This window comes from Mustela erminea, chromosome 15 (genome assembly GCF_009829155.1).
Source record: "Mustela erminea isolate mMusErm1 chromosome 15, mMusErm1.Pri, whole genome shotgun sequence".
Lineage (NCBI taxonomy): Eukaryota > Metazoa > Chordata > Mammalia > Carnivora > Mustelidae > Mustela > Mustela erminea.
In genome coordinates this window covers 85,894,507-86,137,365 of record NC_045628.1, presented here as the reverse complement: position 1 = coordinate 86,137,365, position 242,859 = coordinate 85,894,507, and the positions used below count along the sequence as shown (strand labels likewise).

The 242,859-nt window shown below is 43.8% G+C and overlaps 3 protein-coding genes, 1 long non-coding RNA gene and 1 pseudogene across 8 annotated transcripts; 2 read left to right on the top strand and 3 right to left on the bottom strand.

Annotated features, from left to right (window-relative positions):
* Window positions 1-11,565: 11,565 nt before the first annotated feature.
* LOC116574118 lies at window positions 11,566-24,819 on the bottom strand (annotated as a pseudogene).
* A 1,981-nt stretch (window positions 24,820-26,800) lies between these two features.
* On the bottom strand, window positions 26,801-30,239 carry CCDC115 (coiled-coil domain containing 115). Its single transcript, XM_032314807.1, has 5 exons — window positions 30,065-30,239; window positions 29,879-29,982; window positions 29,709-29,791; window positions 28,912-29,043; window positions 26,801-27,158 (listed from the first exon to the last, which is right to left on the bottom strand). The coding sequence occupies exons 1-5, from the start codon at window positions 30,236-30,238 to the stop codon at window positions 27,046-27,048; spliced, it is 606 nt and encodes a 201-aa protein (XP_032170698.1). The 5' UTR covers window position 30,239; the 3' UTR covers window positions 26,801-27,045.
* A 55-nt stretch (window positions 30,240-30,294) lies between these two features.
* On the top strand, window positions 30,295-35,202 carry IMP4 (IMP U3 small nucleolar ribonucleoprotein 4). Of its 2 annotated transcripts, none has more exons than XM_032314806.1 (9): window positions 30,295-30,978; window positions 31,124-31,232; window positions 33,080-33,163; window positions 33,828-33,937; window positions 34,017-34,149; window positions 34,236-34,390; window positions 34,512-34,567; window positions 34,689-34,762; window positions 34,846-35,202. In XM_032314806.1, exons 1-9 carry the CDS (start codon window positions 30,976-30,978, stop codon window positions 34,956-34,958), a joined length of 837 nt encoding a protein of 278 aa, XP_032170697.1. In that variant the 5' UTR covers window positions 30,295-30,975; the 3' UTR covers window positions 34,959-35,202. The 2 variants fall into 2 exon arrangements, with proteins under 2 accessions (XP_032170697.1, XP_032170696.1); XM_032314805.1 differs by having other exon boundaries at window positions 30,298-30,978; window positions 34,473-34,567.
* A 21,299-nt stretch (window positions 35,203-56,501) lies between these two features.
* Window positions 56,502-60,353, bottom strand: LOC116573924. Its single transcript, XR_004279066.1, has 3 exons — window positions 60,070-60,353; window positions 58,940-59,017; window positions 56,502-56,540 (listed from the first exon to the last, which is right to left on the bottom strand). It is a non-coding gene; the product is annotated as an uncharacterized LOC116573924 (long non-coding RNA).
* LOC116573922 (SCO-spondin-like) lies at window positions 58,652-241,183 on the top strand. Of its 4 annotated transcripts, XM_032314335.1 has the most exons (72): window positions 58,652-59,031; window positions 59,112-59,200; window positions 59,481-59,569; window positions 59,713-59,767; window positions 60,283-60,485; window positions 60,926-61,000; window positions 149,418-149,519; window positions 151,180-151,372; window positions 151,745-151,881; window positions 152,221-152,445; window positions 152,777-152,918; window positions 155,117-155,240; window positions 155,626-155,760; window positions 156,522-156,674; window positions 157,665-157,866; window positions 158,580-158,720; window positions 158,798-158,923; window positions 160,753-160,879; window positions 160,984-161,073; window positions 161,814-161,953; window positions 163,219-163,422; window positions 164,027-164,176; window positions 164,401-164,580; window positions 165,272-165,388; window positions 165,892-166,041; window positions 166,224-166,439; window positions 167,269-167,373; window positions 167,920-168,061; window positions 168,380-168,594; window positions 168,888-169,106; window positions 170,675-170,781; window positions 172,014-172,167; window positions 172,357-172,456; window positions 172,882-173,048; window positions 173,220-173,393; window positions 173,907-174,062; window positions 176,166-176,286; window positions 176,697-176,896; window positions 178,004-178,228; window positions 179,141-179,290; window positions 179,827-179,930; window positions 181,129-181,340; window positions 182,140-182,360; window positions 183,439-183,585; window positions 184,174-184,338; window positions 184,787-184,938; window positions 185,256-185,424; window positions 187,289-187,397; window positions 188,967-189,103; window positions 189,640-189,765; window positions 189,875-190,045; window positions 190,145-190,369; window positions 190,623-190,749; window positions 191,662-191,861; window positions 192,538-192,750; window positions 214,044-214,189; window positions 214,652-214,779; window positions 215,515-215,659; window positions 216,598-216,730; window positions 217,048-217,209; window positions 219,372-219,403; window positions 219,499-219,617; window positions 219,824-220,035; window positions 220,572-220,734; window positions 220,949-221,031; window positions 223,656-223,816; window positions 223,958-224,123; window positions 230,233-230,348; window positions 231,129-231,247; window positions 233,125-233,254; window positions 238,805-238,942; window positions 240,680-241,183. In XM_032314335.1, exons 1-72 carry the CDS (start codon window positions 58,660-58,662, stop codon window positions 240,926-240,928), a joined length of 11,052 nt encoding a protein of 3,683 aa, XP_032170226.1. In that variant the 5' UTR covers window positions 58,652-58,659; the 3' UTR covers window positions 240,929-241,183. The 4 variants fall into 4 exon arrangements, with proteins under 4 accessions (XP_032170226.1, XP_032170223.1, XP_032170224.1 ...); XM_032314332.1 differs by lacking the exons at window positions 58,652-59,031; window positions 59,112-59,200; window positions 59,481-59,569; ... (3 more) ...; window positions 158,798-158,923; window positions 160,984-161,073; XM_032314333.1 differs by lacking the exons at window positions 58,652-59,031; window positions 59,112-59,200; window positions 59,481-59,569; ... (4 more) ...; window positions 158,798-158,923; window positions 160,984-161,073 and adding an exon at window positions 137,336-138,104.
* The last annotated feature ends 1,676 nt before the right edge of the window (window positions 241,184-242,859 follow it).

The window sequence follows — 242,859 nt, the reverse complement described above, 5'->3', positions numbered from 1 at the left end:
TTAAATTTTATTTGCATGAGTATCATTAACAGGAAAAAATATGCATATGTGTATGTACAAGTGTGTTTATGTATACATCTATCTATCTATCCTCTATCCCCTGTCTTCTGATTGTGGTAAATCCTGTAAGGTGGGGAATGGGATAGTCTGAAGGAATATGCTGCTGGATATGTTGGGTAAGCAAATTTAATTGCACTCAGATGCATTGGATATAAGTGAATCACTCAAATGAGTTATTTAATATTATATAGAAACAAATTAAAATTTTATGTAGTTGAAAATAATAGGTAGTTAAAATAATTTTTGTTGTTTGTTGTTTCTGTGTCTTTTTTTTGTTTATATATACTATGGTGTGAATGTTTATGTCTCCCAAAATCATATTATGAAATCTAACTCTGGAAGTGATAGTATTAAAACATAGAGGCCTTTGGGAGGTGATTGGGTCATAAGTGGGATTACAGTCCTTTTAAAGGAGACCCCAGAGAGTTCCCTTGCTTCATTCATCATGTACGTTTACAGTGAGAAGATAGCCATCTATGAGGAAGTGGGCTCACCCTGGATCTGCCCATTCCTTAATCTTGAACTTCTCAGTTCTAGAACTGTGAGAAATAAATTCCTGTTCTTTATAAGCTATTCAGTCTATATCATGTCCGTTATAGCAGCCTGCATGCAGAAGGACAATATGACCTAAAACGAGAGCAATAAATATAAAGTTTCAGTAAAGTCAGTTGGTACAATGTTTTTTTTACTTAGAGAAGACATGCTGCTTCATGTTAAACCTTGATATTGTATATGTTTCTTGAAGGGCCACTTCTTACTCCTTTGTATGTTTTCCACAAAGTCCAGGATGATGCCTTACATAAAGGTAATATTTTATAAATACTGTTGGAAATATATACTTCTCTAAAATCTTATTTTGCCTACAGATTACTTGGATCCACTTTGCCTTGTGTAGAATATTTGAAATATATTAAGAACAGAATGTCTCTCTAAATAACATTTAGAATCATCATTAGTTTATGACTCCTGACTCATTTGTTTATGCAGTGATACTTACTGCAAGAACACTGAAGTTTGTAATATAATTTTTGAATTAATCACCAAGCTAGTTTATTATAACTTATGAAAAAATAATTTCTCATGTTGGTTTAATTCTGCTCTTATGTTATGGTCATGACATTTTCATTAAAATAAAGTAGAAAATAGAAGTAAATAATAAGTGAAAAATAAAAAATAATAAATAAAAAAATAAAAGTAAAACTCTTGTGAAATGTTAAACTTTTCTTACTTATTTTGTTTTGCTTTTCCTCTACCATGCTGGCAAAGCTGTATTTTGCAGATAGATACAATTTTCTAGTTGCTAGGTTTGTTACTTTTGCTAAAATTTTCAAAATATAAGAAGTTGAATAGTCATGGATTATTTACTAAACTCCTTATCTACACATATAAAAATAAAACAATGATGGTGACCTGGGTATTTCTAAAATTGTATTCTGTTTTTCCATATTATGTTTTACGATGTAATTATTAAAGATTCTGCATATATTAACACCCATCCCCTTCTATCTCATCTGTATGTCCATTACGGAGCATGTATGATTTCTATTCATTGCTATGTTGTGGTGAAGAGATTGTCTGAAGTAGTCCTATATTTATGCAGGTAGATCTTAAGCTACAGTGCTCTTGTTTATTTGCTTGTTCGTGATCAGTATGTCTGAAAGATGGTAACTATTGCATCAGGTATGACGGTTAAAAAATATTATTGGTGCCTGATACACTCTGATGAAATAGGTAAGTTGATTTATAATTTGTTAATTAAATTAGAAAAGAAATTCCTTTGGATTTGTCCTTTATTAAGAGTTTTTTTTTTAAACGAATTCCTTGGGATGGTTTTTGTGTAATATATATTACATGCCTCAACCTTTAAATTTGAATGTAGAAAAGAGTTATCAGAATGAGCCTAGAAAATATTGTTATGAAATATTTTTGTTCTGTTATATTATGTTAACTTGGGAAATAATGGTAGTTATTTTTATTAGCATTTCCTACTTTCCACATGCCCTTACAGATGAGATATCATGTTTTTCCTACTCTTTTTATCGTGGTTGTTATATTCTTCATGATCAATAACAATCAGTGAAAATTCATAACATTAATTTTCTTTGGGAAAGTGATATTTTAGCAAGAATCCATGACCAAAAATTTTAGCTGTTGTTCATCCAGTAGGTGAGACTATCAATGTTCCCAAAATTTGAAGAAATAGAACTTATTAATTGTGTTGGTTAATGTTTATTGTCTCTGAATTTAGAGGTGCATAATTCAATTTAAAATTTATTTTGAATTGAAAACAAGGTCTTTCTGAAGTTTAGTCATCCCACTTTATATCAGGCCTCCAGTACATTCTAATTTATTTATAGAAAATATCATAAAGATGAATGTCACTTTTCCTATTGCATTTATACTGAAACTGCAATGACTCAAAGACGTCAGATCTGAAAAACACTACCTTTCTATAATTTCTGTTTCCTAGGAGGAATTGATATATCATTTTAGCACAATTATCCAACAGTATTCAAAACCACCATGAATTTTAAAACATAGTTATTACACCCTAAAAATCAAGTATGAAAATGTATAAACAACCAAGTCTCTATCTGTAAATGAAATACTCCCACACAGACGGGTTTTAAAACTTTCTAACTTAAGGAATTTGATAGCACAGACTCAGGGTAGTAGTTTCAGTGCCTACAGTATACGTTCAGGGAGAGAGTAATGTAGGCTCTGAGTCACTTTCTGCCTAGAGATGACCTAATAGTGGTTCTGGCATTGTTTGTTTGTTTGTTTTTGAAAATACTTTCCTGGGCGTCATTCATAAAATGCGGAGTTTGGCAGTCTATATAAATTAAGGATGATCTTTTTGAATGTTTGTCTTTCACTACATCAAATTAACATAATTGGACAGAAATTCCACTAAATTAAGCATTGTTAGGAAACGTGTAAATTGGAGCTGCTCAAATTAGTTGCTCTTTGAACTATGTGCTGTTGGTTCAGGATTAGATAAGGAGTTTGAAGGAAAAACTAAATCATTGCTTCCTTTTTTGAGAGAGTCTTAGCATATTTTCTTAAAATTAGCTGAAATAAACAATGTGTTTAGTCGCAAAGTGATTTGCATTTTTGCACAAACTCCCTATCTCCTTGAGAATTATAACAAATATTTCATGAGGGCGCCTGGGTGGCTCAGTGGGTTGGGCCGCTGCCTTCGGCTCAGGTCATGATCTCAGGGTCCTGGGATCGAGTCCCGCATCGGGCTCTCTGCTCAGCAGGGAGCCTGCTTCCTCCTCTCTCTCTGCCTGCCTCTCTGCCTACTTGTGTTCTCTGTCAAATAAATAAATAAAATCTTAAAAAAAAATATTTCATGAAACATCATTGATCTTTACTTTGTTACACTGCTGTAAAGTACATTCAGAGTTGCCAGTTAAAAGTGTTAGTGTTGAGATGAAATGTCATGCATTTTTCTTCACTTCCATGCAAATGAACACAGTAATTTATTAAGACACAGTGAAGAAAAAAAAATTGACAATGAGTTCCAGATTTTAAAAATCACTTGCCATTCAATCCAAATTGTGAGTTTGATCGGTTACCGAACACTTTATAATGCACCCCCGGTAATTTTACAGAGATTATTTTTTTCTTACCAATTCTTGATTATTCTGTCTTGCAATGCAGAGAAAGCTAACTAATTTAAAATAAACTTCCGTTAATTTTGATTGTTATAAACTTAAAATTGATTAATTTCCATATACAGAGTTTAAAATGTACACAATTTACATTAAAAAATATATTCTGTACCTTGGAAAAATTATACTGAAAATTGAAATTAAAATGATGTTGTATATAGCTGCAAGAAGCCGCCTGTCCCATTTCATCTTACTATATAAGTTGTGTCAGGTAATTTATAAAATCCCTACTGCATAACAAATCTATTTTTTGTTGGAATGGGTAGTAATGTTTCTTCTTATTTCTAAATACGAGTTGGTCTATGAGTGCATCTGCAACTGTATTTTTCCTAAGTGGCTTCATGGTCTTGAACTGAGAAATCTCAGAACATTAAACATCAAAATAATATAATTTGACATAATTAGACATCAAGGAAATGCAATTAAAATGACACTGAGATATCACTACACACTTATCAGAATGGCTAAAATAAAATATAATGACAAGACCAAAAGAAAAAAATATACCATTTGATGATACACAATGGCAAGTTGTACCATAACTTAACCATCTCAGACTAGTGTAGTGTTAAATTTGTTTTTCTAAGCAATGTTTTGGGTCACTTACCACTTTTCAAGGATTTAAAGTGCTATCATTTTACTTAAAACTGTGAAATTTGGTCAGATTTAAATTTCAATTTATGTTAAAACATTCTGTAAACTGTGTTAAACTTTGACATTTGTTCCCTCTGTTCAGTGAATAACACTATATCATATTCTGAAAAATACGCTAATTTTCATTTTGAAAAATATCCCTTTTTCCTCTTATGGTAATTATTAATATGAATTAATAGTAGAATTTGATATGGTTCCATATGACCATAAATACTTTATTGTATATTATCAAATTTAATAATGAATATAATGTACTTCTTTGACAATTTTTAAAGACCAGTCTACTCTTAAAAAAAAAAATGGAGATGCACTTCTTCAGTTCACACAAAATTCATTTTATTATATATAACCTCAGATAAATTTCAACAAATCATAATTTATTAAAATTATGTCTACTTAAAAATCTCATAGAAGAGTAAAACCATCAAAAATAAAAATAAACACACACAACACACACACATCACCCATGTATTGGCAAATCACAATTGCTGTAACCATACATTAGACATTCCACAGTTAAGGGCTATCAAAATTTCCATCAGTGACAAAAAGATTTGTATCCAAATGGACTGATTTTCCAGAATCCAAGAAAAAGTCTCCTAGGGTTTATTTAAAGATAAATATTTGAACAAATACTTCTTAAATTTAGGAAATTCAGAACATACGATTAAAGAATATTTGCAGTGCAGACTATATTCAATCCTTCCTTCAAAATGTGCCTTTGAGTACATAATTCTGTTTTCTCTATCTAAATTGAGCTGTCCTCCAAAGAAGTTTTCTAAAATGTGTGTCTCTGTGTGATAAATGTTCTAAGACCTAACATGCTTCATTGTATTTTTACTGTGCTCTCAAATTTAATCAATAATTTGGCTTGATGTATAATATCTAGTTTCAAATATCTTTTCCATCTATACAAACACCCAGATGTCTCCTTTATATGCTATTACTATTGAGAATTCTACTGTCAGTATTATTCTTGTACATTTTAGGTGATCTGTTCTTCTCTTGGGCATCATTTATGCTCTTCTCTGTTTTTGATATTCTTAAAACTCACCATAATATATATGAGTGGTTCTTTTTTTAAAGATTTTATTTATTTATTGGACAGAGAGAAATCACAAGTAATTGGAGAGGCAGGCAGAGAGAGAGAGAGGAGGAAGCAGTCTCCCCGCCGAGCAGAGAGCCCTATGCGGGACTCCATCCCAGGACCCTGAGATCATGACCTGAGCCGAAGGCAGCGGCTTAACCCACTGAGCCACCCAGGCACCCTATATGAGTGGTTTTTTGTGTGTGTGGTTTTTGTTTTGTTTTGTTTCTGATTTCTCATGTTTGGCATCATTTTAAGTCTGGTATCTTTTATCTTTCTTTAATTCTCCAAAATTTATCTCAGTACTTATTTAGATATTTTCTTTATTTTTTTCTCTTCTGCTGCATTTGGGCAGAAGTCATTAATTTGTTTGTTTGTTTTTCCCAACTCACTTATTCATTTTACAGCTATATTCATCTTAGTCTCCATTTATTGTATTCTTTATTCCAACAATTTTCACTTAATTTATATTCACAGTATAGTATCTTTCTTTTCTTTGTATATGTATATCATTATTTTATCATATACTTTTAAGCTATTTTTAAAAATATTTTATTTATATATTTGACAGTGATAAATCACAAGTAGGCAGAGAGGCGGGCAGAGAGAGAGGAAGGGAAGCAGGCTACCTGCTGAGCAGAAAGCCTGATGTGGGGCTTGATCCCAGGACCCTGAGATCATGACCTGAGCTGAAGGCAGTGGCTTAATCCACTGAGCCACCCAGGTGCCCCTTTTAAGCTATTTTTTAAAAGTACAGTCATTCTTTTTTTTTTAAGATTTTATTTATTTATTTATTTGACAGAGAGAGAGATCACAAGTAGACGGAGGGCAGGGAGAGAGAGAGAGAGAGAGAGAAGCAGACTCCCTGCTGAGCAGAGAGCCTGATGCAGTATTTGATCCCAGGACCCTGAGATCATGACCTGAGCTGAAGGCAGTGGCTTAATCCACTGAGCCACCTAGGCGCCCCTAAGCTATTTTTTAAATTCCTGTTCCAATAACACTTGGATTGCCATATAAAGTTAACCACATCATCTTTTTTAGGTAAGTAATTGTACTTTTTTTTTTTTTAATTTATTTCCAGCATAACAGTATTCATTATTTTTGCACCACACCCCGTGCTCCATGCAATCCGTGCCCTCTATAATACCCACCACCTGGTACCCCAACCTCCCACCCCCCGTCCCTTCAAAACCCTCAGATTGTTTTTCAGAGTCCATAGTCTCTCATGGTTCACCTCCCCTTCCAATTTCCCCCAACTCCCTTCTCCACTCTAAGTCCCCATGTCCTCCATGCTATTTGTTATGCTCCACAAATAAGTGAAACCATATGATAATTGACTCTCTCTGCTTGACTTATTTCACTCAGCATAATCTCTTCCAGTCAGTAATTGTACTTTTTATGTGCATAGTTATTTTGGTCCATGAGTTCAGCTCCTCTTAGGATCATCAAATCTCTGTAAAGTCTGGGTATGCTAGGATTTTCTAAGCAACAATAAAATACATTGAAACCTGGTAGCTTAATTATAATAATGTTTTCTTTCTCAATCATTCACAATAGCATTACATTCTGAGTAGCTTCCTTCTATTTTGCAGCTATAGTGTTTGGAAAAACTTGAATTGTGATATCACTGTGATAATGTGAATTAGTCAAGGTTTTTCAGAGAATCGGGAAGAGAAAAAAAAAAGGAAGATATTCTCCAGGGCCAACTCTAGAAGTGACTATTAAAACATCTGTCCAAATTCAATTGAACAAAACTCAGAAATGCCATCTCCAGTGAAATACAAAGAAGATTATATATAGTTCTGGGCACACACATCTCATTTGACCCAATGATGTACATCAATGAAAAACTGAAGGCCAATCACCACTCCATGGGAGAATTTAAAAATAAATTTACTAATGAGGCCAAGAATTTAGAATCACAAATACTTCAGAACTAATAATAACTGCCTTCACTTGATGTTATTCTATAAGATAAATCCTACGATCAAGTTTCAATTTTAAATTCTTACAATTTTAAATTCTGAAATCCTTATGAAGAAGCATCATTTGGAGGGAGCAGTTTTCATAATTTATCATCCATCAGCCTTTTTTTAAAGATTTTATTTATTTATTGGGCACAGAGAGAGAGAGAGAGAGAGATTACAAGTAAGCAGAGAGGCAGGCAAGCAGGGAGGGAAGCAGGCTTCCTTTTGAGCAGAGCCCGATGTGGGGCTGGATCCCAGGACCCAGAGACCATGACTTGAGATGAAGGCAGAGGCTTAACCCACCACCCACGTGATGAGAGAGCCCCTCAGGTGCCCCTCATCCATCAGCCTTAATTGTTTGGAGGAAAATGTGTGGAGGAATAATGCCTTAGGGAGCTAATCTCTCTAAAGAATTTTCAAGTCTTGGGGCGCCTGGGTGGCTCGGTGGGTTAAGCCGCTGCCTTCGGCTCGGGTCATGATCTCAGAGTCCTGGGATTGAGTCCCGCATCGGGCTCTCTGCTCAGCGGAGAGCCTGCTTCCCTCTCTCTCTCTCTGCCTGCCTCTCCATCTACTTGTGATTTCTCTCTGTCAAATAAATAAATAAAATCTTTAAAAAAAAAAAAAAAAAGAATTTTCAAGTCTTTACCCCTTCAAGGTTTTTGCACTGTTCTGATAGCCTCTAAACATCCAGCTGATTTCTACAGTGCCAGGCCTGTTAAAAACTGTCCTCAAACCAGGAATAGAGCTTGAAACATACCAGTCAAGAGCAATTTTGAGTCTTTTAAGGAATTTATCATCATTTCTTTGTTTTTGGTTAATATCCGAAATAGTTCTATATTACACTTGCATAATTTCTCCAGAGCTGACTTTGAAGGAGGCATTCAGTTCCAGCTAGTTCCAATTCTATATAAAAAAAAACATATTTTAGAGCGCCTGGGTGGCTCAGTGAGTTAAAATCTCTGCCTTCGGCTCAGGTCATGATTCCAGGTTCCTGGGATTGAGTCCCACAGTGGGCTCTCTTCTCAGCAGGGAGCCTGCTTCCATTCCTCTCTCTCTGCCTGCCTCTCTGCCTTCCTGTGATCTCTGTCAAGTAAATAAATAAAATTTAAAAAAAAACACATTTTATACCAGTTATTCATGTTTATTAACTAAGATTTCACAATACAAATAATACAAACAGTTGCTCTTTATTAATACCTTCAACCAAGATCAAAAAAATGTCATATTTTCTCCAAAAATTTTATATCATCTGATAGGTCAGATATATATAAAATTACATTTAAAGTTTTAAAAATATCAGCAAATATTTTCATTTAAATGCAAATTTCAAAGAAAATCTACTTTTCCAAACATGACTTTTTATCCTATTTTTTTTTAATTTTGTCGACAACTGATAAATTGTTTAGCGAGACTATGTTAGATTGAAAAAATGATTAATAGATGTAGGTTCAAAATATTATGTTCCATTAAAAATGATTTAGCCTTTGATGAACATCTGTTTGGTAATATGTTGTATCCACATATAGTAAATTAATGACATATATAAAATTATAGGGAAATGACACCTTCCGTTCCATTATGAGTAGAGCTTTTAAAATGCTATTTGTCACAACCTGTCATCTTGTCATTATGTAGCATTATGTAGCATTTAAAAAATGTATACTCTTCACTTTGAGGTCTTTTAGAAATCTAAAATATGACATTCTATGGTTTGTGTTTCCATATTCCTTAATTGCCAGTTTGAACAAATCCACATACTTTGATTCAAAGGTAATAAATTCCTCTTATTTGGAAAAATGATGTTTATTTTTGTTCTCTCACCCTTAGCAGGTGGTTTCATTTTAGCACACTTCAGAGTTATAATTTCATGCTTATTAAAAACATTTATTATGAACTACATAGATGAATGAAACTTTTATTAAATTATTTGACAAAAAATCTGTTATTTTTAAAAATGTATTTCCTTTGAAGGGTTATTTTAGAGCATTCAGAGAGGATCTAGGAGTGTGGTATTATGCAATTTTTAAGTAGGTATGAAATGGTTATTTATATGATTGTTTCTTTAAGGCTTATGTATATTGTCCATTATATGCTATAAAATATTTTGAAAGTAAATTTAAGGTATGTTTTACATAGTTTATTTTTTGGAAAAAAATATTGAAATGACTTATGAAATTCAGTATACTCTCAACATTAATTTTTTCTGAAATTTACCAATTGTCTATTGAACCTATTATATGGCAGATATTACTTCAGACTACACTGGTAAATGAAATACTTGGCTTTGTAGAACTTTTATTTTAATGGGTGAGACAATTAAAAGCTATAAACCTTAATAAAAATTGCATAGTGCATTCAAAAATGATGAGTACAATGGGGAAAAAGAAAAATTAGATCAGGGTGAGAAAAATCAAGGTTGCTAGGCAGGGGATGGGGAGTTAAAATTTTTAATAGAAATATCAGGGTAGTTACAATGAAGCTGACAATTGAACAAAGGTATGGAAAGGTGATGAATTTGCCCAGAACTATCAGCAATAAGGTCACTCCAGACAAAGGAATTGGCTATCTTGAAGGCCATAAGGTTGGATCGTGCCTGGCATATCTGAGGAATAGCAAGGCCACTGTGAGTGACTGAAGAGTAGCAGGGAAAGAGGTCACAGAGGTTAAATGAGTGGCTAGATCATGTAAAAACTTAGAAGTCATTGTAAAACTCTGGCTTTTATATTTGGAAACTTACTGTGTGATAGAATTTCTGCTAGTAACTGAGAGTTCACATGTCCATAAAATTTCAAGGATTCTTACAATTAGCCTTTATAATTTTAGCCATTCTAATAGATATGTAAGCATGTCTCATTATGATTTTAATTTGTATTTCTTTAATGTCTAAATGTTGAGAAATTTGTCATGTGCTTATAAGCCATCCATATCCTTTTGGTGACATGTCTCTTCAATAATTTTCTTCACATGTAAAATTGGATACTCTGTTTGGTTATTAGTAAGGTTTTTTATTTTTATTAATTTTTTAATAATCAGAGTAGATGTCCATTATCAGATATATAATTTGCAAATCCCTTCTCCATCTTTACGGTTTCTCAATGGAGCTTTGATAGCTGTGTCTTTCAAGAAATATGCTACTTCTTTCCTGGTACACGGAGGTATGACTAGAAGATTATCAATGTTGACCTTTGAAAAGAAAATCATGGCTTAAGATATATGTAGTCTGCGGTTGTTGGGAGTGTTCTGTAATATCAAGCATATCTAGTTAGTTGATAATTTTGTTCAAGTCTTACATATCTTACCAATTTGATGACCATTTGTCTATATAATCTTAAAATAAAGGTGTTGAAATTTTTTTCCATTTCTCTTCTAAGGTAGAAGTTATGACTTTTGTTCTTAGTTTTTCCCTATATATCCCCAAATCTGTTATTAAGTATTAAAAGTCAAGAATTATTATACTCCCAGATGAATTCATCCTTTTACTCTTCTGTAATTTTGACGTGATCTTTATGTTTGATAATGAAATTTGCTTTAAAATCACTTTTCATTATCTTGATATAACCACCAAAGTTATAGTGTGATTAGTGTTAATATAGCATATTTTTTCTTTTACTTTTTAAAGCACTTCTATATTTAATCCTGACAAAAAAACAAAACAGCTTTTTAGCTCTGGAAGCATCTTTCTAAATTATCTTTTTTTTTTAAATGAAGCAGTAGCAATTTTTGTTAAGGGACCTAAACTGAAAGTAGGTTTAGAAATTTATTTATTTATTTATTTATTTAGTAAAAGATTTTATTTATTGACAGCAAGAGAGAGAGAGAGAGAGAAAGAGAGAGAGGAAGGACACAAGCGGGGGGAATCACGTGCAAAGGGAGAGGAAGAAGCAAGCTCCTTGGGGTGCAAGTAGTCCCATGCAGGGCTGGATCCCTGTACACTGGAATCATGACCTCAGCCAAAGGCAAACATCTGCTTAAACAACTGAGTCATCCAGGCACCCCTAGAAAATTAAAAAAAAAATAGACCTTTCAAAAACATTTTGTTTCTTTCTTGTTTTTTTTAATATTTTATTTATTTGACAGACAGAAAGACAGGAAGAGGAACTATAAGCAGGGCAGAGGGAAAAGGAGAAGCAGGTTTCCCACTGAGCAGAGAGCCTGATGTGGGGCTCCATCCCAGGACCCTGGGATCATGACCTGAAAAGAAGGGACACTTATGGAGGAAGCCACCCAGACACCTCTTTTCTTTGTTTTTAATATATGGCAACTGATGCTTCCCAGCCACGAGGAGCATATTGCCCATTGATTAAATCTTTGATAACAACCTATTTAAAAAGGTGTGTAAATATATACTTACTCAGATTTATACAGTTTGTGTTTTCTTCATAGTTTGGGGCTGGACCCCATGGTCACAACACTGCTTCCAGTCTTTGCCTTCCCATCTTTTGATACCAGGTATTTGGTCAGCAAAGCAAATTAGTATCAAAATTAATAAGCCCTTGGCACCATATCTCTGGAGCAGGGGTTGCTCTTAGCCAAGGCCCAGAGCAGTTGACCTCCCCTCACTAGTGCTATAGCCCCAAGGACTAGGTCCCTGCCACCAGAACTCAGTCTTACATGTTATGCTAAGCAGACAAAACCAAAACAGGAAAGCTCCGACAGCTTTCACTGGCATGCCTCATCTCCCACTCCCTCGACGTCCAGGCAGTACCAGATGACAGGGAGGGGTCTTGGTCCAACATATGGGAGGGAAGGAAGTAGCCACGAGCAAGTACCTGCCTCTCTGTGCCTTTCTTTCATGAGCAGGTTGTAAGGAGGAGGAAGAGGAAGGGGAAGAGAGGTGAAATTCAAGGGGTGAAGGCCTCAGGTAGGCAGCTGGCTCCTGCCAGTAGGAAAGGGACAAAGGAGAAGGCAGTGAGTCTTGCAGGGAGGGTGGGGGGTAAGGGTTACAGCTTATGACGGAATCTGGACAGGAGTAATAGGGATACTAGTCATTTGAGTCCACCATTGGCAAGCTGGGCTGGGTGTCAGGGCAGATAGGCCTCCCTGGGCAACGGCACATGAGAGAAGGTGGAATTCTTCTCTGAGGAGCAGGTGGAGCTTTGGGTGTTGGGAATGCATAGACAGTATTGTTCCAGGGCCAAGGACAGGTCCGGGTACTCCTGGTTGGAGGTCAAGGCCACAGTATGATCCAGGTCTTCTACCAGCAGCTTGAAGGTACCACATGCCAGCCACCCCTCATTATTGTGTATAACTCTCTGGTGCACTTATTGGCTTATCCATCAAATGACTCCTTCAGCAGCTTGAAAACCACCTCCACAGGCACTCCAGGATATGGGAGGCTTCCAGAGTGAAGATTTTGCACAGGATCACCCCAAAAGACCAGAAGTCACTCTGGTGGATGTAGATCTGCTGAAACATGGCCTTAGGGACCATCCACTTCACAGGCAGTCCACTGTTGGTTGTCTTTTTATAGTAACTGATGTGGTGATATCTCTGGCAAGGCTGAAGTCTGAGATCTTCATCATGTTGTCCTTTGTCACCAGCACTTCCCTGGTGGCCAGGTCTTGGTGTATGCACTTCTTGGAGGCAAGGTACTCCATGCCTCAGGCTACCTGATAGGCACAGGATACCAGGTCCTTGGAGAGTTGCTCTGCTGCATTGTGGCTGATATTGTAACAGTACTCCAGGTCAGGAGGCCTCTGGGCCTGCAGGTACTCCTGTATGTTGTCTTTGGAGGCATATTCCATGAGAGTGTACGAAGGACCGTCCTGTGTGCAGGACCCAGCAGGTTGATGGTGTCCTTGTGCTGTCCAATCATCTTCATCATCTCCATTTCTGAGATTAGGTTTGACAGGTCTTTCTCTGTTGCATCTGACTTCAACATCTTCACAGACACTTTAGTCAAATGGTTGGATTTGTCTTTGTCCAGCCCAACGGCCTCCTCCAACACCACCTGCCCAAAGTAGGCCTGTCTTAGGGGTCTGCCTAAACTGCCTACAACCAGCCTGCCTCAAGGCAGTTATGAACTCTAGATTATCCTCAAAAACATTAAACCACAAGCTAAAAATTCTCTTCACTAGGTCTCTGTCGCAGGTCTAATTTTCTTATCTTTCATCATTTATCTTTTTCCTAATTCTTATTTTCAGTATAGTTTATTTTGCTTCCAGGTGTTTCCCCTGGTTTCTGTATGCTGTTTCATAGGGAAGAATTATCCTGTCATAAAATTATTTCTTGAGCATTCATTACATCTCTCAGTTAAAATGGGTTCTTTTATGGTATTGATTCATTTGAGTTTTCTCAAAATGGGAAGAATTTTCAAAATGGTGTTTTCCTCAAGGTTCAGAGTATGTCTTAGCCTCATCTTTACTCTTTTTGAAATTCACTTTTCAAATTCTTGTCCCTCTTTTTATCTTTTTAAATTAAAATGTTTTATTTTTACTCTTTTTTTATTTGAGTATAGTTGATATTCAGTGTTACATTGGTTTCAGGTTTTCAGTATCTCCATACATTATTCTATGATCACTACAAATATAGCCACCATCTGTCACCATATAACACTATTATAATATCATTGACTATATTCTCTACACTGTCCCATATCTCTTTTTAAAATCTCTGATTTTTATGTTTTCTGTTATTCCAATTTTCAACCATCATTTTACATGGTTACTTTAATAAAATATGCCTGATTACACACACTTTGCTGAAAACCATAGCATTTGATTTATAGTAGTCTTCTTCTTCTTCTTCTTTTTTTAATTAACATATAATGTATTATTAGCCCCAGGGGTACAGGTCTGTGAATCGCCAGGTTTACACACTTCACAGCACTCACCACAGCACATACCCTCCCCAATGTTCATAACCCCACCACCCTCTCCCTACCCTCCCCCCCCCCGCAACTCTGTTTGTTTTGTGAGATTAAGAGTCTGTTATGGTTTTTCTCCCTCCCGATCCCATCTTGTTTCATTTACTCTTTTCCTGTCCCCAAAACCCCCCACATTGCACCTCCATTTCCTCATATCAGGGAGATCATATGATAGTGTCTTTCTCTGGTTGACTTATTTTGCTAAGCATAATACCCTCTAGTTCCATCCATGTCATCGCAAATGGCAAGATTTCATTTCTTTTGATAGTAATAAGACAATAGTTAACAGAATTTTGTGCAGCTGCAGTGAATGAGCTTTTGTTGTCTGATATTGGTTTTCCTATGGAATATATCACTATGGGGTATGGTGTTGATTTTATTTTTATCTCTAACTGTGATATTTATTTATTTATTTATATTTATTTATTATTAGAGGAATTTTCGACCGACCTTTTTTGGTAGTTCACATTGTCTATAGGACTGGCCCTCGAGAAATAATTTCAATTTCCTAAAGGGGATCAGACGGAGAGTCCAGTTTAATTATGTACTTCTTACAACTATTTAGTTGTAATATTCAGGAAGACTTTATTTTTGTTGTGTAGGGGATTTAGGGTTACTTGAGTGGTATAAGTTTAGGCTCAAATGAGTCCTATATCAGATGGCTACTTCGTGGCCCGCAGGACAATCAATGGTTAATGAGTCTCAGGAGTGTGCACCTTCAGTCAGGACTCCAGATCTTAGGGGATGAAGATGAAATTAAAAGTTTAGAGAAATAGGGAGAGCCATATTATGGGCTTTTTATATACACGGAGGAAAAACATAACCCTCTTAAAGTATATGAAAGAATAATTGTAAAGTTTTTTGTGGGGGTTGTTGCTTTTTAATTAATTTTTTATTAACATAAAATGTATTATTTGTTTCAGGGCCACCAGTCTGTGATTCATCAGTCTTACAGAACACACAGCACTCACCATAGCACATACTCTCCCTTATGTCCATTACCCAGCCACCTCATCCCCCCCAACCCCTCCAGCAAACCTCAGTTTGTTTCCTAAGATTGAGTCTTTCATGTTTTCTCTCCTTCTCTGGTTTCATCTTGTTTCATTTTTTCCTCTCTTCCCCTATGATCCTCTGCCTTATTTCTTAAATTCTACATAGCAGTGAAATCATATAATTATCTTTCTCTGATTGACTTATTTCACTTAGCGTAATACCATCTAGTTCCATCCATGTCATTGCAAATAGTAAGATTTCAGGGGTTTTTTGAGGTGTTTGTTTTTTTGTTTGTTTTTGTTTGGTTCGGGTTTCGATGGCTGTAATGGGTAAGTTTTTTAAAGTTGGTTTATCAGTCAGGATTTTTCAGAGATGCAGTCTAGCAAATCCAACATCTGCCTGATGAGCTAGTAGGCTGCAAACCAGGAGAAACATTGCTGCTGTTACAGTCTAAAGGCAGTGTGTTGTATAACCAGAAAGGACTGATATTACAGATGAAATTGGAAAGCAGTCTGCTAGAGAATTTTCTCTTGCTCAAAGGAGGCTAGTCTCTTTGTTCTACTAAGACCTTCAACTGATTGGATGAGGCCCATGCACCTATATCAGAGAGGTCAATCTGCTTTACTCAAAGTCTACTAATTCGTTAACCCCATCCAAAAATGCCCTTACAGAAGCATCTAGAATAATGTTTGACCAAATATCTGGGCATTCTCTGGTCCAGCCAAGTTGACACATAATATTAATAAGTACGGTTGTGAAATTGGTATTAAAGCCTGGGGCAAGAAGAGATTCATTAGTCAGACTGGAATTTGAAAAAGGAGTTGAGGAGACCATATGTCTCTCAATTAAACTATCTGGGAACTATCAAGGACATAAAACTTGCACTAAATACCTTTATTAAGAGCCCAGCACTGTGTATTTTGAGAAGGGAAATTTGTACCTTGGGAAATGTCTGTAACTCTGAAGAGAATAAAGAACATCCTGGCAAGGCTTTGAATTGTGGTCTCAACATATGTAGATTTTTATTTATATTTTGGTGTATGTGAGACAAGAGATTCCAAAGTTCTTACCCGGAAGGGGACAGCTTTCAGCAATGATCCAAAAGTTTGTAAAGAATGTGCAGATGGGACCATTTGATGGCCAGAGGATCCAATCTAGTGTTAAGATGACTGCCTTAAATTTGATCAATTTGCATTGATCCCTGATGCATCTACTATCAGAGACCTCTTGGCTACAGGATGAAAGGCAGTAACATTCCATTGAGCTCAATGGTGGCAATGCTGTCCATAGAGTCTGTGTATTTCCATTTCTGCTCACTCAGTTTATTTAAAGGGATTCACTGGGTAGCCAAGTGATCTTGAGGAAGGGTGATCTCCTCTGCACTGTGGCATCTGGCAAAGGACTAAGGACAGGGAAGGCCACCCCTTTCTGTGGTGGAATATGCCCAGGATTGCCTCCATCCTGTCTTTAGGACACCTGTATAGCCATGTTGAGCCTGGTATACTGTTTCTATGATCCAAGGCATAAATGGGCAGCTGAGTATGGATGGCCACAGGCTCAAGGTCTGTTAAAGCCCTTATTTCTAGGAAATCCCAGTATGTAGCCAGCAGTTTTCATCTTAATAGAGTTTATCCCAGGGCCAAGGGGACCATCCTTTTGCACCAGAGGATTTGGGGCAACTTATTATATGTGGTCCAGAGACCCCAGGGGCCATGAGAAAAGGAGTCAAACCTCTCCAATGAAGGAGTCTCCGAGGGCACTAATGGAAGTGCCGTTGATTTTAACTTGGACAGATTCTAGAATATTTGTTGGAGGAATCCCATTTAAAATAGGCTGATTTGTAAGTTGCAGCTTCAGTGAGATTAAAATGATAAATGAGGAATATCTTGCCACCATAACTCAAAAGAGACTTATATATCTTTAATTACCCTTAATGAATGTGTCCAATGAGTATCCTTGGAGGATGGTCATCAACATAATGTCATATGGGTATTTGTGGAGAAAGGCAATATAGTTAAGATCCTGTCTGTAAAGGTTATGGATTATGTGTGATAGTAAAGCTGTGAGGAACTCCATGGGCAGCCTGGAGAGAGTATATTGTATTCCTTTGGAGGTGAGGCAAACTGCAGCTGAGAAGCTGTTGAAATTGGCACTGAGCAGAACATATTAGATAAATCTGTAATAGTGAAATATTTACCAAGTTGATTGGATGGAGTCAGCAACTTTAATAATACTGTGCACTAGGGATAAAACAATTACTGGATGAGACCACAAAATTAGGGTTGCAGTAATCAATCCCAAGTCACCCATGCTTTTTTTTAAGTTTAAAATCAGACAAAACTGAGCTGTTAAAGAATCAGTGGAGATAATCACTCCTTTATTAATTAGGTCTTTTATAATAGTTTCACTCTGTAAAGGCCCTGTTCTAACATACATTGGGCCATATTAACTGGAGGTCTATGGAGGTCTATTATCCTGTCAATTTGTAAATGCCAAAAACTTAATTTAATTTTAATTGACTCCTCATTGTGTTAGAGGATCTGTGTCCAATCTAGGATATTTTAGAGCAATAAGTACTATGATTATGGGAAATTTATTGGAAGGCTATAGTTAAAATAAGGCATACTTATTTTTCTCTATTTTCTTCGAAAAGTCACTAACTTTTCTTAGAAAAGTAACTAACTATAAAATAGACTATAGGGGGTACAATCCCCAGGTATCACTGTAATTTGAGCCCAAGCGTTGATTAAGATCATGAAGCTTTGTCAGTTGCTGCATTTTAAGCAGATGTTAAAGTTAATTTAGAACCTATATTGTTGAGGGACAAAAGCCAATCAGCGCCCCTTTTGATTTTTGTTATATGAATTCTTTTAGGAAATTTTCCACTTACAGTAGAGTCAAATTAAATTTATACACTTTATTTATTTTTTATTTTCCACCCTGCATATTTATTTGTCTTAGTCTTGAGCTGCCAGAATCCACAATTTCTAGTTTCTGTCTCTGGCTAATAATACTATGTGTGTACCTTCTAAGTGGTTACAGCAAAAGCAGGGGAAAGGGAGGAGCCCCCATTAGGTGGCACTTTCTCCTTCCAAGCCATCCAAGCCATCCAAATACACCTCCCAAAGATTATGGCTTGTACTTAGAGAGCTATATAACAGCCTCTTCTTGGGATAGTACAGTTAGCTCTTGGTTTGAAGTACCAATTCTTTTTCATTGTCTTTTTGGTAAACTCTTTGAAAATGACTTATATGTCTAGGCAGGTAAAAATTTTAGTTTTTGTTTTAGTCTCCTATCTGTCTCAAACTATTTTGACCTTTGAGTATTTACCAAAGGACTTAGTGGTCCCAAATGGTCCCATCTGTAGGCCGTGGCCTCCCTCTCCTTGATGTCTCAATTGACCTCTGAGGTGTCCACATCCACTTCCATGAGAACAGTGGCCTTATCAGTACTTTGAGGATCCAGGTTTTGAGCATAAGGCCCTTGGTGTGCTGGTGAGCAGCAGTATTCAGAAAGGCCCATGGGTGTTGCCCAGAGTTTTACACTCCTGAAACAATGTCATGACTTCCTCAGGGGTCTTAGGCTAAGAATAGTGTCCCCCAAATTTTCTCTTTTCATTAAGCTTTGTGCTACTAGTTTCCATCCATATGGCCCTCCTACCCTTCTGAGTTAGGCAGTTAGACAAACAATACCATAACAATCATTTCCTTTATCACAAGACCTGTGGGTGCCACGGTCACTAAGATACCCTCACAATGACCCTATGAATGGCTTGAGAGAGAGAAGTCTCCTACTGTAGTGTAGAATAGGCCAAATAAAATTACTCTGTAATAGGATATAATGACTTCATTGGCCCTACCACTTGCTGACCAGTAGGCTACTCAGACCCATCCCCTTGCCACTTGGATGGGATCATACCTCACTTCTTTCAGAGGAAACTTTTAACAGTCAGAAGTAACCAATTAATTTGAGTTGCCCCCAGGTGCTCTGCCCTGGACACTTGACTCAGAGAGGACATAAGGGAGTACTGTTCACAAATTTCACAGTTTGTGGAGTAGATTCACAGCAACATCTGGTAGAGGCAACAAAAAGCAGCTATGGCCCACAGCACCAACATGCCAGCCAGTGGCATGCCTGTGCAAGTAGCCACTACTGTCTGGAAGAAGCTGTAAGTCAGAAAAATCTAGTGAAATGTCATTTGGTCTGGAGCCAAATCATCTGGCTTTGCTGGTTCAATTGTTTTGGCCTTATCAGGTTTTTATTATTATTATTATCATTATTACTACTACTACTATTATTATTTAGGTGTGGTAAGGCCAGGAGACAACTGCCTCTGAATAGATAATTCAAAGTTCTCAAGAGGAGTACACATCACGTGGGGACAAGAAGGTGGCACTGGGGGACAAAGAATGACCAAACGTGAGGTCAAGGGGCAGAGAGTGAAGAGGAACCTGTACACCAAAGATTTCATGATTTCCTTGGGAATGATGGATTAGCCAGGGTAACCAGGGTTAGGATTGGCTAGTTTGAATCACTTCAGCAGGCTCAGGAGCACAGGGGCTTCCTCCCGGTCATTTGGTATCTAGCCCTGGGGTGATTAGGACAGATATATATAGCAACACATAGTGTGATAGCCTGATAAAGAAAGTGGTTGGGTGTGGATTTAATTAGCTACTCAAAAAAGGGAATTGACTAGCCTCTAGCCAGAGCCTCAAAACTGAGTCAAGATAGCATTTATAACAACTATATTAAAAGAATCCACCGGTCTTATAATTTGTTCTAATATTTGCTCAGTAATGGGGTAAATAGTGTCTTCCCCCAAATTCATGTCCACCTGCAACCTCAGTGTATGATCTTTTTTTTTAAGAGTTTATTTATTTATTTATTTATTTGAGAGAGAGACAGTGAGAGAGAGCACGAGAGGGGAGAAGATCAGAGGGAAAAACAGATTCCTTGCTGAGCAGGGAGCCTGATGCAGGACTCGATTCTGGGACTCTGGGATCATGACTTGAGCCAAAGGCAGTCGCTTTAACCAACTGAGCCACCCAGACACCCTCAGTGTATGATCTTATTTGTAAATAGGATCTTTGAAGATGCAATTAAGTTAAGATGATGTCATACTAAATTAGAATAGGCCCATATTCAAATACTGTTGCCTAAGGCCTATATCTGATCGTCTTTATAGGAAGAGAAGAGGACACACGGAAGAAGGCCATATGAAGACGGGAGGCAGAAATTGAACAATGCATCTACAACATAAGGAATGCCAAGGATTTCCAGGAGCCACCAGAAGCTAGGAGGAAGCAAGGGATTTTTTCCCAGAGACTTCAGAGGATGTATGGCTCTAGCAACAGCTTGATTTTAGACTTCTGGCCTCAGAACTTAGAAGCAACGAGCTTAGATATTTAGCTGAAGGGATTTCTAAGTAAAGTGTTGTAGGCACTGATTATCCTTGATGCTTACAGTAAAAAGCAAAAGGAAGAAGTAAATTAAGAAAAGGGCAATTAAGCAAAAAGGAGCCAGCTCTTGATGATTTGGGTGGTTCTCAAGTTATCCAGATTACAAAGGATTCAAATATTAAGAAATTCACTGTTGGGAAGTGTGCTCTGAAAAAAGGACCCAAGGGTGTGGCTGGACAATCTTTCACTAAAGAGGTTGGTCCCAACTCATGGATCCAACTGGCCATCCCAGCAGAAACAAGAATGGATATGGGGTTATTCAGGATAGATCAATAGAAGATGCTCTTGTCTGAGAACTGAAACCCCACGACTGCACAGAAGGTTGACAAGGTTACTGAGAATGTTATACCAGGAAAACTATTGGCAACCTGAACTCCAAGGAACAGAGATAGAAGAAAATGAAGGGAGGCTGTGGGACTTCCAAAACCCTGCAAATAGGACATGGGCTGATAGATATTCTCAACTATAGACATGCTTTACCCTCCAACTTTTAAGTTTTTATTGAAAGGTAGACACGATGAGTACCTGGGTGGCTCAGTTGGTTAAGCATTTGCCTTTGGCTCAGGTCATGATCCTAGGAAACCATCTGCCTTTGACTCAGGTCATGATTCCAGGGTCCTGGGATTGAGCCCTGTATCAGGCTCCCTGCTCAGTGGGAAGACTGCTTCTCCAACTCCCTCTGCTGCTCCCCCTGCTTATGCTTGCTCTCTCCCTTTTTTGTTGAATAAAATCTTAAAAAAAAAAAAGATAGACATGATGTATCAGGAAAAAGGAACTAAGCTATGCAGGGTTTTAGTGTGAGATTTTATATTTATCCTCCTAAGAATCACTCTCTGTTTATTGTCTGCTATGGCTATAGGTATCAAAGACTAAAATTTCCTCCAGTGTTCTTATTTGTCTTCTCTGCTGTGTTTGGGTTTCCCATCAGATTTCTTACATAGATTCTGAGCCCTGCAGTTCTTTCAGTTGTTTTATATATTATATATATCGTAACAAGAACCTTACGGATGTGGTGATAATATTTGGTAAAAGGCGAAAGATTTATGCGATCTGAAGAGAAACCAGAGTTGGTGATAATATTTGGGAGCAGGGGAAGTACTGTATAATCCTGTAGTCTTTTACTGAACTTCTGCCCTGAGGCTATAATCTTCAAAAGCTCTTCCCTGCTTTTTTTCTCCCTTTATGTGACTCAGGAAGGGTAGAGAGGGCTGGGTATTTCTCTTCCCTCAGGTTGAGTGGGGTCTAGTAAAATAGTTTCTCTGAGAATAAGCCTTTGTTAAGGAGAAATGGGTGCTCTGGCATATTTCAAAGTGGTACTTTTCCCTCCTCTTGCCAGAAGCAAAGGAGATTGTTCTCCAGTCTTGACCCTAAGAACCTAGTAGGGTTCCTCTGGAGGTAGAACCCACAAAAATGTGAGGGTTGTCAATACAAAATGAATAAAACTTTTAGACACTCTAAAAGAAAAAGTTTTATTCCATCCCAGGTTAGGACACCTGTCTGGGAAAAACACTCTTCACAGGAAATAACAGGTCAAAGATTTTTTTTTTACATCTTGTAAAAGGTCAAAAGATTACAGATTAACATATAGGCAGGAATCACAAGTTTTCATGTTAAGAAATGCAAGAAGTAGGAGTATTCACTGACACCTCAAGGATAAGATGGTTTTCCTTTATGGCTTGGTAGGCCATTAATCAGGCTTTTGGTTTAGAAAAAAAGTTTATACAGTCATGCTAACTTAGACATCTAAAATGGCTTCCCCTTGAGAAAAATTAAAGATGTTACTGCAGATAGAAATCTTCTCTTCTTTTGCCTTTAACCAATGTCATACTCAAGGGCTTTATTCTTTCACAAAATCTGTATATGCTCTGCTTGGAGTCTCATTTCCTTAGTTTATAAATGAGAATGTCCCAGTCCTCTGGTGAATCTGCCTATTTCTCTCTGTCCTGGGTGAGGAGTCAAGAGCAGAGGTGAGGTTGTGATGACCATGGTGCAGCTCAGGTAGAAAACCTTTTGACTTTCCCATCTCTGAAGAATTACTTCCAGTTTTCCTGAAGGCTCTGACTCTGAGGCTGATGGCCATTGGATCCATGCCTGGATCCCAAATGGAGTTGGAAACTGTTCTAACTGCCAAAAGCTTTGGTGTTTTTTGTTTTTTGTTTTTCAGTTTTTATTTGAGGAAAACTGGCGTTTCTCTGACTGGCTATTTCTAATCTGTTTGTAAGGTGTGAGTTGAGTCTGAACCTGCCCAGGGAGTGTTATGGGCTCCATGTTGACAGTGACTTCCCCACATCGAAAAACTTGAAAATTATATCAATAATTGTCTACATCAGAGCCAAGTTATATTTGCTTTATTCCAAACCATGAAGAACTAAAAGTGCATTATACAAAACGTTTATACTGTTCTCGTATATCACCTATTTTGGGTTCATGTGACTAGATCAGTACTTTCTAGAAAATGGTTCTGTTAAAACTGCTATGGTAATCAATTGATGTCTCTTAGTTATTTTTGTCTGAATTAAGCCATCATGGTAGCAACTACCATGATTCTTTTTCTGCAAAAGAACAATAAATATTAAACATGTCAAAATAAAAGAAAATAAGCTTCCCTTATATATCAGGCCTTTAGAGAGTTTTTTCTCTCATCAGGATCAATTAGCCTTTAAGTTTTCTTAACAGTTACTGGCTCCAGCAGCAGCTTCTGAGCCTGGTATACTATGATTCTCTGTATTCATTCTTCTCCCCAATTTTCAAGGCAGCAATTTGCCCCACGACTTCAATTTTCTTTTTTTTTTATTTTAAATTTTTAATTTTTTATAAACATATAATATATTTTTATCCCCAGGGGTACAGGGGTACAGGTCTGTGAATCCCCAGGTTTACACACTTCACAGCACTCACCAAAGCACATACCCTCCCCAATGTCTATAACCCCACCCCCCTTCTCCCAACCCTCCTTCCCCCAGCAACCCTCAGTTTGTTTTGTGAGATTAAGAGTCACTTATCGTTTGTCTATGACTTCAATTTTCTGATGGACCTAAGAAGAGTTGTTAAATTTTAGACAGTTTTCTTGTGAGAACTAGTGATGACTTCCAAGCTCCACTGTATCCTATTTTAACCTATTTTAAATTAATAGGATCACAGAAATAATCCCCCCCACCCAAAATGTATGAGTGAGTAAATAAGTGTAGAGGTCCACTTCTGAAGGCAGGACCTCAGCCCTGCCCATAACCTCCCTTGGTTGAGTAAGTGAACCAGACCAGAGGAAGGGGGTGGGAAACTGACAAAGGCACTTAGTGACTCATGTGTGTACGTTTGGCTCTCCTTTTGACTGGAAGTGTGCAAGTTTTGGGGGGAGAGAGAGTCTTTAAAAAATTTAAGTAATTTCCATAACGGGTAGAAGGCAAACCGGTTTGCTTAAGAACCCTAACCACTGGACTAGAAGGCAAACAAAGCAGCCGCAAGACCAGAGAAAATTAAATTGCTGGAGACTTCTTCCAACTGGCCCTCTCCTGTCCATTCAGGCACTTCATCCTATGCCCCTCCAGAGACTGCTCCGCTTGTTGCAGCCCAGCCTCTGGACTGGCTCTGGAGCAAAAGTTGCAAGTGTCTTGACTCCACTCATTTCTTCCTTTCTCCTGGAGGGTTTCACTACCCAGAGGTGTGTGGAAAGACTAGGCAGTGGTCGCCCTCCATGAAGATTAACAATAAATTGTTAATATATAAATACATAAATATATATAAATATAATGGTATATAAATATAATGGTTTGTTTTTGCACCATTATATAAATATATACTCAATATATAAATATATAAATATAATGGTATTTGCACCTATAATGTATATGGTATCTTATATAGTTAATAAATTACCCATAGAAAAAATAGTTCATGATGTGGTGACAATTAACACTTCGTTCAAAACACAGAATGATAGGTCCCAGAGCTCCCCGGGCCCCCAATTTCTCAGGCTTAAATGGAAAGAAACGCCCAATGTGACCTAGGAGGAAAATACAAAATTCTGGCCGCCACAAAATTAAGCCAGTTACCTTCCCATCGTGGGAGTCGAACCGGGGCCGCCTGGGTGAAAACCAAGAATCCTTACCGATAGACCATATGGGAAACACCGACAAGCGCTTTCTCCTTTCTGTATACATCACTTACTTCAGCCTGCCGTCTGCCTCCCCATTTAACAGTTTCATATCCGCCGGGCTCGCCCTGCCTCCAGAAATTCTGACTGCGGCTGCGCGAGTCCCGGCTTGAAGGATCCCCTTCCCTCAAACTGGCACCGGCTACATCCGGGCCTCTCGAGGGGGCGGGAACTCCTATTCCCGGAAATCTCCCAAAGGTCTAGAGCCTGCCGGGACAGACTGCCAATCGCTGGTGGTTTTCTGTCTGTATTGCTGTGGGCGCTGGGCACGCGGACATACCCAAAGCCCAACTTCAAACTGTAAAATGAAGGCTATTGCTTGACCTTTGACATCAACTGACATCTAAAACAAAGGACCCCATTTGGGACGGAATTCCACGTGAATATCTTTTATGTGAAAAACAAATATGTATATATATTTTTTTAATTTTTATTTATCTATTTGACAGAGATCACAACTAGGCAGAGAGAGAGGAAGGGAAGCATGCTTCCCGCTGAGCAGAGAGCCGGATGCGGAGCTAGAACCTGGGACTCTGGGATCATGACCTGAGCTGAAGGGAGAGGCTTTAACTCACTGAGCCACCCAGGTGCCCCTATATTGTGTTTTTAACTTTTGCTTCAAAATCTCACTGGTTGACACTTTGTAGCGGGATTTTGTTCTGAAATTCAACCTATGTGGGAAGGGATGTACTTTTTTTCTCTAGTTTACTTTTGAGGTTTTCCATTAGGCTTTTCACTGACAACTCAACCTTAATATGGCAAAAACAAAACAAAACAAAACCAATTCCTTCCCCCTCACCCCATCCAACCACAGGTATGACCTATTGCCATTAAAGTATATGTTAAAGAACAGTGTGGTACCTGTATATTAACTGACAGTAAAATCAATGAAACAATGGAAGCTCCAAAATACGGTATGGGTATACATTGGGATTATGTGAAAGAAAAAAAAAAGGGGGAGCATCTAAACTCAGTGGTTCCACATACAGTAATGTAGACCTATGGTAGAAAAAAACAAGCTGGATGTAGGATTCACCCCATACCTCAACTGAAACCACAGAAGTTCTTTAGGAAAATACTGGAGAATTCTTTTATATCATTTACAACCCCAAATCCAGAAATGATAAAACAGCTGACTGATAAAGTCAACTTTTTCACAAGTAGGCAGAGAGGCAGGCAGAGAGAGAGGAGGAAGCAGGATCCCAGCAGAGCAGAGAGCCCAATGCGGGGCTCGATCCCGGGGCTCGATCCCGAGACACTGGGATCATGACCTGAGCCGAAGGCAGAGGCTTTAACCCACTGAGCCAACAAGGTGCCCCTGATAAAGTCAACTCTTAAATCAATTAAGAAAACTAAGTAAAAGAAAATACAAGAGCTGGGTGATGGTTACTATAGCTTTCACCTTAGTTATTCATTAAGCTATTCAATATTTTGTGCAGGTTAACGCATTTTATTTTAAAATGAAGTTTTAAAAAAAAAACATAAGCAAAGTTACAAGAGAAATTGGGAAAAATATTTACATTTCATATTATGAACAAAGGATTAATTTTCCCCAAGCAAACTTTTAAAAAAACAACCCAGTAGGATAATGAAGCAAAGACACAGATCCCATCACAGGAAATACATTTGGCCCTTCAAAAATTAAAAGTAGCATGGTCTCGCTCCTATAAAGATAAATGAAGAGTTCCTTGAGTTCCCTTGAAAATCTAAGTCAGATCTTTTAGACTTTCTGGCTTAAAACCTGCCGAGGACTACCTACCTACTTAGGCGTTCACCTTTTTTATTGACATGGAATCATACTGTCTTAAATTGTTAGCCATGTTTGTCTTTTTTTCCTACACCAAAATCAGTTTTCAGAATCTAGTGCAACTGAAGAACCTATTTGTTGTCCTTCCCTGCCACTAACTGTGCAGTATTTTATCCTGTAAAGAAACCACAGCTGATATATCCATGAGGCTCTTCAAACTTTCACACCTAACAAAGCTAGAAACATGCAAACCAGAGAAATTTTAAGGAACAGGGATTAGTTGGGGTGGGAATAGGGGCAGGGGCAATCTGTGAAGGAAGAAGGCCTGAGATAAGGTAGCCACACCAAAGAACAGCTGTGCTCACTGTCCAGCCTCTGGTCACAAGTCAGGCAGACTGGGGCTCCAGCTGCTTGAGTTTTTCCTGGAGGCCCCCGAGTTGGCTTCGACCCCAGTCAATGCGGATCTGAAGGCTGGCCATGTCTGCAGCCAGCTGCAGGCCTAGAGGAAGAGACAAGATTGTCACCATGGTATCCGCTGTGTGATATGACTCAGGGGCCTCTGAACATCCCCAGGGACTGGAAAGGCTCCAGAATTTTCTAGCTTCCACACTATTTCTAAAACATTCCCAGAAGAGCCTTGCACTGGCTGCTTCAGAATCTCACTAGACCCACACCCTCACCTCCTTCACATCTTTACTAAAATGTCACCTCTTCAACAGATTTCCTTTACTCCTTTACATTACCCTGTGACTAAAAATTCACAGATCATAACACTGTTGCATGCCCTCATTTCCTTCCTTCTTTCCTTCATTATAATAGTCCTTCACTATTCTTGCCCTCTGTTTACCCTGCCCCCAAAAGTGTTCCACATTCTGGATTCACATCTAGGTGGCTTTTGCCTGATGCTTTGCTTAACAGTCTTCTGGGCCCTCCATGCCCAGGCCACTCGTCAGTACAGTCTTCAGCCTACCTGCCTGAGAGCAGAGCTGGCCACACATCTGCTCAGTTCCCTCCAGGAAGCACTTTCTCCTCTTGGTTTCTGGGATCTCTCACCCTCTGGCTGTTGTTCCTGCCTCACTGCTACTTCTCAGTCTCTTCGAAAGTGGTTTCTCTCCTTCCTCTTCCCACCTTTCTGTCCACACTCTGAGGCCCTCTGCTGATCTCAGCTTAAATGCTGCATCTGTGTCAGCCCCCTGTGTCTATGCAGGGGGCTCCCAAATCTCTTTCCAGCCCAGGTCTCTTCCAAACTCAGATGCATGTGCCCAGACACCTGAGAAGAGTCTCCACCACACAGTAGTAGGAACACACTCTCACTCAACTCTTGACTTACCCTTGGCTGCAGCTCTCCCGCACCAGGTGAGAACACCCAGGTGTTCCTGCTGGAATCTGTGGGTTCATCCTTCATTCCTCTCCTTCCCTTACTCTCAAATTGATCTGTCAGTAAATCTCGTGGCTTCTACTCTCAAAACATGAAGATTCCTGTCACTTGTACTTTCCTTCATTGCTTCCACCTACATCTCAATCCTGGCTGCTCCCCGACATCTGCTTCCTCCCTCTGCTCTTGTCTGTTCCCACCCAGCACCCAGAGTCTTCCTATCACTCTGTGGATCCAACTCTGCCTCACTCTCTTCAGAGCCACCCGTGACTCCCAAAGTCCTCATCAGGGCCTATACCTCAAATAACCTGGGCCCAGTCCCCTCTGACCTCAGTTCCTGGTACTCCCTGCTTCATAAACTCCACTCTAACCCATTTGGCCTCCTCTCTGCCAGCCTAAACATGATTTCACCTCAAAGCTTTTGCCCTGGCTGGCCCCTCTGCCTATAGCACAGATCAACTACAAAGTTCTTTCCATCTTTTCAGAGAGGACTTTTCAGATCACCCTTCATAAAATAGCTACCCTCACCCACTCCTGTCCCACTCCATCCACCATACCCTATCTTATTTTTCCATAACAATTCTCACTACCCCGTATTATATATAGGGCCTACTTATTTATTTGCATGTTTTCACTCTCCCCTCAATGGAATATACATTCCGTGAGGGGTATTTATATCTTTTGTTTCCTGCTGTATCTCCAGCCCCTAACATGAGCCTGGAACACTGCCAACAGCCAGTAAATCCTTTTTTGAAAAAACAGCATGTGTGCAACAAAAGCCTCCTATGGAAAAAACCCTGGAAAACCCTTTTCAGATTAACCCCAGCCAGGCATGGCATTACTACTACTTCTTCCTATAGATAGAGGGTCTACTCACCTTCCCGGAAGCTGGCTTGGGCATGACGTAGACTGTGCGGAACCAGGATTCCAAACCAGTTCAGAGGGTCCCGGGGGGCTGGGGAAGACTCTGGCTCTGGGGTTCTGGAGAGACCCTTGCGCCTGCGTAAAGCTGGAGAAAGGCAGACTGGAGGTTGGGGGTCTCATTACCTGTCCTTTTTCTTCTCTGTGACAATGTTGAACTTGATCTAAGCTCATAATCCTGACAAACATTGAAGGCTGTAAAATCCCTCCAACCATTTATGTTCCAGAAAACATATCACAAAGAACAACCTTTCCGTTTGTGATTCAGATGAGATGCCCTGACCACTCTCTCATGACTCTCATCAGATCAGCAAATGACCCCCTTGTTTACCTGTGACAGATCCACACACTGAGTTTTCCCATTTTGTCTGAACATGCTGAAAGGCCAGACAGACCCTCCTACTCCCCGTTTGTCTCATAAATGACTGAGATTAGAAGTTCGTCCCTCTGAAACCAGTTAGACATATAAACATTTTTTGTTCAACTGACTGAAACTTCCCCCGATTGCAAAACTATTCCAACCGTAAAGGACTTCACCTATAACTTATCTATTTCTCCCTATAGAAGTCTAAAGCAAAAACAAACAAAACAAAACAAACAAACAAAACAAACCAGCCTGCTGAGACACTGTGATCCTCTGATCTGGGCCACTCTCCATCGCAACACCCTTAATAAAATAATCTCTTCAATTATCCTGTACATTTTGTTTTTGACATCGGGAGGGAGCCGTGACGCGAAGAAAGGGGAACTCACCTGCCTCACAGGGCCCCACCTCTTCTGGAGTCTGGGCGCTGGCTCTCACCACCCAGACCTTCTGGAGTCCGTCCTGGGCCTCGCTGAAGAACGAGAAGGCAGGATCGACATTTGGAGGCCCCAGCCTGGACCCTGTCCGCCCACCCGTTCCAACATACACGCCTCCTCACCTGGTGTAGACGCAGACCTGAGGCTCCATGCGGGAGGCATACTGCAGAGGACCTACAGACTTGGCACCCATGGCATAGCGAGCTTTGGAGAGTGAGAACCAACCCTGGGATAAGAGGAGAGAGGTTAAACTCAGTTTACCTCCGCATGCCCGCCCATCCCTCCCTCCGCAAGATTCCACATCCCACCTCCTCCACCCGGGCGTTCAGTGCTGCCCTCTTCGCCTCCAGTTCTTCCAGGTCCCAGAGCAGCTGCAGAAGGAGCGAGTCCATCTGCGCGCGTAAGCCAGGCGCAGCCATGGGCCCACGGTACTGAGGTCTGGAACCAGACTCCTCACAGGTTGCCCAATCGTCGCTCACCATGGCCGGCATGACAACCAATAGGCTCACCTTCCACGGGCGTTCCCAGCCGTGGGCCGAGTTGCCCAGCCTTTCTAAAGGCAAACGCTTAGAGCCGCGCTGCAGTATTGACTAGCTGGGTTTTCCGAGGCGTGTGAGCCTACGAAACAGTCGGCTAGAGCTGTGGGTGGTTCCGAGTCGCTTTGGGAAGAGGCCGTATTTTACACTTGATCTTAGTCAAAAGGCGGAGAAGCGATAAGAGGCCGCTTTTTAACAGTAGGGTGATAGCTGTGGTGATGGAAGAGGCATAGCTGTATGGCAGCTATTTTAAGGGAGAAGAGGCTTTAATTCCAGCAGCCGGTAGGCGAGCCTCCAGTCAGCCGCTGTGCTGCTTTTACAGTTGCTGGATCATTTTGAACCGCCAATTATGATTACTCTAGCGGTTTATCATCTTAAAATTGGGCATCCTGCGCAGTGGTAAGTAATGAAGCCATGCACTAACATCTTTAGTAAGGGCGAGCCTTACCAACGTGACAACGTTTCGACGCCCGCCTATTGGTGTTCCAGTAAGCTTGCGTGTCCAGATTGACCAATCGTCTTGCAACTCCTAACCCTCCGCCATCTTAACATTTGGCACTTCCCACAGTACTAGAGTGCAACAAAGCCTCTAGCGACCTTCTTGATTGAGGGCAGAATTGTTGGTGACGTTGCTGACGCTGCCCCCGGCGTTCTCCTAGACCCACGTGGAATCGGTGCTCAGAATGGTAGGGGTGTTTGAGCTCCTGTTTTTTATAGTTGGGGCTCGCGCAGGGCTGAGGATGATTTATGGGCTTGGGGCTGGTGGGGCTGGTGGCCCCCCGGTCCGGCTGTGCGTGGCGAGGAGGCTGAGCTAACCCGCTTTTTCCGTAGCTGCGTCGTGAGGCCCGTCTTCGCCGGGAGTACCTGTACCGCAAGGCCCGAGAGGAGTCGCAGCGAGCTGCCCAGGACCGGAAGGAGAAGGTTCGGCGCGCCCTGGAAGGTAGGCACGTCTCCGCCCCGCCTCGGGGACGGGGAGTGCTCTAAACCTGTCGTTATAGAGACCATTGGTTTGCATTTTAAAATCCAACGGAATAAAAGACCAAATGGTATAAAACGCGTATTTGTATGGCTGAGCATCCTTTCAAGTATTTACTGGCCGTTTTCCTTGGCTTTTGGGTTTTTAAATTCTTTCCGTGATGCTATAAATTTCATATCTTGTCATATATCCTGCAGTATCCAGATTTCCAGTTTGCCTATTAATTTTGTTTACAGTGTGCTTAGTTCTTCGCAAATTTTAAATTTTTACATTGTCCTCCCGCGCCTACCCCCGTTGTTTTTCGTTTTGCTACCTTCAGTTCAAGATGACAAGAGTATCTTTTAGTTGTTACTATGATTACGTTGCATTTAAAAAGTGATAAACCGTAGAGAATTTATTTTTATTCGAGTTGTGAATTGGGATCTAACTTTGCAGTATTTTCTCCGCTTTTTGTTTGTCATACGAATGAAGAGTGTTAACTTGTTTGAAAATGTTATATTTATCCCTGTTTTCTTGGTTCTTGTGTAAATAGAACTTTCCTGTCTGGATGGTACATCAGCTTACTATCTATGATTATTATTTTTTTAAGATTTTATTTATTTGAGAGGGAGAGAATGAGGGAGAGCATGAGAGAAGAGAGGTCTGGGGGAGAAGCAGACCCCCTGCTGAGCAGGGAGCCCAGTGTGGGTCTTGATGTGGATCTCAATTCTGGTCGCAATCTGGGAACTCTAGGATCATGACCTGAGCCAAAGGCAGTCGCTTAACCAACTGAGCCGCCCAGGCCCCCTCTCTGATTATTTTAAATTCACTTTGATTTTCTGTGTTTTAGACATATAAAGTGCATGAGTCTATATGTTTACATTAAACGTTATGTTAAATATCTGTGATCTGTCTGCCCACATTAGAAATAAAAAGTGCTCAATATATAGAAATTCAGGAATATTTTCCCCCAACTCAGATAGCCACAATACAGGATACTTTTTAAAAATAAGCCATTTCCTTACTCTTCTCTGTGCTTATGTCATACTTGTTTGTATCCTTAAATCACATGGGTTGATTTTTAGTTTTAAACGTAGTTATTAGGTTGTATGTATTCTTCCCCGGCTTTATGTTTTGTAAGATCTATTGAGTGTAGTGGGGGCTCCCATTTCCCTGTGCTTGGTGTTGACCTTATTTTTTTAGTCTGGCACAGTTAGGAACAGCATTGCTGCTATGAACCTTCTCTTCCATGTGCAAGAATTTCTCCAGGGCATATTGGAAAGACATGCTGGTTCCAAGGGCATGTTCATATTGAGCTCTGTACTCCAAAGTGGGCATGCCCACAGCCCAGCCCTTTTTTTTTTTTTTTAAACCAAGTCTAGCTTTAGTTCACAGAGGAAATCTGACCCAAAGCATAAAGTTTAGCACTTTCGTTGTCAGAGGGTTTCAGGGTTTTCAGGGTTTCTGGGCCACATTCATATAGAAAGAACACTCTGTATTTGTTCTTTTAAAAATCGGTGTTAATTTTTTTCTAAGTACAAAAACAATATATACTTGCAACTAAATATTTTAGAAAGCCATCAAACAGTGAAACTAGAAGCCATAGAAAATGAAATCTCCTGTAACCATTGTTAACAGCTTGGCATGTAGACAAAAATAGTTTTGTCTCTCTCTTCCCCCTGCCAAAGAAGTCATGTACACATTTCTGCACAGAAAGGAGTGAAAGGGGTACTTTTTAATCAAGTCTGTACAGTTTTTGTAAGCCACAGTGTTGTATAAACTGAGGGCCCCATGCATGTGTCTTACTCAGCTACTCTGTGTTCCCCCTGCAGAGAACCGCCTGATTCCCACCGAATTACGCAGGGAGGCTCTGACCTTACAGGGTTCCTTGGAGTTTGATGACGCCGGTGGTGAAGGTAAACTTTCCTGACACTGGGCCAGCTTCTTCCTCTGCACTTGAGCCTGCTGGTTTCCATGTCATTCTGCGGACAGCTTGAAGAAAGGCTGTGTAGCCCCTCTTTGCGAAACTTTCTCCCAGATGCCCTCCTGACTGTTCACAGATGGCACTTTAGGAGAGCTCTGTCTTAGTACTCCCAATTTCGTTTATTTAGCACATAAGGGTTATCCCACTTACTCTGTTTTGTCTGTTAATTATCCCCCTTATCAGAATATGAACTCTTGCTGAGGCACATCCATTTTGTTTACTGCCATGTCCCCAGCTCCCAGCACTTCATTAACACCTAAACAGACATTATGAATTTTTTTTATGAGGAAAAGGAGTCTGTTACCTTTGGCCTTAACAGAATCTGGGTTTGCACTTGGTAGTCATTAACCCCATGTGATAAATGTAGTTAAAATGAAGTAAAATTAAATCAAATTTGAACATTTAGTTCCTCAGTCATGGTTGTTTTTATAACCAGTGTGGCTGGAGGGCTACCCTCCTGCTCAGTGTGGGTGTGGAACATCTTATTTTCATCATCAAAAGTGTTGTCAGACAGTGCTGCTCTAGACAGATTGAGCCACCCTCAAGTTAGCATTTTATTTCCCAAGACAGTCACATTCCCCTCATGCTGTGACCAGGTGTGACCAACCATGTGGATGATGAATATCGATGGGCAGGGGTTGAAGATCCTAAGGTCATGATCACTACCTCCCGAGACCCCAGTTCCCGCCTCAAGATGTTTGCAAAGGTACCAGTAGTGGGAAACGAATGGGAGGTCCTAAAGCACTAGTGGCCCTAGTCCTAATTGAAATGCGTTCACATACAAGGAGCTGAAGTTGGTGTTCCCAGGTGCCCAGCGCATGAACCGTGGCCGGCATGAGGTAGGGGCACTGGTGCGAGCCTGCAAAGCCAATGGTGTCACTGACCTGCTGGTTGTCCATGAGCATCGAGGCACACCTGGTGAGACTGTGGTGGGAACAGGGTGTCTGCTGGGGTGGTTGTCTGAAAGCAGATAAGGTTTCTGACAGCCCGCCTGGCCCCACCAGTGGGGCTCATTGTCAGCCACCTGCCCTTCGGCCCCACTGCTTACTTCACACTGTGCAATGTGGTCATGCGCCATGACATTCCTGACCTGGGCACCGTGTCTGAGGCCAAGCCTCACCTCATCATGCATGGCTTCTCCTCCCGACTAGGCAAGCGGGTGAGTCTGAGTCCATGGGGTGAGGGCTGGGGGCAGGGAGTTTCAGGCTGGGCATTTGCCACTTGCTTTCCCTCTGACCCAGGTCTCTGACATACTCCGTTACCTGTTCCCCGTGCCCAAGGATGACAGCCACCGTGTCATCACCTTCGCAAACCAAGATGACTATATCTCCTTCCGGTAGGTCCATGGGCTGGCCTCAGAATGGCATCCTGACCTTTGTGTTCCACTGCTGTTTGTTATTGGCTCACATCTGCTCACTGTCTTCTCTCACCCCTACCCTATCTCCCCTTGCCTCCAGGCACCACGTATATAGGAAGACCAGCCACCACAGTGTGGAGCTGACAGAGGTTGGACCTCGCTTTGAACTGAAGTGTGAGTTTGGGGCTTAATTCCACTTCTTATGGTGGTGGCGTGCTGGCGGTGTAGGTGACAATGTACCCATCTACACCTCCCAGTGTACATGATCCGCCTGGGCACGCTGGAACAGGAGGCCACAGCAGATGTGGAGTGGCGCTGGCACCCATACACCAACACCGCACGCAAGAGGGTCTTTCTGAGTGCTGAGTGAACCCACTTGCTGGTCAGGACGTGGACCTGGACCCAGGACTTGGGGAGGGGTCAGAATAAAGTCTGTGTGCCACACCACCCCATTTGCTTCTGTGTGGTCAGGACAAACCCACCGTTGGGCTGCATGTGAGGGACAGTTTCTACTGGGTCTTCTTACTTGGGGAGCTGACAGCTCAGGGACATTCTCAGGTCTGCTCTTGACGTTGTATCTAGGACAAGGCAGGCTCAACCTGCTGGCTTGCTCCTTAACCATAGGAAAGATTTGGGAAATTTGGTGGTGGTGTCACTTGGGAGTCAGAGGCCCTGTGAGAGCCCATCTCAGACTGGGACTGATGTGTACTTAAGGACCCTGGTTTTACACAGAACACGTGTCAGGAGCCTACAGCATGCCCCCAAGTTGATGTGGAGGGGAGTATGACATTAAGAAAGAAAGCCATCACACCACTTGGGGCAGGTCTGTAAGAAAACAAGTCAGGCAGGGGGATGGAGAGTGGGGGAGACCTCTGCAGATGCCCCAAGAGCTACAGGATGGCATGAAGCAGCAGGGATCACCTGGATGATCCATGCAAAGACCCTGAGGTGGATGTACTCATAAGCGTTCCAGGAGCAACAGTGGCCTAGTGAGAGGAGTCTTGAGGGAGAACAGGCAATAGGTTTCATGGGATGTCTGTGACTTCTAGCCCCACTCATGTAAATCCAGGACCTTCCAGAACCCCTCTCGCCTTGCCATAACCTCAGCTCACAAATGAAGGATATGCCACTAAAATTTTCATGCAAGTTACAGAAATTCCAAAATACATACAAAGTAGAAGTAGTATGATGTTTTTTAGTTTTCTGGACTACCAAAACTGCCATCGACTGGGTGTCTTAAAATAGCAGAATTATTCTCTCATAATTCCGGAGGCCAGAAATCAGGTCACTCCCAACCCCTCCTCCATTATTTGCCTCTTCCAGCTTCTGGTAGCAATTGACAATCCTTAGTGTTCTTTGGCATGTAGTTGCATTGTGGTTTCAGTCTTTGTCTTCACATGGTCTTTCTCTACTGTCAAGTTTCCACTGTGTGTCTGATAAGGACACTTGTCATTAGATTTATAGCACATCAGAAAATCAAGGATGGGGGGGGCACCTGGGTGGCTCAATGGGTTAAAGCTTCTGCCTTCGGCTCAGGTCATGATCTCAGGATCCTGGGATCAAGCCCCGCATCAGGCTTTCTGCTGAGCAGGGAGCCTGCTTCCTCCTCTCTCTCTCTGCCTGCCTCTCTGCCTACTTGTGATCTCTGTCTGTCAAGTAAATAAATAAAATCTTTAAAAAAGAAAATCAAGGATGACCTCTTCATTTAAAGATTCTGAACTTAATCACGTCTACAAAGACTTTTTTTCCCCCAAATAAGATCATGGGTTCCAGGAATTAAGCTGTGGACATACCTTTTGGAGCCACCATTCATCCAACTACATGTCCTCATTTCTCACCTTCAGGAGCTGTGGGCCTCTTGCCCTTCCTGTTTACTGTATCCCCCTGTACCTCTTGCAGACATCGTAGGCATGAGGCTGATGCTCCTCTGCTAACTCTGAACATCCTCCTAGGTAAGCGCCATGAGGCCTGGGGCTGCATTCACTGTTTGACCAAGCCTAGAGCAGGCCCTTAGTCACTGGCATTTTATTTTTTTAACAGCACAGAAGTCTCAGCAGGCCTTTGTGCTAGGGGCCAGCTCTTAGGGATAGGTGGAAAATAAGAGGCAAACTATTTATTATTCACTTTATTGTGGCTTCCACTGCTAAAGAGGCCTTTGAGAAGCCAGCACACTTGGGCTCACCAGTAGTGGAGGGATTTATGAAAGACAATTGGGTCCACGTTTTGCTCATCAGCTGTATTTAGCCACTGGATGTGAGTGATATCTACTGTCAAGTGATACTGGGGGAAACGACCCTTCACACTGTGCTGGTGGAAGAACCAGTGGGTAAAGGCTTTTCAGATGGCAGTCTGGTAAGCATTTGAAAGTTCTACTTCTTGAGTCACTGGTGATGCTACAGACAGCTTAGGTACAGCTTTGGGTATTTGAGCAGGGGAGTTTGGAAAGTGAGCCAATAAAATAACAGTAATTAAAACAAGAAATAAGTAAGTTGTGGGAAATGTCCACTGTAGTGCCTTGTGTATTGCACAGATAATATCCTGAGGATTCACAGGGAGCCTTGGATTTGAGGCATGGTATAGGGCATAAAGGGATATTTATGCATCTTTTATTTGACTTTTTAAGGAAGAAATCAGTTCTTATATGGTTTTGAAATGTGAAGGACAAAGGAGAAGACAAGTCAGCGTGGGCTTTGGTGCTTACCATTTGAGTATCTCCTCTGGCCAGAGAACAGTGGCCCAGAGAGAGTAGAGGGCCTTTGTGACCAGGTTTTCCTTTGTCATGTCTGCAACTGATTTTCATGTTCTAGTATTCTTCTCAATATTCAGAAATATTAATGTGGGGAATCTAAGTTAAGGGCATGAGGGCACAGATTGCCCTGTTTTTGCAACTTTTATATAAATATGACATTTCAAAATAAAAATTATAGGACACCTGGGTGGCTCAGTTGGTTAAGCAACTGCCTTCCGCTCAGGTCATGATCCTGGAGTCCCTGGACGGAGTTCCACATCAGCCTTCCCTGCTTAGCAGGGATCTATCTGCTTCTCACTCTGACCTATCGCTTCTCATGAGCTCACTCTCTATCAATCTCCCTCTCAAATAAGTAAATAAATAAATCTTTAAAAATCTAAAAACTTAGAACATTTTCTAAAGGAATGTTGGAGTTCCTTTAGAAAGTGTTCTAAGTTTTTAGACATAGTGAAGTATTTAGGGGTGGAATATCAGCCTGATACTTGCTTGAAAATGCTTCAATAGGGAGAAAAAGCTGAAGCAAAATACTAATTGTCACATTTAGATGATGCAGAGAGTTTGTTACAATATTCTTTCTACATTGATGTATGTTTTAAGTTTTTCACAGAGGATTAAAAGGAAAATAATTACAAAAGTGTATTGTTTAAGCATTTTTCATATTTTTAAGTTAAAAATCTCAGTAAAAATGTTGAGGTGTGAAAATAAAAGGGGGTCTCCTTTACAATAAAGTTGGAAAGCCAGCAGGGAGCTATCTCATGCCCTACCACTCCTTAAACTCCTTAATTGCAGACCCAAACAGAAGAGAAACCTTGTAAGTCCCTGCTGTGGGTTAGCTGTTTGGTATTCCAGCAAAAGAAAGGTTTTCTACTTCTCTGGCAACAGCCCAGTCAATGAGAGACAGTTACAACTCAGCCAATGAAAAGCAACTATCCGGGCGCCTGGGTGGCTCAGTGGGTTAAGCCGCTGCCTTCGGCTCAGGTCATGATCTCAGGGTCCTGGGATCGAGTCCCGCATCGGGCTCTCTGCTCAGCAGGGAGCCTGCTTCCCTCTCTCTCTCTCTATGCCTGCCTCTCTGACTACTTGTGATTTCTCTCTGTCAAATTAAATAAAATCTTAAAAAAAAAAAAAAGAAAAGAAAAGAAATGCAACTATCCCTTGAACTCCCAGTTTACTCTAATGGACTTTTTGTTTATAACAGCCCTCCCAGCTTCTCACTTTCCTCCATAAAAGAGCATTCCTCTCTTTTGTTCTCTGTACTTGGCTATGGTTTTGCCTTACCATGCATGTCTTGGACTGTAGTTCTCTACTACTCCCAAATAAACATATTTGTTGCTGGTAAACCAACTGCTGGTTTTATTTTTAAAGTTAATAAGGAGAGACAGGCCAACCATTAGTGGTGGTGAAAGCCATTGAGAGTTAGGGCCAAGGGGTGGTGGTATGTTTTCATGTGCAGAAAAGAAGTCAAAAGCCAAGCACAATATGAGGTACATTTTGGCATTGTTCCACCAAACTGGCCGCAGTGAACATCTTGCCCACTATCCCTTATTCTTTCCTAGTGTAGACTCCTAGAAGGGGAATTTCTGATCCAAGGAGATGTGCAAGTCTAAGCCATTTGGTATTTACTACCAGAAATTTTATAGCAGGAGACCACTTTTACCAAATTGGCAAAGATGAAGAAGGTTCAGTATGGTTCATTAAGGTGTGGGGAGTTGAGTTTTGTTTAACAGATGTAAAACTTTGTGGGGAGATTTTATAATTTCTACTTTGGTCCAGTAGTCAGAACTAAGGATGTGCCCAGCCTGTACACCAGGTACACAGTGCTCACATGCAAGGATCTATACCATTGTTTGTAGCAGCAAAAGCAGGGAAACAGCCTCAATGTCCATCATAGCACTGAAGTTACATAAATTAGGGTGCATCCACAGAGTGGTGCACTGCAGCCACTGAGCACCTCAAGATAAAGTGTTGAATAAAAAGCATCATGACATCCCATAGGGGATATGCTACCAGTGTGCAGAAAGAAGGGGAAGGGCCTTGTGCTGACATATGAACTGCATTATCTCTAGGAGGATAAACATTGAGCTGGTGCCTTGCTAGAGAGAACGGTGCACTAGAGATCCAGGGAGGAGGGAGAATTTAGTGCTACTGTGGGTAGACATTTCATTTACTTATTGGCCATTTTTGTGAGCTCTTTTCTGGGTTCTCTGCCCAGTTTTCTTTGGAGTGCAGGGAATGTACTTTGATTTTGTCTGATTGGCTTCAAGAGTTTGAGGATGTAAGTACTTCTCCAATACCGGTAACTTCTTTAAATTACAAAAGTAACACACCCTCATGTTTAAAAAAAAACAAAACAAAACAAATGCACAGTGAAAAAGTAGCCACCTTCCTCCTTCCTGTGCCCCCAACAATCCCACCCTACTCTCCAGAAGCTATGGACTGTTGACTTAAAAAAATATATGACGTTTTCTCTTCATGGTATTTTTTTTAACCCAAAAATTATGCTGTATACACCATTCTGAAACTTCCTGTCTTTCCCTTTAATGATCTCTTTCAGCTACCTCTAGGTTATCAAGGGTATCCAGTATGAGTGACTCCACTTCCTATTTAATGGCTGCATATTCTAGTTGTTTTCTGTTTTTACTACCAGAAACCTTGCTTCAAGAACATCATTGAACGTGTACACTTAAAAGAGTATATCTGATGAGTGGAATTTTGTCTTAAAAATGATCATAGAAAAAAAATGATCATAGATGGGGCACCTGGGCGGCTCAGTTGGTTTAAGCATCTGCCTTCAGCTCAGGTTATGATCCCAGGGGGCCTGGAATCAAGCCCTGCAGTGGGCTCCCTGCTCAACAGGGAGTCTGCTTCTCCCTCTCCCTCTGTCCCCACTTGTGCTCTCTCTCTCACTCTTTGTCTCAAATAAATAAAATCTTAAAATGATCATAGATACTGCTGAATTATTGTCCTCCAAGAGGCTCTGCTGGCCACTGTCAATAGATCTGAGTACCTGTTTCTGTGTCCTTGCTAACACTGGGTACAATCAGACTTCATCTGGCCAAGCTCTAGGTGCAAAATGGTGTTCCCCAGCTGATTTTGTATTTCTTTAATTATGATGGAGGTTGTGCATCTTTTTAAATACTATTGGCCATTTGTATTTATGTGGTTCTCTGACCTGTTTGCTCTCTTCTATAGAAATGATTGTTCACCTCTATCCTGATTGATTTAAATATTTTAATTGTGCAAAATTTCCAACATACAAGAGCAGAAAGGACCATACAGTGAGTCCATGAGCCTACCTCAATGTTGACCATCTGGTTTCCTTCGTAGCCCCACCTACTCTATATATCCACTCACTTGTTTATTTTGAAGTAAATCCTTGACCTCATTTCATACATTAATATTTCTGTATATATCTCCAAAAGATAAGGACTCAACAAGAATAACAATACCATTGTCATGTCTAAAGAACCAATTATTCCAAATATATATTTTATAGATTGTATAATCCAAACATTATTTCAAATATCCAGTTAAGTTTGAGTTTTCCCTGATTAGTGTGTTAGTTTGAACTAGGATCCAAATGAGGTCCTTTCATTGCAAATGATTGAAAAGTAACTTGTCACTCTTTTTAAATAGCTTTATTGAAATACAATTCACATATCACACAGTTCACGCTATACCTTAAGTAAGGTATACAATTAAAATATATATATACAATTAAACTTTTTTATCATTTTCACAGGATTGCACAACCATCACTACAATCTAATTTTAGAATATCTTTGTACCTCCTAAAAAGAACTCCATACCCATTAGCTGTCACTCATCATTCTCCGCCAACCATCCCTCTACCCTCAGGCCCTTGCAACCACTAATCTACTCTTGTTCCATAGACTTGTCTATTCTGGACATTTCATACAAATGGAATCATACAATATGTGGTGTTTTTTGACTGCCTTTTACTTAGTGCATTTTCAAAGTTTATCCCTGTTGTAGCATGCATTATACTTCATTTCTTTTTACTGGTGAGTAATAGTCCATTGTATAGATATACCATTATACCATATTTTATTTATTTATCACTTTATGAAACTTGGGTTGTTTCTACTTTGGGGCTAATATGAATAATGCTGCAGTATTTGTGAACATCCTAAGTCTCTTTTAACCTGTAGGATTCTTTTTTTTTTTTCTTTGTAATTTATTCAATTAGGAAACTGGTTTATTTGTCTTATAGAGTTTCCACAGTCTGGATGTCTCTGATCTTGTCCCTGTCGTGTCACTTAACATTTTTCTGTGCCCTTCTGTTTCCTCTGAATTAACATTTAGATCTAAAGGCTCAATCCGGTACAGGTTTGAATTTTGATGGTGGGAATACTTTGTGGGTAGAGTGTTGTGTTCGTAAAAGAACAGGAGAATGATAATGTGTGGGTGTCTTTTTTTGTGATGGTAGCAGACATTAGTATCATTGTTTAGCTCTATTAATTCAATAAGGGTTTGGAAGCTGGTGCCTATTTTTAAGAAATTAATAGGGTTTTTTTGCATTGTAGTTTCAAATTCATTTCTGCTGTTATATAGGAAAATGATTTCTATATTTATATGTGTGATGTGTGTGTTTGTGTGTGTGTGTGTCTATTATATTTCAACTGGATACCTTATTAAATTTTCTTTTAACCCTTTATGGTCTTTCATAAGATTTTCTAACTTTCCAGCTGATTATGCCATGTGCCAGTTACACAGTGTTTTAGACAGACCCCTGCCTTTCTTTCTCCTTGCCATAGTGCATTGGCTAGGACTTGAGAACACTGAGCAGCAGCAGCATGAGATGTCCCCTGCCCTTGCTGTTGGTCTCATTACAGAAATCCTTCCAGAGATATTCATACTTACCCAGACATAGATGTGCACTTAACTTCTCTCTGGTTTTATAATTGAGTGGCAGATGCCAATGGGGAAGATCTGTACCTCTCTTTGGTTGTGATGCCATGGGCTCTGCATTCAGCACCCATAGAAGAGCCCTTAGCTATGCAGGACTTCAGCCAGACTAAGCTTAAAAGAACATGGCTAGTTGGTCTTTTCCAAATAAGGTGCCACACACACACAGAGGTGTGTGTGGGCTGGGCCAAAGTTGGGTATGGAAGCTGCAAGCCAAGGATGCATGGCCACCAGACCAGAGGCCCCAGGATGCCACTAGCATCACTGTCAGAGTTTGTTTGCCTAGAGTTTACAGCAGTCGAAGCTATTGGCACAGAGAGCCCAGGACTGAGTTCATTTACTCCAAAGGCATGGACTAGCATCTGGGGCTCACTCTAGGTGATGAAGATACCCAGGCTCTGCCCTGGAAGAAGTGGGGCTGGTTGATAGGAACATTTTAAGGATATCATTTTTTAAAGATGAGGAAGAGGGCTTTTCTTCTCCCTCTGTGGAGCAGAACAACAGGGCAGTTCCCAGGGGTAAAAACCAGCCTCCACAAAGAGGTCATGTGGGTTGGCAATGGGACTGAGAAGCAGTAAGTAGGGTGGCTTTCTCCTTGCGCTGTGTTCCCCCAGCTCTAAGCTGCCTGCCTTTTTTCGCCCCCAGAAGGGGACCAGGAGGGATCCTCAATTCAGAACACTGAAATCCAGAAGCCCTGAGGAGAGTTAGAGGAGACTAACAAAAGCCCACCCAAAGGTAGTTAGCTGTAGTCACTGGTGGGCACAAGCTGCCCCTATTGGAGACAGTGTCATTTTTTGTTTGCTAAGCACCACACTTGTGGATGGACCAACAGGTCAGCCCATCAAGCCTGCAGGTTCTTAACAGGAGCAATGGGAGAATTTTTTTCCAATATCTTCTGTGCTTTTTTGGTCTATCAAAAAAAAAGAAGCCAGAGAAGAACTGTACAGTATTACTATCAATAGCCTCAAAGTATCTCCCAGCAAACTCCCGGGGTTAAAGTGGTATCTTTGTTTCTCCATTATAAACAATTTTTTTCTTTGCAACATCGGCTCAGCCTGGGTTCCTTACAGCGTTAAGAAAACTTACCCAAGCACCTTCCAGCACCCAGTTCATTTGGCTCTGTTGAGTGAGCACTCGAAGCAGGCAAATAGGCAGATGGGCATGTGGCATGTGGGCACTGAGTTACTTAGTATCTCCAAGGACAGTGCCCACTGCTCCCACTTCATGGGATTGCTACCAATAGGGTGAACAAAAGGGCGCCTACCAGAGGCAAATTCCATTGTAAGAACATAGCATGCAATTCTCTGGGAAAAGGGAGAGGTGGGACAGGCCAGGCTCCTGGAGGAACTCCCATGGGTCTTCCCATCCCCCACACCCAGCCTGAGCTGAGGAGATTACAAGCCAGGAGCATTTGGATATCCAGAGAGACCTAGAGGGATAATCAGTGGAGCAGGCAAATTAAACAATGAGAGGCAGGCATGGAGTTAGGGTGACAATACAACCCAAAATACAGCCAATCCAGCTGAAAGCATGACAGGTGGGCCACAGCCTCAGTCATTCTATTCATAAGCCAAAAGATTTTGAACCACATAGAAAGATCCCCAAACAGGCAGACACACACATCCCTGGCTAGACAGACTTCTGGATGGACCAAATCCCAGGGAGACAGACAGACTCCAGAGAAACAGACAGCCAGACAAATGGACAGATTCTTGAACAAAGATAGGAATATGCCTAGCCAGACATCCAGAAAGACCTGTGGTCAGACACATGGACACCCCCTGGTGCCAGCCAATTAGAAAGTGATCCCAGCCAACCAAAAGACAAAATCCTTCAAGGACAGAGAGACCCCCCCGCCCATAGATAGATACCCCAACTAAGAGATACCCCACCTACTCAATCAATAGATAGATACCCCAACTAAGAGATACCCCACCTACCCAGCCAGAACTCAGCTTGATTACCTCCTGCCAGTAAGAAGACCCCAGCCTATGAGAAAGCCAGGTTCTCAGCAAGGTAAATGTTACCCCAAAAAGCCAGGTAGACAGATAGATACATCCTCCCACTGGACAAACAAACTAATCACTAGTTAGTGATTAATTAATCGCTGATTAGTCACTAATCAGAAGATCCCCAGCTTCTGGGTCAGCCCTCCTGCCTCCCAGTCATCACCATAGATGACATTGATGGCCCAATGACCCTTCAATGTTGCATTTGCTCCCCTAAACCACCAGTTTCCAGTAACCTTTGACCTCCAGTGACATCCACTAACATCAGGGTCCACAAAGACCTTTCATGATCCCACAGTGACTCTTCCTCCTATGCTCTGGTATCCCCTACTCCCTAATGACTGCCATTAATATCCATGAGTACTCAGAGACTAAAGAGGGTCCACGACTCCTGCACTGAACATCCATATCTTCTTAAAGTTACCTGATACTTCTGTATCCCACCTCCCTGAGTCTCAAAAAACCCATGACCAGTCACAAAAGTTCAGTTCATTGACATACACTATAGTGCACTGAGTAGGAGCCCTCAATGACCTTCCTTCTTTTGATCCCTCAATTACTTAAACTACCACTCCAAATCCCAATAGCCCTTCAGCCATTTTCCCTGTCACTGACCCCCAGTGACTGCCATTAACATCTGATGACAGTTGCCCATGAACATTCAAAGACCTCTCTCACTGACCTCCAATGAATTCACTATAAACGTCCATTCAGTGATCATTTTTTACCATCTTTGAACTCTTAGAGATGAAACTAATAAACAGAGTCCACAGTGACCCCACCTATAAATTAAACATCCCCACTGATCATCCACTTTGACTTCTGTCACTTAAACCTCGGTCAGCAAACCACACAGCCTCAGGCCACACACACACACACACACACACACACACACACACAAAGTGTTTTGTGACACATGAAAATTACGTGAAATTAAAATTTCAGTGTCCACAAATAGTTTTATTGGAATATAGCCCCACTCATTTCTTTACACGTGGCCTATGGCTATTTTCACACTGTCATGGTGGAGTTGAGTAGCTGGTACGGACACTGGAAACAGCAAGGCCAAAAACCAAAGCCTTTTGAAAAAAAAAGTGTTTGCCCATCCCTAACTCAACATTCTAATAATCCGTAATTACTTAAATCCACAACCTGAACCAATGACACTGTTGACCCTTCATCATACACATCACCCCATTGGTTAACCTTTGACACCTCAACGACCTCAAACTGGACTCCACAGACACCCCTTCTGGTGACACCCCCTGAAATTCCTTCCATGACCCCTGGAGCCCTGCTGGGTGAGGGGTGGGCTGACCCATCTACACAGGCAGGAGCCCTCGGCTCCTCTAGGCTTTCTCCAGCCTCCCCGTGGTAACCTCGGGAACTGGATCACTATGTTGTCCTCTGGCCTTTTCCTGCCCATTTTCTGAAGGTGAGAGTGTGCAGACAGCAAAAAAGAGAAGTTTTTTGAAAGCCTTGAGAACATCTTTCTCCCTGGAGCCCATTTTGACGGCCTCAATTCTGTTTCCCTGCAGGTTTATGTGGGTTGAGATTTTTAAATTCAGAAAGGATCCTGGTGCCCCCAGTTCCTCCTAGTCCGCCCCAAAAAGAGGAACCTCAGGAAACAGAGACACAAAAACATCCGCTTCCCTGCGGTCTTTCTCACAGCGGGGGTGCCCGGGTGTCATTCCCCCCCCCACACACACACACACATACCGCCCCGCTGCAACCTCGACAACCTCCCGTGACCTCCCTCGGGCCCCGCCGCCGTAGCGCACAGTGAAGGATGCCCCCAACCCAGGGTCCTTGAGGGAGGAGTTGCAGCTCCATCTCGGCGACCATCAGAGCCCAGTCTCTCTCTCAGGGAGACGACCTGGGAGGCCAGGCGAGAATGCAAGGGCATCTACCCAACGCGGGCCCTTGGATGAAAGTTGGCCCCGGGCGCGGGTTCCGGGACCAATCAGGAGACAACGTCCAGGGGACTCTGCGGACTCAGTCAACGTGCCCGAGGCCCCAAAAAAGGGAAGCACCAGCTCTGGACTCCTCAGACCCAGAGAAAGAGGACCTAAGTCTCCGGCTGCTTCCTGGTCAGCGAGCCTGTGGGCGGTACCGGGACGAGCTCCAAATGTTATTGGCCGAGGGGCGAAACCTGCCGCCTGCTGCGCGCTTCCATTGGGTCGCAAGATCGGAGACGGGGCCTCCACAGGCCGCCTCCCCCTCCAGTTTTCTCGCTACTAGCTACTCGCGCGGAGCGCCCTGCTTAAGTGGAGCTCGTCAGGCCACCGCGTCACGAGCCGCAACTTGGACGCTGTGCAGAGCTTCTTGGAGCAGTTGGAGGCGCGAGGCGGCCGGTAGAGGGCGGTACTGGCCGGCGAGTTCAGCGTGAGTGGGCGAGAATGGACGACCAAACCGCGCGCTCTGACTCATGATCCCGGACTGTCCAGATACCTGTACTGTGCGCCCTGCCGCGCTTTGCCCTCCGTCCCTTTTTCTCAGCGTCCCAGAGTGTCTCCTCGCCTCTAGGTCTATTTTTCTCTTCCCAGCACCTCTCTGTCGCTCTCTTCCCTGTCCCCATCCTCTGCTCACAGAGCCCCAGAGGGCGAAGTCCACGGCCGGGTTGGGCGTGCCGCCCACGCGCCCTCGGGTCCCTGTTCCCTCTCATCCAGCTCCCAGAACGGTCCCACTGCTGGGTGGAGCTGGAGAAGCCGACTCCCCAAGGGAAGGCAGGCGCACACTTGCACTGGACACCGGTCAGCCCTGGCCTCTGTGATCATGTGGAAGAAAGGGCCAGGAGAAGAGGACCCAAGAAGCCCTACTGCGGGTGGGGAGAAGAGGGGATGGTGGTGTGGATGCCGGACTCTAATAGGAGCTGTGACCTAGGGTACTTTACCTGGGTCCTCTGGTGTCAGTTTCTCCTTGGGTAAAACGCTACAGTTAATGACTGAACGGGCATGAGGAACAAGTGTGGGTTAAAAAGCGCCTTAGCAGATCTTGAGCGCTCACTTTGTAGGTCCCTTTGTAACTAGTTATAAAGATTCTAAACATTACAGTGCGTAATACAAGCCATGTGTAAGGAATGCTAATGCAACATCGTAGGCATTGGTAGGTGTTATTTATTATAGTCTGATTTTGAATAGCTGATGATGGTAATACACTTCACGAATTATAATAATCTAACAGTAACAAAGTATCAGTGATATTTTGTTACACAAGTAATATTATACATTATAATTTATATACATTTTATAGTGTCATATATATCATACTTCATGTTTGTTATATTAAATACATATTACATTACAATTATTTATAATACAATGTAACACAGATTGTGTTTGGGTGGTAGATGCAACCCTCACTGTTCTATTTCCTGGTTGGGACTTTCCGCAAGTCACTCAACCATGTCGTGCCTCAGCTTTCTTAACTACACGATGGGAACATCACAATGGAGACCTTGTAGTGATTCAATGTCGTTAGCACAGAGCGTGGCACAGAGAAGGTGCTCTGAGTTGCCATTAGTACTGTCTCACTACAATTACCCACTCAGGCACCATGTTATGTAAGAGTCTGCATTCACCTCTCACAAACCATGTGAGAGGCATGCACTTGCGCACTTGCGCACTCCCTACAAGTGCCTCTGTGCCCCAGAACTCTGACTTGGCTCCTATCTTCTCTCTTTCCTTTCCCAGGGTTGGCTAATGGTGCCTTCCGCCAGGACATCCAGGCCAACTCAGCCGCATGGAAGACCATCCCTGTGTATTCCACTGAGGCTGGCCATCTGCCAGGGAACGTGAGGAAGAATCACTGCAAAGATGTGCTGCAGTGGAAGTTGGGGGCTTCCTGAGGGAGTCGGTGGTGCTCTACACACATCTCCACCCCATGGCAGTCCAATCCACCCCACTATGCTCCCAGTGTACTCCCTCTCAGATCCTTGCAAGTGGCTGCATTTCTTCTGAGCAGCTCCCAATTGCACCCAGGTGGGATCCCTGCTGGGTGTGCAGGAACCCTGCTGGCTTTCATCCAGGAGTCTGTCAGGGCCAAAGCACTTTTCTCACCTCTCCCTCTGGCAGATGATCAGACACAGGTGATCCTCTCCCTGCTCTAGGAGGAGGGACATTGCGACTACATCAACGGCAACTTCATCCAGGTCAGGCTGGGAGTCAGGGAAGGAGCAGACACGGTGGGGGTGACAGCAAGATCCCAGTGGTGAATTTAGCGTTTACCAGGGCACAGACGGAAGCCAGGCCTACAACGCCACACAAGGACCCTTGCCTCACACCTTGTTAGACTTCTGGCACCTGGTCTGGGAGTTTGGGGTCAAGGTCAGCCTTAGGGGAGGGTGAGGAGGAACTAACATTCTGAGTCCTCCCTTGGCCGTGTTTCTCCAGTTACCTAACCCAAATCACTCCCCTCTCCCCCTACCCTTCTTGTCTAGGTAATCCTGATGGCATGTCCAGAAATGGCTGGTAGGTGTCCTCAGCCCTCTAGAATACATTTCTTTGTGCAGGAAGGAGGCAGGAGAAATCTTGCTAGCACCTCCCTAATCCCAGGTCCAAAAGGCCCAATTCTTGGAATGACTCCACTATTGCTCTCTTCAATTTTTTGTTGATCTTTCCCTTTTATTCACGGTGTTCATCCCTGCAGTGTTCACAACCCGTTTACTGTTGGTCTTCCCAACCCAAGTCCACACCATAGACCATAAGGCTTATACTGATCTGTCCCTGGTACAACTCTGATCTCTGTTTTTTTAAAGTGTCTTGTAGGTGGCATATTGTAAGGACTTACTTTTTTATTTGGTCTGACAATCTCTGCCTTTAATTGGAGTATTTAGTTGTTAATATAATTATAAATAACGTTGGGTCTAAATCTACCATCCTTTTGTTTTCTATTTGTTCCATCTGTTCTTTGTCCCTTTATTCTTTTCTGTCTTTTTTCCGATTGAGAATTTTTTATTTTTTATTTATTTATTTGAGAGAGAGAAAGAGAGAATGAGCACTAGTCAGGAAGAGAGGGAGAAAAAGATTCCCCACTGAGCTGGGGCCTGATGCGGGTCTCAATCCCAGGACCCCAAGACTATGACCTGAGCCAAAGGCAGTCGCTTAACTGACTGAGCCACCCAGGTGCCACTAGATTGAGAATTTTTATGAATCCATTTCAGAGTCATTATATAATTATTAGTTATACCGCTGTGTATTATGTGCATAGTGTGGCTTTAGAGTTTACCAGTTATATCTTTTTTTTTTAATTAATTTTTTATTTTTTATTTTTTATCCCCAGGGGTAAAAAATCCCCAGGTCTGTGAATCACCAGGTTTACACACTTCACAGCACTCACCAAAGCACATACCCTCCCCAATGTCCATAATCCCACCCCCTTCTCCCAAACCCCCTCCCCCCAGCAACCCTCAGTTTGTTTTGTGAGATTAAGAGTCACTTATGGTTTGTCTCCCTCCCAATCCCATCTTGTTTCATTTATTCTTCTCCTACCCACTTAAGCCCCCATGTTGCATCACCACTTCCTCATATCAGGGAGATCATATGATAGTTGTCTTTCTCTGCTTGACTTATTTCGCTAAGCATGATACGCTCTAGTTCCATCCATGTTGTTGCAAATGGCAAGATTTCATTTCTTTGATGGCTGCATAGTATTCCATTGTGTATATATACCACATCTTCTTGATCCATTCATCTGTTGATGGACATCTAGGTTCTTTCCATAGTTTGGCTATTGTGGACATTGCTGCTATAAACATTCGGGTGCACATGCCCCTTTGGATCACTACGTTTGTATCTTTAGGGTAAATACCCAGTAGTGCAATTGCTGGGTCATAGGGCAGTTCTATTTTCAACATTTTGAGGAACCTCCATGCTGTTTTCCAGAGTGGCTGCACCAGCTTGCATTCCCACCAACAGTGTAGGAGGGTTCCCCTTTCTCCGCATCCTCGCCAGCATCTGTCATTTCCTGACTTGTTGATTTTAGCCATTCTGACTGGTGTGAGGTGATATTTCATTGTGGTTTTGATTTGTATTTCCCTGATGCCGAGTGATATGGAGCAGTTTTTCATATGTCTGTTGGTCATCTGGATGTCTTCTTTGCAGAAATGTCTGTTCATGTCCTCTGCCCATTTCTTGATTGGATTATTTGTTCTTTGGGTGTTGAGTTTGCTAAGTTCTTTATAGATTCTGGACACTAGTCCTTTATCTGATATGTCATTTGCAAATATCTTCTCCCATTCTGTCAGTTGTCTTTTGATTTTGTTAACTGTTTCCTTTGCTGTGCAAAAGCTTTTGATCTTGATGAAATCCCAATAGTTCATTTTTGCCCTTGCTTCCCTTGCCTTTGGCGATGTTCCTAGGAAGATGTTGCTGCAGCTGAGGTCGAAGAGGTTGCTGCCTGTGTTCTCCTCAAGGATTTTGATGGATTCCATTCGCACATTGAGGTCCTTCATCCATTTTGAGTCTATTTTTGAGTGTGGTGTAAGGAAATGGTCCAATTTCATTTTTCTGCATGTGGCTGTCCAATTTTCCCAGCACCATTTATTGAAGAGGCTGTCTTTTTTCCATTGGACATTCTTTCCCGCTTTGTCGAAGATTAGTTGACTGTAGAGTTGAGGGTCTATTTCTGGGCTCTCTATTCTGTTCCATTGATCTATGTGTCTGTTTTTGTGCCAGTACCATGCTGTCTTGATGATGACAGCTTTGTAATAGAGCTTGAAGTCCGGAATTGTGATGCCACCAACATTGGCTTTCTTTTTCAATATCCCTTTGGCTATTCGAGGTCTTTTCTGGTTCCATATAAATTTTAGCATTATTTGTTCCATTTCTTTGAAAAAGATGGATGGTACTTTGATAGGAATTGCATTAAATGTGTAGATTGCTTAGGTAGCATAGACATTTTCACAATATTTATTCTTCCAATCCAGGAGCATGGAACATTTTTCCATTTCTTTGTGTCTTCCTCAATTTCTTTCATTAGTACTTTATAGTTTTCTGAGTATAGATTCTGTGCCTCTTTGGTTAGGTTTATTCCTAGGTATCTTATGGTTTTGGGTGCAATTGTAAATGGGATTGACTCCTTAATTTCTCTTTCTTCTGTCTTGCTGTTGGTGTAGAGAAATGCAACTGATTTCTGTGCATTGATTTTATATCCTGACACTTTACTGAATTCCTGTATAAGTTCTAGCAGTTTTGGAGTGGAGTCTTTTGGGTTTTCCACATATAGTATCATATCATCTGCGAAGAGTGATAATTTGACTTCTTCTTTGCCGATTTGGATGCCTTTAATTTCCTTTTGTTGTCTGATTGCTGAGGCTAGGACCTCTAGTACTATGTTGAATAGCAGTGGTGATAATGGACATCCCTGCCGTGTTCCTGACCTTAGCGGAAAAGCTTTCAGTTTTTTCTCCATTGAGAATGATATTTGCGGTGGGTTTTCATAGATGGCTTTGATGATATTGAGGTATGTGCCCTCTATCCCTACACTTTGAAGAGTTTTGATCAGGAAGGGATGCTGTACTTTGTCAAATGCTTTTTCAGCATCTATTGAGAGTATCATATGGTTCTTGTTCTTTCTTTTATTGATGTGTTGTATCACATTGACTGATTTGCGGATGTTGAACCAACCTTGCAGCCTTGGAATAAATCCCACTTGGTCGTGGTGAATAATCTTTTTAATGTACTGTTGAATCCTATTGGCTAGTATTTTGTTGAGTATTTTCGCATCTGTGTTCATCAAGGATATCGGTCTATAGCTCTCTTTTTTGGTGGGATCCTTGTCTGGTTTTGGGATCAAGGTGATGCTGGCCTCATAAAATGAGTTTGGAAGTTTTCCTTCCATTTCTATTTTTTGGAACAGTTTCAGGAGATAGGAATTAGTTCTTCTTTAAATGTTTGGTAGAATTCCCCCGGGAAGCCGTCTGGCCCTGGGCTTTTGTTTGTTTGGAGATTTTTAATGACTGTTTCAATCTCCTTACTGGTTATGGGTCTGTTCAGGCTTTCTATTTCTTCCTGGTTCAGTTGTGGTAGTTTATATGTTTCTAGGAATGCATCCATTTCTTCCAGATTGTCAAATTTATTGGCGTAGAGTTGCTCATAGTATGTTCTTATAATAGTTTGTATTTCTTTGGTGTTAGTTGTGATCTCTCCTCTTTCATTCATGATTTTATTTATTTGGGTCCTTTCTCTTTTCTTTTTGATAAGTTGGGCCAGGGGTTAATCAATTTTATTAATTCTTTCAAAGAACCATCTCCTAGTTTCGTTGATTTGTTCTATTGTTTTTTTGGTTTCTATTTCATTGATTTCTGCTCTGATCTTTATGATTTCTCTTCTCCTGCTGGGCTTAGGGTTTCTTTCTTGTTCTTTCTCCAGCTCCTTTAGGTGTAGGGTTAGGTTGTGTACCTGAGACCTTTCTTGTTTCTTGAGAAAGGCTTGAACCGCTATATATTTTCCTCTCAGGACTGCCTTTGTTGTGTCCCACAGATTTTGAACCGTTGTATTTTCATTGTCATTTGTTTCCATGATTTTTTTCAATTCTTCTTTAATTTCCCGGTTGACCCATTCATTCTTTAGAAGGATGCTGTTTAGTCTCCATGTATTTGGGTTCTTTCCAAACTTACTTTTGTGGTTGAGTTCTAGCTTTAGAGCATTGTGGTCTGAAAATATGCAGGGAATGATCCCAATCTTTTGATACCAGTTGAGTCCTGATTTAGGACCGAGAATGTGATCTATTCTGGAGAATGTTCCATGTGCACTAGAGAAGAATGTGTATTCTGTTGCTTTGGGATGAAATATTCTGAATATATCTGTGAAGTCCATCTGGTCCAGTGTGTCGTTTAAGGCCTTTATTTCCTTGCTGATCTTTTGCTTGGACGATCTATCCATTTCAGTGAGGGAGTGTTAAAGTCCCCTACTATTATTGTATTATTGTTGATGTGTTTCTTTGATTTTGTTATTAATTGGTTTATACAGTTGGCTGCTCCCACGTTGGGGGCATAGATATTTAAAATTGTTAGATCTTCTTGTTGGACAGACCCTTTGAGTATGATATAGTGTCCTTCCTCATCTCTTATTATAGTCTTTGGCTTAAAATCTAATTGATCTGATATAAGGATTGCCACTCCTGCTTTCTTCTGATGTCCATTAGCATGGTAAATTCTTTTCCACCCCCTCACTTTAAATCTGGAGGTGTCTTCAGGCTTAAAATGAGTTTCTTGGAGGCATACCAGTTATATCTTTAACTTATCACAGTATACACTCAAATAATATTATACCATTTCATTTGAAACATAAGAACTTTATACTAGCAAATTTATTTCAAATTTCCCATTCCCTGCTTTATGTTACTGTTGCCATAGGTTTTAATTCTAAATATGAAATATACTCCACAATGCACTATTATTTTTACTTTAGATTGTCTTTTTCTTATTTTTTTTAATTTTTTATTTTAATTCCAGTATAGTTAACATACAGTGTCATATTAGTTTAAGTGTATAATATAGTAATTCAGCAATTCTAAATATTACTCCATGACCATCATGATAAGTGTGCTTTTTTTTTTCATTTTATTTCTATTCAGTGTTCCAGCATTCATTGTTTATGCACCACATCCAGTACTCCCTGTAATACGTGCCCTCCATAATACCCACCTTGAGGCTCACCCAACCCCCAAGCCCCCTTCCCTCTAAAAGCCTCATTTTGTTTCTCAGTCCACAGTCCCTCATGGTTTGTCTCCACCTCAACTCACTTCTCTGCTCCATCTCCCAGTGTCCTCCATGTTATTCCTTATGCACCACAAGTAAGTGAAACCATATGATAATTGACTCTCTATGCTTGACTTATTTCACTCAGCATAATCTCTTCCAGTACTGTCCATGTTGATATAAAAATTGGGTATTCATCCTTTCTGATGGAGGCATAATACTCCATTTTATATATGGACCATATCTTCTTTATCCATTGAAAGGTATCTTGGTTCTTCCCACAGTTCGGTGACTATAGCCATTGCTGCTATGAACATTGGGGTTTCAGATGGCCCTTCTTTTCACTACATCTGTATCTTTGGGGTAAATACCCAGTAGTGCAATTGCAGGGTCTTGGGAAGCTCTATTTTTAATTTCTTAAGGAATCTCTACATTGTTCTCCAAAGTGGTTGCACCAACTTGCATTCCCACCAACAGTGTAAGAGGGTTCCCCTTTCTCCACATCTTCTCCAACACACATTGTTTACTGTCTTGTTAATTTTGGCCATTCTAACTGGTGTAAGTTGGTATCTCAATGTAGTTTTGATTTGAATCTCCCTGATGGCTAATGATGATGAACATTTTTTTATATGTCTCTTAGCCATTTGTATGTCTTCATTGGAGAAGTGTCTATTCATGTCTTTTGCCCATTTGTTGACATGATTATCTGCTTTGTGTGTGTTGAGTTTGAGGAGTTCTTTATAGATCTTGGATATCAGCCCTTTGTCTGTAGTGTCCTTTGCGAATATCTTCTCCCATTCCGTGGGTTGCCTCTTTGTTTTGTTGACGGTTTCCATTGCTGTTCAGAAGCTTATCTTGATGAAGTCCCAAAAGTTCATTTTTACTTTTGTTTCCTTTGTTTTTGGAGACATATCTTGAAAGAAGTTGCTGTGGCCTATGTCAAAGAGATTACTGCTTATGTTCTCTTCTGGGATTTTGATATATTCCTGCCTCACATTGAGGTCTTTTATCCATTTTGAGTTTATCTTTGTGTATGGTGTAAGAGAATGGTCGACTTTCATTCTTCTATATGTAGCTGTCCAATTTTCCCAGCACCATTTATTAAAGAGACTGTCTTTTTTCCACTGTACAATTTTTCCTCCTTTGTCAAATATTATTTGACCATAGAGTTGCGGGTCTATATCTGGGCTCTCTACTCTGTTCCACTGGTCTATGTATCTGTTTTTGTGCCAGTACTATGCTGTCTTGGTGATCACAGCTTTGTAGTAAAGCTTGAAATCAGGCAACATGATACCCCCAGTTTTGTTTTTCTTTTTCAACATTTCCTTAGCAATGCGGGGTCCCTTCTGGTTCCATACAAATTTTATGATTGTTTGTTCCAGCTCTTTGAAAAATGCTGGTGGAATTTTGATTGGGATGGCATCAAAAGTACAGATTGTTCTAGGTAGTATAGACATTTTAACAATGTTTATTCTTCCAATCCATGAGCATGGAATGGTTTTCCATGTTTTTGTGTCTTCTTCAGTTTCTTTCATAAGTGTTCTGTAGTTCCTCTAGTGCAGATCCTTTGCCTTTTTAGAATAAGTGTACTCTTAATCGCCTTCACCTATTTCACCCATTTCCCACCCCTACCTTCCCTCTGGTAACCACCTGTTTATTCTCTATAGTTAAGTCTGTTTTTTGGTTTCTCTCTTTTTTTCCCCTCATTTATTTGTTTTGTTTCTTAAGTTCCACATATGAGTGGAATCATATAGTATTTGTCTTTCCCCAACTGATTCTTTTCACTTAGTATTATACCCTCTAGATCCACCCATATTGTTGCAAATGGCAAAATTTCATTGTATATTCCGTGTGTGTGTGTGTTTGTGTGTGTGTGTGTGTGTATATATATATATATATATATATATATATATATATATCACATCTTCTTTATCCATTCATCTATTGATGGACACGTGCTTCTTCCATAATTTGGTTATTGTAAATAATGCAGCAATGAACACAGGAGTGCATATATCCTTTTTTTAAAAGATTTTATTTATTTATTTGACAGACAGAGATCACAAGTAGGCAGAGAGACAGGCAGAGGTGGGGGGGGAGCAGGCTCCCTGCTGAGCAGAGAGCCCAATGGGGGGCTTGATCCCAGGACCCTGGGATTATGACCTGAGCCGAACACAGAGGCTTTAACCCACTGAGCCACCCAGGTGCCCCACATATATCCTTTTGAATTAGTGTTTGAGTATTCTTTGGATAAATACCAAGTAGTGCAATTACTGGATCATAAGGTAGTTCCATTTTTATTTTTTGAGGAAACACCATACTGTTTTCCAGAGTGGCTGTACCAGTTTACATTACCAACAGTGCACAGTGGTTCTTTTATCTCCACATCCTTGCCAACACTTGATGTTTCTTAAATTTTTATTTTAGCGATTCTGATAGGTGTGAGGTGAGATCTCATTGTGTTTTGATTTGCATTTCCCTGATGATGAGTGATGTCGAGTGAGCATCCTTTCATATATCTGTTGACCATTTGGATATCTTCTTTGGAGAAATGTCTGCTCATGTCTTTTGTCCATTTTTAACCCACTGAGTTAAAGGCGCCCCTCTTTTGTCCATTTTTTAATTGGATTATTTCCTGTTTAGCTGTTGAGTTGAATCAGTATTTTATATATTTTGTATAAACCCTTTATCAGATATGTCATTTGCAAACATCTTCTCCCATTCAATAGGTCATTTTTTTTTAGTTTTATTGTTTGTTTCCTTTGTATGCAAAAGCTTTTTATTTTGCCACAGCCATCAGATAAGAAAAGGAAATACCATCCAGTGGTATTTATTTTGCCACAGCACTCAGATAAGAAAAGGAAATACCATCCAAATTGATAAGCAAGAAGTAAAACTTTAACTTTTTGTGGATGGCATGATACTATATATAGAAAACCCTAAAGACTATACCAAAAAATTACTAAAGCCAATAAATGGAGTAAGATCACAGTACACAAAATCAGTGTACAGAAATCTGTTGCATTTCTATACACTAATAATGAACCAGCAGAAAGAGAAATCAAGAAAACAATCCAATTTACAATTGTACCAAAAATAGTAAAATACCTAGAAATAAACTTAACTAAGGAAGTGAAAAACCTATACACTGAAAACTATAAAACACTGATGAAAAAAATTGAAGATGACACAAATAAATGAAAATATACTCCATGCTCATGGATTGGAAGAAGAAATATTGTTAAAAATGTCCATTCTATCCAAAGCAATCTATAGATTTAATGCAATCCCTATCAAAATAGCAACAGCACTTTTCACAGAACTAGAACAATCCTGAAATTTGGATGGAACCAGAAAAGACCCCTAAGAGCCAAAGCAATCTTGAAAAAGAAATACAAAGTTGGAGATATCACAATTCCAGATTTTAAGTTATACTACAAAACTGTAGTAATCAAAATAGTATGATACTGGCACAAAAATAGACATGTAGATTAATGGAATAGGATAGAAAGCCCGGAAATAAACCCATGATTATATGGTCAATTAATCTATTAATCTTCAGCAAAAGAGGCAAAAATATGTCGTGGAAAAAAGAACCTCTTCAATAAATAGTGCTGGGAAAAGTGGATATCTACGTGCAAAAAGTGAGAGAGAGAGAGAGAGAGAGAAAGAAAGGAAACTGGACCACTTTCTTAAACCACACACAAAAATAAATTCATAATGGATTAAAGACCTAAATGTGAGACCCAATAATAAAAATCCTAGAAGAGAGTATAGGCAGTAATTTGTCTTGCATTGTTCATAACAGTATGCTTCTCAGTATGTCTCCCGAGGCAAAGGAAACAAAAGCAAAAATAAACTATTGGGACTAAACAGCTTTATCAAGATGCAATTTAGGGGCACCTGGGTGGCTCAGTGGGTTAAGCCTCTGCCTTCAGCTCGGGTCCTGATCTCAGGGTCCTGGAATCAAGCCCCGCATGGGGCTCTCTGCTCAATGGGGAGCCTGCTTCCCCACTGCCTCTCTGCCTGCCTCTCTGCCTTCTTGTGATCTCTGTCAAATAAATAAACACAATCTTTAAGAAAAGTGTAATTTATCCATTTAAAGTGTGCAATTCAGTTGTTTTTAGTATATTTCTGAGTTATGTAACCATCGCTGCAATAAATTTTAGAACATTTTCATTATTCCACAAAGAATACTGTATCCATTGGCAGTCACTCCCCATTTCTTCAAATAGAGTAACCCCTACTCTATTATTGGTCTCTATAGGTTTGACCACTCTGGACTTTTCATGTAAACTGAATCATATGATATGTTGTCTTTGTGACTGGGTCCTTTCACTGAGCATATTTTTAAAATTTCATGCATATTACAGTATATGTCAGTACTTGACTCCTTTTTATTGTTTAACAGTATTCCATTGAAAGGATCTACTGCATTTTATTTATTCATTTATCAGTTTATAGAATGTGAGTTACTTCCACTTTTTGGTTATTATGAATAATGCTGCTTTTGAATAATAATGCTTATGAAAATGCAAGTTTTTGCATAGAAGCATGTTTTCAGTTCTCTCAGGTACATACCTGGAAGTGGAGTTGGTACATCATATGATAACTCCACTCTTAATATTTTGAGGACCTGTCAAACTGTTTTCCACAGCTACATCATTTTACCTTCCAATCAGCAATGTATGAGGATTTGAACTCACATTCTTCCCATTACTTGTCTGTTTTTTTTAACGCTTATTATTATTATTATTATTTTAGCACTTATTTGTCTGTCTTTTCCCCATTGAATGGTCTTGTTATCCTTGTTGAAAGTCAATTGACTATAAATGTAAGGGTTTATTTCTGGGCTCTCAACTTTATTCCATTGATTGGTAGGTCTATCTTTGTACCAGTACTATACACTTTTTATTATTGTAACTTTATAGTAAGTTTTGATATCAAGAAAAATAAAGATGTACCTTCTCTGTCTCAGATGATCCCACCTAACTTCAGCCTCTTCAACGTAGTCCTGGAGATGAGAAAGCAGCGGCCTGCAGCTGTGCAGACAGAGGTGAGAGCCTCAGTCTCCATCCAAGAATATATCCCTCCTCCTCTTGTCTTCCATTTTTGATGATTCCTCTTCCCTACCAGGAGCAATACAGATCCTATACCACACGGTGGCTCAGATGTTCTTCTCAGCAGTCCAAAACATCAGCCCTCTTTGCCAGAATTTCAAGGAGGTACCAAGGCCCCCTTCCTACTTTCTTTGTATCTACCATCAAAGCCTCAGACGGAGACCAGGACCCAGAGAAGAAGTGTTTGGCCACCATGGACTCCTTCTGGGAGGCAGGGACCTGACTATGATATCCACCTTTGTCCTCCTTGCTACCTTATCAGACTGTTCTTCTTAAGCTTACCCCTCTACCCCAAGAGTCCATGGTCACTTCCATGGACTTCCCAAACAGGGGTCCGGCCAGTTTCCTCCAAATCTCATACTCTTCCCCTCCTGTCTTTCCCCAGAACTGTGCCCCAGTCTACGATGAGGCCCTCTCCTTCCAGACTTCCCAGATGCTTCCCACCACACGGCGCCCACCTGGCCAGGTCCTCAGGTACCCAGCTCCATCTCTTCATTCTTCCCTTTCCAATTTCTCATGCTCAGAGGCTAACTCTTTCCTTGTTCTTGAAACACCAGCCCTTCCTTGCTGTCCAGTTTATCAAATATTCACTGGCTCTTTTTTTGAACTGAGTCCAGGAACCTGCCCCAAGATGACACTGGACCCAGGGATCCCACTGCCTCTGCCTCTAAGGTTAGCCCCTATGTTAGCCCTTTCTTTGCTTCCCAAGTCATTAATTTAGCAAATATTTCTTGATGCCACCCACTTGTCAGGCCTCGTGTCAGGTGCTGGGGACAGTCAACCTTCCCTTGCAGCAAAATTTACCCCATCGTCCTCAAAACTAGCTCTCCATTTTGAGGCTATCCCTCCCTCCCACCTTTAGATGCCACTTCCTCATTCTTTTATTCAGACGTGTGCACAGAAATGACCACCCCTTACCTAGCACCAATACCCTGCCCATTTTCCTGCCAGGCTGTTCCCTTCCCTTCACTCACCTAACTTGCCAGGCGCTCGAGAGACAGAACCGAACTCCCCTCATCCAGAGACCCCATCCTCTCTCCTCTGAGACCTGCCCACCTGCTCTCTTCGACCTGACCTGCTAGCGCCTTGGGTGGGAAGGAAGCCCGCGGTTTGCAAGCTAGGCGCACTCCCCACCCCCTCCCTCCGCTCAGTCATTTCACTTCCTCCCCCGTCTTCCCCACTCGCAGAAGCATCTCGGTGCCTGGGCCCCCGGCCCTCGCCATGGCCGACACGTATGCGGTGGTGCAGAAGCGCGGGGCGCCGGCGGGCACCCGGGCGGGGGCGCGGGGGCGCGGCGCAGAGGAGGGGCCGCTCTACAGCCAGGTGACGCCGCGCGCCCGGCTGCTGCAAGCGCAGGCGGTGAACGCGCGTGGGGTGCTGCCCAGCGGCGGTGAGTCCCGAGCGGGCTGGGGCGCGAGGCGGAGGACCGGCACCCTCCTGCGCCTTCTCCAGACCCAGTCTTGCTGGGGTCGGGAAGGCCCTGGCGGCCTCGAGACCCCCGCCCCTGAGTCCTGCCTGATCTGGGCCTAAGCTGACGTGTATGCTTTCCCGGCGGCCACGCTTCTGGGACTATTTCCCAACTCCCGTCGCGGCCGGAAGTGTGCCAGGCCTAGTCTTGGGCTGAAGCCTGGGTCGGTTTCTCTGGCGACGCTAGCTACTCCAGGGGGACGCGTCGGTTTCCGCTATGCCCCCTCTGGCTGCCCTCACCGCCCTGGCCCTGTCTGCCAGCTCAGGCTCCGGGAGCATGGAGGATGCAGTTCTGCCCCGAGTGGGTTCCGGAGCTCCGTGGGCTGCCTGAGTCAATCTTTGGGGGTGGTTTTCTGCCCGCAGTTCCTGCTGACCAAAGCCCTGCTGGGCCTGACGCCTATGAGGACGTGGTGGATGGAGCTCAGAGTGGTGGGCTAGGTAAGTCAAAGCCTGGGTTTCTGGGCATCCGCAGCTTCGAATCCCAGGATTTGGGGGTTTAGGGATGGTGGCATGTGGCTCACACTCTCCGAGTCCTGTGGATGTGGCTGCAGTAAACCACCAGGGCCTGGAGGCTTGAGGATGACCTTCCACACATCTCCGTGCCTCAGCTTCTCCACGAAACCCATGGTGCCCTTCTTCCAGGCTTCAACCTACGCATTGGAAGGCCTAAGGGGCCCCGGGACCCCCCTGCTGAGTGGACCCGTGTGTGAGTGCTGGACCCTGCCTGCCTGTTGCCCCACGTGGGCACCTGGACTGCTGACGGCCATTCTTTGCTATGTGAAGTGTTGGGAATGGGAAAGCTGGTCCTGGATCAAAATAAAAGTTTCTCAGGGTGGAAATGTAGGGGTTTTGCCCCGTGATTATAGTATTCAAGATTCGAGGCTGGGGGAGGTAGTTGGGAGATAATGGCTGGTGAGATTGCAGTGAACAGATTCAAACATAAACATCAGGAATGGGCCCAACCCCAGGGGACTAGGTAGTTTCTTCCAGGTGTGAAGAAGAGGATGGACAGGTGGGTTTCTGGAGACTGCCCCATCACCATAATGGACTAGTTCATCTCAATATCTGATCCTTCCTCACTCAGACACCCGGCTGGACACAGAAATGGGTGGGCCCTGGAAAACACTGATAGACACTCCCCCACCCCCCAACCACCATTCAGACAGATCCAAGCCAGATATAACAATCCAGCAGACTGATTTCAAACACGTAAAAAGATCCCCACATGGGTACACAGACAGATGAACCCCCAAACAGGACAAGTAGATAGCCATACACCTAGACTGACCTTTAGAGGGACAGTCCACAGCTGGATGGATGGACTGCCAGCCAGAGAGATAAATTAACTAACAGCCTGACAGACCACCTCTAGCAAGAGAAACCATCAAAAAGACCCATCCTAGTTAGACAGCCAGCCAGACACAGGCCAGATGGACCCCTAGGTTGACAGATTCCCAGACAGACATAAACAAATCCCCAGCTGAACAGACCGGTACATTCTCTCAGCTAGACAGACCCACCCCCAAGTGGGCGGGCAGACTGACCTAGTCAAACTTCTAACTAGCCAGATGGACTCCAAGCCAGACAGAAAGAACCTTGATTATACAGACCAGCCTCCCAACAAGGCAGATAGGTAAACTTTAGACAGGTGAATAGTCCCCACCAACTCACCAACTCTAAAGACCTACATTTTAGCAGACAAATTGATGCACCACCTGCTGAGAAGACTGCGGGGTGGATCCCCAGGCAGTCAACAAGCCAGGTAAGGAGACAAACCCTCAGGTAGATAAGCATCCTAAGCCAGACAGACCACCCACCATCCAGAACATTTATCAACTTGGCATGCCTTACAAATCAGGAGATCCTTCAAACAGGCTAGATCCCTGCTCACCAGATGGACCTCAGTCTCTCAGGGCCTCATTGGAGTATGAACCCCTATTCAGACACATGACAGATGACCCCAGCCAGACAGTGAGGCACTATGCTCAGAGATAAATGAACCCCAAACCAACTGGCCAACTAGACACCAAGCTGGACAGACAGAACCCAAACCCGATGAACAGCTGGACCCCCATCTGGAGAGATGAATGGACCCCTGAGAAGTCAGACCCTATTTAGAAAGATCCCCAACCAGATAGACCAGAGTCAGACAGGAAGACCCCCAACCAGACTAACTCTGAGCTGTTCACATAGACTGGCCAGGCAAACCCCCAGTCCTTGAGCTGACAGCAGATGCACACAGATTGCTAATTTGGCAGAAGATCTTCAGCTGGTAAGACAGGCATCTAGCCTCACAGTTAGATGGACCCTAGACCAACAGATCAGTCTGTAGCCAGATGGGCTGATGAATCTCCCAAGTAGATAGCTGGAATAGTGAACTCCAGACAGACTGAATGCCAGCTTGGTAAGACTCTCAGAAAGACCTCTGGCTAGACAGATACGCAGACCCCAGCCAGAAGGACCACAGCTAGACAGATCCCCTGCTAGACAGGTAGACACTCCATGAGCCAAACAGATCTTCAGTTAGACAGAAAAATGGGCCACCCAGCCAGAAAACAAATCATCCTCCATCAAGATGGATCTTCAAACAAGACAACCCCAAGTGGACAGTAAGACAAGAGTAATTTTATACTTGATGCTCCAAAACCCTGATCCTGCTCTATGAGCCTCTCTCCTAATGTGATCTCCTGACAGTGTCTAGTTCATTCAGGTGGATTCCCTTCCATCCCTCCCTAACACAGAAAGCTGTCCTGTGTATGTGATGAACATGGAGCACTGACTGAGACCAGCAAGGCCCGCATGCCTCATACAGTTACTGTGAAAATTCAGTGAAAGAGAGAATATAAAGGTTTAGTTCAGGAGCTTATGCATGATAAATGTTAGACCATAATCAGGTCTTTGCTCCTGCATTCAATATAGGTTCTGAGACAAGTCATTTGCCCTTTGTCAGTGAAAGGAAGGTGGAACTTGCCTTCCTTGACCACAATAGTGCTTGCTGGCATTGGACTTAGTCAAGTGTTGTAAGGTTTCTGCACAAGAGTCAGTTCAACCAGCTGAAACCTGGAATTGCAGAGAAACTTAGGGATTCTTTAGCTTAATGGGGAACAGGAAGCCAGTATTACCTGGCATCCAAACTCTTTGACAAAAGGTAGAGCTGACCTCAGTGTAAAGAGACACGAAGGAGGACCCAAGGCTGCTAGTAACAGAGGAGAGTTGAGGTTTCATTTAGAGTATAAAATTATCTCATAGCCAGAAATATTAAGTTCATTTGGCTCCAGAGACCAGAAGGGGAAAAGCAGTAGTATCTTTGAGGAGAGGTGGCCTATGGCAGAAGGAAGAAGCATATCTCCTTCCTCAGGGGAAGAAACTAATGTCAATTAGAGCATTGGTCTCTGGGGTCTGTCCTTAAGCCAGCACCCACTCAGCCCAATTTCCTACCAGAAGCCATAACTGTGAAGTACAGTAGGCCCATTCAGGTAAGATTTTTTAATAATTAGGTCTGAGGCTGAACTGTTTGCAATTCTTAGGTGCCCATTCCAGACTGAAGAGTTGCTCTGCTGCAAGTGAGAAGAACAGCGCCCTTGTGACTATCTAGCAACACAGAAAAACCTGTAGGCTTGGCTTGCAAGGTAGAGCATTAAGGAGAATGCTGGGCTGGGCTCTTGACACATTTTATCTCATTTAATATGTAAAGCAATATTTGTAAGTTAAGTATTGCTACTGAGCCCATTTTGTAGATGCAAAGAAGACTCGGAGAAGATAGTTGTTAGAGATTCACACCCAGATTTAGGTCTCAGTGTTTAGTGTTACAGAAATATATGACTCTGAGCAAAAGAAGCCCTAAATCATTAAATGAATGTAAATAACTAGCACTGACTAGGTCCTTGGTGTAAACATGGACTGAATCATTAATTTTCAGAGCAACCCATACACAGAGGTAAGTTTGTTATCCCCACCTTACAGAAGCCAGGAATAACTGCAGTGAACACAGCATCATTTAATATTTCTTTAAAGAATCATAGTGGTTAATAGCTGGGACTCAGTCACTTACTAGTGGTTGGATCTTGAGCAAGTTTTCAGTGTCTCTCTGGTTCAGTTAGTTTCCTAGTCTATAAATAGAGGACAATAGAGTTACTTTTATCAAAGGGCCACCACATGAATGATTGTTCAGAGCAAGAGTGAATCTGGATTCTTACAACACACATAGAAAAGATGTCATTTTTTCAGGGATTATTTCCAGAATAAAACAATTTACATAGTTCTAGTCTTGGTTAACAGTTACATTTTAAATCAGTGGGCAGAAAAATGTTCTCTTCAATGTATGGTATTGAGATAATTAAGTAGTCATTTAGGAAAGAAAAAAGTTCCATACATCATACCCTACAGAAGGACAAATTCTGAATGTATTAGAGATTTAGATATAAAATAATAAACCATAGAAGCATTAGAAGAAATTATGGGAAATTTTCTTTATATTCTTAGACTGCACCAGTGCTTGCTTAATATGAAAAGACAGCAGAAGCTCAGAAGAAAATAAAATTTATTACATAAGAATATTTCAACCTCACAAAAATCACCAAAGCACAGTCAGAAAATTCATGACAAACTTGAAAAAATTTACAACTGAGATCAAACAAAAGGCTAGTTTTCTGAAATATAAAAAGCTTTTAAGAATAAAGGCCAAAAACTAAAAAATGTGCAAAGATGCCCTACCTTAGGTGTAATAAAAACCATGAAAATCAGAATTTTATACTGAGATAGCCGATTTTACTTATGTTAGCAAAGATCAAAAAGTTTAGTAACACGGTGTGTCATCTAAGATATAAGGAAACAGTCTCGTATAGAGCCAGTGGGTGTTAAAATGCATACAATCTCCATGGAAAGCACTTTAACAACATCTATTTAAAAATGCATATACTCTTTGAGGCAGAAGTTTCATTTGTAGGCATTTATCTTCTGGGGATACTCATAGAACTCTAAAATGACTGTTACACTGAGTTAATCACTATAATACTGTCTGTAGCAGCAGAAGACTGGAAATAAATGTTCACAGTGGGGTCCTGGTTAAACAAATGGTATGATGGTATACTATGCAGTGTAAAAAAAGGGAAGTGAAACCAGCTCTGTGCACTGGTGTGAACAAATTTCCAAATAACATTGTAAAATTTAAAAAAAAGATATGTTATAAAAAGAAAATATTTTATATGAACATATATAAATATGTTTTTCCTTATATACACATAAAGAGTCTTGAAAAAAGCACAAGAAATTTGACAAAGAACTGAACATCTGGGGGCCCTATCCTGCAGCCCCATGCGCTTTGCTCCAGCCATGCTGCCTTCTGTTCACCTCCTCAAACCTTCCATGCTCAGGCATTTGTGTTGGTTGTCCTGTCTCCCCAGAGCCTCAAGTGACCATCTCTGACTATTGTGCACACTGAGGTCCCTGCCAGTACTGCTGGGGTGCCCTGAGGTTCCACATCCAGTACTGTCCTACCACATAAAAAGATACCAGGACTTTTACCCACAAAGAGTAGCTAGTGTTCATTAGGCTTCTTATGTGGTAGGTACTATTCAAAGCATATTAACTATATAAATTCATTTAATATTCCCAAAGAGATTAAGTAGTATTTTTATCCCTATTTCATAGATATGAAAAACTTAGGTAGAGATGTTGAGCAATCCAAGTTGCCCAGTTAGAAAATAGCAGAGATATATTTCAAGCCTAGGCATTCTGGTTTCCCACCCACACCCAAAAAAAGTGTAGTCATGCCTAAAAGCCTAAAGTTGAACTTTCTCCATGCTGACCTTCTGAGTAAATAGGTCAATGTCCCCATGAGAACATGGGATCAGAAGTTCTACAGCTACCAGGAAATATTTCAAATTTGCGGTCATGTGTACAGTGGATGCTTTAAATCAACAAAAGAAATATCGACAGTGTGATACTGTGATTTGTAATAAATTCACATTTTGGCCTTCATCTACTTGTTCCTAGCTTCCAGCTCCTAAAATCTTTGGAATTTCCTAAGCGATGAGAGCATCCTTTGTAATCATATCAGGCCTTTTATCCTCTATCCCAGAAATTGTTTCAGAGCCATAAGGGTAAAATGGGTGTAATATTATTCATAATAAGGCCCTTTTTACCATGCTTGATTTTATGTTAATGAAGTGACAGCCCCACCTGTGACTTGCAGTGAGGGGGTGGTATGTGGAGATTAAATTCAATCACCATTGGTGAATGATTTAATCAACCATGATCCATAAAAGTCCCTGACTACCAGTTTGGACAGCTTCTAGGTTGTGAACCAGCATGCATCCACATTCTGGGAGGGTGACACGCCCTAAACTCCACAGGGACATAAGTTGCTGTGTTTAGGACTATTCCTGACCTCACTCTATGTATATCTTCCTTTGGCTTTTCAATCATATACTTTCATATTCTTTGTAATAAATCAATCAATAATCTCTAGCAGGACCGGCTGATCAAGTTGTTATTCCTGAGTTCTAGAAAATTAATCAGACTGAAGGAGGTGATTGTGGGAACTTCCAATTTGTAGCCAGTCAGTAGCACAGATAACAACCTGGACTTGCAATTGGCATCTAAAGTGGGGTCAATCTGTCTCCAGAGAGACATCAGAATTGAGCTGAATTTGTGGAACACTCAGTGTTCACTGAGAATTGAAGAATTGCTTGGTGGTGTTGGAAAAAAAAAAAAAACAGAAATAATTACTTTGAATATTTTAGTGGGCCCATTTCTCACTTTGGGTTTCTTCTAGAGGGTGTGGGAATCTCAATGATCAGAACATCCCAGCTTAGAGAAGACTCAGCCATATTTCTGTTTTCCCCAAATATGACCAATGTGTGTAAGAAAAGGGAAACCAACATGGGGGATATATTGGGGAAACCTGTATAGTGTCCATGGTACAGAGGGAGGAGGGGAGACAAAAGACAAGGAAACACTTTTTCTCAGCTGGTGTGAAAAGTACAATAAACCGTGCAGGGAAGCGTGGTGGGTGGGTCTCAGTCCAGTAAGAAGTGAGGTAGGAGAACAATGGGTCAGGAAGGGCCTCCTAGAGGAAATGACACCTGGCTGAGCTGTATTTACTAAGTTCAGTTATTCATGGACTAAATTAACTATTAGTGAAAGTTAACTTTATGTATGCTTCTGGTCAGGTCATTGCTAGGGAACCACAGAGACCCCATAACATGTGAATTGGTGCTCTCCTATGTTGCAGTGGGAAAATATATTGGGGTAGCTGTTTTGAAGAATTATTTGGCAACATCTACCTTTTAAGGAACCAGTGCACTAGGAATCTACCTCTGGATATATTTTCAAATTTCACTTTAAAAAATGGTTGGCTAATTGAACACAATAATTAAAAAATGTTTTATGTTGACTATATGTTGAAATTATAATATTTGGCATAAGTAAAATGCTTAAGTAAAATATAACAATTTAATGTATTAATGTACTTAATATATTGTATTTAATTAAAAAATTGGTCTTCTCTGGAGCTGGGGAGTAGTCTGAGAATGAAGTGCTGTCACCTTCTGAGACAGTGCTGTCTAATTGTTAAATGCCGCTGAACAAAACACTGCCCCAGAAGAATCATGAAAAGGCAGATGTGTTCTGTGCAATTTGGTGTCATACTGGGGAGAATTAAATGTGTACACTTAATTAACCATCTCTCCATGCCCTCCTTTTCCTCTCATATTTCAGAGAAGGTAAAATATAACTTCTGTGACTGTGCCCATGTTAGTGGGCAAAGTTGTTAATATGAAAGGGCACCAAGTAGACTGGCAAGAAGGACAAGAAAAGGAGCATTTGAAACATGGTTATATTCTGTCATTTGTTTACACTATCTGCTTTTCCATTCAGAAGCTGTGAGGCTGTTTCCTAGGACACATGACTTCCCAAAAAATGTGCCCACTCTACATGTAGCATCCCCAGGGCTGACATTTGGAAAACAAGGGAGTCTCATGTGTTCCTCCCTGAATCTGCGATATGTATTTGGCAGCTTTCTCACCGAAGCTGAGCAGAGCCCACTCTATGTTTGCAATATAGAAATGCAGCCTGTGGTGCTGAGTGAGCAGTGACAGAGAACCCTGGGTGAGAAAAGTAAGCCTCTGACTACTATTTGTTCAGAGGCCTTTGTTCATTTGTGTGTTTTACAAATGTGTTCTTAATCACATAAGCACACTCATTCCATCAAATCAATGTGCCTTACATACTCACCAACATATTAGCCACAGAATAAAATACTTAAGTCTCTAAGTGACTCTGATTTTCCTGCTTCTCAGATGGTTTGATGGTTGGTGGGGACCTGACCCAAGAGCATTTTGAGTTGAGGGGGATTTTGACTGAACTAATATAATCAGACTTCCTGAAATTTAGAATTAACACCATGTGCTCAGCTCTCATTAACATCTGTCTTCCCACACAAGATTAATGTTGAATTATATTGTCTTTCTTGTCCTGGGAAGACAAGTTAAATGTCTAGAGAATTTCATGTCTGAAAAGTGCTTAATTTGAGGGCCCATTACAAAGAAATTTAGATTCCCTAGGACTAAGTGTCCTAGGGAATAATGAATAATGAATACATTTCTAGAGTGGCTTTACTGTTTGTTAGGAGAAAATATGCTTCACAGCCATTCCTTACAGGATTTTTTGTTTGTTTGTTTGTTTGTTTGTTTTGTTTTGTTTTGTTTTTAAAGATTTTATTTATTTATTTGACAGACAGAGATCACAAGCAGATAGAGAGGCAGGCAGAGAGAGAGGAGGGAGCAGGCTCCCTGCTGAGCAGAGACCCCGATGTGGGACTCGATCCCAGGCCCCTGAGATCATGACCTGAGCCGAAGGCAGAGGCTTAATCCTCTGAGCCACCCAGGCACCCTCCTTACAGGTTTTTGGCTCCTTTCCTCCCATGTTCATACACACACACACACAGACACACACCTTTTCCCAACATCAGCTATTTCAGCATTTTCCCAAATCCTAAGTTTTTTGACACTTTCAGATTTTCAGTCAATGATGTTCCCTGAGTTAAGTCCTCCTGCCCCCCTCAAGGGGGTGGACTGTGAGGAAACCGGTTTTTTCAGGCGTTTGTTCTCTGGAGGTTTTTATGTTTGTTCACTTTTTTTTTCTTTCTCGCCTTGACCGCTTTTGATGGTTTTTGTAAGTTTAGAGGAAAGCAAACTGCACCCTGACCTCCCTCTCAGAGAGAAGCCTCAGTCTGCTCTTCTGTGGGTGTTGTAGAGCCCATATAAATTCCCCCTTGGCCACTGGCAGAGCAGATTCTGAGTCGTGGTCCCTGGGGACGCAAGATCTTCTGCTTGTACCCAAAACCATGGCAGCGGTGACTGGGCAGCTCCAGACTCCAGAGAGGTTCCAAGCAGCGATCACACACTGAGACTTTCCTGCTGGCCCGGGCTGGGAATGCCTGGTCTTTCTGGGTCTAAGAGTGCCTGGCTTGCGTGCACCTCCCTCAGGGGAGGCTGTGAGTCATGCACACGTCTCAGGCTCTGAGAGTGGGATGCAGGTCCGAAAGCACCAGGCTGGGCCTTCATGCACCTCTCTCAGGGGAGAGTTTGGGGCACGTGTTTCAGACTCTGAAACAATGGCGGGGATCTAAGAGCCCGGGCTGGGCCTTTGCACACCTTTCTCAGGGGAGGGGGAGGGGCGCACGTGTCTCAGGCTCTGTAGCAGGGCTTGGCATTCTGCCATCTGGCATGGCTCCCAGCCCCTTACAGGAGCCAGACCCCACACAATCTTGGGCGCGCTGGCAGCTCAGGGACCAAGACCCGGTTTCTCCGCCGCACTCTCTGGCTCAGCTCCAGGGGAGGCTGTCCTGGGTCCCAGGACTTAAGCCCCTGTCTCTAGCTGCCCTGATTCCCAAATTTCCACCCCCCCCCCCCACGATCCTTTGCTCTTTTGGAGTGCTTTCAACCAGTCTCCAAGTTAATGCTGGTCCCCAGATGCAGGGCACTCTCGTATTAGGGGTATTGCTTTCCAATCAGTTGCCTCTGGTGGCTTCCTCCCCCTTTTGTTTATTTTCTGTTATCAGTCAGATGTTCCCACTCCACTTTACCTGCCCACTGGCGTCTTCTGCCCCTATAGAGATCCAGACATGTATAAATCTGATCTCAGGCTGATTTCATGGGTGACCAGAGTTCTTTGATAGGTAATCAGCTCACTTTAGGGTACAGGTTGAAAAGGCACCTCTTCCTACTTCCCCGCCATCTTGTCTTCCCGACACTTTCAGTTTTTCAGAGAGACCCACATTAAGCAACTGAGTTCTGTGTAAGGGACAGAGAAAAAAAAATCACGGCCTGTTAGAACTAGAAAGCACCATATTTTTGGAAGAGAGGAAAGGGTAAGAAGGAGGCAGATAGAGGTGACATATAGGAGCCAGGCATATGTGGATGTGAATGAGGATGAAGGCAACAATGAGAAATGAAGGTGCAAATGTAGACGTGTGAAAAAGATGGATGGAAAAATATGTATGACTTGCTCAGGACTGATCACCTGTTGGCAACAGGTTAAAAAGTTGAGTCCCTGACAGCTGACACTATACAAACAGAATGTATTCATTGTAGAGTATCTTTGTTCCTCGGTGCCACAAAAGTAGGAGGCATTGTAAAGTGGATCTAGGACTTCAGCAGGACTGGCTGAAAAATTATGTCTTATTCATACTCTGCAATTCCTGTGAGTTTTGAGGATGACTAGGAAAATACTCCCAGACTGTGAGAAGAAGGTAAGTCCACATTTTATGTGGCCTCTTACCAAAACCCCAGTCCACCCGCACCTGGGTTCTAGCTGAGGAAACAAAACTGGGGCAAGGATGTTTTGAGTGTTAGAGTCACCAGCCTTATTTCTCATTCCAGAGGATATGCTCTGGTTTAAGGGACAGAATTTGCTTCAATGCCTTTGGCTACCCTAGGCCTCATTCCCATAGTCACACGCACAGGGACGATGCTTCAAATGCATGAAAGGAAGAGTAAGAGGCACCAGAGGATGGTGAATGGTGGTGAGAGGCTGTCAGCCCCTTGAAACTGCAAGAGTGGAGCACTGGGCTCAACTCCTGCCCACAGTCTAGTCTCTGGTCTTTAAGATAGGGTTGTTGACATTAAAAGACATAAGGTATCAAGCACTAGGCACACTTCAGGAGTAAGATGCTCTAGTGTCCCAGGAAGGTGTGGGAGGAGGGAGACACTGAGCAGGGACACTGGAGAGGGAGACCACACTTCAGCCCACTCCCACTGACCCCACTGGACATATTGTAGCTGGGGCACTAGCCTGCCATCTGTATGGTCAGATCAGATTAACTTGGGTCAGTCAGGAGTTATTTGAATACCTAGACTTTAGAAACCAGCTGTGAAACTCCAGTGCTTACATGTCTAGGTCCTCTCAGAAATAAGCATGCAAAAACATAAAATACTCATTGTAGATGATGCATGGATACAGGCCCAGGGTTGTTCTACCTGAGTCACCCCGAGCCACTTTTCCCTGGAGAACCCAGCAAAACATACCCAGACTCTTGACTCAGGGAAATTGAAATAAGTTTTGTTGTCTAAGCTTTTAAGTTTGGGGATAACTTTTTTACAGAGTAGATATGAAATACAAAATGTGTTACCTGAAATGACATGCCTATTTGGAACCCCACAAAGTGGATAATCTGAGAGCTCACCCAGGGGGCTTGGTCTTTCTCCCACTAAAGTCTGGGTAGCTCTCCTCTAAGACACTCCTGACCTGGCTCCAGCTCCAGGTTCAGCCAGGTCCCTTTCAAGGCTGCATTAAGTGTTTTGGGGCCAGTAAGTTCCTGAGGTATCACTAAGGTCTCTTCTCACTGGAAAAATCTGCTCCCACTGGCATTAAAGAAAGTGTGCTTATAAAGTACACAGGCCATCTTGGTAATTATTGACTTATGAGTTTATTGTCATTATTTGGTTTTCAGAAGCCTCATCAATTTTTAGTATCTGGGAGAAAGATCTTGTTTCTGTATCTGGGAAGCTGGTAGTAACCTTGTGAAGCCTGATCCAGTGGCTTAAGCAAGCTCTCTCTACAGCAGGGTATGCCATCTTCCTTTTACATGACTGTGAGTCACAGAAAAAATATGGGCCAGGAGTGGGTTCCTCCCCTAGTGAGTCAGTACTTAAGAAGTATTTACTAAATGAATAAGTAATTTCTTTTTACATCATTGATACACTATATATATTTATGTACTTGCAGTTTTATGCCTTGCATTTCTTTTCAACATTATCTTTGAAGTATCCTGAAGCCACTGAAGTCTTTATAGACATCACTATGAGGGCAGCATCATGCTCCATCCGATGGTGGCCACTCATGGCTGAGTACCACCATCCTTGTCTGCACTTCCCTTTGCTCCTCATGGCTCATGCATATATTTGCTTTATAGAACTTTTTTACCATACCTGTGTTGGGGTATTTTCTCTATTAATAATAATGCTGAGATGTATATATATATGTATGTATATATATAATATACATATACATATACATATACATATACATATACATATACATATACATGATTGAGCCATTAAAGTACTCCTTAAGTTAAAAGGCAGCAATAAAAACAGCAGCCAGGACATGCAGTAGCTGGCTGGAATCACAGCTAGGCCCTTCTGTCCTCCTGTGGAACAGTAGCGATGTCACAAAACATAACTTTCAGGCAAGGCTACTTTGGGACCATGACTGAGAGGACAAGAATAAGTCCCCTCCAAGTTCGTGACTAGGCGCAGACCAAACACACACGTTGTTCAGGTTACCAACCAAACACATTCCTGTGCTGGCTACTCTGGGTCTTTTCCAGTTGCAGCTTTAGCTTTAATTCTTTCCTCCTGCCTTCTGGATAAAGATGTCAGATCACAATGCCCCCAATTCTTGACAGCATCTAGAGCAAAGCCTTAGACCCTTCCTCCAACATAAGTCATCCAATGGACGTCCTAAACCTATCTTGAGTTCTTTCTAATGCTCTCTTACTGAGAGAAATAAATTTGTTTACCTACAGATATGTTCTTGTGGTCTCTGGAGGAACATGATTTAGAAGACTACATGTTGTACAAAACTGCTTTCCCAAAAGGTTGTACCAATTTGCATTTCCACCAGCATTTCAAGCTGCTTTGTCTTCCCCCTAGAATTGGTGAGAACAAAGGAAATGAAATGATGTGTTGCAGACCAAGAAAGGTCTTTCTCCCTCTGGATAGTTATTGTTCCACAATAGAGAACACTTTCTGAGGATTTTGCTCGTGGAGGAGGTCAGCCCTAACTACCAAGAATGGGATTAAAATGAGGTGGTGAATTTCACATCCCAGACACCAACACTTCAAATTCATTCATTCATTCTACAAATACTGAGGTGCCTTGGGGATGGATCAGAGAATAATAAAACGAAGTCTCTGCTCTTTTTTTTTTTTTAAGATTCTATTTATTTACTTGACAGACAGAGATCACAAGTAGGCAGAGAGGCAGGCAGAGAGAAAGAGAGAGGAGGAAACAGGCTCCCTGCTGAGCAGAGAGCCTCATGTGGGAATCAATCCCAGGACCCTGAGATCACGACCAGAGCCGAAGGCAGAGGCTTAACCCACTGAGCCACCCAGGCGCCACCCATCTCTGCTCTTTTTAACTGAGTTTTCATTTCAGTAAGAGGAGATAGATAATAATAAATCAAAAATACACCTAAAGAGTGTCAACATATTATTTGGTGTGATTAAGTTCTATGAAGAAAAATCAAGATGAGAAGGAGGAAGGCTCCTGGAATGAGCAGACAGAATGTGCAGACAAAGTGCTTTCTCTGCCAGTGACTTATGATGTGTTACCCTCAGGGGGAAGCCATGTGAAATCAGTGGTTGGTATGGGCAGACGGGAGGCAAGATTCTTAAAGGATAACCTCTAACTTCCTACTATAATTTTTTTTTGTAAGCTTAAAAAATAGTACATAACCAAGTTTAAAATTAAACTTGACAAACTGATTATATTCATCTAAGAGAGGAAATGTACAATAATAGCTAAAAAGAATTTGAAGAATTTTGAAAACTATAGTTATTAAAATGGCAGAGATAGATGAAACAATGGACAAAAACCTTAGATCCAGAAAAAGCCCAAGTGTAGCCGGGAATATGGTAAATGTTTAAGGAGATGTCTTAATGGATGGAAGAAAAAGGAACAAAGAACTATTTAGAGAACTTATTACAAATTCATAAAAAGTAATTTGGGATCTCTCTTTTCCACCACTAACAAATATAAATTTCACAGGAATAAAAAACTGAACATTTAAAAACTATAAAACTATATTAGAAAATACCGAGGAATATGATATACCCATGGGATAGAAAATGCCTATCTTTATATCTGTTTTATGACTATATTTGTAAGTTATGCATGTGACCAAATGAAACAAATGAAAAAGAATAGATGATTTTTTTAAAGGTTAAAAAATATGCAAACTGAAATTGGCTTACAATTCTAACTCTCCAATAAATTGGGAAAAATTAATCTCAAATCGGGCCCCTTGAATAATTCTCAGGAGTTTTCAAGAGTATTTGCCTTAAAAAGGGTCCCACTCATTGCTCATTTGGGGGATTACTATGCATACTACAGATAGCACAGGAACCCCAGAGAGAAGAACTGACTGGCAGCGTGGATCGTTCCTTTACCAACCTGTTTGTTGTTACTACAAACGTACCAGCTCAACGATAGACTGGATCATGGAGAAATTAATTCGTGCTTCATTTTGTGAAAATTCATTCCACACACATCCAGATTTAAAAGCCACCATTCAGCAAGGGATGCCTTTTTTTTTTTTTCACCACACTCTCCAATAATGTTTTCAGTTGCATCTCTAAGTGCCAGAGAGTGTTGGTTAGGCTGATCAAGTGCAAAGAAGAGAAATGTACTGCAGTTCTTACAGGCCCTGATGCTCATGCTGAGAGGCAAACGGAGATCCTTCTTGATGGCTGCACAGCCTGACTTCCTGACAACCTTGGGCACTGACCATGACCTTTCAGATACAGCCACAAATCCCAGAGGTCCCACCATTTTGACACACTTCAAAAACAGACACCTTGTCATGCCTCTTTTCTGTTTCTCCTGTTTCTTTGTTTTCTGTTCTTCCTTCTTGTATTGAACACAAAATTCCCTGAAAAGTAATTAATTTGGTCCAGCTGGTCGCAATCCTACATGGTATGCTCAGATTTGTCAGAGTTTCAAAGCAGACTGAAAGTATTCCACTTCTAGAGCTTTGCCTGTCCAATACAGTAGCCATTAACTACGTGTGGCTATTCAAATTTGTTTATTAAAGTAGGTAAAATTAAAAATCCAGTTCTTTGTTTGCACTAGCCACATTTCAATAAAGTTTTTTAATAGGGAGAACTGGGAGGGTTTTAAAGCTCCACCCACGAGAGACCTGGTAGAATAGTTTCTGGTACATTTATATCGAAACACCAGTACTGACCGGGGTTGGGGGGGAAGATGTCTGCTGAAATTCACACCAGGGTGTGCAGCTGGCTTTTAATGTGAGCATGGTTGAATCCATTTTATTAACATTAGAACACAGCTATGGTCCTTCACTTAATATCCTTTTTACTATGAAATTATACAAAAGAACGTGTTTCTTTTGGAATATAAAACACATATATTTTAAAAATGTATTAAGGAGTCACTCATCTGCGAAGAGAGAGAGCTTGACTTCTTCATTACCAATTTGGATACCTTTTATTTCTCTTTGTTGTCTGATTGCTGTTGCTAGGACTTCTAATACTATGTTGAACAAGAGTGGTGAAAGTGGGCATCATTGTCATGTTCCTGATCTCAACGGGAAGGCTGCAAGCTTTTTCCCATTGAGGATGATATTTGCTGTGGGTCTTTCATAGAAAGATTTGATAAGGTTCAGGAATGTTCCCTCTATCCCTATACTTTGAAGCGTTTTGATCAGGAACGGATGCTGGATTTTGTCAAATGCTTTTTCTGCATCGATTGAGAGGACCATGTGGTTCTTCTCTCTTCTCACATTAATTTGTTGTATCACATTGATTGATTTGTGAATGTTGAACCATCCTTGTAGCCCAGGGATGAATCCCACCTGGTCATGGTGGATAATCTTTTTAATGTACTGTTGGATCCTGTTGGCTAGGATCTTGTTGAGAATTTTAGCATCTATATTCATCAGTGATATTGGTCTGAAATTCTCCTTTTTGGTAGGATCTTTGCCTGGTTTGGGGATCCGGGTAATGCTGGCTTCATAGAAAGCGTCTGGAAGTTTTCCTTCTGCTTCAGTGTTTTGAAACAGCTTCAGGAGAATAGATCTTATTTCTGCTTTGAAAGTTTTGTAGAATTCCCCAGGGAATCCATCAGATCCTGGGCTCTTGTTTTTTGGGAGGTTTTTGATCACTGCTTCAATCTCGTTACTAGATATTGGTCCATTCAGGTTGTTGATTTCTTCCTGGTTCAATTTTGGGAGTTTATAGTTTTCCAGGAATGCATCCATTTCATCTAGGTTGCTTAGCTTATTGGCATATAACTGTTGATAATAACTTCTGATGATTGTTTCTACTTCCTTGGTGTTTACTGTGATCTCTCCCTTTTCATTCATAATTTTATGAATTTGAGATTTCTCTCTTTTCTTTTGGATTAGTGTGGCCAATGGTTTATCAATCTTATTGATTCTTTCAACAAACAGCTTCTAGTTTCATTGATACGTTCTACTGTATCTCCGGTTTCTACCTTATCAATCTCAGCTCTAATCTTGATTTTTTCCCTTCTTACATGTGGAGTTGGTTTGATTTGTTGTTGATTCTCCAGTTCTTTAAGGTGTAGAGACAGCTGCTGTGTTCTGGATTTTTCAATTTTTTTGAGAGAGGCTTGGATGACTATGTATTTCCCCCTTAGGACCGCCTTTGCTGTATCCCATAGGTTTTGGACCGAAGTGTCTTCATTCTCATTGGTTCCCATGAATTGTTTCAGTTCTTCTTTGATCTCCTGGTGGATCCAAGCATTCTTAAGCAAGGTGGCCTTTAGCTTCCAGGTGTTTGAGTTCCTTTGGAACTTTTCCTTGTGATTGAGCTCCAGTTTCCAAGCATTGGAATCTGAGAATGTGCAGGGAATAATCTCAGTCTTTTGGTATCGGTTGAGTCCTGATTTGTGACCCAGTATGTGGTCTATTCTGGAGAAGGTTCCATGTGCACTTGAGAAGAATGAGTATTCTGTTGTTTTAGGGTGGAATCTTCTGTATATATCTATGGGGTCCATCTGGTCCAATGTGTCATTCAATGCTCTTGTTTCTTTATTGATTTTCTGCTTCGATGATCTGTCTATTTCTGAGAGAGGCGTGTTAAGATCTCCAACGATTAGTGTATTCATATCAATATGACTCTTTATCTTGATTAACAGTTTTCTTATGTGATTGGCTGATCCCATATTGGGGGCATAGATATTTACAATTGTTAGATCATCTTGGTGGATAGTCCCTTTAAGAATGATGTAGTGGGGACGCCTGGGTGGCTCAGTTGGTTGGACGACTGCCTTCGGCTCAGGTCATGATCCCGGAGTCCCGGGATCGAGTCCCGCATCGGGCTCCCAGCTCCATGGGGAGTCTGCTTTGCTCTCTGACCTTCTCCTTGCTCATGCTCTCTCTCACTGTTTCTCTCTCAAATAAATAAATAAAATCTTTAAAAAAAAAAAAAAGAATGATGTAGTGTCCTTCTGGATCTCTGACTACAGTCTTTATTTTAAAATCTAATTTGTCTGATAGGAGAATCGCTACCCTGGCCTTCTTTTGAGGCCCATTGGCATGAAAGATGCTTCTCCATCCCTTCACTTTCTGTCTGGGTGTATCTTTAGGTTCAAAATGGGTCTTTTTTAGACAACATATGGATGGGTCCTGTCGTTTTATCCAATCTGCAACCCTGTGCCGTTTTATGGGCGCATTTAGGCCATTCACATTGAGGGTGATTATTGATAGATACGTTTTTATTGACATTGTGTTACCTTTGAAGTCTTTCTTTCTGTAGATTGTCTCTATATTTCTATTCAATGCTATTGTTGGGCTTTTTCCTCTTTTATAGAGCCCCCCTTAATATTTCCTGCAGTATCGGCTTGGTGCTTGCATAGTCTTTTAAGACTTGCCGATCTTGGAAACTCTTTATCTCTCCATCCATTTTGAATGTCAGTCTTGCTGGATAAAGTATTCTTTATTCTTTATGCATGTTCTTCTCATTCAGTGCCCTGAATATATCTTGCCAGCCCTTTCTGGCTTGCCAGGTCTCTGTGGACAGGTCTGATGTTATTCTGATGGGATTTCCTCTGTACATAAGGGTCTTCTTTGTCCTAGTTGTTTTCAAGAGGTTCTGTCTACAATTATAATTCTTCATTCTTACTATTAGGTGTCTCGAGGACTTTCAAGAATCTGTAATCTTTTGGCCCCTAGTACATGAACGCTGGTTCCATTCACAAAAATGGAAAATTTTCATGAAGGACTTGTTCCACTATATCTTCTAGACTTCTTTCTTTCTCCTCCCCTTCAGGGATTCCAATAATTCTGACGTTGGAACACTTCATGGCATTATTTATTTCCCTGATTCTGTTTTCGTGGCTTCTAAGCTGTTTGTTCCAGGCTTCCTCCTGATCCTTTCTCTCTATCTCTTTGTCCTCCAGATCACTAATTCTATCTTCTGCCTCAGTTACTCTAGCTTTGAGAGAATTTAGATTAGATTGGAACTCATTGAGAGCATTGTGAAGCTCATCCCTGGTAGCTTTCAGCTCTTCCCTAATATTGAAACATGATCTCTGGTCATTTTCATTTCGGCCCTAATCAATTCCGTTTGGTCACCCATGGCTTTCTCCAACCTAGCTCTTGCTTGGATAATTGTTAGCCTGAATTCTCTTTCCGACATATTGTCTATGTTGATAGCCATTAGCTCTGTTGCAGAAGCTCTGTATTTTTCTTCTGTTGGGCATTCCTCCTCCTAGTCATTTTGGTGAGAGATGGCTGAACGGGTATAGCTGTATGTATCGACTGTGGTGCCATTAAGGTGCACCCTGAAATGCTTCTGAGCAATCAGGGCTTCCCACCCAAATGAGAGGAAAAAGAAAAGGAAAATAAAATAGAGAGAGGGAGAGAGACAGGAACGAAAGGTGAGATAAAAGAGAAGGTTCAGCTCAAATGGGCCCCAAGGTATGATTTATGAAGTATACAAACAGACACAGACTAACAAAAAGACTGATAAAAGTATATGACAAGAGAAAATATATATATATATATTTGCATATATATTCAAATAAAGGAAGAACCTCATCAAAAAGAACCCTGAGTGTAAGATTTATATATATCAGGACAAACACAAAAACACAGAAATACTGGTGGAAGAAAAAGATGGGAGAGTGGCTGTAAATTCTCAGTGTGGGTGAGGAAGGTTGTTTTGATTCTTCCTGGACGTATCTTGATATCTTTGTTAAAGGACTCAACTTTCCTAAGATAAGGGGGGATTAGGAATTGGTTTACCTATAGGGGTGGCATTGATTGGGGAAAGGGGATTACCTTGAAGTTTAACTCTATATGAATATTAGAAAATAAAAATTAAAAAATGGAATAAACTAGACTAAACTAAACTAAAATTTTAAAAAAATTAAAAAAATAGAAATTCAAAAGGAAAACACAGGTGTATGAATCAAAAAGTTCAGGTTAGAAGGTTATTATGGAATTTGATGTACTGGACATCTCACTGTGATGGTAAATAGGTTAAAAAATTATCTATTTAATAATAAAAAATTATCTATATTTTAAAAAAAAAGAGCCAGAATAGTGGGATCAAATTAATAATAAAAATTTTCCTATGGAGTAGTGATGGTTGTTCTCTTGTCATCTTTTTTTTTTTCCCTTTCCCCGTTGGTTTTCTGGGGGAGGGGCCTGCCACGTGGGTTTTCAGTCCCTGAAGTTCTCTCAGCTAAGTCCTCCTGCCCCCCTCAAGGGGGTGGGCTCTGAGGAAACTGGTTTTTTCAGGCTTTTGTTCTCTCGAGGTTTTTATATTTGTTCACTTCTGTTTTTCTCTCTCGCCTTGACCGCTTTTGATGGTTTTTGTAGGTTTAGAGGAAAGCAAACTGCACCCTGACCTCCCTCTCAGAAAGAAGCCTCAGTCTGCCTGCAGAGCCCAAATAAATGCCCCCTTGGCCGCTGGCAGAGCAGGTTTCCAGTCGCGGTCCCTGGGGACTCAGGATTTTTTGCTTGTACCCAAAACCACAGCAGTGGTGGCTGTCTGGGCAGCTCCAGACTGCCAGAGAAGTTCCAAGCAGCGATCACACACTGAGATTTTCCCGCTGGCCCCGGGCTCGGAGTGCCTGGTCTTTCAGGGTCCGAGAGCACCGGGCTGGCGTTTGTGTGCACCTCTCTCAGGGGAGGGCGAGGGGCACGACTCGGACTCTGATGGCACAGCAGGGCACTTGCGTGGGGACTGCAAAAAGGCTGTGCTTCTGTTGGCTGGCGAGGCTCCCAGCCCCTCACGGGAGCAGGGCGCCACACACTCTCAGGCGCGCTTGTGGTTCAGGGACCAAGACCCGGTTTCTCTGCCACATTCTCTCTGGCTCTGCACCAGGGGTGGCTGTCCTGGGTCTGGGAACTTAAGCCCCTGACCCTAAAGCCCCGATTCCCGCAATTTCTCCCCGGTGATCCTTTGCTCTTTTTGAGTGCTTTCTACCAGACTCCCGAGTTAATGCTGGTCCCCAGATGCAGGGCGCTCTCGTATTGGGATATTGCTTTCCAATGGGTCGCCTCTGGTGGCTCCTCCCCCTTTGTTTATCTTCCGATATCAGTCCGACTTTCCCACTCTGCTTTACCTGCCCACTGGTGTCTTCTGCTCTAGTAGAGATCTAGACGTGTATAATTCTGATCTCAGGCTGATTTCGTGGGTGATCGGAGTTCTTTGGAAGGTAATCAGCTCACTTTAGGGTACAGTGAAAGGGCGCCTCCTCCTACTTCCCCGCCATCTTGTCTCCCCCCAAAATCCATGGAGATATTTTTTTTATTAAATTTATAACATTTTAGTTATCACTGAGGGTGAGCATTTATCATATGCTTATGGCCAAGTGTATTTTTCTCTGATATAACATTCATATCCTTTATCATTTTTCCACTGGGTTTTTCATCTGAAAAAGTTCTTTGCATATTAAGGAAAAAGGCAACCATTATTTTTTATGGGCTAAAAGGCCTCAAGCTTAGTGGCTGTGCACAGTTTAGAAGTGATAAAAGTTTATATGCTTTGACCCATTTATCCCACTTATATGAGTTTATTCTCCCCAAATAACTAAAAGTTCACTAGAAGACAAGAGCTATGTACCCAATGGTGTCCATTTTTTAAAAAATGGAAACAACAAATCCTTAAAAATGAAAATGATATGCAACATGGAAAATGCTTCTGATATAATATACTGAATGAAGTAAGGCAATTGCAAACTATCCACATAACAACAACCCTGGAAAAATATACATGCAAATGACCTCATGCAAATAGCTTCTCCCTGGTAAGAGAGAGATAATTGCAAGATGACTCTTCTAATGATAAACGTTAAACAAATCAGGAGATAAAATGTAGAGAGCTAGAGAGGAGTATAAGGAGGTGCACCTGTTCATTGTATGTTGTCTGTTGTACTGGCCTGTGCAAATGCTGCAAAGAACTTCCCTCCACCCAGCCCCACTTCCCAGCATCAGTCACTGGTGTACAACTTCCTGATATTTGTCATGGCTAGCTATTTTTTATTCTGTTTTTCTTAATATTTCTCAAAGTTGACTTTAATCATTTTTGTTACTTGGTTGCATCTGTTTTTTAAAGATTTATTCATTTATTTTAGAGAAAGAGAGAGAGAATGGGGTGGGGAGTGGACAAAGTGAGAGGGAAAGAGTGAATCTCTCTTTTTTTTTTTAAGATTTTATTTATTTATTTGACAGAGAGAGATCACAAGTAGGCAGAGAGGCAGGCAGAGAGAGAGAGAGGAGGAAGCAGGCTCCCTGCTGAGCAGAGAGCCCGATGCGGGACTCAATCTCAGGACCCTGAGATCATGACCTGAGCCGAAGGCAGCGGCTTAACCCACTGAGCCACCCAGGCGCCCAAGAGTGAATCTCAAGCAGACTCCATGCCCAGCACAGAGCCTGACACAGGGCTCAATCCCACTACCCTGACATGATGAATTGAGCAAAAATCAAATCAGCCACTTAACCAACTGAGTCACACATGCACTCCTTACTTGGTTGCATCTTAAATAATAGTAATATTTTGCTAGTTACATTTTCATCATGTTAAAATTAATATAAAACTATTAAAATTAAAAAAAGCTTTTCATTAGTGTCTCTACAGACACACAAGTCATCACCCTCAGAAACAGAGATACCATAGTATGGAATACAAGTGACTAAAAGAATCAGATCTTTGCTTGAAACATTTATTCTTTTTAATAAACTAAGTTTAGATGGAACTTCCATCAGCAGAGGTACTTCCAGGACACAGCCTCTTTATGGCTTTGCCTCTTATCCCTGAGCTAAGTCATCAAGACTGCCAACGGCTAGGAGCTGTGCTGATCAGGTGCTGGTCCTCGAGCTCCCACAGGGCTCACAGCAATATTCTTATAAATTCTAAAGAATTAACAGCCTGGATCAAAAGAGCAGCCCTGAGATAACTTAGCAAATTGTGTAAATGCCAAGTGACAATCATAAAATCCAAGCTTGGTTGCAGCTGCCCCAGAATCCAAAGCACCTTTGTTTTATACCTAAGAAAAATTAAGAAATAATTACTGGAGGAGTTTAGATGGCAGATGGCAGAGGAGTAGAGGACCATAAGTTTGTTTGGTCCCTGGAACCCAGTTAGGTAGTTATCAGATCATTCTGAATGCCTGAGCAATCAATTGGAGTTCTGAGAAAATAAATGCAATTCCACAAGGAGAAAAGTGACCACTTTTTGGAAGGTAGGAGGTGCAGAGACTTGAATCTGGGGTGATATATCTGAAGCTATAGCACAGGAGAATGAGCTTGCTTAAGAAGGCTACTGCAGGGGCGCCTGGGTGGCTCAGTGGGTTAAAGCCTCTGCCTTCAGCTCAGGTCATGATTCCAGGGTCCTGGGATCAAGCCCCGCATTGGGCTTTCTGCTTGGCTGGGAGTCTGCTTCCCTTCCTCTCTCTCCACCTCTCTGCCTACTTGTGATCTCTGTCAAATAAATAAATAAAATCTTAAAAAAAAAAAGACTACTGAGAAGTATTATAGGCAGTGGAGCACAAAAATCAGGACTTTTATAATCCTCCTACAGTGGGGTATATCCCTGGCTTAAAGGTGTGCAGGTGGCAAAGTGGGGTGGGATCCCAGGAATGACAGAATCCCCAGGGTTGCAAGAAGAATGGATGGTGTCTGAGTAGGACAGAATTATTAGGCATGGGTGAAACAGGGAAGACAGCTGAGAACAGTAAGTCTAGGTGCAACTTACTGCTGTATGTTGCCATAAACTGTGAAGGCTGCTCCATTGTGTGACTGCTTTCCTGGGAGGGGTCCAGCAAAAGCAGAAGCCTAGGAGACCACCATCCCTCCCCTGGGAGGAACAGCAGGGGTCTGTGCCTCAGGAATGTGTAAAATCTAGAGTTTTGGAACTCAGCTCTGGGCCTAAAATAAATACACTCAGTCACAGGCCAGGTGAATGCAGAGTTCTGGGACCCAGGAGACAACAGTGATTGACTGCTTTTCTATTAGGGTTTGCTGAAGAGCAGGGCAAACTCAAGTTCAGCTCAGGAGAGCAGAGGGCCACCGTATAGATCCCACCCATGAGGACTGAAAGCCTTCAGGGAGCAAAACAGCGCCACTTAGTGGAATCAGGAGCTACTTACACTGAGCCCTGCCTTTGCCAAAGGGAGGCATCTTTGCAAAAGAACAAGTACACCTGAGAATCAGGGACCCCTCTCCCAGGAGACTAATCCAAACAACTGGTTACCATCAAGTTTACTGATCATAGAGGACGGCAGAGATCAGCTACTGGAGAAAACAGTATATAGCACTCACTGTCCTTTTATTCTTTAGTCTTTCAGTATTATTTCTTCCAATTATTTTCTTATTTTCTCAATTTTTTAAAATTCTTTTCAATTTTTATTTATATGTATGCACATTATATATATTTATTTTTGCTTTCTTTCATTGTGTGTGTGTAAATATAAGTTACATATATATGTTACATATAATATATATCATATTTATGTTTTCATTTCTTTCTGATTGTGGGATCTGGTTTCTTTTAACAAGTAGACCAAAATACACCAAGGATCTAGTATTTTCTTTTGTTTTCTTGTTGATTTTGTTTTGTTTTATTTTGTTTTGCTTGTTTGTTTATTTTTGTCTTTTTTTTAGCTTTTTTTTAAATTTAAATTCAATTAACCAAGGTATAGTATAGCACATAATTACTTTTTGATATAATGGTCAATGATTCATTAATTGCCTGTATCACCAAGCGTTCATCGTATCACATGTCTCTTTAATTCCTATCACCCAATAACCCCATTTCCCCACCCACCTTCCTTTCTGCAAACCTCAGTTTGTTTCCTGGAATCAGGAGTCTCATATGGTTTGTCTCCCTCTCTGGTTTCTTCCCATTCAGTTTTTCCCCACCACACTTATTGTCCTCTGCATTATTCCTTATGTTCCACATATGAGTGAAAACATATATTAATTGTGTTTCTTGGGGTGCCTGGGTGGCTCAGTCATTAAGCATCTGCCTTTGGCTCAGGTCATGATCCCAGGGTCCTGGGATCAAGCCCCGAGTTGGGCTCCCTCCTCAGAAAAAAGCCACTCCCCCTGTGTGTGTTTCTTCTCTCTCTGTCTCTCTGTCTCACTTTCTGTCAAATAAATAAATAATTTTTTAAAAATTGTGTTTCACTGATTGATTTATTTCACTTAGCATAATACACTCCTTGTCAATGTAAATGTAGATATTCACCCTTTATGAAGGCTGAGAAATATTCCATTGTATATATGAACCACAACTTCTTTATCCACAGTTTGGTTACCGTGGACATTGCTGCTATGAACATCGGGGTGCAGGTGCTTCTTCTTTTCACTACATCTGTATCTTTGGGTTAAACATCCAGTAGTGTAATTGCTGGGTCATAAGGTAGCTCTATTTTTAAAGTCCTGAGGAACATCCATACTGTTTTCAGGAGTGGCTGCACCAGCTTGCATTCCCACCAACCAGTGTAAGTGGGTTCTCCTTTTTCCACATCCTCACCAATATTGTCGTTTCCTATCTTGTTAATTTCAGCCATTCTGACTAGTGTAAGGTGGTATCTCTTTGAGGTTTTGATTGGCAATTCCCTGATGGCAAGTGATGTGGAGCATTTTTTCATGCGTCTGTTAGCCATTTGCATGTCTTCTTTGGAGAAGTGTCTGGTCATGTCTTGTGCCCATTTCCTGAATGGATTATTTGGGGGGTTTTTTGGTGTTGAGTTTGAGATCTTGGATCTTGGAGAGCAGCTTAGATCTTGGATACCAGCCCTTTATCTGTAATGCCATTTGCAAATACTTTCTCCCATTTCAAGATTGTCTTTTTGTTTTGTTGATTGCTTCCTTGGTTCTGCAGATACTTTTTATCTTGAGGAAGTCCCAATAGTTCATTTTTGCTTCTGTTTTCTTTCCCTTTGGATATGTGTCTTGCAAGAAGTCTCTGTGGCTGATGCCAAAGAGATTACTGCCTATTTCTCCTCCAGAATTTTAATGGATTCCTGTCTCACATTTAGGTCTTTCATCCATTTTGAGTTTATCTTTGAGCATAGTGTAAAAGAATAGTCTAGTTTCATTCTTCTGCATGAGGCTGTCCAATTTTGCCAGCACTATTTATTGAAGAAACTGCCTTTTTTTTCATGGGATATTCTTTCCTGCTTTGTCAAATATTAGTTGACCCTTGAGTTGAGGGTCCATTTCTGGGCTCTCTATTCTGTTCCATTGATCTGTGTGTCAGCTTTTGTGCCAGTACCATGCCATCTTGATGTTCACAGCTTTGTAATAGAGCTTGAAGTCAGGCATTGTGATCCCCCAGATGGGGTTTTCTTTTTCAACATTTCCCCTGGTGATTCAGGGTCTTTTCTGGTTCCATACAAATTTTAAGATAGTTTGTTCCAGCTCTGTGAAAAATCTCAATGGCATTTTGATAAGGATTGCTTTGAATGTGTAGATTGCTCTGGGCAGCATAGATATTTTAACAATGTTTATTCTTCCAATCTATGAGAATGGAAAGTTTTTCCATCCCTTTGTGTTTTTCTCCATTACTTTCATTGGTGCTCTGTAGTTTTTAGAGTACAGGTCCTTTACCTCTTTGGTTAGTTTTATTCCTAGGTATCTTATGATTTTTGGTACAATTGTAAATGGGATCAATTCCCTAATTTCTCTTTCTTCTGTCTCATTGTTAGTGTACAGAAATGCAACTGATTTCTGTGCATTCAATTTTGTATCCTGCCTTGTTGCTGAATTGATGTATGAGTTCTAGCAATTTGGGGGGGGTCCTTTGGGTTTTTCATATAAAGTATCATGTCATCTGCTAAGAGAGAGAAAGTTTGATTTCTTCTTGCCAATTTGGATGGCTTTTATTTCTTTTTGTTGTCTGATTGCTGAGACTAGGACTTCTAGTACTATGATGAACAGTAGTGGTGAGAATGGGAATCCCTGGTGTGATGTTGACTTTAAAGGAAAATCTCTCCATTTTTTCCATTGAGAATGATATTCACTGTGGGCTTTTCATAGATGGCTTTTATGTTGTTGAGGTATGTTCCTTTTATCCCTGTACTTTGAAGAGTTTTAATCAAGAAAGCATTTGACAAAATTCAACATCCATTTTTAATTTTTAAAAAAGCTTCAACAAAGATTATAGAGGGAACATGCCTCAATATAATAAATAAAAGCCATATATGACAAACTTGCAGTTGACATCATACTTGAAAGTGATAAGTTGAAAGTTTTTCCCCTAATATCAGGAACATGACAAGGATTTCCACTCTCACCACCTCATTCAACATAGTACTGGAAATCCTAGAGTTGCAATCATAGAAGAAGCAGAAGTAAAAGGCATTGGTTAAAGAAAAAGTAAAACTGTCACTATTTGCTGATGGCATGATGCTATATATATAAAACCATAAAGATTCCACCAAAAAAACTATTAGAGCTGACTAATAAATTCGGTAAAGTTGACAAATACAAAATTAATACATAGGAATCTGTTTTATTTCTAGTCACAAGAAATTAAGTAAGCAATCCCATTTTACAATTGCACAAAAAAAAATACGGTACCTAGGAATAAATTTAAACAAGGAGGTGAAAGTACTCTGCTGAAAACTATGACACTGATAAAAGAAATTGAGAAAAAAATTTAAGGTGACAAAAACAAATGGAAAGTTATACTATGTTCATGGATTGGAAGAATTAATGTTGTTAAAATATCTATACTACCCAAAGTAATCTACAGATTCAATGCAATTCCTATCAAAATGCTAACAGTATTTTTCACAGTACTAGAACAAATAATTCCAAAATGTGTGTGGGTCCACAAAAGATCAAATAGGCAAAGAAGTCTTGAGAAAGAACAAAGCTAGAGGTATCATAATCCCAGATTTCAAGATATACTACAAAGCTGTAGTAATCAAAACAGTATGGTGGCGGCACAGAAATAGACACAAGAATCAATAGAACAGAATAGAAAGCCCAGAAATAAACAAATAAACACACACTTAAATGGCTCATTAATCTACAATAGAAGAGACATAAATATACAATAGGGAAAAGACAGTCTCTTCAATAAATGGTGCTGGGAAAACTAGACAGTTACATACAAAAGAATAAAACTGGCCGCATTTCACCATAAGCAACTATAAACTCAAAATGGATTAAAGACCTAAATGTGAGACCTGAAACCATAAAACTTTTTTAAAAGGTCCAGGGTAACTTCAAGGTTTGGGTGTTTCCAAAGTGCTGCTGAGTGATGGTTGGTACACAGTTCATAGCAGCTACATATACCCACCACCTTTTCACATGTCTACCACCAAATCTCCCCTACTGACTAATACAAAATATTTAACAAAAAATAGGCTTGCCACAACTAACTCATCAAGTTAGTCCACTTGAATTCATTGTTTTGGCATTTTTACTTTAAATATGATGCCATTAACTCTGCTACTTTTTGTACTCAATTGCTCAGTTAATGTGTTATCCTTTGTTCCTAACCAAAATAACTAAAACTTTTAACTACACGGTTTTCTCCAGCTTTCATTAGAGCACTGAAAAAGAATAGAACTCTGTTTTAATGTCTACTTTACTGAGTTAAATTTTCTCTGAAAATGGGAGGAAGTGCTCTAAATAAGATTATCCAAGTTGAAGTGGCTAAAACAATAGGACATAACATATGTTACTTCTTGTACCCCGTTTCTGCCAGTGTGGCACCAGCAAGCATTATATAAACAGAGACTTTAGAAGTGTTTGTGCAGAGGAATGCACCTGCTTGATACTCGGGAAACTTGCAACCACCCGCATGTGAATAATCTTCAGCTAGTCTGTTAAAACATTGGACCCACTTACCCTCAGTCCCTATGTGGCAGCCAACACTAACCTACAGACAGCACCAAATGTCATACATGTTCACAAGGCCATCCCAGCTTAACCAGATACCATCTCTGTGAGCTCTTTGAGGCCACATGAATAGACTAGCAATAGAACTGTTTAGCTAAGGCCACCCTGACATGCTGACACACAGAATCACGAGTTAATAAATTCTTGTTATTTTAAGTCCTTAATCTTTTCAGTTGTTTGTTATACACAGATAGCTGACCAATACAGTAACCAATTATGTATTAGAACTATTTTATCTGAATTATTATGAACAGAATAAAAAATTGTATACAGAAAAAAAAGGACAGTCTCTTCAATAAATGCAAAGAAATCAGAAAGGAAGACAAACCAAATGAGACTCGAGGAAACAAATTGAAGGTTGCAAAAAGGGAGGTGGGTGGGAGGATGAGGTAATTTGTGATGGGCAATAAGGAGAGCACATGATGCGATGAGAGCACTGGGTGTTACACACAATGAATCACTGAACGTTATATCAAGAACTAATGATGTGCTATACATTGGCTAATTGAATTTAAATTAAAAAAAGAGAAAATGAACATACCCTTTGCTCCTAAATAAAGAATAAACAAACAAACAAACAAACAAATAAATAAAATAAAATACACCAGACTGGCTTTACCTTTCAAACTAATATTTTTTTACTGAGATATAATTGACATATAACATTAACTAGTTTCAGGCATACAACCTAACGATTCAATATATGTATATATTTTGCAATGGTTGCTACAATAAGTTAACATCCATCACCACACAAATCACAACTATTTTTTTCTTTTTTCTTGTGATGAGAACTTTTTTTGTGATGAGAACTTTTAAAATACACTCTCTTAGAGACTTTTAAATATACAATTGAGTATTTTTTTCAATTTTATTTAAATTCAATTAACCAGCATATAGAATACCATTAGTTTCAGATGTAGAGTTCAGTAATTCATCAGTTGTATATAACACCCTGTGCTCATCACATCACATGCCCTCCTTAATTCCCACCACTCAGTTACCCCATCCCCCCATCTACCTCCCTTCCAACAACCCTGTTTGTTTCCTATAGTTAAGTGTCTTGGGATGCCTGGGTGGCTCAGTTGGTTCAGCGACTGCCTTTGGCTCAGGTAACGATCCCAGAGACCAGGGATGGAGTCCTACTTCCAGCTCCTTGCTCAGCAGGGGGCCTGCTTCTCCCTCTGCCTGCTTGTGCGCGCTCTCTCTCTTTCTCTCTCTGACAAATAAACAAATTAATAAAATCTTAAAAAATAAAAAGAATCTCTCATGGTTTGTCTCTCTCTCTGATTTCTTCCCATTCAGTTTTCCCTCACTTCCCCTATGGTACTCTGCACCATTTTTTATGCAATAGAATATTCTTAGGTATACTCACCATGCTATATATTATACTCCCATAAGTTATTTATTTTGTAACTGGAAGTTCATATCTTTTGGCCACCTTCATCCATTTGGCCCATCCCCTAACTCCCACCTCTGGCAAGCTCCAATCAGTTCTCTGTATCTATGAGTTTGGTATTCATTTTGGTTTGGTTTTTTAGATTCCAAATCTAAGTGAGATCTTTTGGTATTTGTCTTTCTCTGCCTGACTTATTTAACTTAGAATAATACACTTTAACTCCATCCATGTTGTCACAAATGATATAACCTCCTTTTTATTTTTTTTAAATTAATTTATTTATTTTCAGCATAACAGTATTCATTATTTTTTCCACCACACCCAGTGCTCCATGCAATCCATGCCCTCTCTAATACCCACCACCTGGTACCCCAAACTCCTACCCCCGCCACTTCAAACCCCTCAGATTGTTTTTCAGAGTCCATAGTCTCTCATGGTTCACCTCCCCTTCCAATTTACCCCAACTCCCTTCTCCTCTCTAACTCCCCATGTGCTCCATGTTATTTGTTATGCTCCACAAATAAGTGAAACCATATGATAATTGACTCTCTCTGCTTCACTTATTTCACTCAGCATAATCTCTTCCAGTCCCGTCCATGTTGCTACAAAAGTTGGGTATTCATCCTTTCTGATGGAGGCATAATACTCCATAGTGTATATGGACCACATCTTCCTTATCCATTCGTCCATTGAAGGGCATCTTGGTTCTTTCCATAGTTTGGCGACCGTGGCCATTGCTGCTATAAACATTGGGGTACAAATGGCCCTTCTTTTCATGACATCTGTATCTTTGGGGTAAATACCCAGGAGTGCAATTGCAAGGTTATAGGGAAGTTCTATTTTTAATTTCTTGAGGAATCTCCACACTGTTCTCCAAAGAGGCTGCACCAACTTGCATTCCCACCAACAATGGAAGAGGGTTCCCCTTTCTCCACATCCCCTCCAAAACATGTAGTTTCCTGTCTTGTTAATTTTGGCCATTCTAATTGGTGTAAGGTGATAGCTCAATGTAGTTTTAATTTGAACCTCCCTGAGGGCTAGTGATGATGAACATTTTTTCATGTGTCTGATAGCCATTTGTATGTCTTCATTGGAGAAGTGTCTGTTCATATCTTCTGTCCATTTTTTGATATGATTATCTGTTTTGTGTGTGTTGAGTTTGAGGAGTTCATTATAGATCCTGGATATCAACGTTTTGTCTGTACTGGCATTTGCAAATATCTTCTCCCATTCCGTGGGTTGCCTCTTTGTTTTGTTGACTGTTTCCTTTGCTGTGCAGAAGCTTTTGATTTTGATGAAGTCCCAAAAGTTTATTTTCGCTTTTGTTTCCTTTGCCTTGGAGACATATCTTGAAAGAAGTTGCTGTGACTTTTATCGAAGAGGTTACTGCCTATGTTCTCCTCTAGGATTCTGATGGATTCCTGTCTCACGTTGAGGTCTTTTATCCATTTTGAGTTTATCTTTGTGTATGGTATAAGACAATGGTCGAGTTTCATTCTTCTACATATAGCTGCCCAACTTTCCCAGCACCATTTATTGAAGAGACTTTCTTTTTCCACTGTAAATTTTTTCCTGTTTTGTCGAAGATTATTTGACCATATAGTTGACGGTCCCTATCTGGGCTCTCTACTCAGTTCCACTGGTCTATGTGTCTGTTTTTATAACAGTACCATGCTGTCTTGGTGATCACAGCTTTGTAGTAAAGCTTTAAATCAGGTAATGCGATGCCCCTATTTTATTTTTGTTTTTCAACATATCCTTAGCGATTCGGGGTCTCTTCTGATACCAGACAAATTTTTGGATTATTTGCTCTAGCTCTTTGAAGAATACCGGTGGAATTTTGATCCGAATGGCATTAAAAGTATAGATTTCTCTAGGCAGTATAGACATTTTAACAATGTTTATTCTTCCGATCCAAGAGAATGCATGGGATGGTCTTCCATCTTTTTGTGTCTTCTTCAATTTCTTTCATGAATGTTCTGTTGTTCCTCTAGTACAGATCCTTTACCTCTTTGGTTAGGTTTATTCCCAGGTATCTTATGTAGAACCTCCTTTTTAATGGTGGAATAATATTCATGTGTGTGTGTGTGTGTGTGTGTGTGTGTGTGTGATATTTTCTTTATCCATCCATCCATCAATGGACACTTAGGTTGTTTCCATGGCATGGCTATTATAAATAATACTAAACATGGGATGCAGGATCTTTTGATTTAGTGTTTTCATCTCCTTTGGATAAATACCCAGAAGCATAATTATTTGATCATACAGTAGTCCTATTGTAATTTTTGAAGAACCACCTTACTGTTTTCCACCTTTTTCCACATCTTTGCCAAGACTTGTTGTCTTTGTCTTCTTGATAATAGCCATTCTAACAGGGGTGAGGTGATATTGTGATTTTTACTTGCATATTCCTGGTTAGTGATGCTGAGAATCTTTTCATGTACCTGTTGAGGCCATTTGGATATCTTCCTTGGAAAAAATGTCTCTTTGGTTCTTCTGCCCATTTAAAAAATTGAATTGTTTGATTAATTTTATTATTGAGTTATTTGAGATCTTTATATATCTTAGATATTAACTCCTTATCTGATGTATGGTTTGCAAAATCTTCTCCTGTTCTGCAGGTTGATTTTTATTTTGTTCATTGTTTCATTTGCTGTGCAGAAACTTTTAAGTATGTTATAGTTCCCCTTTGTTCATTTTTGTTTTTGTTGTTTGTGCTTTTGTTGTCGTACCCCAAAAATCATTGCCAAGTCTAATGTTGAGGAGCTTTTTCCTTACATTTTCTTCTAGAAGGTTTATGGTATCAGGTGTTATGTTTAAGTCTTTGACCCATTTCAAGTTAATTTTTTTTTTCTGAGTGCTATTACATAGAGGTCTAATTTCATTTTTCTGCATGTGATTATCCAGATTTTCCAACATCACTTGTTGAAGAAACTGTCCTATCCCATTGGGTCTTCTTGGCTCCCATGTCCAGTATTAGTTGGCTATATGCAGGAGTTTAATTCTGGGCTCTCAATTCTGTTCCATTGCTCTATGTGTTTGTTTTTTAATGCCAGCACCATACTGTTTTAATTACTGTAGCTCTGTAGTATAGTTTGAAATCAAGAAGAGTGATACCTCTGGCTTTGTTCTTTCTTCTCAGGATTGCTTCAGCTATTTGAGGTCTTTCGTGGTTACATACAAAGTTTAGGACTTTTTTTCTGTTTCTATAAAGAATGCCATTGAAATTTTGGTAAAGATTGTACTGAATCTATAGATGGCTTTGGTTATTATGGGTATTTTAACAATATCATTTTTTTCAATTCACAAACATATGAAGACTTTACACTTGTTTGTGTCTTTTCTGACTTCTTTCAACTAAGTTTTGTAGTTTTTATTGTACAGATCTTTCACTTACTTGGTTAAATTTATTGTTAAGTTCTTTATTGTTTTTGATGCTTTGTTTTGAAGCTATTGTGAATGGAATGGTTTTATTGCTTTTCCAAATGTCTCATTATTAGTGTATAGAAATGCAACTCATTTCCATATGTTGATTTTTTATCCTACAACTTTTCTGACTTCATTGATTGGTTCTAAGTGTTTTTGGTTGAGGCTGCCCATAAATAAAGTCATATCATCTCCAAATAATGACAGTTTTACTTCCTATTTAATCTGAATGCCTTTTCTTTCTTTGTCTTGTCTAACTGCTCTAGCTAGGACTTCAAGTAGTATATTGAATAAGAGCAGCAAGGATGATCACTCTTTTTTAATTTCTGATCTTAGAGGAAAAGCTTTCAATTTTTCACCATTGAGTGTAATGCTAGCTGTGGTTTTGTCATATATGGCCTTTATTATGTAGAGCTATGTTCCTTCTATACTCAAAGTGTTGAGGATTTTTATCAAGAAAGGACATTGTATTTTGTCTGATGCTTTTTTTGCATCCATTGAGATGATCATATTATTTTGTTCTTTCATTCTATTGATGGGGTGTATCATATTTACTGCTTTGCATATGTTGCAAATATATGTTACCCTTGCATCCCAAGGGTAAATCCCAATTGGCCATGGCATATAATCCTTGTAATATGTTCTCAAATTTGATTCTTTAATATTTTGTTGAGAATTTTTGCATCTATATTCATCAGAGATGTTGGTCTATCATTGTCTTGTGGTGTCCTTATCTGGCTTTGATAGCAGAATAATGGTGGCTTCATAGAATGAGTTAGCAAGAGTTCCTTCCTCTTTAATCTACTTGGAAGAGTTTAAGAAGGATTGATGTTCACTTTCCTTTAAATGTTTGGTAGTATTCAGTGAATCCATCTGCTTCTGGGTTTTTCTGTGTTAGAAGGTTTTGAATTACTGATTCAATCTTCTTACTCATTATTGATCTATTAAGATTTTTTATTTCTTCCTAGTTCAGGTTGTGTGTTTCTAGAAACTTATGCATTTCTTTTAGATTATCCGACTTGTTGACATTGTTCATAGTGATCCTCTATGATCCTATGTATTCGCTAGTATCAGCAGGAATGACTCCTCTTTCATTTTTATTTTATTTATTTGAGTCTTCTCTATTTTTTTCTTAGTCTAACTAAAGGTTGGTCAGTTATATCTTTTTGGAAAACCAGCTCCTACTTTTATTGATACTTTTTATTGTTTTTCTGATTTGTACTTCATTTATTTCCTCTTTGATCTTTATTATTTCTTTTAACTTTATCAACTTCTGCTAACTCTGAACTTGATATGTTCTCTTTTTTTCTAGTTCTTTGAGGTGTAGCTAGTTTGTTTATTTGAGATCTTTCAAATTTATTTATTCACTTATTTATTGCTATTAACTTTTACCCCAGAACTGCTTTTGCAGCATCCCATAAATTTTAGTATGTTGTTTCCTTTTTCAATTGTTTCTAGATTTTTAAAATTTCCCTCTTGATGTCTCTTCACTCTTTGGTTGTTCAAAAGGGAATTGTTTAGTTTCCACAGATTTTCCAGATTTCCTCTTTTTGTTGATTCTGATTTCATAACTGTGATCAGAAAAAGATAGTTGATATGATTTCAATCTTCTTAAATGTGTTAAGGCTTAGTTTGTGACTTGTCATATGATCTATCCTGGGGAATGTTCCATGCGCACTTGAGAAGAATGTATATTATGCTGTCATTTGATAAAATGTTCTATATATGTCTATTAAGTCCATTTGGTCTAATAGGATTCAAGTCCAATGTTTCCTTATTTATTTTCCGTTCCATCCACTGCTGAAAATGGGTTAAAGTCCCCTTGTTATCATGCTGTTGTTTATTTTCCCCTTCAGATCTGTTAGCATTTGCCTAATATATTTAAATCTTCCAAAGTTAGATACACATATATTTATAATTATTATATCTTCTTATAAATTGACCCCTTTATCATTATATAATGGTCTCCATTGTTTCTCATGAACATTTTGGGCTCAAAGTCTATTTTATCTGATATAACTATGGTCATCTCCATTTTCTTTGGTTTCCATTTACATGGAGTATCTACTTCCATCCCTTCATTTTGAGTCTATATGTGTCTTTAAAGCTAAAATTAGTCTCCTGGGGCACCTGCATGGCTCAGTCAGCTAAGTGTCTGCCTTTGGCTCAAATCATGCCCGGGGGTCCTGCGATCAAGCCCCATGTTGCACTCTCTGCCTAGCTGGGAGGCTGTTCCTCCCTCTCCCTATGCCCCCGCCCCCCAATCATGCTTTCTCTCACACTCATTCTCTCTCAAATAAATAAATTAAATGTAAAACAAATAAAATAGTCTCTATAAGAAGTATATAGTCAGTCCAGGTTTTTGTTTCTGTTTTTGTTTTTTCCATCCAGCCACTCTGTGCATATTGATTGGTGAATTCAATCCATTTACATTTAGGGTGATTGTTGATATGTAAGAACTACTGCCATTTCATTGATTGCTTGCCTGTTGTTTTTTATTTCCATTATCCCCCCCCCCGGTCTGTTTATGCTTATCTATGTAAATTGGTGGTTTTCCATGGGGGTATACTTCATTTCCCCTTTTTAAAATATATCATTAATCTATTTTAGTTTTTGGTTGTGGTTACCATGAGGTTTTCTTTTGTTTTGTTTTGTTTTAATTATTTAATTATTTTTCCCAATTCTTTTTTTTCCCAATTCTTTTTTTAAATTTATTTTTAGCATAACAGTATTCATTGTTTTTATACCACACCCAGTGCTCCATGCAATCCGTGCCTTCTCTAATACCCACCACCTGGTTCCCCCAACCTCCTACCCCCCCACCATTTAAAACCCCTTAGATTGTTTTTCAGAGTCTATAGTCTCTCATGGTTCACCTCCCTTCCATTTTACCCCAACTCCCTCCTCCTAACTCCCCATATCCACCATGCTATTTGTTATGCTCCACAAATAAGTGAAACCATATGATAATTGACTCTCTCTGCTTGACTTCTTTCACTCAGCATCATCTCTTCCAATCCTGTCCATGTTGCTACAAAAGTTGGGTATTTATCCTTTCTGATGGAGGCATAATACTCCATAGTGTATATGGACCACATCCTCCTTATCCATTCATCCGTTGAAGAACATCTTCGTTCTTTCTACAGTTCTGTGACTGTGGCCATTGCTGCTATAAACATTGGGGTACAGATGGCCCTTCTTTTCATGACATCGGTATCCTTGGCGTAAATACCCAGGAGTGCAATTGCAGGGTCATAGGAAAGGTATATTTTTAATTTCTTGAGGAATTTCCACACTGTTCTCCAAAGAGGCTGCACCAACTTGCATTCCCACCAACAGTGGAAGAGGGTTCCCCTTTCTCCACATCCCCTCCAACACATGTTGTTTCCTGTCTTGCTAATTTTGGCCATTCTAACTGGTATAGGGTGATATCTCAATGTAGTTTTAATTTGAACCTCCCTGAGGGCAAGTGATGATGAACATTTTTTCATGTGTCTGATAGCCATTTGTATGTCTTCATTGGAGAAGTGTCTGCTCATATCTTCTGCCCATTTTTTGATATGTTTGCCTGTTTCGTGTGTGTTGAGTTTGAGGAGTTCATTAAAGATCCTGGATATCAACGTTTTGTCTGTACTGGCAATTGCAAATATCTTCTCCCATTCCGTGGGTTGCCTCTTTGTTTTGTTGACTGTTTCCTTTGCTGTGCAGAAGCTTTTGATTTTGATGAAGTCCCAGAAGTTTATCTTCACTTTTGTTTCCTTTGCCTTTGGAGACATATCTTGAAAGAAGTTGCTGTGACTTTTATCGAAGAGGTTACTGCCTATGTTCTCCTCTAGGATTCTGATGGATTCCTGTCTCACGTTGAGGTCTTTTATCCATTTTGAGTTTATCTTTGTGTACGGTGTAAGAGAATGGTCGAGTTTCATTCTTCTACATATAGCTGCCCAGTTTTCCCAGCACCATTTATTGAAGAGACTTTGTTTTTTCCACTGTAAATTTTTTCCTGTTTTGTCGAAGATTATTTGACCATAGAGTTGCGGGTCCCTATCTGGGCTCTCTACTCAGTTCCACTGGTCTATGTGTCTATTTTTATGCCAGTACCACATTGTCTTGGTGATCACAGCTTTGTAGTAAAGCTTGAAATCAGGTAATGTGATGCCGCCAGTTTTATTTTTGTTTTTCAACATATCCTTAGCGATTTGGGGTCTCCTCTGATTCCATACAAATTTTAGGATTATTTGCTCTAGCTCTTTGAAGAATACCGGTGGAATTTTGATCAGAATGGCATTAAAAGTATAGATTTCTTTTTTTAATTAATTTATTTATTTTCAGGAAAACAGTACTCATTATTTTTTCACCACACCTAGTGCTCCATGCAATCCGTGCCCTCTATAATACCCACCACCTGGTACCCCCAACCTTCCACCCCCACCCCGCCACTTCAAACCCCTCAGATTGTTTTTCAGAGTCCATAGTCTCTCATGGTTCACCTCCCCTTCCAATTTACCCCAACTCCCTTCTCCTCTCTAACACCCTTGTCCTCCATGATATTTGTTATGCTCCAGAAATAAGTGAAACCATATGATAATTGACTCTCTCTGCTTCACTTATTTCAACAGCATCATCTCTTCCAGTCCCATCCATATTGCTACAAAAGTTGGGTATTCGTCCTTTCTGATGGAGGCATAATACTCCATAGTGTATATGGACCACATCTTCCTTATCCATTCGTCCATTGAAGGGCATCTTGGTTCTTTCCATAGTTTGGCGACCGTGGCCATTGCTGCTATAAACATTGGGGTACAGATGGCCCTTCTTTTCACGACATCTGTATCTTTGGGGTAAATACCCAGGAGTGCAATGGCACGGTCATAGGGAAGTTCTATTTTTAGTTTCTTGAGGAATCTCCACACTGTTCTCCAAAGAGGCTGCACCAACTTGCATTCCCACCAACAGTGGAAGAGGGTTCCCCTTTCTCCACATCCTCTCCAACACATGTAGTTTCCTGTCTTGTTAATTTTGGCCATTCTATCTGGTGTAAGGTGATATTTCAATGTGGTTTTAATTTGAATCTCCCTGATGGCTAGTGATGATGAACATTTTTTCATGTGTCTGATAGCCATTTATATGTCTTCATTGGAGAACTGTCTTTCATATCTTCTGCCCATTTTTTTTTATATGTTTGCCTGTTTCGTGTGTGTTGAGTTTGAGGAGTTCATTATAGATCCTGGATATCAACGTTTTGTCTGTACTGGCATTTGCAAATATCTTCTCCCATTCCGTGGGTTGCCTCTTTGTTTTGTTGACTGTTTCCTTTGCTGTGCAGAAGCTTTTGATTTTGATGAAGTCCCAAAAGTTCATCTTCGCTTTTGTTTCCTTTGCCTTGGAGACATATCTTGAAAGAAGTTACTGTGGCTGATATCAAGGAGATTACTGCCTATGTTCTCCTCTAGGATTCTGATGGATTCCTGTCTCACACTGAGGTCTTTTATCCATTTTGAGTTTATCTTTGTGTATGGTGTAAGAGAATGGTCGAGTTTCATTCTTCTACTTATAGCTGTCCAGTTTTCCCAGCACCATTTATTGAAGAGACTGTCTTTTTTCCACTGTATATTTTTTCCTGTTTTGTTGAAGATTAATTGACCATATAGTTGAGGGTCCATATCTGGGCTCTCTACTCTGTTCCACTGGTCTATGTGTCTGTTTTTATGCCAGTACTATGCATCTTGGTGATCACAGCTTTGTAAAAAAGCTTGAAATCAGGTAACGTGATGCCCCAGCTTTATTTTTGTTTTTCAACATTTCCTTAGCGATTCGGGGTCTCTTCTGATTTCATACAAATTTTGGGATTATTTGTTCCAGCTCTTTGAAGAATACCAGTGGAATTTTGATCGGAATGGCATTAAAAGTATAGATTTCTCTAGGCAGTATAGACATTTTAACAATGTTTATTCTTCCGATCCAAGAGCATGGAATGGTCTTCCATCTTTTTGTGTCTTCTTTAATTTCTTTCATGAGTGTTCTGTGGTTCCTCGAATACAGATCCTTTACCTCTTTGGTTAGGTTTATTCCCAGGTATCTTATGGTTCTTGGTGCTATAGTAAATGGAATTGATTCTCTCATTTCCCTTTCTGTATTTTCATTGTTAGTGTATAAGAAAGCCACTGATATCTGCACATTGACTTTGTATCCTGCCATGTTACTGAATTGCTATGAGTTCTAGTAGTTTGGGGGTGGAGTCCTTTGGATTTTCCATATAAAGAATCATGTCATCTGCAAAGAGAGAGAGTTTGACTTCTTCATTGCCAATATGGACACCTTTCATTTCTCTTTGTTGTCTGATTGCTGTTGCTAGGACTTCTAATACTATGTTGAACAAAAGTCGTGAGAGTGGGCATCCTTGTCGTGTTCCTGATCTCAACAGGAAGGCTGCAAGCTTTTTCCCATTGAGGATGATATTTGCTGTGGATCTTTCATAGATAGATTTGATGAAGTTCAGGAATGTTCCCTCTATCCCTATACTTTGAAGCATTTTCATCAGGAACAGATGCTGGATTTTGTCAAATGCTTTTTCTGCATCGATTGAGAGGACCATGTGGTACTTCTCTCTTCTCTTATTGATCTGTTCTATCACATTGATTGATTTGCGAATGTTGAGCCATCCTTGTAGCCCAGGGATGAATCCCACCTGGTCATGGTGGATAATCTTTTTAATGTGCTGTTGGATCCTGTTTGCTAGGATCTTGTTGAGAATTTTAGCATCTATATTCATCAGTGATATTGTTCTGAAATTCTCCTTTTTGGTAGGGTCTTTGCCTGGTTTGGGGATCATGGTAATGCTGGCTTCATAAAAGGAGTCTGGAAGTTTTCCTTCTGCTTCAATTTTTTGAAACAACTTCAGGAGAATCGGTGTTATTTCTTCTTCGAAAGTTTGTAGAATCCCCAGGGAATCCATCAGGTCCTGGGCTCTTGTTTTTTGGGAGGTTTTTGATCACTGCTTCAATCTAGTTTCTAGATATTGGTCTATTCAGGTTGTCAATTTCTTCCTGGTTCAATATTGGGAGTTTATAGTTTTCCAGGAATGCATCCATTTCATCTAGGTTGCTTAGCTTATTGGCATATAACTGTTGATAATAACTTCTGATGATTGTTTCTACTTCCTTGGTGTTCATTGTGATCTCTCCCTTTTCATTCATAATTTTATGAATTTGGACTTTTTCTCTTTTCTTTTGGATTAGTGTGGCCAATGGTTTCTCGATCTTATTGATTCTTTCAAAAAACCAGCTTCTAATTTCACTGATACGTTCTACTGTATCTCTGGTTTCTACTTCATTGATCTCTGCTCTAATCTTGATTATTTCCCTTCTTACGTGTGGAGTTGGTTTGATTTGTTGTTGATTCTTCAGTTCTTTAAGGTATAGAGACAGCTGGTGTATTCTGGATTTTTCAATTTTTTTTTTTTTTTTTTTTTTGTGGGAGGTTTGGATGGCTATGTATTTCCCCCTTAGGACCGCCTTTGCTGTATCCCATAGGTTTTGGACTGAAGTGTCTTCATTCTCATTGGTTCCCATGAATTGTTTCAGTTCTTCTTTGATCTTCTGGTGGATCCAAGCATTCTTAAGCAAGGTGGCCTTTAGCTTCCAGGTGTTCGAGTTCCTTCTGAAATTTTCCTTGTGATTGAGCTCCAATTTCAAAGCATTGTGATCTGAGAATGTGCAGGGAATAATCTCAGTCTTTTGGTATCGGTTGAGTCCTGATTTGTGACCCAGTATTCTGGAAAAGATTCCATGTGCACTTGAGAAGAATGAGTATTCTGTTGTTTTAGGGTGGAATCTTCTGTATATATCGATGAGGTCCATCTGGTCCAATGTGTCATTCAATGATCGTGTTTCTTTATTGATTTTCTGCTCCGATGATCTGTCTATTTCTGAGAGAGGTTTGTTAAGATCCCCTGCTATTAATGTATTCATATCAATATGACTGTTTATTTTTTAAATAATATTCTTATGTAATTGACTGCTCCCATATTGGGGGCATAGATATTTACAATTGTTAGATCATCTTGGTGGATAGTCCCTTTAAGAATGATGTAGTGTCCTTCTGTATATCTGACTACAGTCTTTAGTTTAAAATCTAATTAGTCTGATATGAGAATCGCTACCCCAGGCTTCTTTTGAGGCCCACTGGCATGAAAGATGCTTCTCCATCCCTTCACTTTCAGTCTGAGTGTATCTTTAGTTTCAACACGGGTTTCTTGTAGACAACGAATGGATGGTTCCTGTCATTTTATCCAATCTGCAACCCTGTGTCATTTTATTGGGGCATTTAGGCCATTCACATTGAGAGTGATTATTGATAGGTACATTTTTATTGACATAGTGTTACCTTTGAAGTCTTTCTTTCTGTAGATTGTCTTTATATTTCTGTTCAATGTTATTCTTAGGATTTTTCCTCTTTTATAGAACCCCCCTTAATATTTCCTGTAGTGTCGGCTTGGTGATCGCATAGTCTTTTAAGCCCTGCTGGTCTTGGAAACTCTTTATCTCTCCATCCATTTTGAATGTCAGTCTTGTTGGATAAAGTATTCTTGGCTGCATGTTCTTCTCATTCAGTGCCCTGAATATATCTTGCCAGCCCTTTCTGGTTTCCCAGGTCTCGGTGGACAGGTCTGATGTTATTCTGATGGGCTTTCCTTTGTACTTAAGGAGCTTCTTTGTCCTAGCTGCTTTCAAGAGGGTCTGCCTACAATTACAATTCTTCATTCTTACTATTAAGTGTCTTGAGGACTTTTAAGAATCTATAATCTTGGGGGGAACCATTCTGCCTCTAGTACATGAATGCTTGTTCCATTCACGAGATTGCGAACATTTTCATGGACAACTTGTTCCACTATATCTTCTAGACTTCTTTCTTTCTCCTCCCCTCAGGGATTCCAATAATTCTGACGTTGGAATGTTTCATGGCATCATTTATTTCCCTGATTCTGTTTTCGTGGCTTCTAAGCTGTTTGTTCCAGGCTTCCTCCTGATCCTTTCTCTTTATCTGTTTGTCCTCCAGATCACTAATTCTATCTTCTCTCACTTACCCTAGCTTTGAGAAAATTTAGATTAGATTGGAACTCACTGCCCTAACATTGTGAACATCATCCCTGGTGGCTTTCAGTTCTGCCCTAATTAATTCCGTTTGGTCATCCATGGCCTTCTCCAACCTAGCTATTGCCTGGACAATTGTTAGCCTGAATTCCTTTTCCGACATATTGTCTATGTCTATAGCCATTAGCTCTGTTGCAGAAGGCCCATATTCTGTATATTTCTTCTCTTGGGCATTCCTCCTCCTTGTCATTTTGGTGAGAGATGACTGAACAGATGTAGCTTGATGTATTAACCATGGTGCAGGCAAAGTCCACCCTGGAAGGCTTCTGAGCAATCAGGATTCCCCACCCGAATGAGAGAAAAAAGAAAAGAAAAAATAAAAAGAGAGAGAGACAGGAAAAAAAGGGAAATAAAAGAGAAGTCTCAACCCAAATGGGCTCCAAGGTAAGATTTATGAAGTATACAAACAAAAACAGACAAACAAAAAGACTGATAAAAGTATATGACAAGAGAAAAAAATATATAGATATATATATTTATATATAAAAGCAAAAAAAAAAAGGGAAGAACCTCATCATAAAGAACCCCAAGTATAAGATTTATATACTAGCAAGACAAACACAAATACACAGAAACACTGGAGGAAGAAAAATATGGGAGAGTGGTTATAAATTCTCAGTGTGAGCAAGGAAGGTTATTTTGATTCTTCCTGGATGTATCTTGATATCTTTGTTAAAGGATTCAAATTTCCTAAGCTAAAGGGGGATTAAAAATTGGTTTACCTATAGGGGTAGCGTTGATTGGAGAAATGGGGTTACCTTGAAGTTTAACTCTATATGAATATTAGAAAATAAAAATAAATAAGGAATAAACTAGACTAAACTAAACTAAAATTTTAAAAAAATTAAAAAATAGAAAATCAAAAGAAAAACACAGGTGTATGTGTGTTTTTCAAAAAGTTCAGGTTAGAAGGTTATTATGGAATTTGATGTACTGGACGTCTCACTGTGATGGTCAATAGATTAAAAAATTATCTATATAAAAAAAAGAACCAGAAAAGTGGGAACGAGTTTAAATATAAGTTGTATCTATGAAGTAGTGGCAGTTGTTCTCTTGTAGTCTTTTTTTTCTTTCTTTCTTTCCTGGTTTGTTTTCTGGGGGAGGGGCCTGCCACGTGGGTTTTTAGTCAATGATGTTCCCTGAGTTAAGTCCTCCCGCCCCCCTCAAGGGGCTGGGCTCTGAGGAAACCGGTTTTTTCAGGCTTTTGTTCTCTGGAGGTTTTTATGTTTGTTCACTTATTTTCTCTTGCCTTGACAGCTTTTGGTGTTTTTTCGAGGTTTAGAGGAAAGCAGACTGCACCCCGAACTCCCTCTCAGAGATAAGCCTCAGTCTGCTCCCTGTGGGTCCTGCAGAGCCCATATAAATTCCCCCTTGGTTGCTGGCAGAGCAGGTTCCGAGTCACAGTCCCTGGGGACACAGGTTCTTCTGCTTGTACCCAAAACTACGGCAGCGGCGGCTGTCTGGGCAGCTCCAGACCACCAGAGAGATTCTAAAGCAGCAATCACACACTGAGATTTTCCCACTGGCCCGGGCTGGGATTGCCTGGTCTTTCCAGGTCTATGAGCACCAGGTTTGCATGAACCTCTCTCAGGGGAGGGTGTGGGGCCCATGCGTCTCAGGCTCTGATAGTGTGGCGGGGGTCTAAGAGCGCTGGGCTGGGCCTTCGTGCACCTCTGTGTGGGGAGGGTGTGGGGCACGCTTGTCTCAGGCTCTGTTAGACGGCGCAGAGTTCTGTCATCTGGTGGGGCTTGCAGCCCCACACAGGAGACAGACCCCACGTATTCTTGGGCACACTGGCGGCTCAGGGACCAAGACCTGGTTTCTCCACCACACTCTCTCTGGCTCAGCGCCAGGGGAGGCTGTCCTGGGTCTGGGGACTTAAGCCCCTGTCCCTAGCCACCCCGATTCCTGCAATTTTCCGTGCAATCCTTTGTTCTTTTTGAGTGCTTTCAACCAGTCTCCAAGTTAATGCTAGTCCCCAGATGCAGGGCACTCTTGTATTGGGGTATTACTTTCCAATCGGTCTCCTCTGGTGGCTCCCTCCCCCTTTTGTTTATCTTCTGCTATCAGTCCAATGTTCCCACTCCGCTTTACCTGCCCACTGGCGTCTTCTGCCCCTGTAGAGATCCAGACGTGTATAATTCTGATCTCAGGCTGATTTCATGGGTGATCAGAGTTCTTTGGTAGATATTCAGCTCACTTTATGGTACAGGTTGAAATGGCGCCTCCTCCTACTTCCCCGCCATCTTGTCCTACGATGAGGTTTACATAAAAGAGGTTTTATGTAGGTCTTACAGGTCTTATAGATAAAATAGTCCAATTTATGCTGATAGAAACTTTTCTTAGTCACCAAAAAGTTTCCATCCTTCTACTCCTCCCCTTTTGTATCTTTGATGTCACAATTTACCCTTTTTCTGTGCTATGTATTTGTCAACAAATGTCACAATAGTGCTATAGTTATTTTAAAAATTATTTTCCTTTAACCTTTATACTATAACCTATAAGCTTTTCTTTTAACTTTTATGCTATAAAAGTGTAGTAGATGTAAGGGCTTGCCCCTCCCAGAGGAACTTGCTTGTGGACCCCGGATGTAGGTGCGGGGCAGGCCAGGTGGAGACGTCCAATCTGTGGGGCACGCATATATCCACTGGGGTGAATTGAGATTCGATTGGCCGCCTGTGTAGGGGCGGGGCTCAACCAACCCCATAAAGGTTGTAGTGCGAAGCTGTCAGGAAAAAAAAAAAAGAAAGAAGCAGGAGAGCTCTCTGAGGAAGAAGAAGGTGGAAGCAGGGGAGCGGAAGAGTTGGCGGGAGTGGAAGAGCAGTAACAGCTATTGTAAGAGCTATAAAGGCTGTAACAGCTCTTCTAAGAGCTATAACCACCGCCAGCTGTCCCGCCGCTGGCGGTCCTGCTGCCGGCAGCCTTCAGCTGCCTGCAGTCTCGCCTCCGGTGGCCCTGAGCTGCCTGCAGCCCCGGGCTGCCTACAGCCTCCAGCAGTCGCGCTGCGCAGCCAGTGGGCCCCGCGCTGCCAGCAGCCTGAGACATCAGCGGTCCAGCTGTCAGCGGTCCTGTCGCCTGCAGCCCCAAGAGGCCAGTAGCCTTGCCGCAAAATGCCTCACCACCCCGAGCCACCAGCGGCCTTGTCTGCAGCGGTGGCCTCCTCTGGGTGGCAGCCTTATCAGTGGCGTCATGGGGAACAGAGTTTGTGTCATCGGGGTTGTCCTCCTTGTCATCATCGCTGTCATCGTTGCCTCTTCGTCATTGGGAGCGGCCTCATCCGGGAAGCGGCCTTGTCCAGAATGGCCTCTTCTTGGGAGCAGCCCTGTCTGGGGAGCAACCTGATCGAGCAGTGGCCTCGTCCTGGGAGTGGCTCCGACCATGGAGCGGCCTCATCTGCGGAGCAGCCTCATCTAGAGCAGCCTTGTCTGGAGTGGCCTTCTTGGGAGTGACCTTGTCGGGATCATCGTCATTGCCTTTTCCTAAGAGATAGCCGTGACCAGTCAGTTTGATTCTTGATGCTTGGCGCGAAATAAAGTTTTGCTTGACCTTTGCTTTGTATCAGTCTCATTCCTTTGATCACGGACCCTAACAGTAGTAATGAATTTCTTCAGCTTTTGTTTGTCTGGGAAAGTCTTTATTTCTCTTTCATATTTGAAGATTAACTTTGTTGGATAGAGTATTCTAGGCTGGAAATTTTTATCCATCAGTATGTGACTGTTATCCCACTCTCTCCTGGCATATAGTATTTCTGCTTAGAAATTTTCTGTTTTCCTAATGGGATTCCTTTGTATGTTACACTTTTTCACCCTAGTTGCCTTTAGTATTCTTGCTATATCTTTGATTTTTGATAAATTCTTTATAATGTCTTAGAGAGTATCTTTGAGATAACAGGATGGTCTATTAGCTTTTTTAATTTGGGGGGAGACAAACTGGTGGGGAAGTAAAAGGAGGCGCTCGTTCAACCTGCACCCTAAAGTGAGCTAATTACCTTCCAAAGATCTCCAATCACCCATGAAATCAGCCTGAGACCAGAATTATACACGTCTGGATCTCTACTGGAGCAGAAGACGCCAGTGGGCAGGTAAAGCGGAGTGGGAAAGTCGGACTGCTATCGGAAGATAAACAAAAGGGGGAGGGAGCCACCAGAGGCGACCTGGTGGAAAGTAATATCCCAATACGAGAGCGCCCTGCGCCTGGGGACCAGGATTAACTCGGGAGTCTGGTAGAAAGCACTCAAAAAGAGCAAAGGATCACCGGGAGAGAAATTGCAGGAATCAGGGTGTTGGGGTCTGGGCTTAAGTCCCCAGACGCAGGACAGCCACCCCTGGCGCAGAGCCAGAGAGAGTGCAGCAGAGAAATCAGGTCTCGGTCCCTGAACCACCAGCGCGCCTGAGAGTGCCTGGCGCCCGGCTCCCGTTAGGGGCTGGGAGCCTCGCCAGCCAACAGAAGCACAGCCTTTTTGCAGTCCCCACGCAAGTGCCATCAGAGTCCGAGTCGTGCCCTGCGCCCTCCCCTGAGAGAGGTGCACACAAACACCAGCCGGGTCCTCTCTGAACGGAAAGACCAGGCACTCCCAGCCCGGGCCAGTGGGGAAATCTCAGTGTGTGATCGATCGCTGCTTGGAGCTTCTCTGGTGGTCTGGAGCTGCCCAGACAGCCGCCGCTGCCATGGTTTTGGGTACAAGCAAAAAATCCTGAGTCCCCAGGGACCGCGACAGGGAACCTGCTCTGCCAGTGGCCAAGGGGGGATTTATTTAGGCTTTGCAGCCAGACTGAGGCTTCTGTCTGAGAGGGAGGTCAGGGTGCAGTTTGCTTTCCTCTAAACCTACAAAAACCATCAAAAGCGGTCAAGGCGCGAGAGAAAAGCAAAAGTGAACAAATATAAAAACCTCCAGAGAACAAAAGCCTGAAAAAAACAGTTTTCTCAAAGCCCACCCCCTGGGGGGGGAGGACTTAGCTGAGAGAACTTCAGGGACTGAAAACCCACGTGGCAGGCCCCTCCCCCAGAAAACCAACGGGGAAAGGAAAAAAAAAAAAAGATGACAAGAGAACAACCACCACTACTTCATAGGACAATTTTTATTATTAATTCAATCCCACTATTCTGGCTCATTTTTTTATATAGTTAATTTCTTATTATTATATAGATAATTTTTTAACCTATTCACTTGTCACAGTGAGATGTCCAGTACATCAAATTCCATAATAACCTGAACTTTTTGATACATACACCTGTGTTTTCCTTTTGAATTTCTGTTTTTTAAATTTCTTTTTTTTTTAATTTTAGTTTAGTTTAGTTTATTCCTTTTTTAAATTTTTATTTTCTAATACTCATATAGAGTTAAACTTCAAGGTAATCTCCTTTCCCCAATCAATGCCACCCCTATAGGTAAACCAATTCCTAATCCCCCCTTATCTTAGGAAAGTTGAGTCCTTTAACAAAGATATCAAGATACATTCAGGAAGAATCAAAACAAACTTCCTCACCCACACTGAGAATTTACAACCACTCTCCCATCTTTTTCTTCCACCAGTATTTCTGTGTTTTTGTGTTTCTCCTGATACTATATAAATCTTACACTCAGGGTTCTTTTTGACGAGGTTCTTCCTTTATTTGCATATATATATATGCAAATATATATATATATTTTTCTCTTGTCATATACTTTTATCAGTCTTTTTGTTTGTCTGTGTCTGTTTGTATACTTCATAAATCTTACCTTGGGGCCCATTTGGGCTAAACCTTCTCTTTTATCTCACCTTTCTTTCCTGTCTCTCTCCCTCTCTCTTTTTTTTCCTTTTCCTTTTCTTTTTCCTCTCATTTGGGTGGGAAGCCCTGATTGCTCAGAAGCATTTCAGGGTGCACCTTGACTGCACCACAGTCGATACACCCAGCTACACCCGTTCAGCCATCTCTCACCAAAATGACTAGGAGGAGGAATGCCCAACAGAAGAAAAATACAGAGGATGGACCTTCTGCAACAGAGCTAATGGCTATCAACATAGACAATATGTCAGAAAGAGAATTCAGGCTAACAATTATCCAAGCAAGAGCTAGGTTGGAGAAAGCCATGGGTGACCAAACGGAATTGATTAGGGCCAAACTGAAAACGACCAGAGATCATGTTTTCAATATTAGGGAAGAGCTGAAAGCTACCAGGGATGAGCTTCACAATGCTCTCAATGAGTTCCAATCTAATCTAAATTCTCTCAAAGCTAGAGTAACTGAGGCAGAAGATAGAATTAGTGATCTGGAGGACAAAGATATAGAGAGAAAGGATCAGGAGGAAGCCTGGAACAAACAGCTTAGAAGCCACGAAAACAGAATCAGGGAAATAAATGATGCCATGAAACATTCCAACGTCAAAATTATTGAAATCCCTGAAGGGGAGGAGAAAGAAAGAAGTCTAGAAGATATAGTGGAACAAGTTCTTCATGAAAATTTTCCAAATCTCGTGAATGGAACCACTCATTTTGTGCTTCCTACTTCCTCCACAGGGGGACCGCTTTGCCCCTTGCAGTGTCACCCCGGGGAGCAGAGTGGCTCTAGAGGAGTTCTTGCCTCTCTTCTGTATCCAATATCATCTCTCTCACACTAGATAGCTTGCTGGACTCTCTTCTCAGACAAGTTGCACTTCCACAAATTCTCTCTTGCCAATTGGTATCTGCCCAGGTCAGCAATTTCCAGGACCCCCACCCCACAACACCATGTCCCAGTCCCACCTTGGTGAGGGAGGAGGGGCAGGTTCACTGACTCCCTTGGATCTTGAACTCTTACTAAGGCTTGTTTATTTATTTTCAAGTGCACAGATGGGCAGGAATCCTCTCAGGTCCTTTGGCATAGGCATTGAGGGATTCGAGCTCATAGTGTTTTCTAATCAGTTGTTTAAAAGGAGAGGGAAAAAAGGAGAATGACTTACACTGTCACAATGCTGCATCACCCCAGGTGTCTCCCTTTCTGTGGATGGGTTTCATGCCCAGGGTTCAAAGCAGCTGGGTCAGAATGTTCTCTCACACAGCACTCTGAGTGAAATTGCTGGGGGTTCTCCTTCCTGCCTCCAGCCCTGCCCCCCTGCTATGCCCTAGAGTTTCAGCATCACTGTACATGTTTACAGTTGTGCATATTATGCAGTGTGCAACCCTAGGACATATATTGTCATTGGGTGTATGAGAATGACACTCCTTGGGGTTGGGCACCAAAAACCTGCACACAAGAGCACAACACTGGAGCTCTATCTCACAGGATTGGTATGGGAAAGCCACACAAGTTCAGCTTTGAAGAATCTGTAAATAGCCCTCTGCATATATGTGTAGTACAAACTCTCAGCACAATTTTTACTTTTTATGTAGGAAAATTTTTTCTTAAAAAAGTCATTTCAAGTCTTATATAGTTTTGTGGAAAGTGGTGTACAGTAAAAACAAAATTCTTACAATTTTGAACTATTACCAATGAGTCCTGTTTGTATAGTAGGAAAAGGATGCATTCACCTGTAATGTTACCCTGGGCATGAGAACTTTCCAGGAGTCCATATAGAATGTTAGAGCAGAGCAAGATGAATCTTCAGACATCTTGGTGTGAGAAGACTTACTTACAACTTCCCAAAGACTATTTTGAAGAGATTTTTAACTTAGAGCTTTTTGGGGATGAAATTCCAAGCATCTTTTTCTGTTCTTTAGATGTCTGTTTTCTCTATTCCATCCACCTCCTTTGACTCTCATCTGCATAAGTGGAAACTAGTTTCTGCCCTGTGAATTTCAAGCCAAAATGCACAGAGGTCTTCATCACCTCGCCCTAATCCCATGTATGTTCCAGGCTGGAACACAGAGTGAGGGAAATGACTTTTTCATAATAGCCCTTTATAGCCAGATAAGTTTTCTTTCTCCAAATACAAGATTTTTCCTTATACACACCTTATATAGAATTGTTATGAAATTAGATGGGCTTTTTGACAAAATTTGCAGAATCAAGTTTAGTCAAATCTTGTTTTGAAAGAGTACTTGCCTTTCCCCAAAAAACAATACTTTAAGTCAGTTCAATAATGCAGTACACGATTCCAAAACAGCTGAGCTCAAGGCTTACAACATGGCATTGCAGAATGATTTGGATGGCATTTGTGATCTTCAATTTGAGCCATGTTTCTGGGTGAACTGTAGAACTTTAGAGCTCAGATCCTAGGATTCTGACTCAAAAGGTCTGGGGATGCCATGCAGATATCTATTTGTCTATCCATTGATCCATTATCTATCTATCTATCTATCTATCTATCATCTATCATCTATTTATCTATATGCTTAAGTGATTCTGCTGCACCACCAATATTGAAAACCACTGGACTAGAACTTTGGAAAAACTTATTGACCTAAAGAAGTGAATCAAAGTGAAACTTGATTATCATAAGTTACCATCAAAGAGAAAGCAAAGTAAATCTGAATAAAATTAACTAAAATAAGCCAACAACTAAATCATTCATTTCCCATTAAATTTCTTCCCCTGCTTCAGGAATCCTTGGCTGAGATGTGGATAGCAGGTAGTCATTTATCTTTTCTACTTCCAAGGAAATTGTTTTCTCCCTCTTACAAATACACAAGAAAGGAGACTCCACAAGATCCTTCCCACATTTATTGACAATGCTGCATTGTAATTGTTTACCCTACATATGCTGTGATTTCAATCTGTTTCTTCCAGTTCTATTCTCACTGGAATCTAGAGGTAGACACTGAGCATCTTCCTACATGCAGGACGCCATGTGTCAACTGAAATGTGCTAAAACCTCCCCAGCCACCCTCAGCCTCTTGCTCCCAGACTCATTATGCCACTTTTCAGAAATGTTTTCTTTGGTTCAGACTGTCCAAAAGAAATTTTAAATCTTGAGTTTCAGGGGCTGGGACTTGAAAAATAATGAGAATGTTTTAGAATATTTAAGCTCTTTAAAGTATCTAAGCACATTAATTCCTGGCTGGTGTTTCTATTTCATTTTATTGTTGAGAAATCCAGGACTCAGAAAGGCTAGGCCATTTGCCTAGTGTCACACAGCTGGTGACCAACAATGCCAAGGCCTCAACCCAGGCATTCCACCTCTAAAATCAGTCTGCTTCCTCCACCATACAAAGTCTGTCCCAGGCCAAGGATTTATGATTCCAAGCTTGTCATCAGCTGCCACAACTCTGGACCTCTGCAGAATTCAGCCAAGGTCTTTAGTCTCACATTGTGGAAACCAAAGGGCACTCTAATTCTCGTCTTCCAGAACTGAAGTCCTAGATGGGAGGCATGGAGGAAATCAAAAGGAATTCCCTTGTAATTCTCTCACCAAATTAGTTCATCTTAGATCTCAGCTTCAGGGACTATAAGGCCCTATACCATCTGGCCTGGGTTCCCTCTATGATTTCAATCTATTTCTGCTCCTCCTTCTGTTTCTCTGTGCCAGCCACCCTTGATTCCTTGTGTCTAGAACACACCAGGCACATTCACACCCCATGGATTTTGCACTTGTTCTTTACTCATTCAGTGTATAGTTATTGTCAATACCATGTTGATGACAAATCATTACAAAATTTAGCAGCTTAGAGTAACACACATTTATTATCTCACATTTCTGTTGGTGTAGAGTACAGCTTAAATTGACCCTCTACTTCAGGATATCTCACAGCCTGCAATCAAGCTGCCAGCGAGGGCAAGACCTTATATGAAGGCTTGACTGGGAAAGGACCCACTTCCAAGGCACCTGGTTGTCAGTGAAACTCAGTTCCCTGTGGGCTGTTGGACTGAGGACCTTAGATCCTAATTTCTTCAAAGCTTAAAAAAGAGTCTGCTAGGAAAACAAAGTCGAAATCTACTGTGATATTATCATAGAAAAAATATCATAGCATGTTGATTAGAAGCAAATCACTCTATGGAGCCCCACACAGAGGGAGGAGACTACATAGGGCATGAATACCAGGTGGAGGGCATGAATACCAGGGCAGATCTTGCATTCCTGAGAAATGCAAGAAACATGACCTTTGACATTAGACTGATGCTGGGCCAACTTGGCAGGCCCAGCAATTCTGTCCATTTCAGAGCCTGCTTGACATAGCCTAGAATGCTCTTTCCCCAGATATCCTCAGGGCTCACTCCTTTGCTTCCTGCAAGTATTGGCTCCCTCTATGGAGTTGTCTTCCCTAAACACCAAATTTAACATTACAGTCCTAGCTCACCACTCACTGTCTCTCAATCCTAGTCAATGTCCATCTATGCAGTTGTGTGCTGGGGCCTGAGTTTATCAGCACACAAGAAAGCTAATTGTTAAATCTTAAAGACAGTTGTGGCCCTGTTTATGTCATATTAACGGCATGACATTGGCCACTATAGAAATATTTACACCACAGAAATTGTCAGACATTACAAATCAAGGCTTTTAAAAATGGGGAGTCAGTAACATTAACCTTTACCAATATACCATTGCTTCTATAGCACTCATCATCTTCTACCATATAATAGTTTACATTTCATTTGGTCTATTGTCTTCCTCTCCTCACTGAAATGCAAGCTCTATGAAGACTCACAATTTTCTATGTTTTGTTCACCCTTAATACCAAGAGTAATAGATGACCAATAAATACTTATTGAATGTCAATTAAATATTACCTCTGCAAATATTACTTCTGCAGAAAAGGCTTTCCCTGACCAACTACCTATCTTGTAATCCAAATTAGATATGTTCTATGATTCTCTCAGAACCCAGTTCTTTCCTTCTAAGAAGACATCACAATTTCTGATTACAGAATATTTTTTTTTAACTTTGTCGTCCATGTGTATCTCCCCAACTAGACTGTAAAAACATTTTGAGGGCAGATGCAGTGTCTGAGCTAGATATGGTCCTTGAAAGTAAAGCCTTGAGCCTCTTTGGTAAAGTAAATGCTGTGCCCCTTTCAGTGCCTTTGGGATAAATTTTCATGTGTCAAATCTCTTAATATAATGCAGTGTATATTACATTAAAAAGAGCCTACATAAATTAGCACATTCTGTGGCATCTCTCAGTGTTAAGGGATAACATCTACCTTTCTATTTACAAATTTAAAGGAAATGTATTTATTTTGGAGAGTTTTAAATTTTTTTGTCCTTGAGCAGACCTGGGATTGAAGATATGGCCCCATGAAGTCTTTGTTTAAGAAGACTAGGCCATCCTGCTATCCTAAACCTGAATGTCCTCCCTTTGCTCAGCGTGTGCCATGCACAGAGCACAGGACCAACCAGCAAGGCAGTGAGATGTAGTGCCTATCAAACCCCATATTCTACCTCTTCTGGGATGGACAGCTCCACAGTGCAGAGGAAAATGCCAACCTCTAACAGCATTGCTAAGAGATGGGTTACTACCCCAAAGGAGACATCTCAGTGTTACACATTGAAAATGCACATAAAACCTAAATGACAGGACTCTGGAAGAGTTCCAAGATGATATCAGTGGTTGGAACATAAGCAATCTCTTCTCATCTGCTGATGATGCCTGTTAAGCGCTTGCACGAGGAAGTTGAAGGTCAAAGATCTCTTCCATTTTGTTACCAGATCCCAACATTCATCCCACCTGGCTGAGGCACTCAGGATTGGCAAAGGCTCCTGTGCTCTCCTACACAGCTGCTTTCTGGGGATAGAGCAGTAGACGACTGTTGCTTCACTCTCCACATCTCTTTATCCAGTTTTAGGCAGAAGTGGGTGGCCAGCTGGTGCTCATCTTATAGGAAACTGCCTTGCCAACTTATCAGAAGCTCCCTTCCCAGGCAGATGGGCTGTGAATCTAGATCACTTTAGAGTAAGATTTTCATGAGAGGCTTTCTCTCACTAGACAAGTTCTCACGTGATCTATGGCAGTTCTGAGAAGCTCTTGCAACCCCCCCAAACTCTAGAGCAATTCATAAATTTTAATAAACTTGCCTTATTTCAGCTGAAAATTAGGTGTAAAGAAAGTGGCTTGGAATCAAGTTGTCATCCCCAGAAAAGACACAGAACTCAAGTGTGGGTCAGGCACCCAGTTCTCTCTCCCCAGAGCTGCCCTGGCCAGGAATCCCTTTGGCAATCTCTGCTGAAACATCAGGGTTTAAAGGACTACACCCTAGAAAAGAACTTCACGGGTTCATAGTTGTTGGGTAGTGCTGCATTCCTTTCATTATGCAAAATACTTGCTCTCCAGATGCTCATCATCCAGCACAGGTTGGGTCTCATCCCATCCAGCTCCTCCCTCCCCACTTTCAGAAGCACCCATAGCAGGCTTTTAAGCCCTCTTCTCTCCTAATTCCCACTGAGTCCAAGGTAAGGATGAACTCTAAGTCATGGGGAAGCCTATGGTCTCCTGAGAAATGCAAGAAACATGACCTCTGACATTGGACTGATGCTGGGCCAACTTGGCAGGCCCAGCAATTCTGGCAGCAATTGTGTTCAATATAAAACAGGACCCTATTTCCAGAAGCCTTCTCTGTCTCAGGAGAAAAGCAGAAGGAAACCCACTCCTATAAGATGAAGTGAAATAAATATGCTGGAGGGCAGAGTATTTTAATAAAATCATGTTTACCATGTAACATATTCTGGAACTCAAATATTAGAAGCATTGCAGGGCAGCTGTCAGCCAATAGTGTACAGACTTCCTAGTGTCCTACGTGTGCACAGGGCTTCTAGGAAATGAGGGTACAAGGAGGGGAGACAGGACAGAAGGATGTGGTCTGTGACTACCCCACCCCAAATCCTCTGCCAATGGCCTGGCCTTCCTGGATCCTACCTAGCCTTGTCAGGATAGGGAGAATCCTTGGGGGATATAGCCTCTCCTCAATAGGGTACACCGCAAAGTGGTATCCCTATCAAAGCAAGGTACCCCTTTGCAGGAGAAGTATTCTCCAAATTGTTTCCAATCAACACACCTATATGCATGATCTGTACCCCCAGCTGCCTCTGGTTGTGGTTCTTTGAAGCAGATTTGCCCCTCAGCAAATTCAAGCCAAGTTTGTTTTTACTGAGTAGATGAGCACACTTGATTTTGTCTCTTCGATGCTGGAAGTAACAAGACAGATGGGAATTATGAGTATGCCTATGATCAGGAATGTAACTGGGCATGTGACTGCTGCCTGCATTGTCCCCAAATTTGGATATACAATGTTGGCTTCATGTGTATGTTTTTGTTGTCATTGCTGCTGTTTTCAAGAAAAAACAGCCCATATTTCACTAAGGGTTAAGGTTAGCAGGTAACTCCAAAATTATTTCAAGTTACTGTGTAAAAACAATAGAAAGAGATCCACCTGGATACATATTCTTATACCAGTCCACCACCCAGATGATTTCTGAGACAAATACAAGGCAGAGATGTGGGATAGATCAAATACGATCCAAAAGAGTGACTTCCTTGGCAGGAAGCCCACGTGAGTTGTTTTGGCCAGTAGGATATTAGCAAACATGAAATAAGCAGGAGCTTAAAAAATGCTTGTGAATTTGGCTTGCCTTCTTGTGTGTCCCCACCTTGTCGTAAGGTGAAGAGAGCCTAGTAGGCCCACTGTTCATGATGATGAGAAACACATGTGGAGCTGACTAGACCCAACTCAGCTGAGATGCAGATGTCCAGCCAAACCCAACTTATCAACAAAACCTTAGCTGCTCCACAAATATGTGAGAGAAATTAATGTGTATTACTATAGGCACTGAAATGTTATGATTATTATGGGGCAATGACTGATTGATATAGAGGGCCTGGTCATTTCCAAAGTGTAAAAATGTGAAGCCCCTCCCTGGATATCTGTGCTTTTTCTTTCTCATAGCAGTTTCTCACCATGAATTGTGACTATGTGTTCACTTGGCTTTCTTTTGACCTAGATGCATATTCCTGGAAGCATAAATGTGGTTTATTCAACATTTTCAGGACACAGCACCTATTCCGATAATAGCTGTGGGAGGAAAGAAGAAATAAATAAATAAGACACTGCAATATGGAGAGAAAAGGGCATCCAGGGTTCTCCATTTCTATCAAGGGCAAGAGAGAAAAAACATAGTTTAGACTCGGGATTTTTGGCAACACGTTAAGGCTGGGTCTGGGCCCACCATAAAGTGGATGGTGATGAACAAGAAAAGGAGGGACACCTGCCCATCCTGTGCCAGTCACTGGTGAGATCAGTGCCTCTGTTGTTTTCTTACCATCAGGATCCAGGCTGAGTTCCACGGGGTCCCTTGACACCCCAGAGCAGCAGTTCTTTAGAAAAGAAACCCTAGTGGTGGCCTCTGCTCCTGGTGTCTCTGTGGGTGCTTAGGTCAGGTGATGACTCATAAGCATGCACAAGAATTTACTGAGATTCTGCAGCATGGTGAGCTCTGGCTTGGGCCCAGTACTCAAAGAGTCACTACAGAACACTGGTCAGTAGAGGGCAGCCCTGCACAAAGCTGGGGCCAGTGGGGGGGTAGGGGGCAGGGACAGAGGATCTTCTGAAAGCCTACATACTCCAAAATATCTCACACTCAACTTCCACCTACCTCATCTTCTGTCATGTGACCTTCAGCCCTAGTGTGGCCACACATGTTTACTGCCTGATAGACACCTTGGCAGATATTGTATGCTGAATGCCATGGCAAGGGAGTGAGGAAGTGTTTGGGAGATAGGAAAAAGAGGCCCATGATGTTTCAGAGAATCTGGTAATCACTCTGGAAGAAACAGGAATTCAAGCCTAAGGTGGTGAGAAGACAGGAGATCTAGCCTATCCCTCCTATACTTGTTGAGAGCCAACTTTTCCAGGGAGTGGGGCTGGATTTAGGGCTAATGGAGCACAAGGAGGACATAGGTCCTTACTGGCCTAGAACCCAGGGCATAGGGCTGAGGGAATGGGATGACCTCAACTCTGGCCTCTTAGAGGAACTGGTGTGGTCAACATGGCAGCCTAGGGTGTGCTCTGTTCAACTCTCCCTTCAGAAAGAAACTGCTGCCACAGAAGCCAGTTAGCTGTCCCATTGCAGCATTCCTGCCAAAGGCCATACCCATCCCAGGCCACTCCCAGCCCTTCCTGACTGAGCACTCAAGGTACTAGACCAGGCTGATTTTTTTTTAATTTAAATTGAATTAGCCACCATTTAACACATCATTAGTTTCAGAGTAGTGTTCAATAATTCATTGGTTGCATATGACACCCAGTGCTCATCCCATCACGTGCTCTCCTTAATGCCCATCATCCAATTACCCCACCCCCTTACCCACTTCTCCTCCACTAACCCTAAGTTTGTTTCCTATAATTAAGGGTCTCTTACGGTTTTTCCTCCCTCTCTGATGACTTGTCATTCAGTTTTCCCTCCCTTACCCTACAGTCCTCTTCCCTGTTTCTTATATTCCACATATGAGTGAAACCATATGATAATTGTCTTTCTCTGATTGACTTATTTCTCTCAGCAAAATACCCTCCAGTCCATCCCCGTTGATGTAAATGTTATGTATTCTTTCTGACAGCTGAGTAATATTCCTGTGTGTGTGTGTGTGTGTGTGTGTGTGTGTGTGTGTGTGTGTCTTTTCATAGTTTGGCTGTTGTGGACATTGCTGCTATGAACATTGGGGTGCATGTGCCCCTTTGGATCACTGCATTTGTATCTTTGGGGTAAATATCCAGTAGTGCATTTGATAGACCATAAGGTAGCTCTTTTTTTTTAAATTTATTTATTTTCAGAAAAACAGTATTCATTATTTTTTCACCACACCCAGTGCTCCATGCAATCTGTGCCCTCTATAATACCCACTACCTGGTACCCCAACCTTCCAACCCCCCGCCACTTCAAACACCTCAGATTGTTTTCCTCTTTTAAAATTTTTGAGGAATATCCATGCTGTTTTCCAGAGTGGCTGTACCAGCTACTATTCTCAGCAACAGTGTAAGAGGGCTCCCCTTTCTCCACATCCTTTTCCAGAGTGGCTGTACCAGCTAGTATTCTCCACAACAGTGTAAGAAGGCTCCCCTTTCTCCATATTTGTTGATTCCTGTATTGTTAATTTTAGCCATTTTGACTAGTGTGATGTGTTATCCCATTGTGGTTTTGATTTGTATTTCTCTGATGGCTAGTGATGTTGAGCACTTTTTCATGTGTCTGTTTGGCCACTTGGATGTCTTCTTTGCAGAAATGTCTGTTCATGTCTTCCTTCCATTTCTTGACCAATTGTTTTTTGGGTGTTGAGTTTGAGAAGTTCTTTTTAGATCTTGGATACTAGCCCTTTATCTAATATGTCATTTGCAAATATCTTCTCTCATTCTGTGGATAACCTTTTAGTTTTGTTGGTTGTTTCATTTCATGTGCAAAGGCTTTTATCTTGAATAAATCTCAACAATTCATTTTTACTTTTGTTTCCTTTTCCTTCGGAAATGTGTCTAGTGAGAAGTTGCTGTGGCTGAGGTGAAAGAAGTTACTGCCTGTGTTCTCCTCTAGGATTTTGATCAATTCCTATATCACAGTTATGTCTTTCATCCATTTTGAGTTTATTTTTGGTTATGGTATAAGAAAATGGTCTGGTTTCATCCTTTTACATGTGGCTGTCCAATTTTCCCAACACAATTTATTGAAGAGATTGTTCTTTTTTCATTGGATATTCTTTGCTGCTTTGGCAGAGATTAATTGACCATAGAGTTGAGGGTCCATTTCTGGGCTCTCTATTCTGTTCCACTTATCTATGTGTCTGTTTTTGTGCTACTATGATACTGGCTTGATGATTATGGCTTTGTAATACAGCCTGAAGTCAGGTATTGTGATGCCCCCAGCTTTGGTGTCCTTTTCAACATTTCCCTGGCTATTCAGGGTCTTTTCTTGTCCCACACAAGTTTTAGTATTATTTGTTCCAGCTCTGTGAAAAATGTTGATGATATTTAGATAGGGTTTACATTGAATGTGTAGATTGCTCTGGCAGCATAGACATTTTAACAATGTTTATTCTTCCAATCCATGAGCATGGAATATTTTTCCATTTCTTTACATCTTCCTCAGTTTCTTTCATAAGTGTTCAGTAGTTTTCTGAATACAGATTTATTGCCTCTTTGATTAGGTTTATTCCTAGGTATCTTATGGTTTTTGGTGCAGTTGTAAATGGGATCAATTCCCTAATTTCCCTTTCTTCTGTTTCATTGTCAGTGTATAGAAATGCAACTGATTTCTGTGCATTGATTTTATAACCTGCCACATTGCTGAATTGCTGTATGAATTCAAGCAATTTTGAGGTGGAGCCTTTTGGGTTTTCCATATAAAGTATCATGTCATCTATGAAGAGTGAGAGTTTGACTTCTTCTTTTAAGCTAGGTTGATTCTTGCCTGATGGGACTCTTCTAACTGGTAGTCTGTGCCCCAGGGCTTCCCACCTAGAACAGCTCCACCGTAAGTTCTTCTAAATCATCCCCTCTCTGGGTTTCTTTTCTTTATCAGCATTTTCTGTCCCCTATATTCTTTAGGCCCTTCCATTTCAGTGCATATCTTCCAGCTGCCAATGTCAGTCCCATAGGCAGACTCAATGAGCTGGAATTAGCACCCTCGGGCCGTCTCTTAACTAATGACTAGTTGGATCTGGTGTATTAATACTCAGCTCCCTGTCCACTCAGTGGAGCATTCTGAAGCATGTATTTTATGCTCTTTCTCAGAATAAAAGTATTTGTCTTGTTATTTATTCTCTTGCACTAATGAATTATAGTATTTTAAAGTCCTTGCCTCTTACATCAATATTTAGATATCCCACTGGCCTATCTGTATCTTTCCCTTCTTTCCCTCAACCCAACTATTTGTTTTTGTTCTCTGGCATGTGTACTGGTTTTGACTAAATTTGTGATGTAACTGAATAATGGAGTGAAATTACATAATTATCTCAACAAGTGCCTCTTAGAATCTGCTCAGCACAAAGAGGCTTGAAACTGCATTACCCCTTTGGTATAATATAAGCTATGGGAACTTTGCCATAAGAATGAATTGAGCCCCAAGGATGGTGAATATTGAATATTTTGAAGCTGAAGTTGGATTTTTTTTCATTTTGAATGGAAAATAGTGGTTTATGTGTTTCCCCTCCAAGGTAAGATTTGTCTGTTTTTTTTTTCTTTTTCTTGTTTGTTCTAGGAGTAGAATTTAGTGATTCATATAATTTAGTGATTTAGTGTAACATATAACATCCACTGCTCGTCACTCAAGGATCGCCCTTAATGCCCATCACCCATTTAGCCCATCCCCCATTCACCATCCATCCAGCAACCTTGTTTGCTCTCTATAGTTAAAAGTCACTTATGGTTTGCCTCCCTGTTTTGATATTATTTTATTTTTTTCATTCCTTCCCCTGTGTTCGTCTATTTTTTTCTTAAATTCCACAGATAGTGAAATCATATATTTGTCTTTCTCTGATTGACTTATTCCAATTCGCACAATACACTCTAGTGATTTTGGTGTAAGGTTAGGTTGTATATTTGAGACTTTTTTTGTTTCTTGAGTAATTCCTGTCTTGCTATATACTTTCCTCTTATGACTGCCTTTCTGCATCCCAAAGGTTTTGGACTGTCATGTTTTCATATTCATTTTCTTCCATGTAATTTTTAATTTCTTCTTTAACTTCCTGGTTAACCCATTCATTCTTTAGTAGGATGCTCTTTAACCTCAATGTACTTGTGGTCTTTCCAAATTTTTTCTTTTGTTTGACTTCAAGTTTCATAGTGTTATTGTCTGAAAATATGCATGGTAAGATCTCAATCTTTCTGTATTTGTTGAGGACTGATTTGTGATGCAGTATGTGATCTATTCTGGAGAATGTTCCATGTACACTCTAAAAGAATGTGTATTCTGCTGCTTTAGGATGAAATGTTCTGAATATATCTGTTAAGTCTCTCTGGTCCAGTGTATCTTTCAAAGCCCTTGTTTCCTTGTTGATCTGCTTAGATGATTTGTTCATTGCTGCAAATGGGGTGTTAATGTCCTCTACTATTATTGTATTATTATCAATGAGTTTCTTTAAGTTTGTTATAATTGTTTTATATATCTGGCTGCTCCCATGTCAGTTATACTATTTTTTAAAATTTCAGCCCAATTAGTTTTTAGGTCTTTCATCTCTGCAGCAAGGGTTTCTCTGGTGTCTTCTATGCTTCTTTCAAGCCCAAGACTGTTGTTCTAAATTCTTGTTCAGATATATTCCTTATACCTGTTTTGGGCAAATCCCTAGATGTGATTTCTTCTTGATATTTCTTTTGGGGAGAATTCCTCCATCTTGTCATTATGTCTAGATTGCTGTCTTTTGTATATTATGAAAGTTTGTTATATTTCCTGCTCCTGAGATTAATACTGTTTTCTGAAAGGGGTCGTACACTGTTCAGAGTCTGGTACTTCAGGAAGTGTTTTTGGTGTGTGCTGTGTATTACTCTGCTCTTTTGTTTTGGCTGCACTTTCCCACAAGAAAGACCTCTGCAGAGTTTCTCCTTGCTTGAGGTGGGGATTGTTTAACTTTTAACTAAGTATGGTTTGATTTGTTTGTTAAGATAAGCCTGATTAAAAATAATAATTTAAAAAAACCTGATCCAAGAAAAAAGAAATAGAAAAGGAACAAAAAAGCCAACAAACAAACTAAAAACTCTAAGCCTGATTCCAAAAACTAAGAAAGAAAGAAGGAAAAAAGAAAAGAAAAGAGAGAGAGAGAGAACCCTAATCCATAAAGCAATAAAAGGAAATAAACAAATCAATCAACAAATGAACAAAAAACTATAAGCGTCATTGCAAAGAAAAAAAGAAAAAAATAATTTAAACTAATTTAATTTAAAAAGTAAAAAATAATAATAATAATTTTTTTTAAAAAAGGAAACCTGGTTCTATTTCTACCAAAACTGAAGCTAACACTTTGGAGCACTCTGTGATCTATAGACTTGGTACATGCAAGGGGCTCGTGTTCATCTTCTAGGGAGAAGTCTGCTGCACTGGCTCACGGTCAAACTTGCTCTAGTAAAGAAGTCCCTGCCAGGTGCAGAGGGGACAGGGTTTGCTGTAAGTGACTCCAGTCTCCACTGGAGGTAGAGTCTTCCTCTGAAGTCTGACCTTCATGGTGGATTGGAGAGGATGGTGGTGGATAATGGCCTTACCCCCACCCTCTCATTCCTAGGGAAGGGAACTTGCAGTTTCCACGTTCAGGGGGACCTCACAGGAAGTCCTGTGTCCCCTTCTGTTTCCCAGGCCCTCATCAGATCCCTGCCCTCAACCTGTCTGTGCCTGGGGACCATGGGACAGCCCAGTGCCACAATTCTCCTGTGCTTTATCTCTGGTCAGTGACTGTGATTCAAAACTCCAAATATTAAAGGACTCAACAAGGCATGGACCTGCTCTCCAGCCCCGGAAGAGAGCCTTGCAGCATTACACCCAACACTATTCTGTCCCAGGAAAGCAGTCACATGGCCACAGAGATGCCTGATGTCTATGATGAAGCACAGCGAAAAGGTGTAGCAAAGTTGTCTGACCCTGCTGTTGAATGGTCACTCAGTGATACCTGGCAGGTCCTTTCTCTTTGGAGAGAAAATACACCCTCTTCCAAGTATACTCCAGGAAGGGGAACATTCATTTTCTCCTAGTACAACCAAGGGATCTTCACACCACAGTGGCTTGCAAGAACCCTACATCCTGCTCTCTCTCCTGATTTCTCCCTGTCTTCTCTCTGAAGAAAAGGCTCCCTCCCCTCTGCCACACCGGGCTTTTCTCTTCTCCATTTTATATTCCCCAATGTTACATCTGTCACATTCTCTCCCATCAATTGTGCAAATTATTTTCTTAATCCTCAAATGGATTTCCTAGTTATTCAAAATGACTTGATATTTATCTAGTTGTGTTTGAGGTATGAGGCAAGCTCAGCACCCTCCTACTACTCCACCATCTTAACTCTTCCCTCTCCTAAGGTTGGACATCTTACCAGCCCAGTGGAATGAGGCTGAACCAAAACTTAGAATGATTTAATAAAGTAAAATATGCCAAATTTTTGCTTACCTGAGTACATGGTTCATACCTGCTAACTTATTTTGGTGGCAGCATTTTATATGTGCTGGCTCAGCACCACCCTTTTTTCATAGAACACCTTGAAATTATCTCAGCTGATCTGTCATTGATTGCAAAGATACAGGCCTTGCCTGAAGCTTATTTGAGGTTCACAGGGTAGTGTGCTGGTACAAAAAAAATGCTCTCCAACATACACACACACACACACACACACACACTCATTATAAAACTTTACTGCCACATAATTTACAAGTAATAAGCTATACAGTACTAAATTCCATATAGCCAATTGATTTTCAAAGAATGTTTTGTTAGTTTTTGACCAACTCTTGTTTCTGTAGCCAAACTGTGGTTATAATTGATGAATGAATATAGTTCCTATATGAATGTCTGTTGATAGCTTCTTTCACATTAAAGAGTAGACAAAAGAAAAACAATAAAAGACTGAGGCACCCCACATTTTGGTCTCTTAATAGAAGAATAATTTTGGGAAATAACTTAGTCTGTTACAACCTCAATCTCCTTATCTATTAAATGAAGTTATTAATAGCAGATACTTCACAAATATTGGTGGAGCAGATGAAATGGTATTCATACAATGTCTGCAAAAATAGCAGGTCCCAAGAAATGGTTAGTAGCCACATCACCACCATCACCATCACTAGCATCATCACCACCATTATCATCATGATCACCATCATCATAACCATCATCACCATCACCACATCACCATAACCACCACATTGTCACCCTCATCACCATTACCACCACCACCACCACCAGCAGCACCATCACCATCATCATCAGCACCATCACCATAACCACCACACTGTCACCCTCATCACCATTCCCACCACCATGACCATCACCATCATCATTCTCATCACCATCACCACCATCACCATTACCATCAGGTAATTATCACCGTCATCATCATGACACTGTGACCTGAAACAGTCAAGGTCCTTCTCCTATCTTCACTGTCCCCCTCTGGCATCAGGGCCCACCCATCAGGAGCACAGAAAGAAGCTGGCCTGCTGCTTCCTAGGTCCACCAAGTTCAGAAGTTCTTGAGTCAATAAAGCAGTTACCATAACAAAAAGTCATCTATCCTAGAAAATCTGCCAGAAGTTTACTACTTTCCTCCCTACCTGTGGAGTGGGAGCCAGACAGATTTCTTTAGATGAAGCCAGCAACTAAGAAAAATTAAAAGAAAATTTGAAGATATAGTTATCTGGCTGCCCCAGCCCCAGCTACCCTTCTCTGGAATCTGAGAGAGGTCTGAGTGAAAGGCCAGGTCTGAGTTTCAGAAACAGGAGCCTGGAAAGCTCCCCAGCTTGGAGGTTTTGTTTTTTTTAAATTTTTTATTTTTAATAAACATATATTTTTATCCCCAGGGGTACAGGTCTGTGAATCACCAGGTTTACACACTTCACAGCACTCACCAAAGCACATACCCTCCCCAATGTCCATAATCCCACCCCCTTCTCCCAAACCCCCTCCCCCCAGCAACCCTCAGTTTGTTTTGTGAGATTGAGAGTCACTTATGGTTTGTCTCCCTCCCAATCCCATCTTGTTTCATTTATTCTTCTCCTACCCACTTAAGCCCCCATGTTGCATCACCACTTCCTCATATCAGGGAGATCATATGATAGTTGTCTTTCTCTGCTTGACTTATTTCGCTAAGCATGATACGCTCTAGTTCCATCCATGTTGTCGCAAATGGTAAGATTTCATTTCTTTTGATGGCTGCATAGTATTCCATTGTGTATATATACCACATCTTCTTGATCCATTCATCTGTTGATGGACATCTAGGTTCTTTCCATAGTTTGGCTATTGTGGACATTGCTGCTATAAACATTCGGGTGCACGTGCCCCTTTGGATCACTACGTTTGTATCTTTAGGGTAAATACCCAGTAGTGCAATTGCTGGGTCATAGGGCAGTTCTATTTTCAACATTTTGAGGAACCTCCATGCTGTTTTCCAGAGTGGCTGCACCAGCTTGCATTCCCACCAACAGTGTAGGAGGGTTCCCCTTTCTCCGCATCCTCGCCAGCATCTGTCATTTCCTGACTTGTTGATTTTAGCCATTCTGACTGGTGTGAGGTGATATCTCATTGTTGTTTTGATTTGTATTTCCCTGATGCCGAGTGATATGGAGCACTTTTTCATGTGTCTGTTGGCCATCTGGATGTCTTCTTTGCAGAAATGTCTATTCATGTCCTCTGCCCATTTCTTGATTGGATTATTTGTTCTTTGGGTGTTGAGTTTGCTAAGTTCTTTATAGATTCTGGACACTAGTCCTTTATCTGATATGTCATTTGCAAATATCTTCTCCCATTCTGTCAGTTGTCTTTTGACTTTGTTAACTGTTTCCTTTGCTGTGCAAAAGCTTTTGATCTTGATGAAATCCCAATAGTTCATTTTTGCCCTTGCTTCCCTTACCTTTGGCGTTGTTCCTAGGAAGATGTTGCTGCGGCTGAGGTCGAAGAGGTTGCTGCCTGTGTTCTCCTCAAGGATTCTGATGGATTCCTTTCGCACATTGAGGTCCTTCATCCATTTTGAGTCTATTTTTGTGTGTGGTGTAAGAAAATGGTCCAATTTCATTTTTCTGCATGTGGCTGTCCAATTTTCCCAGCACCATTTATTGAAGAGGCTGTCTTTTTAACATTGGACATTCTTTCCTGCTTTGTCGAAGATTAGTTGACTGTAGAGTTGAGGGTCTATTTCTGGGCTCTCTATTCTGTTCCATTGATCTATGTGTCTGTTTTTGTGCCAGTACCATGCTGTCTTGATGATGACAGCTTTGTAATAGAGCTTGAAGTCCGGAATTGTGATGCCACCAACGTTGGCTTTCTTTTTCAATATCCCTTTGGCTGTTCGAGGTCTTTTCTGATTCCATATAAATTTTAGCATTATTTGTTCCATTTCTTTGAAAAAGATGGATGGTACTTTGATAGGAATTGCATTAAATGTGTAGATTGCTTTAGGTAGCATAGACATTTTCACAATATTTATTCTTCCAATCCAGGAGCATGGAACATTTTTCCATTTCTTTGTGTCTTCCTCAATTTCTTTCATGAGTACTTTATAGTTTTCTGAGTATAGATTCTGTGCCTCATTGGTTAGGTTTATTCCTAGGTATCTTATGGTTTTGGGTGCAATTGTAAATGGGATTGACTCCTTAATTTCTCTTTCTTCTGTCTTGCTGTTGGTGTAGAGAAATGCAACTGATTTCTGTGCATTGATTTTATATCCTGACACTTTACTGAATTCCTGTATAAGTTCTAGCAGTTTTGGAGTGGAGTCTTTTGGGTTTTCCACATATAGTATCATATCATCTGCGAAGAGTGATAATTTGACTTCTTCTTTGCCGATTTGGATGCCTTTAATTTTCTTTTGTTGTCTGATTGCTGAGGCTAGGACCTCTAGTACTATGTTGAATAGCAGTGGTGATAATGGACATCCCTGCCGTGTTCCTGACCTTAGCGGAAAAGCTTTCAGTTTTTCTCCATTGAGAATGATATTTGCGGTGGGTTTTTCATAGATGGCTTTGATGATATTGAGGTATGTGCCCTCTATCCCTACACTTTGAAGAGTTTTGATCAGGAAGGGATGCTGTACTTTGTCAAATGCTTTTTCAGCATCTATTGAGAGTATCATATGGTTCTTGTTCTTTCTTTTATTGATGTGTTGTATCACATTGACTGATTTGCGGATGTTGAACCAACCTTGCAGCCCTGGAATAAATCCCACTTGGTCGTGTTGAATAATCCTTTTAATGTACTGTTGAATCCTATTGGCTAGTATTTTGTTGAGTATTTTCGCATCTGTGTTCATCAAGGATATTGGTCTATAGCTCTCTTTTTTGATTGGATCCTTGTCTGGTTTTGGGATCAAGGTGATGCTGGCCTCATAAAATGAGTTAGGAAGTTTTCCTTCCATTTCTATTTTTTGGAACAGTTTCAGGAGAATAGGAATTAGTTCTTCTTTAAATGTTTGGTAGAATTCCCCCGGGAAGCCGTCTGGCCCTGGGCTTTTGTTTGTTTGGAGATTTTTAATGACTGTTTCAATCTCCTTACTGGTTATGGGTCTGTTCAGGCTTTCTATTTCTTCCTGGTTCAGTTGTGGTAGTTTATATGTTTCTAGGAATGCATCCATTTCTTCCAGATTGTCAAATTTATTGGCGTAGAGTTGCTCATAGTATGTTCTTATAATAGTTGGTATTTCTTTGGTGTTAGTTGTGATCTCTCCTCTTTCATTCATGATTTTATTTATTTGGGTCCTTTCTCTTTTCTTTTTAATAAGTTGGGCCATGGGTTTATCAATTTTATTAATTCTTTCAAAGAACCATCTCCTAGTTTCATTGATTTGTTCTATTGTTTTTCTGGTTTCTATTTCATTGATTTCTGCTCTGATCTTTATGATTTCTCTTCTCCTGCTGGGCTTATGGTTTCTTTCTTGTTCTTTCTCCAGCTCCTTTAGGTGTAGGGTTAGGTTGTGTACCTGAGACCTTTCTTGTTTCTTGAGAAAGGCTTGTACTGCTATATATTTTCCTCTCAACACTGCCTTTGTTGTGTCCCACAGATTTTGAACCGTTGTATTTTCATTATCATTTGTTTCCATGATTTTTTTCAATTCTTCTTTAATTTCCCGGTTGACCCATTCATTCTTTAGAAGGATGCTGTTTAGTCTCCATGTATTTGGGTTCTTTCCAAACTTCCTTTGTGGTTGAGTTCTAGCTTTAGAGCATTGTGGTCTGAAAATATGCAGGGAATGATCCCAATCTTTTGATACCGGTTGAGTCCTGATTTAGAACCGAGGATGTGATCTATTCTGGAGAATGTTCCATGTGCACTAGAGAAGAATGTGTATTCTGTTGCTTTGGGATGAAATGTTCTGAATATATCTGTGATGTCCATCTGGTCCAGTGTGTCGTTTAAGGCCTTTATTTCCTTGCTGATCTTTTGCTTGGATGATCTGTCCATTTCAGTGAGGGGAGTGTTAAAGTCCCCTACTATTATTGTATTATTGTTGATGTGTTTCTTTGATTTTGTTATTAATTGGTTTATATAGTTGGCTGCTCCCACGCTGGGGGCATAGATATTTAAAATTGTTAAATCTTCTTGTTGGACAGACCCTTTGAGTATGATATAGTGTCCTTCCTCATCTCTTATTATAGTCTTTGGCTTAAAATCTAATTGTTCTGATATAAGGATTGCCACTCCTGCCCTCTTCTGATGTCCATTAGCATGGTAAATTCTTTTCCACCCCCTCACTTTAAATCTGGAGGTGTCTTCGGGCTTAAAATGAGTTTCTTGGAGGCAACATATAGTTGGGTTTTGTTTTTTTATCCATTCTGATACCCTGTGTCTTTTGACAGGGGCATTTATCCCATTAACATTCAGGGTAACTATTGAGAGATATGAATTTAGTGCCACTGTATTGCCTGTAAGGTGACTGTTACTGTATATGGTCTCTGTTCCTTTCTGATCTACCACTTGTAGGCTCTCTCTTTGCTTAGAGGACCCCTTTCAATATTTCCTGTACAGCTGGTTTGGTGTTTGCAAATTCTTTCAGTTTTTGTTTGTCCTGGAAGCTTTTAATCTCTCCTTCTATTTTCTTTTTTTTTTAAATTTTTTATTTTTTATAAACATATATTTTTATCCCCAGGGGTACAGGTCTGTGAATCACCAGGTTTACACACTTCACAGCACTCACCAAAACACATACCCTCCCCAATGTCTCCTTCTATTTTCAATGATAGCCTAGCTGGATATAGTATTCTTGGCTGCATGTTTTTCTCGTTTAGTGCTCTGAAAATATCATGCCAGCTCTTTCTGGCCTGCCAGGCCTCTGTGGATAAGTCAGCTGCCAATCTAATATTTTTACCATTGTATGTTACAGACTTCTTTTCCCGAGCTGCTTTCAGGATTTTCTCTTTGTCACTGAGATTGTAAATTTTACTATTAGGTGACGGGGTGTGGGCCTATTCTTATTGATTTTGAGGGGCGTTCTTTGAACCTCCTGAATTTTGATGCTCGTTCCCTTTGCCATATTGGGGAAATTCTCCCAAATAATTCTCTCCAGTATATGTTCTGCTCCCCTCTCTCTTTCTTCTTCTTCTGGAATCCCAATTATTCTAATGTTGTTTCATCTTATGGTGTCACTTATCTCTTGAATTCTCCCCTCGTGGTCCAGTAGCTGTTTGTCCCTCTTTTGCTCAGCTTCTTTATTCTCTATCATTTGGTCTTCTATATCACTAATTCTTTCTTCTGCCTCATTTATCCTAGCAGTGAGAGCCTCCATTTTTGATTGCACCTCATTAATAGCTTTTTTGATTTCAACTTGGTTAGATTTTAGTTCTTTTATTTCTCCAGAAAGGGCTTTTATATCTCTCGAGAGGGTTTCTCTAATATCTTCCATGCCTTTTTCGAGCCCGGCTAGAACCTTGAGAATTGTCATTCTGAACTCTAGATCTGACATATTACCAATGTCTGTATTGATTAGGTCCCTAGCTTTCGGTACTGCCTCTTGTTCTTTTTTTGTGTGTTGAATTTTTCCGTCTTGTCATTTTGTCCAGATAAGAGTATATGAAGGAGCAAGTAAAATACTAAAAGGGTGGCAACAACCCCAGGAAAATATGCTTTAACCAAATTAGAAGAGATCCCAAATCGTGAGGGGGGAGAAAGGGGATAAAAAGAGGTTCAAAAAGGAAGAAAGGAAAAAAAAAAGATAAAAGAAAAGAAAAGAATTTAAAAAAAAGAAAACAAATAAGAAAAATATAAAAAAGAAAAAATATATATATTAGATAAACTAGTTAAAAAACGTTAAAAAAGAAAAAGGTAAAAGTTAAAAAAAAAATTTAACCAGAAGGCGAGAAAAAAAACAAAAAATGAAAAAGAAAAAAATTAAATTAACTGCAAGACTAAAAAAAATCACAGGGAAAAAGCCATGAGTTCCGTGCTTTGCTTTCTCCTCTTCTGGAATTCTGCTGCTCTCCTTGGTATTGAAACCGCACTCCTTGGTAGGTGAACTTGGTCTCGCCTGGATTTCTTGTTGATCTTCTGGGGGAGGGGCCTGTTGTAGTGATTCTCAAGTGTCTTTGCCCCAGGCAGAATTGCACCGCCCTTATCAGGGGCCGGGGTGAGTAATCCGCTTGGGTTTGCTTTCAGGAGCTTTTGTTCCCTGAGCGCTTTCCGTAGAGTTCAGGAGGACGGGGAATACAAATGGCGGCCTCCTGGTCTCCGGCCCGGAGGAGCCGAGAGCCCGGGGCCCCACTCCTCAGTGCGCCCTCAGAGAACAGCGCCCAGTTACTCCTGTCTGCCTGACCTCCGGCCGCGCTCCGAGCTCACCGAGCCTGCGACCGGTTCAAGGTAACACCGAGCTGTGAGCTTACTGTCAGCTCTGTCTCTGCAGCTGGCTTTCCCGTTCCAATACCTGCAAGGTCTGCAACACTCAGACACCCCTGATCCTTCTGTGACCCTGCGGGACCTGAGGCCACGCTGAACCCACGTGGGCTTCGCCCCGGTTTAGCCTCTGGAGCGATGTCCCTCAGCGGAACAGACTTTTAAAAGTCCTGATTTTGTGCACCGTTGCTCCGCCGCTTGCCGGGAGCCGGCCCCTCCCCCCGGGGTCTATCTTCCCATCGCTTTGGATTCACTTCTCCGCCGGTCCTACCTTTCAGAAAGTGGTTGTTTTTCTGTTTCCAGAATTGCTGTTCTTCTTCTCTTCGATCTGCCGATGGATTTTCAGGTGTTTGCAATCTTTAGATAAGCTATCTAGCTGATCTCCGGCTAGCTGAAGTAGTCTCAGCCTGCTACTTCTCCGCCATCTTGACTCCTCCCCCAGCTTGGAGGTTTTGATGGGAAAGCTGATTGGGTTTTCTTGTTCTCTTGGAGCCTTGCTCTTTGGTGAGCTACCCCCGACCCCCCCACACACACATACACATGCATGCCCCCCAGGTGTTCACACCTTGAAGGATGTGACTTGGCTTCCTTTTGCACTATGCTGACTTTTAAGCGGCAATCCTTCTCTTTAATAAAAGAAGATTACACAAGTTCCCAGGATTTTTTCACGAAGTAGAAGAAAATGGATGCACTGAGGTTCCTTTGGGAAAAGTAAACTTGGCACAGTACAGCAGACAGGGCCACACTGATCACCCAGGCAGAGATTGGGCCTTCTGGGGGGTCCTGTAACCTTCTTCTTCACATAGGATGACTTTTAGAGAACATTCCTGAAGAAGACTGGGATTAGGGCTTCTACCTGAGAACTGGGGCAGGTATGGGTACAACAGATCCAAAGGTAGCCCCAGACCAGATAGTTCATTTAAGATGAATGTGGGTTTGTGATTAAGGGCAGTAGAAAGAACCTCAGCTCAAGATCAGGTCATCAGCTTTCTTCTATGCCTGCATCTCACTGAGTGAACTTGGGCCCATTTTCTCATTTCTCTGTGCCCTTGTCCTCCAGAAAATGAGGAAGTTGAACCAGATTAGTAGTTCTTAAACTGAGCTCTTTGTGCTCTTCAATTTGTACAGGGAGCCTCAGGGGCTGCCTATGGGGCAAGCTGGAGATAAAAAGGCCCCAGGATCCCCATCACCACCACTTAGTCAACCAGAGCTGCTCCACTCTGATCCACTTTGTTTGCTGAGCATCTGTCTAAGATTGAAAAATAAACTTCTGTAGTTAACAGAGATGCTGAGTGGGGGCACCTCTCACTCCTTCACCCTTCTTATGGACTTATAAAGTACCCACCACATGTCAGGGACTGTGCTGGGCCCTGGGACCACAGAGGAGGAGACCAAACAAGTCCCTGCTCTTATAGCCTTAGAGTCCACTGAAGAGAGACCAACAATCTGTGAACAACAAAATAAGATAAATACCAATGGTACTAAGTGCAAGTCAGAGAATTAAAACAGGGCAGTATGAGGGGCTCTGGAGTGGCTCAGTTGTTAAGATCCTACTCTTGATTTCAGTTCAGATCATGATCTCAGGGTCATAAGATTAAGCCCCACATCAGGCTTCATGCTGAGCATGAGATTATCTCTTGAGATTATCTCTCTCCCTCTTCCTCTGTCCCTCCCACTCGTGCTCTAAATAAATAAATACTTAAAATCTTAAAAAAGAGAAAAGGACAGGAGAGTGATCAGATAGACAGGGAGGAGGTAACATTTAGGCAGAAACCTGAAATGGTCCTTAAGTATGTGAAGTACAGAAAGATGGCCTTGTAACTGGGCACAGGGATAAGGGAGAGCCATACAACAGAGGTGGGAGAGGTGTCTAAGATATGGAGGGCTCTGAGTCCCTCTAAAATCTGATGGCTTTTACAATTAGCAATTATAGTCAACCTCATACCCACCAACATCACTGACTTCATAACACTTTAGACCTGAGAAGCATCCTCCAAGAGCAAAACCCCACCACCCAGCCACTGGTGTCCCAGCCCCTTGGAGAGGCCAGTTCTGGGTAAATAAAGGGTCATTATCATCCATGTCCAGATGGTCCCCTGGGGCCATGGAAACCACAAAATTTACCTGTGAAGAGGACTGAGTTGGCATGGGCTTTGGCTCACACAGACCAGCTTCTGTCACCCAGTGGACCACCTCAAGCAAGTCACTGTTCCCACCACACACATAAAGATTCCATCTCTCTCAGAGCTCCTGAGAAAAGTAAATGAAATCTGGCCCATGTTAGGGCCACAGAACACTAACTGGTTTATGTTGATTATGTTTAGAATTGCTACCTGTGGGATAATCTCATAGCCTTTAAGCTAAGTCCTAAGGACATGAGCCAGGATTTTCCCTCCTCTGCCCTTTGTATGCTACCAGAAAAACTGTGATTGCTCAATAAATGATCAGCAAATTAAAACATGAATTAAGAATAATGCTGAGCATGTGTGTGCAGGCATTGCTCTGAGGATGCCTGAAATTCCTTTAGCTCTCCCACAATCTCAGGTGGTAGGTACTCCTGCCACCTCAGTTTTAAAGATGAGAAAATAGACAGAAAAAGACTAAGTTATTTGTAGGTTTCCAAGAAGGGTACCAGAGCCTGACAGACTGGCTCTTCTCAGCTGTCATCTGGAAGGACAGGAGAGCTGAACAAAGAACATATCCTGTCTGTCTTCCTCTGATGCTCTCAGAGAGGCCACATTTCCCAGGGGACTGTGGTGGGGGATGTACTGGGTCTGGTCCAAGGCATCTGCAGAGGGCCAGGTTACAGCAATGTAGGTCACATGCTCCAGCCTGGAGAGGCCAAGGATCCAGCACATTCTCTGGCCCCAGGCTTTCCCTGTCACTGCTCCAGCATGCTGCACCCTGGGCTCTGGATGGCCCTGGCCCCTCTGCTAGGCACCCTCAGTGCAGGTGAGTCAATAGCAAGATCGGTGAAATAATGCCCATGACATCTGGACTCATGCTATGTGTTGGGACCTGGGCTCCTACCTATATTCTCTGTTAGACCTCTTGTCAACTCTGTATATATACGACTAACACTAACTTTTTGGATGAGGATACTGGGGTTCAGGGAGAGTAAACCACTTGGCCAAGGGCACACTGTAGGTAAGTGTCAGGCCCAGGTATGAACCCAGCCCATGGCCTTCATCATCGCTGGGTCAGTGTCTTAAAGGAAGGGTGGAAGGCATACACCACTGGCCTTCCTTCTCTGGGTTTCTCCAGCCTACACTCATGTGTGTGTGTGTGTGCATGTGTGTGTGTATCCCCTCCCTCCATCTCCATGCTTTCAATCTCTCCCTTACCCAAGTAAGGTTGCCTTCTACACACAGCCTTTCCCTCCCTAGGTTCTCAGGGATCACCCCTCTCTGGTCCCCTCATCCTACTCTGTCCCTTCTCTTGAATCCTGGAATTACATGCAGCCTGAGTAGTTTTATAAACTTGGTATTAATTTTTCCTTGTGAGATGTCTGCCTCTCTGGCCTCATGTGAAGCAAGTACTTGTAGTTGGCTTTATCAAATGCAATATATATATACATATTATATAATCTTATAACATATACAAATATATATCGATATTTAATATATAAATCATATATCAAATATATATGTCATATATATTAAATGTATACATAATATTTTCATTTATTGTTCACAATTCTCTGAGGTAGGTTTCATGTCTCAGTATAACATGATAAAATCGAGGTGGACAGAAGTTGCTAACAAGTAGTGGGTGGAAGAGCTGGGGTCAGAGCCAGGTCTGTCTGTCCCCAAAGCCTGTGGCTTCCCTTCAAGAATGTGGAGCTTCCTAAGGTTTCCCACAAGAATTTGCTGAACAATCCTGAGGCAAAGCTCAGGCAGCTCTTCCTTGCTCTTCAGGGCAGCAGTTTTCAGATGTGGGGTGTGGCCATAAGAGCACAAAGAAGGTCCACACATCAGGGCTCATGAACTGCAAGGGAGGTCCAGACAGGAGCCTTGTCATATCATCCCCCGACTCATGCAACTCGTTCCACTAAGACCTCAGGGTGGCTCTGGCCAGTCATGTAACCTGAGTTCCCATCTTTCCACATGTAAAATGAGAGGTTGACCAGATGAAATGTCAGCTCTATTATTCTATGATGCTGGTTGCAGGGCACACAAGCACCTGAAATTCTAGAAGGTGAGGGTAACAACAAAGCCATGAGTCTTCCTCACAGTGTCAGGTTTCTGGGGCCTTAGTTGGGAGGCTCTACGCCAATCTGTGGTCCAGTTACATCTGTGCTTTCCTCTTGCCATGTCTTAGGCTGGCCGTTTCTAAAAGAACAATCATCCTCAGCACCAGTCATTGTGCCCCATGTCCTCAGTGAAGACCCATTTTTTATGACAGTTTATCAATTATTGCAGGCTTTTGCTGAAGTAACATCATCACAGCAGAAGGTCCAGAGCAGAGGGGTTCTCTAGAGACAAAAAGGGAGCAGTTTCCTCACACTAAGCCTGCTGCTCCTCTCCTTCGCTCTTCACAGGGGCAGCTGCCCTCTGTCTCCATGGTGGGGTCCAGTGGCACCTCTTGTGCCTCATCGCCTGCCTGCCAGGCCAGCACTCCATGGCTGGGAGCTGCCTGCAGTGTCCCAAGGGCTTTCAGTAAGGAGTAGACAACTTTGTGCCCTAGGAAAAGATGAGTGAAAGGGCAGGAAGGGCAATGCAACAGGGCAAAGGGTTCGGGGAGGTGGGGGCTTCCTGCTCTCTGGAAGAAAGGGGTCTTGTACAGGTCTTTTCCATGGTGGCCCTGGGTGTGATGAGCTCCCGGGGCATTAGCCCAGGAGCCTGGGTGGTTGACCCCCCAGAGCCTGCCCAGGACACTATCCCTGGACTTTTGACCTCAATCTCAGCCCAACTGAAGTGTGGATGCCAGATCTGGGCTCTAGATAGTCAATGCTTCTCACCTGTCCTGTGACCTGGCAAGTCCTCGCCTGGGAATTAGAGCTGGCCACCACATCATATGCTCTTCCCATTCTCACTATTATCAGCTCCTCCTTAACTCAGATGGTAACATACCTGAATGGATCTGGATCCCAGACCTGCATGACCTCTCCTCAGTTACTCAGTTTCCTTTGACTTTTGCAGCTGCCTCAGTGGCATGACAACTCAGTAGCCATGCCCCACTGGAATCTGGGTTGCACCCCCAGGAGTCAAGGAAGCAAGGACTGCCAGGTGATCCTGGGGAAAGAGCATCCCCTTTTTAACGGTTTCTGCAGGAGGGGCCATGGCAGTTATCAAGAAGTTCCCAGAAGAAGTTAAATTTCTCAGGGTCTGGAGCAAGTATGCAAAAAGTAAACTGGTGATGCTCCCCATGGGGAAGCAACCAACACTCCCTGCTGACTTCTTTTTTTAATTATTTTTAAATTTTTTAAAATTTTTTTTAATTTTTTTAAAAGATTTTATTTATTTATTTACAGAGAGAGATCACAAGTAGGCAGAGAGGCAGGCAGAGAGAGAGAGGAGGAAGCAGGCTCCCTGCCAAGCAGAGAGCCCGATGCGGGACCCTGAGATCATGAGCTGAGCCGAAGGCAGCGGCTTAACCCACTGAGCCACCCAGGCACCCTTCTTTTTTTTTTTTTATTAAAGATTTTTATTTATTTAATTGACAGACAGAGATCACAAGTAGGCAGGCGGGGGGGGGAGGGGAAGCAGGCTCCCTGCTGAGCAGAGAGCCCAATGCGGAGCTCAATCCCAGGACCCTGGGATCATGACCTGAGCTGAAGGCAGAGGCTTTAACCCACTGAGCCACCCAGGCGCCCCTCCCTGCTGACTTCTGACCCAGTGCCCGGAAACTTGACCAACCAGTTCAATGCAAAAACAAGGAGAACCTACCCTTTCTGTGGAGATCAAATGAGGTGATATCTGTGAAATGTGGGGAGGTTCAGAGTTACTATTCCCATGTGATATGCAGTTAAGATAGAAACTATGGTGCTGTGGTGCAAATGCCCACAGCCCCCACCTCATGACCCAGTCATTCACTTAGTAGGTGTCACCAGGCACCTACTGTGTGTAGCACTGAGTAGAGGATAAGGATCAGGTGGACCTCTGTCCCCTCAGAGCTTGCCATTCTTCAGAGCTGTGCCCCAGCAACAGCTACAGCTCAATGTTAGTGCTGGAGCTGCATCCACCAAAAGTCAGACAAGAAGTGGGTGAAAATCTCCCCCTTAACCATGAAGCTCTATGGATCACAAGAATTAATTCCACCTCACCATGACAAATGGAGGCAGTGTGGGTGGTGATTTTCCTCACAGAGGAATTTGGAGGGGAAGAAAGGTGAGGAGATCTGCAAAGACACTTGGCAAAGTAGGCACCTGAGCCAAGATTCCCAATTCTCAGCAGCCTCCAGGTAGAGATGTTAGGAAGGACCTATCTTCCCTCTCACCTTGTGTTTCCCTGTTGTCTCTCAGTGTTACCTGTTCAGGCAGGAGGAAAGAAGTATGCAGAGTGGTAAGGCACATAAGCATCAGAAGATGGTTCAAGTACCAGCTCTCTTCCTTGTAAGTCTTCCCTGTATGATCTCTTCCTTCCTTATCTTGGCAAAGTTTTACAGTTCTTAATGTACAGGAGCTGCACATTTGTTAAACTTACTCCAAGTAATTCATGTTTTTGGATGCTATTATAAATGAAACTGTATTCTTTATTTCTATTTCCAAGTGTTGGTAGCTAGTTGTTTTTTTTACTTTGCTTTTTATCATTTTTTAAAATTTTTTTTATTTTTTAATTTAAATTTTACTTTGTTAAAGTACAGTACATTATTTGTTTCTGCAGTCAAATTGAATGATTCATCACTTACATACAACACCCAGTGTTCATCACAAGCACCCTCTTTAATACCCATCACCCATCTAGCCCATCCCCCACCCCCTCTTTCCATCAACTTTCAGTTTGTTCTCTATCATTAAGAGTCACTTATGGCTTGTTTACCTCCCCCCCCCCCCATTTCTCACATATGAGTGAGATGGCATTTGTCCTTCTCTGACTGACTCATTTCACTTAGCTACATCCATGTCATTGCAAATGGCAAGATTTCAAGTAATATTCGTGTGTGTGTGTGTGTGTGTGTGTGTGTGTACATATATATACATACCACATCTTCTTTATCCATTCATCAGTCAATGGATATCTGGGCTCTCTCCATAGTTTGGCTATTGTTGATATGCTGCTATAAACATCAAGGTTCATGGACCCATTGAATCTGCATTTTTGTATCCTTTGGCTAAATACATAGTACTAGAATTGCTGGGTCATAAAGGTAGTTCTATTTTTAACTTTTTGAGGAAACTCCATACTGTTTTCCAGAGTGGCTGCACCAGTTTGCATTCCCATCAACAGTGCAAGAGGGTTCTCCTTTCTCCATATCCTCACCAACACCTGTTGTTTCCAGAGTTGTTAATTTTAGCCATTCTGACCGGTGTGAGGTAGTATCTCATCATAGTGAAATACACATAACAAAACTTAACATCTTAACCGTTTTAAGTATACAACTCAGTGGTATTAAATACATTCATAATGTTGTCCATCTATCACCATCATCCATCTGCCAGCTCTTTTCATTTTGTAAAACTGAAGCTCTATACTCATGAAACAATAATCTTTATTCTCCTGTACCCCTAGCCCTTGGCAACCACCATTCTACTTTCTGCCTCTATGATTTTAATTATTGTAAGTATCAGGTAAGTAGAATCATACACTATTTGGGTATTTTTTTGACTGGTTTATTTCACTTAACATAATATTCTCAAAGTTCATCCATGGTATACCATATGTCACAATCTCCTTCTTTTTAAAGGCCGTATAATATTTTATTGTGCATATAAACCACATTTTGACTTTTCATTCATCTGTTGATGAACATTTGAGTTGCTTCCACGTTTTATCTACTGTGAATAATGCTATGAACATGAGTATACCAATACATCTTTGACCCTGACTTTTTATACTGACTTTGCATCCCTCAATCTTACCTGCTTCATTTATTTGTGAGAGTAACTTTTGTGTTACTATCTTTTGTGTGTAGATTTCATAGTATTTTCTTTTTGTGCAATATGTCATCTGTGAAAAAAGACTTTTTAACTTCTATTTTTTCAGTCCATGTGCCTTTTTATTACTTTTTCTTGCCTTGTTAGGCTGTCTATGGATTCTAGTACTAGCTTTCAATAGAATTGGACATCCTTGCTTTATTTAATTTTATTTTTTTAAAAGATTTTATTTATTTATTTGTCAGAGAGAGTGAGCACAGGCAGACAGAGTGGCAGGCAGAGGCAGAGGGAGAAGCAGGCTCACCAGTGAGCAAGGAGCCCAATGTGGGACTCGATCCCAGGACGCTGGGATCATGACCCGAGCCGGAGGCAGCTGCTTAACCAACTGAGCCACCCAGGTGGACATCCTTGCTTTATTTTAGATCTTAAGGGAAGTTTTCAGACTTTTACTGTTACATATGATATTAGCTCTATTTTTTTCTCTAATTTTTTTTTATAAATGCTTTTATTTGGGTTGAGGAAATTCTCTTCTATTTCTGGCTTGCTGAGAGTTGTTATCATAGATGGGTATATAATTTTCTCCTTTTTCTGCATTGAGGTGAGCATATTGTTTACTTCTTTGTTCTGATAAAATGATAAGTAGCATTGTTTTTTGTATGTTAAACCAATCTTGCATTCTTGTGATAAACTCCACGTGGTTGTGATATTTTATCCATTCTACATATCATTGAATTTGATTTGCTAGTATTTTTGTAACAATTTTTACATCTATGTTCATGAAAGATATTAGTCTAGAGTTTTCTGATTTTTTCATCTGTTTTTTAAAATTTATTTATTTATTTATTTATTTTTAATAAACATATAATGTATTTTTATCCCCAGGGGTACAGGTCTGTGGATCGCCAGGTTTACACATTTCACAGCACTCATAATAGCACATAACCTCCCCAATGTCCATATCCCCACCACCCTCTCCTGTCCCCCCTCCCCCCAGCAACCCTGGGGGGAGATTTTTTGAGATTGAGTCTTTTATGGTTTGTCTCCCTCCCAATCCCATCTTCTTTCATTTTTTCTTTTCCTACTCCCCAACCCCCCCACATTGCATCTCCACTTCCTCATATCAGGGAGATCATATGATAGTTGTCTTTCTCTGACTGATTTATTTCGCTAAGCATAATACCCTCTAGTTCCATCCACATTGTCGCGAATGGCAAGATTTCATTTCTTTTGATGGCTGCATAGTATTCTATTGTGTATATATACCACCTCTTCTTTATCCATTCATCTTTTGATGGACATCTAGGTTCTTTCCATAGTTTGGCTATTGTGGACATTGCTGCTATAAACATTCGGGTGCACCTGCCCCTTCAGAGCATCACGTTTGTATCTTTAGGATATATACCCAGTAGTGCAATCACTGGGTCATAGGGTAGCTCTATTTTCAGTTTTTTTAGAAACCTCCACACTGTTTTCCAGAGTGGCTGCACCAGCTTGCATTCACACCAACAGTGTAAGAGGGTTCCCCTCTCTCCACATCCTTGCCAGCATCTGTCATTTCTTGACTTGTTAATTTTAGCCATTCTGACGGGTGTGAGGTGGTCTCTCATTGTGGTTTTGATTTGTACTTCTCTGATACCGAGTGATGTGGAGCATTTTTTCATGTGTCTGTTGGCCATCTGGATGTCTTCTTTGCAGAAATGTCTGTTCATGTCCTCTGCCCCTTTCTTGATTGGATTATTCGGTTTTTGGGTGTTGCGTTTGCTAAGCTCTTTATAGATTTTGGATACTAGCCCTTTATCTGATATGGTCATTTGCAAATATCTTCTCCCATTCTGTCAGATGTCTTTTGGTTTTGTTAATTGTTTCCTTTGCTGTGCAAAAGCTTTTGATCTTGATGAAATCTCAATAGTTCATTTTTGCCCTTGCTTCTGTTGTCTTTGACAATGTTCCTAGGAAGAAGTTGCTGTGGTTGATGTCAAAGAGGTTGCTGCCTGTGTTCTCCTCAAGGATTTTGATGGATTCCTTTCTCAAATTGAGGTCCTTTATCCATTTTGAGTCTATTTTCATGTGTGGTGTAAGAAATTTAATTTTTCTGCATGTGGCTGTCCAATTTTCCCAGCTCCATTTGTTGAAGAGGCTGTCTTTTTTCCATTGGACATTCCTTCCTGCTTTGTCGAAGATTAGTTGACCATAGAGTTGAGGGTCTATTTCTGGGCTCTCTATTCTGTTCCAGAATAGAGATCTATGTGTCTGTTTTTGTGCCAGTACCATGCTGTCTTGATGATGACAGCTTTGTAATAGAGCTTGAAGTCTGGAATTGTGATGGCACCAACTTTGGCTTTCTTTTTCAATATTCCTTTGGCTATTTGAGGTCTTTTCTGGCTCCATATAAATTTTAGGATGGTTTGGTCTATTTCTTTGAAAATAATGGATGGGATTTTGATAGGGATTGCATTAAATGTGTAGATTGCTTTAGGTAGAATAGACATTTTCACAATATTTGTTCTTCCAATCCATGAGCATGGAACATTTTTCCATTTCTTTGTGTCTTCCTCAATTTCTTTCATGAGTACTTTATAGTTTTCTGAGTATAGATTCTTTGCCTCTTTGGTTAGGTTTATTCCTAGGTATCTTATGGTTTTGGGTGCAATTGTAAATGGGACTGACTCCTTAATTTCTCTTTCTTCTGTCTTGTTGTTGGTGAGGAGAAATGCAACTGATTTCTGTGCATTGACTTTATATCCTGACACTTTGCTGAATTCCTGTACAAGTTCTATCAGTTTTGGAGTGGAGGCTTTTGGGTTTTCCACATATAGTATCATATCATCTGCAAAGAGTGATAGTTTGACTTCTTCTTTGCCGATTTGGATGCCTTTAATTTCCTTTTGTTGTCTGATTGCTGAGGCTAGGACTTCTAGTATTATGTTGAATAGCAGTGGTGATAACGGACATCCATGCCATGTTCCTGACCTTAGTGGAAAAGCTTTCAGTTTTTCTCCATTGAGAATGATATTTGCAGTGGGTTTTTCATAGATGGCTTTGATAATATTGAGGTATGTACCCTCTGTCCCTACATTTTGAAGAGTTTTAATCAGGAAGGGACGCTGCACTTTGTCAAATGATTTTTCAGCATCTATTGAGAGTATCATATGGTTCTTATTCTTTCTTTTATTAATGTATTGTATCACATTGATTGATTTGAAGATGTTGAATCAACCTTGAAGCCCTGGAATAAATCCCACTTGGTCGTGGTGAATAATCCTTTTAATGTACTGTTGGATCCTATTGGCCAGTATTTTGGTGAGAATTTTTGCAACTGTGTTCATCAAGGATATTGGTCTGTAGTTCTCTTTTTTGATGGGATCCTTGTCTGGTTTTGGGATCAAGGTGATGCTGGCCTCATAAAATGAGTCTGGCAGTTTTCTTTCCATTTCTATTTTTTTGGAACAGTTCCAGGAGAATAGGAATTAATTCTTCTTTAAGTGTTTGGTAGAATTCCCCTGGGAAGCTGTCTGGCCCTGGACTTTTGTTTGTTTGGAGATTTTTGATGACTGTTTCAATCTCCTTACTGGTTACGGGTCTGTTCGGGTTTTCTATTTCCTCCTGGTTCAGTTGTGGTAGTTTATATGTTTCTAGAAATGTATCCATTTCTTCCAGATTGTCAAATTTGTTGGCATAGAGTTGCTCATAGTATGTTCTTATAATTGTTTTATTTCTTTGGTGTTGGTTGTAATCTCTCCTCTTTCATTCATGATTTTATTTATTTGGGTCCTTTCTCTTTTCTTTTTGATAAGTCTGGCCAGGGGTTTGTCAATCTTATTAATTCTTTCAAAGAACCAGCTCCTAGTTTCATTGATTTGTTCTATTGTTTAATTTCTATTTCATTGATCTCTGCTCTGATCTTTATAATTTCTCTTCTCCTGCTGGGTTTAGGGTTTCTTTCTTGTTCTTTCTCCAGCTCCTTTAGGTGTAGGGTTAGGTTGTGTACCTGAGACCTTTCTTGTTTCTTGAGAAAGGCTTGTACTGCTATATATTTTCCTCTCAACACTGCCTTTGTTGTGTCCCACAGATTTTGAACCGTTGTATTTTCATTATCATTTGTTTCCATGATTTTTTTCAATTCTTCTTTAATTTCCCGGTTGACCCATTCATTCTTTAGAAGGATGCTGTTTAGTCTCCATGTATTTGGGTTCTTTCCAAATTTCCTCTTGTGGTTGAGTTCTAGCTTCAGAGCATTGTGGTCTGAAAATATGCAGGGAATGATCCCAATCTTTTGATACCGGTTGAGTCCTGATTTAGAACCGAGGATGTGATCTATTCTGGACAATGTTCCATGTGCACTAGAGAAGAATGTATATTCTGTTGCTTTGGGATGGAATGTTCTGAATATAACTTTGATGTCCATCTGGTCCAGTGTGTCATTTAAGGCCTTTATTTCCTTGTTGATCTTTTGCTTAGATGATCTGTGAGCGGAGTATTAAAGTCCCCTACTATTATTGTATTCTTTTATTATTGTCTATGTATTTATTTGATTTTGTTATTAATTGGTTTATATAGTTGGCTGCTCTCATGTTAGGGGCATAGATATTTGAAATTGTTAGGTCTTCTTGTTGGACAGACCCTTTGAGTCTGATATAGTGTCCTTCCTCATCTCTTAGTATAGTCTTTGGCTTAAAATCTAATTGATCTGATATAAGGATTGTCACCCCAGCTTTCTTCTGATGTCCATTAGCATGGTACATTGTTTTCCACCCCCTCACTTTAAATCTGGAGGAGTCTTCAGGTCTAAAATGAGTTTCTTGTAGGCAGCATATTGATGGGTTTTGTTTTTTTATCCATTCTGATACTCTGTGTCTTTTGATTGGGGCATTTAGCCCATTAACATTCAGGGTAACTATTGAGAGATATGAATTTAGTGCCATTGTATTGCCTGTAAGGTGACTGTTACTGTATATTGTTTATGTTCCTTTCTGATCTACCACTTATAGGCTCTCTCTTTGCTTAGAGGACCCCTTTCAATATTTCCTGTAGAGCTGGTTTGGTGTTTGCAAATTCTTTCAGTTTTTGTTTGTCCTGGAAGCTTTTAATCTCTCCTTCTATTTTCAATGATAGCCTAGCTGGATATAGTGTTCTTGGCTGCATGTTTTTCTCATTTAGTGCTCTGAATATATCATGCCAGTTCTTTCTGGCCTGCCAGGTCTCTGTGGATAGGTCTGCTGCCAATCTAATGTTTTTACCCTTGTATGTTACAGACTTCTTTTCCTGGGCTGCTTTCAGGATTTTCTCTTTGTCACTAAGACTTGTAAATTTTACTACCAAGTGACGAGGAGTGAACCTATTTTTATTGATTTTGAGGAGTGTTCTTACCATCTCCTGGATTTTGATGTTTGTTTCCTTTTGCCATATTAGGGAAATTCTCTATAATAATTCTCTCCAATATACCTTCTGCTCCTTTCTTCTTCTTCTGGAATCCCAATTATTCTAATGTTGTGTCATCTTATGGTGTCACTTATCTCTCAAATTCTCTCCTCGTGGTCCAGTATTTGTTGGTCTCTCTTTTGCTCAGCTTCTTTATTCTCTGTCAGTTGGTCTTCTATGTCACTAATTCTTTCTTCTGCCTCATTTATCAGAGGAGTAAGAGCTTCCATTTTTTATTGTACCTCATTAATAGCTTTTTTAATTTCAACTTGGTTAGATTTTAGTTCTTTTATTTCTCCAGAAAGGGCTTTTATCTCTCCGGAGAGGGTTTCTCTTATATCTTCTCTGACTTTTTCGAGCCCGGCTAGAACCTTGTGAATTGTCATTCTAAACTCTAGATCTGACATATTATCAATGTCTGTATTGATTAGGTCCCTGGCCTTTGGTACTGCCTCTTATTCTTTTTTTTTTTTTTTTTTTTTTTTTTTTTTTTTTTTTTGTGGTGAGTTTTTCCGCCTTGTCATTTTGTCCAGACAAGATTTGCTTTCTCCTCCTCTGGAATGCGCTGTTTTCCTTGGTGAGTGAAGTTGGTCTTGGCTGGGTTTCTTGTTGATCTTCTGGGGGAGGGGCCTGTTGTAGTGATTCTCAAGTGTCTTTGCCCCAGGCAGAATTGCACCGCCCTTACCAGGGGTCAGGCTGCTTAATCCACTCAGGTTTGCTTTGGGAGCTTTTGTTCCCTGAGTGCTTTCTCTAGAGTTCCGGAGGATGGGAATGAAGATAGCAGCCTCCCAATCTCCCGCCTGGAGGAGCTGAGAGCTCAGGGTCCCACTCCTCAGTGCACCCTCAGAGAAAAGCGCCAACCGCCCCCATCTACCTGGCCTCTGGTCACGCTTGGAGCAAAGCTCTCAATCCCTCTCACTTGGAGAAAAGCGCCTGGTTTCTTCCGTCTCCGTGGCCTCCAGCTGCAGTCCAAGCTCACCCAGCCTGCGACTGGTTCAAGGTAACACTGAGCTGAGAGCTCACTCCTTGGCTTTGTCGCTGTAGCCGGCTTCCCCGCTCTAATACCTGTGAGCTCTGTGACACTCAGACATCCCTGGCCCTTCTGTGACCCCACGGGACCTGGGGTTATGCTGACCCCACGTGGGCTCCCCCCGGTTTAGCCTCTGGAGCGATGTCCCTCCATGGAGCAGACTTTTAAAAGTCCTGATTTTGTGCTCTGTTGCTCCGTGGCTTGCTGGGAGCCGCGACCCCCCCCCCCCCCCCGCGGTCTATCTTCCCGTCACTTTGGATTCACTTCTCCTCGTGTCCTACCTTTAAGAAAGTGATCGATTTTCTGTTTCTAGAGTTGTTGCTCTTCTTCTCTTCAATTTCCTGTTGGATTTTTGTAGGTGTTTGCAATGGTTAGATAAACTATCTAGCTGATCTCCTGCTACTGATGTAGTCTTAGCCTGCTACTTCTCTGCCATCTTGACTCCTCCCCTTTATCTGGTTTTGATATCAAAGTAATACTGGTCCCACAAAATTAATTAGAAAGTAGTCCCATGCCTCAATTTTATGAAAGACTTTATGTAGATTTGGTGTGAGTTATTTCATAAGAGTTATACAGAAGCCAGTAAAGCCACAGGCCTAGAGTTTTCTTGGTGGGAAGTCTTTAATTACAAATTCAAAAATTTAATAAATTTAAGGCTATTCAGAATTTTTGTTTCTTCTTGTGACGATTTGGTAATTTAAGTCTTCCAAGGAATTTATCTGTTTAAGTTGTAAAACTTATTGTCATAAAGTTGCTCTTACTATTCTTTTGGCATATCATCTGTGGTGATTCTCTTTCATTCCTGATATCGGTACTTTGTGTTCTTTCTTTTTTTCTGGATTGGTCTAGTTAGAGCTTTATCAATTTTATTTACCTTTCCAAATAACTAGCTTTTGTTTTTATTGATTTTCTTTATTTTTATATTTCACTGATTACTGCTATTACCATATCCTTCCTTTTACTTGCTTCCTAAGATGAAAACAGGTCATTGATTTTACACCTTTCTTGTTTTCGAATATAAGCATTTAGTATATAGGCATTCAAAACTAAAAATCTAAATCTATGCATTGCTTTAGCTATAGCTCACAAATTTTATGATGTGGGGTTTTTATTACCATTAAAGTTAAAAAGTTTTCTAATTCCCTTCTGATATTTTTTCAATAGTGGATTATTTAGAAGTGTGCTGTTTAATTTCCAAATATTTGGGACTTTTTAGATGTCTTACTGATTTCTATTTTAACTCCATTGTGGTCAAAAAATATGTTTTCTAATATTTCAACCTTTTGAAAGCTATTGGAACTTTTTATAGTCATTTGTGTGACTCTGCAACATTTATTTAAATTTTCCTTAAACCTCTATTTCCTGATTTCTAAAATGGAGTTGATAATAATTATGACTAAATATACCTACTAGGTAAAGTCATATGTAAAAAGTTCAAATGGTACCTGCTATAGTCAGGGCCAAATTGTTCCTCACATGAAAGCTGGGAACCCTGTGACTACAAGAGTGGATAATAGGCCATTAGGTGCCTCATCTCAGAGACAAGAGCTCTCTCAGCATGCTCTGCTGCTCATTGGTAAGGAACCTTCTCTGGCTAGGCACATGCACATGCAGTCCCCTGTTCTTCCTTCTTCCCCAGCTTCTGAGTGTTCCATAAGCCCCATTACTGCCCATATTCTTATAAGTTGGAGCAGGAAAGACAGAGAGAAACAGGCTGGGAAGGGGCCTGGGTAGAGCCATACTTCATTCCGGAACACATAAATGTCAGGTGGAAAGAGATAGAGAGGTCCTCTTGCCCAGCTACCCACCCTCCCCACTGCTGTGAATCCTGCAATCCTTCCGTCTTATGGAAAGGACTCTCAGGTTTGAAATAAGTACTCTCTCAAGAGAGGATGCTCAGGGAATCCTATCCCACGCAGGTATGCACAGATGATGCCATCACTGTGCAAAGATGGTTTGAAGTGACAGAAAACACGAGAGATATAGGGGCCCTGAATAAAAGAAGGTACTGTGAAATAAGGGAAATCAGAGAATGCCAGGGTCCTAACAACCAGGCCTCCTCAGGGTGGGGTCGCCAGAAGAGAGGAAACCAGGAGTTGACTCCAAGGTGCCCTCTACTCCCATAAGCAGCATGCACAAGACCACAAGACATGTGGGGTTCTGAGGACCAGGAAAGGAGCATCTTAAAGCATTCATCATTTTTATATTTTTGTTAATTTTAAGACTATGTAAAAAAATGTTTTTTTCAGCAGTAAAGAGTTCCTTCCTTAATTTTGTTTGAGTGGAAAATGAAGTCTGCATTGCCAGGATACTGGCCAAAGGGCAGCAGTGGAAGAGGAATGGAGGGAGAATCCCCACACCAGAAGGCAGTGGGGGAGCAGAGCTGACACTATGATTGATGACATCTGCATGAGCAGGAGTGGCTTGTCTCCATCCCTTCTCTTCTGCAAGGATATTGTCCCCACCTCAAAGTCACCCATCCTCTCCCATCCACGATCTTTGATTTATATTGTGGGACAGAATCAGAGCTGTGGGGAAGCCCACAGTATGCACAGGAGACTTAAGCAACAGAGCTCCTCCCAGGGAGCAGAGATGGCTTTGCCCTTTAGCCTTAATCTCCTCTGAGCTTCTCTGAGCTGACCCTGGTGGCTTGGGTCACATAGTGTGAGGTCACAGTGCAAACTCACATTTGTCTCATTACTCTGTACCACCCCAAAATGCCCTGGAGTCCACATGGATCCATGCTAGACAGGTTTTGAGCAGTGAAACACCCTGGGGAAGTACTTGGCAGGACTAGAGGCAGTCAAGAACCTTGGTGAAGTGTCTGACTGCCTTGGAAGGGGACCAAAGGTTGCACTGCAGTGACAAGAAGGCTAACAGGGTGACAGTGGGAAGAGGATCAAGGCCAACATGGAGGTCCCACCAGCCCGCTACACAGCCATGTTCTGCCTCACGCACTCTTCTTAAGCACCTACACATGCCGGCCACCGGCCAATGCCCAGGCCCCTGGAGCTCACTGTTAGGAGAGAGACAGACACAGGAACCCTCTAAACTGTAATGTGGAGAGTGCTGAATCAAAGGGCTGTTGAAACTCAGAGAGAAGCACCACTGGCAGTCTGCTTGGCAATGGGTCTGGGAGCCTTCTTGGAGGAGTAGACATAGGGGTCAGGCCCAGAAGGAGAAGAGGTTCAGTCAGTCAGTCAAGGAGAGCAGGGAGAAACCTTTAAGCAAAGGAAGCAGCTTTTTAGAAAAGCATAGAGCAGAGAGTTTACTGATCTGATCTTCTCCCTGGCAATGATGCTACCCCAGGGCTGTGGGCTGCAGCACCCCCCAGAGGCCTGCCCTCTTTCAGCTTGCTCTACCCCTGAGGCTTCCCCTTACAGGCCACATCTGCCAAGATGGTACTGTAGCCATTCCATGCCCAGCTGGGAGCTTCAAACGCAAGAAGGAGACATCCCACTCCAACACCAGCTTCTCCTCAGAAGGTCAGTTCTGAATTCTGTCTGCTACTTGCTCAATGGAAAGAGTGATTTGCTGACTTTGCTAATTAGGTGCTCATCCAAAGGCTAAAAGACACTGACCTCATGATGCATATTACAGCTAGTAGCATGTCCAGGCCCTGATGGGGGTGAACATCAGGAAAGCCACACTCAGAGGCCCCATTAGGCCCTCAGGTTTGGGTGTCTGTGCTTAGCTGGGAAAACCAGGACCTGTGCAGGAAGTTCAAAGGCAGCCCACATTGTTCAACATAAAGTGTAAAGGACCTGCGGCTCATAATCCTCTCTGAGCTTCAGAGGTCAACTAAGTGGCTTGGGTCACACAGCATGAGGTCCCAAACTCACATTTGTCTCATTACTCTGTACCACCCCAAAACACCCTGAAGTCCACACATATGGATGTTGTACAAGTTTTAGAAGCAAGAGAAAGAAAAAAAAAAAAAAGAAGCAAGAGAAAGAAACACCAGGGACAAACTCCTCACTGCCTCCATTTTGCCCAGTTCTGAGGCTGTTAACCAGAGACAGGACTGAGTCCCTGGTAAACGGTTTGAGGAAACAGATTTCTGTGACAGAGTCTCTCAGCTACTTTTCTGTGATGCTCTATTTTTTTTCTCTTTTTCTTTTTTTGTCTTTTTTTTTTTTTATTTCTTTTCAGCATAACAGTATTCATTGTTGTTGCACCACACCCCGTGCTCCATGCAATACATTCCCTCCTTAATATCAACCACCTGGCTCTCCCAACCTCCCACCCCCCCGCCCCTTCAAAACCCTCAGGTTGTTTTTCAAAGTCCATAGTCTCTCATGATTCACGTGATGTTCTGAAGCTACCAACTCCCTGGGCCATTCCTCAGAGCCATATAGAAAGCATGTTCCCCACTCAATGTCAATGCTCCCTCTGCAGGCCAGGCCAAGGCCAGCGCCCATTGGAGGCCAGCATCTGGAGGACAGGGCCAAGCTGGGCACTCAGGGGAGACAGCTGGGTAGGAAGGACCCATTTCCTCCACAAGTCCCAGGAGATGGAGAGCAAGGGGCAAAAGTGTCAGCCGCACCATCCATGGTCAGACACTAACTCCCCTACCAGGAGCCTGAGTTCCTACTGGAGGGCAGAGTATGGGCAGCAGTCATCCCATGCTGGGACAGAGCCACAGACATGGCAGGGAACACATGGCAGCCTCCGAGAATAATCAATGTAGGTCTGATGTGAGTCAGAGCAGCCTGAAACTTTCATTCCTCCCAGGGGTGTTGAAACTGTGATGCTATGACGTTGAAAGAAGGACCCACTGAGAACTGCCATGTGCCCAGTGCTGTGCAGGGCTCTGTCACATTGTACACTGCTGTCACAGAAAGCTTGGGAAGCTATGTGCTTGTGGTTCCAGTCTGTAGAAAGGAAGATGGGAGATAGAGAAATGGGGAGGCTCCCTGGAACTGGCAGCAGTGAGAGCAAGGCCACTAGTGTCTGCAGGGAAAGAAAAGGAGCCCCCACTCAGCACCTCGGTAAATGGGGATGACAGCCCTGCTTCCTGCACTCCCAGGCCCATGGGATGATCAGGTCCACAAGGTCTTGGCAAGTATTCACTGCTTTTCTTTTGAAGCCAGCAGCCCAGTCCTTCAGAGAGAACTAGAGTGACAAGGGCTGTTCTGTCCCCAGTTCTCAGCCAGTGTCTGCAGTGCCCAGCAGGATACTTCTGTCCTACTGGAGCCACCCACCCCATCCCGTGCCAGCCAGGCACATTTAGCCCGAATCCAGGCCAGGATGAAGCCACAGACTGCATTCCATGCCCAGCAGGCAGGGCTTGTACCCAGGCTGGACTGACTCAGCCAGATGCGACCTGCACACCGGGGTAAGGATCTATGACTCCTATGACTTCTCAATGATAGAGTTGACTGTGTTGAGACTCAGGGTGCTACCACCATTCAAGAGTCAGATCCTCAGGTGCAGGTGAGGCTTCGGCAAACATCCATCCCCCTAAGTGCTCTGGAAGGGCCCCTGCCTCCAAATCAGGGCTCGTGTCACATCAGCCTAGGGCTCCTGGACACTCCCCAGGAGTACTGGGGCCTGAGCATGAGCAAGAAGCAGCTAGGTGATTCCTGCCTTTGCATGGGAAGAAAGGAGCACGGGGAGATTACTGTGCCAAAGTCAAAGGCCAGCAGGCAAACATTTGATTGTCCAGGCTATTGGGCTCTGTCCAGTGGGTACTCCCTGGTTGTCATAGGTATGCGTGCCCTGTGGGCTCCTTGAGCCCCCATGCTCCCACCCACGCCTGCCCACCTGGGACATTCAGCAGCCGCAACAACCTCTCTGACCTGTTACAGTGTGAGATCTGCCCTTCAGGACTAGCTTGTCCAAGGGGTGAGTGAAAATGGGGAAAGGCAACCCTCCTACCTGTTGGACCCTGCCTTTGGGTGAAAAACCATCTCCACTCCGAGGCAGGAAGGCCAGGAAAATAGACCCTGACTCACAGCCACTTGTTTGCCCACAAAGATCATAGTTCACCTTACCTTAGGGATGGGACTACAAAGATCATTCTCAGTTCCTTCTCTGTTGCTTCAAGTAGCTTCTGGGCCCCTGCTGACCTAGATGCCCTTTTCCCCAGTGCTCGGGCCTAGCCCACACCCCTGCCACCTGCCAGAGGGAGGTGGCTGGGGGGGCTGCTGTTCCTCCAGGTCTAGTTCAGGATTGTGTTTACAGGAACTGGGAGTCCATACTGGCCCCCCATCCCCTGCCCAGTTGGCCATTATTGTCCTCTGGGCACCAAAGAGCCGACCCAGTTCCAGTGTCCCCCAGGCACCTGGAGTAGCCAGACCGGACTGACAGCTGTTGAGGAGTGTGCGCCCTGTCCCCGGGGCTGGTTCTGTAGCGGTGGTGCCCAGCTGCCCTCGGGGACATGCAAAGCTGGGCATTACTGCCCGCAAGGTGAGTGGGGCCTGGGTCTTCCCTGGCAAGGGCACAGGTTAGTCCCAGGAAAGGCATGGGCCAGTCCAAGGTCAGATTTCAGGAGAACCTTCCTGAGACGAGGACCAGGACTGGTGAGCTGCTGAGCATCCTGACTGTGGATTCACAGTGTGTCTCAGCCCAGACAAGTCTGATCCTGGGTGAGTGGTATCCCCTGCTCCCTGCCCCTTCCGTCATGGCCTCTATTGGAGAACTATCTGCAGGGAGTAGGGTGAGAAGCTTCAGTGCCTTGGTAATGCAGCTCTGACCTCCCTCTTTCCTTCTGATACCCCTTTCCTTCTCTCTAAAACAGGTACAATGTGGGGCACTCAGTTCCCTTGCCCAGCAGGCACCTACAGCTCTCAAGCAGGCAATGGCCAGGTGGAAGACTGTCTCCTCTGTCCCCCAGGGGCCTTCTGCCCCAGTGGTGCCCCCAAGCCCATGCTCTGCCCACGGTAAGGAAGGCTGAGGGGTATGGCTGCTCTTGAAGTTCCCACATGTTTATTAAGTACAGGCTGGAGCCCAGTGCTGTCCCAGGCACCCAGGGGTTTATAAAGAGACATGATGGCCCAGCCTGCCTCAGGACCTGGAAGCTTTATTGGGACAGGGCATAGGATCAGCACTGGCAAGGGCCAGGGCTCAGGGATGCAGCATGGAGAGTTGGAATGGGACCCACTCCCACTCCCCAGGGCCCTAGATACTGAAAGACAGACAACTGATTTGGATGGAGTCCGTGAGGAAGTGCCCACACCCCAGTGGAGAAGCTGCTTCAGAACAGCGCACCTTAAGAGCAAAACATTCTGGAATTTAGTCCCAGCTGAAGTCTGAGTAGGTATCATTTGGCCCAGGCTCTGGGGTCCTCTGTTGATTTGACTGCTTTATGAAGATATGCCCTTAATTACTCTGGTCAAAAAGTAAAACTTAAAAGTACTTTTCTTATTTAAAAAAAGTAATATACGTTCTTTTTGAAAAAAGTGAAACAGCACTAATCAAAATAAGTAGATTTCAGGTCAAATACAGATTTCAATGTAAAAAAATTATAAAATTAAGTAACAAAATATAAATGGGCATTTATAAAATCTGAGAGAATGGAAAATCTAAGCATGACATGAAAGGCTTAACTAATTGAGGAAAAGACCACAGTATATGAAGGCAGTTATTTCAAGCTTCTGTTCTTCATCAGCATCATGGACAAAGTTAAAAGATAAAAAATAAAGCAGGGAGATATTTTCGATATGAATTTCAGGCCCAACATCCATCTACTTACTACCTTATTATATAAGGGCCATTATAAATCAGTTCAAATAAGACAGAGAAAGAGAGAGAGAGAGATCAAGAGACACACAGACCACACCAGCAGAAAAACATAAGCGAAGTAGAGGAACAGAAAACTTTTTGTTTGTGTTTAAGTTTTGAATTAAAACCAATTAGTTAACATATTGTGTAATATTAGTTTCAGGTGTACAATATAGTGGTTCAACACTTCCTTACAACACCCTGTGCTCATCACAAGTGCCGTCCTTAATCCCCATCACCCATTTAATCCATCCCCTCTCCCATCTCCCCTCTGGTACCCATCATTGTCTTCTCTTACAGTTAAGAGTATCTTTCTTGGTTTGCATCTCTGTCTTCTTTTTTCTCCTCTGCTCATGTGTTTTGTTTTTTAAATTCCACATATGGGTGAGATCATATGGTATTTGTTTTTCTCTGACTGATTTATTTTGCTTAACATAATACTCTCTAGCTCTATTCATGTCATTGCAAATGGCAAGATTCAATTTTTTATGGCCAAATAATACTAATATTCCATCATATATATAGGTATATATGGGATATACAGATATAGATATAGATATGTAAATAAATATATCACATCTTCTTTATCAATCAATGAACACTTGTACTGTTCCTTCAATTTGGCTATTACAGATAATGTTCATAACATTGGGGTGCATGTATATCTTTGAATCGTTATTTTTTTCTCCTTTGGACAAATACCTAGTAGTACAATTGCTGGGTCATTGGGCAGTTTTATTTTTAACTTTTTGAAGAACCTCCATGCTATACCTCCTATACCAATTTGCATTCCTGCCAACAGGCAAGAGTGTTCCTTTTTCTCCACATCCTCACCAGCACCTATTGTTTCTTGTGTTGATTTTAGCCATTCTGACAGGTGTGAGGTGGTATCTCATTGTGATTTTTGCTTTGTGTGTCCCTGGTGATCAGTGATGTTGAGCATCTTTTCATGTGTCTGTTGGCATCTCTATGTCTTCAGAAAAATATCTATTTGTGTCTTCTTCCCATTTTTAATTGAATTATTTGGGTTTCCATGTGTTGAGTTTTATAAGTTCTTTATAGATTTTGGATACTAGCCCTTTACCAGATATGTAATTTGCAAACTTGTAATAGAAGCACAGTTAGCCCATAAGCCTGGTTTTACAATATCTCTCAATGCACTGCCCCATTTAGGCCACATTTAGGGCCACACCAACCACATCTTTGTCATGATCCAGGGGCTTACAGCCAGGCTGGGTCTTGGCCCTTAAATCCTGAGGGTAAGCCTGGGGGCAGAAGAGGTCTCCTGCCTTCCACCAATGGTGACCCCAGGAAGGTTGTGGGCACCCACACTCCTCACTTTCTGCTTCTCCTCCAGGGGAACCTCGCGCCAGAGTCCAGGTGCAAAGCTGGCTGTGGCCTGTGTCCTATGCCCTATAGGTCACCACTGCCCTGAACCAGGCACTGCCACTCCACTGCCGTGCAGTGCTGGCAGCTTCTCTGTAAGTGTTCCCAGGACAGACTCCATCCCTTAGAGGGCCCAGAAGTGGGAGGATCCTAAGGTCAGGGAGGTGGGAAGATGGCTGGGGAAAATGGCCAGTACAGCCTCCTTCTCTGGCTCCCTTCCTCCAGGCATCGATGACCTGGAGACTGAGGCAGATGCTCAGAGAGCACCTCCATTTTACTGGCATCTTCCTGGCTCTGAACCCTTCCCATGCCCTGATCTCAGGAAGAGAGGCACACACAGAGCCTGAAGTCCCAGGCAGCAGCTGTCCCAATTCAATTCTACATGTATTCTGAGTGCCTGCTATACTGCCAGGCCTAGCCCAAGGGTTAGAGAGGTGGAAAGAAACCAACCTTATTGCCTATTGCCAATCCCCCTTGCAGGGTCCAGGCCACCTCTGGTGCCAGGAGTGTCCAGAAGGAAAGCTCTGCAACCAGACAAAGCTGGCTACTCCCACGGCATGTCCACCTGGGCACTATTGCCCAGCTGGGGGCCTGCTGTCCATCCCCTGTCCCATGGTGAGAAGCTCCCCTCAGCCCTCCTGGCATCTCTTCACTTTTGTCCGCAAGGAACCATCAACCCTGTACCCCAGCCCTGCCTGGTTGGGGTGGAGGATGCTACTTTACTGTGGCATGGCCATATGTCAGCCCTCTGCCTCCTGCCCCACGCAGATGAGGAGCACTGGACTACCCCCTTTCTTGAGGCTGGTTTCTGATAGTGGTGCTAGACCAGAGGTCACATGGGACAAAGCAACCCAGGCTTGTTTTGGGGGTGGGGTACAACACAGGAAGAAGCAGGGAGGAGCTCCAGAGCTAAGAAACTGAGGCTCAGGTGGAGCTCCCAGCAGGGGTGGGGGCTGGGGGTACAGTCTTTTTTCTCCAGCCTCCATCTTCCAATTACCCCATTCCCTACTCTAGCCATGGCTTCCTCTCCCCAAGATACACACACCTCTTCAAAGGACCTGGTGTCCTCTATTTTCTCTTTCTGCCTGCTATCAAAATTTGCTGGGAATTTCCAACATTCTTCCCTGGGTGGATGTCTTGCCATCAAACACTTTTGGCCTATCAAAAGCTAAATTCCACTCATTCTTAGGAGTGTCTCAGAGGCTCGGGTTCTTTAAGTAGGCCATCTCCTCCCCACAAGCCCTGTCTGTCCAGGGTGAGGGTACAGGCACCCTGCTCTGCTCCCTTCCTGGCCAGAGCAGCCAGCCTGGCCAGCCCTGGAACTCCACTCTGGCCTTCAGGCTCTTGACCTCAGTAGCATCCTTCTCTCTGCCCAGGGCACTTTCCGAGAGGCCCCAGGGGCAGCCCATGTGGAAGACTGCCAGCTGTGCCACCCTGGGACCTTCTGCGGTCGAACAGGCCTGGCCAAGCCCCAGGGGCTGTGCAGTCCTGGGCATCACTGTGGGCCTGGTTCCAACACCTCCTCTCCGGTGAGTGCAGACCCTCCTAGCCCTCACAGAGGCAAGACTGGTCTAAGCTCAGAGGCCTGGGCCAGGGTTGGAGGACACCAGCATCTTCCTTTAGGGCCCACTGCCTAGTTGGGTGACAGAGTACCCCCAGGAAGATGGGATGAAACCACTGCAGAAACAAAGTTGGAAGTACCACAAGCATTAAATACAGCCTATAAAAATGAGAAAGGGCAAAGTTATCTAATGTCAGTTTCCAGCTTCCACCTCAAAAGGCACCAAATACAAATAAGTCATGAGCTAGGGAAAGGCACAGCAGGGCTGATAATTAAAACAAATGAAGCAAAGCCATTTCTGTACAATATGTATCTATTAGTCATCAAAAGTCAACACACCTGCCCTAAGAAGATACTGTTAAGGGATAGAGTCCACTTCTATGGGCCACACCTGGGGCCAGGCTGCTGGGCAACTATTGCAAGGCATGTAACAAGGGTCTCAAGGCAGTTCATGACCTTTGATCCTATAGCTTCCACGTGGGAAAGAACATGAAAGGAAAAAAAGTCATGTATTTAAAGATGTTAGAGATGTGTAAAACACCACACATTTTAATAGCAAAAACAAAACACAAAGGAAATACCTAGGCACAGACATGGCATAGCAGCCCCATGGGATACTAGGTAACCACTAACAATGACAAGTAGGTATACTGTTGACACACAGATGACTGAGAGATGATAGAGCGAGAAGTCAAGCTGTGTAGCAGAACTTTCACCGCAAATAAGCAGAGAAGTGGGATTATTGAAGCTATTTAACATTAAAATTTATTTCATTTTTCTGAAAGCACTTCCTGGAGGGAGGTGTAAGTGCAGGTTGCTATGAGTAACTGAGCTGGAGAGGCTGGCTGAGCGAGGCAGTCTTCCTCAGAGAGGGGTTCAGAAGGACTAGGAGGGAGCCCACTGGAGAGGACCCCCTTGTTCTCAACTTTAAAGCTACAACAGGACCCTCTTTCTCCAGGAGGGCCTCCCCTTTGGTGATCTCTGCCCTGCTGGCTATTTCTGCCCCCCTGGCACCAAGGACGCCAGGCAGAGGCCCTGCCCAATTGGCACTTGGAATGTAGAGAGAGGGGCACAGGACCTGAGCTGGTGTCTTCCCTGCCCACCTGGACTCTTCTGTGCTGCAGCAGGCCAGGCTGCCCCCACGGGCCCATGTGCACCAGGTGAGGGTGCCCACCTCTCCCTCAATGGTCTGGCAGGAGGAGAACCAAGCAGAGGGTAGTCAGGCCTGCTACCTGGGCTCTGGCCCTAGGGCCCTTGGCTCCTGAGGCAGAGACATGTTAGAGAGAACCTAGGGGAAGTGTGTCCAGGTCATTGAGGCTGGCTTGGCCAAAATAGGAGGGAGGCAGGCTGGAAGCTACTGAGTGGGGCTTCCAAATGTGGTGGGAATGCGCAAGACTTTTAGATTTTCCCAGCCCCTGAGGCCTAGATGAGGCGGAAGGAGAAAGAGAAGAAGGGTCATGTCTGAGGGAGGTCAGTAATATTCCAGCGGCTAAGGAAGAGACTCCTGTCTGATTAGCCAAGAAAAGCCCAGAGATAGTCATTAAGAAGGCCTATTGCCTCGTCTGTGATATGACTTCCCCCCAAGGGCCTCCAGGTTGTGGGGCTCCATGTACAACAGAATATCCATAGGCTCACTGGGGAGTAAAGTTTAGGCCCAGACAGATGAGAGGTAGGCACTCTGCTCTGCTATCCTGCCACCTACCTCAGATGTTCATTCAAAGAGACCTAAATTAATAGCTTATCAGGGACATCCACAGTGCCTGATCCCCTCAAAGCCGTTGTTAGAAGGGTAAGACCCTCATGGATGCGAAGGCAAAAAGCTGGGTTCCAGCACCGTAAAACAGAGCAGACTGCGTGCTTTCTCTGCTTCCAGGATATTACTGCCCAGGAGGGGCATGGACGCCGAGACCTCTCAGTGGCCCATGGGGAGACCTTGGCCCTGTGGGCCACATCTGCCCTGAAGGCTCGCTGGAGGCTTCACGTCAGCCAGATGGGCAGCACAACAATAGATCAGGTATTTGCCTGGCTCGGGAACCATCTATGACATAGTCAGGCAGGGCCACAAGATGACACAATGGCTTTACTTTCCAGGCCAAGAGAGCCACCAGGAGAGGACCTGTTCCCCTGGTCCTTACTGCCCCCAGGGCATTGGCCACTTCCCCTTGCCCTGCCCCCACATCATGCCCAGTCCATGGCAGGGCAGGCCATGTTTTGCAGGTGAGGAGACAGAAGGGGGCAGTTGGGGTGTCTCCTGGGGAGACAGGTAAAAGCTGTGTTTTGGGGCCTGAGGAGCAACAGATCACTGGAAACCTCTCCCTGCTGGTCTGCAATACAGGAGGCCCTGTGAATAGTGGTCAAGGACAGGGACTTTGGGCTGTGCAGAAGCCCAGTGCACCACTCCTTGCTGTGGGTGGGAAATCACTTAACTCATGTTCTTCATGTGCCTGATAGGAATACAGAGTATAGAAATTTGTAAGACTGAGGTAAAAATTAAATAAGACAGAGCATAGGAAGGACAGTAAATGAATGTTTACCTTGACTGAGGCTAAGAAGTGACCAGAACACAGGAGAACAGATTCTATGAAGGAGACAAAGGGCTTAGCATGGACTGGGTAACTGAGGACATACACTCGGTAACACTCGTGTCTTTGGCACAGAAGTGACAGGATGGGACTGGGCATCCTGCAAGGCAGGCAGAGTAGGGACTCCATTTGACATCCCTCTTCAGAGGGTGGGAGTATTGCAGTGTCTGTGGTGCACAGTCTTTGGCTGTACTCATGTCCCTGGGGCAGCATCAGGAGACCTTCTGGGCAGGGTAAGTTAAGTGTGGAGCTAAATAAGGACAACAATAAGTCACAAGTCATGGAACCTCCAGGCTGGCGGAGCCTTAGGGAACAGGACTCCCTCCATGTCTTTCTTCCAATGATGAGGTTGGGCCTGACTGGTGGAGTGACCCATCCAAGGCCTGCTGCTGTCTGGTGTCTCCCAAGGCTCTGTCATCATGACAGTGGCATCACCCGTGAGGGTGCTCCAGACCATGGTAGCACTCCAGCACTGCGCTGTGGGACGAGCACCAGCGCAGCACCTCTACTGCACCTGTGGATCCAGGGGTGACTCAGGGATGAGATCATGGGGTCCAGAGGCTGACAGAAACATTCCCCAGCACGCCTTTGTCCCAAAAAGGCCCATCAAAGTACACTGTTCATCCTCCCCTTGTTACATCAGTATCCTTAGGGTTGTGGAGACAACTCTCATGCAAGCTATAAGAACGCAGATGTTTAAAACTGTTACTCTGCCTTTTTCCCCACTGGAGGCTACCTGTTTCGGAAGTATGAGATGAAGCTGTGCAGCGCTCCATGTTTCCTGTGCTCACACCCATGTACACAGGTGCACACACACACATTTCCATAGGCAAATCCACCAGTTTACAGGCAGTTACAAAAATGGCATCACACACTATAATTTCTTTTCTCTTCTCCTACCTGTACAAGAGCCCTCTTCTTCTTAGAGTTTATCTTCAGCATTTTATGTGCTCTGTGAGCTAACCTTAAGGGGACATAATGGTACAAATAGAAGTGACAAACTTGGCCAAGCTGGAAACAGGTTCCCAAAACAGATGTCACAGAGGTCTGTATTCAATGACCTAGGCTCTCCTTCTCAAGCTAGATATGAAGCCCCCAGTTTTCTCATTCTGTCCTGTGCCCACCTTTTTCCAGGATAAACAAATGCTGGCACCCCTGTACCTTCTCCCCAACTTTGGGTCTGCCTAGATAACTTCCGATTAATTTGGAAAGGGTCACATCTCAGGACCCCAGCCCCACACCTGAGACCCCACCCACTACCCCAGCAGGGAGCCAGGACTGGACAGAACCCTGGACTTGAGCTGCCCAGGCAGTCAAGGGTGATGGCACTCTAGCTTTTAATCTCTACTGCTTTATTTCAGGAACTTCTCTCCTCAGAGGGTGGACAATGTGGGGACTGCTGAGTGAGTGGCTTTGGGCTTGGGAGGAGCTGCTTTGTGATCTCCCACTTCTGACTTTGGACAGGAGATGAAGTCACCCACCAGGAGAGATGCATCCATGCCATGGCAGGGGGGCCCTGTCCTCCAGGCCACTTCTGTCCAGTGGGCACAGGGGTGCCCCTGCCCTGTCCTGTGGGTACCTTCTCAGATCGGTGAGTGCCACTGTCTCCATGCCCATGGGGTGAGCCCAGAGCTGTCTTCCTCCTGGTCTTCCTTCTACACTGACCATCTCACTAGCAGCATCTCTCCACCACAGAGGAGCACAAGGCCTCACAGAACAGGACTCCCACCTGGCCTGTGACCAGCAGAGGAGGGACAGAGAGGTTGCTGGCCAGAATGAGGGCAGGTAACATGGGCTGCTGGGAGCTTGAGAACATTCATGCCTAAGAAAGCAAAGCCATTAAGAATCCTGTGCACATGCCTGAGTCTCAATTGAGAGTAGAGCCCCACCTCCCCACCTTTAGGAACCTCCCAGCCCCCAAGAGAAGGTACCCAGAGCAGGGGGACAGCTGTGGAGCCAGTGGCTGAAGGGCTGTTGGATGTTCTGCCTATTGCTGCCAGACCAAAATTCTGTGGCCCAGGACAGCCTGAGTTTGAATTGGGATTAAGATGGGAAAGGATGGGGCACCTGGGTGGCTCAGCTCTTTAAGCATCTGACTTCGGCTCAGGTAATGACCCCAGAATTCCGAGATCGGGGCCCTTGGGCTCCCTTTTCAGCAAGGAGTCTCCTTCTCTCTCTCCCTCTGCCCCTCCCTGCCGCTTGTACTCTTTCTATCTCACTTCTCTCTCTCTCTCTCTCTCTCTCTCTCTCTCTCTCTCTCTCAAAAATCAAAGCTTTTTTTTTTTTTTTTAAAAAGATGGAAAAGGACAACTATACCCAGGTGCCTATGTTGGAGAGTGGCAGGGGAAGAAAAAGAGAGACCTGTCACACTCTCCTTTAGGCATCTGTCAGACTGTGGCATGGATGCAAGAAGAATCCCAGGGAACCTGAAGAAGGAGATGCAAAGCAGCTCCAGAAATGCGTGTCCCTTGCCAGGATGCTCCTCCTGGTCCCACTGATGCCCAGGTTTCTCTCTGTCTTCCCAGGATGCTTCTCTCCATGGCGTCAGAGTGCCTGTCCTGCCCCCCTGGCCATTTCTGTGGTGCATCTGGACTCACTGCTCCCTCTGGACCCTGTTCCCCTGGCTACTTCTGTCTGGAAAGAGCCTCCTCCCCAATCCCAGCAGGTACGGAGTCTCTCAGGATCGGCATGCGCCCTGCACTGGCCCAATGCTAGAGGTAGATGGGCACTCTGATTATGAGAAGTGACTGGTTGTGGGGCAGTTTAAGGGCAGAGGGGGAGGGTGTGAGCAAGCAGGGCCTGGAAACGATCCTCCGCAGAGTGTTTCAAGGTCTGACCACTATTCCTGGACATGCTGGCTTCCTGTCCTTGTGCCCGCAGTGGCATTTCCCACAGTTAACTCACTGCCTCTGAACTGTGGTCATTGGGCTTTTGTCACATCTGTGTTTCCAAGCCCACCTCAGCCCCACCCCACCTCTTCAGTCAGAACCCCACTGACCCAAAGACAGAAACGTCATAGATTTTCAGGGATGTGAGCAGGGAAACCTGGGGGCTTCTGGAGACCAGCCAGCAGGTTCCAGAATGGTAGCCTGTGGGGCACCAAGAGGTGAGCTGAGTGTGGTCCTCAGCTCTCATGAGGGCTAGAGACAACATCTTGTGGGGAGGTGGAGTGCAGGATGAGCTACCCATGTTCTCAGAGGATGTTCTCTATTCCCTGGGGACATCTGAAGGGGGAGGGAGGGCAGTATGCACACCACACTGAGCTGCAGCTTTGGTGAGGGCCATTGCACCAGAGCCAGGGCCCTTAAACTCCCTCTTCTCAAGAACTTCATCTGAGGCAAAAATCCAGCTCCCAGATTGAGGGTTAGGTTCAGGGGAGTTGGATGGGCAGTAAGAGAGCAGGGACTTTGTGGGGATTATAGGAGGCATGGGGGCTGCTCGGCCAGGATAATTCACTAAAAAGAGAACCAGCCATCCTGGTTTATTACAACTACACATGAAATCAATGATTTCTAAATCCATTTTATTGGCAAATAAACAATCGCATTGTGTATCCTCAAAAGAAAAAAGAAATAAAAAGATTTTTCTCCAAAAATGGACAAAGCACAGAGAGATGTTGGCCACACACAGCAATCACCATGCCAGGACACCATCCTCAGTAAAGCTGGATCATTAGTCCTGCCCACCTATGAAAGAGGGATTTTCGAGGCTCCAGTAATATAACATATGTATTAACCTCATGCTGTTCAATCTGGAAGATGCTGTACAAGTGTTATTTATCAATGTTCTTTCTTTCTAAAACCCTGAACCCCTGCCCCAAGCCCAAATCCACGTTTGGTCCCAGTAGCACTGCCCAAGTTGCCCCCGGCTCCAGTCTGCTCAGTAGCGACCAGGCCTGCATTCCTCACTCAGCTTCCTTCCTTTTCTCAGGTCATTCACATCCGGGGGGGCCCTGTCCCCGAGGCCACTTCTGCCCCAGTGGAACCAGCCACCCTCAGCCTTGTCCTCCTGGCTCCTATAGCAACCTAACCGGCCAAGCCTCCTGCTTCGCCTGCCCTGCCGGCTACTACTGCCCTGAGAACATCACCACCTACAGCGGGCACCCCTGCCCCGCCGGCTTCTACTGCCCCAGAGGTGAGTGCCTGGGCCACAGCTCGAAGAGGCAAGGCCAGGAGCAGGGGGCTGGTACAGGTGCCCAGGGGTGAGATGGGGCTTGGGACTTGCTGCTTGGGAAACAACAGCAACTAAGGATCATGCAGATGTAATCACTCTGTTTCTGAGACATTCTCACGACCTGTCCCAAAGGCCCAGGGAAGGAGTGGATCCTTCATGCTGGCTGAGCCCAAAGCAGCTGGTCTTGAGCTGCAAATTTCATGTCTTTAGCTTTACCTTTAAAATTATGAGATTTTTACTTTCTGTTCCATAACATAATCTGTTGGCTAAAAAATAGAGGTTTAAAATTACTAATCCTACAAATTTTGGGCCACGTGCTTTTCAATAGAGTTGACCATCAAGAAGAAGAGTCCTGCATAGTCTATGGCTTTGTGGACCCTGGGCCTGGGAACACACAGCCTGGGAAGCCCAATATAAGCAGCTGGTGAGGGAGGAGCTCCTGTGACTCAGGCCAGAAGTTTGCCACAACAGGCCCTGCCAAGTTGCTCCAGGAGCAGCAAGCAGCAGGGCCTCCCTCCCCAGCCTTGGGCCACCTGGACTCCCTTCTCTGAACTTTGCTTTTTAGGCACCAAATATGCCACACAGTACCCCTGCCCTCGGGGCTACTACAACCCAGACCCACTGACCCAGAGCCTGGACAGCTGCCTGCCTTGTCCCCCAGGCCACTACTGTGGGCAAGAGAATCTGACCCAGGCCTCTGGGCCCTGTGATGCAGGTGCGTTTCCCAAAATTCCCTAAGAAGCTCCCACCTACCCCAGTGCTTCCTACTTCTGAACCTAGACCTGGGGTGACCCGGACTATCTCCTGGAACAGCTACTGGGAGGGGTAGGCCTGCAGTCTGGGTGGCTCAGCCTTTGATACCCACCCCTAGCCGGCAGCCTGGTCACTACCAACCCTCCTGCCCCACTGCCTACCTTTCTGTGTTTGTCTCCACCCCAGGCTGGTTCTGCGTGTCAGCAGCCTGGACCTCCCGCCCCTTCGACTTAGACAACTACACCAGCACCAATTGCCTGTGCCCAGCCACGGCTACAGGGGGAAAGTGCCCATCTGGATCCTTCTGCCCCGAGGGTACCCCAGAACCCATACCCTGCCTACCGGGCTCTTTCTGCGCCACCTCTGGTAAGAATCCAGGAGACCTCTCTGGCCACTGCACTGTGACCCAGGCTTAGAGATGGTGAGAGAACTGGTGGGAACCCCAACCTTCTCCCCAGCCTTGTGAGTGCATACATGAACCCCTCTTTCCCTCCGTAAACGAGAACTGATGCCTGCACCTGCCTAATGGGATGGTGGGCTTGGCATGCTCACAGGCCAGTCTGTGCTGACATAAACTTGCTGCTGTCATGGTTGAGGGAGCACAGGTGGGTCATCGCAGAATAGCATGGGAAGGGCAGGTCTCTCTTCAGAAGGAGGGGCTCGGTAGCCCCTCGCTCATGCCCTTTCACTGGTCTCCATGTCTAAGTGATTTCCTGAGCACCTACTGTGACTCAGTGCTATTGGTCACTGGGGACCCAGATGTGAACCAGACACTTCCCGCCCCAGCTTTCAACAACCCTCAGATGGTAGAACACAGTGAGCCTATGCACAGGTCTCAGCTCTGCTACTAATGGTAATGCCTCGGGCCCTCTGTGGAATGAGAGTGGCACCTGTACCATGAGGCTGGGTAGGGAAGAGAAGGAGATGGAGCACTCCACATCGGCTCAGCAACTGCTGTGACTCTCAATCCTCTGGGGCCTGACACTGCACGAGGACCCTCATCTGTCTGCATAACGAGTCTACTCAGCCCGAGCCCGGCACCCCCTCTCACCTCCAGGATTGTCCACTCCCAGCGGGCCCTGTCAGGCTGGCTACTTCTGTGCTGAAGGAGCAGTGTCCCCAGCTCCAGAGGACGGGCTGACAGGGGCCCCCTGCCCCCCAGGAACCTTCTGCCGTGAGTGTCTCCAGGGGCCCCACTCTCAGCCCGATGTGCCCTCCCGCCCAGAGGTCTGCTAAGAGATCACAATGACCACATTCCTCAGTTTTCAACTGGACCCTGGGGCACCTGGGAAGAGGCCAGAGGGAAAAGGTGTGCCATGCATGGTCCAGCCAACAGCCAAGGGGTATTGCAGAGGGGCATGGTTAACATACACTTGGGGTGTTCTCTGTGGTTTGAATTGTTTGGTATGAACAGAAGTCAGTGGCCGTGTCACACCAGGATTCTCATTAGCTGTCAGTGGTATGAGTCCTGATGAGGTAATTCCAGCTCCCTGTGTGTCATCGAGGGGCAAGGGAGCCGGGCTTCAGGGATGTTGGCAGAGGCACATCTTATAGTCAACACCATGGTAGGCCCTGCCCCGTCTCGGAGGCTGGGCCAACACCTGCTGCCTTGAGATCCTACTCCCTGGACCTGTGGTGTCCCCTTAGCCAGACCATGCCGCCTCCCTGTGTCCTCAGCTGCAGCATCACATAGGCCAACACCATGTCCTGTGGGCACCTTCTCCAGCCTTCCAGAGCAGACCATGCCCTCTGCGTGCCAGGTCTGCCCACGAAGCTTCTACTGCAAGGAGGCTGGTCTCCAGGCCCCCAGCGGGCAGTGCCCAGCAGGTGAGAGGCAGTAAAGATCTTCCGGTGCCAACAAAGGGGACAAGGCCATGAGGGAGAGCTCCACAAGGGCAGCTGTCTGGATCCTGAGCTCCACGGCATGGTCCTTGAGGCAAGAGACCTGCTATGACCAACTGCCTTCATGGAGGGGATAGTTCTCCTGAGTGTCCCTCACTCCTGGCCAGGTTATTACTGCGACTCGAGTGCTGGGCCCATCCAAGACTTCCACCTATATCCTTGTCCTCAAGGCTATTTCTGTCCCCTGGGCACAGCCGTGGCCACACTCCACAGGTGCCCAGTGGGTACTTATGGATCTCGGAGGGGACTAAGGAGCATCACTGAATGCCAGCTGTGTCCTGCTGGGAAATTCTGTGCACTGGCAGGGCTCATGGCACCAACAGGTATGTCCTGGAGGGCAGAAAAAGAATCAGGCGGTGGGTGGACCTGACTGGCGGGTCCCAGAGCAAGCTGAGGAGGAGATGCACTGGGGAGAAACTACATGGACCTGGATCACTGGTAAAAATGGAGGCAGAGAAGCAGAATTTGTTGGACAAAGAATCCCCTACCTTCCCAAGACCCCTTCCATCAGGAACACTGTGTTCCCCCAACCCACCCTAGAAAGTCAGGAAATGTGAGATGGGGCCTCGGTGTCTAGTTTTAAAGAGCTTTCCAGGTGATCTTATATCACCACGAATTGGGAGTCCCTTCATCAAGGTATGCATGTCTCAAAGTAGAACCATACCCCAGATACCCATGTCAGCACTAAGTCCCCACCAACACCGTGGGCAGGGGCCCTTGTACAGGGTCTTTAGCATCTCTGCCCCCAACCCCCCACCCCCTGTTAGCTGATTTGGGTAGGGGAAAAAAGGAGGGTATCACTTTCTTGGGTGTTGGGCGGCTTCCCTGTGAAATGGCTGGAAATATTTTGATCCATAAGGAAAATCTGGGCCTGGCAGTTGGCAGTCTCTGAGGAGGGCAAATCTTAGACTTGCCCAGACCTCACAGTCTCTTTGACCTGGAAACTTGGTACTGACTAAACCTGGAGGAGATTCAGGATCCTGCTTGTCCCAGGGTCCGGGCTGCTCAGGCTGGTTTTGGGTCAGGAATTCCTGTAGTCTGTGGCCATAGTGGAGCAGGATGTGGGGACAGCATGAACAGCCCTGTGCCTTGTGCTATGTTCTCCAGCAAGGGGTGCAGTGGGCAGGGCTGACAAGGTGTCCTTTCTTCTAGGAGACTGTGCTGCAGGACACTGGTGTAAGGGAGGAGCCACCAGCAAGGACCCCACTGATGGGACACAAGGCCTCCTCTGCCCTGCTGGGCACTACTGCCTAGAAGGTACTTCACTGCCTCTGGGGCTACTCCAACCATGACAGGGCAGAAGAAGATCAAGTCCCTTCCAGCTCTCTACTGTTGAAGGCTGGTCTCTATGGGTTTTAAGCCATTCTCCCTGCACACAAGCCATAGCCCTAAATGGAGGACAGTGTTAAGCTGTTCAGGGCCAAGCATAGGACCCTTCTCCCCACATGCCCTCCCCACTCTGTTCAACAGTCCCTTCCCCTCCCAAGAACCCTTCCCCAACCTGGAACTCAGGAAGCCTCACTTGAACTATTGACCTTCCTCCTTTGCCCTGAGGATGCTTTCAGGGCCTTGTTACTCCTCCTCCACTTGGGTACTCCCTTGCAGAATGGCAAGTGTCTTCCTTTCATTCAGTGACTTTGATTCCAGGACTCCAAGCTGAATTGTCCCTGTCCTCTGGATGCTGAGAGGGGGAAGCATTTCCACACTGGTCTGCCCAGAGGGAAAAATCCAAGGGGTGGTAGCCTAATTCAGTTCAATGTCTCCCCCTGGGGCCTCTTTCCTCTGTTGCTTTGACTTTTGCAGGAGCTCCTGTCCCCACCCAATGCCCACCTGGTACCTGGTCTGAGGAAGGGAACAGAACCCCAGAAGGATGTCAAGATTGCTCTGGAGGGAGACTCTGCTCTGGCGGCCACCTGCCAATCTGGCTGGCACCCTGCTACCCAGGGTGGGCAAACACAGCCACATGGAGTTGAGGGAACAGTGTCTACAGAGTGAGGATTTGGTTCCATTCCAGGATCCAGACCCATCCAGAGAACAAGGGGAAGAAATACCAAAAGTCAGGAAGGGGCGACCCCTACTGACCTGCAGGGCCTGTGGGCCACTTGCAGACTTGTGGAGGTTAAGTCATGCCAGGATTCAGGAAGGAGCGGGCTCGGAAGTGTCCAAGGACTATGCTTAAGGACCATTTACTGCCTGTGGCTGTGTGTCTCTGGGCGACTCCCCTTGACTGAGGCCCCCTTTTGTTTGGCCCCCATTCTTCCAGCATGTCCTGCACTAGGGGAACTGTCGCTACCACCCCCGTGGAGGGGCTCTCTGGGAGATCCTGTCCCTCTGGGCACTTTTGTCCTCTGGAAATGGCTGACCCCTCTCTGTGTCCTCCTGGCTCCTATGCCTCTGGCACCCACACAGCAAAATGTTACATCTGTCCCAGCGGCCACTACTGTGTTCCGGGGTTGAGCCCACAGCTGTGTCCGAGAGGTTAGTTTCCTGCCAAGAGCCTGGCTCACTAAGCAAAGGGTCCAAAGCAAAAGGGAGGAGTGGGCAGAGCAGTTAACATGACTGTTATCTTCAGGCCTGATCTAGCTATTCTGATAATAAGGCAGTAACTTCTGGATTTTCAGAGCATTTCTACTTCCTGGGCAGGAGCCCCATAGCAGAGATGCCAGGCCTCCATGCTGGACTCTAAGCCAGTGCCCAAAGCCTGCCCTCTGCCACCTTCCTCCCCACCCCCGATTCCTCAGGCTCTAATCTCTGCCCTGATCCCTGCACAGGTTTCTACTGCCCTGAAGGGACAGGGCTTAACTGGCAGCCCTGCCCCCCAGGCACCTATGGCCCCATGCTGGGACTTAGTAGCCTGCCAGGATGTCAAGCCTGTGACGGAGGTAGGTTCTGCCCCAGCGCCAATGCTACAGAAGCCGGCGGACAGTGCTGGGAAGGTTTCTTCTGCTCCAGAGGGTCCACCCGGCCCAATCCAGAGGCCGGCACTGAAGGTATCAGGCCCTCCCTGCTGGACACTTATCCCCTGTTTCCATTCCTAAGCCCACCAACCAGGAGGTAGGAGACAGATTCAGAGCCCTCCATCCACTCTGTCAACCAGAGAGACCAATGAGTCTATTCTGTCCAAGAGAATTGGGGTACCCAACCTGGGCTACCTGTGTTCCTGGGCTCTCATTCATGGGAGAGCAGGACACTGGTCCCCAGCATGCATAGCACTTCGGCATTTGTTTCCACTACCTACTATCCCTCCTCAGCAGGACACCCCAAGAACTCCTGTGTCCCACACAGGCCAGACTGAGGACTGACACCAAAGCAGACCTGAGAAACCTCACATTAGGGGTCACTGAAAAGTCCTCTTCAGCTGAGCCATGCTTTTGAGTCACCTGGCACGTACTGACTGATATGGGGTTGGTGGGAGGGCCAGGCCATCAGATCAGAGTGTTGAGGGTGAGGCTCAGCCCAGGTATGGTCAATTTGTTAGCCCTCCCAAGTGGTTCTCACTGTATAGCTGAGGGATCATTCCAGTGGTTTTATCTTCTGGGGCTCAAGTTGTTTTTGGAATCCAGGGACTACAGGGCATGATCTAGTACAATGCTTGTTTCCGTCAAAAGGGAAACTGAGGCTCAGGAAGAGAGTGTGCTTTGCCTAAAGACACACAGTCAGTAACCAATTTGAGTGCCCAGGCCCACTGGCCCAGGCCCAGTTCAGCTCTCTGCCACTCTGCAGCTGCCCTCGGGCCCTGAGAGTTGTACCGTCCTCAGGGAGGCCCGGACACTGGTGAGGTCACTGTCTAATGCACAGCTCATCCCTCCAGCTCCTGACCTGCCAGCTACAATAGCCTCCTCTGCAATAGCCCAGATCTGGCTGGTTCCCATCTTCAGTCACCAAGCAGCCCTGGTGGCAGGCCTCTTGGAACAGGGCCCGTGTAGGTGGAGGGAGAGGAAGAAGACATAGCTAGGCATCTCCAGAAACTAGAAAAAATCTTAAAATACTGGGGCGCCTGGTTGGCTCAGTGGGTTAAAGCCTCTGCCTTCAGCTTGGGTCATGATCTCAGGGTCCTGGGATCGAGCCCCTCATCAGGCTCTCCGCTTGGTGGGGAGCCTGCTTCCTCTCTACCTCTCTGCCTGCCTCTCTGCCTACTTGTGATCCCTGTCTGTCAAATTTAAATAAAATCTTTACAATAAAATAAAATGCCAACCAGCATGGGAAGATCTACAAAGGCTTCTACATAAAGAGCTGGGATGGTGACAGAAACCTTGCCTCAGTCTCAAATGCTGTCTGCCTATCCCCTAGACCTTGGCACTTGAGACTTCTAGAGAGGCCCTGCCTCCCTCAGGTGCCCTGCCTCTCTTCCAGTGCCACCACCCCATGTCAGGAACAGCTTCCCCAATCTCTTCCCTTCTGTAACAGCAATACAGGGCTCTGCTGGAATAGCCAGGTGCAGAGGGTATGACCTGCAGAAGAGACTCGCAACCCAATTTCAGGGCCCAGAGACTGTACCAGTGATGCGGAGGGAGTTCTTCAGAATACCTTCTACTCACCATACATTTCTTGGTTCCAGAGGAGGCTGGCCCATGTCCTCAAGGACACTACTGTCCCAGGGGTTCAGCCGTGCCCCAGCCCTGTCCACCTGGCACCTTCAGCATACACACCAAGCTCAGCTCAGAGGTAGGGAGACCCCAGCCCAGGAGGAGGCTGGGTATGGGCCCTGTCTGGATCTAGCCAAGCCATACTGCCCTTGAGGTCAAACGGGGATTGGAGAACAGAGCCACCTGGCTAGCTTCTCCTTCCTGGGGGACTATAGTCACTTTCCCAGGGAGATCTTCCTTGGCCCTCCTTAGCACATACCATAGTCTACCATAGCATGTTTTTACTGGCCTTATTTATTTTCTGTATTCCCCACTAAAATATAAGCACCACCAAGCTAGGGAGTTTTGTCTTTTGTTCCCTACTCTGTGTCAGAATAGTGCCCAGCACATAGCCACTTCCAGCACCTGCCTGTGGGCTATGCGTATGACTGTACACGCTGACTTTGGAAACAAAGGGAGCAGCAACCACCTCCCCAACCCCCGTGTGGTCGGTGCATGTTAGGGGTTGCCAGGAGCACAAGGAGAGTACTCAGGGAGGGCGGGCTGGAGGAAGGTTGGAGAGGGAGGGAGGAGCCAGCCATGTAGCACCCTGGGCTCCCCTTGAGGACCTGAGTAAGATAGAGGCCAAAGCAAGGTTTGAGCAAAGGAGTGACCTGAGACATTACTTTATAATACATATTAATATATAATTCATATATAATATATAATTCATATTCATATAATTCATAATATATATTCATATATATATATTCATAATATATAATACACATTAATATATAATAAAGGGCCACCAGAGGATGCACAAAATTCTATTTAAATTGCCAGATTCCAAAAGCAACTTTAATATCTGGTTCTATTCACAAGCACCTCCAAATCACAGTTTGTAGTTCACTATTCAGAGGGCCTTCCTGACTTGTCATAAGCCCCAAAATCCCCCACACTTGAATGAGCAGAAAGGGCTTCCCTGGAGGTAGATCGAAGGATAGGCTTCCCCTAGTGTGACTGGTCAAACTATGAAAGGACACGGAGGTAGAGAGGAAAAAAAGAAAGCAGGCAGAACAAGCTGCTGCTGAAGTAGTTTGGAGCATTAAGCCTTTGTGGCCGCCACCCCCCCCCCCCCCGGGCCGTCCCGGGAGAATGTGCAAGGAGAGGGAAACGAGTGGCCATCAGGGGTGCTGTGGATGGAGGAAGGTGAACCAGGACAAGCTGTTCTGGGACCTGAGGCCCCTTTCAGGTCTCCTGATGCAGTCACTGCTTCCCTGCCCCAGATAGAGCTGGGGGTTGGCATCTTAACGGGGGCATCTCCTGCAGGCTGCCTGCTCCCCGTGCCCTCCTGGCCACTACTGCGGCTCAGCGGGTCTCACCAGCCCTTCTGGGCCCTGCAGCACAGGCTTCTTCTGCCGCCACGGGGCCCTCGTGCCCAACGGCTCCCTAGGAGAAGAGACCAGTGGCCCTTGCCCTGCAGGTACCTCTGGGGGCTGGTCTGAGGAGGAGCCTGGGAAGGTGGGAAGGGAGCGAGCCCCAAGGCCACCACTCAGACCGGACTCCAGGGTCCCCTGGTCCTAAAGGAACTGGGTTTAGGCTGGGAGCACTCTGAGAGCCAGGAAGTGGTGTTTCCTGTGGACCTGACCTATTGGACCTGCTTCCCTTTCAGGGCACTTTTGTCCCCCAGGCACTGTTACCCCCAGGCCCTGCCCAGCCGGTACCTACAACAGGCTGGCCGCCCAGGGCCACTGTGAGTCTTGTCCTGAGGGGTGAGTGCTGAGAGGCCATCCTGGGGGTTCACGTGTCCGGCCGTGCAGGGTGTGCTTTCCTGCTATAGGACGTGCCTGGACCAGATGCTCGTGAAGACCCCTTTCAACCTGATTTTGCTGTGACTTTTAAAAAAAGTTCTCTGTAGAACTGCCACATCTTCTAGCCACACTTCTTGATCTCTTTATTGGGTATCATTCCTAATTTCAAACATGAGGCTCTTTTGCTCAAATTCAAGCCATTTAAGTACCCCATCCCCCCACCTCCACCCACCCTGGGGCCTTGAGCTGTAGCAGAGCTATGTCCCCAGCAGATTTCCTGAGGCCTACGATAAAAGGTGAACCTGGGCAGCCATCTCTGCCCTGCTCCATGCTGGTGGGGCCACCGAGCCCTGTGAACCGCCCCTCCCCACTTGTCTTTTCTGTAGTTTCTTCTGCCCGTCAAACACCTCCTCTGTGGTGGGGAATGAGTGTCCTGCAGGCCATTACTGCCCAGCCTCCACGTCCTTTGCTTCTCAGTTCCCCTGCCCCCGAGGCACCTACAGGCCTCAGAGAGGGGGTGTCCAGCAGTCAGACTGCACTCTCTGTGATCCAGGTAAGGGGATAGGGACATACCTCCACCCCAGCCATACTAGGCCCCATCCTCCCTGACCATGGAGGGCAGGTGACCACAGACAGCAATGTACATCTGCTGGCTGGGGTGGGAAGTGCCCCAATCTCTCCCCTCCCCATGATTGGGGATCCTGTCTTTCCCTCTCTCCTATAGGCTCCTACTGCCTCCTGCCTGGGCTGGTGGCCATATCTGGGCCTTGCAGGGCAGGGTTCCACTGCATTCAAGCAGCAGCTGTCCCCAACCCCACTGATGGAATCACAGGAGACCTCTGTCCTCCAGGCCACTTTTGTCCCAAAGGCAGCCCCAGACCCACTCCATGCCCTCCAGGTAAGTTACCGATGTGGGGTGGGGGGTACCAGCAGGGCAAGGGTGTGCTCTGGGCCCTTGAGAAGAGAAAGGTGTAGAGGTCCAGCCTTGGGAAGATATCTTAGGAAGGGCAGAGAAGAAACCCCCAAATTGTACTTAAAGAGCAATGTCCATCCTGCATCCACATCACTTGGGGCTTAGGGGTAGAATGATGAATGAGGTGACATAGAGCTTGGGCCCAGGCTCTCTGGGGAGAGGGGGTACTTGAACATGGAGGGGGTGTATGGCAGAGGTACCTCAAGAAATGAGTGAGGCCTTGCAGCAAAGATATGGAGATGAGATGCACTTCAGCTTGTCAGGTCCCAGACCACATGTGGTGAGGCAGCCTAGGAGGCTGAGGAGCCCTTCAGCCCCTAGTCTGTGGGGCTAAGCAGGCAGAGCAGGGCCACAGCTCTCCAGTCTGAGAGGCACCACCTTGGGTTTCCATCTGGGAGAGGGGCCCCCTGACGGTAGCTATGGAGTGTGTATCTGCAGGCTCTCTCCTGCCCATCCCTGGGGCCACATCTCAGGAGGACTGCCAGCCATGCCCAGGTGGCTGGTTCTGCTCCAGGGCTGGCCTGAGCTTCCCAGAGGCCCCATGCGAAGGAGGCTGGTTCTGCCCCAGGGCCTCTGTCTCTGGGCACAGTCCAGGTAAGAGCGGATCTCCTCGACATTTGGGTAGGGGTAGGGTACTATGGGAGTCCCAGTGGGCCAGCCTGGAAAGAAGACATGCTTGTGGGCTCTCCCTCTGTATTCAGGCTCCTGAGGCCCAACTGCAGTGAGACGGGCCCTCTTGACCTGGAACCTGCCGTGGAAGGGACTGAAAACACCAAGCGTTAGCAAAGCTCCTCATGAGCCCAAAGCACAGAAAGGGAGATGGGAGATGCATGGGATGAGTGGTGAGAAAAGGAAGAAATAAGAAGCATTTTTAAAAAATCAGTCAAAATGGAGAACCCCATGCTTGGGGGGAAAGCTGTGTAAGAAACTATAATAAGGGGACAGGAAGGGTCTTCCCCCTCATGTGCTACCCGGGGTCCAGCAGAGAATGGGTAGAAGCTCGGACTCCAAAGACAAGAGTGCATTAGAAATCCATTTGGGAGAGGGGACACACTTCTGTCTTCTGGGGCCTCTGTTCTCAGCTGAGAACCAAGAACAGGTTGGTTTTGAGATGTATGTAATTTACTAGAGTTTTTAATTATACATCAGTTTTGAGATGCATGTAATTATACTAAAAGTTTAAAGCAGATTCCCTTTTTTTTTTTTATCAGAATGTATTGAAAGTTGGCTCTATCACTACATTACTCAGTTGCATTCTGACATTCTTTCCTGCAATAAAGAAAAGCACAGTTAAGTCACCTCCGGTTCCTAGGAATCATGCCCGGCCCTGAGAACCTTTAACAAGTGTGCTGTGCAAGGGAAGGTCAGCCACTGAATAGAAAAAAAGGAACTGGCCAGGACACAATCTTTGCAGATCCACACAAATTGTCACCAGAATACCAATCAGAGAGATTTGGAAGGACATGAAAGAACCCCTCCTAGCAGTAGGGATCACACCTGCAGGGTCCAGGCCAGCTGTGAATGCAAATGTATGAAGAGACCACAGTGCACATCAGGGCTCAAAGAAAGCTGCAAATCCAGGCAACTAAGTTTAAAAGATTATATTTCTGTGCAAGCCAAGAGACGCTCCACTGTAGGCAGATCCAGCCTGCAGACCACTCGGCCTATGATCTCCATTCTAAGGCAGTCTTCCAACCAGCAGTCACTGAGACCGGTATGTCAGGCACTGTCTGTAGAGAGCCAAGAGATTCCAGTGCTCTGCTCTCACCAAGCTTACAACCTGATAGCACTTCAGTGGGAAGGGGCTTCTCACCAAACAGGGAGGCTCCCTCTCATATTGCAGCTCTTAGGAGGGATACCCCTACACTGTCCTCCCTGGGAGATCTGGTCTTAGCATGGACAAAGCCCCAACCCAGAGTACAACCTATTTAGGACCACATCTCCAAAAAAATGCATCAACTATCCCCAGAAGTTTAAAAAGTCCATACATAAAAGAAAAAAAGAGTTTCAACTCTTCATCCTGAAGAGTACAGGTTTCTGATCCTGTTCCATCTCTTCCTGTGGTCTCTCTTCCAAACTAGCTCCCTGGTAACCCGCATCTCATGCCTTCATTAATCCAAGGCCCGTGGAAAACTGAGATCATGAACATGGACAGGTTTCCTAATGCTTATTAGTGCTATGTATGATGAAGAGCACAGGTTGTCTCCAGGGGACTTAGTTGACATAGCATTTCCCAAACTTACATCCCAAAGAGTATGATTTGAAGAATATTTTATAGGACTAGGACCACTGGGAACACTGTTGGTGAGAGATGTTCTGACCTGGAAGCCTGGGGCTGCCTCAGGTAACTTATGAGGTTCCCAGTTTCAAAACCCAATTTGTGGAGAGCACTGTCCCTCACCCCACTCAGCCCTGTCACTACAGATCTTGCTTCTTCCCACAAGAGGCCGCCAGGAGGTTCCCACGTGGACCTTCCACACAGAGCTGGATTTCAGCTGGAGTGTCCCTCTAGGTGTCGGTGGGGCTGAAGTATAAGGGACCAGACCCAAGAGAGTCACACATCAGAAGCACCATGAATCACATACCCCATCCCCTCAACCACATTCACCTAGAGGAGTAAGAATTGTTGTGGGCTCTGGCTGGAAGGAGATGGGGGATCTCCCAAGAGGAAATCATTATCTCCGGTGGCTTTTCTAGGGACTCTCTGCCCTGTTGGGCACTCGTGCCCCCCAGGAAGTCTGGAACCCCAGCTCTGCCCCCCAGGGCAGTATCAGGATGAACCTGGACAGAGCCTCTGCAAGATATGCCCGGCTGGAAAGTGAGGAGATGTTGCTGGGTCTGGGGTTCCTTCTTTATCTGGGTGACACCTGACCTGTCCTGCCCTCTCTGAAGCTAGAGGGACTCAGCCATGTTGCAGGGACCAGTGACCACAGGCCTTCCAGGAACCCTTGTCCTTCAGAGCCCAATGTAATTAAAACCCTAATGCCAATGCAGGGGCCTTGAAGAGCTGTAGGTTTCAAGTACAAGACCCATGAGGAAAGAGGCTATTGTCCATCTTGATGTCCATTTCCTCTGACCTCAGATGGTCTAGGGGGTGGTTCGCTTCTGCCCAAATCCCTCTGTGCTCTGGGAGCTTCCTTCCCCCAGAAGACCCTCACTGTCTAGAGAACCTAGGGATACAGAAGGCCCTGGCTGTCATTGCTGACCACCTACTGGCTGTTTCCACAGGTTCTGTTCCTTCAGGATCCAGAGACCAGGTGCCAGGCCTACTTGGCCAGTGAACTGTCCTCCTGGCTACTACTGCCCTTTGGGTACCTGGAGTCCCACCCAGCACCCATGTCCCAGGGGCACCTTCCGAGAATGGCCTGGCGCACGCAGTGCTAAGGATTGTAGGCCTTGTCCTGCAGGACAGTTCTGCTCAGATTCAGGTGACACTAGCCATTTCTCTGGGACTTTGCAGGGTCCTTAACTGATCCGTTTATCCCAGAGGCATTCAGCCTGCATGCGGGTAACATCATAGTTTCCCTCCCATCACATATGACCTGAAGCTCTATATAGGAGACATTGCCTGAGGCCTGAACACGGGGATGGATAGAGAAGGCAAAGGTGACCCGACACTGACCCCTGAGAATTGACAGCGGGGAAGGGGCTAGAAAAAGACAACCAAGAACATGAATATCCCAGCACAAGCACACTGATTTCTGGAAGACAAGACACTCCAGTTGTCTTGGAGTTGGGGGGACATTGATCCCACAGGGGTTGAGGCTTCATGAAGCTCTTGCAGGCTTTGAAGTTGATGGCCTTGTTTAGGAAACAGGGGCTTCTGTCCAGAATGGCAGGGGACAGGACTTCAGGGAGACCCTGCCAGAGCTGAGCCTAAGAATGAGAGGCAGTACCACAGTGGAAAGACAAGGAGGACAAAGTACGGTGCGTCTTTGTCCATTGTAGCTGTCTACCACATTCATGTATAGATCACCTAGAACCAGATATGGTAGAGCAGTAAACAGTGCTGGGAAGCAGAAGAAGGGAGGTATGAATTCCCACAAATGGTCCCCCAGGGACCCCCTAGGAGCATTTTTCTGTGTCACACCATAAAAAGGCTGAGGATGTGAGGCTTTGGTCCATCACCTGCAGCCAGGGCAGGAGAACCCTGCACACCTCCAACAACCACAACAGAGCCTCTACTTCTAGGTTCCTAAGTCAGTACTCTCTCACTTTGGCTCTACATGAGCCCATGGGATATGACCAGACAGGCCTTTTAACTCACTTATCCTCAGAATAAGGCTGTTTTGTTGCAGATGAAAAACCTAAGTTGAGAAAGGCCTCCTGCACAGTTGCACAGGGAGAGAGCTCTGAGCATGAGGGGACGTGGGGTCTGGCTACAAAGCCTAACTCTTTGAGCCTCAGGGCACACTGCACTTCCAAGCTTAGGCACAGATTCAGACATACTTCCAGGTCCCTTTTCTCCTTTTCCATCTCATTGGCAGCCAGGCCCACCATCATGGACTCAGCATGCCTCCACCCCTTCTCCACAGGGTCCGGAAAACCCTTCCCAGATGGGCTATGCTCGCCAGGTTATTATTGTCCTCCTGGCCAGACTTCAGCCACCCCTACATCTTTCCGGTGCCCCCGTGGCTTCTACTGTCCAGAGGGATCTCCCCAGCCAAGGGCCTGCGAGAATGGAACATTCCAGCCCCAGGAGGCCAAGGGCTCTTGTGAGCCATGCCCTGCAGGATTCTACTGTGAAGCCTCAGGCACAGGTAGGCTCACTGGGGCTGAACACAAGGCCCCCATGTTGTTCTGGGTCCCAGGGTAAGGTGCTGGTAGTTCGAGCCCCTGCAGAAGTGATGCCTACTTGACAAGGAAGAGATCACCTCCCTTCTAAAAGGCAGGGGGCAAGGGGGGCGGGGCAGGGACTAACAGTGAATTGGCTCAGTGCAAAAGGAGACCCCTGGTATCTCCCTTATGTCCTCCTTTAGATTAGGCTTTAGAAGGTACCTTAGGAATTCTTATGTCAGAAGTTTGGTTGTCATAGTCATAGTATTACGACCCACATGCACCCCTTGACAACTGACAGTAGAGTGGAGGGAAGGGGACACCAAAACCAGCCAGGTACAAGGAAAGGACATGTCAGGAAGAGGCACTGCATGACGACTCATACCCTGGCATACCCTGTGCCAAGCTCAGGACAATAGGCGCCAGATGCAGGACAGGACAGTCTGAGGTCTAGGACCCGAGGATCTAGGTGGCTGTGGCCTGACTCAGTTTTCTCAAGGTACATTCTGCACACTTGAGGTCATGACAGGGCCTTGGTCGTGTTTAGAGATACATGGGTGGCTACTGGCCTGGCAGAGAAGCCATAGCAAGGCAGTGGTGTCTGCAGACCAGCATGTCCAGCAGGGACGAGTGCCACCTTCTGGAGAAAGGGAGCTTTACGCTCAACAGATAGCCTCAAGGCTGGAGATCTCTGGAGCCCACAGAGGTCTCCTGGGTAGCCATTGAGGGTCTCCCTCCAAGCCAACATGCCCAGAAATTGGACAAAGAATAAAGAACATTGACTGAGGACCTGGGCCAGGTCAGCTTCAAAGCCTGGGGTTCCCGTCTTTGACCAGGATGCTCAGAAGGTAGGGATCCCACTGCAAGCTCAGGCTAACCCTGCCATTGCCCTCTAGGTCCCACGGCTGGTGGACCCAACCTGTGCCTCCAGGGCTACTTCTGTCCCCCCGGCTCCCATTCAGCCATGGCCAACCCGTGCCCTCGGGGGACATTTGGGCCCAGGCAAGGGGCCAGTGCAGAGCTGGACTGTGAGTTGTGCCCAGCAGGTTGGTGGACTCTGGCTCACGGGCCCTTGGGAAGCCCCGACTAAAGGGCTGAGAAGAGAATGAAGAGAAGTAGAAGAAGGGCAATCAAACGAGTCCATGAGGGAATGTGCCTTGGTCCCCTGTACTGTCATGGCAGCCCCTCTCAAGTCTAACAGCTAGGGCAAGGAAAACAAAGTCATGTTCAAATATGGGCCAGGGCCCCACTGACCTACAGGCCCACAGCTCCCACCATCTTTTGGATTCTCCAGGCCTCCTCATACCCTGTGGCCCAGCCCACCCCACATGTAGCTCTAGGGCTCAGGCAAGACCAGCCCCATGTTTTCTTCAGAGACCAGGGGTTGCTGGAAAGAAATTACTGCCTGGTCAGGGCAGATCCATGTCTCTCTAGCTCATTCTGCCCCTCACTCCCTGTATTCTGCCTGGCCATCCTGCCAACACCTTGTGCTACTCTGAAAGCTGAGGAAGGGAGGAACAGGTCAGGCACAGCCCAAGAGAGACTGCGCTGGTGCCAGAGCCAGTGGGTCTGCTTCTTCTAGGGATGTTCTGCTCATCAGAAGGGCTGTCCCAGCCATCAGGGCTCTGCCATGCGGCCTACTACTGCACAGGAGGAGCAGTGTCTCCCACACCCCTCAGACACAAGGTATGTAACGCTGGGCATGGCCCTCCAGACGTGTATCTGAGTCCACCTGCAACACCCCCGGGGTACTGAACCACAGAGCTGGCCAGTGTCTCCTACTAGGCTGAGGGTTGAGTGCCCTGAGGGCAGGACCATTCTCACCTCTGTGTCACCAGTGCCTAGTGTGGGACCCACCCTGTGATAGCTTATCAGTGATTCTAAGATGTGCATCTTTTTCACATTTAACATCTCTAAAATCAGCAGTGTCTTCTAATCCATGGCATCTGTAAGCCAAGGTGGCAGTGACCTTTTTTTTTAAATTAAATTTATTTATTTTCAGCATAACAGTATTCATTATTTTTGCACCACACCCAGTGCTCCATGCAATCCCTGCCCTCTCTAATACCCACCACCTGGTACCCCAACCTCCCACCACCCCGCCACTTCAAACCCCTCAGATTGTTTTTCAGAGTCCATAGTCTCTCATGGTTCACCTTTTCCTTTTAAGTCATTCGCCTTCCAGTGTATGACTCCTGGGGTTTCATGACATGTAACGGTAACAGCGGTAACATAAACGGAGGCTTTATTCGGTGCTGGCCAACATGCTGTTCTGTGTGCATAGTGATCCGGCAGTCCTCAGTGGGAAGTCCCATGGTCATCCTACTTTAGGCATGCAGCTACAGGAAGTATGTGGGGTTCTCAAAGCCACGTGGTGAGAAAGAAATGGTCAATATGTAAGATCATTGTACTGTAGAACAGGGTAGTGGAGAGTCAGTTGGGTAGATGGACATCCAGACCCGCATTGCACAAACAGATGGCGTGATATTGGTGTGATAGTTGACTCTGATTCTCGTTTTGTTACTGACTTGCTATGTGACCTTGAACATACCTTCCCTTTGCCCTCTCTGGACCCCAACTTCTCTTTTAGAAACTGCCCCTTCTGGAAGCCCCCAGTTCCACGCTGACACTACAGAGAAAATAGGCCCGGGGATGAAGAGTAGAGGGGAGGGAAGCCACTAAGTCAACAGTATGATTTAGGAAGTAAGAGACTCCTTCCGGACCTCCTCACTCCTCCTCCTTAGTCTCTGGCTGCCACAGGCGGAAGCATGTAGTAATGGGACGATTTTTCATGTAACGTTCTTATTTGCACCCTCCAGGGGCCAGCAGGTTTAGGCTGCAGCTCTGATGTAACAGCCTTTCTTCCTTCTTTCTGACTACACAGGTGGAGGCCCCAGGATTCTCTGGGAATGACATCTGCCCGCCTGGCTTCTTCTGTCCCAGAGGAACAGGCTTCCCAGTGCCATGCCTGCCTGGGTTTTACTCCTCTGCTCCAGGCCTGGCCAGTGAGGACCAGTGCCTGCCGTGTCCCCCAGGGCACTACTGCAGCCATCCTGGGCTGTCCCATGCCATGGAAGCAGAGCTCTGCGATGCAGGGTAGGGTACCCTGCCCCTGCAGTCCTCAGTGCAAAGAGGGAGTATCCCTAAGTCAGGTCTGACATGACCCCCAAGTCACAGATTAATCCTAGATCCTATGGTCTCTCCTCAGCCCCTGTGAGGATCCTGGGTTAGGGTGATTGTGCCTCAGGATAGGAGCCTCTGATGTGTCATCCCTTAGATACAAGGCTGAACTAATCACAGCTTCTAGGGCCCTCCTAGTACTGACTTTCCAATATCTAAGAGTGCTGGGATGCTGGGCCATCCCCGTGTCCCACTCAGCCCCAGGACAGCCTCCACACCCTCTGTCACCCCTGCCAGGCCCTGGTCTTTACCCTCTTCGCCAACAGCCTCTGCGGACAGATGTCTGAGATTCCTAGCAGGTGCATTTCCCCCTTATTGTTGAAAGGGCTAGAGACTGGCCACAGCCACCAGTAAGCTCCGTTTGGGTCCTATGTGAAGGAAGGCCTGCCCCATCTGTTCAGGGCCCTGAGGACAGAGAAATTCTATAGAAGAGAGCCATGCTTGTTCTAGGAAATGTCTAACCCTTCCCAGTACCCTTCCTGAGCCCCTACTGCATAGTTTCTTATCACAGGGGCATAGACATTTTAGAGTTGAGGACCAGAGGACCTCCTTCCATCTGAGGGATGGCCCTTGACTGTGGCCACTCTGGCCTTATCCTCAGCACAACTCTGATGACCTAAGGCTCCAAAGGCCACCCCTTTCTCCCACCTTCTACCTGTCCAGGACCCCATGGTCATACTATAGGAGGTTTAGCCACAGTTCTCCATTTCCTCAGGTACATCTGCCTGGGAGGCAGTGCTGTGCCCTCACCTTCTGATGGAACCCAAGGCTACAGATGTCCCCCTGGTTTCCACTGTCCCCCAGGGGCTCACAGCGAGCAGCCCTGTGAGCCTGGCACCTTCAGCCCATTGCCTGGGGCTGACACCTGCCTGCCCTGTCCAGGGGGCACCTACTGCCAAAAGGCTGCTACTGTGAAGCCCACAACCTGCCCCAAAGGTAATGAATGCCCTCGGGCCAGTCTCTGCCCTCACTCTCAAGGGTAGAGGGACACTGGACATGACTGCAATGGACAGTGCACCTCAGGACTCAGTGCAGCTGGGACCTCTGGCCCCCAAAGCTCAGCCCTCTCTCAGAACTCAACGCTTGATAGCAAAACCTCAGCCTTCTCTGGTAGCCAGTGACCCACCTATAAAATGGGGCTAATCATACTGCAGAGGGAGGGCACAAGGTGAATGTTGTTGTGGGAGGCTCACCTGCCTGGGGACGCTGCCACTACCTTCCTTTACACGGTCTGTGACCAGCCTCATATCTCGTTACTCTAGGTTCCCAGTAGGTGCCCAGGAGGTGAGTGTGCATATGTTACAGAGGGAGGAACACAGGTCTGAGAGGCAGGACATTCTGGTCAGTCCCACTCTGATCCTAAGGTGCCACTGTCCTTCAACAGCCACAACCTGTCTCTAAAGCACAACCAGAGGACCCATGAGAACCCCACCCCAGGGAAGCTGCCTCCCTCAGTAAACACCCCACAGAGAAGACTACAGCACATCTTGTGTGAGACTCTTCAGCAAGTTGTTGGCCAAGGCCACCCTAACAGGTGGTCTTATGGCAGCTATTCCTTGAGGTGGCTACTGGGGGCTTGTGTAAAGTGCACATGACCCCACTTTCTCCATGACAAGAAACTCTCCCTCGTGACCTATGGAGCCAGGCCGCTCCTGTTACTTACTCTCACTAAGTAATGACCCCAGAAACCTCCATGCTGATGTGATGTGACATCACACAGGGGCAGACATACCACAGGGGCAGGTATACACACATGCACACAGGCACACCTCGGCTGTCTGCACACACACACACCCACCCTAAAGTTCCCACCCCATACGCCTGGATTCTAATCCTCCCCACCTTCTCCCACCACAGGGGCCAGTATCCTCTTCCACATCCTTTCACTGTGCTCTCCACATCCCCTCAAGTCTGCCCTCACTTCTTTGCTGTGAACGGTAGGAGACTATAGGGCCCAGGGAGCCACTGTGGGGTTGGGATGCATGGTGCTCAGGGACACTGGCCTTCCCCACAGGTCACTATTGCCCAGGAGGGACATCCTCCGCTCTTCCCTGCCCTGAGGGAACCCTGAACCCACGGGAAGGTTCTCTCTCCCCTAGGGCCTGCCATCCCTGTCCTGCAGGGAGGTATTGCCCTGGGGAGGGCAACGGGCAGACTGAGGGTGAGTACCGGCGACAGTGGAGCTAGGTCCTGGCTCCACTGTGTGGCTTTCCCCAGCGTTCTCCTTGGCTGGGCCACAGCATGGGTCTGGGTCTGACAGCCTGCCTCAGTGTGGGCCCCTGCTACTTCCTCCCTTGAACCCTGCTCCTCCCTCCTTCCCCTAAAAGTCCTCAGGCTTGTGGCCAAGAATAGGTTCTCATTTTAGCTCTGAACTTAGTGCAGGTGTGACCTCGGACAGGTCACTTCATCTCTCAGACCTCAGTCTCCTCCCCTGTAAAGTGGGGATGATCACAGTACGCACCTCCCACAGTTGCTGTGGAGAGTGTGGTCATTACAAACAGGAGCTTAGAACAGTGCCTGGTGTACAAAAAGTGCCCACACCTGTTACCTCCTAGAGCTACCCCTCCCCCTGGATTCCGTGTGGAAGCCACCAGCTAAGGGTCAAGGACTCCCTTCTTCATGCTTTAATTTCCCTGATACTTTGGGGTTAGGTACAGCAGACAGAGACTAGGGAGGAGGCAAGATATAGCGTAGGCAGCTGGTAAGGTTTCCGTTGCTGCTCTAAAATTCTAGTCTTTCTATATCCAAGGACCCTGCTCAGCTGGTTACTACTGTGAGGGGGGAGCTGCCAGCCCCACTCCCCAGAGAAAATCTGCCTTTCCCCTCAATGGACCTTGCCCACAAGGCCACTACTGCCCCCAGGGGACTCTGTACCCTGTGCCCTGCCCCATGGGGACAACAAGGAGTAGCCCAGGTGAGCATCTGCCCTGTGTTTCCCATCCCCTCCCAGCTATGGGCCCCTCCTCCTTCAAACTCCCAACTTTAACACCCTAGACACAAACTGCACAATGGGAACATCTGTTTGTCAGGGTCTTTGGGGTTCCCACTGGGGTGGACTTGAGTCTGGGGGAAGGCCTGTGCCTGAGAGTTGATGTTAGGGCTTCTTGTCCCTGGGACACGGCCCACTCCTCCACCCCTTAACCTGTGCCCAAAGCTGGGCTCTGCCCATGAAACACCAGGCTGCGCCACTGACCAACCCGAAGAAGAGATGCCCTAAGGGAGGCTCTGGCCAGTGGTTGCTTCATTCAACACATATTGTGCCAGGCTCCATTCTAGCAAGCAGGAAACGATCTCATCCTCAGGGGTTGATATTCCCGGCTGGGGACATACAGAGTCCATGAACCGTGACCTCCCTATCCAAGGTGGCACCTCTGAAGAAAGCTGTGGACTGTGCCCAGCTGGATCCTTCTGCCCTGGCCTGGGCCTAAGCTCTCCTATCAGTGCCTGTGTGGCTGGCTCCAAATGCTCCTGGGACCTCAGGACCTCCAGCCCCATGGCTTTCCTCTGCCCTCAGGTACCTCCCCAGGAGCTACAGGAGGGAGCCTGGTCTCCTAGGCTTGGGGAAGCCAGGGAACCCCACCCAGGATTCAAGCTGGAGCCCTTCAACTGGGGACCTCAGGCAATTTTCTGGTACCTCCTATGAGGCACCTCAACACTCCCATCTCCAGGCCCCAGTTCTTTCTCCAGTGCCTCCACCCAGCCTCTGGTCTCCTGTACTCCAGTCACCATGGCCTGTACCAGCTGGAAGGAAGGACAATGCACTGACGTGCCTGAGCACACAACCATACCCAGCCTGGCTCTCAGAGGGACCACTTTGTGTCCAATGCCCAGGGTCACTTCTGCCAACCAGGGTCTGCTTGGCCTGCCCCCTGCCCTCAAGGGGAGTACCAGCCCTCCCTAGGCTCAGACACCTGCCTCTCGTGTCCACCTGGCTTTCACTGTCCTCATCCCGGCACCAAAATGCCCAGGCTTTGCCCAGCTCATGCCTACTGCCCAACCGGTAAGCTCTCAAGTCTCCATGCATCCCAGGCCCTCATCTTTCTCCCCAACATCCTCACCTATCTTCCTTGCTTCTTTCTTTCTTTCTTTCCTCATTTAAACACCATGGAGAGCCTACCTCATGCCAGGCACTGTATTTGCACTAGGAATGCCAATGGTGAAGACCATCTGCATAGATTTCATCCTCCCCTCATCTCTGCCCCAAGCCCATTCCATCTGCTCTGTTCCCTTTCTTTTCTTCAGCTGTTGACTCACCCATGCACAATGTCCTGTCCCTTACTTACACTCAGCCTGGGGGTCCAGGGTGAGCACCTGGACCAGGATTATGGCAAACAGACGTCATCACCTATGCTGGTCTGGGTCAACCGTCTGGGAGCAGCTTCCTGAACAACACATAGAGAAGGGCTCCTCAGTGGTGTTGGGCCCCTGGAAGTGGAACTCAAAGTTCCACTTTGGTGCCCCAGTGATCACAAGTATGCTCTCCTCAAGTCTGAGTCAAGTCATCCTGAGCACACTGTGCATGAGCCCACCCTCACACAATACACACATCCTCACATCATAAACACACCCTCACAGAACACATACACATATGCACAAGTATACTTACAGTGCACAGACACACAAACTCACACGTGTGCACACACAGTGTATACAGGCACACACACATGCATACACACATATCTATGCTGTCCCCAGGCAGCCTGGCAAACAAATAGGTATCCACAAAAGTTCAGTCTCTTCCATGTCTTACATTAATTTAGGCAAATCTTTCTGCCAATTTTAGGAGTTGTAACTACTTACACTTTGCAAGTGTTAGATTCACAGGTGATGCATACATTTGTTTTCCCTGTGACTAAGGTGTGAAAGGTTTATATGCCACTTTAAAATGAGTGACCTCTTAGCCCAGAATATTTACATTTCAAGTCCAAAGAACTTGGCCTGTTGTCCCCATGACTACTCATTATATTAGTCACACACACACACACACACACACACACACACACACACACACACGGAGGACAGCTGGTCTCTGGGGAAGCACTGTTCTGCCTTCCTGTCCCCACCACCCAGACACTAAACCCACTCTTGCTGAAGTTGCTGATTCTTACTTTAACCTCCCCTAACTAAAGTCACACCTTTCAGTTTCTTACCCACCCTCCTGGTCAGAAATTTTTTTTTTCAGCAGATGCAGCTGCTCCCTTCAACTTTTTTCCCTGTTGGGGGGACTTCTCTTATTTCCCATTCCAGATGTGTATACTGGGGTGTCCCTGGCACAAACAGCACAGGTCACAAGAAAATGTTGAGGTCAGCAAAGCCAGAGGAAGGCCCCCAGGACAAGGGCCACTGATGCAAGGGGGCTGTGGGGCAACCCGTGTTGGAGAGGAGGGAACCATACAGGCACATCCCACCCAGCCAGGCCGGGCAACAGGGCACTGTGGAAGGATTGGCTGGGAGAAGGCAGCTCCCAAGAGAGATGTGCTTAGTATGGATGGACTGGTTCCAGCTCAGTCCCAGAGAACCCAGTGTCTGGCACCAAGAAGGCAGCCAGCTGAGCCTATTGGCTAGATTAAAGCCTCTCGCCCCTAAATAGCTTCACTGCTACCTAGAAGTCCTTCCCTAGGGAGTTACCCTTCTGTAAGGGGACAATAATCCTAGGGAGAGAGACTAAAGTCATGGCCATTTCAGCTCTTCAAAAGCTCTGAGAAAGCAGGAAGGAAAAGCTCAGCACCATGGGGGCAGCAAAAGGCTGATGGGTGGGGGGCCTGGTCACTAATTGATCCAGGTATGGAGCAGGTGGGTCCACAGGGATCAATGTGACCTGAGCCCTTAGCTGCCCGTCTTCACTGCCTAACCCCCCTCTCCAGGAACGTGGTCCCCTCCTCCGTGTCCTCCAGGGACCTTCACATCCCAAGATGCATCAGGCCTCTGGGAAGAGGGTGACTGCTCCGTCTGTCACCCTGGTAGCTACTGCAGGTCAGTAATAGCCCAGAGTCCCACACTGACATCGAAGTGTGCCCTCCAGGCAAAGAGGCCCAACAGGCCCTGGGCCTGCCCTGAGCTCGCCCCCTCTGTTAGTGGGGCAGCAAAGGTGTGAGGGGCCAGGGCCCACTACAGGATGGCAGCCCTACCTGGCCACACAGGCCTGAACAGGGAAGGAAACCTGACAATTAGGTGAAAAGAGCTAGGACAATGGGCGCAGACCCAGGACTTGGTTTTAAATAATAATAAATACATTCAAACTGAGGAAGGGTCAATATAAAATAAAAACAGCTCAGCTTAGTCCCTGCCTAAAAACATGGGAAATTTCCTTAGAGGCAAAATTCTTTGTGCCTCCAGTTAATACCAGAGTTCTGCACATACACCCGGGGAAAAAGAGGAACAATCCTTCCTTCTAGCTCCTCTTCTGAATCTTCTACAATGTGAATAGCTTTTGTAATTATTGGAGCTGGAAGGACTATGACTGTTACCTATAAACAGAATAATCAGAGAGCAGGGCTCAGGATGGCCAAATTCTACCTGAAATGTCTTACACCTACTTGGTATGGTGAAGACATGTATTTATACAATGGGCTCATTCTCACGGTAGCAGTAGAAGCCACTGGAAGAACGCTGTGCTTGGGATTCAGAGACTCAGGCTCTAGAGCTGCATGGGATAGGGGTTCCCCAGGCTCTCATAAGACCTTGGGGAGAAGCCCAGCCCTCAAATTAGCCCTTGCCCCAACTCCCCAAGAGTAACCAGACAAAAAGCATATTGGGGGTCTCTGGTCCAGAGAAAGCTCCCAACATTTGCTGAAAACACATACCTCCAATTTCCTGGGACTGGGAAGGGGGATCCTCAAAAGAAGAGTTGCTCTATTTCATGCAGAGGCAAACTTACTTCAAAGCAGATGATTTTCTACTTAAAAGGAGATCATGGAGGTTTCCTCAGATGCCCTTTCTGGAGGATTGTCTCCCTGTACTCAGGAAGTTCTTCCTGAGGTCTAGCCTGCTTTCTGCTGCAGAGTGGGAGATAAGACTAGTAGCCAGACTAGTCTCCTAGAGAGCCCAGGCCCAGGGATCTGGCAGGCCGCCAGCATGCCCAGGGTTAATGCAGAGAGTGGGTAGACTAGCTGCCAGTTCCCTTTCTCCTCACCTCACAGTGACTGCCGCAGGACTACCAAGTTCCTCCAGGAGAGGCTCGTCCTGCTACTGGCAGTCCTGAGTCCTGCCCTTTATCCGCTGAGCTCCACAGTCAGTGGAGTAGACATCCAGGAATCTGTCTTTTCCGGAAGGATGCGCAAGGGTGGAGCTCCCAGTGCTGTACTGGGCCCAGCACCCCTGGGTCCGAGCCCCATGCCCCGTTTTATTGCTGGGTCTTGTTTCTATCCTATACATGGATAGATCCATGTGTTCTCCTGGGAGAGAGGTCAAAAGCATTTCACACTGTGGGTCACAATAAAACTATCTGAAACAAGGGCCTGGATCCCCTCTGGTGCTGAGGCACTGGGCTCAGATCAGTCCCTGCAACCTGATCTCACCCTTCTCCCCTCTCTGTGCTGTTAGAGGTGGACGGGTGTGGGGGAAATGCCCTGCTGGTTATTTCTGTCCTGCTGGGACCTCCGAACTGACGACACAAGGTCCCACGGAGTCTCAGCCCTCGTGCCCCCAGGGACAGCTGTGCGCCAAGCAGTGCCCACCAGGTAATGACCCCTGTTTCTTCCCCTTAGAGTGTGAAAGAGGCAGAGAGCAAGGCTGCTTGGCTGCCACCACAGCACTCACCTGGGCAAAGGATTTCTTGTTTGGGTCAAAAACAGACCCTGAAAATAGCTAACTCCCATACCTGACTGACTAAGTAGAACCCGTGACTCTTGTCAAATCAGTAACCTTCTGAATTTCATTAGGTTTGATCGCCATGTTGGTCATAGAATTTCCTTAAAGAAATCATCAAAAATAGTTGAGCCCCAGTGTTGTGCAACTAACATGTATCTGCATGTGCATGTGTATGTAATTACATACATCAAGCGTATGCAATATGAATAGACACCTAGAGCAATTCAGAAGGTTACTAATTTTACAAACATAAAAGCAAGTGAAGCCAGGACTGGCATCCAGACCATTCAACTCCTGGGCCAACAGAACCCCCGGGCCACCCCTGGATTCATGCTGTTCCTGCTCTGCCACAGCTGAGCAATCTACCTACCTTCCACAAGACCCAGTGTGACCCCTTATGCTTCAGGCTTTTACTGCCCAGAGGGCAGTGGAGAACCCACCTTATGCCCACCTCATACTGTGTCGGCTGCCCCTGGAGCCAAGCAGCAAGACGATTGTGGGCCTTGCCCTGCTGGGCACTGGTGCAAAGCCGGTAAGTCAACTGCACTGCAGCCAGAAGGGCGCTGGACCCGAGAAGGGCTGAGGGAGGCCCTCTGGGCAGGAGGAGAGGATGGAAAGTGAGCACAACCTTTGCTCTCCAGGAGACCCAACCACTCACCCCTGCCCTGCTGGCCACTACTGCCCTGGAGGGAATAAGACCAGTCCAGGAACCCCCCAGGCCTGCCCTGAACACACCTATCTGGCTGCAGAAGGAGGCCAGAGTCTGGCAGAGTGCCTCCCTTGCCCTCCCGGGTACCACTGCCTGTCCCCAGGTGAGAGGTTGATCCTAAGCTGGATGCTGAGAGCTTCTATGGAGGAGAGTAAGAGGTTTTCAGAGGTCGCATGGCCATGCCTGATGTTTTTCCTTCCAGGTCTCTCTTCCTTCAAAAGCCAGCCATGTCCTCCAGGCTACTGGTGTCCAGGTGATCAGGGTGCCTTTCTCTGTCCACCTGGCACCTTTCGAACAAAGCCAGGAGCATCATCCCAAGAAGACTGTGAGCTCTGTCCCCCTGGCCACTACTGCCCCCAGGCTGAGCTTCAAGATCATGCAAATATGTTTGTGATCCCCTGCAGAGCTGGAGCTGAGTGCCCTGCAGGTGAGACTGCCTTGCCTATCTGTCCCTCCCCAGCCCATGACCCTAACCCTGTGCCCGCACCCCTGAGGCTTAAGCCAGGTGCTCAGGCAGGTCTCACCAGCACAGGGCACATCATGCAGGCATGGTATGGCCACCTGCTTGCCCTAGCAAGCCATATACCCAGTCCCCCAGGGTCCACTCAGTCTTGGTTGGATCTGCACCACATTGAGTCCCCCTAAGACCCAGGTGCCTTGGTCCGTTCTGTCTCTTTCAGGTTCTGTGGCTGAGGTCACATGCAGGGCTGGCTCCTACTGCGGGCCCCAGACAGGGGTACCCCCACTTTGCCCTGGGGGCTATGCCTGCCCTGCTGGCTCTTCCACCTACACTGGCCCAGGGCAGCTGTGAGTACCTCCCCTGTCTGTGTATCTGGGGCTCCCCCTGTGTCTCAGCCTCTGGGCTCTCCAGAGAGGAGTCAACCCCCCTGATCCCCAAAGAATGCAGGCCAAAATAGCAGGGCCCAGAGGCAAGTACTGTGTAACCTATTGCTTGGGCTTCCCAGCTAGGGTGTTCTGGTGCCTCAGTCCTGCCTCTGTCCCTAAGAAGGATGGGTGAGGAAACAAATCCCACTGAGATGCCCTTCTTAGTTTCCAAGGTCATTCCCTGTGGGGTGGCCAGATTTAGCAAATAAAAATACAAGAAAACCCAGTTAATAAAAAAAAGAAAGGAAGGAAGGAAGAAAGAAAGAAAACCCAGTTAAGTATGAATTTTGGGTAAACGATAAATAATTTTTTAGTGTAAGTATGGCCTATGTAATATGCAGTAGTACTTATTGTTTATTCATTGTTAATTGCTCGTTGCTTATCTGAAATTCAAATATGACTGGATGCAGTGTATTTCACCTGGCAACCTCAATCTTGTGTCCAGGACCGACATTCCCAGCACTCCCAACTGTGTCCCCCAACCCGGAGATGATCAGATGTGGTCCACATACTCTGTTGCCCAGGGTGAGGTGGGTAGGGAACACAGGCTTGGATACTGTCCAGTGGCCTGGCCACCTATATGAGGCTCAGCCTCCTCCAGGAAGACACCTTGACCTACTTAGGCCTCATCAGACAGTAGACCACCTCAGTAGACCACCTCAAGCTCCTTATCTGGGACAAATTCAGGGCTACCCCTCCCCCAGCCAGCTTAAGGCCCAAGTGTGGAGAATGTGGAGGTGGGTGGGGGACCCAGCTAGTGTGCTGAGAGCAATAGCACACACAGACCCTCTCAACATGAAACTAGAGTCTGGGGGGGTCTGTGTTTCTGTGCAGCTGTGTGTTTCCCTTTTACTGCCCCGTGGGCAGTGCCCATCCACGTGCATGCCCTGGGGGCTCTGAGGCCCTGAATGGAACTGGCCTTAGGGTCTCCAAGGAGACTTGCTGCCGCCTCTGTGAAGCAGGCACCTACCGCAGCCAGGCCCTGGATTCCCAAACCTGTCAGCCCTGTCCCCCTGGATTCACCTGCCACCAGGGTGAGTTTGGGAAGCCTGGGTGTGAGCAGAAGAGGGGGCCTGGGGCCTTGGAATTGGACAGAGCCCAGCGAGGAGGATGGGGGTGGCAAGTAGGGAGGACCCATAGAGCTGCTAGGAGCATGCAGGGGAACAGGCCTGTAGTTTCTCTCAGCTAGGCCAGCCACCTGATTGGGAAAAACCCAGCATTTTGGTGGGGGTGGGGGGTGGGGAGGGAGGAAACACAGGTGAAAGGAGAGTCAGAGAAATTAGATGCCACACCTGTCTTGATGTTAGGTTTAAAAGACCTAAAAATTATTGACTATGCATCATATCATACAGTGAGCATGTTGGAGCCTGTCCTGGGAAACAGGACAAACTACAGCCTGGTGTATGAGCAATGCTGGATATGCAGCTCTGTGTCTACTGAGAAAGATGGAAGTGTGTTGTGTAGTGCCCAAAAGACCAAGGGTATTGTTGCTTGGGGGGTGGGAGGGTAAATACAAGAAAGCACAGAGACTCTACTAACTCACAATCTAGATTCCTCCCTGATCAGTATTTGCTTTGCTATCTCCCCTCCCACTCCCTTCCCCACTTGAATCCTACCAGCAAGTCATTCTTCCCTCAGACTCTGCCATTTCTCAGTCTGCACCTCAGCTAGAGTCCATGGCTCAGAATTTCCCCTTCTATATCCCTCCAGGTACAGAGAGTTACCACAGCCACCCCTGCCCAGTGGGGCACTACTGTCCTGCTGGGACTCACAGCCCAAGGCCCTGCCCATTGGGAACGTTTAGAAACAGCAGCCAGGCAGGGGCAGCTGGAGAGTGCCTGCCATGCCCTGCAGGCTCCTTCAGTGCCCAACCTGGCCAGGCTGGCTGCCTCCCCTGTGGGAGCTCTGCTTTCTCTCCACCCGGTGAGTCTCCGTTTATGCTCTCCCTGACAAACTCGTTAATCACCCTTGTCTCCAGATATGGCCTCCAAATACACCATTTCTCCTGTCCTCTGAAGTTTTGAGGATCAAGAGTGTAAGGTTTCAGAAAACCTCACTGCCACCAGATTTAATTGTTTTATGAAAGCTGCAGTATGTGAGAGAATGGGTGACCCCATGACTCCCACAGCACAGGCATAGTGTATATGCGTGGATAAAATGAGTTTGTGCCTTGAGTGAATGTGAGGAAACAAGCTCAGAGATGTCCAGCAACTTGCCCCAGATGACTCGACTAATGGAGGAGCCAGAACCTTGCACTGAGGCAGCGGGAGAGGTTCTGATGCTGCAATAAGCTCTTAAAGGTGGCAGCAGCCACACACAGTTCTCTCACATCCACCCCTGGCTCAGAACCTGTGCAGCAGGATCAGGCACGGAGACATAAACCCAGGACTCAGCTGTGGTCACTGGTTCCTTGTTGATCCCCTTCACCTCGCTTCATTTCAGAGGTGGTCTCCTCCTGGTTTTTGCTGTGCAAACCACTTGTGCGTGGTCCACAGAGCAAGCAGGAAAATAACCAGCAGCAGGCGATTTAAGTTGTTCAAATCATAGGTATGTAGCCTCAATGGGGGCTCCCTCCAGTCCTGCTCCCTGATGAGGGCTGACCCCAGATCTCCAATGATATGAGCACCCACTGTGTATGCCCTCTACTGTTGCAAGTGCCGCCTAATATCCATCCTAGTGATCCACCAACTCTCTGAAATAGTCACAGTTACTATCATCCTTGCTTTATAAACACACCAACTAAAGTGCAGAGAGTTTAAATAACTTGTCCATGGTCAGAGAATTAGTGGCAGAACCAGGATGTGAACCCAGTCTAGCTGACTTCAACATTCCTGCTCTTAACCACCATGCCATGCCACCTTCAAATGGTGTGACTTGAGGTTTCCAGGGATTCTATCATCATTTCTTGTCTCTGCTTAAGGCCTTCTATCTCTTAGGTGACCAAGCTCTGAATCCAGTGACCAACCCTCACCCCAGAACTTGGAGGTCGAGAGCTGAATGAAGCAGGTCCCAATGGTTGTGTTATCTAAATTGCGTTCCACTGGCTTGTACATAACCACCTAGTACAGCCAGTTGCTTTAGTTATTGAGAAATACATTTTAAACTGTTTTTTTAAATGATTTTATTTATTTACTTGGCAGACAGAGATCACAAGTAGGCAGAGAGGCAGGCAGAAAGATAGAGGAGGAAGTAGGCTCTCTGCGGAGCAGATAGCCTGATGTGGGGCTCAATCCCAGGACATTGGGATCATGACCTGAGCCGAAGGCAGAGGCTTTAACCCACTGAACTACCCAGGTGCCCCCATTTTTAACTGTTTTATCTTGGAATGATCATGAAAGAATTAAAGCTATACCTTCTATGAGTACGTGATAATTTTTGTGGTGAGATGACCCTTAGGTCACACTAATTAAATTTTTTTCAGGCTGAAATTATTGCAAGCATTCTCTGTCACATAGAAACTTGGGGATGTATTAGTCTTCTTGGGCTGCATGACAAAAATACACAGACTTGATGGTTTAAACAATAAAATTCTATTTTCTCTTAGTTTTGGAGACTAGAAGTCCAACATTAAGGAGTTGGCGGATTTGGCTTCTTTTGAGATCACTCTCCTTTGCTTTCATATGACTGCCCTCTTTCTGTCCTTGTAAGGGCTTTCCTCAGTGTGCAGGCATCCCTGGTATCTCTCTCATGTGTCCAAATTTCCTCTTACTAATACACCAGTCAGACTGGATTGGGGCCAGCCTAATGGCCTCATTTTAATTTAATCACATTTTTAAAGGCCTCATCCCCAAATACAGTTGCATTCTGAGGTAGTGGGAGTTCAGACTTCAACATAAGAATTTGGGGGAATAAATATGAATCCATAACATAGGCCTTGGTCACCTCTAGGTCAAATTTTGAAATAAGTCAACATTTTCTTCAGGCTTATGTTCGGATTAGCCTTCTCAACTTCTACAAGAAGTCTCACTCCAGTTAATATAGTCTCCCATTTTATTTTCTAAAAGTTTTGCTGATTTATTGCATAAGGTATGAGTTAAGGGTCAAAATTCATTTTTCCCAAACAGATATCCAGTCAGCATGGCACGTTTATTGAAAGATCACTCATGTTTGTCATTAATCAAACATCTCATTGAATCTCTATGTTTATGAATCTCTATTCCGTCCATTGAATCTTTTTCCTATCATTGTCCTCATCACCATAGTTTTTTTTTTTTTTTAAGATTTTATTTATTTGCCAGAGAGAGTACACACAAGCAGGCAGAGAGGCAGGCAGAGGCAGCTAGAGAAGCAGGCTCCCTGCCGAGCAAGGAGCCTGATGCAGAACTCGATTCCAGGACCCCGGGATCATAAGCTGAGCCGAAGGCAGCGGCTTAACCAACTGAGCCACCTAAGCGTCCCCTAATCACCGTAATTTTATAATAACCTTAATATCAATAGTCTATGTCTTCCAACTTTGTTCTTTTTAAGATTGTGTTAGCTCTTGTGGTCCTTGATTTCTATACAATCAGATAATATCCACAAAGATACTTGCTGGAATTTTTTTGGATTACTTAGAAACAACAAACCCTTTTGGAGAGAAATGGCATCTTTATTATATTGAGTCTTCTAGTCCTTAAACACGGCTTAACTTTCCTTTTATTTACGTCATCTTTACTCTTTCAAGATTTTTGTCTTATTTTTATTTCTGGGTAGAGCCCTTATATACATCTTGTTAGCTTTATTACTAGGTACAGGGATACCTTATTTTATTGTGTTTCTCTTTACTGAGTTTCATGGATACCACATTTTTTACAAATTGAAGGTTGTAGCAACCCTTCATAGAGCAAGATGAATGATGTCATATTTCCAACAGCATTTGCTTGCTTCATGTCTCTGGATCAAGTTTTGGTAATTCTCTCAATATTTCATACTTCTTCTTTAACACTGTATTTGTCATGATCTGTGATCAGTGATTATAACCTGCTGAAAGCTCAGATTTGATTAGCATCTTTTAGCAATGAAGTATTTTTAATTAAGGCTTATATGTTGTTTTTTTGGACATAATGCTATTAACACTTAATAGACTACAGTATAGTACAAACATAAATGTTATATGTACTGGGAAACCAAAAAATTCATTTGAATTGCTGTATTTATGTTTTTACATTGTTTTATTGCAATCTTGGATTTACTGCAGTGGTCTAGAATCGAACCCACAAAATCTCTAAGATACCTTCAAGTTTTAATATTTTTTGAAGTTATTGCAAATTCTGCTAGGTTTTTAAAATTTCGTCTTCCAAAGTTTTGTTTTTCTAAAATTTCCTTTTTCAGCTTATCCTTGAAACATATTTTAGCAAAGCAGAGAATCTAGCTTGATAGTTGTTTACTTTTAGAATTTCAAGGATATACTTCCATGGCCTCTGCCTTTTGTTATTTTTGTTGAGAAGTGTTACATAAGTCTTATATTTGCTCTTAGGAGTTAAATATCATTTTCCCCTGGTACTTTTAAGATATCCTCATTGTCTTCAGTTTTGAGGAATATAACTCTAGTTCTCTTCCTATAGTTTTCCTTTTTTTTTTAAATCTTCTTTGAGTTTCTTTAGCATTTCATCAAGTCTGTGAAATTCTCAGCCATTATGTTTTTAAAATTTTTTCTGCTCTACACCCTTCTTTCGTCTTGACTCTTCAATTACATGTTATCTCTTTTTTACCATACACATGTCTCTTGCATTATTTTATGCATTTTTCATTTTTTATTTTCTCTTTCTGAGATTCAATCTGGATAGCTTTTTCAGGCCTATTTTCTTCAGCTCCATACAATCTGCAATTAAACACATCTATCAATATTTGATGTTTCGCTATTGAATCCTTCGGACCTGGAATTTATATTAGTCTTTTATAATTCCCTGTTGAAATTTTCCTCTGATCTTGTCCTTTGATTTATCAAACATACTAATCGCAGTTTAAAGTACTTGGCATGGCTTAAAACTCCAATATTTGGATCTCATATGAACCCATAACTAGTGTCTGGGGTTTTGGATGTTGTTGTTTTCTTTCTCCTTCGATTTCTTAAAAATTCTTGCTTTTTTTGCATGTCTGGTTTTTGTTTTATTTATTTTATTTGTTTTGTTTTGTTTTGATTTCATTTATTTATTTTCAGCATAACAGTATCATTATTTTTTTCACCACACCCAGTGCCCCATGCAATCCGTGCCCTCTATAATACCCACCACCTGGTACCCCAATCTCCCACCCCCCTACCACTTCAAACGCCTCAGATTATTTTTCAGAGTCCATAGTCTCTCATGATTCACCTCCCCTTCCAATTTACCCCAACCCCATTCTAACTCCCCATGTCCTCCATGCTTTTTGTTATGCTCCACAAATAAGTGAAACCATATGATAATTGACTCTCTCTGCTTGACTTATTTCACTCAGCATAATCTCTTCCAGTCCCGTCCATGTTGCTACAAAAGTTGGGTATTCGTCCTTTCTAATGGAGGCATAATACTCCATAGTGTATATGGACCACATCTTCCTTATCCATTCATCCGTTGAAGGGCACCTTGGTTCTTTCCACAGTTTGGCGACCGTGGCCATTGCTTCTATAAACATTGGGGTACAGATGGCCCTTCTTTTCATGACATCTGGATCTTTGGGGTAAATACCCAAGAGTGCAATGGCAGGGTCATAGGGAAGTTCTATTTTTAATTTCTTGAGGAATCTCCACACTGTTCTCCAAAGAGGCTGCACCAACTTGCATTCCCAACAACAGTGGAAGAGGGTTCCCCTTTCTCCACATCCTCTCCAACACATGTTGTTTGCTGTCTTGTAAATTTTGGCCATTCTAACTGGTGTAAGGTGATATCTCAATGTGGTTTTAATTTGAATCTCCCTGATGGCTAGTGATGATGAATATTTTTTCATGTGTCTGATAGCCATTTGTATGTCTTCATTGAAGAAGGGTCTGTCCATATCTTCTGCCCATTTTTTGATATGATTGTCTGTTTTGTGTGTGTTGAGTTTGAGGAGTTCATTATAAATCCTGGATATCAACCTTTTGTCTGTACTGTCATTTGCAAATATCTTCTCCCATTCCGTAGGTTGCCTCTTTGTTTTCTTGACTGTTTCCTTGGCTGTGCAGAAGCTTTTGATTTTGATGAAGTCCCAAAAGTTCATCTTCGATTTTGTTTCCTTTGCCTTTGGAGACATATCTTGAAAGAAGTTGCTGTGGCTGATATCGAAGAGATTACTGCTTATGTTCTCCTCTAGGATTCTGATGGATTCCTGTCTCACATTGAGGACTTTTATCCATTTTGAGTTTATCTTTGTGTACGGTGTAAGAGAATGGTCGAGTTTCATTCTTCTACATATAGTTGCCCAGTTTTCCCAGCACCATTTATTGAAGAGACTGTCTTTTTTCCACTGTATATTTTTTCCTGTTTTGTTGAAGATTATTTGCCCATAGAGTTGAGGGTACATATCTGGGCTCTCTACTCTGTTCCACTGGTCTATGTGTCTGTTTTTATGCCAGTACCATGCTGTCTTGGTGATCACAGCTTTGTAGTAAAGCTTGAAATCAGGTAACGTGATGCCCCCAGTTTTATTTTTGTTTTTCAACATTTCCTTAGCGATTCGGGATCTCTTCTGATTCCATACAAATTTTTGGATTATTTGCTCCAGCTCTTTGAAGAATACCAGTGGAATTTTGATCGGAATAGCATTAAAAGTATAGATTTCTCTAGGAAGTATAGATGTTTTAACAATGTTTATTCTTCCGATCCAAGAGCATGGAATGGTCTTCCATCTTTTTGTGTCTTCTTCAATTTCTTTCATGAGTGTTCTGTAATTCCTTGAGTACAGATCCTTTACCTCTTTGGTTAGGTTTATTCCCAGGTCTTATGGTTCTTGGTGCTATAGTCAATGGAATCAATTCTCTAATTTCCCTTTCTGTATTTTCATTGTTAGTGTATAAGAAAGCCACTGATTTCTGTACATTGACTTTGTATCCTGCCACTTTGCTGAATTGCTGTATGAATTCTAGTAGTTTGGGGGTGGAGTCTTTTGGGTTTTCTATATAAAGAATCATGCCATCTGTGAATAGAGAGAGTTTGACTTCTTCATTGCCAATTTGGATACCTTTTATTTCCCTTTGTTGACTGATTGCTGTTGCTAGGACTTCTAATACTATGTTGAAAAAGAGTGGTGAAAGTGGGCATCCTTGTCGTGTTCCTGATCTCAACGGGAAGGCTGCAAGTTTTTTCCCATTGAGGATGATATTTGCTGTGGGTCTTTCATAGATAGATTTGATGAAGTTCAGGAATGTTCCCTCTATCCCTATACTTTGAAGCGTTTTCATCAGGAACGGACACTGGATTTTGTCAAATGCTTTTTCTGCATCAATTTAGAGGACCATGTGGTTCTTCTCTCTTCTCTTATTAATTTGTTCTATCACATTGATTGATTTGCGAATGTTGAACCATCCTTGTAGCCCAGGGATGAATCCCACCTGGTCATGGTGGATAATCTTTTTAATGTGCTGTTGGATCCTGTTGGCTAGGATCTTGTTGAGAATCTTAGCATCCATATTCATCAGTGATATTGTCTGAAATTCTCCATTTTGGTAGGGTCTTTTCCTGGTTTGGGGATCAGGGTAATGCTGGCTTCATAGAAAGAGTCAGGAAGTTTTCCTTCTGCTTCAATTTTTTGACACAGCTTCAAAAGAATAGGTGTTATTTCTTCTTTGAAAGTTTGGTAGAATTCTACGGGGAATACATCAGGTCTTGGGCTCTTGTTTTTTGGGAGGTTTTTGATCACTGCTTCTATCTCGTTACTAGATATTGGTCTATTCAGGTTGTCAATTTCTTCCTGATTCAATTTTGGGAGTTTATAGTTTTCCAGGAATGCATCCATTTCATCTAGGTTGCTTAGCTTATTGGCATATAACTGTTGATAATAACTTCTGATGATTGTTTCTACTTCCTTGGTGTTCGTTGTGATCTCTTCCTTTTCATTCATAATTTTATGTATTTGAGCTTTCTCTCTTTTCTTTTGGATTAGTGTGGCCAATGGTTTATCGATCTTATTGATTCTTTCAAAAAACCAGCTTCTAGTTTCATTGATACGTTCTACTGTATTTCTGGTTTCTACCTCATTGATCTGAGCTCTAATCTTGATTATTTCCCTTCTTATGTGTGGAGTTGGTTTGATTGGTTGTTGATTCTCCAGTTCTTTAAGGTATAGAGACAGCTGCTGTGTTCTGGATTTTTCTATTTTTTTGAGGGAGGCTTGGATGACTATGTATTTCCCCCTTAGGACCGCCTTTGCTGTATCCCATAGGTTTTGGATCGAAGTGTCTTCATTCTCATTGGTTTCCATGAATTGTTTCAGTTCTTCCTTGATCTCCTGGTTGATCCAAGCATTCTTAAGCAAGGTGGTCTTTAGTTTCCAGGTGTTTGAGTTCCTTTGGAATTTTCCTTGTGATTGAGCTCCAGTTTCAAAGCATTGTGATCTGAGAATGTGCAGGAAATAATCTCGGTCTTTTGATATCGGTTGAGTCCTGATTTGTGACCCAGTATGTGGTCTATTCTGGAGAAGTTCCATGTGCACTTGAGAAGAATGAGTATTCTGTTGTTTTAGGGTGGAATGTTCTGTATATATCTATGAGGTCCATCTGGTCCAATGTGTCATTCAATGCTCTTGTTTCTTTATTGATTTTCTGCTTCGATGATCTGTCTATTTCTGAGACAGGCATGTTAAGATCTCCAATGATTAGTGTATCCATATCAATATGACTCTTTATCTTGATTAACAGTTTTCTTATGTAATTGGCTGCTCCCATATTGGGGGCATAGATATTTACAATTGTTAGATCATCTTGGTGGATAGTCCCTTTAAGAATGATGTAGTGTGGGGGGAGGAGTCAAGATGGTGGAGAAGTAGCAGGCTGAGACTACTTCAGCTAGCAGGAGATCAGCCAGATAGCTTATCTAAAGATTGCAAATACCTGCAAATCCATCGGCAGATCGAAGAGAAGAAGAACAGCAATTCTGGAAACAGAAAAACAAGCACTTTCTGAAAGGTAGGACTGGCGGAGAAGTGAATCCAATGCGACGGGAAGATAGACCCCGGGGGGAGGGGCTGGCTCCCAGCAAGCAGTGGAGCAACGGAGCACAAAATCAGGACTTTTAAAAGTCTGTTCCGCTGAGGGACATTGCTCCAGAGGCTAAACCGGGGTGAAGCCCACGCAGGGTCAGCGTGGCCTCAGGTCCCACAGGGTCACAGAAGGATCGGGGGTGTCTGAGTGTCGCAGGTCTTGCGGGTATTGGAACTGGAAAACCGGCTACAGAGACAGAGCTGACAGTAAGATCCCAGCTCGGGGTTACCTTGAACTGGTCGCAAGCTCGGTGAGCTCAGAGCGCAGCCGGAGGTCAGGCAGACGGGAGTTACTGGGCACTGTTCTCTTAGGGCGCACTGAGGAGTGGGGCACCGGGCTCTCGGCTCCTCCGGGCCAGAGAAGGAGGCCGCCATTTGTATTCCCGTCCTTCGGAACTCTACGGAAAGTGCTCATGGAACAAAAGCTTCTGAAAGCAAACCCGAGCGGATTACTCAGCCCGGATCCCCGGTAAGGGCGGTGAAAATCTGCCTGGGGCAAAGACACTTGAGAATCACTACAACAGGCCCCTCCCCCAGAAGATCAACAAGAAATCCAGCCAAGAACAAGTTCACCTACCAAGGAGTGCGGTTTCAATACCAAGGAGAGCAGCAGAATTTCAGAGGAGGACAAAGCAAAGCACGGAAATCAGGGCTTTCTCCCTGTGATTTTTTTAGTCTTGCAGTTAATTTAATTTTTTTCTTTTTCATTTTTTTTCTCTTCTTATGCTAAAAATTTCTTTTAACTTTTACCCTTTTCTTTTTTAACGTTTTTAAACTAGTTTGTCTAAAATATATATTTTTTCTTTTTTATATTTTTCTTTATTCTTTTTCTTTTTTTTAATTCTTTTTTTTTCTTTTTTTTCTTTCTTTCTTTTTGAACCTCTTTTTATCCCCTTTTTCCCCCCTCACGATTTGGGATCTCTTCTGATTTGGTTAAAGCATATTTTCCTGGGGTTGTTGTCACCCTTATAATATTTTACTTGCTCCTTCATATACTCTTATCTGGACAAAATGACAAGGCGGAAAAATTCACCAAAGAAAAAAAGAACAAGAGGCAGTACCGAAAGCTAGGGACCTAATCAATACAGACATTGGTAATATGTCAGATCTAGAGTTCAGAATGACAATTCTCAAGGTTCTAGCCGGGCTCAAAAAGGCATGGAAGATATTAGAGAAACCCTCTCGGGAGATATAAAAGCCCTTTCTGGAGAAATAAAAGAACTAATATCTAACCAAGTTGAAATCAAAAAAGCTATTAATGAGGTGCAATCAAAAATGGAGGCTCTCACTGCTAGGATAAATGAGGCAGAAGAAAGAATTAGTGATATAGAAGACCAAATGACAGAGAATAAAGAAGCTGAGCAAAAGAGGGACAAACAGCTACTGGACCACGAGGGGAGAATTCGAGAGATAAGTGACACCATAAGACAAAACAACATTAGAATAATTGGGATTCCAGAAGAAGAAGAAAGAGAGAGGGGAGCAGAAGGTATACTGGAGAGAATTATTGGGGAGAATTTCCCCAATATGGCAAAGGGAATGAGCATCAAAATTCAGGAGGTTCAGAGAACACCCCTCAAAATCAATAAGAATAGGCCCACACCCCATCACCTAACAGTAAAATTTACAAGTCTTAGTGACAAAGAGAAAATCCTGAAAGAAGCCCGGGAAAAGAAGTCTGTAACATACAATGGTAAAAATATTAGATTGGCAGCTGACTTATCCACAGAGACCTGGCAGGCCAGAAAGAGCTGGCATGATATTTTCAGAGCACTAAATGAGAAAAACATGCAGCCAAGAACACGATATCCAGCTAGGCTATCATTGAAAATAGAAGGAGAGATTAAAAGCTTCCAGGACAAACAAAAACTGAAAGAATTTGCAAACACCAAACCAGCTCTACAGGAAATATTGAAAGGGGTCCTCTAAGCAAAGAGAGAGCCTGTAAGTGGTAGATCAGAAAGGAACATAAACAATATACAGTAACAGTCACCTTACAGGCAATACAATGGCACTAAATTCATATCTCTCAATAGTTACCCTGAATGTTAATGGGATAAATGCCCCAATCAAAAGACACGGTATCAGAATGGATAAAAAAACAAAACCCATCTATATGTTGCCTCCAAGAAACTCATTTTAAGCCCAAAGACACCTCCAGATTTAAAGTGAGGGGGTGGAAAAGAATTTACCATGTTAATAGACATCAGAAGAGGGCAGGAGTGGCAATCTTATATCAGATCAATTAGATTTTAAGCCAAAGACTATAATAAGAGATGAGGAAGGACACTATATCATACTCAAAGGGTCTGTCCAACAAGAAGATTAAAAAATTTTAAATATCTATGCCCCCAACGTGGGAGCAGCCAACTATATAAACCAATTAATAACAAAATCAAAGAAACACATCAACAATAATACAATAATAGTAGGGGATTTTAACACTCCCCTCACTGAAATGGACAGATCATCCAAGCAAAAGATCAAGGAAATAAAGGCCTTAAGTGACACACTGGACCAGATGGACATCACAGATATATTCAGAACATTTCATCCCAAAGCAACAGAATATACATTCTTCTCTAGTACACATGGAACATTCTCCAGAATAGATCACATCCTCGGTCCTAAATTAGGACTCAACCGGCATCAAAAGATTAGGATCATTCCCTGCCTATTTTCAGACCACAAATACTCTGAAGCTAGAACTCAACCACAAGAGGAAGTTTGGAAAGAACCCAAATACATGGAGACTAAACAGCATCCTTCTAAAGAATGAATGGGTCAACCGGGAAATTAAAGAAGAATTGAAAAAAATCATGGAAACAAATGATAATGAAAATACAATGGTTCAAAATCTGTGGGACACAACAAAGGCAGTGTTGAGAGGAAAATATATAGCAGTACAAGCCTTTCTCAAGAAACAAGAAAGGTCTCAGGTACACAACCTAACCCTACACCTAAAGGAGCTGGAGAAAGAACAAGAAAGAAATCCTAAACCCAGCAGGAGAAGAGAAATCATAAAGATCGGAGCAGAAATCAATGAAATAGAAACCAAAAAAAACAACAGAACAAATCAACGAAACTAGGAGCTGGTTCGTTGAAAGAATTAATAAAATTGATAAACCCCTGGCCAGACTTATCAAAAAGAAAAGAGAAAGGACCCAAATAAATAAAATCATGAATGAAAGAAGAGAGATCACAACTATCACCAAAGAAATACAAACTATTATAAGAACATACTATGAGCAACTCTACACCAACAAATTTGACAATCTGGAAGAAATGGATGCATTCCTAGAAACATATAAACTACCACAACTGAACCAGGAAGAAATAGAAAGCCTGAACAGACCCATAACCAGTAAGGAGATTGAAACAGTCATCAAAAATCTCCAAACAAACAAAAGCCCAGGGCCAGATGGCTTCCCGGGGGAAGTCTACCAAACATTTAAAGAAGAACTAATTCCTATTCTCCTGAAACTATTCCAAAAAATAGAAATGGAAGGAAAACTTCCAAACTCATTTTATGAGGCCAGCATCACCTTGATCCCAAAACCAGACAAGGATCCCATCAAAAAAGAGAGCTATAGACCAATATCCTTGATGAACACAGATGCGAAAATTCTCACCAAAATACTAGCCAATAGGATCCAACAGTACATTAAAAGGATTATTCACCACGACCAAGTGGGATTTATTCCAGGGCTTCAAGGTTGGTTCAACATCTGCAAATCAGTCAATGTGATACAACACATCAATAAAAGAAAAAACAAGAACCATATGATACTCTCAATAGATGCTGAAAAAGCATTTGACAAAGTACAGCATCCCTTCCTGATCAAAACTCTTCAAAGTGTAGGGATAGAGGGTACATACCTCATATCATCAAAGCCATCTATGAAAAACCCACTGCAAATATCATTCTCAATGGAGAAAAACTGAAAGCTTTTTCGCTAAGGTCAGGAACATGGCAGAGATGTCCATTATCACCACTGCTATTCAACATAGTACTAGAAGTCCTAGCCTCAGCAATCAGACAACAAAAGGAAATTAAAGGCATCCAAATTGGCAAAGAAGAAGTCAAATTAGCACTCTTCGCAGATGATATGATACTATATGTGGAAAACCCAAAAGCCTCCACTCCAAAACTGATAGAACTTGTACAGGAATTCAGTAAAGTCTGAGGATATAAAATCAATGCACACAAATCAGTTGCATTTCTCTACACCAACAACAAGACAGAAGAAAGAGAAATTATGGAGTCAATCTCATTTACAATTGCACCCCAAACCATAAGATACCTAGGAATAAACCTAACCAAAGAGGCGCAGAATCTATATTCAGAAAACTATAAAGTACCCATGAAAGAAATTGAGGAAGACACAAAGAAATGGAAATCTGTTCCATGCTTATGGATTGGAAGAATAAATATTGTGAAAATGTCTATGCTACCTAAAGCAATCTACACATTTAATGCAATTCCGATCAAAGTACCATCCATCTTTTTCAAAGAAATGGAACAAATAATTCTAAAATTTATATGGAACCAGAAAAGACCTCGAATAGCCAAAGGTATACTGAAAAAGAAAGCCAAAGTTGGTGGCATCACAATTCTGGACTTCAAGCTCTATTACAAAGCTGTCATCATCAAGACAGCATGGTACTGGCACAAAAACAGACACATAGATCAATGGAACAGAATAGAGAGCCCAGAAATAGACCCTCAACTCTATGGTCAACTAATCTTCGACAAAGCAGGAAAGAATGTCCAATGGAAAAAAGACAGCCTCTTCAATAAATGGTGTTGGGAAAATTGTACAGCCACATGCAGAAAAATGAAATTGGACCATTTCCTTACACCACACATGAAAATAGACTCAAAATGGATGAAGGACCTCAATGTGCGAAAGGAATCCATCAAAACCCTTGAGGAGAACACAGGCAGCAACCTCTTTGACCTCAGCCGCAGCAACATCTTCCTAGGAACATCGCCAAAGGCAAGGGAAGCAAGGGCAAAAATGAACTATTGGGATTTCATCAAGATCAAAAGTTTTTGCACAGCAAAGGAAACAGTTAACAAAATCAAAAGACAACTGACAGAATGGGTGAAAATATTTGCAAACGGCATATCAGATAAAGGACTAGTGTCCAAAATCTATAAAGAACTTAGCAAACTCAACACCCAAAGAACAAATTATCCAATCAAGAAATGGGCAGAGGACATGAACAGACATTTCTGCAAAGAAGACATCCAGATGGCCAACAGACACATGAAAAAGTGCTCCATATCACTCGGCATCAGGGAAATACAAATCAAAACAACAATGAGATATCACCTCACACCAGTCAGAATGGCTAAAATCAACAAGTCAGGAAATGACAGATGCTGGCGAGGATGCGGAGAAAGGGGAACCCTCCTACACTGTTGGTGGGAATGCAAGCTGGTGCAGCCACTCTGGAAAACAGCATGGAGGTTCCTCAAAATGTTGAAAATAGAACTGCCCTATGACCCAGCAATTGCACTACTGGGTATTTACCCTAAAGATACAAACGTAGTGATCCAAAGGGGCACGTGCACCCGAATGTTTATAGCAACAATGTCCACAATAGCCAAACTATGGAAAGAACCTAGATGTCCATCAACAGATGAATGGATAAGGAAGATGTGGTATATATACACAATGGAATACTATGTAGCCATCAAAAGTAATGAAATCTTGCCATTTGCAACAACATGGATGGAACTAGAGCATATCATGCTTAGCGAAATAAGTCAAGCAGAGAAAGACAACTCTCATATGATCTCCCTGATATGAGGAAGTGGTGATGCAAAATGGGGGCTTAAGTGGGTAGGAGAAGAATAAATGAAACAAGATGGGATTGGGAGGGAGACAAACCATAAGTGACTCTTAATCTCACAAAACAAACTGAGGGTTGCTGGGGGAAGGGGGGTTGGGACATTGGGGAGGGTATGTGCTTTGGTGAGTGCTGTGAAGTGTGTAAACCTGGCGATTCACAGATCTGTACCCCTAGGGATAAAAATATATGTTTATAAAAAATAAAAAATTTAAAAAGAAAAGAATGATGTAGTGTCCTTCTGGATCTCTGACTACAGTCTTTAGTTTAAAATCTAATTTGTCTGATAGGAGAATTGCTACCCCAGCCTTTTTTTGAGGCCCATTGGCATGAAAGATGCTTCTCCATCCCTTCACTTTCAGTCTGGGTGTATCTTTGGGTTCAAAATGGGTCTCTTGTAGACAACATATGGATGGATCCTCTCATTTTATCTAGTCTGCAACCCTGTGCCGTTTTATGGCCACATTTAGGCCATTCACATTGAGGGTGATTATTGATAGATACGTTTTTATTGACATCGTGTTACCTTTGAAGTCTTTCTTTCTGTAGATTGTCTCTATATTTCTGTTCAATGCTATTCTTGGGCTTTTTCCTCCTTTAAAGAAGCCCCCTTAATATTTCCTGCAGTATCGGCTTGGTGGTTGCATAGTCTTTTAAGCCTTGCCGGTCTTGGAAACTCTTTATCTCTCTATCCATTTTGAATGTCAGTCTTGCTGGATAAAGTATTCTTGGCTGCATGTTCTTCTCATTCAGTGCCCTGAATATATTTTGCCAGCCCTTTCTGGCTTGCCAGGTCTCTGTGGACAGGTCTGATGTTATTCAGATGGGCTTTCCTCTCTACGTAAGGATCTTCTTTGTCCTAGCTGCTTTCGAGAGGTTCTGCCTACAATTATAATTCTTCATTCTTGCTATTAGGTGTCTCTAGGACTTTCAAGAATCTGTAATCTTGGGGGGAAACCTTTCGGCCTCTAGTACATAAACGCTGGTTCCATTCATGAGATTTGGAAAATTTTCATGAAGAACTTGTTCCACTATATCTTCTAGAATTCTTTCTTTCTCCTCCCCTTCAGAGATTCCAATAATTCTGACATTGGAATGTTTCATGGCATCATTTATTTCCCTGATTCTGTTTTCGTGGCTTCTAAGCTGTTTGTTCCAGGCTTCCTCCTGATCCTTTCTCTCTATCTCTTTGTCCTCCAGATCACTAATTCTATCTTCTGCCTCAGTTACTCTAGCTTTGAGAGATTGGAACTCATTGAGAGCATTGTGAAGCTCATCCCTGGTAGATTTCAGTTCTTCCCTAATATTGAAAACATGTTCTCTGGTCGTTTTCAGTTCGGCCCTAATCAATTCCGTTTGGTCACCCATGGCTTTCTCCAACCTAGCTCTTGCTTGGATAATTGTTAGCCTGAATTCTCTTTCCGACATATTGTCTATGTTGATAGCCATTAGCTCTGTTGCAGAGCCATCCTCTGTATTTTTCTTCTGTTGGGCATTCCTCCTCCTAGTCATTTTGGTGAGAGATGGCTGAACTGGTGTAGCTGGGTGAATCGACTGTGGTGCAGTCAAGGTGCACCCTGAAATGCTTCTGAGCAATCAGGGCTTCCCACCCAAATGAGAGGAAAAAGAGAAGGAGAAGAAAAAAAGAGAGAGGGAAAGAGACAGGAAAGAAAGGTGAGTTAAAAGAGAAGGTTTAGCCCAAATGGGCCCCAAGTTAAGATTTATGAAGTATACAAACAGACACAGATAAACAAAAAGACTGATATTAGTATATGACAAGAGAAAAGAAATAATATATATATATTTGCATATATATATATGCAAATAAAGGAAGAACCTCGTCAAAAAGAACCCTGAGTGTAAGATTTATATACTATCAGGACAAACACAAAAACACAGAAATCCTGGTGGAAGAAAAGGATGGGAGAGTGGTTGTAAATTCTCAGTGTGGGTGAGGAAGGTTGTTTTGATTCTTCCTGGATGTATCTTGATATCTTTGTTAATGGACTCAACTTTCCTAAGATAAGGGGGGATTAGGAATTGGTTTACCTATAGGGGTGGCATTGATTGGGGAAAGGGGATTACCTTGAAGCTTAACTCTATATGAATATTAGAAAATAAAAATTTAAAAAAGGAATAAACTAAACTAAACTAAAATTAAAAAAAAAGAAATTTAAAAAACAGAAATTCAAAAGGAAAACACAGGTGTATGTATCAAAAAGTTCAGGTTAGAAGGTTATTATGGAATTTGATGTACTGGACATCTCACTGTGACAAGTGAATAGGTTAAAAAAATCTATATAATAATAAGAAATTAACTATATAAAAAAATGAGCCAGAATAATGGGATTGAATTAATAATAAAAATTGTCCTATGAAGTAGTGGTGGTTGTTCTCTTGTCATCTTTTTTTTTTTTTCCTTTCCCCGTTGGTTTTCTGGGGGAGGGGCCTGCCACGTGGGTTTTCAGTCCCTGAAGTTCTCTCAGCTAAGTCCTCCCCCCCCCCCAGGGGGTGGGCTTTGAGGAAACTGTTTTTTTCAGGCTTTTGTTCTCTGGAGGTTTTTATATTTGTTCACTTTTGTTTTTCTCTCGCGCCTTGACCGCTTTTGCTGGGTTTTGTAGGTTTAGAGGAAAGCAAACCACCCTGACCTCCCTCTCAGAGAGAAGCCTCAGTCAGGCTGCAGAGCCCAAATAAATCCCCCCTTGGCCGCTGGCAGAGCAGGTTCCCAGTCGCGGTCCCTGGGGACTCAGGATTTTTTGCTTGTACCCAAAACCATGGCAGCGGCAGCTGTCTGGGCAGCTCCAGACTGCAGGATCGCACACTGAGATTTTCCCGCTGGCCCGGGCTGGGAGTGCCCGGTCTTTCAGGTCCGAGAGGACCCGGCTGGCATTTGTGTGCACCTCTCTCAGGGGAGGGCACAGGCACGACTCGGACTCTGATGGCACAGCAGGGCACTTGCATGGGTACTGCAAAAAGGCTGTGCTTCTGTTGGCTGGCCAGGCTCCCAGCCCCTAAGGGGAGATGGGTGCCAGGCACTCTCAGGCGCGCTGGTGGTTCAGGGACCGAGACCTGGTTTCTCTGCTGCACTTTCTCTGGCTATGCGCCAGGGGTGTCTGTCCTGGGTCTGGGGACTTAAGCCCCTGACCCTAACACCCCATTCCTGCTCCGCCCCCCCCCCCCCCCCGCGGTGATCCTTTGCTCTTTTTGGGTGCTTTCTACCAGACTCTCGAGTTAATGCTGGTCTCCAGGGTCAGGGCACTCTCATATTGGGATATTACTTTCCAACGGGTCGCCTCTGGTGGCTCCCTCCCCCTTTTGTTTATCTTCCGATATCAGTCTGACTTTCCCACTCCGCTTTACCTGCCCACTGGCGTCTTCTGCTCCAGTAGAGATCCAGACATGTATAATTCTGATCTCAGGCTGATTCCGTGGGTGATTGGAGATCTTTGGAAGGTAATCAGCTCACTTTAGGGAGCAGGTTGAATGGGCGCCTCCTCCTACTTCCCCGCCATCTTTTCTCCCATTTTGTTTTGTTTTGTTTTTATTGAACACTACACATTGTGAGTGAAAATTGTGGAGAAATTCTGGATGTTGTTTTCTTCCTCCACAAAAGAATTACTTTCTTTCTGTAGTAGGAATAAATCACCTCAGTTCACCAGGCATTCAGAAAATTAGTGCTAGGCTCCAGGTTTTGAGAAATGTAGTTTCCTTACAGCCAATCCATTCTAGGTTGCAGCCCTTCAGTTGTCCAACCTAAAAGCTTGTGATGTTTACCAGAGACACTTATTCTTGGTGTGCCCAATTTTTGTCCTCTTGCCCTTATAAGACATCCTGAAGCTATGCTTCAGCCTCCCAATGGCACTTTTGAAGAGGTAAATGCCTTTCAGAAAAATGTGGTGCCAAATGTGGGGCTCACCCCTCTGAATTTCCATTGTCTCCAAGATTTTTTTCACCATAAGTTTTCAGTTAAGTTCTTCATGCCTTCAAATAGATGGTTTTTTTTATATTTTCCTGGTCTTTCTAGTTATGTCATAGGAAGATAGACCTAAAGTAAGGTATTCTGCTATTGCCAAAGGTAGAAAAACTTATGCACACTTTTATAAACTGCCTCTTTCCCTTTTGGGATGAAATGGGGAGGTTTTTAGTTCATTTATTTTAGAGGTTAGTTCACAAACACTAAACCTCCAACTATTGTTGTTAGTGCGACAAAGACACTATGAAAGATATGAAGACAAGTGCAATAGGAAGAAAGAAAAGAATATATAACAAATTGGCAGAAGCATCAAGTGCCACAAGAAAAAAAAAAAAAAAAAAAACAAAGAAGTCTGGATGGTTCAATACAGGAAGAAATTGAAGGATCAGGGAGACTTATGGGAAGGTTGTAATTTTTTTTTTAAGATTTTATTTATTTATTTGACAGACAGAGATTACAAGTAGGCAGAGAAGCAGGCAGAGAGAGAGGAGGAAGCAGACTCCCCGCTGAGCAGAAAGCCCGATATGGGGCTCGATCCCAGGACCCTCAGATCATGACCTGAGCTGAAGGCAGAGGCTTTAACCCACTGAGCCACCCAGGCGCCCCATAATCTTTTTTTTTTTTTTTTTTGAGGCTTGATGCATGTTTATTTAAAACAAACAATGGGGGGGCGCGCCTGGGTGGCTCAGTGGGTTAAAGCCTCTGCCTTCGAAGAGGACCCTGATCCCAGGGTCCTGGGATCAAGCCCCGCATCGGGGTCTCTGCTCCACGGAGAGCCTGTTTCCTCCTTTCTCTCTCTGCCTGCCTCTCTGCCTACTTGTGATCTCTCTCTGTCAAATAAATAAATAAAATCTTTAAATAAATAAATAAATAAAACAATGGAAAGTTTATCATGCCATTTGCAGCAACCCAAGCAATATTTTCTAGCCATTACAAAACATATTAAAACAAAATTTCTAGATTGCCTTTGACTTTTATGCCTCTTTCTGAAAAGTTAATTTCATGAATATGCTTGGTTTCTCTAATACAATAGGGGCAACTCACATCAGAAAACAGAAACAGTAAACTGTGAACTGAGTTGAGGGGAAGTTCCTGAGGTTGAAAGAGCAGATGTGCATAAAGGTAGAAATGAAAATCATTGTCAGGAAAGACATTTATTTTGTCAATTTTGGAAAAGTAAAGTGAGGAAAGGAACTAATACCTTCTATTGCCCTCAGGTACTTCCAGTGGTACTCTAGATGCTTGAAATAGAGGATTCCATCTTATCCAGAGTCTCAAAAAAAAAGTCCTCTGAAGTAGATACATCATATACATTTTTGTTTGTTTGCTTCAAGTTTTTATTAAATTCTACTTAGTTAACATATGGTATAATATTGGTTTCAGGAGTAGAATTTAGTGATTCCTCACTGACATACAACAAGTGCCCTTCTTAGTACTCATGACCCATTTAGTAATCTACCCACCTCCCCTCTATCAACCCTCAGTTTGCTCTCTATAGTGAAGAGTCTCTTACAGTTTGCCTCTCTTTCTTTTCTTTTCTTCCTTCCCTTGTGTTCATCTGTTTCCTTTCTTAAATTCCTCATATGACTGAAATCATATGGTATTTATATTTCTCTGACTTATTTTGCTTAGCATAATACACTCTAGCTCCATACACATCATTGCAAATGGCAAGATTTCATTCTTTTTGATGTCTGAGTAATATTCCTTGGAAAGTTTTTATTTTATTTTTTATAATTTTATACACATTTTATTTTATTTATTATGTTCAGTTAGCTGTTATATAAAAAGGTTGTATTTAAACAGGAACTTGAAGATAAGTAAAATCTTTTTGGGTTGAGATGTTTGGGGGAAGATATTAAACAATGATTCTTTTAATATAGATCTGTGATTATTTCTACAGTCATGTATGCCAGACCAAGAGTTCAGACCTTTGTTCAAAGTATTCTTTAGCAACATAATACTTTTTCAAAATATTTCACATTTAGAAAATTAATATGAAAAAATGTAAAAGCAGAGTGGTACAGATCAAAAAAAGGTTGAGTTCTAAAATCCCCAAGGCTCCCCTGTGTAACCACAGGCTTACACAGTGCTTTGGACAATGAGATATGGAAGACTCCCAGGGTCTCAGCAGAGACCTGGTCTAGATAAGCCAAAAAATTTATTGGAGTTCACGATATTAGAGAGGGCTTCACCATCTAGAACCTGACTCATGAAAGTTCTGTGTGTCATTTCATTATTGAGTAATTACCTTTCTTCTCCATAGTAGAAATAATTATTCTTCTTGTTAATGGTCCCTAAATTCATTTGGGGAAAGAATATGACCATATTAGCAAAAGTTGTCAACTCTCAATCCATTCAACAAGCTCTGCTGAGTTCTTTTGGTTACTATGTACCATACATGTAAGTGATTATCTGCAGGAGCAGGTAAGGGCTAAACTTTAAATGACTCTTTTATTCTCCCTGAGCAGATGACAGTTCCAACAGGGGCGAACAAACTGGAATTGCAGTGAATCCTAGACAACTACAAGGTCCCAATCTCTACCTCTCCCCCAGCTGGCTCTCCTAGAAGAACAATCACCTAGACTCTGTTAGTCTCCCAAATAAAATCTGAACCTTTCCCACTCATCACCTTCTTCTCTGCTGGGAATCCCTGTTCTCTTGGCTCTGCCATCCAGTCCAGACCATCCTTCAAGCTCCTTGAGAGGCCTTTAATCTCTGTAGCTCTCTCTATTTTCTAGAGATGGAGGTCTGTGCCAGTCCTTCAGAAATGGTCCCCCATGGCTTTGTGGGAGAATAGGAACAACACTTTCCATTCCATAATGTGTCAAGTGCTTTCAACTACATCCATAATTCTCAGCCACAGCTACACATTAAAGCCCTCAAGACACTTAAAAAGTAGGTGTTCTGGCTTCACCTCAGAGGTTTATATATAATTTACCTAGAGAGTACTTGAACATCAACATTTTGACTTTGCATTAGATTCATCTGAGAAGCTTTTAAAAAATGTTGATGTTCAAGTACTCTCTAGGTAAATTATATAATGCAAAGTCAGGGTTGAGAATCATTGAGTCAAAAGATCTCATTCAGTCCCCACAAAGACTTCTAAGGTCAGTACTTTGGTAAATGTGAATATCTGGTCTCCCCATCTAGATCACAAACTCCCTTTGGACAGGGACAGAGAGTTTACCCATGTCTCTGGCTCACTCTTAGGTGTGTGTGATGGGCTATGGGACTCCTCTATCCCCAGGTGCCTCCAGCTGCATGTGTCGGGGCCTGAACAGGGTCTTCCAGAAGTCAGATGGTTCCTGCATCTGCCAGGCAGGACATGAGTCCTATAGCAAAAGGGGCCTGGAAAGTGAGGAGAGCAACGGTGATGAAGATTGTCAGCCCCAGGTAACACCTTGGCCTCAAGAAAGGAAGGCTTGAAGACTGAGGAGAGATAGCATGCCAGCCACTTTTTATTGGCTGTCTGGTTAATGTTCAGTCCATTGTGCTGGGTGGATTACCTCCTATACAAATGAGAAGACCTCAGAAGGATCGTATGGTAAGACACATTTCTCCCTACCAGAGACCAACAGATCTTCAGCGCTCAATATAAAGGATCAAGTATCCCCAAAACTAAACCTCCCAAACATCTCCCTCAGTCAGCAAACTTGTTTTCTCTTACTTATGTGGGTCCCCTCTATCCTCAAGCCTAATCCCAGTCTTAGGAACTGACTAAGTAACCTCGCAGAGGAGACTGTTTCTCCAGAGGCCCCACTGTGTCTCTGAAATTTTCTTTGATGCAGAGAGTGCCCCAATCCTTGACCTGCAGGGGGTACCAGAGCCAGGACTCTTCTCTTACACCTCCCACAGGTGGCAGAGCGATGCTGGGCTGGAGAAGTTCGCCTGGCTGCCACCCGCAAGTGTGTGACCCCACAACTGCATGACTGCTCCTCCTTCTGTCACCCAGTGGGTGGAGAGCTCAGTGCTGAACTGGGCATGTGAGTAATGAAAAGCTGCTGAAAACAAAATGAATCCACCATCACCTGAAAGGTTCTGACTGTCCCCAGAGAACCCATCTGGAAAAGTTGGGCAGGACCCAGCCCTGATGGGAGACTGAGCCAAATACAAGATCCTTCCAGAAGCTTCCCTGTTAGCATTTCCCAAGATGGAGAGCTAGGCCAACAACAGTCAGGTCAAGCAGCCCAGAGCTGAGGAGGTCCTGGCAGCAAAGCAGAGTGAGCTCAACACCCCAGGTCCCTGAGCCAACTGCTAGGAGTGCCCCTGACTAGATACCAAGCCAAGAAGGATTCCAATTTTATCTGACATTCCAGCCTTCCACCTGACTTGTGGACCAGAGTTCCCCAGCATGCAGAGCTGGGGAGCCACTGTGCTGGGAGGCCCACCAAATAGAGTATTCCGGGCTAAACAGCATTCTCTCGCTTCACTCTCGCCTCAGCAGGGAACCCAAAACAAAAATTCTAAGCCTGTAAACTAAGATTTGTCCCAGACATTGATCCCATTTTGGGAGATGCCTAGGCTGGTACAGAAGCAGCGACTAGGAGAGTGCATTTTAATGAGTCATCATGGACCTCCATTCAAATTATAGTCACTGCTTAGGAAGCATACACACCTCATATCCTTCTGAAGGGGCCTCTACTAGCATAAAGGTATCAGGGGTGTGCAGCTCCTCCATATCCATCAGAGCAGACCTACCATCTTCTTCTCTCCCACAGCTGCCAGTGCCAGGAGTATATCTCAGCTGAAGAGCTCTGCGATGCCCAGTGTCTGGCCAGGGCCCCCCAGCTTGCCCTGGCCTGGGGTTCCAGCAGACAGCTGATCCTCAGTGTGAAGAGTGAGACAGGAGACAGCGACCAGAGTGTAAGTCCAGCTCAGAGAAGGGCTGGGATGGAAGGGCAGCCTCTACCTGCTAAGGACTCAGGCATCCTGGCTGCAGAAACCAGGCAGCAGAAGGAAAAGTCCATTTGCTAACCAGTCTTTCCTACTCTGTTGCTATCTGTATGAATTTCCATTCTGTAGGCTGGAGGGAAAGGCAGAAAGGAAGTGTATTTGTTGGTACAATAATGTCAACCATCTGCTTTGAATGCCAGAAGAGAGCTGAGAAAGCATCAGCTTGGCTTTACATAAGTGTGAAATGAGGCCCAGGGACATGAAAGCATTCACCATGGTCACAAAAATGGTGTGAGCCCTGCTGGAACCGAGCCTGGGCCTCTCTTCCCAGCCTAGACCTCTGGTCAGAGAGCAGAGCCTTCTCTTGGCCACCATCATGTTGGCTATGACTGTCTTCAGGGCCTCAATGTTTCATCAGGTTTGGAGAGGCAGAGGATCAGGGCCCAGACACAGTGCAGATCTGGCTCACCCTGGACATTTGCCTACCACAAGGTTCTAGGTGGCTGTGTGTGTCTGCCATTGAAAGAAGAAGGATCACTGCTGTGGCACTGGAGAATGGATTTGGGGTGATAGGAAGATAAGTGTTCTGAAGAAGTTGTTCTGTTAGTAGGAATTTGGAAGTAGAGAGAAAAGGAGAAAACAATGACCTGGTACAAGGATCAGAGATGAGTCAGGGGTGTTTTCTGGAGATAAGGAGAAGCCCAGGGCATAGGAGGCCACCCGAGCAAGTTTCACTGAGAAAGGAGACATGTCCTAATAATGTAGGCTGATAGTGGGCATCCTTGAACTCAGCATCACCAAGGGCTCTGCTAAAGGGCACAGTCTGGGTTTCTGGTCATCCATCATTGCAAGCCTCTCTGCACCTCCTGTCCTCTCCAAGTGTATAATGCTGTGTTGCATGTTCTCAGGAAATAGTGAGCACTCTGGGTCCAGACCAGTTCTTCCAAGGGAACGCCAGGGTCCATCTGATCCAATGTGGCCCCCATGGCATCTTTGGCTTTGTCATCTCCAGAGTGGACATGCTTGGCTCCTTCCTCCTTGGTAAGTGGAGGAGGGTACCAAGCCCAGGCTTTCTCAGAGAGTGGGAGGAGTGAGGGGCAGCTGCATGCTTCCACTAATAAATGGGAAGCTGGGTCCCCCACCTAAGGCCCCTGAGAAGCTTTTCAGCCCTGTGTTGGTGTTCAGGAGGTGAGAGTCTGGCAGGGACCACAGAAGACCTTGTCCTTGGGGAGGTGAGGGTCCCAGAAGGGCTGAAACTCCTAAAAGGGAATCGAGACAGGATAGGGTCAATAGGTGAGTATGTGTATATCCCCAGACAAGCCCAGGTCCCACAGCGTTCCTTCTCCAAACTCTCCCAGGACCACCTGTATCCCAGCCCTGGCTGCAAAGGCATCATCGGACTACAGGACCGGAACACTCTGTCCCTCATGACCCCCACATCCATCCCCATATTCCAAATCCAGTGGTCTGCCTGGCAGAGGGGGATGTGATTCTTTTCCAGCTTTATATTCTTCCCCACAGTAAGTTTCCTACTTCAGTACATTGGGGACCCTTCCTCTGGCCTGACTCTCTCATCCCTCCCCTGCCTGGCTGTCCTGTGACTTCACATACTGACCACACCTTTGAAGGGGCAAGTCACAGGCCTGTGTTGTACCCCTGTTCTCAACCTGATTGGACACTTCACTGTGGGCCTCCATGCACTTTCTCAGAGCAGATGTTCCAGTCCAACATTGTGCAGCTCCTCCCTGCAGCCCATGAGGGTCAGACTTCTGTGCCTTGGGTGGAGGCAGGAACTCACTTAGGGGAACTCTTGTTTGAGCCAGTCCTCCTGCATGTCCACTCTGTACCACATGGTCATCCATCCAGGGCCTGAAGCCCCCCAGAGGCAGACTCCTCAACCCCTCCTGGCAGCCCCCTACATCTTCAGATACCTTGGTTTATAAGGATTGTCTTCCTTGCAATGAGCAGAAGCCTGTCTCCTGTGACTCCCATCCCTGGGAACCTCAGAACAAGACAGAGTTTTCCTCCATGAGACAGCCTTTACTGATAGAAAAGGGTCTCATCCCCTTTGGGTTCAGTGCCACCTGCCATGCATTAAGCACAGTTTGAGCCCTTGGTAGACCTTAATTTCCTCCATTTCCCCTGCCAGGTACTTCCCCAGGGTGCTGCTGTGGAGTGGATGGGCAGTCCCCACACACCCAGCCCACCTACTCACACACAGATGACAGATGTACAGCGCTGTCCCACTGAGATGCCCCAGGACACTAACTGGCTGGGCCGAGACAGGGATAGTTCTGCAGCTCTAAAGACATGAGAGAGGCAAGAGAGAAGCCAGCCCAGGGCTGGCTTCTTTTTATCTTCTCCAACAGATTTCTTTTTTAAAGAAATGGATTTTGAGGAGAAAAAAACAAGGGCTGAGAGGTATGGAATAGAAAATAAAGGCAAATATAAACTGTTCTGCTAATTGTTTTATAACCACAACAAATTAGTACAGATAATGCTGTGTACAAACAACACAATAAAGGTTCAAAGATTAAGGTGCTCCCTCAGGCAATGCTGAAAATAGTCGTCTCTGGTATTTGGAATTTATGCTTCACTGGGTATGAGGCACAGCCATGCTTTTAACCTGATTTAAACAGAAGAATGGCCCCTTGGCCCAGGTAGAAATAGTTGAAGAGTTTGGTTTCATGGGTCAGTAACTACTGAAGTTCCTCCCCACATAGCAGTGCTAAGGCGATGAGCATCCACGGGGGAAATAAATCCTGGAAATGAACTCTAAACATTTTTGCCCTGGTTTCCAGGCCAGGTCTCCTGTAAACCCACTGGGACCTGAGAAACCTCCATTCCCTCTAAGCCTTGGTATTTACATGTGTGGAGTGAACCCAGTTGCATTCCCCCTTCTCCACACAGCGGGGAGGTAAGATCAGAGCCCCATCTTTTGGGAAGAATGGGAGTGCTCAGAAGAACTGACACCTATGCATGGGAAAGACCTCCTGTGCTGAAGGAATGGCCTGTCTGGGCCTGTCTGTATTTCTGCCAGACTCCCCATCCACCACCTTAGCTGCTCCTCTTAGTCATCCCACACAGCATGTATTGAGTGCCTGTTGCATGCACACTGCCTGTCAGGGGTACAGAATTGAATGGGTCTCACCTCTGAGAGTGCCAGGGCTGCCAGCTGTGCTCTTGCACAAAGGGCATGGGGGCGTGGGGGCCCCTGTTCACTGTGTTTCAACAATGTGCTGGTGTGCACATTTCTCAGGCCAGGGGAAGAAATGGTCTTTCCCTGACACTAAGATTTTTTTTTTTTTAAGATTTTATTTATTTATTTGACAGACAGAGATCACAAGTAGGCAGAGAGGCAGGCAGAAAGGGGGGGGGGGGGAAGCAGGCTCCCCACTGAGCAGAAAGCCTGATATGGGGCTCGATCCCAGGACCCTCAGATCATGACCTGAGCTGAAGGCAGAGGCTTTAACCAACTGAGCCACCCAGGTGCCCTGACACCAAGATTATTAAATGATTATTATTATAAACATGAAAGGATGAAACATGCCATTTCATGAAAACATGTCTTCTCAGTTTGCTCACTCTCCCACGGACAGACGCTGAGCTGTCAGGATGTGAGCTGCCCAGGCCTGGACTGAGGAGGCCCCTGGAACCCAGCCCCACCCTGCTCTTTCTCCAGATCGCTCAGCCAGCCACTATCCTGTGTACCAGGTGCAGCATCTGTTTAACAGCAACCCCCACTGGGACTTTGGGGCCTTCAGGAGACTCAGGCACTTGATACAAGAAACTCACCTCAACTTCTCAAGGTAATCTCAGCTAAGCTGTCTGGGAACTTGGAGGGGCCACGGTTCCTCATGTGTAAGACAGAGCTGGGGAGGCACTACAAGGACCAGAGGAGGATGGGAAGCCACCAACTCTGTGGGAGGTAAGACCAGAAGAGACCAATGGCAGGTGAGTCCTCCTGAGTACATGGAGTGGAAGGGTTTGGGAGTCATGGACAGCTTCCTTGGGCCACATTATTCCTGTGCGTGGGAAGGGGTCCTGCCACAGGTTAAGGTCACTCACATTTAGCCTGAAATGAACAACCCAGAAAAGCTGACTATCCCCATATTCTGACCTTTCATCCCCCAGGTTTGCCCACCAGTTCCTAGATCCAGGTACATATGTGTTTCGAGACAATGGGCTGCCTGAAAGCTTCATGGTGGTGTTGGTGAAGAAGAAAGGAGTGGCCTGCAGTCCCAGTCTATCCCCTATACAGCCCTCCTCCCCATATCAGCTTATCAGGCACGGGGTCCTCAGGCGGAGGCTGCCAAACCTGGGCCCAGACTGGGCAGTGATCACAGGTACTGACCTTGGACCAGAGTAGCCAAGACCCAGAGGGGGCATGGGAGAAGCCTTTCACATCAGGACCCTGAAGTGTATGTCCAGTCCTGTCTGTTCCTTTGGGCATAACCCCAAAGACTTCAGATGGGCACAGGGACAAACTTGTCCCTGAACTAGGGCTTCATTTGCCAGGTAAAGTAAATTGAATTTCCTTCTTGGGGCCCCCCTTTCTCCCTGCCTCCCAAGCCGCTCAGTTTTGGGACCTGTCCTTATGAACAGGGAGGATGTCATGGTAAACGAGGCCACTGAGTAGAGTCATAGGCTCACAGAGACGCCTATTCTAACCTCCTCTGTGGGTTTTCCATCCATCTTCTTTCCTGCTTCTTTTTAAGCAATCTCACTGAGCTTTCCAGGCTGAGCCTCAGACAGTGGTTCAGTCATCGCCCCCTGCCCAAGAGGGCAGAGAGGGGCAGCCCAGCAGTGCCTGAGGCATAAAGCCTGCAGATGCTCTGAGTGGTCATCACATGGCCCCTGCCCCTCTCCCCTGCCCTTACAGGAGTGCTGCTAGCTATTGGCTTAGCAACCATGCTGCTGACAGGCCTTAGCCTCATACTGAGACCGCCGCTAGCCCAAGCCTGCCCTATGAGGACTTGGAGGCCCCAGTGGAGGGGACTTGGAGGGCCTCATGTGCCCACTGAGTATGTGCCCCTCAGGGACAGGTAAGTCCCCTTCTACCCCTCACTCCTTTCCCAGCCTAGGGGCCATGGCCGGTCTGGCCACTCCCCACCCTGGCCCTGCCCACACTCATGACCCCAGGGCTGACCCTGGAGACTCAGGAAAGAATGCCTTCCCAAGCTGACCTGTGATGTTCATAGCTGGCACTCCTGGTCCACGTGAGCCCTGTGCCACCTGTGTGTAGGTGCTTTTTTCCAGCTTTCTATCCTATGAAGATCTTAATCCTCGGGACTCTGAGGAAGAAGCGGATTCCAAGAAGACAGCCATTACCTGGGGCACAGGTACCACACTTGTGTGGAACAACTCTCCTTCTCTCTTCCCGCCTTCTACCCCAAACTGCACCCCAGATACACACTCTGGATAACATCTTATATTTCTACAGCACTGATGATTTATAAGAACTTCATGCTGTCCATCTGATCATCACAATGGTAGCTAGAAGTATGTGTTTTCAGGTGTTTTCCATCTCCATTTTATAGACAAAGAGACTGAGGCTCAAGGAAATGTGAGTGGCTTCCCTCAGATCCCCAAGTGGCAATTTTTAGATAGTAGGTGATGTGGGACTTGAAGCGAGAGTTCTCTACTCCTTACTGTGCTGCTCAGGAGTTCTTAAGAAACTAAGGGCAATTCTCCAGCTCATGGCTAACTTGCTGTAGCTCCCTGCAGGGGCAGAAATGAAGCCCTGCTACGGAAGCCCTTTACAGGATCACTCACCTGCCTCTGTCAGCTTCTCTTCTCACCTGGAGAATTGGACATTGCCTCCATTTTCAGGAGGACATAGAGGGACCACATGTTCCTCCTCATCCCCACTGGGCCCCGCCATGAGGAGGAAGTGTATACAAAAGTGCATGAAGAAGCAGCTCTGCCAAGACCTTTCCTCTGCTTGGGAATAACAACTGGATTACCTCACTTCGGACATCAGACAAAGAGACAGAGGAAGGGCCCTATAAGCTCTCAGTGATGTGGGTTCACAAAGCTTCAAGTTTGCCTCCATTTTGTCCTTAAGTGCCATGTTGCAGAAACCACAGGAAGCAAGTTGAGTGCCAGGGACCTGGAGGAAGCAAGGAAGTGAGTAGTACAAGGCACAGCCATGGGACCAAACCAGCACTAGAGGCTTGCTAGTTGTGTGAACTTGAACACAGGCCTCCTCATACCATCCACACATCCACACAGACAAACACATATATCCACATGCATCCACACACATACACATTGCATATACACCCACACATAGACACACACACACACCATCCAAGGCAGGCCTGCCTCTGTGCTATCACTGACTATGACTTTGCATGGGCATCAGAGGCTGTTCATCTCTTTCCTGGTGATAGCTCTGGATAGTGAAGACAGCAGGCATAGAGAACTGACTGAGTCCAGGACAAATCTATCCCTCCCAACCTAGGTCGCCCCTTGGGGGATGAGCAGCAAACCCAGCTGTGCAGAACATGTACAGTATGGACACCAGGAAGGGTACACAGAATCAGGGGTAAATGCCAGCACTTTAATCTTCAAAGGAAGCCTCCATTCAGGGTCAGGGCTGGGGGTTGGGAGCTCATTGCAGGGATCTCCCACAGGGGGAGATGCTGGCACAGGGCTTTTTTGGTTAAAGGACTGACCGTGTAGGGGAGGGTGAAATGCCCCTATACAATGGGGCATGTGACAGGGCACATAGAGAGAAGATCTTGATGGTGAACGGGGTCTGAAAAGCTGCTTTCCCCCCTTCCCACCTGAACAGCTGGTAGCTCAGGGAACAGACCCCACCTGGGCTACAGAGGAAGGAAAGGAAGGCAAAACTGGCTGTGCAGAGGTCTGGCCCATGTTTGTTACCCAAAACAAGATCTCCTGCAACACTGTGCCAGCATGAATGGGACTACCCTTCTCCCCTCTTGCACCCATCAGGTCTGGGAAAGAGTAGTGTAGGATTGGCAGTGGACACACACTCAGCTTCCTATTCACACTCCTGCAGGCCATTCTCTGAACAAGGCCTAGGCCGACATGAGCCTTCACACCACCTTCTTTCTTTCTTCTTTCTTCCTTTGAGACTCAGCTCCACCAGGAAAGGCAGTTGGAAGGGGAGCCCCTTCACTCACATGTGTCCTAACAGAGTAGAATGGGTTTGAGGAGAAGAAGGTCAAGGGGTTTAAGACCCTCAACCAAGCGACATTCCTGCAGGGAGTGACAGAACCCCACCAGGGTCCAGCAGCCTAGTGGAGTTGCTTGATTTACTCCCTTGGGGTCTGTCTGGGTCACACTCCAGCCTGAAGCCTAGAGGAGACACCTCAGCCAGACAAGTACTTAGTGAGCCTCTACTGTCTGCCAGGTGCTGTGGGATACCCGAGGCTGAGCAGGAGTCCACAGAGCAGTGGGGACAGGTGGGGCAAGAGCTGTTGAAGGGGAGCATAGAGTGGTTATAGGGACATGAGGACAGTGAGATGAACTCAGGCAGAGGGAAGGGGCAGCCAGTTGTGGCCTGCAGAACCCTGCAAACAGCCTCCTCAGGGGGCTGCCATCTTCTCCAGCTCAGGGAGACCCACCCTCAGCAAAGCAGGAAGGCAGTGCCCACTACCCAACTCTTATGTGTCACCAGGCACAATGGACAGAGGCTGTAAGGATCCCTGTTGGTCACACCCCCACAGAAGAGATTCTCTCCACAGCCACTGCTACCTGCCTCTAGGAAGGCTTCCCACCTCCTCCAGCTCCCATCAAACCTAGCCCCTGTCTTTCCTGCCAGTACTAACCCTCTGCCTACACATGCTTCTTCTGCTCTCCTCTTTCCTGCATACCTGCCTGCAAAAACCCCAGAGGGAAGGAGAGAAGCTGCAGAGTCAGCACCCTCGGGCCCAGATTCTGCTTCCAGCTCCTGCTCCATCCCATAGTCTCACTCCATGCCTTTCTCCTGCAGGAGAGCCACTCCCTGTGAAGACCCTAGAGGACTTCAGCACCCGTACTCTCTACGACAAGCTCGAGGACCAGAGCCTGCATGTGGTGGCCCAACTGAACAAGCACCGGAGCGATGCCCTGGCTTTCTACAGAGGCGCCAGCCAGCAGCTCCAGGGCCTCAAGGTCAAGTGCAATTCCCAGACAACCAAGCCACTGACACCCCCACCATCCCAGGGAGCAGGGGCCCCCCTCACCCACTTCTGGAAATTGCCTGAATCAAGAACACTCGTAACTGAGAGAGTGACACAGCCATGGTTTTTCCAGGACATTCTGCAGCACTTCAGCGCAACTGAGCAGCATGTTCTGGGGAGGGGCGGAGACCTAGAAATGGAGGTCACAGCTGCTACCAGGACAGCCACTGGGCTGAGCAAGGAATCTTGGGGCCGCCACACTGCAGCTTCACTCAGGGAGCCCTGGCAGCATCCTCTAGGTGAGAGACAGGTGCCCAGGGGTGGGATTATGATGTCATAATATTAACTCTAACTTTGTATAGCACCTAACTTTGTATATCTTATATTTATCATCTCACTTGGTGCTCAGGACCCCCATGTCATAACTGGAAAGCATCAACCCTGATGACAGAAAATGGTCCTGGACCTGGAGAGGGACGTGATTTGCCAGAAGGGGAGGGAGACTCGGATAAAACATAGCAGAGCGATGTTTGCCCCTATTCTCCTGCTGGCCACATCCATCATTGTGCTTTAAGAGCTGTCTTTATGTAGGAAATCAGGGTGACAAGGGCCTTAAGGCCCTTGAGAGTCTCCTTAGCTTATACTTTTAGCTTTGTTATCTAAAGGGCAAAAGCAATACATGCTCCTTAGAAAAGTTTCATCAATACAAAAGAGTAAATAATGGAAAGCTAAAGTCCACTTGACCCCAAATCCCAGCAACCCCATAGGTCTGTAGATGAATATTTATTGGCTCTTTTTTGGACCCTGTGGAAACTCCTTCCACAACAGCCTATACTCTGAAATACTTCTGCCATCTGGTAGAGTCCAGATAACCGCCTTCCAGGTTATAAAGGCGGCTTCTTTTACAACCTGGGTGTTGCGGTTCACTGTAAAGAAGCATGTGGTAGACAAAGCTTATGATGGAATAGGGAATAGGGTTAGGGTGTGGAGGGACATCCCTGGGTCTTCCTGCATGGTCTGACTTACAGTCACACTCAGATATTAGAGCCCAAAACTGAGCATCATCCTGGTTGGGTCTGACAGATGACAGCTCTGGGTGTGCAGTCTCCAAGCTACCCCTGAATGGCCCCAACATCCCTGTGTTTAGGCCACTGGATAAAGCACAGCTCCAGCTGCCATGGTAGAGAAACCCGCCTCCATGTTGTAAGTGGTAAGGGTTGTCATCCCCTTGCTCCTGGCCCCTCTCCCTCCCTGTGAGTGTCCAGTGGACACCAGTTTGGGGTGAGAAGGGGGCCACCAAGCTGTTCTTTGCAAAACTGTGTCCCCCAGGAGGCAAACTAACCCAGCAATTCATCCAACAGGCTTACCCATAGCTCTCACTGGCCTAGCCGCATGCTTCTAGAGAGTATGCAAGCCTTCTCCTCCACTCTAGAGACAGCCTGGGTGTTCACTCCCATGCCAGGAGCATGGACACTGGAGGAGGCTGTGTGCTTCCTGGAACAAACACTCCTGGGCTCAGCAAAGACTTCCCAGCCCCAAAGCATGTTCTGTGGTGGCCCAACTTCAAGGCAGGAAAACCTAAGCTTGTTGCTTAAGTCATCCGTGTCTGAATCCAGACCTCAGCATAAAATCAGCTGATTTTTTTTCTTTTATTTAAATTTTGTTAGTTAACATACAGTGCCATATTGGTTTCTGGAGTAGAATTCAGTGATTCCTCACTTACATACAGTAAGTGCTCATCACAAGTGCCCTCTTTAAAACTCATCCCACTACTAACCCTTTCCCTGCCCTCCTCCCCCCATCAACCTTCTGTTTTCTAGCACTAAGGGTCACTTATGGCTTGTTTCCTTCTCTTCTTTTTTTTTTTTCTTTTCCTCCTTTCCATATGTTCATTTGTTCTCTTTCTTAAATTCTACAAATGAATGACATCATATGGTATTTGCCTTTCTCTGACTGACTTACTTCACTTAGCATAATACACTCTCACTCCATCCACATCATTGTAAATGGCAAGATTCCATTCTTTTTGATGGCTGAATAATATTCCTGTGTGTGTGTGTGTGTGTGTGTGTGTGTGTGTGTGTGTGTGTGTGTATACCACATCTTCTCTATTCATTCATCAATTGATTTAACATTTGGGCTCTCTCCATAATTTGGCTATTGTTGATAAAGCTACTATAAATGTCAGGGTCCATGTAACCTTTTGAATCTGTATTTTTGTATCCTTTAGCTAAATACCTAGTAGTGCAATTGCCAGATTCATTTTTAACTTTTTGAGGAACCTCCAAACTGTTCTCCAGAGTGACTGCAACAGTTCGCATTCCCACCAACAGTACAAGAGAGTTCCCCTTTCTTTGCATTCCTACCAACCCCTATTGTTTTTTGGGTATTTAATTTTAGCCATCCTGACAGGCGTAAGTTGGTATCTCATTGAAAATCAGCTGACTTTCCGTCTCTTGAAGCAGTTTACCAAACTGCAGATTGTAGCTTTCTATAAATCAGTTTAATAAGTTGCAATAAGCATTAAAAAAAAAACCTAGAAAGGAATAAAATCAAAACTACCAGAAGTCACACATTTATAAAAAGTGATATGGCTTCATACAACTCTCCTTGTAGTATTATACATACATATATGGAGAAGCATGCAAACAATGAATTTCTTAGTGTGCACTGTGATTCTTAAGTATAGAAGCCACTGTCTACAAGGAATCTAGTAATGGGATTTGCCCCCAGAAGATCCCCTTAAGTCAGAATCCCACAGGCCTCAGTCCCACCTGGTCAGCAAGAGCCTTGGGGGAGAAGTTCAGAGAATTTGTGTTTGCCTCATCACAAGGGAAGAAATCTCAGATCCAAGAAAGAAGGGTCTCCAGTTCTGGCCTAACATAACCATTTTTAAGAGAAACCTGCAGAATTTACATTATATCCCTCAGGACAACATCAAGTCATAGTAATGAGAATAAACTTGATGGATTACTTGTTTATTCCCACAGGTTCTGAGGGGCACATCCCTTGTTCTTCATCCCCAGGGTGTGTTGTAAAGAAGGTAGGGAGAAGACAGCCACTTTAAAGGGGAAACACATGATTCCTAAATCTGGTAGACAATTTCTGCCTGACTTAATGTTTCCTTAAATTATTCATGTTAAAGGACTTATTTAGAGGAAGAAAAGTTTTTTTAGTCTCTAATTTGGGAAGGAAAAAGAATTAAAATAGCCCATAATATGGCAGCATCCCACCAGATGGCTATCTATTCTGTCTATTCAGTCCAATCAGAAAATAAGCCCTTCCCTTAACTCAGCATTTAGAACACTTGATGGAAGCTCCTTACAGGATGGCCCCCAGAGGCCTGTCTCAGCTATTGGACATCAGGCCAGGATGCTGTCTTGTCAGCATCAAGAGGGGACCAAGGAGCATCCCCAGGAGAAGATCTGGACACATGGGTCATCTGACCAAGGAAGGGAGAATGCCCCACTCCTCCTGTGCACAGCTGCCTGGGACTCTGGGGGCTACCACCCACCTTTGCACAGCTGTCTGGGACTCTTGCGGCTCTGGGATCTCAGCTTCTCCAAGCGCTCTCCTCCACAGTCCTGAGGGCTGTTGTAAACACTGAGCAAGCACTGTCTCAATTAACCCATTCAGTTCTCACAGGAAATCTATGAGTGACATTACCATAATTTTATAGATGAAGGAACAGTGTCTTAAAGAGGCTAAAAAGTCAATTCCACCAAAGTTACATGGAGAGTGACAGAGCAGGGCTAGCCAGAAGCCCAGTCTCCACCATGCAGCCCTTAAACATCTCTGCCACCTCTGGCTGAAAGGGCATGGAAGAATGTACCTCACTCGAACCCAAGGGCCCACCACTCAGCCACCAGGCTCCAGTTCCAAGAGCCCAGACACAGTCCTTTCCACTGAGCTTCCTGGCCCTGTTGGGGACACAGGCTGGCCAGGCTGGTCTAGGGTCTCACCTCTTGTTCCTCAGTATAGATCACTCTACGGAAAGGAGTGGGTGACTGGAAGAATGTGTTTGAGGCTGAGATCCAAGCACTTATTTTTTCCATGATGATGGCCATGTGTCCTCAAAAGCCCTTGCAGAAAGGGGAAGCAGGTCAAACAGATGCCAGAAACCTTGCCTGGCACATGTGTATACGTGTGTGTATTTGTGTTCATGTGTGGTCTGTGAAACCACAGAGATGGAGCAATGTTGTTAAAAGCTTTCCTTGACCTCTCAATACAATTTCCTCTCCTTAAACTTATCCATACGTATCTGGGCTGGAACACCTGGCCAAGTGATCATGAGAAGAAGGACATAAAAGGCTACCTTCCTCTGAAATTGGTCTGGGACTAAGCTGTAAAAACTTCATGTCCTAAAAATCCTCTCCATGGGCACTGACAGGAGCTGAATGAAGAAGACTAAATGAAGCCTACTCCTTGCCTAGCTAACTGAAGATAGAGGCTTCCATTATTTCTTTTTGTTTTTAATTCATTTTTTATTTTCAGAATAACAGTATTCATTATTTTTTGCACCACACCCAGTGCTCCATGCAATTCGCGCCTTCTATTATACCCACCACCTGGTACCTCGACCTCCCACCCCCCGCCCCTTCAAAATCCTCAGATTGTTTTTCAGAGTCCATAGTCTCTCATGGTTCACCTCCCTTCTAATTTCCCCCAACTCCCTTCTCCTCTCTAACTCCCCATGTCCTCCATGCTTTTTGTTATGCTCCACAAATAAGTGAAACCATATGATAATTGACTCTCTCTGCTTGACTTATTTCACTCAGCATAATCTCTTCCAATCCCCTCCATGTTGCCACAAAAGTTGGGTATTCATCCTTTCTGATGGAGGCATAATACTTCATAGTGTATATGGACCACATCTTCCTTATCCATTCATCCGTTGAAGGGCATCTTGGTTCTTTCCAAAGTTTGGCAACCGTGGCCATTGCTGCTATAAACATTGGGGTACAGATGGCCCTTCTTTTCACGACATCTGTATCTTTGGGTTAAATACCCAGGAGTACAATGGCAGGGTCATAGGGAAGTTCTATTTTTAATTTCTTGAGGAATCTCCACACTGTTCTCCAAAGAGGCTGCACCAACTTGCATTCCCACCAACAGTGGAAAAGGGTTCCCCTTTCTCCACATCCTCTCCAACACATATTGTTTCCTGTCTTGCTAATTTTGGCCATTCTAACTGGTGTAAGGTGATATCTTAATGTAGTTTTAATTTGAATCTCCCTGATGGCTAGTGATGATGAACATTTTTTCATGTGTCTGATAGACATTTGTATGTATTTATTGGAGAAGTGTCTGTCCATATCTTCTGCCCATTTTTTGATATGATTGTCTGTTTTATGTGTGTTGAGTTTGAGGAGTTCTTTATAGATCCTGGATATCAACCTTTTGTCTGTACTGGCATTTGCAAATATCTTCTCCCATTCCGTGGGTTGCCTCTTTGTTTTCGTGACTGTTTCCTTTGCTGTGCAGAAGCTTTTGATTTTGATGAAGTCCCAAAAGTTCATCTTCGATTTTGTTTCCTTTGCCTTTGGAGACATATCTTGAAAGAAGTTGCTGTGGCTGATATCGAAGAGATTACGGTCTATGTTCTCCTCTAGGATTCTGATGGATTCCTGTCTCACATTGAGGTCTTTTATCCATTTTGAGTTTATCTTTGTGTACGGTGTAAGAGAATGGTCGAGTTTCATTCTTCTACTTATAGCTGCCCAGTTTTCCCAGCACCATTTATTGAAGAGACTGTCTTTTTTCCAAAAAATTATGTAATGAAGGTTAGAAAATTAAAAAGAAGAAAGCAATTAAATAATATTTTGGCAAAATTACCCTGCAGCTTATCAGGTTCCCTCTGAATAGGTATTTCAGCAAGTCACAGTGCAGTTCTTGGAGACTGCTGGGTGTGAATCCCAGCACAGCCTTGGTCTTGGCAGCAGGTATCCTAAGTTGGCCTGGCAGCTGTGGGGAGTAGAGGGGAGGGCACAAAAGCCAAATGCAGTACTCAAAAATGCTCAAGCAGTCAGAAGTAACAGATTATGTATAGAGATGAAAGATCTTTAAACATTTCTGAGTTAAAAAAAAAAAAAAGAAGAAGAAGAAGAAACAGAAGGAGTTGTATAAGAAGGGAAGAGATTATGTATAAAAATTTTATTCACACATAAAAAACCATGATGTAGTCGTCAAGGTTCAATCCACATATATTTAGCACATTGGAAAGACTGCCTGAAGGACTGAGAGAGACAGAAGTGGGTTCGGAGATGGAGGTAGAAATGGAATAAAAAGGCAAAAGTCTCACAACAAAGCTTCAAAAATGGGAAAAAGTCAAGTAAATGTAAGGTGGGTCATCTGTGGTCAGATGAGATGACTGTGTATGAGGCTGGTCTTTGTGTCCTCCTTCCCCAGGCTGCACCACCAGTGTCTCACCCCTGGGCTTGCAGCCAGAGCTTGACAGAGTGATCGTGGCCCTGGCATCAGCACTTTCTCATGCATGTGGGCAACCAACTGGGGCCAGCAGAAAGGTGAAAACCCCCCAGGGTGATAAAGTGTTCTTGTGTTTCCAGACATCTTCACTATCACCCCAACCTTGTGGAGACTCATTTGGTGTACACTCAGGCACACATTCATGCACACTTTCATGCATGTACACACCACACACAACCACATACATGTGCACATTCAAACACCAAACTCATGCATACATACATATCTGCACACCACACACACACACACACACACACACACACACACACACGGACCTGACACTCTTCTGGTGGCCCTGAGCTCTATTCAGAAATCTAGGGTGCACTGCCCATGCTCATAGGTTAACCCCTGTTTTTAGCTCTTTATCTTCTCTAAGATGTGTGTCAGAGACAATCTCCCCAGTCCCCTTGATAATCTGGCCTCTTACACAGAGCTCAGAAGAGAAGCACAATTCATGGATCCTACCCTGAGAACAGCATGTCAAAGGGAAAAAAGACTCAGAGGGCCTCTGTTCAGGAGTCCCTGCCTGATATATCCCCAGTGCAACTGGGCAGAATCCATCACAGTCACATTTGTTCCCAAAGTGCCTGTGGGGGCAAGAAAAGGAAGACCATAACACATATCATGGCTACTGACCAGACACTTGGGGCCCCCGGGAGAACTAGGCAGTCAGTGGTCTGGCCACACCAAGACACGAAATCCCAAGCTCAAATCAGTGCAGGTGCCCGTGGTGGTTCAGCAATGATGCCCCTGTCCATCACAGTTCTTTTCTGGGCCCAAAACTGAAGGAAAGTTGCAAAACTGTCTGTTCTTCCAAGGCCTCTCATCAGGTTGGTGAACAGCCTCTCCCTACTTATCAACAAGACTCTCACCTGGCAAGTAACATGACCCTGAAGCCACAGCCTCTGCCCTTGGATGAAGAGCACCAAAGTACAAGGTGGGGACAGGTATCAGCATCAGGCCTTGCACACAGCTGCTATATTCTTTGGTTGTGATCCTTAGTAAAGATGACATAGGAAAGAACTTTAGGGTTCAAAACCTGTGGCCAAGAAAAAATTCTTGAGATATCTTTGGTACAAAAGGTGATTTTATTAAAGCACAGGGTCAGGTCCCGTGAGCAGAAAGAACTGCTGCAACAGGGTTGTGAAGGGTGGCTATATACTTGGGAATTGGGAGAGATAAAGAAAAAGGGAGGTTTTAAAAGAACTTTCATATGCTAAGGAAGACCTACAAGATAATGGCCCTCTGATACTGCATTAACATTAAGTTACTTGGGAGATTCTGGAAAAATATCACATATGTTTCCTCCAGGAGTAGAGGGTGGTAGGGAGGTTGTAGAGTGTGAGCTTATCCAGTCTTCAGGCAGTCTTTTGTTCCATCATCACTGAGAATTGTATTTTTCATAACCAGAACCGGATTTAAATCCTTAACCCACTCATATCTAGCTGAAGGCTCTGAGATGCTCTTCCCATAGTAATTCACCCATTGTCCTGGCTACCTTGGTTTACCAAGGGATTCGCTGGTTTGAGTAACTCATCAGAACTCATGTCATTTACTGGGTTTATTCCCACCCATGGGAACAAGGCCACATTCGCTCTGGCTGACTCTGGACTTCACCAGACCTATCTCCTTCCAACTTTCCTTCCTCTGACACACGGTCTCCTCCACAACATAGCCTCATGGTTGACTTGTTCTTTCTCCAAGTCAACCCAGAGGCTGAGATGGATCTGTTAACTTGATTTCTCTCCATGCATTTAGATGCATGGTCTATTCCTCCATTCATCCCTCTTTAATAACAATAAGTGGTAATAGTCATAGTAACTGTTTGTATGTACTGGACCTGAGGAAAACTCTTTTTTTTTTTTTTAAGATTTTTTATTTATTTATTTGACAGACAGAGATCACAAGTAGGCAGGGAGGCAGGCAGAGAGAGAGGAAGGAAAGCAGGCTCCCTGCTGAGCAGAGAGCCCAATGCGGGCCTCCATCCCAGGATCCTGAGATCATGACCTGAGCTGAAGGCAGAGGCTTTAACCCACTGAGCCACCCAGGTGCCCCTGAGGCAAACTCTTATCTGCTCTCTAAGTTAATCCTCACAATAACCTATAAAGTAGACACTTTATAGGCACATACACATGAAAGAGCTCAGTGAAATGTAAAGGAAGGGTCCTTAGAACTGGGGCTTACACAGCATCTTAACAGAACAGTAAATTTTAAGAGAGGTGAAAAAACAAAAGAAAAAGAAAAGAAAAGGTCTTTGAGTTTCTAGGGCATCAATCTGTGAGAAGGTAAATATATGAGAGAACTAGTGGAGAAAAAGGGCCAGTTTTAGCAAGGTTTTTGTGTAAATTCCTCTGGTGCCATCTCTAGGCTGATAAGCATCTAGAGTTATCTCATTGATTAACTCCCGTCTTTCCTAGAGAGTGTTGCACGGCACCTGTAAAATGTATGTCCTGCTTTCAGGTAAATAGGGTGAGAGCAGAGCACTTGTCTTATATCTGTTTCTTCTCAATTGCCTTCAGCTGAAAATAATCAATATGCCAAGCTGGCATATTTGGCATATTTCTGGATGGCATATTCTGTACCCATTACTGAGAAGTCATTCACCTGCTGAGACAAGAATAGTTTTGTGGGTGCAGTTTCAGGGAATCTATGTGTGTCTGTCAGTTTCTCTGTCATGTTAATAATCTCATCCTTCTCTAATCCCAGACATCTCAGGGAGGAGTTAAAAGTGGCCAATATGTTCTTTTTCTGGTTGGGGAGATGTACTACTGGGTAGCAAAGGCCTAAAGTATATCTCTCATTCCCTTTTCCTAGATTCCAGCAGGACTTGGGACCTGGACAGCTCCCTCAGTGTGCCACCGAAGGAGGAGATAAAATGAGCCCAAGTTCTATGTTGTGGATCCTCACAGCTGGACACAGGCACAGAGCATTTCCTGAGCTGCAGGTAGGAATCTGACTCTGTGACCAATGTCCTCTTCACCTCAGAGAGTGCTATGGGTCTCTGCCTCCTCCAAGGATTCTCAGCTGTTTGGTTGTCCCATCTTTCAGCCCTCCTTGTTACCTAAACACTGTATGTGACTCTGGGGCTCAGAAATCAAACACAGAGGTGGAGAAAACATGACTGGGAGGGATATTTTGTGGGAAAAGAAATTAGGATAAAATTAGGATTGGAGAATATTGTTCAATACAATCCAATTAGGATTAGAGAATATAGGTTAAAAAAAATCACTCATTAAGTGTTCACTGATTGTCTATATAGGGGAGGAAATCATTTTTTCTATGTCCTTCAAGGTTCTTCTAGCTAGACTAAGAATTAAGTTGACATGAGACAGATTAACAGGAGAAAATCAAATTTAATTTCATACATATGGAGAATCCATAAAATCAGACAAGGAGATCCTAAAATCAGACAAAAGAAGATATATCCTGAACTAAAGTTGGGAATAGGGAATTCAAAGGAATAAATGCAATTCACAGGAAGATGAAAAAGAGAAAATGTTTGGTCAACAAATGCTTGCTGGATCATCCAGAAACAATAGGACATAGAAAGGACTTTGATGCAACAGGCCTTGCTCCATTCCTCCCTATCCACCACACCTAGTTCACATTACAGTGTAGTTTTCTATGGTGACCACTCTCTCCCTCTATCTAAATTATGTTTAAGTCTTTTTGGCCTTGATTGTTTTAAACTTAGCATGATCTTTATGCCAAGTTGGCTGGTCTTAGTGGGTGACAGCCCCTGGCCCCTACATCTATAACATTCATAAGGGCAAGAGGTGGGAGCCTGTGAAGGTTTAAAAGAATCCCAAAGGAAGGCAACAATAGGTATGATCATATAATAATATAAAAAAGGATTCTCTAGGTCAAAATTTGCCATCAACAGATACTTTTGTTCTGTGAGAAAAAAATATGTAAATAGCCCTAAGAGAAAGGAAATACCAACAGATAAATTTATATGAAAAGTATTCAAAGAATCAGAGAAATCTTAATTAAATGTTAGTTAAACTAGATGCCCTTTTATATCTACATAAATTCTTTTTATTGTTTGTGAGGATGACAGAGATAGATGTACCACATCCGGCTAATTGAGGATAAAAAGTTAAAACCTTGCTGGAAAGCAATCTGGCACTTTGTGTCAAAAGCCTCTAAAATATTCAGTCCACTCAGTATCTCTAATCCTAAGAATCTGTCTAAGAGGAAAAAAATTTAAATACAGACAAATATGAGGAAACAAGGACATTGAAATTTATTATGTTATAAAAATAAATGGAGATGATCTAAATTTCTGATAATATAAGGGTTTACCTAAATTACGGTAGAGCTCTACTATGAGATATTAATGCCTTTATGAAAAACAAGGTTATAGGGGCGCCTGGGTGGCTCAGTGGGTTAAGCCGCTGCCTTCGGCTCAGGTCATGATCTCAGGGTCCTGGGATCGAGTCCCACATCAGGCTCTCTGCTCAGCAGGGAGCCTGCTTCCTCCTCTCTCTCTGCCTGCCTCTCTGCCTACTTGTGTTCTCTGTCAAATAAATAAATAAAATCTTTAAAAAAAAAAAAAGAAAAAGAAAAACAAGGTTATAGAGAATTTTCAATGTTATTAAGGTAAAAGATGAAGATAGAGAATTGCACATGTGGAATGATTTCACATGTGGGTGTATATATTCTTAAAAAGACACATGGGAAAAACAGAAAGAGAGGGCCATAAAAACAGTAGTGAGAGTAGTTTGAGGGAAGAGAGAGAGAGAAAAACTGAAGTGAGAAGACCCCAAAATTTAAGAATGATTACTGAGTATCAGTTAGCTTTTGCTGCAGGACTAACAACACAAATTCTCAGCAGCAAAGAACAATCAGGATTTATTGCTCCTATGTCTGGGGGTTCACCTAATTTGGTCTAGGCCTGCCCCACAGTTCCAGATCTCACAGGGTATCTGCATTTCACCTGGGCCCCAGATCCAGGCTGGGCTTGCCTGAGACACTGTTTTGGGGCAACGGTGCTTCAGGGGTCTCTCCTCTTCCTCCCAGGGCCAGCAGGCTAGCCTGGACATGTCCTTCTTACAGTATTTATTGGCAGAATAACAAAAGATCTCTTCAGGCCTGGCCTCAAAACTGGCACCAGGTGACTTCTGCCTATATTAATCCCAAAGGAAGTCAGATGGTGGAGTTCAGCTTCAAGCTATGAGAAAAAAGCTCACACACAGTGGGAGAGCACCACAGAAGAACGTGGTGAAGGCCGTAAGTCTAGAGAGGGCAAAGAAGTGGGACCCTCCATGCAGACCTCCTCAGTAGGTTATCATAATATTAATGTACTCATTTATACATTTAAATGTTATATTTACTAATATTCTGCACTGAGCCAGGGTTACCTTTTATGATAAGAAAAATGTAAGTTGGGAGATTCTTTTGTTCTGGCATACTTATGTTTTTCATTTCTTTTTAATCAAAAGATACTTGAGCAGATCTGATAGTAAAAGGAATGGAAATGGGAAAGAAGCCTATGAAACATAATGTTGTATCCATAAGGCATCCTCAGAGATTACAGTTTCTGCTCATTAACTTAAAACAAGTGCCACCCCTATAAGGTATAGCAATACCTACAGATGTCACTGACACTATTCCTTCACACAACCCAGGATGGTCACAGATTGGGAAATTCTTTCTATGGAAAGAACATTTTCCCCCTTTCCTTCTTTATGAAAGTAAAATAGCAGATGCTGTGACAGTCCATGACATAATGGAGTTAACATGACATGGAAGGTTATTGGTACCCAGAATGGATGGTAATGATTTTAACTATCATCCCCACACACTAAGCCATGATTAATTTTCTCTCTGTCAAAACCACAGGGAGTCACATTAGTGTCCAAAAAGGGCAGAAAGAAAAGGTGTTATTTGTTGAGAGCCTCCTATGAGCCAGGACTGTGCTGATTGCTTTCACAGAGAACACCCATGTGAACCTCACAAAAACCCTCTGAGACAGACCCACTGACTCTTCAGCTGTGGAAGCTGAATGTCAGAGAGGGAGGTAAACTTGCCCAAGAGAGTTTTAAGTCCCGTTCTATCAGAAACTTCTGCTTTTTCTTCTGTATCATGCTGCCTGATCTCATTCAGAAACACAAATAAGGAAGGCGACAGAGATCTTACCCTGATCCCCATCTTTTTCAATCAGCTTTTACAGAAGAAGGGCTGAGTGTGAGGGAGCTATGTCTAAAAATAGGTCTAAAGATAGGTCAAATCCATTTCCTTTGCTCAAAGAACTGACAGGTGAGGAAGGCATCTTGGTGTCCAATGAGATGGCAAAGTGAACACACAATACGGACATGTATAAAATTGCATATGCAAAAAACATCATCTATTAATGAATAATGCTAGACAACATTTAAAATTTCTACCTCTGTATTTCTTCACTTCTCCATTATGTTTCCTATCTATTTGCCTCTGGGTTCCATATTCCAGGTGATTTCCTCATAAGTTTCTACAAACCCACTACAGTTGGTTCCATATGTAAGCCATTGTTTTTCTCTTCATGTGTTTTCATTTCTAGATTTATTTTCTCCATAATGTTCCTGTGCTTGCCTTATGAATTTTATTCCTTCTTTTGGTCTTCCTTCACACATTTTTTAAAAAGATTTATTTATTTGATTTAGAAAGAGTATGTGTACATGTTGGGGAAGGGGGAGAGATAAAGGAGAAAGAGAATCTCAAGTAGACTCTCTGCTGAGCAAGAAGCTCTATGTGGGGCTCAATCGCATGACCATGAGATCATGAGCTTGAGCTGAAATCCATATGCAGATGCTTAACTGACTGAGCCACCCAGGCACCCCCTTCCTTCACACTTTAAACATACTTTTATGATAGCTATGCTCAGATTTTACTGTTATCTCTAGTTTCTTGAGGGTATTTTCATCAAATCTGCTCACTTTTATGCCATTGGGTTTCCTTCCGTATTTTGTGTTTTCATCCACAAGTCATCTTCAGGGGGATTATCCTCTGTACATGCCTCCCTGTGGGGCAACTATCATTGTCTCCACTTGCACACTATGAGGTTTGTTGCTTCCAGTTCTCTTGGGAGGTTAGTTTCCACATCCTTCATCTCTCTCTTTCATCTGGCCTCTTACAGTGTGCTCAACTTCATGGTTCCAATTTCTCACATCAAATCTCTTCCAGCCTCAGCCCTGAGCAACAAGCTTGCTCAGCAATGGGCCATGCGCTCAGGCCAGGAGTTTTTAATTCAACTTCATAGAAGTTACTGAGTCCAGACTTTACTCAGGCAGCCACAGGCCAGTTCCCACCACAAATAGCCTCAATATGGCAGTTAACACCTCAGCCTTTAAGAAAAAATACCTCCATGCCATGTGCCTTCAGCTTCGTCCTACCACTGACTTGTCTCTGCATCTCTGGCGTCAAGAGAGTTTTCATTGAAACATGGTTCTGCATTTGTATTTACATTTTATCTGGCACTTCATGTGTGGAGCAAGAGGTGAACTATCCATGACAGCCAAGTTGGCCAGGCAATTGGATGTTGTATTAACTGAGGGAATGCCACAAATAGCTTAAATGTAACATGTTCAAAAGCGAACCCATCAGCACCTATGATCTACAAAGTTTAGGATCGTTCTTTCTGCTCCATAACCCTTAGCACACGACTTTCATCTTCATGGTCCTTGTGGTCACAAGATGGCTGCTGGAAAGGTAGGAAGGTAAAAGGGCACAGACTGACTGAGTCAGCTCTCTTTTTAATGAGGTTTTCTAAAATCCATCCATTCAACAATTTTCTTTTATATCTCATTGTCCAAGACTTATGGAAATCTCAATCTAGAAGAAAGTCTGAAATAAGCAGTTTTTTAGCTGAGCACACTACACTCCCCACAAATTGAATTCTATTAATTAGAAATTCTCTGCCATAGTAGCTGAGACTAATGCACAAGACTCTTTGTGACCTACTGTCTCTAGCCCTTCATCACCTCCATTTCTCCAGTATCATCTCCTTCTACTTTTACAAACAAATTCTTTGCTACCACCAAACTGAAGCTGGACTACTTCCTATAGCAACCTTCCCACAGCAATCCACAGGTAGCATTAGTCACTCATAATTTCTTATTTTAGGTCTGCCATTCTTGATAGACTGTAAACCCCATGGAAGTTCACAAATGGAATTTCAGAACTAATCACTGGCTTGACAAATACTGGGTGCTCAATAAATCTTTCTTTACTTATGAGTGGATGGACAGGTGGATGGAGTGATAGATGGATGAGTGTTCTCTTTCTCTCTCATATCTCTATGTTTTCATATATGCTGTTCCCTTTGCCTAGCATGCCCTTCTTCCATTGTCCACCCAGCTAATTCCTGTTTATCATGAAAATTCAACTGAGATGTGCCCCATACAAGAAAGTTCTCCCTGGTCACACCTACCTGGATTTGGTGTCCTGCTATTTGCTCTTGTGGTCCCTGTGCATCCCTCCACAGCAGCCTTTACCATGTGTCCCTTGTTTTTAGAGAAAGATTTGGCAGGTGGAAGATACTTTGGATGAGATGAACAAAGAGTTCTTCTGGCTCACTGCTCAAGCCCTGGAGCTCCAGAAAGAAAAGGACAAACCAGCACAACTGCTCCCAAGTGAAGGCAATACATTTGTGGTAAGCCCAGCAGACCACTGCCTCAGCTCCTGAGGTGCCCACAGATAGCTGGGTCTCACAGTCTGCCATAGAAGGGATTGAGACCAGAACAACCAGTTCTGATCAGAAATCCCACCAGCCATAGTTTGGTTTTGCCTGTTTGTTTTGGCAAGTACTTCTAGAGACAGGGAAGCCCACTCAATCAGCTTGGATTTGCAGCTGGGGTCTCTAAGTAAACTTATGGCCTGGAAAGATTGAGGAAGAACATGAAAAGGGAACAATAAAAAAGCAGTTCAGATGCAGCCTAACCAGTAGCACATGGTTCTAGAACAGTGACTTTTTCACAAGATGCATCGGTCATCTAGATTGCTCCTCCATCCTAACTTGGGTCTTTGGAGGTATCAATACAGGGAAGGTTGGAGTGGACAAAGACAAGAGACAGAAGGGATGATTTAGTTGTCCCTGCACTGAGCTCAATAAAACTCTATCCACTAAAGCAGGCAGCCAGCTTGTGGGCCTTAGTTTTCCATTTGGAAATTTTTAATACTCCTTTAAAATACCATTTTTCTTGACCTGAGTTTTTTTTTGCATACTCTTAATTTCTGCACCCAAGCCCATTCCTCCATCATCTCACCCTACTCCCTGCCTTACTAAGTCACTAAACACAGGCAATGCTCTGAGTGGTGGAGGAGCATGCATAGACACCTCCTCTCACCAGGCATCCAAGAATGGGCATCTCTGTCACCAAGGAATCCCTTCTTCAGCTAAGAAGGGCCCTGGGAGTGAGGACCCAGGAGGAACAGCATTGGGGCACTGCAGTATTCCATAAATACAGAGAGTTCCATGAGAACGTTGTATATGCCTGGGCCTTAATGTTGGGAGATTTGGAAAATCTGTTCTTGGTCAAGCTGACCTCCTTCTTCAGACAAAAACAATGAGAAAGGTCACCTGTGCTCCCAAATGAATAAAGGAAAATTTATCTTGTGTACAAACAAAGGCACAGCGGGGGCTGTGTAACAGCCATGAAATGCACAGATGCCCTTCCCAGCAGGGCTGAAGGAATAGTCTCCTGAGGCCCAAAAGTTTCCCTGAACCCCCAAGGTGGGTCTTCCTTATGAAACCCAAATGCAGATGCCAATTTCCCCTTGTATTCTTTCCTCAGTGTGTTTATTGTTCCTTCCCTGAGCTTCATCTAGACTTTTCCCAAAAAGGTCACACTAAGCTGTGGGGTCTCTAGACAGCCACTCTCCAGTCAGATAGGCAGCTATGATGTCAGTTCCACTGCAGAGGGATCTAGCACAAGGATCTATCATTGACTGCATTGAGGGGCTCAGATGATTTGGTGAGGATAAAATAACAGGGATACTTCAAGATTAAAGAGACATTATATAAATATCTCTAGTATTAAGGAAGAAAAAAAAACAGGATGAGCTGAGGGGCTATAAAATGCAGCAAGATTTAATTATTCAATAATTATTCCAAATTATTAACCATGATAATTATGTAATGATATAATTAGTTGTTGTGCATTACTGTAGCAACATAAACTCAGGGAACACTATGTCTTTATTAGTTAATTGTGAGGTCATTGCCTGGAGGTAACTTGTTGGCATCTGCCCAAGTATTTGGAAGGGTGGTAATGCCTAGAGGTTGTTAGAGTGACAAGCATCTTGCCAATGTTACATGGTAGTTTCAGGAAAGAGTGAGTTTACAATTCACAGGGGCCACATCTCCTTTTTCTATTTGTGTCCTTTTCAGGAGGTTCCCAGCATCTTCCCTTGTGAGTGGCAAGAAGAAAGACCCTACCCAGTGGAGGCAAGTGGCCCAGAAGGAGACAGTCTGGGGACCTGGGCCCTGAAGAGTGAGCAGACCCTGATGCTGGGAGTTAGAAGAGCCCACCTGGCTCAGAGGATTGAAGACCTGGAGTGGGAGCTGTCCCTGCTCCTCCAGGTGACAGATGGCAGTGTGTGTGTCGGAGGGAGCTGGCCTAGCCTGGGGAGACACTGAGTCACACAGGATATTGCGATGGCCATCTGTAGGAGTGCCTTCTCCACAGAGAACATAACCTGGTTAATCAGCTCATTCCTGATAGGAAGGAGTGGGTGTCTAAGGGGCCACAAGCCTAAAGCATGTTCTCAGTTTTATGACATGCTTCTTTTGGATAATACCCAGATTTCTTTCAGAGCCTAAACCTTGGCTTGTGCAGATTTCTGTCTGCCATCTTTGGGGTAAGGGAAAATAAAGTTATACAGGTTGAGAAAATTGACATGTATTCCCATCACTGAGTCTATTCCCCATTCTCTCTTCAGGGTGCTGGTCATTGGGTGCTCTAGTCCAGACCAAATGCCCTCAACAGCTTTACTGGGGAGCCTGGTTTCAGGATTGAGAAGTGTTTGGGATGGGAACCATGAGGACTTAGGTACAGCCATAGCACAGAGCTTCCACACCCATCTTCCAGTCCTCAGGGGAACCCGTAAGCCACATTCCTTGCTTGGTTTCAGTGATCTCCTGGAGCACAGAAAGGCTGGCCATGCCAAGCTGGAAAGCCCCAGCCTCCTGTGCCATACTGAAGGCCTCAGCCCCAGAGGGGACTCTGCTTCCCCAGGACAGCCTGAACTTTCTGCCTTCTGTGCCTTTGCACAAGCAGCTCTCTTCCCAGAAGGTCTCTCCTCTCTCTGTCCGCTTATGTCAGCTAAAGCTCTTTGTACCCTCCACGACCTAGCCCAGAGGTGCCAGGCTCCCTGCAGCAATTCTCAACTTCTTTGCAATCTTTCTCTCCTTTGAGTCCTCATGTTGCCTTGTCTCTACTATTCATCATATTCCCACGTTAGCCATTTGTGCCATGGTTTATCCTTTCTTCTAGACTTTAAGTTCCTTAAAAGCAGAGTGTGTCACACACACACACACACACACCACATCCCACAGCACACTCCTTTACACGTACAGGGTACCATACTTCATGAGTGTAACTGACTGTACAGACAAAGCCACTAACCCTGATGTCACATAGTCATGCTGGAATGACCAACACATGGGAAACTGAACACCACTAAGAAAGAGAGAGGCATTCAGAGGCAAAGAAGCATGCTGTATTTCTACCGCTCCCTGGGCCTCCACAATTGGAGCCCTGGGACAAGTTCAAGGAGGGGTCAGGATCTGAACCAAGCCTTCAAGGGTGTGAAACATGGATTGTGGATAAGGGGCCCAGAAAAAGGGAGAGTACTTCTGGCTGGTTAGGTAGCTGGTAAAAGAGAGACATGAAAGAGAAGAGGATGCAAGGTATTAACCAAAAGGAATCAGGACAGAATCCATTTAGGAAGAGGATACCACAAGAAGAAATAGGGGTGGAAAGAGTGTCCTAAGTCCCAGAAATCTCTGGCTCCTGGGGCTCCCCTTCCCATTCTCAGCTAGTGCTCTTTGGCCCATAGCCATGCTGTGACTGAGGCTGCCAGGCTAGGTCATGCCACAGAACTGTATCCAGCCATTTCTGATAACCAGTGTCGGGTTGTGGACCTAGGTCCTCATAGCAGCTAGGTGGAGGCATACGTGGACTCTGATAGCTTGTCAATTTGATCATACATGTCTGCACATGTATGTGTCTGTCTCACCATGGACCTGAACCTGGGAGTCTCAAGCAGATATTCACCTGGAGGGGCAGACCTCCCCTTGCTATTCATTGGGTCTGTCATGGTGGCCACCCACAGTTGTGCCTCAAACACTTCAGGAGGAGCTTTCTCACATGACTCTCCCCCCAGCCAGGAGCTATCACTACCATAGGGAGTGTAGGTCTCCAAGTCTCCTCTGCCTGTGAGATCCTATAATTTAGAGCTCCAGGCCACTAAAGAAAAACAAGCTGTTACAGGGGCCAAAGTCCCCCATCAAGTCCTCACTAGGGTATGGGATGAGAAGATGCTCTGCTGACTGTCAGCTGGTTTTTA

Excerpts from the sequence above, each read along its gene's own strand:
- CCDC115 (XM_032314807.1), bottom strand. The coding sequence starts at position 30,238 with ATGGTGAGCGACGATTGGGCAACCTGTGAGGAGTCTGGTTCCAGACCT. Across the intron at positions 29,983-30,064 it reads TGAACGCCCGGGTGGAGGAG|GGTTGGTTCTCACTCTCCAA; the intron begins GTGGGATGTGGA and ends CTCTTATCCCAG. Across the intron at positions 29,792-29,878 it reads CAGGTCTGCGTCTACACCAG|CGAGGCCCAGGACGGACTCC; the intron begins GTGAGGAGGCGT and ends CTCGTTCTTCAG.
- IMP4 (XM_032314805.1), top strand. Across the intron at positions 33,164-33,827 it reads TGATGACGCCGGTGGTGAAG|GTGTGACCAACCATGTGGAT; the intron begins GTAAACTTTCCT and ends TGCTGTGACCAG. Across the intron at positions 34,391-34,472 it reads CCTCCCGACTAGGCAAGCGG|GTCTCTGACATACTCCGTTA; the intron begins GTGAGTCTGAGT and ends CCTCTGACCCAG.
- LOC116573922 (XM_032314335.1), top strand. The coding sequence starts at position 58,660 with ATGTATGAGGATTTGAACTCACATTCTTCCCATTACTTGTCTGTTTTT. Across the intron at positions 167,374-167,919 it reads TGGGCACTACTGCCTAGAAG|GAGCTCCTGTCCCCACCCAA; the intron begins GTACTTCACTGC and ends TGACTTTTGCAG. Across the intron at positions 176,897-178,003 it reads ACAGTTCTGCTCAGATTCAG|GGTCCGGAAAACCCTTCCCA; the intron begins GTGACACTAGCC and ends CCTTCTCCACAG.